The sequence below is a fragment of the Salvelinus alpinus genome, chromosome 17 (assembly GCF_045679555.1).
Source record: "Salvelinus alpinus chromosome 17, SLU_Salpinus.1, whole genome shotgun sequence".
Lineage (NCBI taxonomy): Eukaryota > Metazoa > Chordata > Actinopteri > Salmoniformes > Salmonidae > Salvelinus > Salvelinus alpinus.
The window spans coordinates 35,254,886-35,542,647 of record NC_092102.1 but is presented as its reverse complement, the minus strand read 5'-3'; the positions used below and the strand labels follow the sequence as shown (position 1 = coordinate 35,542,647).

The 287,762-nt window shown below is 43.3% G+C and overlaps 12 protein-coding genes and 3 long non-coding RNA genes across 34 annotated transcripts; 8 read left to right on the top strand and 7 right to left on the bottom strand.

The window, feature by feature from the left end:
* The first annotated feature begins 13,770 nt into the window (after positions 1-13,770).
* On the top strand, positions 13,771-81,934 carry LOC139542851 (prickle-like protein 2). Of its 2 annotated transcripts, none has more exons than XM_071348764.1 (9): positions 13,771-14,289; positions 69,465-69,644; positions 74,230-74,343; positions 74,458-74,595; positions 75,953-76,156; positions 76,684-76,870; positions 78,349-78,503; positions 78,595-79,369; positions 79,499-81,934. In XM_071348764.1, exons 2-9 carry the CDS (start codon positions 69,513-69,515, stop codon positions 80,503-80,505), a joined length of 2,712 nt encoding a protein of 903 aa, XP_071204865.1. In that variant the 5' UTR covers positions 13,771-14,289; positions 69,465-69,512; the 3' UTR covers positions 80,506-81,934. The 2 variants fall into 2 exon arrangements, with proteins under 2 accessions (XP_071204865.1, XP_071204864.1); XM_071348763.1 differs by having other exon boundaries at positions 69,461-69,644.
* Positions 81,935-88,306: 6,372 nt separating this feature from the next.
* Positions 88,307-109,374, bottom strand: LOC139542860 (periphilin-1-like). 4 transcript variants are annotated; one of them, XM_071348791.1, is made up of 7 exons: positions 102,078-102,593; positions 101,561-101,644; positions 101,221-101,318; positions 100,857-101,080; positions 98,514-98,572; positions 94,615-94,746; positions 88,307-88,985 (listed from the first exon to the last, which is right to left on the bottom strand). In XM_071348791.1, the coding sequence occupies exons 1-7, from the start codon at positions 102,111-102,113 to the stop codon at positions 88,776-88,778; spliced, it is 843 nt and encodes a 280-aa protein (XP_071204892.1). In that variant the 5' UTR covers positions 102,114-102,593; the 3' UTR covers positions 88,307-88,775. The 4 variants fall into 4 exon arrangements, with proteins under 4 accessions (XP_071204892.1, XP_071204895.1, XP_071204893.1 ...); XM_071348794.1 differs by having other exon boundaries at positions 101,517-101,644; positions 102,078-102,498; XM_071348792.1 differs by lacking the exons at positions 101,561-101,644; positions 102,078-102,593 and adding an exon at positions 109,210-109,374.
* LOC139542861 (uncharacterized) lies at positions 103,488-110,071 on the top strand. Its single transcript, XR_011668560.1, has 2 exons — positions 103,488-104,076; positions 108,893-110,071. It is a non-coding gene; the product is annotated as an uncharacterized lncRNA (long non-coding RNA).
* Positions 109,410-114,988, bottom strand: LOC139542862 (uncharacterized). The gene is made up of 2 exons (XR_011668561.1): positions 114,860-114,988; positions 109,410-109,649 (listed from the first exon to the last, which is right to left on the bottom strand). It is a non-coding gene; the product is annotated as an uncharacterized lncRNA (long non-coding RNA).
* On the top strand, positions 114,879-120,534 carry LOC139542863 (uncharacterized). Its single transcript, XR_011668562.1, has 3 exons — positions 114,879-115,062; positions 118,503-118,651; positions 120,351-120,534. It is a non-coding gene; the product is annotated as an uncharacterized lncRNA (long non-coding RNA).
* Positions 120,535-122,951: 2,417 nt separating this feature from the next.
* On the top strand, positions 122,952-128,140 carry LOC139542850 (receptor-type tyrosine-protein phosphatase V-like). 2 transcript variants are annotated; one of them, XM_071348762.1, is made up of 11 exons: positions 122,952-123,133; positions 123,726-123,895; positions 124,176-124,275; positions 124,622-124,712; positions 124,896-124,972; positions 125,063-125,197; positions 125,519-125,641; positions 125,848-126,008; positions 126,480-126,615; positions 127,055-127,122; positions 127,272-128,140. In XM_071348762.1, exons 2-11 carry the CDS (start codon positions 123,891-123,893, stop codon positions 127,519-127,521), a joined length of 1,146 nt encoding a protein of 381 aa, XP_071204863.1. In that variant the 5' UTR covers positions 122,952-123,133; positions 123,726-123,890; the 3' UTR covers positions 127,522-128,140. The 2 variants fall into 2 exon arrangements, with proteins under 2 accessions (XP_071204863.1, XP_071204862.1); XM_071348761.1 differs by having other exon boundaries at positions 127,269-128,140.
* Positions 128,141-128,897: 757 nt separating this feature from the next.
* On the bottom strand, positions 128,898-137,362 carry LOC139542849 (transcriptional regulator QRICH1-like). Of its 7 annotated transcripts, none has more exons than XM_071348758.1 (12): positions 137,087-137,357; positions 135,523-135,823; positions 135,314-135,415; positions 135,028-135,177; positions 134,234-134,956; positions 133,894-134,059; positions 133,651-133,805; positions 133,438-133,551; positions 133,192-133,307; positions 132,958-133,109; positions 132,765-132,849; positions 128,898-131,807 (listed from the first exon to the last, which is right to left on the bottom strand). In XM_071348758.1, the coding sequence occupies exons 2-12, from the start codon at positions 135,778-135,780 to the stop codon at positions 131,630-131,632; spliced, it is 2,199 nt and encodes a 732-aa protein (XP_071204859.1). In that variant the 5' UTR covers positions 135,781-135,823; positions 137,087-137,357; the 3' UTR covers positions 128,898-131,629. The 7 variants fall into 7 exon arrangements, with proteins under 7 accessions (XP_071204859.1, XP_071204858.1, XP_071204856.1 ...); XM_071348757.1 differs by having other exon boundaries at positions 132,765-132,855; positions 135,314-135,409; positions 137,087-137,356; XM_071348755.1 differs by having other exon boundaries at positions 132,765-132,855; positions 133,192-133,300; positions 133,437-133,551; positions 137,087-137,355.
* A 660-nt stretch (positions 137,363-138,022) lies between these two features.
* On the bottom strand, positions 138,023-144,534 carry qars1 (glutaminyl-tRNA synthetase 1). Its single transcript, XM_071348752.1, has 23 exons — positions 144,377-144,534; positions 143,649-143,799; positions 143,339-143,448; positions 143,068-143,143; positions 142,884-142,948; positions 142,703-142,756; positions 142,494-142,548; positions 142,325-142,396; positions 142,159-142,244; positions 141,937-142,023; positions 141,634-141,733; positions 141,418-141,496; positions 141,092-141,331; positions 140,901-140,993; positions 140,663-140,800; positions 140,133-140,220; positions 139,914-140,060; positions 139,734-139,835; positions 139,527-139,619; positions 139,235-139,365; positions 139,056-139,122; positions 138,788-138,913; positions 138,023-138,603 (listed from the first exon to the last, which is right to left on the bottom strand). The coding sequence occupies exons 1-23, from the start codon at positions 144,485-144,487 to the stop codon at positions 138,553-138,555; spliced, it is 2,322 nt and encodes a 773-aa protein (XP_071204853.1). The 5' UTR covers positions 144,488-144,534; the 3' UTR covers positions 138,023-138,552.
* A 191-nt stretch (positions 144,535-144,725) lies between these two features.
* ogg1 (8-oxoguanine DNA glycosylase) lies at positions 144,726-159,863 on the top strand. 5 transcript variants are annotated; one of them, XM_071348749.1, is made up of 9 exons: positions 144,726-144,847; positions 144,930-145,004; positions 156,726-156,858; positions 157,036-157,403; positions 157,533-157,712; positions 157,834-158,015; positions 158,712-158,859; positions 158,956-159,005; positions 159,187-159,863. In XM_071348749.1, the coding sequence occupies exons 3-9, from the start codon at positions 156,749-156,751 to the stop codon at positions 159,355-159,357; spliced, it is 1,209 nt and encodes a 402-aa protein (XP_071204850.1). In that variant the 5' UTR covers positions 144,726-144,847; positions 144,930-145,004; positions 156,726-156,748; the 3' UTR covers positions 159,358-159,863. The 5 variants fall into 5 exon arrangements, with proteins under 5 accessions (XP_071204850.1, XP_071204851.1, XP_071204852.1 ...); XM_071348750.1 differs by having other exon boundaries at positions 156,708-156,858; XM_071348747.1 differs by having other exon boundaries at positions 144,730-145,004.
* Positions 159,864-166,945: 7,082 nt separating this feature from the next.
* On the top strand, positions 166,946-199,122 carry LOC139542842 (proline-rich transmembrane protein 3). Of its 2 annotated transcripts, none has more exons than XM_071348736.1 (4): positions 166,946-167,212; positions 189,361-190,252; positions 190,472-190,765; positions 194,473-199,122. In XM_071348736.1, exons 2-4 carry the CDS (start codon positions 189,436-189,438, stop codon positions 196,500-196,502), a joined length of 3,141 nt encoding a protein of 1,046 aa, XP_071204837.1. In that variant the 5' UTR covers positions 166,946-167,212; positions 189,361-189,435; the 3' UTR covers positions 196,503-199,122. The 2 variants fall into 2 exon arrangements, with proteins under 2 accessions (XP_071204837.1, XP_071204840.1); XM_071348739.1 differs by lacking the exon at positions 166,946-167,212 and adding an exon at positions 168,124-168,401.
* LOC139542844 (cytosolic sulfotransferase 2-like) lies at positions 199,117-202,214 on the bottom strand. Of its 2 annotated transcripts, none has more exons than XM_071348742.1 (8): positions 202,048-202,214; positions 200,793-200,931; positions 200,576-200,698; positions 200,304-200,404; positions 200,093-200,219; positions 199,896-199,993; positions 199,573-199,747; positions 199,117-199,369 (listed from the first exon to the last, which is right to left on the bottom strand). In XM_071348742.1, exons 2-8 carry the CDS (start codon positions 200,929-200,931, stop codon positions 199,257-199,259), a joined length of 876 nt encoding a protein of 291 aa, XP_071204843.1. In that variant the 5' UTR covers positions 202,048-202,214; the 3' UTR covers positions 199,117-199,256. The 2 variants fall into 2 exon arrangements, with proteins under 2 accessions (XP_071204843.1, XP_071204844.1); XM_071348743.1 differs by lacking the exon at positions 202,048-202,214 and adding an exon at positions 201,162-201,225.
* Positions 202,215-208,741: 6,527 nt separating this feature from the next.
* On the top strand, positions 208,742-224,964 carry LOC139542845 (cytosolic sulfotransferase 3-like). 2 transcript variants are annotated; one of them, XR_011668558.1, is made up of 9 exons: positions 208,746-208,995; positions 211,808-211,946; positions 212,118-212,246; positions 212,645-212,745; positions 213,213-213,270; positions 213,423-213,520; positions 213,687-213,861; positions 213,964-217,707; positions 224,238-224,964. XR_011668558.1 is itself a non-coding variant. In XM_071348744.1 (8 exons), exons 1-8 carry the CDS (start codon positions 208,987-208,989, stop codon positions 214,074-214,076), a joined length of 891 nt encoding a protein of 296 aa, XP_071204845.1. In that variant the 5' UTR covers positions 208,742-208,986; the 3' UTR covers positions 214,077-214,752. The 2 variants fall into 2 exon arrangements, 1 of the variants encoding a protein (XP_071204845.1); XM_071348744.1 differs by lacking the exon at positions 224,238-224,964 and having other exon boundaries at positions 208,742-208,995; positions 212,645-212,746; positions 213,145-213,270; positions 213,964-214,752.
* A 1-nt stretch (position 224,965) lies between these two features.
* LOC139542846 (cytosolic sulfotransferase 2-like) lies at positions 224,966-233,717 on the bottom strand. Its single transcript, XM_071348745.1, has 7 exons — positions 232,910-233,717; positions 226,853-226,991; positions 226,636-226,758; positions 226,357-226,457; positions 226,148-226,274; positions 225,966-226,054; positions 224,966-225,817 (listed from the first exon to the last, which is right to left on the bottom strand). The coding sequence occupies exons 2-7, from the start codon at positions 226,989-226,991 to the stop codon at positions 225,710-225,712; spliced, it is 687 nt and encodes a 228-aa protein (XP_071204846.1). The 5' UTR covers positions 232,910-233,717; the 3' UTR covers positions 224,966-225,709.
* A 7,474-nt stretch (positions 233,718-241,191) lies between these two features.
* On the bottom strand, positions 241,192-251,255 carry LOC139542843 (cytosolic sulfotransferase 3-like). 2 transcript variants are annotated; one of them, XM_071348740.1, is made up of 8 exons: positions 250,538-251,255; positions 249,550-249,688; positions 249,271-249,399; positions 248,769-248,893; positions 247,992-248,118; positions 247,697-247,794; positions 242,525-242,699; positions 241,192-242,393 (listed from the first exon to the last, which is right to left on the bottom strand). In XM_071348740.1, the coding sequence occupies exons 1-8, from the start codon at positions 250,544-250,546 to the stop codon at positions 242,281-242,283; spliced, it is 915 nt and encodes a 304-aa protein (XP_071204841.1). In that variant the 5' UTR covers positions 250,547-251,255; the 3' UTR covers positions 241,192-242,280. The 2 variants fall into 2 exon arrangements, with proteins under 2 accessions (XP_071204841.1, XP_071204842.1); XM_071348741.1 differs by having other exon boundaries at positions 248,769-248,869; positions 250,538-251,231.
* A 26,367-nt stretch (positions 251,256-277,622) lies between these two features.
* Positions 277,623-285,993, top strand: wdr46 (WD repeat domain 46). The gene is made up of 14 exons (XM_071348734.1): positions 277,623-277,765; positions 278,302-278,589; positions 278,689-278,769; positions 278,914-279,026; positions 279,120-279,207; positions 281,233-281,294; positions 281,461-281,565; positions 281,673-281,823; positions 282,062-282,297; positions 282,513-282,666; positions 284,525-284,672; positions 284,799-284,989; positions 285,127-285,240; positions 285,385-285,993. The coding sequence occupies exons 1-14, from the start codon at positions 277,709-277,711 to the stop codon at positions 285,502-285,504; spliced, it is 1,908 nt and encodes a 635-aa protein (XP_071204835.1). The 5' UTR covers positions 277,623-277,708; the 3' UTR covers positions 285,505-285,993.
* Positions 285,994-287,762: the final 1,769 nt, after the last annotated feature.

Here is a 287,762-nt window from a genome sequence, read left to right as displayed (position 1 = left end):
TACAGCCGCCCAATCCTTTCCTACTGACCTTTTTCTGTCTCATCTCCATATCTCTTATGTATCTACTTTTGTGATCTATGTGTGTGCTTTTTTTTTACCGTTATCCAATTGCTATAGTTTTGTCCTGCACAATCTCTGTGTGTGTTTCTTTATGCTCACAATCTATGTGTATGTATTTCTATGATCTATTCTTACACTCTAGGTGTATGGATATCTAAGATCTATGTATGTGCTGTTTACCGTTACCTAATTACTTATAGTTGTTATCACAATCTATGTGTGTGGCTCTTTAATTCTGATTAAATTACTCCTATGTGTGTCTCACTATTGGTGTGTATGTTGATATCTCTTAACCTATTGAGTGCTTTTCCTTTCTTGAAACTTTATCTATAGAGGTGTCTTTCGATCGGACATTAAGTCTCATCCGTATACAACTATAAGCTATTTTCCAGGGGTCGTAAATCCCTAGTTAGCAGCCTATTTTTCTGTTGCTGCTTGTTCTCTTGACGTTAATATCTCTTATCTCACTCCGCTATATTAGGTTTCCCTTGTCTCTTCATTTTTGGACTTTATTGCAGTATTGAATAGGTTAAGTTATCCTTTTCTCAATATAGGGGGTGCTGTTTCCACTTTGGAAAATATCGTCTCCAAATTAAACTGCCTCATACTCAATTCTTGCTCGTACAATATGCATATTATTATTACTATTGGATAGAAAACAATCTCTAGTTTCTAAAACCGTTTGAATTATGTCTGTGGGTGAACCAGAACTCTTTCTGCAGCGAAATCCATGACAGGAACTGCGAAGGTCTGAAAACGAGCCTCTGTTCTCAGATCAGTTTAAAGCTCTGTATGTATCCTATGGGTCGACATGAACTGCACCCGCCTTCCCCTGGATGTCAGTAACCAATGAGAAGTGGAATGGAGTTTCTACGTAGTTCTCAGAGCTTATAAAAGGCCAAGGAACGAAGGGAGCTCTCTTTTCGACGTTCGTCATTGCGCAAAGCAAGACCTCAGGATGGCATTTTGAAACGCTCAGTTATCGACCTTAGATATATCCGTGTGTAATTTAATTCGATATAGTTGTTATAAAATCTTAACGAAGTTATCTTAAACCGAGTTATATCAGTTTATTCGAGTATATTGCAATTTTCAGAATTTCCTTAGTATTGCGTTTTGAGGATTTGGGCATGTTGTGGCCACATAGCTATTGTTAGCTGCTAATTCCGAAGTTGAAGACGACGTTTTACAACCAAGCAACGATTCTTTTGGACAAAGGACCACTTGCCCAAGATTCTGATGGAAGCTCGTCCAAAAGTAAGAGCTATTTATGATGTTATTCCGTATTTATGTGGAAAAATGTAAACGCATTTGTCCGCCATTATTGCGGCACTAGTCTGGCTGTAACGCACACTGTATGTCTAGTAACGTTAATTTTAAAAATCTAACTCAGCGGTTGCATTAATAACTAATGCATCTTTCATTTGCTGTCCAACCTGTATTTTTTTGTCAAGTTTACGATTATTTATCGATTAGATTAGGTGCCTTTCCAAGATGGCGCCGGCCAGGAATGCATGACCTGTTGCCACTGATCACATTGTATAACCACGATTTGTGCTGCTAAATATGCACATTTTCGAACAAAACCTATATGCATTGTGTAATATGATGTTACAGGACTGTCATCTGACGAAGTATATCAAGGTTAGTCAAAAATTATATATCTTTTGCTGTATTGTTACGATCGCTACCCTGTGCTGCTGGTAAATTGCTTGTGTTTCTGGCTATTGTGCTAAGCTAATATAATGCTATATTGTGTTTTCGCTGTAAAACACAAAAAAAATCTGACATATTGGCTGGATTCACAAGATGTTGGGCTTTCATTTGCTGTACGCTGTGTATTTTTCAGAAATGTTTTAAGATGAGTAATTAGGTATTTGACGTTGGTCTCTGTAATTATTCTGGCAGCTTCGGCACTATTTCAGATTGCAGCTGCAATGTAGAACTGTGATTTATACCTGAAATATGCACATTTTTCTAAAAAAACATATGCTATACAATAAATATGTTATCAGACTGTCATCTTATGAAGTTGTTTCTTGGTTAGTGGGTATATATATCTTTATTTGGTCGAAATTGTGATAGCTACCCATGCAGGAAAACAATGGTGGGGAAAAAAGTTGTGTCTTTTGCTATCGTGGTTAGCTAATAGATTTACATATTGTGTCTTCCCTGTAAAACATTTTAAAAATCAGAAATGATGGCTGGATTCACAAGATCTGTATCTTTCATCTGGTGTCTTGGACTTGTGATTTAATGATATTTAGATGCTAGTATTTACTTGTGACGCTATGCTAGGCTATGCTAGTCAGCTTTTTTACTGTGGGGGGTGCTCCCGGATCCGGGATGCGTAGCAAGTAGAAGTTATCTTGTTCGCATAGAATCACCTTCCTTTCTCACCAAGCCTAGTTTATATCCACACCTGTTTTAATATATCTATCACTACTTTTCATAGTCTCAGACTACTTACCATATACAGATAGACTACTTAGGTATTAGGACTTTATTCAGGTATGTCTTTTGAATGGGGTCTATGGCAAATTTATGCCAGTTAACCATAAGTTATCCTATTTGTACAAATGACCGTCCTATCTAACAACACTTATTTAATATCCCTACTTAACAAACCTTGCAGGCCGTCACAAAGGTGGCCGGATCTATAAAGTTAGTTTTATTTGTGGTAGTGCACCTTGCCTCAGGGTCATCGCAGACCTGTCTCCTATCGATTTTGGTTACAACACAAAGTAAACCTAGTGAATCTGTTTAGAATAATCAAGCACCTATTATTGATTAATTCTAAGCATTTTTAGAACATCCAATCCCAGATATCTTAAATCATTCCCCCCAAATTCGTAAATAAAGATTTACTGACTTGTCTTGTAGACTGGGAAAAGCAATGTAGGTTGGATCCCGTCACCGTCTCTGCCGACCTTAGGTATATACCGGCCTGTTATGGAACCCCAATGTCAGGGGACAGGTCTTTAATTTACGGGTCAATGACCCGCCCGTGCACGGTATTACGGCGTGGTACCTTCGGACGGCAGTGACAGATATTGAGTTCCGGCTTCGAAGGACCAATTTTTATGAGAATTCAGTTCTCATGTTCTTTAACCAATTAAATTAAATTACTCAGTCTGCTATATCAGGATTTGTAGGATACTGATAGAAATAAAAACAGACAGAGGCCCAGTCTACAATAGTCAAATGTTTATTTACGGGAACGTTCTGCCAATCATTACATGTACATTGGTTTATATACCTCTCATTTCGTCATAAATGTCCCTCCTCCTCTAATACAATGATAATATAGTTTACAAGTCCTTCTCATATATTGCCTGCCACCTGTTGTACAATCTACTACAAGCCCAAGGTTTCTCCCCTCCCTGGTTGGGGAGACTTCCTTCCCTGTTATCTGTTCCACAGTGGTCACAAGATGTCTGACACAGTTCCTTGCCTGCTAACAGTCCCTCTTTCTTATGGACAAACATGATTTATCAGACAGAATATAATTCTGTTAGTTATAATTCTACGTTACATGTATACATCATTTAGTCATTATTCATAAAATTCCCATAACAGCAACACAGACACTAACACAGACACTGACAACACAGATTCCTCAACAAGGTACATCCACCCCATGTTTGTTGACCACTCCACACCCACTGGGGACCTGCTTCCAGGAGAGTGGAGACAGGTGGTACAAGGGGACACCAGCTTCCTGGATGCAAGAAACATGTTAGCAGAAAGAGCAACCAAAATTGCTAGATACGTGTGCAACAACCTCAAGGACTACTTCCTCACACAAGCAGGTCAAGTGTCTTTCCAGGATGTTGCTATCACGTGTGGCAACGTTCAGTAAATGTTGGAGTGTGGTTTAGAAAACGTGCACTCATATGTCCTTTTCTTCTGGTTGTTGACTGATTGTGTCATGTTGTGAGCTATACACTTGATTTTGCTGTTTTTCTTATTCACACTATAATGACAGTCACTTCTTTCTTGTTTTAGTTTTTCCTATTTTCCTATTTTCTAGACCCTCAAGACATTTTGTTGTGTTGTGTAGTGGCCTTTTCAATGATAACTTTCCTACTATACCAAATGGGTGAGAATGGCTGTCCACCTGTAGAGGATAAGGCTTGACCCTCGGGTCATTAACCTCATCTACATAACACAAGGTTGTACATGGACATGTGTAGTGGCCGTTCAATGGAGACCTTCCTGCTTTGGTACATGGGTGAGTGTCCAGCTGTAGACAATAAGGACATATCCTCGAAGACATTAACCTTATCTACGTAACTCTGAGAGTTTACTGAGTGACTGAATCAGACAGTAATATTTTCTGCCATAAGTGGTAGCAGGTAGCCTAGTGATTAGAGAGTTGGACTAGTAACCGGAAGGTTGCAAGATCAAATCCCCGAGCTGACAAGGTCAAAATCTGTAGTTCTGTGTCACGTTCCTGACCTGTTTTCTGTTGTTTTGTATGTGTGTGTTGGTCAGGGCGTGAGTTTTGGGTGGGCAGTCTATGTTTGCTGTTTCTATGTTGGTTTTGGGTTGCCTGGTATGGCTCTTAATTAGAGGCAGGTGTTTTGCGTTTTCCTCTAATTGAGAGTCATATTAAGGTAGGTTGTTCTCACTGTTTGTTTGTGGGTGATTGTCTTCCGTGTCTGTGTCTGCGTACCACACGGGACTGTAGCGTTTGTTCGTTCGTTTGTTATTAGTCTGTACCTGTTCCTACGTGCTTCGTGTTTTATGTAAGTACTCATGGTGTAGGTCAGTCTACATTCGTTTTTTGTTATTTTGTAATCCTTCCCAGTGTTTGTTTTCGTGTCTCGTCGATTGATTTAATAAATCATTATGTATTCAAAACCCGCTGCATTTTGGTCGAATCACTACTCCTCCTCTTCGTATGAAGGGGAGGAGGAACACCGTTACAGAATCACCCACCAAACCCAGATCAAGCAGCGGGTTAACGGACAGCCACGACAGCAGCAGTGGGAAAAGGAGGATTGGACATGGGAAGAGATCCTGGACGGTAAAGGACCCTGGGCAGAGCCAGTGGAGTGTCGCCGCCCCAAAGCGGAGCTGGAGGCAGCGAAAGCGGAGAGGCGACGTTATGAGGAGGCAGCACGGAAGCAAGGCTGGAGGCCCGTGAGTAACACCCAAAAATTTCTTGGGGGGGGGGGGGCTAAAGGGGAGTGTGGCGAAGCCGGGTTGGATACCTGAGCCAACTCCCCGGGCTTGCCGTGGAGTAAGAGGGCGTCGTACTGGTCAGACACCGTGTTATGCGGTAAAGCGCACGGTGTCCCCAGTACGCGTGCTTAGCCCAGTGCGGGCTATTCCACCTTGCCGCACTGGGAGGGCTAGGTTGGGCATCGAGCCGAGTGCCATGAAGCCGGCCCAACGTATCTGGTCTCCAGTACGTCTCCTCGGGCCGGCGTACATGGCACCAGCCTTACAGGTGGTGTCCCCGGTTCGCCTGCATAGCCCAGTGCGGGCTATTCCACCTCGCCGCACTGGCAGGGCTACGGGGACCATTCAACCTGGTAAGGTTGGGGAGGCTCGGTGCTCAAGAGCACGTGTCCTCCTTCACGGTCCGGTATATCCGGCGCCACCTTCCCGCCCCAGCCTAGTACCACCAGTGCCGACACCACGCACCAGGCTTCCAGTGCATCTCCAGAGCCCTGTTCCTCCTCCACGCACTCTCCCTATGGTGCGTGTCTCCAGCCCAGTGCCTCCAGTTCCGGTACCGCGCACCAGGCTGTCTCTCCGTCTCCTCCCTACAGAACTGCCCGTCTGCCCAGCGGCGCCTGAACTGCCCGTCTGCCCAGCGGCGCCTGAACTGCCCGTCTGCCCAGCGGCACCTGAACTGCCCGTCTGCCCAGCGGCGCCTGAACTGCCCGTCTGCCCAACGGCGCCTGAACTGCCCGTCTGCCATGAGCCTGCAAAGCTGCCCGTCTGCCATGAGCCTGCAAAGCCGCCCGTCTGCCAAGAGCCTACGGAGCCTTCCGCCTGACCGGATCAGCCAGAGCCTTCCGCCAGACCGGATCAGCCAGAGCCTTCCGCCAGACCGGATCAGCCAGAGCCTTCCGCCAGACCGGATCAGCCAGAGCCTTCCGCCAGACCGGATCAGCCAGAGCCTTCCGCCAGACCGGATCAGCCAGAGCCTTCCGCCAGACCGGATCAGCCAGAGCCGTCCAGCCAGGATCAGCCAGAGCCGTCCAGCCAGGACCAGCCAGAGTCCCTCAGCCAGGACCTGCCAGAGTCCCTCAGCCAGGACCTGCCAGAGTCCCTCAGCCAGGACCTGCCAGAGTCCCTCAGCCAGGACCTGCCAGAGTCCCTCAGCCAGGACCTGCCAGAGTCCCTCAGCCAGGACTTGCCAGAGTCCCTCAGCCAGGACCTGCCAGAGTCCCTCAGCCCGGTGCTGCCCCTTATCCCGGTGCTGCCCCTTATCCCGGTGCTGCCCCTTCATTTAGGTGGGTTTAGTTGGAGGGTGGTCATTGGGAGGGGGATACAGAAACGGGGAGTGACTATGGTGGTGTGGGGACAGCGTCCGGAGCCTGAGCCACCACCGTGGTCAGATGCCCACCCAGACCCTCCCCTGGACTTTGTGCTGGTGCGCCCGGCGTTCGCACCTTGAGGGGGGGGTTCTGTCACGTTCCTGACCTGTTTTCTGTTGTTTTGTATGTGTGTGTTGGTCAGGGCGTGAGTTTTGGGTGGGCAGTCTATGTTTGCTGTTTCTATGTTGGTTTTGGGTTGCCTGGTATGGCTCTTAATTAGAGGCAGGTGTTTTGCGTTTTCCTCTAATTGAGAGTCATATTAAGGTAGGTTGTTCTCACTGTTTGTTTGTGGGTGATTGTCTTCCGTGTCTGTGTCTGCGTACCACACGGGACTGTAGCGTTTGTTCGTTCGTTTGTTATTAGTCTGTACCTGTTCCTACGTGCTTCGTGTTTTATGTAAGTACTCATGGTGTAGGTCAGTCTACATTCGTTTTTTGTTATTTTGTAATCCTTCCCAGTGTTTGTTTTCGTGTCTCGTCGATTGATTTAATAAATCATTATGTATTCAAAACCCGCTGCATTTTGGTCGAATCACTACTCCTCCTCTTCGTATGAAGGGGAGGAGGAACACCGTTACATTCTGCCCCTGAACAAGGCAGTTAACCCACTGTTTCTAGGCCGTCATTGAAAATAAGAAATTGATCGTAGCTGACTTGCCTAGTTAAATAAAGATAAAATAAACAAGTACAAATTACCAGACAAATACATTTGGAAATATACAACTGGAAGCTTCATTAAATAGTACCTAAAAACACCAGTCTCAACGTCAATAATGAAGAGCAACTCCGGGTTGCTGGCGTTCTAGGCAGAGTTGCAAAGAAAAAGCCATATCTCAGACGGGCCAATGAAAATAAAATATTAAGATGGGCAAAAGAACACTGACACTGGACAGAGGAACTCTGCCTAGAACGCCAGCATCCCGGAGTTGCCTCTTCACTGTGGACGTTGAGACTGGTGTTTTGTGGGTACTATTTAATGAAGCTTCCAGTTGAGGACTTGTGAGGCATCTGTTTCTCAAACTAGACACTCTAATGTACTTGCTCAGTTGTGCACCAGGGCCTCCCACTCCTCTTTCTATTCTGGTTAGAGCCAGTTTGCCCTGTTCTGTGAAGGGAGTAGTACAGGAAAGATGGTTGCTGATAATGGGTCTCTGTACGCCTATGTAGATATTCCATTAAAAATCTGCTGTTTCCAGCTACAATAGTCATTTACAACATTAACAATGTCTTCACTGTATTTCGGATCAATTTTATTTTAAACGGACAAAAAATATGATTTTCTTTCAAAAACAAGGAAATGTATACAGTTGAAGTCGGAAGATTACATACAGTTAGGTTGGAGTCATTAAAACTCGTTTTTCAACCACTCCACAAATTTCTTGTTAACAAACTATGGTTTTGACAAGTCGGTTAGGACATCTACTTTGTGCATGACACAAGTCATTTTTCCAACAATTGTGTACAGACAGATTATTTCACTTATAATTCACTGTATCACAATTCCAGTGGGTCAGAAGTTTACATACATTAAGTTGTCTGTGTCTTTAAAAAGCTTGGAAAATTCCAGAAAATTATGTCATGGCTTTAGAAGCTTCTGATAGGCTATTTGACATAATTTGAGTTACTTGGAGGTGTACCTGTGGATGTTTTTCAAGTCCTACCTTCAAACTCAGTGACTCTTTGCTTGAAATCATGGGAAAATCAAAAGAAATCAGCCAAGACCTCAGATTTTATTTTTATACCTTGTCGTGGAAAATTGCAAGATTATGTTATAATGCTTGTATTGCATTATAATGGTTGTTTTATTCGACAGAATAGAGTATTGTGTGTGTGTTCCACTGAGGATGGGCCTCTATGAGAGAACACTGACAGAGGAGATTTACGAGGTCTTTGGGTGATAAAATCTAAAGAGCATTCCAGAGAACATGAGCTAATGGTTCTGTTCTATGCCGTACCATGGAGAGACGGTTCCCTTTTGGAGTAAGGGGGCCAGACACTGGTCTTTACAATGAAAACTGTTGACACAGCAGTAACTGTCTGCTATGTTTTATAGATATCTTTCATACAAATCTTAACCTTTGTGAACTGTTCCTAAGATCTGTGGTTCGTCATGTAAGTTGAGAGGGGTGTATCTTGGCTATAAAAGATCTTTGTACTTTTCTGTAGTCACTTTTCAATGGTTCATTAGAGATAGCGCATCATTGAAAGTCAAAAGGCTATTGCAAAGCGTATTATTATTAAAGATATAGTTTAACCTCACTGGTGTATGTGGGACGCCAACAGCCAGTGAAACTGCAGGGCGCCAAATTCAAAACAACAGAAATTCCATAATAAAAATTCCTCAAACATACAAGTATTTTACACCATTTTAAAGATACACTTGTTTGTAAATCCAGCCACAGTGTCCGATTTCAAAAAGGCTTTACAACGAAAGCACACCAAACGATTATGTTAGGTCAAAGCCAAGTCACAGAAAAAAACAGCAATTTTTCCAGCCAAAGAGAGGAGTCACAAAAGCAGAAATAGAGATAAAATTAATCACTAACCTTTGATGATCTCCATCAGATGACACTCATAGGACTTCATGTTACACAATACATGTATGTTTTGTTCAGTAAAGTTCATATTTATATCCAAAAATCTGAGTTTACATTGGCGTGTTATGTTCAGTAGTTCCAAAACATCCGGTGATTTTGCAGAGAGCCACATCAATTTACAGAAATACTCATATTGCTAAAAGATACAAGTGTTATGCATGGAATTTTAGATCCACTTCTCCTTAATGCAACCGCTGTGTCAGATTTCAAAAAAACTTTACGGAAAAGCACACCATGCAATAATCTAAAAAAACAGCGCTCAGAGACCAAAACAACCCAAACAGATATCCACCATGTTGTGTAGTCAACAGAAGTCAGAAATAGCATTATAAATATTCACTTACCTTTGATGATCTTCATCAGAATGCACTCCCAGGAATCCCAGTTCCACAATAAATGTTTGTTTTGTTCGATAATGTCCATCATTTATGTCCAAATGCCTCCTTTTTGTTCGTGCGTTTAGCCCAGTAATCAAAATTCATGAGGCGCGATCACTAGGTGCAGACGAAAAGTCAAAAAGTTCCGTTACAGTCCGTAGAAACATGTCAAACGATGAATAGAATCAATCTTTAGGATGTTTTTAACATAAATCTTCAATAATGTTCCAACCGGAGAATTCCTTTGTCTTTAGAATTGCAATGGAACGCATGTCACATGAACGCGCGTGGTCAGCTCATGCCTCTCTGGCAGACCTCTGACTCAATCCCCTCTCATTTGCCCCCACTTCACAGTAGAAGCCTCAAACAAGGTTCAAAAGACTGTTGACATCTAGTGGAAGCCTTAGGAAGTGCAATATGACCCCATAGACACTGTGTATTCGATAGGCAATGAGTTGAAAAACTACAAACCTCAGATTTCCCACTTCCTGGTTGGATTTTTTCTCAGGTTTTTGCCTGCCAAATCAGTTCTGTTATACTTACAGACACTATTTTAACAGTTTTGGAAACTTTAGAGTGTTTTCTATCCAAATCTATATGCATATCATATCTTCTGGGCCCGAGGAACAGGCAGTTTAATTTGGGCATGCTTTTCATCCAAAATTACGGATGCTGCCCCTTACCCTAGAGAAGTTAAGAGATGAAGTTCAGTCAATACAGAAAATTTCAAGAACGTTGAACGTTTCTTCAAGTGCATTCGCAAAAAACATCAAGTGCTATGATGAAACTGACTCTAATGAGGACCGCCACAGGAATGGAAGACCCAAAGTTACCTCTACTGCAGAGGATAAGTTCATTAGAGTTACCAGCCTCAGATTGCAGCCCAAAAAAATGCTTCACAGAGTTCAAGTAACAGACACATCTCAGCATGAACTGTTCAGAGGAGACTGTGTGAATCAGGCCTTCATGGTCGAATTGCTGCAAAGAAAACACTACTAAAGGACACCAATAATAAGAAGAGACTTGCTTGGGCCAAGAAACACAAGCAATGGATATTAGACCAGTGGAAATTTGTCCTTTGGTCTGGAGTCCAAATTGGAGATTTTTGGCTCCAATCGCCATGTCTTTGTGAGACGCGGTGTGGGTGATCTCCGGATGTGTATTTTGCGCCATAAAGTATGGAGTTGGAGGTGTTATGGCGTGGGGGTGCTTTGCTGGTGACAATGTCTGTTTAGAATTCAAGGCACACTTAACCAGCATTGCTACCACAGCATTCTGAAGCAAAACTCCATCCCATCTGTTTTGGGCTTAGTTGGACTATTATTTGTTTTTCAACAGGACAATGATCAAACACACCTCCAGGCTGTGTAAGGGCTATTTTACCAAGAAGGAGAGTGATGGAGTGCTGCATCAGATGACCTGGCCTCCACAATCTCCCGACCTCAACCTAATTGAGATGGTTTGGGATGAGTCGGACCGCAGAGTGAAGGAAAAGCAGCCAACAAGTGCTTAGCATATGTGGGAAGTCCTTCAAGACTATTGGAAAAGCATTCCAGGTGAAGCTGGTTGAGAGAATGCCAAGAGTGTGCAAAGCTGTCATCAAGGCAAAGGGTGGCTACTTTGAAGAATCTCAAATATATTTTGATTTGTTTAACCTCTCTAGGGTATGTGGGACGGTAGCGTCCCACCTCGTCAACAGCCAGTGAAACTGCAGGGCGCCAATTTCAAAACAACAGAAATCCCATAATTTAAATTCCTCAAGCATACAAGTATTTTACACCATTTTAAAGCTACACTTGTTGTAAATCCAGCCAAAGTGTCCGATTTCAAAAAGGTTTTACGACGAAAGCACACCAAACGATTATGTTAGGTATGAGCCAAGTCACAGAAAAAGACAGCCATTTTTCTAGCTAAAGAGAGCAGTAACAAAAAGAAGAAATAGAGATCAAATTAATCACTAACCTCATAGGACTTCATGTTACACAATACATGTATTTTCTGTTCGGTAAAGTTCATATTTATATCCAAAAATCTGAGTTTAGGCAAGACGCTACTGTATCACTTGGCAAAAAGCCTGAGAAAATGCAGAGCGCCAAATAAAAATAAATTACTATGAAAATTACTATAAAATCAAACTTTCATTAAATCACACATGAAAGATACCAAATTAAAGCTACACTGGTTGTGAATCCAGCCAACATGTCAGAATTCAAAAAGGCTTTTCAGCGAAAGCATACGATGCTATTATCTGAGCATAGCACCATAGTAAACAAAAGAGAGAAAACATTTCAACCCAGCAGGCGCAACACAAAACGCAGAAATAAAAATATAATTCATGCCTTACCTTTGACGAGCTTCTGTTGTTGGCACTCCAATATGTCCCATAAACATCACAAATAGTCCTTCTGTTAGATGAATTCCGTCGATATATATCCAAAATGTCCATTTATTTGGCGCGTTTGATCCAGAAAAACATTGGTTCCAACTTGCTCAAACGTGACGACAAAATATCTCAAAGGTTACCTGTAAACTTTGCCAAAAAATGTCAAACTACTTTTGTAATACAACTTTAGGTATTTTTTAACGTTAATAATCGATAAAATTGAAGCAGGGATGATATGTGTTCAATACAGGATTAAAACGATATGTAGGATGCCTTCTGTTTGATTGAAGCGCATGTCCAGGACACCTGGAGTGCCTCGACTTCAAGATGGCCGTATTTCTTCATTACACAAAGGAATAACCTCAGCCTATTTCTCATGACTGTTGACATCTAGTGGAAGCCGCAGGAACTGCAAGCAATTCGCTTAGAAATCTGGTTTCCCAATGAAACCTCGTTGAAAAGACAGTGACCTCAAAAAAGAAAAATCTGAATGGTTTGTCCTCGGGGTTTCGCCTGCTAAATAAGTTCTGTTATACTCACAGACATGATTCAAACAGTTTTAGAAACTTCAGAGTGTTTTCTATCCAAATCTACTAATAATATGCATATCTTATCGCCTGGGGATGAGTAACTGGCAGGTGAATTTGGGTATGCTTTTCATCCAAACGTGAAAATGCTGCCTCCTACCCTAGAGAAGTTAAAACTTTTTTGGTTACTACATGATTCCATATGAATTACTTAATAGTTTTGATGTCTTCACTATTACTCTATAATGTAGAAAATAGTAAAAATAAAGAAAAACCCTTGAACGAGTAGGTGTTCTAAAACTTTTGACCGGTAGAGTATATATATAATAATTTTCAATATTGGACGTGAGAGACTATAACATCACCAGGAAATTAGCTCAAAGTGATTTTAATTTAGGTAACCTGTTCCCAAGTATTCCCAATAATAAATAGAGAGGCATATGTGATCATATTCAAATGTAATCAAGGTTTGAAATAATTATGTTTTGCCAAATACTATATGTGTTCGGGATTCTTGCAGTCAATTTGCAGTGTACAAATTATTTTTAACTATGCTCCTACCCCCCCCCCCGACCATCCGCTCAAGGAAAATCGGCCCACGGCTGAATGTAATTGGAGACCCCTGGTGTCGATGGTGGCAGGTTGGTTGAATGAATGTCATCATAATCCTACAGAAGTGGTCAGTTGTAAAGGGTTTGCAATCAGCAGCACTTCAGAATAAGGAGAATCAGCCCTAGAATTCCCTGATTCTGCCCAGCAGGTTAATTTATCTCCCCTATTCAATCAGGCGCAACCCAACAGGAAAAAATAGGTTATTATCAAGAAGATGTCAAATCCACCAGTGGACTCTGCATTCCCCTTCACTTTCTGTGCCTGATGTAATTATGCATCAGAGGAGAAACCCTTTCCCTGACAGACTACTGTGACACAGTTTCAAAGAGGAATGCAGCTGTCATTCACTGACTACCTCACCATATGACCAGAGTCCACTGCCTCCCCGCCCATGAAATCGACAAGTATGTAAAAGTTCTCTCAGACTTTCCCCTTCCTTGTCTCTGCTTGTTTTATCCTCCTCTCTTTCCCTCCTTGTTTCATCCCCTTCTCATGATAGCAGTGGTGGAGCCTCGGCCCTGGTTAGTACCCTTGTGATTTTAATCATAGGCAGTTCGCCGCGTTGTGATTGGCTCAGAGACGATGACTCACTCTCTAACAGGCTGGAGAGATGATGAGAAGAGGAGGGGGGGTAGAGGTGGGAGTAGCTTTCTATCAGTCTATCTCTCAGTGAGAGCCTGCTTGCCTAACTCTCATTAGCGCTCACAGAAAGTTCATAACACACATGCCATGCATGTGAAGGAAGCCAACCCAACCTGAATGTGCTGATCTGTTGTAGTATTCTTCTCCCTTTACCTCTGAGCAGCCTTGAGGAGAGACACCACGCCTGGAGGAGAAATAAAGAGAGAAAGAGAAAGAAAAACAGAGTGAGGGAGGGAGACTTGAGCTGGTGACAGAGCTTGCAGGCTCCAGTCGTGCCTCTCATCTGTCTGCTGCTGCTGCTGCGTTGCAGTCAGAGTCAGAGCCAGGGGCTGAGCTGAGCTGAGCTGAGCTGGTGTTTTTCTCAGTGATCTACAGACAGACAGAGCAGTGAGCTGTAAGCTGTGAACAGTACTGTACCTCTGCCACACCACTGCCATGACAACACTGTGAGTGAAAAGAGAGAGTTCCTCCTGTCCACCACCTCTCTAAAGCTACAGCTGCGGAACCCTGCAGCCACAGACAGATAATTACAGAGGTGAGTCTGTCTGCTGCTTTTCTGTAGTCTGTAGTCAGAGAGAGAGGGCGAGAGAGATTTCAATTTGCAGTAGTGAACTGTTTTGGCAATAAAACATATGTATCCACTGAATTGAGGGAGAGAACGAAAGACAGAGAGGGAAATACTTGTATGGTGTGTTTTGGTTCACAGCTTAATGTGCTCGTAAAACTTCATGAATTGATCTTTGGTATTGTTTTCATTAGTCTTGGGTGAGAGAATGTGACGGCTTAGTTTCTTGGTGTGTTAGATGACTCAGAAAGATGTAACACAGAAGTGTTTATAATAAGACTGAACAGGTTTAATGCTGATGGTTTAATGCTGACACTTACCAAAGGAAAGTGTAGAAAGTTTTATGAGTCTGATACCATTTTTAGGGTGTATCCATTATGAACTGCCACAGACAATGGGTGTGTGTGTGGGTGCTATGTTTATGTTTGTGTGTGTCTCTCTGTTTGTGTATCCTGTTTACTTTTTGAATGTATCGAGCTATATCTCTCTTACAACCTATCTGTGTGTGTGTGTGCGTGCACGTGCCCGTGTGTGTGCTCGTGCCTGTGCCTGTGCCTGGGTTTGTGCGTTCCAGTGAGAGAGAAAGAAAGAGGCAGTGAGAAAGAGCGAGAGAGAGAGAGAGAGAGAGAGTGGGTGGGTGGGTGGATGAACACAGCAGCAGCAACATTACTGTTATCTGACTTAGCTCAGGAGCAATGAAACATGAAGACACAAGTGTCTTTTCAGCTGCTCTGATTTAAACCACCGACCAGCTGACAGAATGCAAATATCCACATAGCTAGGCTACTGTACCTTACAGCTGTCCAGCCAGCCTGTCAACTGTATAACTCAGTATCTGTATAGCTGTCCTCTGGTTCTCAGGGTGACTGCTAGATCATCTCCTCGGTACTGTATGAAGGCTGATCCATCCATATGGACTGAGCTGTGTGGGCAGGGGTGGAGCATGGAGAACTATACTGCAGTAATCTTGCCCGTGACACAGTTGATAACTGCCGCCTATTTCTGCTTTCTAAGCCATATAAATGGCTTTCTAAGCCAGCATGGGGAAAGGGTTCAGTGGCGATGTCTAATGTGTTAGTACTAACCACTTGTAGATGCTTCTGGGAGGTTTCTGCTGCAGATTTTTCTGTTAGGTACTGTCTATTGCTATTGGTAGGCTCTGGCTGTTTTGGGGTTTGTTTTTAATAGACCATCAATTCAGTGTGAAATTCCTCCATTTTAGTGTGTGAAGACATCGATTGAGGCCATTTCTGTTTCTTACATCAGTTACTGTAGAAGCATAGAGGAATAAACTGAGCGGAAATGGTGGAGAATGTTATTTGGTTCATTAGTAGAACAAGGACAACTGCAGATTTCAGAGAAAAGGCAGCGTCTGGATAATACGCTGGGAATGCCACAGCCTCTGCCACAGCCTCTGCCAAAGCCTCTGCCAAAGCCTCTGCCACAGCCTCTGCCACAGCCTCTGCCAAGCCTCTGCCACAGCCTCTGCCACAGCCTCTGCCACTCCTGTCTGTCTATCTGAGAGATGTTGAGAGATGCAGAGAGATGCGTAAGCTCCCTACTGACCCTTTCACATCCCTTTATCCCCCCTCCTTCCACCCCTCCATCTCTCTCCCACTGTAATTGAAGTGTCGTCTCTCCACTTTCACAGAATCGACCCCCCTTCTTCCGACCCCCTCCCCTTCTCCCCCCAGCTCTGTCGCCACAGAAACGGCTGATTCTGGAAGAGTGGTGGGTGGAAAAAGACACAGAGATCCTGAATGCTCTGCCTCCTGCAGCATTGTACTGTAGTTATCTGCATCTGTATTGCCTATGTGAATCTGAGTTGGCCGTGGCTCAGATGGTTCAGTGGGTTAGTGATTGGTGCTGGCAACACCACGGTTGTGGGTTCAATTCCTGCTTGGGTCACTGTTGGTTACTGAATCTGTGTGCTCACCGTTCTGTGCTTTGAAAGAAAGGGGCGGCTCTATGACCATGTTGTGGCTAATGTAACGCTGGAGGGTTACACACCTGACAGAGGATACTGTGTGTGCGTGTGTTCTCAGAGGTATCACTGAGCTGATTAATAATGTAATGTAGCATGACAAGACAGTTATTAATGGCTGTGGCTCGACCTTGCACTCCTGCAGTCGATAGGATAGTAAATGATGGAGAGATATGGATCGAGTTACGGGAGAGACCACAAACCAGATGTTGAGAAGCCATGCCATGCTAATGTGTTCATGATGTAATGGAACATGCTTGCCCCATCAGATTGTAAAGGACCACACACATGCCAATGAACACTGTAAGAGGCAGGTCTCTGGTAGGACCTACAGCACAGGCATGTCAATCAAACAGAATAATTTCAGAACACCCCTGTCCCCTCCTACACACACACATGTTTTAGAGTGTTCTGTGTTTGTTTTCTTCCTGTCAAGTTTTCCATTCCTACAGTACAATATACAAAAAATATTATTAATTCTATGCAACCTTCACTGTGTGTTTTTGCCATATACAGTTGAAGTCTGAAGTTAACATACACTTAGGTTGGAGTCATTAAAACTAGTTTTTCATCTACTCCACAAATTTCTTGTTGACAAACTATAGTTTGGCAAGTCGGTTAGGACATCTACCGACTTGCCATCTACATCTACTTTCCAACAATTGTTTACAGACAGATTATTTCACTTATAATTCACTGTATTACAATTCCAGTGGGTCAGAAGTTTACATACACTAAGTTGACTGTGCCTTTAAACAGCTTGGAAAATTCCAGAAAATTATGTCATGGCTTTAGAAGCTTCTGATAGGCTAATTGACATCATTAGAATCAATTGGGGGTGTACCTGTGGATGTATTTCAAGGCCTACTTTCAAACTCAGTGCCTCTTTGCTTGACATCATGGGAAAATCAAAAGAAATCAGCCAAGACCTCCACAAGTCTGGTTCATCATTGGGAGCAATTTCCAAACGCCTGAAGGTACCACGTTCATCTGTACAAACAATAGTACGTAAGTATAAACACCATGGGACCACGCAGCCATCATACTGCTCAGGAAGGAGACGCATTCTGCCTCCTAGAGATGAACGTACTTTGGTGCGAAAAGTGCAAATCAATCCCAGAACAACAGCAAAAGACCTTGTGAAGATGCTGGAGGAAACAGGTACAAAAGTAAAACGAGTCCTATATCGACATAACCTGAAAGGCCTCTCAGCAAGGAAGAAGCCACTGCTCCAAAACCGCCATAAAAAAAGCCTGACTACGGTTTGCAAATGCACATGGTGCCAAAAATCGTACTTTTTGGAGAAATGTCCTCTAGTCTGATGAAACAAAAATAGAACTGTTTAGCCATAATGACCATCGTTATGTTTGGAGGAAAAAGGGTGATGCTTGCAAGCCGAAGAACACCATCCCAACCGTGAAGCACGGGGGTGGCAGCATCATGTTGTGGGGGTGCTTTGCTGCAAGAGGGACTGGTGCACATCACAGAATAGATGGCATCATGAGGGAGGAAAATTATGTGGATATATTGAAGCAACATCTCAAGACATCAGTCAGGAAGTTAAAGCTTGGTCGCAAATGGGTCTTCCATATGGACAATGACCCCAAGCATACTTCCAAAGTTGTGGCAAAATGGCTTAAGGACAACAAAGTCAAGATATTGTAGTGGCCATCACAAAGCCCTGACCTCAATCCTATAGAAAATTTGTGGGCAGAACTCAAAAAGTGCGTGCGAGCAAGGAGGCTTACAAACCTGATTCAGTTACACCAGCTCTGCCAGGAGGAATGGGCCAAAATTCACCCAACTTATTATGGGAAGCTTTTGGACTCAAGTTAAACAATTTAAAGGCATTTCTACCAAATACTAATTGAGTGTATGTAAACTTCTCACCCACTGGGATTGTGATGAAAGAAATAAAAGCTGAAATAAGTAATTCTCTCTACTAGTATTCTGACATTTCACTTTCTTAAAATAACGTGGTGATCCTAACTGACCTAAGACAGGTATTTTTTACTAGGATTAAATGTCAGGAATTGTGAAAAACTGAGTTTAAATGTACTTGGCTAAGGTGTATGTAAACTTCCGACTTCAACTGTAGGTCCTTCAGATGTTTTTTAAAATAATTTTATTTCACAAGTCAGTTAAGAACAAATTCTTATTTACATTGATGGCCCACCGAAAGGCAAAAGGCCTCCTCCGAGGACGGGGGCTGGGATTAAAAATGTAAAATAAAATGTAATAAAAATATATGACAAAATACATCACGACAAGAGAGACAACACAACATTACATAAAGAGAGACCTAAGACAACAACACATCATGGTAGCAACACAACATGACAACAACATGGTAGCAGCACAAAACATTATTGGGCACAGACAACAACACAAAGAGCAAGAAGGTAGAGACAACAATACATCACGCAAAGCAGCCAACTGTCCGGTTTGAGTACACTCAGAAAAAGGTGCTATCTAGAACCTAAAATTGTTATTAGGCTGTCCCCATAGGAGAACCAATTGAAGAACCATTTTTGGTTCCAGGTAGAACCCTTCTGGTTCCAGGTACAACCTTATTGGGTTCCATGTAGAACCCATTCCCCAGATGGTTCTACATGGAACCCAAAAGAGTTCTACCTGGTTATCCTATCGGGAAGCCGAAGAACCCTTTTGGAACCCTTTTTTCTAAGAACGTATGAAGTATATTGTGATATTGATTAATCACAATTTAAAACATGAACATCCATCAAACTCCAGGTGCAGGGTCCATGGAATAACAAGGATGCCAGCACACTGTCTGCATACAGAACTAATATCTATGTGAGAGTGGGTATTCATGATGATGAATCACAGGGCATTAAAATCCACTCAGTTAATCAGGCCTATGGTCCATGTCACACTGCTGCTAGTGCTGACAGTGACTCATCCCTATGGCTATAGGTCAATATAAACCCTTTTTAAACTAACGTCATGAAAAAGGTCTTTGGAATGAGTTTGGGGCCCCATGGAAACCTCTGCTCGCTGAATGCTGTCACTGTCACAGAACCACAACACAGTTAGTCCCACACAGGACCGCATGAGACCGCCCTTAGTGAATGCCTGATTAAATTAGGACCGGAATTATGCTTAGGCAGGAAGTACTATGGGAGATCCAGGTTCATCTAGGTTGTTTTTCTCCCTGGAAATTATCTTTTGGATCTCTGCCTGCTGTGTGATGTATTACGTCATTGATCCCCCAATGTGTAATTTCCTTTTATATCCGTCCAGAAATATTATTAGAAGTATACTCTATGGGGACTGGAGTCTTTCTATTAAATAAGACTGACTTCAGTATGAAAAGTTCAAAGCTTCGAGTCCCACTTTACATTACATGGGTAAGAACATGTCTAATGGCTAAAGAAAACTAGTGGTTAGTACAATGCATGTGTATGTACTTACATATAGGCTGACACTCTGCATGGGCATTTCCAGTTGCTATGGTATAATGCCTACACAAAGTTTAGTTGGGGCTATTCAATTCTATTTCTGTGATTCCGATAACAATAGGAATCGAAGAATAGAGAGGATGTGGGCTGCAGTGGTGCAGTCATTACAGTCAGCTGTGTGACGCAGAACCCGCCCCAGACTCCAGACTCACACAGCATACTGCAGACACATCAAAAGTTACAGTCACAGCACTGAGCAGAGTCATCTGAGAGAATAGCTCAACACAGGTGGAGGAGGAAAACACAGGTGCCACTGCTTTATAATCCCTTAAAGGTGTTACGATAGGAAGAATATCTGATGATGAAGATGAGGATAGAATAAGAGGATATTGCTCCTGCATATTGTTTTCCTCACATTCCTATTTCCTTAGGTTTCTCACTTTTTAAATTCTCTCTCTATTCATGTCATTAGAACGGCATCGGAAGCAGATATCTCTTACGACTATGCTGTTACCCCCATTGGAAGCCTTAGAGGGCAGAGCTATGTCCTGATCAGTCACCCAGTCATGGTTTGAGGACACTTGCCCCTCCAGTGTAGCTGAGGGGATATGTGTGGAATTGTGGGCCTCAGGTGGAAATCAGCTGCTCTTTCCTTAAAGTACAACCCTTTGGAGCTCATTTGTTCAGTTATAGAAAGTGGGTGTGTGCAAGCATGTGTGTGTATGTGCCCTTCAGCTCATTCAGTGTGTCATGTGACTTCTGGTACACGTTCCTGCCGAGTAGTCAGCTGACTGTAGTGGCAGCTCCCTGTTGTGCACTAGCACGTCCTGTACCCATGCATACACAACATCCCCCAAGAGAGGAGAAGAGAGAGAGAGAGAGAGAGAGAGAGATGGGAGAAAGTAGGAGGATGTCACAGTAGCACCTTCCTGAACAATCCCAACAGTCTTGATGGTCAGGTAAGACCTGATAGGACCACATCTCTCTCTGTCTGCCCAGTTGGCTAGGGTTAGGGTGACACTGTAATTGTGGGGGGTAGCCAGTCTGACCAACCCAAACTGTAGCAGGCAAAATTGAAGATTTTCAGGGATGAGAACAAGTAGGAAGAGAGAGTGTTTATGAAGAGGAAATGAGAGTGAGAGAGAAAGAGAGAGAGGGAGAGATTGATAAAGAGAGAACGAGTGGGAGGGAGCCAGTGTTTCCAAGGTACCCCACTGGTGATTAATGAGGGTGTGATGGAGGTTATTCTCATTCCTCACCCCCCCATCCTTCCATCCCTCTCCCTTTACTTTCTCCCTTAGTTTTCTCCTCCCTCTCTCTGCCAAAAAAAGCCCAGGCCTGGCAGAGGCGTTCCCCAAACAGGGTAATGCAGTGTGGAAGACTGATCCATCCTGACTGGGTAATTGATTGAAGTGAAACGATGAGGGGGAGGACGTTAGCTGCGACACTCACCACTCATGTAGAGGGATGCATCCCTCACTTAGCTGATCAGATTAATGATTATGGAGTAGGCTTCGGTTATTGACTTTACATTCTCAACTATCCCCAGCTGGCATATAGATTGATTTGCTCAATAAGTTTGGGCCTTTCATTTTAATTGAAATGTTCTAATGATAAATTGGGCAGTTTTAAAATATCTGGTCTGAAGAATGTTAATATGGCTGAGTTGTCGTGGGGTTTAAACTGTGTGATCTGTGGAAAGAACTACTGCTGCGAATCGCAACTTTACCTAATGGACTGGGGTCTCTTTACCTTTAGTGGTTCAGTTAAGGTTTGGACCTGGGAAGTTCTTTATAGATGGCCCATGTACTCTAGATCAGTGGTTCCCAACCTTTTCCATTCTGGGGACCACCGAATCACTGTCAAAAACATTTGAGAACCACCAGTAGATTATATATTTTTAAATCAAATATCCAAATTTGGACAATTTGGGCAGTGAATGTAACAAATAAAATGCCTATTATTTATTATTATTATTATTAAACATTTGCATTGTGAAAAGTAATGTAAAATTCCTTAAAATAAGTAACTTAAAAAAATGGATTGATAAATTGTGGACCACCTGCAGTACGCAGACCGTCGTTTGAAAACCCCTGCTGTAAATGATGCCCTATAAATTGTACCTTGAGGAGATTAAAAAAGTTGTATTATAGTATATATGGATTACTAGTGGAGACCTGATCCAGACAGAGACATAATCTGAGCTAATTTTAAACCCATCTGCAGCCATGTGAGCCCGACTCTAACAGCGCATTCGGAAAGTATTCAGACCCCTTGACTTTTTTCACTTTCTGTTATGTTACAGCCTTATTCTAAAATTGATTAAAAAATGTTTTTCCCCTTATCAATCTAAAGACAATACCTTATAACGACAAAGCAAAAACAGGTTTGATTTTATATAATAAAAAATAAAAATGAAAAAAAAATAATTTACATACATTTTCAGACCCTTTACTCAGTACTTTGTTGAAGCAACTTTGGCAGCGATTACAGCCTCAAGTCTTCTTGGGTATGGCGCTACAAGCTTGGCACCCCTGTATTTGGGGAGTTTCTCCCATTTTTCTCTGCAGATCCTCTCAAACTATGTCAGGTTGGATGGGGAGTGTCGTTGCACAGCTATTTTCAGGTCTCTCCTGAGATGTTCGATCAGGTTCAAGTCCGGGCTCTGGTTGGGCCACTCAAGGACATTCATAGACATGTCCCGAAAGCCACTCCTGCATTGTTTTGGCTGTGTGCTTATGGTCGTTGTCTTGTTGGTATGTGAACCTTTGCCCCAGTCTGAAGTCCTGAGCGCTCTGGAGCAGGTTTTCTTCAAGGATCTCTCTGTACTTTGCTCTGTTAATCTTTCCCTCAATCCTGACTAGTCTCCCAGTCCCTGCCAGTGGAAAAACATCCCAACAGCATGATACTACCACCACCATGCTTGACCGTAAGGATGGTGCCAGGTTTCCTCCAGATGAGACGCTTGGCATTCAGGCCAAAGAGTTCAATCTTGGTTTCATCAGACCAGAGCATCTTGTTTCTCATGGTCTGAGAGTCCTTTAGGTGCCTTTTAGCAAACTCCAAGCGGGCTGTCATGTGCCTTTTACTGAGGAGTGGTTTCCATTTGGCCACTCTACCATAAAGGCCTGATTGGTGGAGTGCTGCAGGTGCTCCCATCTCAACAGAGGAACTCTGGAGCTCTGTCAGAGTGACCATTGGGTTCTTGGTCACCTCCCTGACCAAGGCCCTTCTCAGTTTGGCTTGGTGGCCAGCGATAGGAAGAGTCTTGGTGGTTCCAAACTTCTTCCATTTAAGAATGATGGAGCACGTTATGTTCTTGGGGAACTTCAATGCTGCAGACATTTTTTGGTAACCTTCCTGTGCCTCGACACAATCCTGTCACAAACATCTCAAGGATGATCAATGGAAACAGGATTTGCCTGAGCTAAATTTTGAGTCTCAAAGCAAAGGGTCTGAATTCTTATGTAAATAAGGTATTTCTGTTTTTTGTGGAAAAAGGGAAGGGGTCTGAATACTTTCCGAACGCACTGTAATTTTGAAGCAGAGTGATGTTTGAGGGGAAGAGGAATTTATTTTGTCTGGGGCGAAATGTTGAATGTTGTGTCTTCAACGAGTTGTCATGAAAATCCCGCAGGCTTTGGTGGAGTGTCTGAGATGGCTGCCTCTGCCTTCAGCTCCCTGCTGTCTGCTGATGACTAATTCCCTCTCCACACACACTCGATATTAAAATGCTTAAATTGGCTTCAGCAAGCCCATTATTAACACACTCATTAGTACTGATTGAATGCTCAAGAGCCATCGTACTATCGTTTTACCAAGACTGCTCCTCCATCCTCCTCGTCTATCTGTCTAGCAGATTCGTAATCTTCACACAGAGGTTCTGAGTCATTTTGGTCCTTCTGAGGTGCCATTGAGCTTAGTTTCAGGGTGTCTTGGTGCTAACCTCATAGCTCTGGCCAATTAGTCCCATCTGGACCTGCTCTTCCTGCCATCTGGTCCTCTTTTCGCTCTAAATGGCCAATCACCTCGTGAGTTCTGGTTTCAAAATGGCTCCGGTGTAACATTCCTGGCTAGAGGGAGGTGTGATGAAGGATGAATGAAAGGGCAACATAGAGCTTTACAGGGTAGATATAGTTATGGCTTTTCAATTGTTAAGTCCCTTTCACTTTATGCTACCACACACAATATGATTTTCCAATCTGTCACAGTATAAAGTGCTGACCATCTTAAGAGGGAGATTACTTAGAGAACGATACAGACTTCATGCTTACCATTTGACATTTACATTTTAGTCCTTTAGCAGACGCTCTTATCCAGAGCAACTTACAGTAGTGAGTGCATGCATACAAACCACAACATTTCACGTGACAACATGTTTTTTTTTGGAACACTTCACATGTGTAGTTTCATGTTATCACATGTTGCTTTACATGTTGTCACATATTATCACATTAACTTCAATTAAGATCACATGTGATTACATGAAAACATGTGTTTTTGGAACACTTCACATGTGAAATTCATGTGGTTTTTCCATAACGCTGATTCCTCAAATCAAAAGTTGCCTACCGCCAAACTCAGTTTGGAAAGAGGGACAGAAGAAGGGGTAAACCAGGCTAAGGTGGATACCATGTCGGTGTATGCCAGAGAGGATGGTGATAAAGGTGATCGATGATGATGATGTGTGTGTGTAGGCTTACCTAACCAGGGGTACTGAGAGGAAATGCAGATCGTGATTCTGCTACTGGTGCCGTACTGGTGGTGACGATGGGGATGGTTGTGATGTTGGCTTGGCCTCTCCTGTCAATCAATCAATCACATTTATTTTATAAAGCCCTTTTTACATCAGCAGTTGTCACAAAGTGCTTACACAGATACCCAGCCTGTCTGCTCTATGCAGATGAGTGTGAGGAGAGCAGCCTGTATGAGAACTATCTGTGTGGCTGCCACGGCCGAGGCCTGGGGGTCTCTCCATTGAGGGACAGAATTGAGACTACTAATGGCATTATTATTGTCTCTCTGAAATACCATAACCCTATTCAACACCCATAGATTCAAACAGACAGAGGCTCACACATGGACAATAAAACAGACAAGCATGTATGCATGCCAGTGGAGGCTGCTGAGGGAAAACAGCTCATAATAATGGCTGGAACAGAGCGATTGGAGCGGAATCAAACACTGTGTTTGATGTATTTAATACCATTCCACCTATTCCAATCCAGCCATTACCATGAGCCCGTCCTCCCCAATTAAGGTGCCACCAACCTCCTGTGATGCACACACGCACACAGACACACACACACACACGCACACACACACACACACACACACACACACACACACACACACACACACACACACACACACACACACACACACACACACACACACACACACACACACACACACACACACACACACATACCCACTAGCCGAACTCATAAGGCTGGCCTCGGTGTCATAGTCTCACATTAATATTTACAACTGTGAATACTGAATGGAGTCAAGTGGATGGCGTACTGATTGTCAGAATGGAAGGGGATTCTTCTGCTCTGCAATGATTGACTGTGACACCCATGTAAATCACCACGGCTGTATGAAACTGACTACACTGTTAAGAGGCTGAGGATGCAATCCCCTTGATTTACATAGAAAATGCTTACACACTCCCCAAATCCCAAATCTAAATTCTTCTTCTCCAGATGGCAGATCTGCAATTTAAATCCTTATTTTTCTTGAGTTTTCTGTTTGAAATTCCTTTAGAGGCTAGATCCAGCCGACCAGAAAGATGTGGGTTTCTGCTAATGATTTCTCTTATCACCTAAATGGGTTTGACGAGATGAGGGATCGCAGTGCAGCAAAGCTGCTAGCTATTACACCTCCTCTGTAAAAACCGCAAGCATGTACACACACACGCACAAACAAAAGCATGCACACACACATGCGTGCGCACATGCACATACACACACACACACACACTCACGGACACTCACACTCCAAATCAACAGAGCTGCTATGGTGCTGTACCACCTGCCTCTTATTAACCCCCTCATCAAGCAGAATAATATCACTGCTAATCCAAATGTCTCAGCCCACAGCCTTCCTACAGCATTCCTACAGCATTCCTACAGCCTTACACAGCATTCCTACAGCGTTCCTACAGCATTACACAGCATTCCTACAGCCTTACACAGTATTCCTACAGCCTTACACAGCATTCCTACAGCGTTCCTACAGCCTTACACAGCATTCCTACAGCCTTACACAGCCTTCCTACAGCCTTCCTACAGCATTCCTACAGCATTCCTACAGCCTTACACAGCATTCCTATAGTGTTCCTACAGCGTTCCCACAGCTTTCCTACAGCATTCCCACAGCATTCCTACAGCCTTCAGCCTTCATACAGCGTTCATACAGTGTTCCTACAGGCTTCTTACAGGCTTCCTACAGCCTTCCTACAGCCTTCCTTCAGCCTTCACACTGCATTCATACAGCGTTCATACAGCGTTCATACAGCGTTCCCACAGCAAGAATGGGCTGGATTGGGGTTTCCCCTCTTTCCCCGCATTCGGGAAGTCAAGTAAAAAATAAAGCACTCCTGGCTTACACATACATTTATTTATCTCTTGCTATTTTGCCATGTTTCTAAATGTTTCTTTCTCCCTATTGCATCTCTCTCCCTCTCTATCTTCTGTGAGTGCAGAGGAAGTGGAGGTCAGAACGTGGTGAGCAGAACCCGGCTGGGTGTCTGGATCTGATTAGAAAAAGCACTTTCTGTGTGACTATGTCTCCTGCTTACCTCATGGGAGGCTCTCTAACCGTTAATCAAACAGGGGGAACTACTGAAAGAGGCATCAAATCGCTCTCTCTTCCCTACTAGGTCTTGATTTGTATTTATTATACTTTTCTCTCCCTCCCCACTAGCATCCCAAACCTCCCTCTCCTGAGTCTTCCTGGTTGTGTTGATCCACTGGCATAGGGCTGCTGTTTTGATTAGTTGATGAGGTACGGTCAACCTGGTCATAGAGGGAAGTGTAATGTGAGGAGTGCTGGGAGTTATTTTACCCCTGTAGTCCTGACTGCGACTGCCAGGTAAATTAATTTGAGGCTGTGGCTAATGATTTCCCCCCAGCCCTGTAAATGCAGTGTGTGTGTGTGTGTGTGTGTGTGTCTGTGTGTGTGTGTCTGTGTGTGTGTGTCTGTGTGTGTGTCTGTGTGTGTGTCTGTGTGTGTGTCTGTGTGTCTGTGTCTGTGTGTCTGTGTCTGTGTGTTTGTCTGTGTGTGTGTCTGTGTCTGTGTCTGTGTCCGTGTATATATGTTCACACAGTGTTAACTCATGCATAGCCAGAGCATATCTCTGACAACCACTAAAGCACCCAGACTCTGAAGAAATCACTGTAGAAATACTAAGCACCTCGTAGACTTTTTACAAGCTCTGCTATAATGAAACTCCTTAATATGACATATACTGAGCTCATATGGTATATAGGCTTCTCCTAGTTGTTGTAAAACTACATTCATTGTTATAAGACCAGAGACTCCTTATTAAGAAGCCAATCAGAGGTTATTGAACCTTAACCCTGAAAGAGTGTTAGACTGAGGCACTATTGGACACTTTTAAACAATGTCCTCAAACAGTTGGTTGACTTGGTCATGCCTTTAATTGCTAATGAAACAGTATTAAGCATGTACAATCACCAATGGTCTGTCCTTAGAATGACCAGATCCTGCTAGTACCACATTTGACCTAGGTTATCTTGCAAGGGAATAGAAGGTTAATTTGGAGTAGTATATAACCAACAAGGACTTGTTGACTCCTGAATTACCTTGCTGAGTTTGTTGCAGTTAATTGTTATGGAAACAGCATTTCCGTACATTTCCACTAACCAGTGAGCTGTTCTTAGAATGATCACATGCCTACAAGAGATACATTTGACAGAATGCCCCATTTGATCTTAGCCTGACGACTCACACTAAATTGCTCTGTCGTTTGTTACAGTGCCTTGCAAAAGTATTCATCCCCCTTGGCGTTTTTCCTATTTTGTTGCATTACAACCTGTAATTTAAATAGATTTTTATTTGGATTTCATGTAATGGACATACACAAAATAGTCCAAATTGGTAAAGTGAAATGAAAAAAATTACTTGATTTAAAAAATAAAAAATAAAAAATAAAAAATAAAAAGTGGTGCGTGCATATGTATTCCCTCCCTTTGTTATGAAGCCCCTAAATAAGATCTCGTGCAACCAATTACCTTCAGAAGTCACATAATTAGTTAAATAAAGTCCACCTGTGTGCAATCTAAGTCTCACATGATCTCAGTATATATTCACCTGTTCTGAAAAGCCCCAGAGTCTGCAACACCTCTAAGCAAGGGGCACCACCAAGCAAGCGGCACCATGAAGAACAAGGAGCTCTCCAAACAGGTCAGGGATAAAGTTGTGTAGAAGTACAGATCAGGGTTGGGTTATAAAAAAACATCAGAAACTTTGAACATCCCACGGAGCACCATTAAATCACTTTAAGCCGTACACTCCACAGAGCTGGGCTTTACGGAAGAGTGGCCAGAAAAAAAGCTATTGCTTAAAGAAAAAAATAAGCATTCACATTTGGTGTTCGCCAAAAGGCATGTGGAAGACTCCCCAAACATATGGAAGAAGGTACTCTGGTCAGATGAGACTAAAATGTAGCTTTTTGGCCATCAAGGAAAACGCTATGTCTGGCGCAAACCGAACACCTCTCATCACCCCGAGAACACCATCTCCACAGTGAAGCATGGTGGTGGCAGCATCATGCTGTGGGTATGTTTTTCATCGGCAAGGACTGGGAAACTGGTCAGAATTGAAGGAATGATGGATGGTGCTAAATACAGGGAAATTTTGGAGGGAAACCTGTTTCAGTCTTCCAGAGATTTGAGACTTGGACGGAGGTTCACCTTCCAGCAGGACAATGACCCTAAGCATACTGCTAAAGCAACACTTGAGTGGTTTAAGGGGAAACATTTAAATGTCTTGGAATGGCCTAGTCAAATCCCAGACCTCAATCCAATTGAGCATCTGTAGCATGACTTAAAGATTGCTGTACACCAGCGGAACCCATCCAACTTGGAAAAATGCCAAGGGGGGTGAATACTTTCGCAAGCCACTGTAAATACTTTAGTCTGAGACTGCCATCATTGAAGTAATTTGTGGTGACAAGGGGCACGAGGAGTGTTGTGCAAAACAAGGTCATCAAAGATTGGATCATCTCTAACCAATCAGAGTATGCGGAGAAGAAACTATGCGTAATAGGGTTGACGTGTTACGCTCGACCTTCCCACAAAACACCAGCAAATGGCCAAAAAGAGTAGCACCAGCTCACCTGCTTTTACACTATGATTTGACTATTAGATGTTCAATGTTTCCTTTGAAAGAGGGTGCATGGAGGGACATGTCAAAATGCTGCATTTTTGCACTTTAGCAAGTCTTTATTAATATAAAAATCAGATTTATTGAATTCTCCATGTGGTCTATATTAAAGGGCACTTAATTGACTTTAACAAGCTTTTACAATTCAATATTGGGGCACAATTTCTACTTAAAATATCAAGGGACGCAAAAGGCATTCTTTTTGTGGAACGACCCTACTATGTTAGTAACAGGAGGTCCATTTGGACTAATAGAGAACAAAATTAAAACGTGTTATTTCTTCCATTAGTTTGTTGAAATGCTAATTGTAACATTATTTACAGTAGCAAATAAGTTGTCTTTAGAATGACCACATGCCTACAAGAGACAATTTGTCCGAAGGCCCATTTGGAGTAAAAGAGCAACACCCACATTGTGGAAGAAATGGTGTTACAGTAATTCAGTTGTAGCTCAGTGTAGCCATGTCTTGTACCTTAACCTGTCATTGCATACTAATATACTAGTTAAAACTAAAATGTTCTCCTGGTTCTCCTTTATGTCCTTCTCTCTGCTGGTTGTTAACGTGATGGTCCCCCCTACCATAGTGGTGATGTCATCCAGGCTGAGTTTACTCCCCACATGGCTGTATGCCTCCCAGGCCCCACAAAAAACAGAAACACATTGCTAATAGCTACCAGATCCACCTCATTAGTTAATTGTGTGTTGTGTAAAGGTCTTAATCTGTATACTGTAACTAACAGCACACTGACATTTACACTAATTTACACATTTACACTAATGTTATTACACTAATAACAGATAACCTCTGAAAATGTTCACACTGTTATATTGTTATGTTGGACATTCATAGTTACGCTATTGTCGTTATTCAGAGAGCGTAGCTGTGGTCTTTGATATGAAAATCCCACAGTAGTATGATTACTACAGGGGATCAGTGAAAAAAAGCTATATTAAACGCTAACAATGTCTATATGTAATCCCCCTCTGCTTCTATTCTATGGTCCTGCTATGCATCCCTGGTAGTCTAAATATGTATTCTCACAATCAAATAAAAAGGTATAACATCAAGCACCACATAGTAGGCTGTTCAGAGAACAAAAAACTATGCAACACCAGGAATGGTATTTTGATACGGTGTGTTACATAAACACCTTTTTGTTCTACTTCAAGGGGCTTTGTGAGTTAGACTTGATCTATGGAGACTTGATCTCTTGATCTTGTTTCATTGTCTGCCTTCTTTTTAAATGGTTGACTGTCACCGTCAAATTGGAACTCTTTGTGAGTACTATAAAGAAATGGGCGTGAGTCATTACACATCCATTGTTCATGACATGGCTACACAATGGAGCTAGTTTTCAGTAAAAGCTGCAACAATGGGACACAGTGCTAAATGAATCATGCCTTGAATGAGTGTTCCTTCTATTGTTGGGATTGGTAGCCAAGCTCAAACTGCTCCAATGGAGTCCCTATACATAAGACTTTCCCTACAAAAGACTTTCCCAGACAGATGGCGTATTTTAACGTCCTGCTATTACTTTTACATGGTCATGGTCATGCTTATGTGAAATATATCTTACTCAAAGCAATTATTCCCAGGTGAAAGGCATTTTATACTCTACATAGACTTTCATTCTTGTGTCAAACATGAGCTAATGGAAATATATAATCTTGATAAAGATAGTTGTGACACTGTAAATGCAGTTACAGTATGTATATGGTACAGAAATTATTCAAACGGAACACACACACACACACACACACACACACACACACACACACACACACACACACACACACACACACACACACACCTCCATACATGCTTAGTCTGCACGTTAACACCAAACTGCTCCACACAACACTTATCTCCAGATTGAACACAACCAAAGACTAAATTTAATAACACTGCACGTGCGTAGAGTGAAGTAAATGCTTCCCATATGGTTGAGTTCACACATTGGCCGGCCCCTCTGCGCTGGTAAAAAAAACTAAAAATGTCACGGCGAATGAAATATATTTGGATTTATGACGTTATTTATTTCCGGAAGGAGAATGCTGAGAGTGCTTGCAACTGTTCAATCCAAAGTGTCATCAATCAAACAACAAATTAGAAAAATATATGAGTTATCGCTGCTTGGACTTGGACTTCCGGGTTGGAGCGAGCGGTCGCACTTCGCACTTTGGTCCGCAGGTAGTATAACTTTTCATTACATTTCATTATAGTACAACGGTTTAATTTGTCTAATCTTAGCAATTTCTTCTTAGCTAGCTACATAGCCGTCTTTGTATCAAAGATAATTGCGTAATTATCGTATTTCGTCGTCCTAACGCAGTCTACACTGCTATCTGCCATCTGCCCAGCAGCTAGCCAGCTAGCAAATGTCCACCGTCTACCGAATAGCAGCACTGTAGCAACTATTACACCCAACTGAACGACTTGATTAGTGTAGTGTTAGCTAGCTACATAGTTGTCTTTGCTGTCTTCGTATCCAAGATAATTGTGTAGTTTAGAGTGTGTAGTTTTAGAGTGATTATCTTAATTTACCGAGGCTAGCTAGCCAGCTATCTGTCGTCCTTAACGTAGGAGACACTGCTAGCTAGCCAACAGCTAGCCAACGTCTACCGAATAGAACTTCTGCACTCAACAACCCGGTCGCATTCCGCTTCGCTCCACAGGTAGTATCACATTTTCATTTCATTTCATTACAGTACAACGGTTTGATTTGTTTGATCGTAGCTAGCTACATAGCTAGCTACATAGCCGTCTTTGTATCAAAGATAATTGTGTAGACTAGAGCGATTTTCTAGGTTAGCTAGCCAGCTATTGTCGTTCTTTTAACGCAACGTAACGTAATCAACACTGCTAGCTAGCCAGCTAGCCCCCGAATAGCAGCACTGTAGATACTATTACACTCAACGGAACGACTTGATTAGTGTAGTGTCAACAACGCAGCCACTGCCAGCTAGCCTACAAAGTCAACAACTGCCAGCTAGCCTACAAAGTCAACAACGCAGCCACTGCCAGCTAGCCTACTTCAGCAGTACTGTATCATCTTAATCATTTTAGTCAATAAGATTCTTGCTACGTAAGCTTAACTTTCTGAACAGTCGAGACGCGTAGTCCACTTGCCACTCCAATCTCCTTTGCATTAGCGTAGTCTCTTCTGTAGCCTGTCAACTATGTGTCTGTCTATCCCTGTTCTCTCCTCTCTGCACAGACCATACAAACGCTCCACACCGCGTGGCATCGGCCACCCTAATCTGGTGGTCCCAGCGCGCACGACCCACGTGGAGTTCCAGGTCTCCGGTAGCCTCTGGAACTGCCGATCTGCGGCCAACAAGGCAGAGTTCATCTCAGCCTATGCCTCCCTCCAGTCCCTTGACTTCCTGGCACTGACGGAAACATGGATCACCACAGATAACACTGCTACTCCTACTGCTCTCTCTTCGTCCGCCCACGTGTTCTCGCACACCCCGAGAGCTTCTGGTCAGCGGGGTGGTGGCACCGGGATCCTCATCTCTCCCAAGTGGTCATTCTCTCTTTCTCCCCTTACCCATCTGTCTATCGCCTCCTTTGAATTCCATGCTGTCACAGTTACCAGCCCTTTCAAGCTTAACATCCTTATCATTTATCGCCCTCCAGGTTCCCTCGGAGAGTTCATCAATGAGCTCGATGCCTTGATTAGCTCCTTTCCTGAGGACGGCTCACCTCTCACAGTTCTGGGCGACTTTAACCTCCCCACGTCTACCTTTGACTCATTCCTCTCTGCCTCCTTCTTTCCACTCCTCTCCTCTTTTGACCTCACCCTCTCACCTTCCCCCCCTACTCACAAGGCAGGCAATACGCTCGACCTCATCTTTACTAGATGCTGTTCTTCCACTAACCTCATTGCAACTCCCCTCCAAGTCTCCGACCACTACCTTGTATCCTTTTCCCTCTCGCTCTCATCCAACACTTCCCACACTGCCCCTACTCGGATGGTATCGCGCCGTCCCAACCTTCGCTCTCTCTCCCCCGCTACCCTCTCCTCTTCCATCCTATCATCTCTTCCCTCTGCTCAAACCTTCTCCAACCTATCTCCTGATTCTGCCTCCTCAACCCTCCTCTCCTCCCTTTCTGCATCCTTTGACTCTCTATGTCCCCTATCCTCCAGGCCGGCTCGGTCCTCCCCTCCCGCTCCGTGGCTCGACGACTCATTGCGAGCTCACAGAACAGGGCTCCGGGCAGCCGAGCGGAAATGGAGGAAAACTCGCCTCCCTGCGGACCTGGCATCCTTTCACTCCCTCCTCTCTACATTTTCCTCTTCTGTCTCTGCTGCTAAAGCCACTTTCTACCACTCTAAATTCCAAGCATCTGCCTCTAACCCCAGGAAGCTCTTTGCCACCTTCTCCTCCCTCCTGAATCCTCCTCCCCCTCCCCCCCCTCCTCCCTCTCTGCAGATGACTTCGTCAACCATTTTGAAAAGAAGGTCGACGACATCCGATCCTCGTTTGCTAAGTCAAACGACACCGCTGGTTCTGCTCACACTGCCCCACCCTGTGCTCTGACCTCTTTCTCCCCTCTCTCTCCAGATGAAATCTCGCGTCTTGTGACGGCCGGCCGCCCAACAACCTGCCCGCTTGACCCTATCCCCTCCTCTCTTCTCCAGACCATTTCCGGAGACCTTCTCCCTTACCTCACCTCGCTCATCAACTCATCCCTGACCGCTGGCTACGTCCCTTCCGTCTTCAAGAGAGCGAGAGTTGCACCCCTTCTGAAAAAACCTACACTCGATCCCTCCGATGTCAACAACTACAGACCAGTATCCCTTCTTTCTTTTCTCTCCAAAACTCTTGAACGTGCCGTCCTTGGCCAGCTCTCCCGCTATCTCTCTCAGAATGACCTTCTTGATCCAAATCAGTCAGGTTTCAAGACTAGTCATTCAACTGAGACTGCTCTTCTCTGTATCACGGAGGCGCTCCGCACTGCTAAAGCTAACTCTCTCTCCTCTGCTCTCATCCTTCTAGACCTATCGGCTGCCTTCGATACTGTGAACCATCAGATCCTCCTCTCCACCCTCTCCGAGTTGGGCATCTCCGGCGCGGCCCACGCTTGGATTGCGTCCTACCTGACAGGTCGCTCCTACCAGGTGGCGTGGCGAGAATCTGTCTCCTCACCACGTGCTCTCACCACTGGTGTCCCCCAGGGCTCTGTTCTAGGCCCTCTCCTATTCTCGCTATACACCAAGTCACTTGGCTCTGTCATAACCTCACATGGTCTCTCCTATCATTGCTATGCAGACGACACACAACTAATCTTCTCCTTTCCCCCTTCTGATGACCAGGTGGCGAATCGCATCTCTGCATGTCTGGCAGACATATCAGTGTGGATGACGGATCACCACCTCAAGCTGAACCTCGGCAAGACGGAGCTGCTCTTCCTCCCGGGGAAGGACTGCCCGTTCCATGATCTCGCCATCACGGTTGACAACTCCATTGTGTCCTCCTCCCAGAGCGCTAAGAACCTTGGCGTGATCCTGGACAACACCCTGTCGTTCTCAACCAACATCAAGGCGGTGGCCCGTTCCTGTAGGTTCATGCTCTACAACATCCGCAGAGTACGACCCTGCCTCACACAGGAAGCGGCGCAGGTCCTAATCCAGGCACTTGTCATCTCCCGTCTGGATTACTGCAACTCGCTGTTGGCTGGGCTCCCTGCCTGTGCCATTAAACCCCTACAACTCATCCAGAACGCCGCAGCCCGTCTGGTGTTCAACCTTCCCAAGTTCTCTCACGTCACCCCGCTCCTCCGCTCTCTCCACTGGCTTCCAGTTGAAGCTCGCATCCGCTACAAGACCATGGTGCTTGCCTACGGAGCTGTGAGGGGAACGGCACCTCAGTACCTCCAGGCTCTGATCAGGCCCTACACCCAAACAAGGGCACTGCGTTCATCCACCTCTGGCCTGCTCGCCTCCCTACCACTGAGGAAGTACAGTTCCCGCTCAGCCCAGTCAAAACTGTTCGCTGCTCTGGCCCCCCAATGGTGGAACAAACTCCCTCACGACGCCAGGACAGCGGAGTCAATCACCACCTTCCGGAGACACCTGAAACCCCACCTCTTTAAGGAATACCTAGGATAGGATAAAGTAATCTTTCTCACTCCCCCCCCCCTTAAAAGATTTAGATGCACTATTGTAAAGTGGCCGTTCCACTGGATGTCATAAGGTGAATGCACCAATTTGTAAGTCGCTCTGGATAAGAGCGTCTGCTAAATGACTTAAATGTAAATGTAAAATGTAATGCTTCTGAGAACAATCAAAGACAATTATCAATGAGAAAAAAATCTGATTGTTGAAAGTCAAATGTAAAGATGGGATGTTATTTTTACAACTTAGTGAGGAGGTTCCTTTGTGTGTGAAACTGACTGACCAGGCACTTTCTCAACAATGTACTAGCAGAATAGCAGCTTCATAGTCTTGCAGAACTGCCAGGGTTCTCCAGATGATTTAGAACACTGGCATTTGGAGCTTTTGGAAAATTGCAACACTACTAACATTCCAGCCTGGCCTAAAGACTAGACGTAACATTCAAATCAAATCAAATTGTATTTGTCACATGGGCCGAATACAACCGGTGTAGACCTTACAGTGAAATGCTTACCGTACATACAAGCCCTTAAGCAACAATAAAGTTTTAAGAAAAATAAGTGTTCAGTAAAAATAAATAAGTAAAACATCAAATAAAAATAACAAATAACAAATGATTTAAGAGCAGCAGTAAATAACAGTAGCGAGGCTATATACAGGGGGTGCCGTGACAGAGTCAATGTGCGGGGGCACATGTTAGTCGAGGTAATTGAGGTAATATTTACAAGTAGGTAGAGTTAAAGTGACTATGCATTGATAATAAACAGAGAGTAGCAGCAGCGTAAAAGAGGGGGTGGGGGGGGGGGGGCAATGCAAATAGTCTGGGTAGCCATTTGATTAGCTATTCAGGAGTCTTATAGCTTGGGATAGAAGCTGTTAATAAGAAGCCTATTGGACCTAGACTTAGTGCTCCGGTACCGCTTGCCGTGTGGTAGCAGAGAGAACACTCTATGACTAGGGTGGCTGGAGTCTGTGACAATTTTTAAGGCCTTCCACTGACACTGCCAGGTATAGAGGTCCTGGATGGCAGGAAGCTTGGCCCCAGTGATGTACTGGGCCATACGCACTACCCTCTGTAGTGCCTTGTGGTCGGAGGCCGAGCAGTTACCATACCAGGCAGTGATGCAACCAGTCAGGATGCTCTCGATGGTGCAGCTGTAGAACTTTTTGAGGATCTGAGGACTCATGCCAAATTATTTTCAGTCTCCTGAGGTGGAATAGGCTTTGTCGTGCTCTCTTCACGACTGTCTTGGTATGTTTGGATCACAATAGTTTGTTGGTGATGTGGACACCAAGGAACTTGAAGCTCTCAACCTGCTCCACTACAGCCCCGTCGATGAGAATGGGGGCGTGCTCGGTCCTCCTTTTCCTGTAGTCCACTATCATCTCCTTTGTCATGATCACGTTGAGGGAGAGGTTGTTATCCTGGCACCACACGGCCAGGTCTCTGACCTCCTCCCTATAGGCTGTCTCATCGTTGTCGGTGATCAGGCCTACAACTGTTGTGTCATCGGCAAACATAATGATGGGTTTGGAGTCATGCCTGGCCATGCAGTCATGGGTGAACAGGGAGTACAAGAGGGGACTAAGGATCAGCGTGGCAGATGTGTTGTTCCCTACCCTTACCACCTGGGGACGGCCCGTCAGGAAGTCCAGGATCCAGTTGCAGAGGGAGGTGTTTAGTCCCAGGGTCCTTAGCATAGTGATGAGTTTTGAGGGCACTATGGTGTTGAACACTGAGCTGTAGTCAATCAATAGCATTCTCATGTAGGTGTTCCTTTTGTCCAGGTGGGAAAGGGCAGTGTGGAGTGCAATAGAGATTGCATCATCTGTGGATCTGTTGGGGCAGTATGCAAATTGGAATGGGGTCTAGGGTTTCTGGGAAAATGCTGTTGATGTGAGCCACGACCAGCCTATCAAAGCCATTCATGGCTACAGACGTGAGTGCTACGGGTCAGTAAGGCAGGTTACCTTAGTGTTCTTGGGCACAGGGAGGGACTATGTTGGTCTGCTTGAAACATGTTGGTATTACAGACTCAGTCAGGGACAGGTTGAAAATGTCAGTTGGTCAGCGCATGCTCTGAGTACACGTCCTGGCCTTGTGAATGTTGACCTGTTTAAAGTTCTTACTCACATCGGCTACGGAGAGCGTGATCACACAGTCGTCTGGAACAGCTGATGCTCTCATGCATGCTTCAGTGTTGTTTTCCTCAAAGCGAGCATAGAAGTAATTTAGCTCGTCTGATTATCTGTGTCGTCGTTCAGCCACGACTCTGTGAAACATAAGATATTACAGTTTTTATTGTCCCGTTGGTAGGATATTCATGATCGTAGCTCGTCTATTTCATTATCGAATGATTATACTTAGGCTAATATGATTGATGGTAGAGAAAGATTACCCATTCGCCGTCGGATCCTTACAAGGCACCCCGACCTACGTCCCCGATATCTCCGTCTCTTTCTCATGTGAATGACGGGGATTTGGGCCTTGTCGGGTGTCTGAAGAAAATCCTTAGCGTCCGACTCATTAAAGAAAAACTCTACGGCCAGTACGAGGGGAATAATGGCGGTCCTGACATCCAGAATCTCTTTCAGTCATAAGAGAAGGTGCCAGAAACATTATGTACAAAATGCGTTACACAACGCGAAGAAACACACACAATAGCACAATTGGTTAGGAGTCCGCAAAACGGCCGCCATCTCCTCCGGTGCCATTCTCACGCCATTCTCATTTCCATATTAACAGTAAATGTGTGACACTCATAGTAAACGTAAATGTATTTTATGTTTGGTATGGTTACATAAGACAGAAGGTTATTTAATCCAAAAAAGAAAGGAGGTAGATTGGTCCTTGAGGATGGGTCGGTTTATAACGTGAATGTCTATCAACCCAAAAGTTGTGTGTTCATATCACATCATGAACTTTTGCATTTGAGCTAATTAGCAACTTTGTAACTACTTAATACTTTTTAGCTACTTTTCAACTACCTAACCTTAACCCTTAATCCTAACCCCTAGACTAGCTAACGTTAGCCACCTAGCTAATATTAGCCACAACAAAGTGGAATTCATAACATTTCATACTCATTTGTAACATAATGTAAGAATTGTAATTTGTAACATATATACAAAATGGATGATGGACATCCACAAAATAATGCATACCAGACAAAACGAACTTATCATAATAAATGGAAGGATATAGATTTACAGTTACTATGTTAGGTTTATCTCTGAGTCCAGGTTCATCACTCTAAAGCGGGTTTAAGCCCTTTTCTCTATACAGTATAGAGAGATAGTGCTTTGAGAATTTCCATGACCACTGCAGCTGTATATATGCAGTGGCTTCAGAAAGTATACACACCCTTGACTTTTTCCACATTTTGTTGTGTTACAGGCTAAATTTCAAATTGATACATTTTGATTTTGTGTCACTGGCCTACATACAATACCCCATAATGTCAAAGTGGAATTATGTTTTCAGACATTTTTACAAATTAATAAAAAATGAAAAGCTGAAAGTCTTGAGTCAATATGTATTCAACTCCTTTGTTAAGGCAAGCATAAATACATTCAGAATTAAAATTATCTTAATAAGTCACATAATAAGTTGCCTCGTGTTTTACATGATTATTATCTCTGTACCCCACACATACAATTATCTGAAAGGTCCCTCAGTCGAGCAGTGAATTTCAAACACAGATTCGACCACGAAGACCAGAGAGGTTTTCCAATGCCTCGCAAAGAAAAGCATCTATTGGTAGATGGGTTAAAATAAAACATACTTTGAATACCCCTTTGAGCATGGTGAAGTTATTCATTGCACCTTGGATGGTGTATCGATACACCCAGTCACTATACAAATATACAGGCATCCTTACTAACTCAGTTGCTGGAGAGGAAGGAAACCGCTCAGGGATTTCATCATGAGGCCAATGGTGACTTTAAAACAGTTACAGTTGAATGGCTGTGATAAGAGAAAACTGAGGATGGAGCAACAACATTGTAGTTACTCCACAATACTAACCTAAATGAAAAAGAAGGAAGACTACAGAATGAAAAAAAAAATCCAAAACATGCATAATATTTGCAATAAGGCACTAAAGTAAAACTGCAAAGAACGTTATGTCCTGAATACAAAGTGTAATGTTTGGGGTAAATTCCACACAACACATCACTGACTACCACGTCATATTTTCAAGCATGGTGGTGGCTTCATCTTGTTATGGGTATGCTTGTAGAGATCTGCTTTCCAACAGACAGTGGGAGACAAATTCACCTTTCAGCAGGACAACAACCTAAAACACAAGGCAAAATATACACTGGAGTTGCTTACCAAGACGACATTGAACGTTCCTGAGTGGCCTAGATAGTTTTGACTTAAATCGGTATGAAAATCTGTGGCAAGACTTGAAAATGGGATATTGTATGTAGATGGTTGAGAACAAAATCCATTTAATCCATTTTGATTTCAGGCTGTAACACAACAAAATGTGGAATAAGTCAAGGGGTATGAATACTTTCTGAAGGCACTGTAGGCTTGGAACTCTCAGAGCCCTTAGTGGTGAAGCATCACAGTATGAGCACTCAGCTCAGCTCACTGATGGTTGGTGTGAAGAGGCTGGTGGTAGGCAGGGATGTGGAAAAATGCATAGCAACAGACTCTCTCCTTCTCTCCCCCTCTCTCGTTCACACACACACACATACGCGCACACACACACTCAAATAATAATGGGCCCAGATGAAAGATTCCACCCTCAAGCGAAATGGTGTAAGTATAATTTTGAAGCAGAGCTCAACGTCATGGGTAGTGAATCACCAGCAACATCCAAAGGAGAAGATTTGCCTCTCTGCTCTCCCTGTTGGATCCATTCTCCTGTTCTTAACAGTGGAACTAGTGACGGTCTGCTTTGCACTGGCATTATACTCACCGTCACTCTCCTGTTGTTCCATCCTACTCCCCATCCATCCCACTCCCCATCCCACAGTGCCTCTCCCCTCTTATCATATTACCTTATCATGTCTCTCTCCCTGTAATGCATGTCAATTTGGCACAAAGCATACAGGGGGGATGGGGAAGGAAAGATGTGCAGCAGCAGCAGAGGGAGTAGGGTATCCATTTCTCTTAATTTCTTGCCAAGTCCTATTATTCCAACATTGACTACTGACTGTGCTGTGGCGTAGTAGCTACGTGAGTGTGATTTGCCTGCCTGGTTGGTGGAACCTAGGGATTCTAGTTCAGGTCATCACACACACTGGGGGAGAGGAACCCACATTTGTCACCGTTAATTACAGCTTGCTACTTCCTGAGAAATCATTTGCCTCTGTAGACTTTAGATTTAAGGAACCAACAGGCCTCTGGCAATTATCACATCAAGGAGATGTACTGTGTGTGTGTTTTGTGTGTTTGTGGTGTGTGTGTGTTTTGTGTGTTTGTGGTGTGTGTGTGTGTGTGTGTGTGTGTGTGTGTGTGTGTGTGTGTGTGTGTGTGTGTGTGTGTGTGTGTGTGTGTGTGTGTGTGTGTGTGTGTGTGTGTGTGTGTGTGTGTGTGTGTGTGTGAAGTCTGCATGCATGTGTGCGTGCATGCGTGTGCGCATGTATTTGTGAGAGGTTTGCGATTGCAAATTTCATAAGGATTCTCAGCATTTTCTTAATTGTGGTCATAATTTTCAGCATTTTCTTAATTGACCATAAAAGATTTGGTTCGAAGTGAATAGCTGCTGCCATATGTGAGCGCTATATTTGTTCAACAGATTTCTTGAAAAAGCAACATACTGTATACATTTATTTTTCTGTTGTTTTCTCCTCCCACTCTATCCCTTTTTGCCATGCTGATATCAGTCTGTCTAACCATGGAGGTTTGGTTTACTCCTATAGGGTCATGTGCTTGCAATGCATTTCTTGTTAGGTTGTATCCAGATAAACTGCATAAAGGATTTATTGCTCATGTTTGGATTATGATTTGATAGTAAGCTGTGCATCGTTCTGATGAACAGTTGCATACACGTTAACATTTTGGTAAATTCACTTTTATTGCTGAAAGAACTTATAAAAGAGATTGGTGTGTTTTTTAAGCATCTAATCATGAACTGGGGATGTTCAATGACAGGCATGTATATTTTTTTATCTATCACTTGATGGTTTAATTTCAGAGACACAAATAATCATGTTTTGTTGTAAAACATGACATACAGTGCATTTGGAAAGTATTCAAACCCCTTCCCTTTTTCCACGGTTTGTTACGTTACAGCCTTATTCTAAAATGGATAAAAAACAAACATCAATAGAAATGTTTGCAAAATAAAAAACTGAAATACCTTAGTTACATAAGTATTTAGACCCTTTGCTGTGAGATTTGATGAGAACAACTTTAGCAACTTTGCAACTACTTACTACTTTTCAGCTACTTTGTGACTAATTAGCATGTTAGCTAACCCATCCCCTAAACCTATCCTTAATCCTTTAAACTAACTCTTAACCCCTAACCCATAGCTTATCTAAAGTTAGCCACCTAGCTAACGTTAGCGTTCTCCACCTAGCCACCTAGCTAACGTTAGCTACACAAATTGGAATTTGTAACGTAACATACGTTTAGCAATTTTTATGTTGTACGAATTGTAATTCGTAACATATCATACTGTCACGTCTGCTCCCGCTCCCCTTCTCCGGTGCTTGAGGTCACCAGTTCACTCATCATTACGCACACCTGCATCATCGTTACGCACACCTGCGCTTAAGTATGGGACTCAACTGGACTCCATCATGTCATTTACCTCCCCTATATCTGTCACTTCCTCAGTTTCATTCTCGAGTCAGCATTGATGTTGCTCCTGTCCAGACGCTGTTCTTGTTTTGTTTCATGTCTATCTGTTATTAAATCCACACCCTGTCCTTGCTTCTCGTCCCCCAGCATCTGTTGTTACAGGATGCTGACTCCACAATTGGAAGATTCAGGGAGTTACATTTTTTTAATTTTGGGGGGGGGTGACGTTAGATCCAGGTGTTGCTGCCGAAGCAATCGGGGATGCCTCAGCTGGCTCGTCACGCTCACATGCCTCAGTTGGCTTGAGAGGTTCGCAAGCCTCGGTTGGCTTGGCAGGTGCCCACACCTCGGCCGGCTCATCAGGTTCCTACACCTCGGCCGGCCCGTCAGGCTCACCCAGGTAAGACGTCAGGTGGCACCCCTAGAGGGGGGGGGGGGGGTACTGTCACGTCTGCTCCCGCTCCCCGTCTTCGGTGCTCGAGGTCACCGGGTCACTCATCATTACACACACCTGCCACCATCGTTACGTGCACTTGCGCTTAATTATGGGACTCACCTGGACTCCATCACGTCATTTACCTCCCCTATATCTGTCACTTCTTCAGTTTCATTCCCAAGTCATCATTGATGTTATGATTCTCCTGTCCAGACACTGTTCTTGTTTTGTTCATGTCTTTTATTAAATCCACACCCTGGACCTGCTTCTTGTCTCCCAGCGTCTGTCATTACGGAACCGTTACACATACAGTTGAAGTCACAGTTGAAGTCGGAAGTTTACATACACCTTAGCCAAATACATTTAAACTCAGTTTTTCACAATTCCCACCATTTAACCCTAGAAAAAATTCCCTGTCTTAGGTCAGTTAGGATCACCACTTTATTTTAACAATGTGAAATGTCAGAATAATAGCAGAGAGAATGATTTATTTCAGCTTTTATTTCTTTCATCACATTCCCAGTGGGTCAGAAGTTTACATACACTCAATTAGTATTTGGTAGCATTGCCTTTAAATTGTTTAACTTGAGTCAAACGTTTCGGGTAGACTTCCACAAGCCTCCCACAATAAGTTGGGTGAGTTTTGGCCCATTCCTCCTGACAGAGCTGGTGTAACTGAGTCAGGTTTGTAGGCCTCCTTGCTCGCACACGTTTTTTCAGTTCTGGCCGCAAATTTTCTATAGGATTGAGGTCAGGGCTTTGTGATGGCCACTCCAATACCTTGACTTTGTTGTCCTTAAGCCATTTTGCCACAACTTTGGAAGTATGCTTGGGGTGATTGTCCATATGGAAGACCCATTTGCGACCAAATTTGAACTTCCTGACTGATGTCTTGAGATGTTGCTTCAATATATCCACATAATTTTCCTCCCTCATGATCCCATCTATTTAGTGAAGTGCACCAGTCCCTCTTGTAGCAAAGTTATGTCGATATAGGACTCGTTTTACTGTGGATATAGATACTTTTGTACCTGTTTCCTCCAGCATCTTCACAAGGTCCTTTGCTGTTGTTCTGGGATTGATTTGCACTTTTTGCACCAAAGTACGTTAATCTCTAGGAGACGGAATGTGTCTCCTTCCTGAGCGGTATGACGGCTGCGTGGTCCCATGGTGTTTATACTTGTGTACTATTGTTTGTACAGATGAACGTGGTACCTTCAGGCATTTGGAAATTGCTCCCAAGGATGAACCAGACTTGTGGAGGTCTACAATTTGTTTTCTGAGGTCTTGGCCAATTTCTTTTGATTTTCCCATGATGTCAAGCAAAGAGGCACTGAGTGTGGAGGTAGACCTTGAAATACATCCACAGGTACACCTCCAATTGACTCAAATGATGTCAATTAGCCTATCAGAAGCTTCTAAAGCCATGACATAATTTTCTGGAATTTTCCAAGCTGTTTAAAGGCACAGACAACTTAGTGTATGTAAACTTCTGACCCACTGGAATTGTGATACAGTGAGTTATAAGTGAAATAATCTGTCTGTAAACAATTGTTGGAAAAGGTTACTTGTGTCATGCACAAAGTAGATGTCCTAACCGACTTGCCAAAACTATAGTTTGCTAACAAGAAATTTGTGGAGTGGTTGAAAAATTAGTTTTAATGACTCCAACCTAAGTGTATGTAAACTTCCAACTCCAACTGTACAAAAAGGATGATGGACATCCACAAATGAATACATTTCATAATAAGTACATACATAATACGTACCCTATCATTCTAAATGGAGGGAGACATATTTAAATTGATCAATACAGTAATATGAGATCTGCATGTAAAATATTTACATTTGACATTTTAGTCATTTAGAAGATGCTTTTATCCAGAGTGACTTACGGTTAGTGCATTCATCTTAAAATAGCTAGGTAAGACAACATATCACAGTCAAATATGCAGAATACCAACATTCCATTCCAGCTGAACAATGGATATGTTGCCCTTTTATAACAAAACCCATTTTAATACACATCTAAAATATATGAATAAAACATCTGAGAACAGTAATATTTTACATACACATGAAGTTACCCATGAGCAATAATTTTTTATGAAAAAACACAAATGTGAAAGATTTGATGTAGCATTTTGGAATGAAACTCTTCATGTCTGGTCTACCTTTAAGGTTCCCAGGCAGTTTCTTATGTAGTTGTTCAACTTAAATCCCTTGTTTCTGGAGGTATTTTAAGAATTTTGTTGTTCCAGTAATTATTGATATAATCTTTGATTCTAGGCATTGTGCATTGTGCAAAGTTATTCTTGTGCATTGTGCAAAGTTATTCTTTGGTCTAAATATAGTTTACAAGTCATAAGGTGCAGATTTGAGAAATAAGGGACAGTTTTGTTAGGCGTAATGTGATATAACGGCACTTATAGGCTACTCAGTGTTGATAGATTGATGCTGAAGTTAGCAAGGACAGTGCAGTGCGGATATCCTCTGTGTCCTTGACTGTGATCTCCTTGCCACACACACACACACACACACACACACACACACACACACACACACACACACACACACACACACACACACACACACACACACACACACACACACACACACACACACACACACACACACACACACACACACACACACATTACCAAGAACCTGCTGCTATGTATCCTGCATGTTAACACATGGAAAATGGGAGAGAGGAGGGTGGTGGGCTGGAAAACAGAGAGAGTGGTTGCTGGGTTGAATTGAAACTCATTCAAATTGGACTCGACATGATCACAACACAAATGATTGCACTTAGGATATTCAACGTTTCAACCTCTATCAGAGTGTGAACTTCTGTCACCGCACAAGCTATTGCATTTCATCATATCAGTATGTAAAGTTTCTCCCTCTCATTACTTTATCTCCGGTTGTATCTCCTTGTACCCACACTCAGACAAACAGAATGACAGACATCCTTTGTGGTTCCTCCATCTTTGCCATCGTGTAATTGCGTATTCTCTCTCATCACTCACTCAGTGTGCCAGGGAGAGCTGGACTGGGGTTACTGTGGTGATTCGCCTGACCTTACTCCATGGAAACCAGCCCCATTGGCATACAGTGAGGGGGGAGGGAAGAGGGGTAAGATGACTGTCTTCTGGAACACTGGTTTCTTGCTAAGTGAAAAGTGTGTTAAGGTGGAAGGAGGGATGAGGGGGAGACCACTGTGTTCTGGAACGCTGTTTTTTCCCCAGAGTGAAATAATCAGTTCCTTAGGGGTGTTAGGAAGGGCGAATTTGTGTATGCTCTTGCTCTCCCTCCCTCTCTCCATCACTTCATTATTAATCGGGGATGGCTGTGAGTTCAGCTTCAGAGAGAAAGGGGCCAGCTGATGACATTTGGGCTGTTGCTGTACGTCCACAGGGAGGGGGACTTACAGCAACACCATGTGTGAATCAGTGGGTTAACACTCTGATCCACACTGTCACCACTGCTTTGGTGTGTGTTTCTCCAGAGTCACTGTGACTTTGTGAACATGTTCTAAGCATTCTACTTCTTATTGTAGCACAGTGTCACAGGGATGAGGTGACATTCTAGCAAGGCCCAACAGGAATACAACAGTTTGTTATCTAATGATCAGTTATTGTGCATTGTTTGTGCTGCCTTTGTGAGAGTTGTAGGCACTGTGCCTGCTCTAAGGTCACATTTGCACCTGTTTGTCAGGCTTACATTTTTTATTGCCATTTCATATTATTCAGAATGTGGAAAGAGATTCATATTGAATAACAGGTGTCACAAGAGAATGCTGCCCTGTATTTGCTGTTAAACAACAACCAAATAACAGTTATCTCAATTCTTTGTAGTGGGATTTCAACCAATCCTTGTGTAGTTTGGAATGCCTTCTTCCTCAAATCTATTTTTATTTGTTACGTACACAGCTTACAGCAGGTATGAAAGGTGCAGTGAAATGCTTGCGTGCAGTGGAGTAAAGTACTTAAGTTAAAATACCTTAAAAATAACACTTATCAAGAGAACATCCCTGGGTATCCCTACTGTCTCTGATCTGGCGAAGTCATTAAACACAAATGCGTTGTTTATAAATTATGTCCGAGATTTGGAGTGTGCCCCTGGCTATCTATAAATGAAAAAAAAACATAAGGAATGTGAAATGATTTATACTTTTACTTTTGATACTCAAGTATATTTTAGAAATTACATTTACTTTTGATACTTACAGTTGAAGTCGGAAGTTTGCATACACTTAGGTTGGGGTCATTAAAACTCGTTTTTCAACCACTCCACAAATTTCTTGTTGACAAACTATAGTTTTGGCAAGTCGGTTAGGACATCTACTTTGTGCATGACACAAGTAATTTTTTCCAACAATTGTTTACAGACAGATTATTTCACTTATAATTCACTGTATCACAATTCCAGTGGGTCTGAAGTTTACATACACTAAGTTGACTGTGCCTTTAAACAGCATGGAAAATTCCAGAAAATTATGTCATGGCTTTAGAAGCTTCTGATAGGCTAATTAACATCATTTGAGTCAATTGGAGGTGTACCTGTGGATGTATTTCAAGGCCTACCTTCAAGCTCAGTGCCTCTTTGCTTGACATCATGGGAAAATCAAAAGAAATCAGCCAAGTCCTCAGAACAAAATGGTAGACCTCCACAAGTCTGGTTCATCATTGAGAGCAATTTCCAAACGCCTGAAGGTACCACATTCATCTGTACAAACAATAGTACGCAAGTATAAACACCATGGGACCACACAGCCGTCATACCGCTCAGGAAGAAGACGTATTCTGTCTCCTTGATATGAACGTACTTTGGTGCGAAAAGTCCAAATCAAATCAAATCAAATGTATTTATATAGCCCTTCTTACATCAGCTGATATCTCAAAGTGCTGTACAGAAACCCAGCCTAAAACCTCAAACAGCAAGCAATGCAGGTGTAGAAGCATGGTGGCTAGGAAAAACTCCCTAGAAAGGCCAAAACCTAGGAAGAAACCTAGAGAGGAACCAGGCTATGAGGGGTGGCCAGTCCTCTTCTGGCTGTGCTGGGTGGAGATTATAACATAACATGACAAATCAATCCCAGAACAACAGCAAAGGACCTTGTGAAGATGCTGGAGGAAACAGATACAAAAGTATCTATATCCACAGTAAAACGAGTCCTATATCGACATAACCTGAAAGGCCTCTCAGTAAGGAAGAAGCCACTGCTCCAAAACCGCCATAAAAAAAGCCAGACTACGGTTTGCAAATGCACATGGGGACAAATATCATACTTTTTGTTGAAAAGTCCTCTGGTGTGATCAAACAAAAATAGAACTGTTTGGCCATAATGACCATCGTTATGTTTGGAGGAAAAAGGGGGAGTCTTGCAAGCCGAAGAACACCATCCCAACCGTGAAGCACGGGGGTGGCAGCATCATGTTGTGGGGGTGCTTTGCTGCAGGAGGGACTGGTGCACATCACAAAATAGATGGCATCATGAGGAGGAAATTTATGTGGATATATTGAAGCAACATCTCAAGACATCAGTCAGGAAGTTCAAATTTGGTCGCAAATGGGTCTTCCAAATGGAAAATGACCCCAAGCATACTTCCAAAGTTGTGGCAAAATGGCTTAAGGACAACAAAGTCAAGGTATTGGAGTGAACATCACATTGCCCTGACCTCAATCCTATAGAAAATTTGCGGGCAGAACTGAAAAAGAGTGTGCGAGCAAGGAGGCCTACAAACCTGACTCAGTTACACCAGCTCTGTCAGAAGGAATGGGCCAAAATTCACCCAACTTATTGTGGGAGGCTTGTGGAAGTCTACCCGAAACGTTTGACTCAAGTTAACCAATTTAAAAGCAATGTTACCAATACTAATTGAGTGTATGTAAACTTCTGACCCACTAGGAATGTGATGAAAGAAATAAAAGCTGAAATAAGTCATACTCTTTACTATTATTCTGACAGTAAGTACAGTTGAAGTCGGAAGTTTACATGCACCTTGGCCAAATACATTTTAACTCAGTTTTTCACAATTCCTGACATTTAATCCTAGTTAAAATGCCCTGTCTTAGATCAGTTAGGATCAACACTTTATTTTAAGATTGTGAAATGTCAGAGAGAATGACTTATTTCAGCTTTTATTTCTGTCAGTACATTCCCAGTAATGCAAAGAGGCACTGAGTTTGAAGGTAGGCCTTGAAATACATCCACAGGTACACCTCCAATTGACTCAAATTTTGTCAATTAGACTATCAGAAGCTTCTAAAGCCAGGATATAATTTTCTGGAATTTTCCAAGCTGTTTAGTACTTATGTTTAGTTCTTATGACAACAGCCAGTTAAAGTCTAGGGCGCCAAATTCAAAACAACAGAAATCTCATAATTAAAATTCCTCAGACATACAGTACATGTGTTTCATACCATTTTAAAGGTATTCTTGTTGTTAATCCCACCAAAGTATCCGATTTCAAATATGCTTTACAGCGAAAGCACTACAAACGATTATGTTAGGTCACACCAAACCACAATAAGCACAGCCATTTTTCCAGCGAAAGACAGCAGTCACAAAAAAGCAGAAATATAGCTAAAATTAATCACTAACCTTTGATAATCTTCAGCAGATGACACTCATAGGACTTCATGTTACACAATACATGCATGTTTTGTTTGATAAAGTTCATATTTATATAAAAAAATATTTTAGTTTACATTGGCGCGTTACATTCACTAGTTCCAAAAACATCCAGTGATAGTGCATAGCCACATCGTTTCAACAGAAATACTCATCATAAATGTAGATGATAATACAAGTTATACACATTGAATTATAGATATACCTCTCCTTAATGCAACCGCTGTGTCAGATTTAAAAAATAATAAAAAATACGGGAAAAACAATCCATGCAATAATCTGAGACGGAGCTCAGAACAATAGCCAAATTAGCCGCCATGTTGGAGTCAACATAAACCAGAAAATACATGATAAATGTTTCCTTACCTTTGATGAACTTCATCAGAATGCAGTCCTAGGAATCCCAGGTCCACAATAAATGCTTGATTTGTTCGATAATGTCCGTTATTTATGTCCAATTAGCTACTTTGGAATTGTTTACCAAACGCGCTAACCAAAGTCACAAAGCGCGTCCACTATAACGTGACGAAATGTCCAAAAGTTCCATAACAGTCAGTAGAAACATGTCAAACGATGTACTGAATCAATCTTTAGAATGTTGTTAACATACATCTTGAATAACGTTCCAACCGGAGAATTACATTGACTTCAGTTGACTGATGGAACGGAGCTCCCTCTCACGTGAACGCGCCAGTTCAATGCGTGGTCACCTCATGGCAGTGATTACTCATTCCTGTCTCCTTCGGCCCTCCTTCACATTAGAGTCATCAGACAAAGTTCTATTGACTGTTGACATCTAGTGGAAGCCGTAGGAAGTGAAAACTCATCCATATCTCGCTGTAATTTCAATGAGAGCTTGGTTGAAAATCTGCCACCCCCAGAAAAAATCCAAACAGAAAGTGGAACTTCTCAGGTTTTTGCCTGCCATATGAGTTCTGTTATACTCACAGACATAATTCAAACAGTTTTAGAAACTTCCGAGTGTTTTCTATCCAATACTAATAATAATATGCATATATTAGCAACTATGACATAGGAGCAGGCCGTTTACTCTGGGCACCTCTGTGCACCTTTCATCCAAGCTACTCAATACTGCCCCTTCAGCCATAAGAAGTTAAAGGCACAGTCAACTTAGTGTATGTAAACTTCTGACACACTGGAATTGTGATACAGTGAGTTATAAGTGAAATAATCTGTCTGTAAACAATTGTTGGAAAATTACTTGTGTCATGCACAAAGTACAGTGAGGGAAAAAAGTATTTGATCCCCTGCTGATTTTGTACGTTTGCCCACTGACAAAGAAATGATCAGTCTATAATTTTAATGGTAGGTTTATTTGAACAGTGAGAGACAGAATAACAACAAAAATATCCAGAAAAACGCATGTCAAAAATGTTATAAATTGATTTGCATTTTAATGAGGGAAATAAGTATTTGACCCCCTCTCAATCAGAAAGATTTCTGGCTCCCAGGTGTCTTTCATACAGGTAACGAGCTGAGATTAGGAGCACACTCTTAAAGGGAGTGCTCCTAATCTCAGTTTCTTACCTGTATAAAAGATACCTGTCCACAGAAGCAATCAATCAATCAGATTCCAAACTCTCCACCATGGCCAAGACCAAAGAGCTCTCCAAGGATGTCAGGGACAAGATTGTAGACCTACACAAGGCTGGAATGGGCTACAAGACCATCGCCAAGCAGCTTGGTGAGAAGGTGACAACAGTTTCTGCGATTATTCGCAAATGGAAGAAACACAAAAGAACTGTCAATCTCCCTCAGCCTGGGGCTCGATGCAAGATCTCACCTCGTGGAGTTGCAATGATCATGAGAACGGTGAGGAATCAGCCCAGAACTACACAGGAGGATCTTGTCAATGATCTCAAGGCAGCTGGGACCATAGTCATCAAGAAAACAATTGGTAACACACTACGCCGTAAAGGACTGAAATCCTGCAGCGTCCGCAAGGTCCCCCTGCTCAAGAAAGCACATATACATGCCCGTCTGAAGTTTGCCAATGAACATCTGAATGATTCAGAGGACAACTGGGTGAACGTGTTGTGGTCAGATGAGACCAAAATGGAGTTCTTTGGCATCAACTCAACTTGCCGTGTTTGGAGGAGGAGGAATGCTGCCTATGACCCCAAGAACACCATCCCCACCGTCAAACATGGAGGTGGAAACATTATGCTTTGGGGGTGTTTTTCTGCTTAGGGGACAGGACAACTTCACCGCATCAAAGGGACGATGGACGGGGCCATGTACCGTCAAATCTTGGGTGAAAACCTCCTTCCCTCAGCCAGGGTATTGAAAATGGGTCGTGGATGGTTACTCCAGCATGACAATGACCCAAAACACACGGCCAAGGCAACAAAGGAGTGGCTCAAGAAGAAGCACATTAAGGTCCCGGAGTGGCCTAGCCAGTCTCCAGACCTTAATCCCATAGAAAATCTGTGGAGGGAGCTGAAGGTTCGAGTTGCCAAACGTCAGCCTCGAAACATTAATGACTTGAAGAAGATCTGCAAAGAGGAGTGGGACAAAATCCCTCCTGAGATGTGTGCAAACCTGGTGGCCAACTACAAGAAACGTCTGACCTCTGTGATTGCCAACAAGGGTTTTTCCACCAAGTACTAAGTCATGTTTTGCAGAGGGGTCAAATACTTATTTCCCTCATTAAAATGCAAATCAATTCATAACATTTTTGACATGCGTTTTTCTGGATTTTTTTGTTGATATTCTGTCTCTCACTGTTCAAATAAACCTACCATTAAAATTATAGACTGATCATTTCTTTGTCAGTGGGCAAACGTACAAAATCAGCAGGGGATCAAATACTTTTTTCCCTCACTGTAGATGTCCTTACCGACTTGCCAAAAATATAGATTGTTAGCAAGAAATTTGTGGAGTGGTTGAAAAACGAGTTTTAGTTACTCCAACCTAAGTGTACGTAAACTTCCGACTACAACTGTATATTTGAAACCAAATACTTTCAGACTTTTACTCAAGTAGTATTTTACTGGATGACTTTCACTTCTACTCTAGTCATTTTCTACTAAGGTATCTTTACTTGTACTCAAGTATGAGAATTGGGTACTTTTTCCACAAGCAGTGCTAGCTCCCTTAACATTGCAGTGCTAATATCAATATGATAATAATCAGAAGTCAATCAAAAATAAGAAGTAATTAGAGGAAGGTGGTAAACTGATATGTACACAATAGAATATACAGTATAGATAATGAACAATGGGATATACAGTATAGATAATGAACAATAGGATATACAGTATATACACTGCTCAAAAAAATAAAGGGAACACTTAAACAACACAATGTAACTCCAAGTCAATCACACTTCTGTGAAATCAAACTGTCCACTTAGGAAGCAACACTGATTGACAATAAATTGCACATGCTGTTGTGCAAATGGAATAGACAACAGGTGGAAATTATAGGCAATTAGCAAGACACCCCCAATAAAGGAGTGGTTCTGCAGGTGGTGACCACAGACCACTTCTCAGTTCCTATGCTTCCTGGCTGATGTTTTGGTCACTTTTGAATGCTGGCGGTGCTTTCACTCTAGTGGTAGCATGAGACAGAGTCTACAACCCACACAAGTGGCTCAGGTAGTGCAGCTCATCCAGGATGGCACATCAATGCGAGCTGTGGCAAGAAGGTTTGCTGTGTCTGTCAGCGTAGTGTCCAGAGCATGGAGGCGCTACCAGGAGACAGGCCAGTACATCAGGAGACGTGGAGGAGGCCGTAGGAGGGCAACAACCCAGCAGCAGGACCGCTACCTTTGTGCAAGGAGGAGCACTGCCAGAGCCCTGCAAAATGACCTCCAGCAGGCCACAAATGTGCATGTGTCAGCATATGGTCTCACAAGGGCTCTGAGGATCTCATCTCGGTACCTAATGGCAGTCAGGCTACCTCTGGCGAGCACATGGAGGGCTGTGCGGCCCCACAAAGAAATGCCACCCCACACCATGACTGACCCACCGCCAATCCGGTCATGCTGGAGGATGTTGCAGGCAGCAGAACGTTCTCCACGGCGTCTCCAGACTCTGTCACGTCTGTCACATGTGCTCATGTGCTCAGTGTGAACCTGCTTTCATCTGTGAAGAGCACAGGGCGCCAGTGGCAAATTTGCCAATCTTGGTGTTCTCTGGCAAATGCCAAACGTCCTGCACGGTGTTGGGCTGTAAGCACAACCCCCACCTGTGGACGTCGGGCCCTCATACCACCCTCATGGAGTCAGTTTCTGACCGTTTGAGCAGACACATGCACATTTGTGGCCTGCTGGAGGTCATTTTGCAGGGCTCTGGCAGTGCTCCTCGTTGCACAAAGGCGGAGGTAGCGGTCCTTCTGCTGGGTTGTTGCCCTCCTACGGCCTCCTCCACGTCTCCTGATGTACTGGCCTGTCTCCTGGTAGCGCCTCCATGCTCTGGACACTACGCTGACAGACACAGCAAACCTTCTTGCCACAGCTCGCATTGATGTGCCATCCTGGATGAGCTGCACTACCTGAGCCACTTGTGTGGGTTGTAGACTCCGTCTCATGCTACCACTAGAGTGAAAGCACCGCCAGCATTCAAAAGTGACCAAAACATCAGCCAGGAAGCATAGGAACTGAGAAGTGGTCTGTGGTCACCACCTGCAGAACCACTCCTTTATTGGGGGTGTCTTGCTAATTGCCTATAATTTCCACCTTTTGTCTATTCCATTTGCACAACAGCATGTGAAATTTATTGTCAATCAGTGTTGCTTCCTAAGTGGACAGTTTGATTTCACAGAAGTGTGATTGACTTGGAGTTACATTGTGTTGTTTAAGTGTTCCCTTTATTTTTTTGAGCAGTGTATAATGAATGTGCTATGTCAAGTATGACAGTATTTAAAAACATAAAGTGGGTAGTGTCTTGGTCATGCAGTTAAATACATAGTATATAATAGAACGGCAGTGTTAGCTGTGTGTGTGTGCGTGTGTGTAAGGGTTGGATGTGTGGAGAATGCTGCTAACATGCTGAGCCCACCGCCCGCGTCGAGTGCAAAATAAATGTACACATACATGTTATTCATTGCACCCACACTGCTCACATGCGTCAACGAGCGTCTGCGTAGCCAGGCTCTAAAATAGAACTTGCTTCTATTTGTGACGCCTGACGCGCTGCAAGTTCCTTCTCTCCCATCTCCTCATTGTTTTTTGGAGCACATGGCCACGTGGGTGATTGAAAGATGAACTGAGGTCCACACTCCAGTCCAGTTGGTGGTGGTAATGCACCTTAAAGTTGGTTGCCATCCGCCATATAAAGTCCGAAGAAGAAGAAACCTGTAGGAGGAGAGATTACTAGAAACGAACACGGTTTACCCTTTTATCTGTGGATTAATAGAAGACTTTGTGCATTTCAGGTAAAATAGCAACCCAATGTTTATATCCCAGGACAAATTAGCTAGCAACAGCAAGCTAGCTAGCTAAATTGCCATAAATGTTTAATGCTTTTCGACCTGTCCCCAAATTAATATAGTTGGTTCAGAGTTCGTTTTGATATTTCAACCTGCGTGTCCTGATCGTGTCTGGTGTGGGTGGACAAAATCAACATGCGCGCGGACGCAAGAGCACGAGCGGTCTGGTCAGCATGTTAGGAGCAGTTCTTTTTTGATGTGCAAGTAGTCTCTAAGGTGCAGGTTTGAGCAGGTAGACAGCTTGGGTTAGTTGTTCAACAGTCTGATGGCCTGGTGGTAGAAGCTTTCTTGGAGCCTGTTGGTCCGAGACCCGATGCTCCGATACCATTTGCCAGATGATAACATAATGAGCGTGGTTTGGGTGACTGGCGTACTTGAAGTTCTTCCTGGCCTTCCTCAGACACGGCTTGGTGTAAATGCAGCCAGGTCACCTGTGATAAAAGTCAGTATTCGACATCCATCCATGTCTGAGGACGTCGGGAGATGAAGTGGAAACCGTCCACTAGGGGCATCTGCCTCTGGTGTCAAACGTTGCATGTTTGAATCCAGCGATGGAAAGTTGTTTTTGAAATGTTTTTTTAAGCCTATCCCAAATCTTAACCCTTACCTTAAACTTCTCACGAGTCACCAACCCTGATCCGGTAGCACCCCCCACCCCCCCACCCCCACTGAGTAGCATAGCTAGCATAGCGTCACAAGTAACTTGTAGCATCTAAATATCATTAAATCACAAGTCCAAGACACCAGATGAAAGATACAGGTCTTGTGAATAAAGCCACCATTTCAGATTTTTAAAATGTTTTACAGGGAAGACACAATATGTAAATCTATTAGCTAACCACGTTAGCAAAGGACACGATTTGTTTACTCCCAAAAGTTTTTTCATGCGTCAGTAGCTATCACTAATTCGACTAAATAAAAATATATATAGCCACTAACCAAGAAACAACTTCATAAGATGACAGTCTGATAACATATTTATGGTATAGCATAGTTTTTTGGGGGAAAAATTTGCATTTTTCAGGTATAAATCACAGTTCTACATTGCAGCTGCAATCTGAAATAGTGCTGACCCAGCCAGAACAATTACAGAGACCAACGTCATATAACGAATTACTCATCTTAAAACATTTCAGAAAAATACACAGCGTACAGATATTGAAAGCCCAACATCTGGTGAATCCAAACAATATTTCAGATTTATTAAATGTTTTATAACGAAAACAAAATGTAGCGCTAAATTAGCATAGCTATACCAGGCAGATTCGGCTAGGCGCCCACGGCCAGTTCACATGCACAACAGATATGATATAACATCGTAAATTGGGTCTTACTATGGCTGATCTTTCATCAGAATGTTGATCAAAGTGTCCTTTGTCAAGATGAGTCATTGGTTCCGTTCAGAATTGTTCCTTTCCCACTCCATTTAGCACAGGTACTGGTCGAGTGGCACGGATCTCTCAAACGTAAATAAAATCAGACAACGGAACACCACAAAACTCCCGAAAAAATTCAAATAATCTGATTAAACTATATTGAAAAAACATACATTACGATGATCTGGTCACATGTATCAAACAAACTTCGAGACGGAGATAGTTTTCATCCATAATGGCCGCACAACAGAAGACAATCGCAGCTACAAGTCGCACGATTTACAGAACCGGAAGTTGTCGGTCACGCCAAAGAATTAGCTCTCATTTCACGTCAGTCCCAGATAAACAAGATATTTTTCCTCTGACGTCCTCTTGACACCCAGAGGAAGGCCAATGAGGTGTGTTTCGGGTCATAGGGGGCACGACCATATATAGGCAGAGCGTTGAAGCTGGCATACACATCTTGCTTTTTTCTTCTTGGTCATGGAAAGTGCTGTCAAATGACTTCTGTATCACTCAGAGACAAAATTGAAACGGTTTTAGAAACTAGAGATTGTTTTCTTTCCAATGGTATTATTTATATGCATATAGTAAGAGCAATAATTGAATAAGAGGCAGTTTAATCTGTAGAGCAAATTATGCTAATGGGAAAATAGCACCCCCTGTATTCTCAAGAAGTTAACCTTTTCACATGTGAGTTCCAAATAAGAGTTGCCCCAGCGTGAGTTGTTTTATGCACGTGATGTCAAAATACACTCACTGTTCCAAAATGTGATTGTTACGCAACAGGACAGTTAACGTGCGCTGCCTGCTAATTATCTATCGGCTATGTTTCATCTGGTCAATTTTCCCAAAAATTCTAACAAGTAGTTTTTTCTAACAACATGCTGACCAGACCTAACAACATGCTGACCAGACCGCTCGTGCGCTTGCGTCCGCGCGCATGTTGATTTTGTCCACCCACACCAGACACGATCAGGACACGCAGGTTGAAATATCAAAACAAACTCTGAACCAACTATATTAATTTGAGGTGTGTTCCACCTCCTCATTAATTCACAAATAAGTAGCCCATTTCAGTGTTGCAATTTTCTTTATGTTTGAGGCTTTACTGAGCCGGACAAACTTCCCTCTTCGAGGAGAGCCCTTCCCTAAGTATGCAGACATATAAACAGTCTTACAAGAACTGGCACATTTTCTGGCTGGTGCTTGCCTTTTTGCATTGATGTTTTTCTTACAAATAATAACTTTGGACATGTTTGCGTTCCTATGTAAGTATTTTACCTTTATTTAACAAGGCAAGTTAGTTAAGAACAAATTCTTATTTACAATGACAGCCTGCCCAGGCCAAATCCTAACCTGGCCATTTGTGATACAGCCTGGAATCGAACCAGGGTCTGTAGTGACGCCTCTAGCACTGAGATGCAGTGCCTTAGACCGCTGCGCCACTCAGGAGCCCAAAATGTGAGTGCTTTATTTTCTGTATGCCGTGTTATCGTTTCTACTGTAGCATATGGTATGTAAGTATGTATGTATGGAGCATAATGTATTTACCGTTTTATTCACGTTTTCAAGTACTGATGACAAATAATGCATTCCGATTATTGCATAGATTGTAATAGACACCTATAATTTGTGTAAAATACTTTTTTGAAGATTGTACTTATTATAATGAGCTAATGCTAAGATATTTGCCAGCTATGTGTGGCGCCATGTTTGTTGACATTATACAATGCATTCTGGGTGTCACGTAAACTTCTCAGACCAAATATATTATAATGAGATAAAGGAATGAAAAAAAAATAAGGTCAAGGAATGGTTCACTCATCTTCTGAGTAAACTTCCGGAAGTGAATGAAGGGAAGTGAATGATCGTAGATGACACACCCCCTTCAACATGCATACTGCAAACAGACCATACTCCTCTTGTCTCCTCTTATTATCTTTGGTTGACTCGGGAAAAAAATATGCCAACGTGCACAAACTACCCATCCTCAGATTACTTTCGATTTCTATAAAGTGTTTTATTTAACTATTTCGATCAATGTTGAGCTCACCTGTGATGTGATGAATTATAAATAGTAATTGCTATTAGCTTATTCATATTGTGGTTTCTGTCAGCCGAGAGTTTTCTTAATATGACTGCTTGTGTTATGTCAATTTTTCCTCAGTTAGCACTAGGACTAATGTAGCCTACATTTTCCGGTTTGGATGATTGTGTATGCTGTTGTTACTTCTGTGAATGTCTGAATATTGCAACCCAAAGTAAACTGGCCACATTCAGGACATAACTTTGTAAGGACTGTGTTTGCGCAAAATGTTTCTGTGAAAAACCAATGAGGCTAGCTCAAATGCTGACTGTTGCGTCAATCGAAACCGGATATTCTAAATAAGTGTTCTAATCACACCGGTTTGAGCATATGCTGCAGGGACCACTGTAGAATGATCACACCAGTTTGTTGATAAGTCTGAAAAGGTTTACCATTCAGAGTACATGCCTAAACTTAACCCTAACTTTAAGAATTTGGAGTTAATGCCTGAACTTAACCCTAACCTTCAAAATAAAGAGTTAATACCTAAACTTAACCATTAACCCTTCGAAATGTCCCATTTGGATCAACTTCAAAACTTGACATTTTGAAACATGGATGAATGTCTAATTCTGACGTGAGACTGTGAAAGCTGGTTGGTAAATGTTCTGGAGGGCAAAGAGCGTTCCCCCAGTGACGTATTAGGCCCTCTGCACCACCCTCTGTAGACCCTTGTGTTTGAGGGCGGTGCAGTTGCCATACCAGGCGGTGATGCAGGAAGTAAGTGAGTGGGATGGTGTTAGGTAGCATCTGTCTGTTGTCCCACAGCAGATTGGCATATTCTTTTGTTCATACATTTTTGTTGGGTAGTTTAGACAAATAAAGTGTCTAAATGGGATAGAACCAATAAACCAATCCACTCTACACACAATAGAAAATGGCCTTCTCAGTTACTATTGAAAGTGGGCCTTATCAGCCAAATTAATATTTATGAAGGTTTAATCCATACACTGCTGAGTTATGTCATTAGAGAAGAGCACTTTTCAACATAAATTCTACATTTACAGTATTTCCCTCAACTCTGATTATTCCTCTATTATTCACTGTAGCAGACTTACTCAATGAATCCGGATTTTCAATTTTGCAATAATTGACCTTTAAGCACTTTGGTAATTTATAAATTTGTCTGCCACAACTTTCTCAATGGCCCAAAGGGCATATTATAAAAGTGTTTGATGTTTTACAGTATTGCAAAGGAAGGACACACCAGTCCTAGAGGGGATTTAAATCACTCGTACATGAGGAACCAATTCAAACACACACACACACACACACACACACACACACACACACACACACACACACACACACACACACACACACACACACACACACACACACACACACACACACACACACACACACACACACACACACACACACACACTCTCTCTCTCATCTAGTAAAGTGTGTAGCTTAGTGACTTCACATATATTCTTTCTTCAATATTTCATTGGATGAGCAGAACCATTGAAGTTCCTCTACAGCTGTGAGTGATGAAGTGCTGTCAGTAGAGCTGGGGAGAGAGAAGTGTCTTTATATATGTCACCCAGACATACCTAGAGGCTGTGTGTTTAATCCAGCCAGACAGTACTGTACAGGTCACACAGCTCCCTGAAGAGCCCAGTCCATCCTGGCCTCAACAGTTAGGCTGCTAGGTCCAGCATTCTCAGTCTGTTATAGTCAGTATTCATGTTACACTGGCTTTAGGATGCTATATCCCACATCCAGCTCGCTCAACAAGCCTCTCTGCCATAAATAAAATGTGAACTGTGAAGGTGTCAGGGAAATGAAATACAGTATATACAGTACCAGTCAAAAGTTTGGACACACCTACTCATTCAAGGGTTTTTCTTTATATGACTATTTTCTACATTGTAGAATAATAGTGAAGACATCAAAACTACGAAATAACAAATAACACATATGGAATCGTGTAGTAACCAAATAAGCGTTAAACAAATCAAAATATATTTTATATTTCAGATTATTCAAAGTAGCCACCTTTTGCCTTGATGACAGCGTTGCACACTCTTGGCATTCTCTCAACGAGCATCATGAAGTAGTCACCTGGAATGCATTTCAATTAACAGGTGTGCCTTGTTAAAAGTTAATTTGTGGAATTTCTTTCCTTCTTAATGTGTTTGAGCCAATCAGTTGTGTTGTGACAATGTAGGGGTGGTATACAGAAGATGGTGCCAGGTTTTCTCCAGAGGTGACTTGGCATTCAGGCAAAAGAGTTCAATCTTGGTTTCATCAGACCAGATCAGACCAAACTCCAAGCGGACTGTCATGTGCCTTTTACTGAGGAGTGGCTTCCGTCTGGCCACTCAACCATAAAGGCCTGATTAGTGGAGTGCTGAAGAGATGGTTGTCCTTCTGGAAAGTTCTCTCATCTCCACAGTGGAACTCTGGAGATCTATCAGAGTGACCATCGGGTTCTTGGTCACCTCCCTGACCAAGGCCCTTCTCCCCCAATTGCTCAGTTTGGCCGGGCAGCGAACTCTAGGAAGAGTCTTCGTGGTTCAATATTCTTCCATTTAAGAATGATGGAGGCCACTGTGTTTCTCGGGGACCTTCAATGCTGCAGAAATGTTTTGCCACCCTTCCCCATATCTGTGCCTCGATAAAATCATGTCTCAGAGCTCTACGGACAGTTCCTTCGACCTCATGGCTTGGTTTTTGCTCTGACATGCACTGTCAACTGTGGGACCTTATATAGACAGGTGTGTGCATTTCCAAATCATGCCCAATAAATTAAATTTACCACGGGTGGACTCCAATCAAGTTGTGGAAACATCTCAAGGATGATGATTGGAAACAGGATGCACCTGAGCTCAATTTTGAGTCTGAAAGCAAAGGGTCTGAATACTTATGTAAATAAGGTATTTCTGTTTCTTCTTTTTTATAAATTTGCCCAAATTTCTAAAAACCTGTTTCGCTTTATCATTTGGGGTATTGTGTGTATATTGATGAGTTGTTTTTTTTCATAAAACAAAATATGGAAAAAATGGAGGTGTCTGAATAATAGACGGCAGGATGCTTGGTGATGAAATGTACTGGGACGTACACACTACCCACAGTAGCGCCTTACGATCGGATGCCGAGCAGTTGCCATACCAGGCGGTGATGCAACTGGTCAGGATGCTCTCGATGGTAAAGCTGTAGATTTTATTGAGGATCTGGGGACCCATGCCAAATCTTTTCAGTCTCCTGAGGGGAAAAATGTTTTGTCATGCCCTTTTCACGATTGTCTTGGTGTGTTTGGACCATGATCGTTTGTTGGTGATGTGGACACCAAGGAAATTGAAACTCTCGACATGCTCCACTACAGCACTGTCGAAATGAATGGGGGCATGTTTGGCCCTCCTTTTCCTGTAGTCCACGTTCCGCTTCTTTTGTCTTGCTCACGTTGAGGGAGAGCTTGTTTTCCTGGGACCCTATAGGCTGTCTCATCGTTGTCGGTGATCAGGCCTACAACTGTTGTGGCGTCAGAAAACTTAATGATGGTGTTGGAGTCATGCTTGGCCGTGCAGTCGTGGGTGAACAGGGATTACAGGAGGGGACTGAGCACCAACCCCGGAGGGGCCCCCGTGTTGAGTATCAGCGTGACAGAAGTGATGTTGCCTACCCTTAACACCTGGGGGAGGCCCGTCAGGAAGTCCAGAATCCAGTTGCAGAGGGGGGTGTTTAGTTCCAGGGTCCTTAGCTTAGGGTTGAGCTATTTGAGCATTATCGTGTTGAACGCTGAGCTGTAGTCAATGAACACCATTCTCACATAGGTGTTCCTTTTGTCCAGGTGGGAAAGGGCAGTGTGGAGAGTGTGATTGAGATTGCGTCATCTGTGGATCTGTTGGGGCGGTATGCGAATTGGAGGGGGTCTAGGGTTTCCGGGATGATGGTGTTGATGTGAGCCATGACCAGCCTTTCAAATCACTTCATAGCTACTGACGTGAGTGCTACAGGGCGGTAGTCATTTAGGCAGGTTACCTTTGCTTTCTTGGGCATAGGGACTATGGTGGTCTGCTTGAAACTTGTAGGTATTACAGATTCGTTCAGGGAGAGGTTGAAAATGTCAGTAAAGACACTTGCCAGTTGCTTTGTGCATGATCTGAGTACACGTCCTAGTAATCCGTCTGGCCCGTGGCTTGTGGATTTTGACCTGTTTAAAGGTCTTGCTCACATCTGCTACTGACAGCGTGATCACACAGTCGTCCGGAACAGCTGGTGCTTTCATGCATGCTTCTGTGTTGCTTGCCTCGAAGCAAGCATAAAAGACATTTAGCTCATCTGGTAGGCTCGCGTCACTTGGAAGCTCGCGGCTGGGTTTCCCTTTGTTTCCCATTGTTGGGACAGCGAATAGCTGATGTCCTCTCCCCTCCCCCAGACTGTTATTTGTAATGTTTGTATACGCTTTGATAGTTTTTGCTATATTATATATTTTGAGTTGCTTTTACAAAAAAAATTACAAGAAAAAACAACAATCTCTCCCATTCTAGATCATAATGGACTATGTGGGCAAGTTATGCAACTGCTGATATTTTTGTGGCTGCAAATAGAATCAATCACCATTTTGTTTCTCATTGTTGAACATGAGATGAGAAAAGAGATACTGATCAGTGTTTAGAGATGATCATTACAGAGTTTTTTCTCATAACCTTCACAGACGAAGGATGTGTATAGTATAGATACAGTGCATTAGGAAAGTATTCAGACCCCTTGACTTTTTTGACATTTTCTTATGTTACAGCCTTATTCTAAAATGGATTAAATTCATTTATACCCTATAATGATGAAGCAAAAACAGACCCATTGCTGTGAGACTCGAAATTGAGCTCAGGTGCATCATGTTTTCATTGATCATCCTTGAGATGTTTCTACAACTTGATTGGAGTCTACTCCTCAGTAAAAGGCACATGACAGCCCGCTTGGAGTTTGCCAAAAGGCACGTAAAGACTCTCAGGCCATGAGAAACAAGATTCTCTGGTCTGATGAAACCAAGATTGAACTTTTTGGCCTAAATGCCAAACATCACGTCTGAAGGAAACGAGGCACCATCCCTATGGTGAAGCATGGTGTTGGCAGTATCATGCTCTGTTTTTTTTCAGTGGCAGGGACTGGGAGACTATTCATTATCGGGGGAAAGATGAACAGAGAAAAGTAGAGAGAGATCCTTGATGAAAACCTGCTCCAGAGTACTCAGGACCTCAGACTGGGGCAAAGGTTCACCTTCCAACAAGACAACGATCCTAAGCACACAGCAAATACAGCCCAGGAGTGGATTCGGGAGAAGTCTCTGAATGTTTTGAGTGGCCCAGCCAGAGCCTGGAATTGAACTCGATCGAACATCTCTGGAGAGACCTGAAAATAGCTGTGCAACAATGCTTCCCATCCAACATGACAGAGCTTGAGAGGATCTGCAGAGAAGAATGGGAGAAACTCCCCAAATACAGGTGTTCCTAGCTTGTAGCGTCATACCCAAGAAGACTCAAGGCTGTAACCACTGCCAAAGGTGTTTCATCAAAGTAATAAGTAAAGGAACTGAATACGTATGTAAATGTAATACTTAACCTCTCTAGGGTATGTGGAACGGTAGCGTCCCACCTCGTCAACAGCCAGTGAAACTGCAGGGCGACAAATTCAAAACAACAGAAATCCCATAATTTAAATTCCTCAAATATACAAGTATTTTACACCAATTTAAAGCTACACTTGTTGTAAATCCAGCCAAAGTGTCCGATTTCAAAAAGGTTTTACGACGAAAGCACACCAAACAATTATGTTAGGTATGAGCCAAGTCAGCCAAGTCACTGAGCCAAGTCACTGAGCCAAGTCACTGCTCTCTTTCAGTAAAGAGAGCAGTAACAAAAAGCAGAAATAGAGATAAAATGAATCACTAACCTTTGATAATCTTCATCAGATGACACTCATAGGACTTCATGTTACACAATACATGTATTTTTTGTTCGGTAAAGTTCATATTTATATCCATAAATCTGAGTTTAGGCAAGACGCTACTGTATCACTTGGCAAAAAGCCTGAGAAAATGCAGAGCGCCAAATAAATTTTTTATTACTATGAAAATTACTATAAAATCAAACTTTCATTAATTCACACATGAAAGATACCAAAATTAAGCTACACTGGTTGTGAATCCAGCCAACATGTCAGAATTTCAAATAGGCTTTTCAGCGAAAGCATACGATGCTATTATCTGAGCATAGCACCATAGTAAACAAAAGAGAGAAAACATTTCAACCCTGCAGGCGCGACACAAAACGCAGAAATAAAAATATAATTCATTGCCTTACCTTTGACGAGCTTCTGTTGTTGGCACTCCAATATGTCCCATAAACATCACAAATGGTCCTTTTGTTCAATTAATTCCGTCGATATATATCCAAAATGTCCATTTATTTGGCGCGTTTGATCCAGAAAAACACCGGTTCCAACTTGCTCAAACATGACGACAAAATATCTCAAAGGTTACCTGTAAACTTTGCCAAAAAATGTCAAACTACTTATGTAATACAACTTTAGGTATTTTTTAACGTTAATAATCGATAAAATTGAAGACGGGATGATATGTGTTAAATACAGGATTAAAACGATATGTAGCATGCCTTCTGTTTGATTGAAGCGCATGTCCAGGACACCTGGAGTGCCTCGACTTCAAGATGGCCGTATTTCTTCATTACACAAAGGAATAACCTCAACCTATTTCTCTAGACTGTTGACATCTAGTGGAAGCCGTAGGAACTGCAAGCAATTCGCTTAGAAATCTGGTTTCCCAATGAAAGGTCATTGAAAAGACAGTGACCTCAAAAAATAAAAATCTGAATGGTTTGTCCTCAGGGTTTCGCCTGCTAAATAAGTTCTGTTATACTCACAGACATGATTCAAACAGTTTTAGAAACTTCAGAGTGTTTTCTATCCAAATGTACTAATATTATGCATATATTATCACCTGGGGATGAGTAACTGGCAGTTGAATTTGGGTATGCTTTTCATCCAAACGTGAAAATGCTGCCCCCTACCCTAGAGAAGTTAAGAGAAACAAGTCATGTGTTTTTATATCACAGCAGTGTGACATGGGGAACGCACAACAGCGGCATATGATTGGTGGAGAACTGTCAGTGAAGAGGTAATGGACCCTTGGTTAGGTGTTCAGTGCTTCAGATGAGCACTTCTTCTCCTGTTCGTTTTTACATAAAGAAGAGGCTCTTTCTCTCTTACTCTCTCCTTCCTTTCTTTCCTCCCTCCCTCCCTCCCTCGCGCTCTCCTTCCTTCTCTCACGCACACCCACACAGAGACTGTCAGATCCACACGAGGATGGAAGGATGAGGACGGAGGGAGGTGAAGCATGACACATGAAAAAAAATACATTTATTTCAGCAATGATTTGACAGATCACTATCACTCTTTCTCTCTCTCTATCAATCTCAAATCAATTAAATTTCAATTTAAGGTGCTTTATTGTCATGGGAAACATATGTTTACATTGCCAAAGCAAGTGAAATAGATAAACAATGACAAATTTACAGTAAATATTACACTCACAAAATAAACATTTCAAACGTCATATTACATATATATACAGTGTTGTAATAATGTGCAAATAGTTAAAGTACAAAAGGGAAAATAAATAAATATAAATATAGGTTGTATTTACAATGATGTTTGTTCTTCACTGGTTGCCCTTTTCTTGTGGCAACAGGTCACACATATTGCTGCTGTGATTGCACACTGTGGTATTTCACCCAATAGATATGGGAAATATGTGTCTCTAATATGGTCATACATTTGGGAGGAGGTTAGTAAGTGCGGATCAGTTTCCACCTCATTTTGTGGACAGTGTGCACATAGCCTGTCTTCTCTTGAGAGCTAGGTCTGCCTTCGGCTGCCTTTCTCAATAGCAAGGCTATGCTCACTGAGTCTATACATAGTCAAATATTTCCTTAATTCTGGGTCACTCACAGTGGTAAGGTATTTTGCCCATGTGTACTCTCTGTTCAGGGTCAAATAGCATTCTAGTTTGCAAATTTTTTGGGTAAATTCTTTCCAATGTGTCAGGTATTATTTCCAATGTGTCTGCATGCATTATTTGGTGTTTTATGTTGTACACGGAGGATATCTTTGCAGAATGTTGCATGCAGACTCAATTTGGTGTTTGTCCCGTTTTGTAAATTCTTGGTTGGTGAGCGGACCTCACAACCATAAAGGGCAATGGATTCTATAACTAATTCAAGTATTTTTTGCCAGATCCTAATTGGTATGTCGAATTTTATGTTCCTTTTGATGGCTCTTCTTGCCATATCTCTCAGATCATTCACAGCTTTGTGGAAGTTACCTGTGGTGCTGATGTTTTTTGTTTTTAATTTTTAATTTTACCTTTATTTAACTAGGCAAGTCAGTTAAGAACAAATTCTTATTTTCAATGACGGCCTAGGAACAGTGGGTTAACTGCCTTGTTTAGGGGCAGAACGACAGATTTGTACCTTGTCAGCTCGGGGATTCGAACTTGCAAACTTTCGGTTACTGGCTCAACCACTAGGCTACCCTGCCGCCCCATTTAGGCCGAGGTATGTATAGTTTTTTTGTGTGCTCTAGGGCAACGGTGTCTAGATGGAATTTGTATTTGTGGTCCTGGCAACTGGACCCTTTTTGGAACACTATTTTTGTCTTACTGAGATTTACTGTCATGGCCCAGGTCTGACAGAATCTGTGCAGAATATCTAGGTGCTGCTGTAGGCCGTCCTAGGTTGGTGACAGAAGCACCAGATCATCAGCAAACAGAAACATTTGACTTCAGATTCTAGTAGGGTGAGGCCGGGTGATGCAGACTGTTCTAGTGCCCTCGCCAATTCGTTGATATATATGTTGAAGAGGGTGGGGCTTAAGCTGCATCCCTGTCTCACCCCCCGGCCCAGTAGAAAGAAATGTGTGTTTTTTGCCAATTTTAACTGCACACTTGTTGTTTGTGTACATGGATTTTATAACGTCGTATGTTTTTCCCCCAACACCACTTTCCATCAATTTGTATAGCAGACCCTCGTGCCAAATTGAGTCGAAAGATTTTTTGAAATCAACATAGCATGAGATGCCTTTGTTTTGTTTGTTTGTCAATTAGAGTGTGCAGGGTGAATACGTGGTCTGTCGTATGGTAATTTGGTAAAAAAGCCCATTTGACATTTGCTAAGTACATTGTTTTCGCTTAGGAAATGTATGATGTTAATGATAATGCAGAGGATTTTCCCAAGGTTACTGTTGAACATATCCCACGGTAGTTATTGCTGTCAAATTTGTCTCTCCGCTTTTGTGAATTGGGGTGATCAGTCCTTGGTTCCAAATATTGGGGAAGATGCCAGAGCTGAGGATGATGTTAAAGAGTTTAAGTATAGCCAATTGGAATTTGTGGTCTTTATATTTTATCATTTCATTTAGGTTACCGTCAACCCCACAGACCTTCTTGGGTTGGAGGGTTTGTATTTTGTCATGTAGATCATTCAATGTAATTGGAGAATCCAGTGGGTTCTGGTAGTCTTTAATAGTTGATTCTAAGATTTGTATTTGATCATGTATATGTTTTTGCTGTGTGTTCTTTGCTATAGATTAAAGAGCCAAAATCTATACCTATCAATCTCTCTCCATTTACAGCATCTCTATTTCTAATTCAATCTTTCTCTCTGAAGATGAAGTCGTTTGTAGTTTTGGATGCAGTTGAAAGAATACTACCACCCTTTCATTAAAATTGAGTGATTACCTTCTTCTACAGACAATGAGATGTGGCAGCATTCACCCCCTCTTGATATTTGTCTGATAAACTTTTTCTTAAGCCATGGTGAAACTAAATGTCATGGTGATTATTGACTGAACCTCCTTGAACTTTACAGTATGTAACAAGACTGGTAATAATGATGCTCCTGGCCAAAGCTGTCATTCATGCGATGCAGATGATGTGTCACTCATATTGGCTATGTGCTCATATTCATTATCAGTGAACTAATGGCACATAATGGATGTTATCTCTGATTGGCTGTGACTGATAGACAAGCCTCTGTTTTTTCTCTCTCTAGAACGCAGAATTTAACACAAACCAGTGAGAAAAAAATTGAAAGATCAAATTTTCCTGCCTGCCTCCCTCCTTCCCTCCATCCAAATTCCCCCACCCCCCTAATGTGTTGCCGGGGCAGGAGTGCGTGATGACAAACCACTCGGCGTAGTGAGAGTGTGTTACGTCAAACTCACACACTCTCCAGGTCTCCCATGAGGCCTTCTCTCTCTACTCCATATAGTTGTGATGTAACTGATGCACTGTCTGCCTGCTCGGGCCAGGCCAAGAGCTAGCAGCTACATCAGCACCAGCTTTACCTAGAACCCTAGAGGAATCAGCAGCGTCCATCTTAGAGCGAGATAAACAACACACCACACTACCTCATGCAGTCTGACTCACTGCCTCACTCCTCAAAGCACAGCAAGGGAGATTAGTTATGTCCTTGTGCTTTCATGGCTTTAGTTATCTCCTGTGGCTTTGTGTGTTGTGTAAGAAGCTCTGAAAAGTTGTTGTAGCTATCTGTTAGATTCCAAGTAATGGACGTTCCACAGGGTGTCTGTGTTGTGGTGAGGGAATGTTGTTTTGGATTAATGGTGGACAGATCCTGTTTGAGCCTGATCCGTGATGTGTCATGTGGTGGGACTGATTTTATTGGAAGTGGATTAGCTACAGTAAACCCATCTTGTTTCTCATATAGACCAACTTACTGTAGGGGCACCCTGCCCCTGGCCTTTACCCCTATCACCCACCATCCATTCATGCTATAAAATGTCCCATTTGCTCCCTAAATGAATTGCTTTCAGTGCCATGTTTCTGGTGACGGCAGGTAGCGATCTGCAGCAGATACCGTCTCCTCCTAATCAGTCATGTATTAGTAATGTGTCCAGCTGTTCCACGATCCAGCCAGAGACCCTCCATCCTCTCACTCTCACTCAACACTGTCTTAGGAGCTCAGCCATATCTGACAAATGGTCACGTAACTTAGGTTTGTTGTGTTAGATTTCTGTGTTTGGACTGTATATTAGTTTTGAAAACTATAATGGCACAAACATTTTGTGCATTTGACAGTTTTATTAAAGTCTGAGCCAGTGTTTGTGTGTATGACTCTGTACAATATTTATGCATAATTGGTTATAACAAATTGGTGAAAATGCTTTCCTATATCTGCCATAGCCCTGATGTATGGCCCTGGGAAATCTGAAACCGCAGCCTGTAGTGTAGAATACTAATTACCTTCTCTTTCTCTATCTTTCTCTCTCTCTCCCCTCTATATCTCTCTTTGTTTTTCCCCTCCCTCCCTCCCTCCCTCCCTCCCTCCCTCCCTCCCTCCCTCCCTCCCTCCCTCGCTCCCTCGCTCCCTCGCTCTCTCTCTGCTCTGCTAAAGTAAGACCTGTGTCTACTCTAAGTGTCCCAGTGAGGAGCATGTGGTGAGGGCCATGTCTCTGGAGATGGAGAAGAGTGTCACTAAGTTGATGTATGACTTCCAGGGGAACTCTACCTCTGACGACGACTCAGGCTGCGCACTGGAGGAATACGCCTGGGCGCCCCCTGGTCTCAGCCCTGAGCAGGTACACCATCCACTTTGTACCTCTCTTTTCCCCTTCTTAATTTTCCTAGTTATCTGAGAGGGGTGGATTCATTGATTGATAAACAAGCAGCAGAACTGATGGTTAATTGCTTTAAAATTCCCTTAATGAGAGAGAGAGAGAGAGAGAGAGAGAGAGAGAGAGAGAGAGAGAGAGAGAGAGAGAGAGAGAGAGAGAGAGAGAGAGAGAGAGAGAGAGAGAGAGAGAGAGAGAGAGAGAGAGAGAGAGAGAGAGAGAGAGAGAGAGAGAGAGAGAGAGAGAGAGAGAGAGAGAGAGAGAGAGAGAGAGAGAGAGAGAGAGAGAGAGAGAGAGAGAGAGAGAGAGGACTGATCACCCCAATCCACAAAAGTGGAGACAAATTTGACCCCAATAACTACCGTGGAATATGCGTCAACAGTAACCTTGGGAAAATACTCTGCATTATCATTAACAGCAGACTCGTACATTTCCTCAATGAAAACAATGTACTGAGCAAATGTCAAATTGGCTTTTTACCAAATTACCGTACAACAGACCATGTATTCACCCTACACACCCTAATTGACAACCAAACAAACCAAAACAAAGGCAAAGTCTTCTCATGCTTTGTTGATTTCAAAAAAGCCTTCGACTCAATTTGGCATGAGGGTCTGCTATACAAATTGATGGAAAGTGGTGTTGGGGGTAAAACATACGACATCATAAAATCCATGTACACAAACAACAAGTGTGCGGTTAAAATTGGCAAAAAACACACACATTTCTTCACACAGGGTCGTGGGGTGAGACAGGGATGCAGCTTAAGCCCCACCCTCTTCAACATATATATCAACGAATTGGCGCGGGCACTAGAACAGTCTGCAGCACCCGGTCTCACCCTACTAGAATCCGAAGTCAAATGTCTACTGTTTGCTGATGATCTGGTGCTTCTGTCACCAACCAAGGAGGGCCTACAGCAGCACCTAGATCTTCTGCACAGATTCTGTCAGACCTGGGCCCTGACAGTAAATCTCAGTAAGACCAAAATAATGGTGTTCCAAAAAAGGTCCAGTCGCCAGGACCACAAATTCCATCTAGACACCGTTTGCCTAGAGCACACAAAAAACTATACATACCTCGGCCTAAACATCAGCACCACAGGTAGCTTCCACAGAGCTGTGAACGATCTGAGAGACAAGGCAAGAAGGGCATTCTATGCCATCAAAAGGAACATAAATTTCAACATACCAATTAGGATCTGGCTAAAAATACTTGAATCAGTCATAGAGCCCATTGCCCTTTATGGTTGTGAGGTCTGGGGTCCGCTCACCAACCAAGATTTCACAAAATGGGACAAACACCAAATTGAGACTCTGCATGCAGAATTCTGCAAAAATATCCTCCGTGTACAACGTAGAACACCAAATAATGCATGCAGAGCAGAATTAGGCCGATACCCACTAATTATCAAAATCCAGAAAAGAGCCGTTAAATTCTACAACCACCTAAAAGGAAGCGATTCCCAAACCTTCCATAACAAAGCCATCACCTACAGAGAGATGAACCTGGAGAAGAGTCCCCTAAGCAAGCTGGTCCTAGGGCTCTGTTCACAAACACAAACACACCCCACAGAGCCCCAGGACAACAGCACAATTAGACCCAACCAAATCATGAGAAAACAAAAAGATAATTACTTGACACATTGGAAAGAATTAACAAAAAAACAGAGCAAACTAGAATGCTATTTGGCCCTAAACAGAGAGTATACAGTGGCAGAATACCTGACCACTGTGACTGACCCAAACTTAAGGAAAGCTTTGACTATGTACAGACTCAGTGAGCATAGCCTTGCTATTGAGAAAGGCCGCCGTAGGCAGACATGGCTCTCAAGAGAAGACAGGCTATGTGCTCACTGCCCACAAAATGAGGTGGAAACTGAGCTGCACTTCCTAACCTCCTGCCCAATGTATGACCATATTAGAGAGACATATTTCCCTCAGATTACACAGATCCACAAAGAATTCGAAAACAAATCCAATTTTGATAAACTCCCATATCTACTGGGTGAAATTCCACAGTGTGCCATCACAGCAGCAAGATTTGTGACCTGTTGCCACAAGAAAAGGGCAACCAGTGAAGAACAAACACCATTGTAAATACAACACATATTTATGTTTATTTATTTTAACTTGTGTGCTTTAACCATTTGTACATTGTTACAACACTGTATATATATAATATGACATTTGTCATGTCTTTATTGTTTTGAAACTTCTGTATGTGTAATGTTTACTGTTAATTTTTATTGTTTATTTCACTTTTGTATATTATCTACCTCACTTGCTTTGGCAATGTTAACACATGTTTCCCATGCCAATAAAGCCCCTTGAATTGAATTGAGAGAGAGAGAGAGAGAGAGAGAGAGAGAGAGAGAGAGAGAGAGAGAGAGAGAGAGAGAGAGAGAGAGAGAGAGAGAGAGAGAGAGAGAGAGAGAGAGAGAGAGAGAGAGAGAGAGAGAGAGAGAGAGAGAGAGAGAGAGAGAGAGAGAGAGAGAGAGAGAGAGAGAGAGAGAGAGAGAGAGAGAGAGAGAGAGAGAGAGAGAGAGAGAGAGAGAGAGAGAGAGAGAGAGAGAGAGAGAGAGAGAGATCCTGTGCATCAAACCTACCAAGCATAGCAAATTAGCTGTCAAACATTTCATGGAAGCGCAAATGTGAAGAAATTACTCAACTGTCACTGTTGAGATGACATGACGTGAGCAGAGAGGTCAGAGCCCAACGTAATGACAACCGTGACCAAACCATGAAGATGACCTGAAGGATAGTCTGTGGAATGCATCGTCTGAACGACATGAAAGTAATGAAATGATGGTGCCTCTTTTGGTTTCTAAATTTTTTTGCTGTTTGTTGGATTGCTATGTTTTATTCTATCAGGATTGTCATTCCTAACCCCTCAAATTGGAACAGACTGAAACATAAACTTCCACCACAGAGAGAAAACAGCACAGACATAAAAATGATTAGTTCTTTCCGTTGACTGGAGCTGTCCAGATGAGGGAGAAGTTGGTTCTTTGTTTGTTCTCAGGCTGAAGTAATAATTCCTGCTTGTCTCCACTGTAAAGTGCTGCACAGTGGGACCTGTGATGCGATGCTGCCACGCTCCCTTCCTCCCACCAACCCTTCCTCCCTCGCTCCCTCCCTCTCTTCCTTCCTTCCATCCTTCCTTCCCTTCTCCCGACCCGCCCTCCCTCCCTTCCTCCAGCCCAACTGCCCTCCCTTCCTTCCTTCCTTTCCCCTCCCTCTCTTCCTCCCTCCCTTCAGGAGCTCTGTTAATAGATGACAGGCAGGGCTGATGATAGTTATTTTCTCCAGTCAGCCATCTTGACAGGATTCTGAGGGAGGCTGTGGCCTTTCTCTGAACCAACAGGAGATGAAGGCAATCAAGCCTGCTGGATTATTGTGACCTACAACTAAGTTTAGCGTCTGCTGTTGACTAGATGGCTGTTTTCTAGTGGATTGGAAGGCCCTCATTTATTTTGTGCAATGTTAGGTGTGAACCACACAATGATTTTAGTTTAAATCTGCTCTGTATGTGTCGAGGATTATGTTGCAAATCATTGAGGTGTGACAAAACTTTAATTGTACCATAAGATTGTTGTGTTCTTGAAGAATAATTACCTGAAGCATTTTCCCTACTTTCTATCGTGTGACTTCAGCTCAGCAAGTTTTCCTGAATGCCTATAATTACTTTGATTGTAGCCTACAGGCATTCAGAAATCATAGATACTTTTTTATTTTCCCATCACTATGGGGGCTGCGGTAGCTTTGAGGGTGGGCCAGCTACTGGAAGGTTGGCGGTTCAAATCCTACTGTAGACCAGGGCAAACATCTAGTGGGAGTGAGCTGGCAGCTGGAGGTTTGCTGGCATTGATGTCTCAGGTTGAAGTAATAATTCCTGCTTGTCTCCACTGCACAGTGGGACCTGTGATGCAATGCTGCCACGCTCCCTCCCTTCCATGTTCCCTAGAGCAAGGAACGTATGTGTTGGATAAAAAGCAGAAGACAAATTTCCATCCTGTATGGACTAATAAAGCTAAGTAGAATAAGAGCCTACAATTGGGACTCTACAAAACACTGTCTGCAATGAAAGAGAACATTGCTCTCCAAGGCTGTGTCTGCGGCAGAGCCACAAGATCCTTTGTTCCAGACACTCCTAGTTCCAGCCATTGTTCTCAAGGCCAAGGATGATGGAGGACAGAACAATAACCAACACAGCAGAATATAAAGCCCATCATCTATTCATTAGAAACTGCTGCTTTCAGGTTCATCTGGGAGGGTTCTTTAACTTTTGTTTTTAATCAACAGACATTTTACCATTCAATTTACAGAGATAGTAAAGTTTATAATGATGGGTAGGCACATGGCCTACTTCAGGAAGGATCAGACTAGCCACTCTATCAATCCTGTCATTACAAAAAATCAACAATCGTTGAGTGCAAAAACAAACATGTACCAAGGCTGTAGAAGATGCTATCATTGTCACTATGCTGAACTAAGACCCTTAGCGTTTTGTGAGACTAAAGCCAGAGTGTTGTGGTTTGTGTCCCTGTCAGGTGCATCAGTACTACGGTTCTCTACCCGAGGACAGGGTGCCGTATGTGAACAGCCCAGGAGAGAAGCACCGCATCAAACAGCTAATTCACCAGCTGCCCCCGCACGACAACGAGGTGACACATTAGTTTACCTGATTACCTGTGTCTAGTGACCTTTGACACATTTACGAAGGGATGTCTAATGTTTTTGATATGGGTGACGAAAGAGTGTTTTGGTTTGGTCGTCAGGTCCGATACTGCAACACGCTGGACGACGAGGAGAAGAGGGAGCTCAAGCTCTTCAGTAACCAGAGAAAGAGGGACAACCTGGGAAGAGGCAATGTCCGCCCCTTCCCCTTGTCCATCAGTGGGGCCATCTGTGAACAGGTACTCACTGCTGACACAAAACAAACATCACAGAAATCCTACAGCACAAAGAGCGGAAACATAGAGGGCACCACTAGGGGATGGTGCAAATGGGATAAAATCCATGCTACAGCAAATTTTATTTATATTTGAAAATAAATTCAGCTTTCTACTCAGATCTGTTCATGTCTAAATTAGATGCTTTCTCTGCCTTGGTTTTGGATTGATGTCTAATCAGCAGGATTAGCCATAAAAGCCCTTCATTGATAAGATCATGCACTTCACATTTAGAAACATTGGATTATTCATATTGTAACTGGCATCTCTCTCCCCTCCTCTCCCTCCTCCTTCAATCTCCCCTCCGTCTCTCTCCCCCTCCTTCTCCCCCCTCCTCCTTCCTTCCCACTCCTTTTCTCTCCCCCCGCCTTCTCTCTCTCCTCCTTCTCTCCCCCTCCTTCTCTCTCCCCCTTCTCCTCTCTCCCCCTCCTTCTTCCTTCCCCCTCTGTACATTTATTTTATCTGACTCTTACTTTCTAACTCTTTCTATCTATTTATATCTTGGCCCCTTTCTCTCTCTCTCTCTCTCTCTCTCTCTCTCTCTCTCTCTCTCTCTCTCTCTCTCTCTCTCTCTCTCTCTCTCTCTCTCTCTCTCGCTCTCTCTCCTCTCTCTCTCTCTCTCTCTCTCTCTCTCTCTCTCTCTCTCTCTCTCTCTCTCTCTCTCTCTCTCTCTCTCTCTCTCTCTCTCTCTCTCTCTCTCTCTCTCTCTCTCAATTCAATTCAATTTGCTTTATTGGCATGACGTAACAATGTACATATTGCCAAAGCTTGTTTACAATGTAAAAATGAGAATAAAAATTGTCAACGGGACAACAGTAACAACAATAACCAAGGGTCAAAATAACCATACATTCAACAATAACAATAAACATACAGTAAAGGACATGTGCAGGTTGATTGGTCTGTCAGACACTGTCCCTCAACTTATGGCAGGCAGCAATGTAGTGCGCTGCCAACCCACAGCTCTCTGCGTCCTCCCCCAACAGGACGGGTAGCCTATCCTCATCAGAGAGGTCTTTGAAACCTTGAATAAGAGTTTCAAATTTGGGGAAATGACACTCTCTAATTGTTTTATATTTTTGACATTTTGTCAGGAAATGCAGCTCCGTCTCAGGTTCTGCTATTGTGCAGTGGTTGCACAGCCTTTCCTCTACAGGGAGCCAGGTTTTCCTGTGTCTACCCTTCTCAATGGCAAGGCTGTGCTCACTGAGCCTGTACTTTGTACTTTGTCTCTCTCTCTCTCTCTCTCTCTCTCTCTCTCTCTCTCTCTCTCTCTCTCTCTCGCTCTCGCTCTCGCTCTCGCTCTCGCTCTCTCTCTCAGTGTGGGGGCCAGATAAATGGACGGGACATTGTGGTGTTTGCATCGCGGGCAGGCCACGGCCTGGTGTGGCACCCTCACTGCTTTGTGTGCTGCATGTGTGAGGAGCTCCTGGTGGACCTCATCTACTTCCACCAAGAAGGGAAGATCTACTGCGGCCGGCACCATGCCGAGAGGCTCAAACCCCGCTGCTGTGCCTGTGATGAGGTAAGCACGCCTGGGTTCAGAGGGCTGGGGTGGTGGGCAGTCGGCTGGGTTAGCTGGAGCTCAGCGGGAGATGGGGTTTAAGGGGTATTGAGTGTTGAGGGGTCTCACCTTCCACATCTCAGTTATCTGAGGAAGTCTTGCTGGGTTTGACTAAGTCTTATTTCAGCTAATTCTAAGATATGTGTGATCTTCACTTGGTAAGAATCTGTCTCCGCTTGGTGTGTATTTCTCACCCTCTCTAGTGGTCTATGGTTTGACAGTCTTTTCTGTCTCTCCGGCATTTTATCTTTAATTATTTTTACTACTGATTTTGGTCTATCTATTTGCTTTAGATTCCGGTTTGCTGATGATTGTAATGTATGCTCTCTCTCTCTCTCTCTCTCTCTCTCTCTCTCTCTCTCTCTCTCTCTCTCTCTCTCTCTCTCTCTCTCTCTCTCTCTCTCTCTCTCTCTCTCTCTCTCTCTCTCTCTCTCTCTCTCTCTCTCTCTCTCTCTCTCTCTCTCTCTCTCTCTCTCTCTCTCTTTTAGATTATCTTTGCTGATGAGTGTACGGAGGCGGAGGGCAGGCATTGGCACATGAAGCACTTCTGCTGCTATGAGTGTGAGGCTCCGCTGGGCGGCCAGCGCTACATCATGAAGGATGGACATCCACACTGCTGCAACTGCTTTGAGTCTCTCTACGCAGAGTACTGCGACGCCTGCGGTGAACACATAGGTACACGGTTTCCTGAACATGATGTATACATACATTGAGTGAAACAAAACATTAGGAACACCTGCTCTTTCCATGACATAGATGAATCCAGGTGAAAGCTATGATCCCTTATTGCTGTCACTTCAATCAGTGTATTTCTCTTTCTTTGTTGTTGTCAGTTCGTATGTTCAATTAATAAATCATGCAATGATTCTATATTCTTCAAAACACGCCTGCATCCTTTACTTGTACTTCCATATTTACCTCTATGTAACTGCTTCTCTCTTCATTGCTGTCCATCTTCCTCCATCTCTCTTGTTGACATATCCATCCCTGCTTTTCTTTTTACCATTTCTTATTCCCTTGACCTATTTTTATCCCTTTCTCGCTCTCTGTAGCTAGGTTTCCATCCAATTGGCGACAGATTTTCATGTGAATATTGTAAAATCCTCATAGAAAATATGCACATTTTCCCACCAAGTGTTGTTTCCAGCAAACTGACTTGTGGATAAAAATCAGTGTGTGATGACATAGTGCACACAAAATTCACTTTTTCATGTGCCGAATAAAAATCTAAAGTTCAATGTGTTTCCATCACATTTTCAACTCTACCAACTCTATTTTTATATGTCAAATAGCAGTCAAGCATCAATCATCATGTCGCCAGAATAAGACCATCGAAATGTATTGAAAGGAGCATTAAGATCACTGTGCACTTTCACCACTCTGTGAAGTTCATCATAACTTATGTCATCTGTAGCCTAATAAACTGCATGACTTTACTTGCATAAAAATTTTGGATGGAAACGTGGTTAGTGTCTCTTTTTACATGTATCTTGCCCCCTGTTTTCACGTCTCTATGACTGTGTTGTTCCCACACGCCATCAGTCTCCCTTTGTCTCTCTGTATCTCTACCTCCATTTCTCCACTTCTCAAATCATTTCATTATTGACATGTTTTACTGGTGACGACAACCTAACGGAGCCATTCAAAGAACCTGTGGTCGTTAAGTGCCAATAGTCATAAAATCTGAGATAAATGTATATTTATTTAGTTATTTATTTAGTTATTATACAGACCGCATAATCCCAGTTTTGGGTAAAATCACAATATCAACCTTCTGGGAAATAAAACGCAGCGTTTGTGCTGTATTTAATTTCTTCTTCCAGTAAATATCATAAAAATATTTTGTAGGCTCATGTTTTACAGATTAGCTGAGGCTCTGAGCAGGCTCTTCAGAGACTGTGTGCTTGGCTCAGCTAATTACTGAGGAAAGTTACAGTCTCTCACTATAGATAATGGGATTCAGCCAGTTAGACTGACGGTAATGCTGCTGATATACCATATGCCTATGCCAGTGTTCTTTCATCCAAAGGCAAGATCAAGCCTCCAATTGTCTGTGATCATTAAGAATCAGTTTGTGATATCCCGAAACTGACACCTTATTAGTAGTAAGCATCATTTCTAATTCTAATGCCAGGATGTGATCCTCTCCCCAGGCATTGACCAGGGCCAAATGACATATGACGGGCAGCACTGGCATGCCACAGAGGAGTGTTTCTGCTGTGCCCGCTGTAAGCGCTCCCTCCTGGGGCGCCCCTTTCTGCCCAAACAGGGACAGATCTACTGCTCACGCTCCTGCAGCGCCGGACAGGTGAACAACCAGCATTTAACTGAATGTTCTGGTGACACCTATATGTGTCTTTTCTATGTATTTCAATTATGTAATCAATTCCATCAAACAGGACCCAGATGAATCCGACTCCTCGGACTCGGCCTTCCAGAGTGCCCGCTCCCGTGAGTCCCGCCACAGCACCAAAATCATAAAACAGGATCACCGAAATACCGAGCAGGAGCGTCGCCAGCCAGCGCCAATGCCTGACCGTCTGTCTGTCGAGGTGGACCCCCTGTCTATCCATATGGACCGTCTGAGCCTTGGCTCCATCCAGACACCCAGCCGAACCCCCAGTCGCACCCCAAGCCGCACCCCTAGTCTCAACCAGGTGTGGATGAGCCGGGACGAACCTTACCCCCCAGCATACGAGGCAGCCTATGAGGGCTCCCCGCGGGACCCCTCTCCAACCCCCACGCCCCTGCTCCTGGGCCCGTGTAACCCCAGGCAGGGCTACAGCCCCAGCCCCAAACCCCACCCCCCAACCCAGAGCTCTGGCAACCCAGGGAAGAGGCCTGAGTCCTGGGTTAAAGAGCAGGGCAACACCAAGCGGACGCCCATGGCGGCATTGAGGGGCCAATCCTTCCAGGACAACTGGATCCACCACAGCCAGGACGAGTTCCGGCCACCCAAGCTGAGGACCCAGATGAGTTTTAACGAGGTGTCCAGCCAAGGCCAGGGCTTCTCAGATAAGAGGAGCATCAGCATGCATGGCTTCCAGAGGGACAGCAGGCCCCCCCTGACCAGGAACGCCATGAGCAACGGCATTAGCTTCACAGAGCCCCTCACCCCTCTGGAACAAACCCCCCGAGGATCCATGGAGTCTCTGGCCCTGTCCAACGCTACAGGTACTGTGCCCTCTCACCTGAGTTTAGAAGATAGACAGTAGATATGATCTAATATGATAATATGGCTAATGATTTATGCTCCCAATCAGGTAATAAAGTATAAATAACCTGTCTGTGTATCTTTCCCAGGTAACTCTCTGGATGGAGTCAATAAGCGTCAGGAGCACCTGTCCAGGTTCTCCATGCCAGACCTTAGTAAGGATTCTGGGATGAATGTGTCTGAGAAGAGCAACATGGGGACACTGGGTTCCCCTGTCCAGTTCCGCAGCTCTGAGTCCCTGACCTCCTCTCGGCCATACAGGAACCTGAATGCGCCCATGCAGGTGGGGTACCCCCTGGGGTACTGGGACGCCCCCCAGCCTCTGGCCTTTGAGGGTAAAGGTCGTGTGGCCCTGATGGGGAGTAGTGGCAACCTCCGCATGCCCGCCGTGATTGAGAGGACACCTCGTCGTCGGCCCAATGAGCCAGAGCCCATACGGCAACAACTACCAACGCAACCACGGCGACGCAAACACCGCGGCAACGGTAATGATGGAAACGGCAACCACCGCAACAGTGGTCGCCACCACCGGCGCTCTCGACGCTCACGATCTGACAACGCCCTCCACCTGGCAGCCGACCGGGCAAATCACATGATGGAACCACCACACCGTCGCGTTCAGGAGGACTACGACCGTTTACCCGCCGGCCGCACCGCCCGGGACCTGTTTGGGGTTGGGGTCATGGGTGGTTACAGACAACAGCCTTATAGACCCTGCCCTCGCACCACCTCAGACCTCACCCTGCACAATGCAGCGGGGGGCGGGGGGATTCAGCCGCTGGGCCTGGGGGGGCCATACTGTGGTGGAGAGGGGTACGGGGAGGGGGCAGACCCCTGGTGCTCTAGCTGCTCCTCGTCCTCTGAGTCTGAAGAAGATGAGGGGTACTTCCTGGGTGAGCCCATCCCCAGACCTATCCAGCTACGCTACCTCAACAATGAGGAGCTGCGCCACAGATACAGCCCTACAGGGGTGGGAGGGATGGGGGGCCACCATGGACCCATACATGGACCCCTACATGGAGGAAACCACGGACAGCTGCACGGACAGCTACACATGCGCCAGAGGAGGAAGAGCAAGAACTGCACCATCTCATAGAGAGTGGAAGGGAGAAAGAGAGAGAAAGGGAGTGGGAGGGAGACAGAGAAAAATTAAGTGAGGGAGAGAGAGAGTATGTGAAAGAGTGTATGTGTATGTGTCAGAGAGAGAGAGAGAGAGACATATATATTTGATGTGTATGAGTTATACAACTGGCTCTGTGCGCGGGGGGGGGGGGGGGGGGGTGTTGTTTGTGTACACCTACACAGTATGATCTAATCAGAACAGGAAGCCTGCAATGGACCGGCTTCTTACACAACTGCAATGTTTACAATGGTGACTAACGATTGGCACGAGCATCACATTTGTATTGTTAACTGTTTATTATATAGAACAAGAAAGGTTACGGCAAATTATAAACTGTGTGTGTGCGTGTGCGCGTGTGCGTGTGAGAGTGATACATCTACAGATACATCCAAGAAATACTGGACGTATTCATAAAATGTACTGCCGTAGTAAAATTACTAGCTGTTTTTTCAAACCAGTTAAAACATTTATAGAAATTGGATTCATGCATGCATAATATTCAGTATGTCAACAAGGCATAAAATAATACTGCAAATAGTTGCAATTTATGATGGAATTTAGCAACTATTTAGCATTGTTTTCCATCTTGAAACAGACAGGGGATAAATTCACCATGTCTGTAAAGTTTAATGAATGCTCCCAAATGACTCAGTTTAAAAGAAGTAATGGTACACAGCAACAAGAGCTCTACGGGCCGAAGTGCTCACGTACCTACTGGACCTTGGAAAACCACCTGAGTGGACCTCTCATACCAGTGATCCACCAATGACTTATAATCAGTCCATCAATTACTAAGGAGAACCAAAAACTGTCTGGCACACACGGCAGCCCTCCAAACCCAGTCAACTGGCTGCGTGATTGTGGAAAATGTGTGCTGTACAGTGTTGTCTTTTACCTCAGTGGAAACCAAGAGCTGCTGAATGTACAGTATCGTTGGCTAGCCGGCCATGTTATCACCATGTATAAGTAGCCTGTTGAACCTAACCCTGTGCTGTGTGTTTTACATAGCCTCCTGCCCTCCCTCCATCCATGCTTACCAAGGACAGCTCTAGCCTTTGCTCCTTGACCATTCAGGCACAGCAGCGCTTCATATGGTCCCGTTTTCTCCCGCAACCTGCTTTGTTTTATAGAGTTAGAATACCACTACAAGATTAATAATAATGAAATATAATAACAATAACAATAATAATACATGTTAAATGTATATAACAGTCAAATAAATGTTATTTAATTTATGGATGTAGTAATGTAAATGTTCTGTACATAATGGCCCTACATATTTATATATATTTTGTAACTACAGAATCATTATTTGTATAACATGATGTAGGGATAGAAAAGTCTTGCATGTTTATTTGTTGATGTTGTGTCATATTGGAATTAAAGTGGATTTTAATGAACAGTGAAAATTTCACGTCTTCTTTTGGTAACACTTTCATAGACACTTTCATAACACTTTGTAGATTTGGCATTGTGTTTTAGGTTATTGTCCTGCTGAAAGCTGAATTCGTCTCCCCGTGTCTGTTGGAAAGCACACTGAACCAGGTTTAACTCTAGGATTTTGCCTGTGCTTATAGCTGTATTCCGTTTATTTGTATCCTAAGAAACTCCCTATTCTTTGCCAATTACAAGCATACCCATAACAAGATGCAGCCACCAACATGCTTGAAATATGAAGAGTGGTACTCTGTGATGTGTTGTGTTGGATTTGCACCAAACATGACGCTTCGTATTGAGGACAAAATATAATTTATTTGCTTCAGTTTTTTTGCCTTGTTTCAAACAAGATGCATGTTTTGGAATATTTGTATTCTGTACAGGCTTCCTTCTTTTCACTCTGTCATTTAGATTAGAGATGTAACTACAATGTTGTTGATCCATCCTCAGTTTTGTCATATCACAACCACGCTGTAACTGTTTTAAAATCACAATTGGCTTCATGGTGAAATCCCCGAGTGGTTTCCTTCCTCTCCGGCAACTGTTAGGAAAGACGCCAGTATCTTTGTAGTGACTGGGTGTACTGATACACCATCTAAAGCCTAATTAATAAATTCACCATGCTCAAAGGGATATTCAGGGACTGCTTTTTATTTTATATTTTTTAAGCTTTTTTTTTGACACATCTACCAAAAGGTGCCCTTCTTTGCAACCTCCCTGGTCTTTGCGGTTCAATCTGTGCTTGAAATTCACTACTTAGTTGAGGGACCTTACAGATACAGTGGCTTGCGAAAGTATTCACCCCCTTGGCATTTTTCCTATTTTGTTGCCTTTACAACCTGAAATTAAAATAGATTTTTTGGGGGGGTTTGTATCATTTGATTTACACAACATGCCTACAACTTTGAAGATGCAAAATATTTTTTATTGTGAAACAAACAAGAAATAATACAAAAAAACTGAAAACTTGAGCGTTCATAACTATTCACCCCACATTTTGCAGCAATTACAGCTGCAAGTCTCTTGGGGTATGTCTCTATAAGCTTGGCACATTTAGCCACTGGGATTTTTGCTCATTCCTCAAGGCAAAACTGCTCCAGCTCCTTCAAGTTGGATGGGTTCTGCTGGTGTACAGCAATCTTTAAGTCATACCACAGATTCTCAATTGGATTGAGGTCTGGGCTTTGACTAGGCCATTCCAAGACATTTAAATGTTTCCCCTTAAACCACTCGAGTGTTGCTTTAGCAGTATGCTTAGGGTAATTGTCCTGCTGGAAGGTAAATCTCCGTCCAAGTCTCAAATCTCTGGAAGACTGAAACAGGTTTCCCTCAATAATTTCCCTGTATTTAGCACTATCCATCATTCCTTCAGTTCTGATCAGTTTCCCAGTCCCTGCGATTAAAAACATACCCACAGCATGATGTTGCCACCACCATGCTTCACTGTGGGGATGAGATTCTCGGGGTGATGAGAGGTGTTGGGTTTGTGCGTTTTACTTGATGGCTAAAAGGCTAAATTTTAGTCTCATCTGACCAGAGTACCTTCTTCCATATGTTTGGGGAGTCTCCCACATGCCTTTTGGCGAACACCAAACATGTTTGTGTATTTTTTTCTTTAAGCAATGGCTTTTTTCTGGCCACTCTTCCATAAAGCCCAGCTCTGTGGAGCGTACGGCTTAATGTGGTCCTATGGACAGATACTTCAACCTCAGCTGTGGAGATTTGCAGCTCCTTCAGGGTTGTCTTTGGTCTCTTTGTTGCCTCTCTGATTAATGCCCTCCTTGCCTGGTCTGTGAGTTTTGGTGAGCAGACGTTTTTAGTAATGGATTTAATGGTGCTCATTGTGATGTTCAAAGTTTCGGATAAATTTTTTTATAACCCAACCCTGATCTGTACTTCTCCACAACTTTGTCCCTGATCTTGTTTGGAGAGCCCCCTGGTCTTCATGGTGCCGCTTGCTTGGTGGTGTCCCTTGCTTAGTGGTGTTGCAGACTCAATACTTATGTAAATGTCATATTTCTGTTTTTATTTTTAAATAAATTTGCTAATATTTCTAAAAATATGTTTTTGTTTTGTCATTATGTGGTATTGTGTGTAGATTGATGAGGAAAATAAACTATTAAATACATTTTAGAATAAGCCTGTAACGTAACAAAATGTGGAAAAACTCAAGGGGTCTGAATACTTTCCGAATGCACTGTACACTGAACAGAAATATAAACGCAACATGAAACAATTTCAAAGATTTTACTGAGTTACAGTTCATGTAAGGAAATCAGTAAATTCATCAGGCCCTAATCTATGGATTTCACATGACTGGGAATCCAGATATGCATCTGTTGGTCACAGATGCCTTACAAAAAAAGTAGGGACGTGGATCAGAAAACCAGTCGGTATCTGGTGTGACCATCATTTGCCTCATGCAACGCGATACATATCGGGGTGAACAGGCAGAGGCTCGGGTGGTTGTTGTCCTTGATGATCTTTTTGGCCTTCCTGTGACATCGGGTGCTGTAGGTGTCCTGGAGGGAAGGTAGTTTGCCCCCGGTGATGCGTTGTGCAGGAGAGCCCTGCGGTTGTGGGCGGTGCAGTTGCCGTACCAGACGGTGATACAGCCCGACAGGATGATCTCAATTGTGCATCTGTAAAGGTTGTGAGGGTTTTAGGTGACAAGCCAAATTTCTTCAGCCTCCCTAGACCCACTTCACCGTCTAGTACGGCAAATGCACTGCCCGCAACCTTAGGGCTCTCCAGAGGGTGGTGCGGTCTGCCCAACGCATCACCGGGTCACACTGCTTGCCCTCCAGGACATCTACAGCACCCGATGTCACAGGAAGGCCAAAAAGATCATTAAGGACATCAACCACCCCAGCCACGGCTTGTTCACCCTGCTATCATCCAGAAGGCAAGGTCAGTACAGGTGCATCAAAGCTGGGACCGAGAGACTGAAAAACAGCTTCTATGTCAAGGCCATCAGACTGTTAAATAGCCATCACTAGGCGGCCTCCAACCAGTATACTGCCCTGAACTTATTCACTATCTCTAGCCAGCAACATCCCGGTTACTAAATCCTGCACGTTAGAGGCTGCTGCCCTATGTACATAGACATGGAATCAATGGTCATTTTAATAATGTTTACATACTGTTTTACTAATTGTAATGTATATACTGTATTATAGTCAATGCCATCCTATTCAACTATTGCTCTATATATACTATTCTATCCACATATTCTTCAGATATACTACATATTCTATCCACACACTGTCCATAATGTCTATACATCCCATCACATATGCACACATATACAGTACCAGTCAAGAGTTTGGACACACCTACTCATTCAAGGGTTTTTGTTTATTTTTACTATTTTATACATTGTAGAATAATAGTGAAGACATCAAAACTATGAAATAACACATATGGAATCATGTAGTAACCAAAAAAGTGTTAAACAAACCAAAAAAATATTATATTTGAGATTCTCCAAAGTAGCCACCATTTGCCTTGATGACAGCTTTGCACACTCTTGGCATTCTCCCAACCAGCTTCATGAGGTAGTCACCTGGAATGCATTTGCATTAACAGGTGTGCCTTGTTAAAAGTAAAATTTGTGGAATTTCTATCCTTCTTAACGTGCTTGAGCCAATCAGCTGTGTCGTGACAAGCTAGGGGTGTTATACAGAAGATAGATGTATTTGGTAAAATACCAAGTCCATATTATGGCAAGAACAGCTCAAATAAGCAAAGAGAAACGACAGTCCATCATTACTTTAAGACATAAAGCTCAGTCAATCTGGAAAATGTGAAGAACTTTGAAAGTTTCTTCAAATGCAGTCGCAAAAACCATCAAGTGCTATGATGAAACTGGCTCTCATGAGAGTTGCCACAGGAAAGGAAGACACAGAGTTACCTCTGCTGCAGAGGATAAATTAGAGTTACCAGCCTCAGATTGCAGCCTAAATAAATGCTTCACAGAGTTCAAGTAACAGACACATTTCAACATCAACTTTTCAGGGGAGACTGCGTGAATCAGGAATTCATGGTCTAATTGCTACAAAGAAACCACTACTAAAGGACACCAATAAGAAGAAGAGACTTGCTTTGGCCAAGAAACACAAGCAATGGACATTACACCGATGGGAATCTGTCCTTTAGTCTGATGAGTCCAAATTTGAGATTTTGGTTCCAACCGACGTGTCTTTGTGAGACACAGAGTAGGTAAACGGATGTTCTTTGCATGTGTGGTTCCCACCGTGAAGCATGGAGGGGGAGGTGTGATGGTTTGGGGGTGCTTTGCTGGTGCCACTGTCAGTGATTTATTTTGAATTCAAGGCACAGTTAACCAGCATGGCTACCACAGCATTTTGCAGCGATACGCCATCCCATCTGGTTTGCGCTTAATTGGACTATCATTTGTTTTTCAACAGGACAATGACCCAACACACCTCCAGGCTGTGTAATGGCTATTTGACCAAGAAGGAGAGTGATGGAGTGCTGCATCAGATGACCTGGCCTCCATAATCACCCGACCACAACCCAATTGAGATGGTTTGGGATGAGTTGGACCACAGAGTGAAGGAAAAGCAGCCAACAAGTGCTCAGCATATGTGGGAACTCCAAGTCTTCTGGAAAAGCATTCCCCGTGAAGCTTGTTGAGAGAATGACAAGAGTGTGCAAAGCTGTCATCAAGGCAAAGGGTGGCTACTTTGAAGAATCTAAAACTTGAAGAAAAAAGAAGAAACCCGCACACTGCCCTTGATAGTATCACTGCTCTTTAATAAGCTTCCTTATGGCCTCACGGCCTTCGTCAGAGCTTTTCATTTTTTTCAACTGATACCATGTACCTACAAAATAGATAGCTCAGATGTGTGAGTGCCTTTTGAATTAAGAATCTAAAATATATTTTGATTTGTTTAACACGTTTTTGGTTACTACATGATTCCATATGTGTTATTTCATAGTTTTGATGTCTTCACTATTCTACAATGTAGAAAATAGTACAAATAAAGAAAAACCCTTGAATGAGTAGGTGTGTCCAAAGTTTTGACCGGTACTGCATATATGCACACATATTTCTATACTCCGGACTCCGACATTGCTCGTCCTAATATTTCTATATTTCTTAATTCCATTGTTTTCTTTCAGATTTGTGTATTGTTGTGAATTGTTAGATATCACTGCACTGCTGGAGCTAGGTACACACGCATTTCACTACACACAAAATAACATCTGCAAAATATGTGTATGCGACCAATAAAATTTGATTTGATCAGGGTGATTTGTAGATCAGGGTGATATGCGCATTAGGGTGATTTGTAGATCACGGTGATTTGTAGATCAGAGTGATTTGTGTAGAAGGGTGTTTTGTAGATCAGGGTAATTTCTAGATCATGGGGATTTGTAGATCAGGGTGATTTGTAGATCAGGGTGTTTTGTAGGTCAGGGGGATTTGTGTATTAGGGTGTTTTGTAGATCAGGGTGATTTGTGTATACGGGTGATTTGTAGATCAGGGTGATTTGTGTATAAGCGTGATTTGTAGATCAGGGGGATTTGTAGATCAGGGTGATTTGTGTATAAGGGTGTTTTGTAGGTCAGGGGGATTTGTGTATAAGGGTGATTTGTAGATCAGGGTGTTTTGTAGATCAGGGTGTTTTGTAGGTCAGGGGGATTTGTGTATCAGGGTGTTTTGTAGATCAGGGTGTTTCGTAGGTCAGGGTGATATGTGTATGAGGGTGTTTTGTAGATCAGGGTGATTTGTGTATATGGGTGATTTGTAGATCAGGGTGTTTTGTAGGTCAGGGGGATTTGTGTATAAGAGTGATTTGTGTATCAGGGTGTTTTGTAGGTCAGGGGGATTTGTGTATAAGGGTGATTTGTAGATCAGGGTGTTTTGTAGGTCAGGGGGATTTGTGTATCAGGGTGTTTTGTAGATCAGGGTGTTTCGTAGGTCAGGGTGATATGTGTATGAGGGTGTTTTGCAGGTCAGGGTGATTTGTGTATATGGGTGTTTTGTAGGTCAGGGTGTTTTGTTGATCAGGGTGTTTTGTGTAGAAGGGTGTTTTGTAGGTCAGGGTGTTTTGCAGGTCAGGGTGTTTTGTAGATCAGGGTGTTTTGCAGGTCAGGGTGTTTTGTAGGTCAGGGTGATTTGTAGATCAGGGTGTTTTGTAGATCAGGGTGTTTTGTAGGTCAGGGTGTTTTGCAGGTCAGGGTGATTTGCAGGTCAGGGTGATATGTGTATGGGAGTGTTTTGTAGATCAGGGAGATTTGTAGATCAGGGAGTGTAGGGAGCAGCAGCATGAGACATTACAAGACTGAATCAAACACAGAGAGACCTAATTTTCAAGAACAGATTTTAATGCACCGAGAATATCCAAAGGTTGTGTAAATAGAAACTTGCTCTGTATTGGAAGAAATCACCCTTGTATATCAACATAGTATATAAAAATATTATAGGTCATGTATTAATCATGTCATAAATACATTTTCAATAAAAAAGACAACATTTCAATATAATACCGGGGCTTGGAATTCATGAACTACACTTTGGTAGGAAGCACAAGTGCAATAGCTATATCTTACATCATCACATTGTCAAGAGCAATATTGAAAGTTGACAAACATAAATTATTGAGTTTCAGTAGAAGTCACAGAGCTTCCAGAAGGCTGAGCACCAGGAGTGACTTTGGCTTGACTGACCAAGGACAGACCAGCTCACGAGTTTACATACCCAATATTACACACCCAATCAGCATGTATACACCACAATCAGTGTTTTTGTAGACAAGCCAGCCACTTACACAGGTTAAGACAAAGGTGCGTGTGTGCGTATCACTGTGGATGGTTCCCTGGTGTCATACTCCTCAATGAACTCTTGCATGGCCTCTACACAGCGCAGGCCAATCTCCCTGAGGTTCTCCTGTAGAGATGACTGGATGGGCCGCTCCAGGGAGGGGTCTTTGGCTATCAGCATCTTCACCACCACACCAAACGTGTCACAGTCCTGACGGTACACCTGCATAACACACAGACAGTCAGCTTTTTCACCATCACATTTAAACTGTGCATCACAGTCCTAAAACACAAACCTGTACACGCATCTTCTAAACCACATTATCTTCTAAACCACATTAAGCTGTGTCACAATCCTAATTGTACACCAGCATGACAAACACAAACATATTTTCATGGCACATGGGAGTTTTCTTTGCATTGTGGCTCCTGTTCCAGTGAGGAGCATAGCACAGATTGGTCTAAAGATACCTCAGCTCACTCTAATACCAAAGGAATGCTGCAGATATGAGCCTTCAGACACAGGTGGAGTAAGGCAAACAAAAGAGGGGGAGAAAGGGGTAGAGAGAGAGAGAGACAGAGAGAGAGAGGTGAAGAGCAAGAAAGAGAGAGAGCAAGAGAGAGGGGAAGAGCGAGGGGGAGAAGCTGGGCTGAAGAGAGAGGAGAATCACAAGAGATAGAGGATGGAAAGAGAGCGGGTGTGAAGAGAGGATGAAAGAGATGATGGAAAGCAAGAGAGGAAAAGAGGATGGAAAGACAGGGATTGAGAGAGTTCTAGGAGAGATGCTTGGGGCGAGAGGTCTCGTCATGTGTATGCCATTACCACTGAGTGGATTAGCAGTCCAGGGCAGCAGCACACACACAGACAGCTGTTCACACGACAGTACACACCATGAAAGGGCACTGTGTGGATCTTTGAAGGATGGGTGTATCAGCTACCTGTTTTGAGACTACTCTCTCACCGAGCCTACCATCTCCAGTAACCATGGAGATGTGAAGAGCGAGAGATACCTTCTCATCAGTCGAGTGGATGGAGACAACACAGCACACCTCCCACTGGCAACGCTTCATGTGATGTTCTGTCACATTGACTGTGACGTATCTATTAAAGCACGTGTATCAAAAGCTATTCAAAGAAAACAGCACCGTGCGCATGTGATGACTCATTATGATTTATGATTAAAAAACCTGGACAAACAACCTGACGATAACAGAAGTTCCATCTGTGAGTGATTGCAGGTAAACTACCCAGGGATGTACAAGCAGATTATAACCTCACCATGTATTGGCTCTAATCATGAATGATAACCTATTCAACTGATTCAGCTGCTACAATGAAGAATAATTTATTATAATTTTGAGGTGTCTCTGGCGCAATGTTCCTCAATTAGTTTTGGCACTGCAGTTATCAAATCACCCTTTCCACAAATTCCCTCTCTCTTTCTTTCTCTCTCTCCTTTCCCTCCCTCTCTATTCCCCTCGCTCTCATAATCCTACCTCCTCGTCTCTGTTCTTTCCTTCTCTCTCTCCTTTCCCTCCCTCTCTATTCCCCTCGCTCTCATAATCCTACCTCCTCGTCTCTGTTCTTTCTCTCTCTCTCTCTCTCTCAAATTCAAATTGCTTTATTGGCATGAAATACAATTTGTAGATATTGCCAAAGTGGTATGGTGGTACAGCATTTCAGTAAATACAGTACAATGCAATGAAGATAGTGAAATACAGTTCATTTCAGTAGTAATAATAGTACATATATAACCATGTATACATGTACAACACTACTGCTGTTGTATTGTGTAACCTTCAGTCATACATGTAATTAAATAAAAACACGATTATAAAAAGAAACAACAACTAATAAATAAACAAACATGAATGATGGTTACACTATGTATTACTTGTAAGTTATATACAATGTAAATACTTCAGGGAATTAATTGTTGAGAAATGTCCCTCAGGCTATGGCAATCATATACATATATGGCAGTAATATTTGTAGTTTCTCCCTCACCCAGAATAATTCCCAGCTTTATGTCGTTAGTAAATGCAGAGAACTTAGGATTTGATTGAGATATTTCTTGAAAAAAATATTCTTATTTGCGAGTATTTCTTACAGTAGAGGAAAAAGTGTATCTCTGTCTCTACCTCCCCTGTTGTGCAGTGACCACATAGATGCCCCACTTTGGGTAGCCATGTTTTTTTGTGTCTCCCCTTTTCTATAGCAAATTGGTGGTATTTGGTCAGGATCTGTCTCTGTTTTGTATTTCTGACAGAATAGAGACATTCTGACAATTTCTATTCTCTTTTGAGTGCTAAATAGTGATTTTGTTTTCTCTGTTTTTGTTACATTTTTCCAATTTGTCAAATAGTTTTAATTTCTGTAACAATTTGATAGATTTCCCTGTGTGTTTGGATAATAGGGTTGTTTAGTGTTTTTAATAGCTGACACAGGGGTCTCTTTTCAGTGTTAAGCTCTTGGATATTCAGTGCTTTGAATTGTAAGGATGTTTTGGGGCTTAATTTGAAACGGTGCAAAAATTTGTGTCATTTTCTTTATATTTACAATTAAAAGGTAAACTTCTGAGTTCTACTCTGCATGCATTATTTGGTACTTCATTTTTGTTATTTTTGATAATTCTCCAGAATTCTGTATTAAGATTTTTCTCCCAATGCTTGTAATCGTAAATACAGGTTAGACCCCAAACCTCACATCCATAAGTGCAATTGGTAAAATTACCCTATTCAATATTTTTGCACAAAAATGATATATACAGTTAAAGTCGGAAGTTTACATACACCTTAGCCAAATACATTTAAACTCAGTTTTTCACAATTCCCAGCATTTAATCCTAGTAAAAATTCCCTGTCTTAGGTCAGTTAGGATCACCACTTTACTTTAAGAAAGTGAAATGTCAGAATAATAGTAGAGAGAATGATTTATTTCAGCTTTTATTTCTTTCATCACATTCCCAGTGGGTCAGAAGTTTACATACACTCAATTAGTATTTGGTAGCATTGCCTTTAAATTGTTTAACTTGGGTCAAACATTTCGGGTAGACTTCCACAAGCATCCCACAATAAGTTGGGTGAATTTTGGCCCATTCCTCCTGACAGAGCTGGTATAACTGAGTCAGGTTTGTAGGCCTCCTTGCTCGCACACTCTTTTTCAGTTCTGCCCACAAATGTTCTATATGATTGAGGTCAGGGCAATGTGATGTTCACTCCAATGCCTTGACTTTGTTGTCCTTAAGCCATTTTGCCACAACTTTGGAAGTATGCTTGGGGTCAATGTCCATTTGGAAGACCCATTTGCGACCAAACTTTAACTTCCTGACTGATGTCTTGAGATGTTGCTTCAATATATCCACACAATTTTCTTATCTCATGATGCCATCTATTTTGTGAAGTGCACCAGTCCCTCCTGCAGCAAAGCACCCCCACAACATGATGCTGCCACCCCCGTGCTTCACGGTGGGGATGGTGTTCTTCGGCTTGCAAGACTCCCCCTTTTTCCTCACAACATAACGATGTTCATTATGGCCAAACAGTCCTATTTCTTTTCCATCAGACCAGAAGACATTTCTCCAAAAAGTACAATCTTTGTCCCCATGTGCAGTTGCAAACCGTAGTCTGCCTTTTTTATGGTTGTTTTGAAGCAGTGGCTTCTTCCTTGCTGAGAGGCCTTTCAGGTTATGTCGATATAGGACTCGTTTTACTGTGGATACAGATACTTTTGTACCTGTTTCCTCCAGCATCTTCACACGGTCCTTTGCTGTTGTTCTGGGATTGATTTGCACTTTCCGCACCAAAGTACGTTAATCTCTAGGAGGCAGAACACGTCTCCTTCCTGAGCGGTATGACGGCTGCGTGGTCCCATGGTGTTTATACTCACGTACTATTGTTTGTACAGATGAACGTGGTAACTTCAGGCGTTTGAAAATTGCTCCCAAGGATGAACCAGACTTGTGGAGGTCTTCAATTTTTTTCCTGAGGGCTTGGCTGATTTCTTTTGATTTCCCATGATGTCAAGCAAAGAGGCACTGAGTTTGAAGGTAGGCCTTGAAATACATCCACAGGTACACCTCAAATTGACTCAAATGGTGTCAATTAGCCTATCAGAATCTTCTTAAGCCATGACATAATTTTCTGGAATTTTCCAAGCTGTTTAAAGGCACAGTCAACTTAGTGTATGTTGATAAACGTTAGTGTATGTTGATAAACGAAAGTTGATAAACTTGTAACCCCAATTTTGAGAAAATGGCCCTTGAATGTTTTGGTACACCTACTGGAGAGCTCTTCTTTATCTACACCCATCCAGCATCATTCACACCCTCTTAAGCCTCAGCCCCACCCATCCCTTTAAGGATTCACGTGAGGCCATGTGCTAAACAATGAGTACGGTAGTGTACAACCAAAGATTTCAAGACTAAAGGCTGGTTTATACTACTTCTATCGACATGTCTGTATACAGTTGTTGCAGCAACATCATGAGCATTTTTTTGTCGTCCGACATCAAAATTGTCGTTGTGAAAAAGTATAAACACAAAAATGACAGGCTGCATGACATCAGTTACTACCCTGCATGAATATACAGGTAGCTAAAGCTAATAGCTAGGTTCAATGTTAGCTACCTAGCTAACAATATGCTATAACTAGCAATGCAAATGGCTCTGAGACACAAATAACATTACTACAAAGATCAGACACGTAACATTAGCTGGCGAGCCAATTAGAAACGTATAATATCTGAAAATGTAGCTAGCTAGACTCTCTTACCCATATAAATGGATGTTTGCTTCTGTCACTGATGCCATGGTTGCCCTTAGTTTAAAGATGTAATCCAGACAGGTGTTTTATACAACAGCCTTCTGTGTTCTCTCTTTAGTCAGACAGGAAAGCCTAAGTAAAGCCGAAACAAAAGATCTACATACTTTGCTTCTCCCGGGGATTCCACTGATTTCATAACTCGGTCCTCCAGAAAGTGGAGAGCCTTAGCAACATTTGCGCAGTTCTTTATGATATCTTTCAAAAAAGCCGCTTTAGAAAGGATCACCTACACATACTAAACTCATGTTATAGACAGAAGCATGCTACATGGCAAGCGCAATCCGAACTCATCTCTTGGCATATCCAGCCCATCCATTATCACAGCTAGTGAGAAGGTTCCTGTTTTTATCCATGGCTAAACCAATTAGGCTCGTAATTTAACAATTTTATTTGTATTTACAGATGGCATATACGTTTGTTTTTAAGGCACATGAAAGTTCACGTTCCAGAAGAAATTTGTGCCAAAAGATGCATTTTGATTAAAAAAAATAAACGACATTCAAATGCCTTTCCTGTGAAGTAGTGACGTACGACATACATCTATTTTCCTGAAATGAGTCACAAATGTATCCATCTTAGTTGATTACAGCTGGATACAGTAGATGTTTTCACTTTGCTAGTTGTAGCTAGGCATTTCTTAATGTAAACAAAGCCCACCTTTCTTGTTTTCTGTCTGAATTGTTTTCTCTTGCTTGTGTAAGTTTAGGTACTTGTTTTCCTGTCTTTTGTCCTGTCCTTTGCAGTTTTTTATTGTCATTTTTGTTAGCTAACAGCAGGTAGCTAGTAGCTAGAAACTCTCTTAGCAACTCTCTTGCAACGTGTAAACAACTGTTCGCGTGTTAGTATCCAGTTGAGTTATCAGGATGCAAGTTGTTTTCTGATTAACTTTATTTTATTCTTCTGATGTTATATTCTTAGTCCTTCTTCCTTTATCTTTCACTCATTTGTTTTTCTCAAATCTACTCTTCCTCTAAATAATTTCAAACATGATATACAATACTAGATGTTAAGAGCTCACTGTACTATACCTGTTCTATTTCTTTCCTCTTCTGTTGGATGGTTCTGTTTCGTGCTGCGGCCCTACTCACGGTGGAGGGGAGCTCTCTTTCCCTCTCTCTTTCTCCCTCTCTGCTGTGGGATCTCTCCTTCTTTTGAGCCACCTACATAGACACAGGGGAGAGAGAGTTACAAGCAGTTAATTAACCAACGATGCAGTTTTAAGATAAATACGTGTGAAGTAAAAAATAAGTAACAAATTAAGAAATAAAAGTAACAAATAATTAAAGAGCAGCAGTAACATAATAGTGAGGCTATATACAGGGGGTACCGGTACAGAGTCAATGTGCAGGGGCACCGGTTAGTCGAGGTAATATGTACATGTAGGTAGAGTTAAAGTGACTATGCATAGATAATAAACAGAGAATAGCAGCAGTGTAAAAGAGGGGAGGGGGCAATGCAAATAGTCTGGGTAGCCATTTTATTAGCTGTTCAGGAGTCTTATAGCTTGGGTAGAAGCTGTTGAGTAGCCTTTTGGACCTACACTTGGAGCTCCGTTACCACTTGCCGTGTGGTAGCAGAGAGAATAGTCTATGACTAGGGTGGCGGGAGTCTTTGACAATTTTTAGGGCCTTCCTCTGACACTGCCTGGTATAGAGGTCCTGGATGGCAGGAAGCTTGGTCCCAGTGATGTACTGGGTCGTACGCACTACCATGCGGTCAGAGGCCGAGCAGTTGCCATACCAAGCAGTCATGCAACCAGTCAGGATGCTCCTGATGGTGCAGCTGTAGAACTTTGAGGATCTGAGGATCTTTTGACCCATGCCAAAAAAAACAGCCAGGTCTCTGACCTCCTCCCTATAGGCTTTCTTATTGTTGTCGGTGATCAGGCCTACCACTGTTGTGTCATCAGCAAACTTAATGATGGTGTTGGAGTCATGCCTGGCCATACAGTCATGAGTGAACAGGGAGTACAGGAGGGGACTGAGCACACACCCGAGGGGCACCCGTGTTGAGGATCAGCATGGCGGATGTGTTGTTACCTACCCTTACCACCTGGGGGCGGCCCTTCAGGAAGTCCATGTTCCCTTTGTATTCCTTTAGACCTTAGCACATTTGCCATTCAGAGCCCACCTGATTGTTGTTGAGTTCATCTTCTCAAGGTTAGCAGGCAGTTGGAATCATCAGCATGGTAAAACGGAAGGAGTCTTCTGCTTCACTCTGCTCCTTTCTCTCTAAGTCAGACCATCCAACTTTCAATTCCATTCTTTATGCTGCACCTGTGCTCTCTCTGTTCTTCCAATTCCCATCATAGCCAGGAGCGCGGAGGACACACACACATATAAATAATCTTACCGAGCAGACTAGCCAAGATTATTCAAATGTTTGAGTTTTTCTTTTTTTATATCTTTGATTTGAAGGACCTTGAAAGGCGCTGTATGTGTGTGTGTGTGTGTGTGTGTGTGTGTGTGTGTGTGTGTGTGTGTGTGTGTGTGTGTGTGTGTGTGTGTGTGTGTGTGTGTGTAATAAACATTTTGACAGCGAGCATAATGGGCAAAGAGATTCACTCAGACTTAAATTCAATATAAGTACATTTGTTGCAGTGCATACCTCCCAGTGTGGTACATACCTCCCAGTGTGGTACATACCTCCCAGTGTGGTACATACCTCCCAGTGTGGTACATATCACTTCTGAGAAATTGAAGCAGCAGTCAAGCAAGGGGGGATCATGGATTAATGGATTATATGTAATCAGTTACATATAAGGGACTACTCAGTTTGCTTCCGTTTATTTTTCAACGCGAAGCAATGAGCCCAATCAGGCCTCCATGACTAAATAAATTAGGCTATTTCGTCCTTAGTTTTGGGGATATGATCAGGTAAAATAATGGCTAATCTATACTGAACAAAAACATAAATGCAACATGTGACAATTTCAAAGACTTTACTGAGTTACAGTTCATATAAGGAAATCAGTCAATTGAAATAAATTCATTAGGCAGTAATCTATGGATGTCATGTCTGGGAATACAGATATGCATCTGTTGGTCATAGATACCAAAAAGGAAGGTAGGCGTGTGGATCAGAAAACCAGTCAGTATCTGGTGGGACCATCATTTGCCTCATGCAACGCTACACATCTCCTTCACATAGAGTAGATCGGGCTGTTGATTGTAGTCTGTGGAATGTTGTCCCACTCCTCTTCAATGGCTGTAAGAAGTTACTGGATATTGGCGGGAATTGGAACACGCTGTTGTACATGTCGATCTAGAGCATCCCAAACATGCTCAATGGGTGACATGTCTGTGAGAATGCAGGCCATGGAAGAACAGGGATATTTTCAGCTTCCAGGAATTGTGTACAGATCCTTGTGTCATGGGGGGTGTGCATTATCATGCTGAAACGTGAGGTGACGGCAGCAGGTAAATGGTACAGCAATGGGCCTCAGGATCTCATCATGGTATCTCTGTGCATTCAAATTGCCATCAATAAAATACAATTGTGTTCGTTGTCCGTAGCTTATGCCTGACCATACCATAACCCAACCACCACAATAGGGCACTCTGTTCACAACACTGACATCAGCAAACCGCTCACCCACACGATGCCATACACATGGTCTGCGGTTGTGAGGCTGGTTGGAGGTACTGCCAAAATTCTCTAAAACAATGTTGGAGGCAGTGTATGGTAGAGAAATTAACATTCAATTCTCTGGCAAGAGCTCTGGTGGGCATTTCTGCAGTCAGCATGCCAATTGCACGCTCCCCGAAAACTTGAGACATCTGTGGCATTGTGTTGTGTAACAAAGCTGCACATTTTAGAGTGGCCTTTTATTGTCCCCAGCACAAGGTGCACCTGTGTAATGATCATGCTGTTCAATCAGCTTCTTGATATGCCACACCTGTCAGGTGGATGGATTATCTTGGCAGAGAAGAAATGGGGATGCAAACACATTTCTGCACATAAGCTTTATGTGCACATAAAAGATCCCATAAATGTTCTATTTCCGCTCATGAAACATGGGACCAACACTTTACATTTTGCGTTTATATTTTTGATCAGTGTACATTTCCAAGTCCTATTCTTGAGGATCAAGGAGTATTTAATTAATTGGAATGACTGGAAATGTACACAGTTTTTTTAATGTAAAGATATAGCCTAATCGTATTATTATCTGTAGTAGAAAGCAATGGGTTAGAAGAACCCTACATAACCAACCCATAAAGTAAAATGTAAAAATCATACATCTGATTCATGTATGGCGAACTATGTAAACTATAAGATTGAATTTTCCTGCTATTGATGTCGTTCAAATGGTAATTTTGTCTTCAAAATTGTAACGCCCAGGTTAGTGGCTGGCACAGCCACAAAGTCATAAAATCTGATTTTAAATATAGCCCTAACCTTAACTACACTGCTAACAATAATGCCTAACCATAACCTCAAAATTGACTATATTGTAAAAACTTATGAAAACAAAAATATGCTTTTTGGTCTTAATTTAAGGTTAGGGTTAGGCATTAGGGTTAGCACTGTGCTTAAGGTTAGGTTTAAAATCAGATTTTATGACTTTATGGCTGTGACAGCCACGAACCCGCGCCTCTTAAGGGGAAAGTAATCAGATAACATTACAGAGTTTTGATAATCCAAAAGTTACATTGTGGATTACAATTTGACAGGTAAATGTAACGGATTACATTTAGAATGTAACCTACTCAAACCCTGCTGGCTAAACTTTTTTTTATTTTATTAAAGGAGTCCTACCTACATGTAGTTTTGGAAGAGAGAGGGAATGATTTACAAGTTCAGTCACCACAATACACTAGCGGAGCATGACAACAAATACAGGATGTGTGCCCTCCCTACTTTAAACAGCACAGACTCCCCAGATCCCAAACGTGCTGAGAGGAGTGGTGGAATGTGGACTTACTGTGAACGACACAGGCTGCTTCTCCTCTCTGCTGGCGCCTGCAGAAGACCTGAGAGCACCTGCAACATCACACAGACAAACCACATCTTCAAACAACAATACAACACAAGCCCCCACTCAACATAACACACACCTACAGCTCAGAACAGATGGGGGATAACTTAGAGCTAAACTACAGCAGCTGACATCTGTGATGAACTCTAATATCCTTGATTGGCCCAGTTGATATCTCTCAATTAACTCTAATATCTGTGATTGATGCTGGGACTACTCAACCTACCCAGTGTCCTCAGGGCCAAACTAACATCCCATTAGTGCCTCTAGCTGCAGGTATAATTCAGGACTAAGCTTCCCCATCTCCATCTCTCTGGCTGCAATCTACCATCAGCGGGAGAGTTATTGTCTACAGGCAGCACGCAGGGGCTAAAATTAATGTTTCGTTAAGCATTGGGTGTGATTTGCAAAGTCTGCCTCGCAATGTTTGACTGCAGTGTGTGAGGCGATAGCTTTGTTATGGTTCATTACCTGTATTCAAAGCTGGCTGTCTGCCCGGTACCTCACTCCCTCTTTCTCCTTGTTTTCTTTAGCTATATCTCTCTCGTTTTCCATCTCTAACACACACTATAGAAATGAGTCACCATCATAGCAGATCTCTCAGGCACATAGAGCAACCTGTTCCTCACACACTCACCCACACCCACACACCTCCACAGTACTGCAGTCTGCGCAGAGACATAGCAGCTGACTAAAATAGGAGAAAAAACAACCACCACCACTACTACTACCACAGTTGAGAATAGCGATACAGCTAATTTAAACAAAAGCAAGGAGATGAAAGATGACATGATGGTTTCTATTGCAGATAACAAGACCTGGGTCGTCTCCAGACAATGCAAAGTTATTCAAGAAAACACTTTCAAACATGATAGAGAATGGGGCTTAAGCATAAGAAGTAATTGATGACTTACAGGCACATCGATTGCGGTCTTACTAAACCACTTTTATTCTTCATGATACTAATGCTAATGTGATGAGGCGAACTTTGATGATCAGAAATATTTACAGTTCAGTACTTAAAGGGATACTTCGGGGTTTTGGCAATGAGGAAGTTAGATGTAGTTTCACGAGTCAATGCTAACTCGCATTAGAGCAATGACTGGAAGTCTATGTGTATCTACTACCATACTAGCAGATACCCATAGACTTCCAGTCAATGCGCTAACGCTAGTTGGCATTAGCTCTCAAAACTACCTCTAAATTCCTTCATACTGGACAGAGAGATAAAAATGGTATCCACGAGTTCATCTGGCTCCTGGGAAGTAGATAAAGGGCCTCTTTGCCAAAACCCCAAAGTATCCCTTTAAATATATGCCCAATAGAGTACTGTATAAAATAAATGATATTATAATTTGATGCTCAGCAGCTGTTATGTATTCTACATAAGAGGTGACATAAATACACTGGTGTTTAATGAAGGTTGGAATGATTGGCACTTTTTCAGTAGGATACTATTCTTTGCCATTTCATTGTATAGAATGATGACATAATACTGTCATTATAATATCTACCAATGCTGTGTGCAGACAGTATTATGCAACATTGTCAGGTTGTTGCTTGGTGACTATCAACCACCAGGAATACTGATGAGCAAAACACATTCCAAATGTAGCTAATATATTCACTGTCTGAGTTGACATGAACACTGTTTGCTCATACTGCACTCTAGTGTTCACACGAGGAAAGTGATATAGGTATTTTAGGTATAATTTTTTTGTTGTTGCCTGTACTAGGGCTGCCCGATATGGGTAAAATATGATTTTTTTTTAACCAAATGTTGCGATTAGATTTTTCGTGCGATATAGATCAAAATATTTGGGTGAACTGTTGGAATCCTAGAAATAGGATGACATATTGAGAAGCTAAGTGGAAAGCAGCATCGTTCTTGTTTTGAACAATCGGCTGACTGCATTTGATCTAAGAGAACAGCATGCAAACTTATAATGATCTAACAGCGAGGAAGAGGAACTGCGCTGCTTGATTGACGGGGGGGGGGGCTTGGTGGGAAACAGCCACAAGAGAACAAAAAAAATAGAAAACTTTTTTAAAAAGGCCATTACGCGGCTGAGATGCGTTTCAAAATATTTATTGCGATATGAATATTTCACATGTCAATATTGACATTTCGATGTGAATCTGATTAATTGTGCAGCCCTAGCCCCTACTATGAACTCTGCCAAGAGATCTGGTTCATGTTGGCATAGATGGTAATACGCTTACCCTGTAGCCACAGGTTAATTCATTCGGTCAAAACTCCCATCAAACACAACATAACCGTAAACCTACTGGTGTGTCCTTTAGGTGAGGACTTGGCGGGGGAGTTCCTGTCCATGTTCCTCTGGTAGCTGTACTGGCTGTTGGGGCCTGATGGGTCTTGTGGTGGGCCTGGGGGCCCAGGGGGGCCGGACTGGTCTCTCCAGTGAAACCGTGGGCGGGGGGTAAAGGAGTGGTATCTCTGGAACCCAAAACTGAAGCGGGGCTTCCGGAATGAATGATCGTCCCTTATGAATCTGTACAGTAAAGAAAACAGCAGAAAATAAAAAGCGTGAATGAGTGAGAGTACTGTGAGTCGGTGAAGGTGTGGAAATGTTGAAATGACCAAGAACAAACCTTAGGCTACACAAGCCTGCTCTGAAATGTCAGGTCTTACCGTGGTCTGTTGAATCTTCCTCCAAACCTCTGCCTAAACGAACCAGTTATTCTGTGTCTAGGCGGACTTCTCATTCTTCTCAAAGGTTGTTTCTCCTCCTGAAAATGTCACATAGTAAGCTAATTAGTGTTCATGATGATAAATTGTATCCACTGTGATCTCGCTGTAGCCTGGTTTCCAGATCTGTATGCAGCAAATGCCATAGAATGAATATGGCAGAAGAGTTGGCTAAAGCAAACAACTATAAATCTGCGACTGGGACCATGCTGAACCTGGCATTACACAAAATGACTCACATGTAACTTCAGTTAAATTGATCGAGTGATTATATAACTGATACCGCAGTGACATGTTTGATATGTCCCTCGCGTGGCCTCTTGTCACGTGACTCTTCATTGCATTCTCTGTGTGGCATGGTGGAGCTCTGGAAAGTGAAAGTTGAATCATACTTCAGACTTTAGTGTTTTAATGGAGGTGCATTTGTGCCTGGATTGCATTTGTGTCTGGATTGGGACTGCTAGTACAAAGAGAATGTTCAATGTTTGATTGTGCTATGATGACCAATTATTTAGAAATATGTCTTGTAACAATAGTTTTAGCCGAGCCACAACTATGCCTGTTTGTTTCAGTTGTAAACAACACAGTGCATTGGTTGGACACTTCCTTCACAATGAAACAATCAGGAAGTGGATTTGAGTAGGAGATTACATAATTACATGATCAGGGTGCACTTCTTTGGTAAAACACTTAAAATAATCTAGCTGACAGCTTAACGGATGTTTTTCCTTCAATGAGACAAACCAGAGTAGGAATGATCACACAGGTCAGTCGGTCTTAAGAATAGCGGGTATATTTACCTTGCCCTGCGTTGTCTCGTATGGCCGTGTATCCATTTATTTTATTTAGAAGTTCCAGTGAAATTGTTGTTTTCATTCAGTCGTTACCAGCAACACACGTCTGATCAGGTGTGGGCTTGTTGTGTTGCTCTGTCAGGTTCGTTTCATTATCACCACATACCTTATGTAATTCGTGACAGCGTCATTTTACTTTCGATTCCTATGCGAACAATGCAGAAAGCGGTGCGTCCGGGGCATTCAACTTCTTGTTGTAAAAGTCTGTATGAAAACTTTCAAGAGAGACAGCACACAAAGGCCTATGTACAAATGAGCCTGTCCTATCAACAGGTTTCATTAAAAACTAATTTGAAAAAAAACAATAAACAAATGAATGCCCATAAAGGTTTGTCCCAGCCATATTGTGCTACCTGGCGTTGTCACCTGTGACTTGCGTTGCCGTCAAACCTGCCTGCGACTTGTGAGGTTTCCGGTGTTGTGGCGAAAATCTCCCCCCTGACAGAATCCCTCCCTTCGCGTGAACGCGCACGCACTCAATTCTTCATTGCTGCGACTTGCTTGCTAGTAGAGATTTCTGATCACGTTAGACTACATTTTATTTTATATGTCGGTTTGATCGCAGGGGAGGCACTAGTAATGTCTGCAGTTTTCGGTTTGGCTATTTGTGTATTAGTCTATAAATAAATATCTTTGACAAAATTCGTCATCTCTCCCATGTCTTATTCGACTAGTAGTTTTTCTGAAATGTTTATTGCTTGCCTAAATGTTTTTCTCTATGTTTCATGTAATACATATTAATTATTCATTTTGGTTGCCTATCCTGACGTGAAGTTTGTTCTATAGAAAGTATTTGACTCTGATGTGTGCCACAGAAAGTATTTGACTTTAGCCACAAAATTAAGGAAATTAGAGGGGGGGGGGGTTCGGCAAGGCCATTTTCTTGCCTGCCAAAATCCCCCCCCCCCCCCCCCCCCCCCCTTCTATCTTGGGACTGCAAGGCCTGGCACACTTTGGAATCCTTTTGGTAGCTCATGTTGACCAGTAGTGTGTGCCACAGAAAGTATTTGACACTAGCCACAAAAATAAGGAAATTATAAGGGGGGTGGGGGAATTCGGCAAGGCCATTTTCTTGCCTGGCGAAATTCTCTTCCCCCCTCTAATTTCTTTAATACCTTAGTACTTTCTATAGAACAAACTTCACTTCAGGATAGGCAACCGAAATTAATAATGAATGTATGTGTGTTATATTAAACATAGAGGAGGGAGTAAAATGTAGGCAAGCAATAAACATTTCAGAACAACTACTAGATGAATAGGACATGGGAAAACTGCAGACATTACTGTCTCCCCCACGATCAAACCGACAAAAAAATTATGGAACGCAGCCTAACGTGATCAGAAATCTCAACTAGCAAGCAAGTCGCAGCAATGAAGATTTGAGTGCGTGCGCGTTCAAGCGAAGGGGGGAATTCTGTCGGGGGGAGATTTTCGGCACAATGCCTGTAAACGCGGTCATCACTAGTTACAACATTCACAAAGTCATAAACCCTGTCTATTTCAAGTTATCTTCTTAAAGTCTGATTTTAAACCTAATCTCAACCCTAACATTAACCACACTGCTATACTTATGCCTAACCTTAAACTTACAAACACCGGCAACCACTGTTTAATGATGGGCACAAAATGGCGTTATTTGATTTCCCACTCGTATTCTGGGCAAGACACGCCTCCGCTGAAGTGTTGCGATTGGCTGCTGGTCGTTAGGTTCGAGTCTTGTGAGCGGTTTTGACTACGGTGCCGAGAAATTGCAAAAAAGTTACATCGAGCGCTTTGTTTTGACCAAGGTGCGACGAAATAAACCGAGAAATTGCAAAAAAGTTACCTCGAGCGCTTTGTTTTGACAAAGGTGCAGCGAAATAAAAGAGCAAAAATACGACAGTTACGCCAGATTGTTTCCCGGGCAGGTGTTGAAGATGGTGAACTCAGATAGGATCAAGAAAAGGTAATAATTGATGATGTATCCTCTGATATACAGTACCAGTCAAATGTTTGGACACACCTACTCATTCAAGAGTTTTTCTTTATTTTGACTATTTCCTACATTGTAGAATAATAGTGAAGACATCAAAACAATGAAATAACACATATGGAATCGTGTAGTAACCAAAAAAGTGTTAAACAAATCAAAATATATTTGAGATTCTTCAAAGTACCCACCCTTTGCATTGATGACAGCTTTGCACACTTGGCATTCTCTCAACCAGCTTTGAGGTAGTCACCTGGAATGTATTTCAATTAACAGGTGTGCCTTGGTTTAGAGTTAATTTGTGGAATTGCTTTCCTTCTTAATGTGTTTGAGCCAATCAGTTGTGTTGTGACAAGGTAGGGGTGGTATACAGAAGATAGCCCTATTTGGTAAAAGACCAAGTCCATATCCAAGTCCCCTTCTACTGCCGGTACGGGGCACGGAACCCCGCCAATCCTCTACGACTGGAATACCGACATAATCTGCCCAAGGATTCCAACAGGCCCCTCAGGCGCGACGCCCGCTGAAGGCCCATTCTGCTAACCTGCTAGGCCTGCTAGCTACCTAGAGCTTCTTGGAACCCTACTAATTCCACGACTGGTCTATCGATGTCACTGCACGAAGAGGCAAAAACAGACTTACCCCCATCGTGACGTCCCCCAAAGGCTAACTTGCTAGCCCCGGTCTGCTAACTGCTAGCTTGCCTGCCCCGGTTTGCTAACTGCTAGCTTGCCTGCCCCGGTTTGCTAACTGCTAGCCCCTCCTAACTGCTTGCTTGCTAACCCGGTCTGCTAACTGCTAGCTTGTTAGCATCGGCCTGCTAACTGTCTGAATCGTCGTGTCCCCAGTCAGCCCAACCACTCACTGGACCCATATGTTCACTTGGCTACGCATCTCTCCAATATCAATATGCCTTGTCCATTACTGTCCTGGTTAGTGATTACTGTCTTATTTCACTGTAGAGCCTCTAGCCCTGCTCAATATGCCTTAACCAACCATGTTGTTCCACCTCCTACATATGCGATGCCATCACCTGGTTTAAACGTCTCTAGGGACTATATCTCTCTCATCATTACTCAATGCCTAGGTTTACCTCCATGGACTCACATCCTACCTTACCTTTGTCTGTACACTATGCCTTGAATCTATGCTATCGTGCCCAGAAACCTGCTCCTTTTACTCTCTGTTCTGAACGTGCTAGACGGCCAGTTCGTATAGCATTTAGCCGTACCCTTATCCTACTTCCCCTCTGTTCCTCTGATGTAGAGGTTAATCCAGGTCCTGCAGTGCCCTAGCTCCACTCCCACTCCCCAGGTACTCTCATTTGTTGACTTCTGTAACCGTAAAAGCCTTGGTTTCATGCATGTTAACTTTGGAAGCCAACTCCCTAAGTTTGTTTTACTCACTGCTTTAACACACTCTGCCAACCCGGATGTCTTAGCCTTGTCTGACTCCTGGCTTAGGAAAACCACCAAAAACCCTGAAATCTCCATCGCTAACTATAACATTTTCCGCCAAGATAGAACTGCCAAAGGTGGCGGTGTTGCAATCTACTGCAAAAAGAGCCTGCAGAGTTCTGTATTACTATCCAAGTCTGTACCCAAACAATTCAAGCTTCTACTTCTAAAAATGCACCTTTCCAGAAACAAGTCTCTCACTGTTGCCGCTTGCTATAGACCTCCCTCTGCCCCCAGCTGTGCCCTCGATACCATATGTGAATTGATTGCCCCCCCATCTATCTTTTGACCTCGTTCTACTAGGCGACCTAAACTGGGACATGCTTAACACCCCGGCCATCCTACAATCCAAGCTTGATGCCCTCAATCTCACACAAATTATCAATGAACCTACCAGGTACAACTCCAAATCCGTAAACACAGGCACCCTCATAGATGTCATCCTAACTAACTCGCCCTCCAAATACACCTCTGCTGTTTTTAATCAAGATATCAGCGAGCACTGCCTTATTGCCTGCATCCGTAATGGGTCTGCGACCAAACGACCACCCTCATCACTGTCAAACACTCCCTAAAACACTTCTGCGGACAGGCCTTTCTAATCGACCTGGCCGGGATATCCTGGAATGACATTGACCTCATCCCGTCAGTAGATGATGCCTGGCTATTCTTTAAAAGTGCCTTCCTCACCATCTTAAATAAGCATGCCCCATTAAAAAAATGGAACTAGGAATAGATAAAGTCCTTAGTTCACTCCAGACCTGTCTGCCCTTGACCAGCACAAAAACATCCTGTGGCATTCTGCATTAGCATCGAATAGCCCCCGTGATATGCAACTTTTCAGGGAAGTTAGGAACAAATATACACAGGCAGTTAGGAAAGCTTAGGCTAGCTTTTTCAAACAGAAATTTGCATCCTGTAGTACTAACTCAAAAAAGGTTTGGGACACTGTAAAGTCCATGGAGAATAAGAGCACCTCCTCCCAGCTGCCCACTGCTCTGAGGCTAGGAAACACTGTCACCACTGATAAATCCACTATAATTGAGAATTTCAATAAGCATTTCTCTACGGCTGGCCATGCTTTCCACCTGGCTACCCCTACCCCGGTCAACTGCCCGGCACCCTCCACAGCAACCCGCCAAAACCCCCACCATTTCTCCTTCACCCAAATCCAGATAGCTGATGTTCTGAAATCTGGACCCCTACAAATCAGCCAGGCTAGACAATCTGGACCCACTCTTTCTAAAATTATCTGCTGAATTTGTTGCAACCCCTATCACTAGCCTGTTCAACCTCTCTTTCGTATCGTCTGAGATTCCCAAAGATTGGAAAGCTGCCGCGGTCATCCCCCTCTTCAAAAGGGGTGACACTCTAGACCAAAACTGCTACAGACCTATATCTATCCTACCCTGTCTTTCTAAGGTCTTCGAAAGCCAAGTTAACAGATTACAGACCATTTCGAATGCCACCGTACCTTCTCCGCTATGCAATCTGGTTTCAGAGCTGGTCATGGGTGCACCTCAGTCACGCTCAAGGTCCTAAACGACATCATAACCACCATCGATAAGAGACATTACTGTGCAGCCGTATTCATCGACCTGGCCAAGGCTTTCGACTCTGTCAGTCCCCACATTCTTATTGGCAGACTCGACAGCCTTGGTTTCTCAAATGATTGCCTCGCCTGGTTTACCAACTATTTCACTGATAGAGTTCAGTGTGTCAAATCGGAGGGCCTGTTGTACGGACCTCTGGCAGTCTCTATGGGGGTGCCACAGGATTCAATCCTTGGGCCGACTCTTCTCTGTATACATCAATGATGTTGCTCTTGCTGCTGGTGATTCTCTGATACACCTCTACGCTGACGACACCGTTCTGTATACTTCTGGCCCCTCTTTGGACACCTTGTTAACTAACCTCCAGACGAGCTTAAATGCCATACCTTCCGTGGCCTCCAACTGCTCTTAAATGCAAGTAAAACTAAATGCATGCTATTCAATCGATCACTGCCCGCACCTGCTCGCCCGTCCAGCATCACTACTCTGGACGGCTCTGACTTAGAATACGTGGACAACTACAAATACCTAGGTGTCTGGTTAGACTGTAAACTCTCCTTCCAGACTCACATTAAGCATCTCCAATCCAAAATTAAATCTAGAATCGGCTTCCTATATCGCAACAAAGCATCCTTCACTCATGCTGCCAAACATACCCTCGTAAAACTGACCATCCTACCGATCCTTGACTTCGGTGATGTCATCTATAAAATAGCCTCCAACACTCTACTCAACAAACTGGATGCAGTTTATCACATTGCCATCCTTTTTGTCACCAAATCCCCATACACTACCCACCATTGCGACCTGTACGCTCTCGTTGGTTGGCCCTCGCTTCATACTCGTCGCCAAACCCACTGGCTACAGGTTATCTACAAATCTCTGCTAGGTAAAGCCCCGCCTTATCTCAGCTCACTGGTCACCATAGCAGCACCCACTCGTAGCACGCTCTCCAGCAGGTATATCTCACTGGTCACTCCCAAAGCCAATTCCTTCTTTGGTCGTCTTTCCTTCCAGTTCTCTGCTGCCAATGACTGGAATGAACTGCAAAAATCACTGAAGCTGGAAACGCTTATCTCCCTCACTAGCTTTAAGCACCAGCTGTCAGAGCAGCTCACAGATTACTGCACCTGTACATAGCCCATCTATAATTTAGCCCAAGCAACTACCTCTTCCCCTACTGTATTTATTTTGCTCCTTTGCACCCCATTATTTCTATTTCTACTTTGCACATTCTTCCACTGCAAATCTACCATTCCAGTGTTTTACTTGCTATATTGTATTAGCCTACCTGGTTAAATAAAGGTGAAATAAAATAAAAAATATTATGGCAAGAACAGCTCAAATAAGCAAAGAGAAACATCAGTCCATCATTACTTTAAGGCATGAAGCACAGTCAATCTGGAACATTTCAAGAACTTTAAAAGTTTCTTCATGTGCAGTCGCAAAAACCATCAAGCGCTATGATGAAACTGGCTCTCATGAGGACTGCCACAGGAAAGGTTGTACTACTGTTTTTTTACTCATTGGACCACACGTGCACAGTACTTCAGTTTAGCATATGCCTTATGGGTTACAAAGGTTGTTTGAATGCATATACAATTAATTTCATTTTGGTTCATTTTCTGACGGGTTTGGGCATTATCTTGGTATGTGTATATATTATTTTTTGTTTGTTTAAGTAATTAGAATAATAATGAATGTACATTCATTGTGTAATGTACATTCATTTTATACATGCATACATTCATTTTATACATATACATGTGTTCAACTTTGCAGGTAACAACACTTCAAGAACGACCTGGAAAAGCTCTACTACCGCAGAGAATATTGTGCCCTGTGCTACTGAAAAACCATGCCAGTGAGAGGAAACGGCACTGACAACTTTGCAGAATCGGCCAAGAGGATCTTAAAGGATAAAATTCTGCCTGGAACAAATGCTTATAACGTCCCCCAGCTCTTCGACTTCTTGACCACTCGTCTGTCAGCTTACTATGAAGCCAAAGCGGCTTAGACATGCGTGCATACATTTTGTGTATGGGTGGTCTATTCACAGATCAATGACATGCACTTTGAAGTGAAGCACTTGTCCTCACCTGGCCAGATCTACATAGTGGACATGTATATGGAGATGTGCAATTGTCCAGTGGGATGAAAAGGTGATCCATGCCAGCACCAGACTGCCATTATCATCCATCACCAGTGCCAGAGCAGCAACTTCTTGCCACTAACATCTGAAATGAGAGCAAAAATGTTGCATATAGGCACAAATTAAAATATGTTGTAAATCAAAAAGTTTTTTTTTTAATCAGTTGAGATTTATTGTGTAAGACATCCCTTCAAAACTGTGATGCATGTTTGGCCGACGTGGCAGGGTGAACTGCGCTAAGAGATCCAGTGCCATCCAGTGAGCCTCCAGACATACAGGGCCTCAAATCTCAGCGCAACCAAACATCGGTCGCACGCAGGAAGGACAGGCTGGGTGGACGACGACATCCGGGCTGCAGGATGAACCACAAAAACATCAGGGCCTGACCTGTTGAGATTACATACACCTTTTTACTGTAATAGTTGTTCAGGAGTTGTCTGTATTGTCAAACTTGTTTTCCCAAGGTGAAAGACAACCCCGACTCCACAGAAAAGACCCATTGCAACTGACCAATGCTACACGTCTACCAGAAGCTCACAGAATGGTTTATTTAGGGACAGAACTGAGATAGCCAGGGATTCCAGACCCTGGTGAAAGCAGAGTTTGTGTAAATATTTCACTTCACAGCCTCTTAAGTATTTATTTTATTATTGATGTAACATTGTACAGTTGATTGATCCAAATAATGAATGTACAGTATGTATTTAATTATTATTGTGTGATTAAACAGTAGATTGATTCAATTACTATTTTGAATGTCAATGTTTTGTCAGTTTGATGGAATAAAATATTTATATTTACATTCTAAATCTGTTTGTTTCATGAGTGCCATTGATCTTTAAGATAATGGCTATGGTATGCTTATAAGACGCAGACATTGAGTCTGTCGGTGGTGATAAAAATGGAAAAAAACAAGTACTCAAAATGAAAACAAACCAAAGCTTGTTTCAAACTTTATTTTTTTCATCAATGAATGCATGTCAGTTTTAGCAGCAGCCATTGGCGAAACCTGTGATTTAAAATACAGTAAGTTACATAGAGTGTAGAAATCATGAGGAACACCTTCCTAATGTTGAGTCACACCCCCTTTTGCCCTCCATGGGGGTGATAAGGGACATATAAGGCTAGGCAACCGTACCACATGACATGATACCAACGCCTTCCTAACGTCTGCGTGACACCTGCATCACGTGTCAACTAAAGTCATAATGTGCATAGTTTATATTTATATTAATTAAATCTCAACCTTAAATGTTAGAAACGTACAGTTGTTCCCGCAAGCAGACATTCCAACGTAGCCACCTTGAACTATAGTGTAGCCTACGGCTTGTGTATTTCCTGTTATCGCTAATGGCCTAGAAAGGATTATACCCAATCTATAGATAATCTGTCTTTTCCTCAACACCTCATGGCGTGTTATTTTATTTCACTGTATACAGATCTAAATGTTGTTAGCCAATCACAGACTGTGTTGTTACCAGTTCACATCAGACAACCAATAAGAGTTGTGTCCACGGCTTTCAAAGGAGTTCATAGGTGCTATTCGGTATCCTTGGGATGTCCCTTAAGTCGATAGAGCAGTTCATACTTTCCCAGAGGGTATGTGCTATTTGGGATCCTTGGGATGTCCATACCTCTAACAAGTATAAATGTAAATTGGTTAAAGTTAGTGTTAGTTTAGGGTAAGGACGTCCCAAGGAGTCTGGATTGGAGTGACCATTCATAGAGTGAGAGACTGGCACGGTATTTGAGAGCTCGGCAGCAACACAGACATTAATTTGTTAGTTGTTTTTTATTTATTTTTTTACAAGTGGCAGAAGCGATTTTCGAGTGTCTGCCCCAGATAGTTTCATTAGAGACAATGAAAATAATTACCAAGATGTACTTGATCCAATTGAAGAGTAAGTAGGCTATATTTAAGTTGTGATATCATTAGGAAATATTTAGTCCTACTGTGCTAAGGCACATTTAGTTTATTTCAAAATAAGAATTTTTTGTTGATAACGTATAACGTATTGTCGAAAGCATGTAGGCAATCTTACCTACTGAGGAGTGCATATTCTTTCCCAGAGGGTCCGTGCTATTCGGAATCGTTGGGATGTCCCTATCTCTATCAAGTATAAATATATAAAATGGTTAAGTTTTGTGTTAGTTTAAGGTTCAGGGTAAGGACGTCCCAAGGAATCCGGATAGCTGTGACCATTCATAGAGTGAGAGATTGGCACGGTATTTGAGAGAGCTAGCCGGCAAAACAGGCATACATTTTCTTTCTTTTTTTAAGTGGCAGAAGCGATTTTCGAGTATCTGACCCAGATAGTTTCCTTATTAGAGACGATTAAAATAATTACCAAGATGTCCTTGATCCAGTTGAGGAGTAAGTAGGCTATATTTAAGTTGTGATATCTTTAGGAAATATTTAGGTATACCGTGTTAAGGCAAATGTGGTTTATTTGAAAATATTTCTTTTTTGTTGATAACGTATTGTCGAAAGCACATAGGAAATATTATTTACTGTGTCGATAGCGGAGTAGGCTAGTGTACAATAACGTAATTTGATGTGCTAATATTATTTATTTAATCGATTAATTCAATTGTAAATGAAATAACTACTTTTCACTGAAGAAGGGAAACAAGGTATAACATGCTACTTCGATCGAAGACCTAAAATCATGCCTGACAATATCACAACGGTATCCTAATATAGTGTGGATACAGTAGTAGCCTATTCTACAACAATGTATGTGCTATGATTATTTATCTAATTGATCAGTTCAATTGTAAATGTGGATGGGTACGCTATTTCATTCAATGATTACGTTATTGTACAAGGTAGATACAGGAGTAGTCTACATGTAAATGGGAATGGGTAGGCTACTTCATTCAGTGAATACTGAATGTCTTGCTATCTCTGGGAGTATGTTAATGATGGCTTTTCAGCTGTTGAACTATGGCAATGTCAAACTAATTTCTAAATCTCTTTCTTTTAGCCAAGATGTGAATTTCTAAATCTCTCTTTTAGTCAAGATGTGAATTTCTAAATCTCTCTTTTAGTCAAGATGTGAACCAATCAGTTTCACTGCAGGTGCTCAACCCACTCCCTCACTGTTCTCCCTCCACAAGTAACCACATCATCTTCTCCTGTTCAACTACTTTGCCACCACACTAAAAGTGACTGTCCATATACCCCTGTGCCCATCTCAGTGTAACATGATCCATCCAAGGCCTCAGCTGGATGCCTAAAATGTGAGAAATGTAAGCAAGATGCTATAGTATGTGTGTGTGTGTGTGTGTGTGTGTGTGTGTGTGTGTGTGTGTGTGTGTGTGTGTGTGTGTGTGTGTGTGTGTGTGTGTGTGTGTGTGTGTGTGTGTGTGTGTTTGTGTGTATGGATGGAGTTCCAAGTAAAGACTTGAGAAGATGGCTAAGGAGATAGTAATGAGAGTGAGAGCATACAGTATGAAAATAAAGACCCCTTGGGATCTAAAATGAGTGTGTGGTTCCTCGTGTCTCCTTTTTGACCGTTTGAGGATACTACAGGATACTACCCTGGTGGAGGTTCTTGGAGCACTGCGATTTAAGTCTGAGCAGAGGTTGACAAAAACCTTCAAAGGTGGTGGTGCTATGTTGCATGTTATCTTGAATACCAAGCAGATGTTTGAGTACAGAATCAAATGGTGTAAACTTAACAGGCTAAACTTGTTGAGTATACTCTTTGAGAAAAGGGTTCCAACAGGGTTCTTTGGCTGTCACCAAAGGAGAAAACATTCTGGTTCCAGGTAGAACCTTCTGTGGAATGGAGCCCAAAAGGGTTCTACCTAGAGACAGAAGGGGTTCTACCTGGAACCAAAAAGGGTTCTCCTATGGGGACAGTGGAAGAATCCTGTTAGTTTGTAGATAGCACCTTTTTATCTGAGTGTAGGCCTATATTGCAGTCATGGTTCCGTGGATATCTGTGAAAAATCTAATTCATTGGTGGTGGTGAGTTAAGATAATCAGAAATACTATGAAGCATCCCCACTTTTAGCACACATTTGCAAGCAGGCAAAGTAACCTATGTGTGCTGAGGCATGTGTGATCACTCAACATTGACAGGACCAACAAAAAATACATTTAACCCAACCTCTCTGGATCAGAGAGGTGCAGGGGGCTGCCTTAATTGAAATCCACGTATTTGGCGCCCGGGGAATAGTTGGTTAACTGCCTTGCTCGGGAAAAATGACAAAAAAAGTTTGCCTTGTCAGCTTTGATCTTGCAACCTTTTGGTTACTGGCCCAACACTCTAACCACTAGGCTACCAAGAAGCCCTTGGGTTTGTACATTTAAGTCATTTAGCAGACGCTCTTATCCAGAGCGACTTACAAATTGGTGCATTCACCTTATGATATCCAGTGGAACAACCACTTTACAATAGTGCATCTAACTCTTTTAAGGGGGGGGGGGGGTTAGAAGGATTACTTTATCCTATCCTAGGTATTCCTTAAAGAGGTGGGGTTTCAGGTGTCTCCGGAAGGTGGTGATTGACTCCGCTGACCTGGCGTCGTGAGGGAGTTTGTTCCACCATTGGGGTGCCAGAGCAGCGAACAGTTTTGACTGGGCTGAGCGGGAACTGTACTTCCTCAGAGGTAGGGAGGCGAGCAGGCCAGAGGTGGATGAACGCAGTGCCCTTGTTTGGGTGTAGGGCCTGATTGTATTGATGCAAGAAATAGGTATATCTACACAGTAATGGTGGCTGCCATATCAACTAGCCTAATAATTTTAGCATTGCGGTGATAGGCCTATTTCAGCTAAATCGACAAATGACATTTATGAACTAAACAGACACTTAAACTAACACGTAACACATGTAGAGTAACATCATAATAAACTTACACGCAAACTGACACGTGACGTGTCAGTGACACGTTACGCAATGTGAACACCACCTCTACATGACGTGTACGTGTCACGTGACGTGAACGCGTCGGCAGTTTGACTCCTTAGAAACAAACTTGTCTCCATTGACAATCCATGTTAATTCATGGCGTTGTTTTATGGAGCTAGGAAGATGTTAGGTGACTTGGTGAGAGGTATCAGTAGCTTCACGTGGCTTAATTCTGGCATGAATCACCCCCCATAGAGCCCTGAGATGCTAGCCCATGTTGAAGCCATTGCCTCCCACAGATGTGTCAAGTTGGCTGGATGTCCTTTGTGTGGTGGACTATTCTTGAAACACGGGCATGGCTGCGGGGAAATGTTCTAGGTTGGGCGTGCTGACGAGTATTTTTGTTTGCTCATACAGCTCCAAGGAGGGAAAAGAGAATGTAGTGAAAATAATACTGATTACTTGGCTAAGTTCATTTTTTGTTGTTGAGTCGCTAATGCCGCAGAGGATCATCGGAGTAAACGTGAATTAACGGTCGTCTTCGGGACAAAATTTCACCTACTCATTTGAGCAGCCACAAAGCAATTGCCTAAGCCTACTGTATGATTGCGATAGAACTTCAGTGCCCCTAGCAGTCATACCACGCAATATGATTTTCACATGGATTTTTATGATAAAAATGTTAAACCGATAAATGGCAGTTTAACATTTTTTTTCAATTGGTCACATAACACTAACCTCTCTTTCCTTCTCTCTCAGTCCACTGAGTGCTACAGGTTGTAACGACGCCTTCTACCTGAACCCGTGGTGGCCCCCAACAGCCCCATTGTAGTCCACCCAGCCAATCAACAGAGAGTAGATCCTTGCTCGCTGCCTCACAGTGAGAGAGAGATCCAGGAAGTTGTTGCCAACTTCTTAGACATCGTATCATTACGGCGTAGGTGAGAGCATGGGCAGGGCCATTGAGGCTATCTCTATTTTGAAGTAGTACATTTTCTACTTCTACGAGTTGGCAAACAAACAGAAAGGGTTCACACTGGTGTTTGAACAGTATAAAGCCAAGGTTGGTGATTTACTGCCACCTGCAGTTATGGAATGTTTATTCACGAGTAGGTCTATAATTTATTGGCCCATCTCTCCTGACAGCTAAACATTTTTTGAAACTTGACAAATTATCCAATGGATTATGATCATTTGCTGGTAAAAACATTTGTTTCTCCCCATATTTTAATTTGCTCCATGGCAAGGCAGCCAGGTGTAGGGTCGTCACTAGTTAACACAGCCACAAAGTCATAAACACTTTCGATTTCAACATGATCTTAAAATCTGTTGCACATCATCTCATAGAAAAGGCACGTAAGCCTCACGGAAACATCCAAAGTCAATACAGTGCATTCGGAAAGTATTCAGACCACTTGACTTTTTCCACATTTCGTTACAGCCTTATTCTTAAAATGGATAAATATATACAAATCTCAGCAATCTACACACAATACCCCATAATGACAAAGCGAAAACAGTTTTTTTGAAATGTTTGCAAATGTATTCAAAATAAAAAAACAGATACCTTATTTACATAATTATTCAGGCCCTTTGCTATGAGACTCGAAATTGAGCTCAGGTGCATCCTGTTTCCATTGATCATCCATGAGATGTTTCTACAACTTGGAGTCCACTTGTGGTAAATTCAATTGATTGGACATGATTTGGAAAGGCACACACCTTTGTATATAAGGTCTCGCAGCTGACAGTGCATGTCAGAGCAAAAACCAAGCCATGAGGTAGAAGGAATTGTCCGTAGAGCGCCGAGACAGGATTGTGTCAAGGCACAGATCTGGGGAAGGGTACCAAAAGATGTCTGCAGAATTGAAGGTCCCCAAGACCCACAGTGGCCTCCATCATTCTTAAATGGAAGAAGTTTGGAACCACCAAGACTCTTCCTAGAGCTGGCTGCCCGTCCAAACTGAGCAATCGGGGGAGAAGGGCCTTGGTCAGGGAGGTGACCCGATGGTCACTCTGACAGAGCTCCAGAGTTCCTCTGTGGAGATGGGAGAACCTTCCAGAAGGACAACCATCTCTGCAGCTCTCCACCAATCAGGACTTTATGGTAGACTGGCCAGACGGAAGCCACTCCTCAGAAAAAGGCACATGATAGTCCGCTTCAAATTTGCCAAAAAGCACCTAAAGGACTCAGACCATGAGAAACAAGATTCTCTGGTCTGATTAAACCAAGTTGAACTCTTTGGTCTGAATGCCAAGCGTCACATCTCGAGGAAACCTGGCACCCTCCCTACGGTCAAGCATGGTGGTGGCAGCATCATGCAAAGTCAGGATCTTGGGAAAGATAAATAGAGCAAAGTACAGAGAGATCCTTGATGAAAACCTGCTCCAGAGCGCTCAGGACCTCAGACTGGGGTGAAGGTTCACCTTCCAAAAGGACAACCACCCTAAGCACACAGCCAAGACAACCCATGAGTGGCTTCAGGACAAGTCTCAATGTCCTTAAATGGCCCAGACAGATGCCGGACTTGAACCCGATTTAACATCTCTGGAAAGACCTGAAAATAGCTGTGAAGCAACGCTCCCCATCCAACCTCACAGAGCTTTAGATGATCTGCAGGAAGAATGGGAGAAACTCCCAAAATACAGGTGTGCCAAGCTTGTAGCGTCATACCCAAGAATACTCAAGGCTGTAATCGCTGCTATTTTTCAGATTCATCAGGGGGTCCTGCAGCACCGTCAGAATCCCTACGTCCTGTGGCTATGCACATGGGAAACTGTTGAGCATAAAAACCCCAGCAGCCTAGCAGATTAGCTGTTCAGGAGTCTTATGGATTGGGGGTAGAAGCTGTTAAGAAGCCGTTTGGACCTAGAGTTGGTGCTCCGGTATCGCTTGCTGTGCGGTAGCAGAGAATCTATGACTAGGGTGGCTGTAATCTTTGACAATTCTCAGGGCCTTCCTCTGACACCTCCTAGTATATAAGTCCTGGATCGCAGGAAGCTTGGCCCCAGTGATGTACTGGGCTGTGTGCACTACCCTCTGTAGTGCCTTGTGGTCGGAGGCTGAGCAGTTGCCATACCAGGCGGTGATTCAACCAGTCAGGATGCTCTCGATGGTGCAGCTGTAGAACTTGAGGATCTGAGGACCAATGCCAAATCTCTTTAGTCTCCTGAATAGGCGTTGTTGTGCCCTTTTCACAACTGTCTTGGTGTGTTTGGACCATGATAGTTAGTTGGGGATGTGGACACCAAGGAACTTGAAGCTCTAAACCTGCTCCACTACAGCCCAGTCGATGTGAATGAGGGCGTGCTCGGCTCTCCTTTTCCTGTAGTCCACAATCATCTCCTTTGTCTTGATCATGTTGAGGGCGAGGTTTTTATTCTGGCACCACACTGCCAGGTCTCTGACCTCCTCCCTATAGGCTGTCTCATTGTTGTCGGTGATCAGGCCTACCACTGTTGTGTCGTCTGCAAACTTAATGATGCTGTTGGAGTCGTGCTTGGCCATGCAGTCATGGGTGAACAGGGAGTACAGGAGGGGACTGAGCACGTACCCCTGAGGGGCCCCCATGTTGAGGATCAGCCTACCCTAGTCAATGAATAGCATTCTCACGTAGGTGTTCCTTTTGTCCGGGTGAGAAAGAGCAGTGTGAACTGCAAAAGAGATTGCGTCATCTGTGTATCTGTTGGGGCGGTATGCAAATTGGAGTGGGTCTAGGGTTTCTGGGATAATGGTGTTGATGTGAGCCATGAGGATCCTTTCAAAGCACTTCATGGCTACAGAAGGAGGTGAAGATGCAGATGTGCTTGATGATGGCCGATATTGAGTGAGATATGAAGAACGACTTTGAGCAGAACAGGAATAGGGAAGCCCAGGACCGGAACATGTTGACCAGCCTTCTTTAGGGCTTGGAGTCGGTCTACCAGAGACATATTGAGGAGATTCTGGACAAGATAGGGATTCTGTGGGACATCATAATCAACAACATTCTCCAGGACCTCCATGGAAGGAGAACAGTCCAGAACTCACTGTCTGCCCGGACCGGCCTTTCTCCGCTGGTTACTACAGCATCACAGCCAGAGAACCTCCATTTCCGCAGCAGCCTCCGTCTGGCCACCATCACCCCCCTGACAGCAGCTGGCAGGAAGCTCCTCCAGGGAGAAGCAGGAGAGGCCCAACAGCTTGGTGATGATGTGGACTTGATGATAAATGGAGTTGAGTTATGTAAAGGGAACATGTTTGTAAAACTATAACTGAAACGTAGTTAGAAAACAAGATTATGTTTATGAGGCGGAAGTATAATAGACCGTATGTACACCTTTTACAACCTGGACATCTAGATATCAGACACTACAATAATCTGCCATCTACCACTCTTAGGATGACGAGGTAAAGAAGACTGGCAAAGGGAAGACGAAGACGAAGAAGAAGCCAGAGAGAGAACAAGGGAAGGAGGAGGAGAAAGACAGTCAGGTGCAGCAGAAGGAGGAAATGGTGGAAAGTAAGCCAGAAGACAATAAAAAGTCAGGGTAAGTGCGCAGTAATTAAAGAGGTTGTGCGTGTTCACAGATTGAGAGAACGATAATTATTTACAGTTGAAGTCGGAGGTTTACATACACCTTAGCCAAATACATTTATACTCAGTTTGTCACAATTCCTGACATTTAATCATAGTAAAAATTCCCTGTCTTGGGTCAGTTAGGATCACCACTTTATTTTAAGAATGTGACATGTCAGAAAAATAGTAGAGAATTATTTATTTCAGCTTTTATTTATTTCATCACATTCCCAGTGGGTCAGAAGTTTACACACAATCAATTAGTATTTGGTAGCATTGCTTTTAAATTGTTTAACTTGGGTCAAACGTTTCGGGTAGACTTCCACAAGCTTCCTACAATAAGTTGGGTGAATTCTGGATTCCTCCTGACAGAGCTGGTGTAACTGAGTCAGGTTTGTAGGCCTCCTTGCTCGCACACACTTTTTCAGTTCTGCCCACAAATTTTCTATGGGATTGAGGTCAGGGCGTTGTGATGGCCACTCCAATACCTTGACTTTGTTGTCCTTAAGCCATTTTGCCACAACTTTGACAGTGTGCTTGGGGTCATTGTCCATATGGAAGACCCATTTGCGACCAAGCTTTAACTTCCTGACTGATGTTTCAAGATGTTGCTTCAATATATCTACATAATATTCCTATCTCATGATGCCATCTATTTTGTGAAGTGCACCAGTCCCTCCTGCAGCAAAGCACCCCCACAACATGATGCTGCCACCCCCGTGTGTCACGGTTGGGATGGTGTTCTTCGGCTTGCAAGCCTCCCACTTTTTCCTCCAAACATAACGATGGTCATTATGGCCAAACAGTTCTATTTTGTTTCATCAGACCAAAGGACATTTCTCCTAAAAGTACAATCTTCGTCCTCATGTGCAGTTGCAAACCATAGTCTGGCGTTTTTATTGTGGTTTTGGAGCAGTTGCTTCTTCTTTGCTGAGCAGCCTTTCAGGTTATGTCGATATAGGACTTGTTTTACTGTGGATATAGATACTTTGTACTTGTTTCCTCCAGCATCTTCACAAGGTCCTTTGTTGTTGTTCTGGGATTGATTTGCACTTTCCGCACCAAAGTACGTTCATCTCTAGGAGACAGAACACGTCTCCTTCCTGAGCGGTATGATGGCTGCGTGGTCCCATGGTGTTTATACTTGTGTACTATTGTTTGTACAGATGAATGTAGTACCTTCAGGTGTTTGGAAATTGCATCCAAGGATGAACTAGACTTGTGGAGGTCTTGGCTGATTTCTTTTCATTTTCCCATGATTTCAAGCAAAGAGGCACTGAGTTTGAATTGACACAAATTATGTCAATTAGCCTATCAGAAGCTTCTAAAGCCATGGTATAATTTTCCGGAATTTTCCAAGCTGTTTAAAGGCACAGTCAACTTAGTGTATGTCAACTTCTGACCCACTGGAATTGTGATAAAGTGAAATAATCTGTCTGTAAACAATTGTTGGAAAAATTACTTGTGTCATGCACAAAGTAGATGTCCTAACCGATGTGCCAAAACTATAGTTTGTTAACAAGAAATTTGTGGAGTGGTTGAAAAACTAGTTTTAATGACTCCAACCTAAGTGTATGTAAACTTCCGACTTCAACTGTATATGCATGCGTGACTGTAAATTGCTTTGGATAAAAGCGTCTGCTAAATGACATATATTATCCTCTGGGCAGGTTGGGAGGATGGCCCCTTCCCCAGAGTACCTCTACTTCTCCTCACTGCCCTTAATGCTCTCTAGTGGAACACAAGTGTTGTTATGAGTCAACCTGTTGCAACATGTAACACACTGTGAGCCCTTACTGTGGATCATTTGTCTGATGATGCAATGTTGAGTGTAATAAATGGTTATTAATCGGATTATTAATCAGTGTGTTTCTTTGACATAGTTGGCACTGTTGAATCTACCTATTTGATTTAATTTGTAACTAAGGCTGGAAGAACATAGGCATTCACAGGTCGCAGTTGTAAATGAGAACTTGTTCTCAACTGGCCTACCTGGTTAAATAAAGGTGAAAAAATTAATTTAAAAAAACGATTTTTGTGCACAGCATTGACCTGTCAACACAGCACTTACTATACTATGATGCAATAGGGGAGATACTTTGTATATATAGTGTATGTGGACACGCCTATTAGTGGATTTGGCTATTTCAGCCACACTTAATGCTGACAGGTGTATATAAATCGAGCACACAGTCATGCAATCTCCATAGACAAACATTGGCAATGGAATGGCCTTACTGAAGAGCTCAGTGACTTTCAATGTGGCACCATCCTAGGATGCCACCTTTCCAACAAGTCAGTTCGTCACATTTCTGCCCTGCTAGAGCTGCCCCGGGCAACTGTAAGTGCCGTTATTGTGAAGTGGAAAGTCTAGGAGCAACAACAGCTCAGCTGCGAAGTGATAGGCCATACAAGCTCACAGAACGGGACCGCCGAGTACTGAAGCACGTAACGCATAAAACTCGTCTGTCCTCGGTTGTAACACTCACTACCGAGTTCCAAACTGCCTCTGGAAGCAACATCAGCGCAATAACTGTTCGTCGGGAGCTTCATAAAATGTGTTTCCATGGCCGAGCAGCCGCACACAAGCCTAAGATCACAATACACAATGCCAAGTGTCGACTGGAGTGGTGTAAAGCTCACTGCTATTGGACCCTGGAGCAGTGGAAACACGTTCTCTGGAGTGATGAATCACGCTTCACCATCTGTCAGTCTGACAGACGAATCTCGGTTTGGCGGATGCCAGGAGAACACTACCTGCCCCAATGTATAGTGCCAACTGTAAAGTTTGGTGGAGGAGGATTAATGGTCTGGGGCTGTGTTTCCTGGTTCGGGCTAGGCCACTTAGTTCCAGTGAAAGGAAATCTTAACCCTACACCATACAATGACATTTTAGATGATTCTGTGTTTCCAACTTCGTGGCAATAGTTTGGGAAAGGCCCTTTCCTGTTTAAGCATGACAATGCCCCTGTGAACAAAGTGTGGTCCAAACAGAAAAGGTATGTCAAAATCGGTGTGGAAGAACTTGACTGGCCTGCACAGAGCCCTGACCTCAACCCCATCGAACACCTTTGGGATAAATTGGAATGCCGACTGCAAGACAGGCCTAATTGTCCAACATCAGTTCCCGACCTCACTAATGCTCTTGTGGTTGAATGGAAGCAAGTCCCCGCAGCAATGTTCCAACATCTAGTGGAAAGCCATCCCAGAAGAGTGGAGGCTGTTATAGCAGCAAAGGGGGGACCAACTCCATATTAATGCCCATGATTTTGGAATGAGATGTTCGACAAGCAGGTGTCCATATACTTTTGGTAATGCAGTGTACCTGCTGATATTCACTACTGACATTTTACCATCTTCAGTTTTTTCAATTTGAGACGTTCAAGATTCCTGTTAACACTGGTAACTAGTGACATATCAAACACAAATCAATACCATTTATCTTGAATGCTTTTGATTGTATTGGACATCCTTGTCAAACCATGAGGAAATAGGTCTCTGCAATAATCCTAGGTATACCGGTAACTCAATACTTACGCAAGGCTGTGGCTTGTATGACCTTTTTCTCCTGATCCATTTTGAGCTCTAGGTTGGAAGAGCACTGGTTATAAGCAGAAACCACCAACAAACCTTGGAGAAATTATCATTAGGCACTCATTATAAATGTCTCAATTGTATCTAGTCATGCCATGGTCACTTTCCCTGCTAGAATGAGATGCACAATTGAAAATCCTTGGGATGCTGTAACCTTGACTACCTAGCATTAGAATTTCGATTTCTAGAACTAATGCTAATTCTATGGACTAATGACCCTCTCCTTGTATTCATGGTCTCAATAAACAATGTTCCCCATATGAAACAAAAATAAAATGAACTGCATTTCACATCAGCAATAAAAGATCCTTCATGCTATTTACATAATGTGTTTGTCTTTCTTGTAAGAATTCTTAAAAGTTGTTTTGGTATTTGTATAAGAGATATAAGTATATAATTAATAAGAATATTGCTAAGACCAGTGGTATCTGTTATTCAAGTCTACTGTGTATGTCCTCTCTTGATTGGAGTGGTAAAGACAGGTTATCTAGCATGATTTTAAGGTGCGCAGCTGAGTATTATTACATTTTATAGGTACCATTCATGAGCAACGAGTGGGATTAAATGTGGCAGTATTACAATACATCTTCTTAATAAATATCAAATAAACACATTGTCCACAGCCACATACCTTCCTTAAGTATTTGTTTCTTTCTCTCCGCCCCTTTAGTCTCTGTCTCAACCCACCCCTCTCTCCCTGCCACTTTCAGAGAGAGAGCGAGAGAGAGGGAGAGAGAAATTAAATGTGGTGGTTTGGATAACTGGGGCAAGGTAACTTGACAGGATAGAACACATCGAAGGGAAGGGAGCCCCTGGTTGCTCTCTAAACTCTTTCTCACTTAAAGGAACACTTACAAAGGTAATAGTAAAATAAGAAATAATACGTTGGTGTTGCTCACCCCTTCTGGGCTGTACACTTGTTTTGTGTTGTAGACCTGTTGGTGTAGGTTTTTTCTAGTGTTCTCAGGTTGGTGATGAATGCGTTCTTTGTTTGTGTCAGACAGTGTTGAACAGAAAGTGTTTTGGATGCTAGCAGTTGATTCTGCAACCTTATTCTGTAGGCTATATTTTACTTTGTTATATAGTGTGTTATATATATATATATATATATATATATAAAAAATAATGAATGGTGTAATATGAGACATTCTTACTACCTCTGAGCTCCTTGAACAAATTCAAACCATCCTGTGTAAGAATGTTAGGCTTCCGCCCAACATTTGTTTTCTATATTAATGCACATCTGTATATTTGTATGTTTTTATGAAAGTATTTGTTGTGTGTTTGTGTTTGGTGTGACATGGTCTTTTTGGTGAGCCATATTCCTCTTTAACTAGCGAGGGAAGGGTCAGTAACTTCAGTTTATTTCTACATTCAAGTTACACTTTTCTGACCATTTTGACCAAGGCATAGTAATCACAGAGGCTTTGCTATTTCTTCCACATGATCAGTGATGCAGTAGCCTCTCATCCAGGATTTGGCACTGCAATCATCTGGTCTGTTGTTCTACAACTACCCAACACAACCCCACAAGTCTGAACCCCTCTACGCTACACACACCTGTTATTGGTTACCAGAGGAAGCTTAAAGCCTAATCTCTGCACCTGTAACAAAACATGAGGTGAGGAACTTTGAATGTCATTGAGCGACTGGATTGAATAACTTGAGTCTTTGTTGAAATGGTATTGAAGAGAAAAGTAACGATTGATTGGCTGATTGAATGCTGTTAGAACTGTTTTAGCCTATTGTTGCTTCCTCAAGTCTAATGGAATGATGGCATTAAGAACAATCTGGGTGTAGTCATTTGGAAAAATGCCACTTTGAGTAAAACTGGAGCTCAATTTAAAGAGTTGTTTAAAGAGTGTTTATTGACTGAGGATTGTTGCCATATTTCCATATAGGGTACGGGTGTTCTCACGGGCACATATACTACAGGAATTCCATTTGCGCTGTCAATCACTCACTGCCAAGGACAACAGTGGTTTCTGGCAGAAGTTTGAGGTAAACCAATCTCAACCGGTCTTCTATTGAGTAATACCCTGGCTCTGTAATCCAGAAGTGTTTCCCAACTCCAGTCCTCCAGTATCCCCAACAGTACACATTTTTGTTGTAACCTCAGACAAGCACACCTGATTCAACTTGTCAACTAATCATCAAGCCCTCAATGAGTTGAATCAGGTGAGTTTTTCCAGGGCTACAACAAAAATGTGTACTGTTGGGGGTCGTGGAGGACTGGAGTTGAGAAACATCAGACTATTGAGCCTTGGAGACTTTGTGCAGCGTCTGCTGTGGCAGTAAAGTCCCACTTTCATAGTGTCCCTTCAGTTGCTGTTTTTTCACTGTTCAGGAGCTGAATGATGTTGGTAAAGAGTTCACTACCAGGGCTGGAAACCTGGAGGCCAACAGAGAGAAGAACAGATACCCCTACATACTGCCTTGTGAGTATTATGGTACATACCATATCAGGGCACCACCACATGCTACCTCTGAGTAATAGTTTATTACCATGATAATATGACCTGCCGTATCTAAGCACATAAACATTATCTTCACATCTATCCCATGTGTGGTAATGCTTCCCATTTTCTGATCACTTTGAGTAATGGTCCCTGTGGTTTCAGATGACCACAGTCGAGTGAGGCTGTCCCTGCTAGACTCCCAGCTACACTCAGATTATATCAACGCTAGTTATGTCCCTGTGAGTACTCTGTCTGTCTGTCCATCTGTCGCTGTATGTCTGTCCGTCTATTCATTCATCAAGTCTGCTGTCTGTCTGTCTGCTCCTCAGGGTGGATGTACGGAGCGAGACTTCATCTGTACCCAGGGTCCTTTGCGCAGCACCATCGCTGACTTCTGGAGGATGGTGTGGGAGCAGAACGTTAGGATCATTGTCATGGTGACCGCCTTGAAACAGAAGGACATGGTGAGTGAGGGATTTGATGGTGATGGGACACTGAACAATTCTAAAATGTATTAAACGTTCATGGGTAACATGTTGACTACATCCACAGCATCAAGTTTGACGTGTAGACTTGCATAGTTCTTCTGGTTTTATATTGCTCTCATTGCCACCCATGAAGTTATGGAAAAGTCTTCATAAGCATATTCTTGCCCCTGTTGATGTGGGTGCTGCACAGAGTGGGTGTATCTACCATGAATTTGTTATAGTGTCACATTTCCTGCTGTGCACACAGTAGTTTCTATACTTTGTTAGTTAGACAACGTGTTGACTGTGTTTCTCCAGGTGCTGTGTGATGAGTACTGGCCAATGGAGCAAGGGACGGTGTCGTACGGAGTGGTCCAGGTTACCACAGTGTCTCGTAAACGGCGTCCAGATTATTTCATCACCACCATTCACTTACGACAGGTGAGGCCTAGGTCCTGTCATATCCTTGTTGTCCTTTTTTATTGTAACAAAGACTATTAGTTTCAGCCACTGGCCAACAGATGTAGGCTATTTCCAAGATGAATCGTGTGTCTGTGAGTGGTACAGATAGTGTGTTTGTCTGGTGTGTGTATGTGGTTGTTCTGGTAGTGTGGTTGTGCTGATAGTGTGTGTGTCTGTTGTTTCAGCACGGTTTTCCCGTAGAGAGAACAGTAACACACTACTACTACGCTGCCTGGCCAGACCAGGGTGTACCCAACAACCTCTCCTCTCTCTGTGCTTTCACTGAGCATGTGAGGCAGCATCTGGACACTCTACCCCTTCTGGGGCCTGCAGTGGTGCACTGCAGGTATGACCTCTCACCCCAACTCACCTAGCTTGCAAACTGTCTCACACTTTTTGTTTTCTGTGTCATTATTTATTAACGTCTACTTAGATTTTTGGCCTTGATATTTCTGTGACAGAAACATTAATAAAATGTTACATTTGCAAGTATACAATGTGCAGCACTCAGTCTGTTTTTTTGTTTATTAACTGTGAAAATAGCTGAATGCCAGAGTCACATTTCCATCACTGTAAAACATTTAAATCATAGTCATTGTGTTGGTGGTGGTTCCTTAATATTTGCAGATATCTGTGTATGAATCTCAGTTGAGACAATATCTCTATATAAAGTATGTGTGTGTCTCAGTGCCGATTACACCTCTTTTAAATGCTGTTTGTATCTCTCTCAGTGCCGATTACACCTCTTTTAAATGCTGTTTGTATCTCTCTCAGTGCATATTACACCTCTTTTAAATGCTGTTGGTATCTCTCTCAGTGCAGGTGTGGGGCGGTCTGGGACGTTTGTCGCTCTGCTGTGGCTGATGCAGCTGTGTGTGCGTGGCATCATGCCTGATGTTAGAGCAGCCGTGGAGGACCTGAGACGGCACAGAGTCATGATGGTCCAGAACCTGGTCAGTCCACAACTACTGAGAATATTGATGATTAGCTGAATCAGTTGTGTTGGGATATAAACAAAAATGTGCACCCCTATAGATAGAAACCCTACCCCAGGAAAGTGATTCATTAGGATCCTTGTTGCACATCATCATCATCATCAATAGATAACTGAAGGCCTGGAGACAAACTTCTTTTGATGCTGCATTGAAAGTAGTTTGTCTCTAGCCTCCCCGTTTATTAAGTTGTGATAATGGTTCCTGATGACCTACTAGTACAACGTGAGGCTATATAACCCTTCAGAAAAGGATAGGGCAGCTGAAGGCTCCTCTCTGCTGGCAAGTTAGTCTGTAAGACCCCTCCCAGTTCAAGAGCTCAGCTTGTCACAATGTTCATGTCATCTTCATTAGCTGCAGAATGTTCTCAATGTTGTGTTCCCTCACTGCGTGTACCCAGGAGCAGTATATACTGGTTCATCAGTGTCTAATGCACTGGCTGAGTGGAGGGAGTGTGGGACCTCTAAGGTGAGAGCACAAAGCAAACACTCAAGTATTATCTTTTTTTGCAAATGTTAATGTTTCAGATGGTAACAATGTCTATTGAAACAGACAGTATCATATTACACTGTGCTATTTGATTCAGCTGGCTATCAGAACTCTCAATTTCTCAGCAGAGTACAGAGTCATGCTGGCCCTGCTCATGTTGATCGGGGGCAGGATCACCCCCTCACCTCCTCAGGGCGATCAGGTCAGGGAAACCCGCCGAGAGGGAGTCGCAGGCGGCAACAGGAACACCACACACCCCATCCAGTCCAAACCCAACCACAAACCCAGAGCTCCGTGCAACAGCTGCTCAACCCTAGGAACTTGCTAAGAAGACTGCTGCCCCCCTCTATGCATATTAATCCACAAAAACATACTTGAGGACTAATCACACAAATGCAGACACACCCAACACCTTAATCCGCATTTACACACCAATCTATAGCCACACCCTCATCTTCACTCAGTCACACACCTGGAGGGGCTAACTGCGTCTGAACAAACAATAGTACACACACCTGTATCTACAAGTGAAACCACACATCCAAACTTTGCCAAGTGGGAATGGGCTGATTTATCCAACACACCTGGGGTTGAGGGAAGATGTCCCGACCTAGGGACTACTGTACGTTGTGTGTCCCCTTCCCACACCTGAGTAGGAAGGGGACTTGCCCTATGAGATGACTGTGTGTTTGTGTGACAAAAGACAGACAAAGGAGGCACCCGCAACAATGGATCCATCTACTTCCTGGATCAGTCCGACAGACATACGGAGAGGAACATGCCTCTCCGGTTGAACCTGTTCCTCCAGACTGGATTACCAACCATGAAGAACTAAGGCCTGAGGTAATGGGGGAGATATGTACTTGATCACAAATGGTGCTGAGACGCACATCTATTCTCATGAATGTCTGACTGCAAAACCAAGATTGTCCCTATGTATAAGGTTGCAGCAATGTTGAAATGCATTTAAAAAGCATAGTAGTGTGCTGGAACAAGATTTGTATGTTGATGTACAACATTGTTTTATGTGTCTCTGACTGCTTGTTAATCTTCCCGGTGAAAAACAGCCTCTACCACAATTTAGACCCTTGATTTACATTAGGAAAATTATATGAAAAACATTTAACTACTTTGTGCAGAAACTAAGCACTATTGTTCACGTTATCTCCAGAGAAAAACACAAACACGTGGTGAGTCACTGCACAAAAAAGGTAATGTTTGAAAATCGCAGAGGCACTGTCATTCTCCATAAGGCTCTGAAAGCACTTACATAACATAAAGTAGACCTTGAAATATAGAAAACCCAGTTTTCAAACCCAGTTTGAGTTTTTCCTGCTCAGGCCACTGTAATTAGAGCCAGGAGTTATCAGACCCTATATCCTGGCCAGGGAAAACTCCTGGTTCTATGATGTATAATACACATGCTACCAAGTGCACTACTTTATCAAGTACTATTAATGCTGTTAGACTCCCTCATACAGTAGCTGCAGGCTGTGATGCACTGTGTTGAGGTCAGAGAATAACAAAGACCTCTAGTGACTAACAGGCTGTATTAGCATAGGCAGAATCATTGAGAGCTTCCACCATTTTAATGTAGTCAACTGGGTGGGACCTCCAACTTCATTGGCTGTTGACTCTGTTGGAGTCATGTCCAACCCAGTCATCAGGAGGGATCAGCCAATCGTTAAGAATAAAATGTACTATTTCAGAATGGAGATTGCCATAATGGCACAGATGCAAAGAGGAGTCCTCCATCTTGCTCTATGGTTGAGGTCCATGTAAGAAAGTGGTTTAATAGTCAACAATGACTAAGCCTGGGTCACATTCAGAAGCCCACAACGTAGCAAAACATTTAACAGAAAGAAAAAGTCTGTTCTTATGACAAGTTTATGTGGAACACTTTCATTCACTGCCTGCCATAATCCATTAGGGGCCACAACAGCCCGAGCACCATTCAGTCAGTTCACTGTGCCTCCAGACAGTTCAGTAAGGTCATCACAGGTCTGTTCAGTCCAGTATCACACAGAGAAGGAGAGGAAAACAAAGAGTAAAGCCCATCCTAGTTATGAACTTGCAGGTGAGTCCATATATACACACCTGTTCACGGCTAGGCAACAATGAGATCAGGAAAACTATTAAGAAAGAGGAAATGCAACAAAGAGGGGTACTCATGACAAAGAAGCAACAGTGTCTAGTTAACACCAGCAACATAAAAAAATATACATGTATTTTACAGAATAAAACAGGAGAAATGCATATATCCCTCAGTCTGTTGGTGAACAGAAAATAACAATTACAACAGCAATGCTTAAATGAAAAAAAACATTTGAAAAAAGATTTCACAGGTTAGTTTTTCATAATGAATCTTGTTCTGGATGCAGCTCTGCAGTGGTTACTAGCTGGCACAACCACAAAGGCATAACATCTGATTTTAAACCTAACCCCAACACTCAAATTAAGACCAAAAATATATAAATGTTATGACAATATAGCCAATTTTGACTGCAGCTGGCCTATCTAAGGGGAAATCACAGTTAACCTACAGGACAAGACTCATGACACATTAACCTGCAACTACTTCCTTTGGCAAAAATATTTGATGGAAAGGTTGTATCTAAGGCTGAGTTTACAAAGGCAGCCCTATTCTGATGTTCTGCCCAATAATTGGCAAAAGAGCTGATCTGATTGGTTAAAAAAAAACTATTGGTAAAAAGAAAAATGTATATATATATATATATATAGAATCTAATTGGGCTGTCTGTGTAAACGCAACCTAAGGCTTGCAAGCGGTATTCTCTGTATGGATGAAAGTTAAGTATGCATCTTGGGATGTGCAGTGTACAAAACTTTAGGAACACCTGCTCTTTCCATGACAGACGGACCAGGTGAATCCAGGTGACAGCTAGGATCCCTTATTGATGTCACCTGTTACATCCACTTCAAATCAGTGTAGAAAGATAGACAGGTTAAAGAAGGATTTATAAGCCTTAAGACATGGATTGTGTATGTGTGCCATTCAGAGGGTCAATGGGCAAAACAACAGATTTAAGTGCCTTTGAACAGTGTAGGGCAGTATGGTGCCAGGCACATGAGTTTGAATGTGTCAAGATCTGCAACGCTGCTGAGTTTTTCCATGCTCAACAGTTTCCCGTGTTTATCAAGGAAATCCAGCCAACTTGACAAAATAATGGGAAGCATTGGAGTCAACATGGGCCAGCATCCCTGTGGAATGCAACTCAATATTAGGAAGGTGTTGCTAATGTTTTGTACACTGCATGCGCTATACACTAGTACTTCCCAACCCTCTTCTCAGAGACCACCAGATGTCTCAACTTTTGGTTTTAGCCAGAAACTGGTACAACTGATTCAACTAGTCAAGGGGTTGATGATTAGCAGACTAATTGAATCAGGTGTGCCAGTTTAAGGCTACAACAAAAATCTGAAACATCTGTTTGTCCCCAAGGAGAGGGTTGGGAAATCCTGCTATACACAGACAATCAACATATACATTTAAACGCCCACACCAATAGAAATCCACTTTTTCAGGGTGAAAGACAATTGCCAGAGCTTACCCATGATGTTGCACAACAATGTGAATCAATAAATCATCGTTTTAGTCAAAGTATGATATTTGGGCTTGAAGTGACAAATCCAAATGTGTAACTTCGGACGTTTCCATGAGGCTTACCTGCCTTTTTCTATGAGGTGACATGCAAATTATTTTCACCCTACGTTTCGCTTCGGGGCTGGGCTTTATTTAAATGTTATCACCCACCAACATGGCAATATTTATTAAATCAGAAACACCTGCTGCAAAGTTCTTCCTAATCGAGAGTCGTCTGAGAACCAAACAGCTTTTCTCTGTAGCCTACACTTGAGTTTCCACTAGATAAAAACAGCCACAAAGTCAACATTGGCTATATCATACATACAAATTCATGAAAACAAAAAGTAGCTTCTTTTTCACCTTAAGGATAGGCTAAGGTTAGCAGTGTGGTTAAGGTGAGAGTTGGGTTTAAAATCAGATTTTAAGATCATGTTGAAATAGACAGGGTTTATGACTTTGTGGCTGTGTTAACTAGTGACGACCCTACACTTGGCCACCTTGCCACGGAGCAAATTAAGATAAGGGGTGCAAACTAATGTTTCTACCAGCAAATTATCATAATCCCTTGGATAATGTGTGAAGTTATAATTATTTTTGAGCCGTCAGGAGGGCTGGACCAATGAATTATAGGCCTACTCGTGAATAAACATTCCATAACTGCAGTTGGCAGTAAATCACCAACCAAGCTTAATACTGTTCAAACACCACACTCCGGGTGGCAGTATGAACCCTTTCAGTTTGTTTGCCAACTCATAGAAGTAGAAGAAGAAAATGTACTACTTCAAAATAGAGATGGCCTCAACGGCCCTGCCCATGCTCTCACCGACGCCATAATGATGCTATGTCTAAGTCAATGGTCATTCCCCTCCTCCAGTCCTGCTAGTGTATGTTGGCAACAGCTTCCTGGATCTCTCTCACGATGAGGCAGCGAGCGAGGATGTGCTCCATCTGCTCTCTGTTGATTGGCTGGGTGGAGTACCACAGGGGGCTGTTGGGCGCCACCACGGGTTCAGGGTTCAGGTAGAAGGCGTCGTTGCGGCCTTTAGCACTCTGTGGACTGAGAGAGAGAAGCAGAGAGAGGTTAGTATTATGTGACAAATGGGAAAAAAATGTCAACATTTTAACCGCCATTTATTAGTTTTCCATTAAAAACGCTTCATAAAATATAATGGGAAATCCTACTGCGTGGTATGACTGCTAGGGGCAATGACGTTCTACCGCAGTAGTCCGGGTAGCTATTTGGTTAACTATTTAGCAGTCTTATGGCTTGGGGGTAGAAGCTGTTCAGGGTCTGTTGGTTCCAGAATTGGTGCATCGGCACCGTTTGCCGTGCGGAAGCAGAGAGAAGTCTGACTTGCGTGGCTGGAATCTTGACAATTTTTAGGGCCTTCCATCTACTGATTAAAAGGAGAATAATTTTAGCATTCTAATGCTGTTAAATCTATGCCTCAACTCCCATTAAAGGAAATAACACCATGTTGAAACGGGAGTAAATGTCGAACAGTGATATTGATGAGAAAGACGCACCTGTTTCAGCAGTGCGGGTCATGGCTCAAATGGTGCTTGCATTTAGCAAATTATCTCAACTCAAGTAGGCCATTGGCAATGGCTGCATATCAACTGCAATCATTTCTGTAATCAGCACTTTCTTTTCCAACTGTTAAGGACGATTACGTGCGGAGCGCTTTATATCCGTCACAAATAATTTGAAAGACGCATATCCCCTTTTAACGTCACAGCATTGTTGCGTTAGGTAGGCCAATTTGTAAAAAAATAAATTTAAAAAAATCCCTTTACGACGATGATCGGGACCTGTTAGTGGTAGTTTTGTGATAACAGCATTGTGATTTAAATTTCTTAATTTTACTGATTTTTTAAAAAGATTTTTTTTTAAATGTAACGTTCACACCCCTAGTTGTATATTAGTGTTCTACAAATATCAGGCTAGATTCAGAGGCATTATGTACCGTTCAACTGTTTCCTTCACACCCTTACTCCTTGTCCCTCAACTCACCATTTGAAGAGGTAGAAGTCGTAGAGTTTGATGGGGCAGCGCAGAGGGTTCTCTGGGTGCTCCAACTGTTCTGCATACATGTCATCTGTCACTACGGGAGAGGGGTTAGAGGTTACCACCAAGTTTCTGCATGTCACAAAGAGCCATGTATAGTATTTGACCCCTGGCTCTCCTGTCCTGGGTGACCGCTCACCTTTCTGTCCTATCTGGTGCTGGCCAACAGGCTTCAGGTAGCGGATGCTGGTGCACTTGTCTTTGGGGTTGTTGGGGCTCTTCCTGGTGTGTCTCAGGACCTTGGAGAAGGCCAGCTTCAGATGCTGCTCCACAGTCTTCAGCTGGAAGTACCTAGGGGGGACAAAGAGGTGTTAGATACATGCATTTAGTGTGTGTGTGTGTGGGGGTGTGTATGTGTGTGTAACTTACTCACTTGGTGTTGAAGAACATCAGCGTAGTCAGTAGCGTTGCAGGAGAATGGGCACCCAGCTGTTTACACTCCCACAGCATCTCCTCTGTCACCTGACTGGCGATGAGGTAACCTGGGCCAGGAAGTCATAAAACACAGCAAAAAAACATGAAACACCTGACATGTTTTTTTCATCACTAATTCGTACAGGTGATATGTACAATGTGTATGGTTGGGCACTAATGGACTATACCGATTTCTGTTCTTACCTAGTGGATGGACGCTTGGCCTCCATGGCTCCAGTATCCGATGCAGACACTGGGAGAAGCGCCCGTAGTACGGGTCTGAAAACACGTCATCCACACGACCATTATCAACCAGATACTACAGAGAAAGACAGGAAAGACAAGAGAGTAAAAAGATAGTTAGAATATACAGTAGCTTCCATTATAGTTACTATATTCCTGTGTGTGTGTGGGGCACCTTCTGTATGCAGAGGAAGACGTAATATAGAACGTCAGCCCCATAAGTCTCTCCCTCCAGTCCTCGGGCCTCCTGGCACATGTGAGACAGCCCCACACTGAGCTCAGCAACCGCACACGACACCAGGTCCTCCTGGAACCTCAGTGCCTGCCGGCCTACACACACAAGTATAAACAGTCAATGGGGTGCTGGCTAGCGAGGGGGTAGACATACTGTTCGACAAAAAAAGGTGAGTGTACTTACGGCCAATGGGAGCTAGTTTGTTGATCTCGTCCTTGTCCAGCTCGGCATTCTTCCTCTGGGCCCAGAGCTTCCACACGTCAAGCCCCTCCTCAGGCTTCAGAGAACAGGGAAGCATCATCTCTGTATGCCCCTGGCCCTCCATCTCTGCTACTGCCATGGTCTGACCCTGCGCAGACACACCAGGGCTATCAGTATGCAAAACAAATGCAGCAAGAGACCAGGCCATTCGAGTTAAGATCTCTAAACAGAAAAATTAAATCAAGATTATAAATTATATCAATCTTGATGTAGATATTTGGGGCTTGTAGAATTATAATCTGTAGCTGCTGAATAAAGTGACCTGTAGTTGCTGTACGTCCTGGACCTGCACCCCTCCCTGTGTGTGCAGCACCTGCTGCTGGGGGTCCCAGATGAGCGACTGCGTGGTGTTGCCGTACCCTTGCACCGCCACAGGGATGTGGATGTTCCCGTGCATGAACTGGGCCGGGAACAGAGAGTTGGCCGCCACTGTCTGGTATTGCACTTCTTCATGACCCACCGACGACCCTGTCATCGTGGAAACTGCATGACTCGAGCCGATCGTAACTTGCGTTGGCGTAGTGTGTGCCATTGTCGTTGTAGTCGCCCCACCAACCTGCACAGCGCTGTATGCTTCCTGGGGGATGGCGATGTGTGTGACGCCGCCCTGATCACGTGACCCTGGCGGGGCAGAGTAGACTGGGATGGTCCAGGTCTCTCCAGTGGGGCTGGTGATGGTACCTGTAGCGCTGTACAGGTGGCTGCTATCTACAGTCAACACGTCTGGCCTCAGAGATACGTAGCTCTGCTGCTGTCCCTGACCCTGGGGGATTGCTAGTACAGTGGCCAGCTGCTGACCAGGCAGGGCGTAGGACACTGTGATGGGCATGTCCACCTTACGCTTCTTGGCTGGCTGGAGGGGGGAGGTGGTCTGGATGGTGTTCCCCCGGGGAGAGCCCTGCTGCTGGGAGGGGGAGAGAGCTCCCACCGTCTGGATCTGGATCTGTTGACCACCCGCCACCGCTGCCATCAACTGGGCCTGCAGCTGAGAGGGAGAGATGTTAAAATACATTATCCGTTAGGTATATGTGTACACCAACCGGAATGTGTGTTTACCTGTTGGTGCTGTTCTTCTGTGAGGTCCCCGGACTGTATTAGCTGGGCTGTGGTGACCCCCTGCAGCTGTTGATTGGATGAGGAGGGCAGCTGCAGCACCTGGCCCCCCACCCCAACCACCTGGCCCTGATGTTGCCCCCCGATCTGCACCTACAGGAGACATATACATTTCAGTTAACCAGGATAGTCATAGGCTCTCAGCAATAATTGGCACTCATTTTTAGGAGAGTGGCAGGGACAGAGCGAGACAGTGAGCGAGAAAGACAGAAAGAGTAGATGATAATACCTGTATTATGTCTTGGCCTTGGTGCATGGCTGTGGTCATATTTGGTGAGAGCTGCTGCTGTGCTGCCATCACCTGTTGCTGGGACACCTGTACCTGCTGTTGCTGAAGGTAGAGCACCAGGTGGTTTTTATTATAATATGGATCATGTCACCAAATCCATCTTGTCTTTCACAAACTCGACATGCTCTTTTCCTCTCTCTGTCTCTTACCGGACAGGCCAGTTCCAGCAGTGACCCAGCCACCTCGGTGCTGTCTGTGTATATGCAGTTTGCTCCCTGCTGGTACACCGTAGTGGTGGTAGTGGTTGTGGCGGCAGCGCCGCCCTGATGGTTGAACTCCTGCAGTGCCTCGGGGCCCTTGTTGGCCAGGGACTCCAGGAACTCCTTCATCCGATGCTGGGGGACACTGCGGGCCTTCAGCCTCACCAGATCCTCAAACGAGCCCCCCGAACCCTCCATGTTATTCATCACAGCCCAACGTTACTCTTCTACAGGGGATAGGATGGGGTGCCTGTGTGGACATAGACAAGACGCATGTCAGTTATTTACCTTAAACCTGCAGTAATTTACTTACTGTCATGAAGGCTTAAAGGGCAACTCCACCACTTTTCAACATCATCTCTTCATCATCTCTTTCCACAATATGTGAAAAAAAAGCAAATTTCTACATCTTATAGAAATAAATCAAGTTAAAAAGTTCTACCCGATAACATCAAATGCCAAAACATAAAAAATAAAAAGATTTTCAAACTGATATACGGTGACGTGGGGAACAAGAAAAATATCGTTGCAGGTTTTGAAAATCAGTTTCTTACTTTTAATCCTACCCTGTGATGTCACAGAGAAGCATTTTTTAGGACCTTATGTTTTTATCCACAGATCATAGAAACGTACCGTTTTCACATATTTAGACAAAGATAAGGTGCTGTAGATAAAATGTTGAAGTGGTGGAATTGCCCTTTAAGTTACAATGAATATGTAAATAGAGTTGTGGTACACTACAGTTGTCTTGTCACAAAAAAATAGCTTTAATTTTGGACGGAAATTAACGTTTTAGGACAAGAATATTTGCTGACAGACAAGGGGGCAACTTTTGTGGCCGTTCAATCGGTAGTAGGTGGCCTTAGACTCCGTTCTGTCCGGACAGGACTATGGCAGTGGTTAAATGCAGGAATGTTTACATCTGACAGAAGCTAAAGGTTCATTCTGCTGGCATGGGGTATCGGGATTCGGAGGGTGCTGCAAAAGCGTTGTATCAAATCAGAGGAATTAAATAATCCACTCCGAAGTCGGAACAATGTTCAGTGACAGTCGAGGTCAGGGCGAGCGCTCACCAGGTAGGTCTTGTCCTGGTTCTTCGCTCGAGCAGGTCGGTTGTGAGAACACCGAACGAAGATGAAACAATCTCACATTTGACTGGGTGTGAATTAAGTAATTGTTCATATTGTCATTGATACTGAACAAATGCCAAGTGTACATTAACTACTGTTGCTAAAGGCGAGATACTGGTGCTGTAAATCTACTGTAGCTAGCTAACGTTACAAGCTAACTAACGTTAGCTGACTACGGTATTTTGCTCGTTCCCGTGGAGTCCCCTCCTCCCTACCGGCTTACTAAACAAACAGAATATGCAGCTCTTCAGCAAATAAAATACGCCATGTTAATGAAAGCACAAAATACATAATGTGGCGAATAGAACGTCAGTATAAAACGTGTTATGTTCAGTAACAGTATAGCTCGCTCCACTCTCCTCCCTGCCTGGCTTTACTGTTACCTCTCTTCTCCCAGGCCGACCAAATCCACTCTCTCTATCCGCCCAGAAATGCAGCTCCACAAGCCAGTAGCAGCGTTTTTCTTGTGCATAGGAGAGATACAAATTGTCTCAGTGATCTTTTAGACTTGGATTTTTCACGGTTTCTTGCTATTTTGTCTATTATTTTCCCTTTTATTTTGCAGTCAGATTTCACTGGGCGCCATCTTACAACTACACCCCTTTCGTCCAATCAGATGGCGTTCTACTGCGGCGTGATGCTAACGCGAGATTACCCCCTTCAGATGCCGCGATAAATTGATGTGACGGTCATTTTAAAGGGGACATGCAGTGCAACATGCCACACGTGTCACAACCTCGTGACAAAAACGCATCCAGATGAAGCCTAACTCAAGATTAAATAGCAATCTAATTCCTTTAAAGGGCGAATTAAATGTATTGTTCATAAGGCTGTGTGCTGCTCATGAGGAACAACCTAACAATAAATATCTCACTTTCCGTTTTTCCAGTTAAATCTTTTCCACATCCAAAAGCTTGAAAATATCATTTGCTCAGCACTGTAGTAGGTAACATTATTTTAGTGAAGAACCCTGACAGCAGGGTAATAATGACTGTGGGTACTGTGTTTTAGAAACAGCATCTGTCCCAGTCCACCTTAAAGAGCTTACTACTGGTCTCTTGCCTAGTTAAGGGAGACCACAGTAACTGTGCAAATTATTCTTGTGGAGCTGGGACAGCTCTGGGCAGGCAATAGTTAATTCGCATGCACTCTACTTCCTCAAAAAGTGGTCTGTGTTCCTCCCACAATGCAAGTGTGCCTTTAAGTGGATTGTGTCATGAGAGTGAGTGAATGTCATCCCTTTCACTGCTTTTTAAAATTGATTAAGAAACACACCTACATTAACCCAAGGTAAACACTGACTCAGACACATTGTAATATCTATTTTACAATTGTTTTTCATGGTTTTATTCATGGTTTCCTCTCAAATGTGTCACCAAATGTTGCATTTGTAAGCATCTATGTTGTGTGAGATCAGCAGAACCAAGCTTGATGATGATGATACGTTTGACCATGGACTCAGAGCTTGACAGGATGGGTTTACATCATACAAACTTACAGTAAGACCCTTATTACCCCAATTATAAATGAGTTGTGGTCCTCAAAAGGAGGTACCTTGCGACAGTTTCCAAGTCTGTGCAAATGCTAAACTGAAAGATGCCCGAAAACCCCAATTCTGGATTTCAAATCGACTCCTAAGCACATCTGTAGATCTGGACAGGTCTATTCAATATGGCAAAAAGTCCAACAAGCCTATCAGAGGTCTATCAAGATGGAGCATTGCTTATACCCATTGATACTTTCAGATCTAAATCATGTCAGGTGTAGGGGACAGGGGTTGATTTGGGATTCAGACATGTTTGAGGGCTCATGGGAAGCAGGCAGTCCAGCTTGATCTCATTCTGCCCAATCACATCTTCCCAGGATCCTCTTTGAGGGTGACTGTTCTGTTGAAGACGAGCTGCAGGGAGAGGAACGCTGCTGTTACCCTCTGGCTCATGCTCTATGGAAATTTCTCTTAGGTCACCAACTTCATAAGATGACATTCTACATTTCAAAGTAAACAATTGAATAACACACCAGTTCTCACTCCTTTTTGCCACCTGTATCAATCAACTATTCAGTTTCTGGTTGGTGGACCATACCTTGTCTGCTGTGCTGTCTGGGTCCAGTGCGAAGTAGCCCACTCTCTCAAACTGGAACTTATCAAACACCTTCGCCTTGCTCACGGAGATGTCCACCAAGGCACTGTCAATCACTTGCAGGGAGTTCTGGGGGACAGAGAGGACATAGGAAACATTTTGACATGGGTGCATCTCAAGCATCCTCTCCTTGTCTCCTTTCCTTAAATCAGCATGTGTGTATGTGCGGAGGTTGTGTGTGTCCATGACAGTAACACTTAGACACACTCACAGGGTTGATATCACTTAGGAAGCCGCCGGGCACCTCAGACGGGTCCTCAGGATTTTTGTGAAGGAATCTGTGGACAGACCAAAAAAAATTGACAGCGAGAGAGAAATCATTCCAGACAGATGTATTTACAGACGTGTCTCTCTCACAGACAAACACGCAAAGCCTCTTCAGTGACTCACAGTCTTTCGTAGAGACGGATTTCACACTTCTGGGGCTCGCTGACCCAGTGGATGAAGGCCTTAGGTTTCTCTGCAGCCTCATGGGAACTACAGCAATACACCTCCAACTCCACCACCCTGCCCTGGGCGTCCTGAGAGAGATGGAGAGCGAGGGAAGGCCGAAGATAATAGCAAAGTGAGAGAATCAGAGAGAGGAAAGGCAGAGGACAGATGAGGTGTGGGGGACAGAAAGAGGACTAACATCCTGCCAGGACAAACAGGCATGTTTGTCAATCTGAGAGAAGCAGCTCACCTTGATGACCTTCTGTACAGAGATGACATAGCCAGCATGCCTCAGGCCTACTGGCTGATCTGGGGTCAGACGCTTGTAGCCCTTCTCCATCACCTACAGAGGGAGATTGTGTGTGAGAGAGCAGCAGGGTTAACACACACACTTACAATGTACACAGACCTTGTATTGAGAGCATGCGCACTAAGACCCACACAACTTGTCACCTACCTCTCTAAAGTCGCTCTGCTCGATGAAGATGGTGCGTGTAAATGGAACAACATGGCTGCCCATGAACTCATTGGCTGGGAAGTCAGGCACACGGACATCATTCTAGGAGAGAAGATAAATAAATGGTTCGCATTCGCACTAATCCTTGAAGCAAAAGTGATTGTGTGAGTGTTTACATACCCGTATGCCCTCAGGCAGGTTGGTGATGGTGACTTTGAGGGGCTCCAGGACGGCCATGGCTCGGGGGGCGTGGTCATTCAGCACATCCCTCACACACGACTCTAACATGTGGGGCTCCATTGTTGCCTGGGCAACAGTCACTCCCACCTGGCAAGATGGAATAAAACATTCAAACAATAGTATTGCTTACTCCACCATCTCTCTATCCCTCTCTCGTACCTTTGCACAGAAGTTGTTGATGGCCTCAGATGGGAAGCCCCTCCTCCTCAGAGCAGTCAGAGTGAAGAGACGAGGGTCATCCCAGTCCCTGCGAAACACAAACCGTCAGTGGAAGTCTCTCTCACACACACACACACACACACAGATAGTTACTTTGGCAAAAATAATGTAGTTTGGCTCTGGAAACAAATAATTTGGTTGGGAGAAATCCAGATTTTCATACCATCATACGCTATTACCGAATGTGCACGCAAGGTGCTATAACAACAAAAACACAAAACAATTTAAGCAACAGGGATCTTGATCCAGGAGGGGATTTAATGTCTCTGCTGTAACCAAGAAGCTTGATATTGACAACTAGCCACTTAGCTAGCAAGTAAGCAAACCAAATGTATAGCTGGAGCCCTGAGCTGGATCATACCGTTTCAAAATACCCCGGTATACGGTATATTGCCCAAGCCTACAGTTTGGCCATAGAAACAAATAGTTTTGCCTTAAACAGGATTTCCATACGTGTGTGTAATGCTGACCTGACAGTTCCTTCCTCCACCAGTTTGATGATCTTCCTCTTGGAGACCACGGTGTAGGTGAGGTTCAGACGGCCATATTCCCACTGCACAGGGCAGTACACGTCCAGAGCATTACACAGCCAGAAATACGATGACCGCCTGAAGGACACACACAAGCATATTAAGAGAATCAAAGGTTCTAAAGAACCAACAACTTAAAGGAAAGTTGACCCAGAAACAACTACAACACACAGCATACCTGGCCTGGAACTCCTTGGTGCAGAGTGAGTGTGTGATGTTTTCAATGGAGTCACACAGACAGTGGGTGTAGTCATATGTAGGATAGATACACCTGTGAAGAAAAAAGGCAGGAGGGGGTAGAACTGTGATGAGTATAATGAACTGTTAGAAGAAACGCTAAACAACTGTGTGTGTGTGTGTGTGTGTTACCATGCGTCCCCAGTGCGATGGTGGGCTGTGTATTTGATCCTGTAGGCCACGGGGTCCATCTTGCCGTCCTCCATCACTATCTTCATCCTGACTGTGGCCTCTCCCTCAGCGAACAGGCCCCGCCTCATCCTGTCAAACAGCACCAATGACTCCTCAGCAGGACGCTCTCGCCATGGTGACGGGGGCGGGTTGTGACCCTTCAGCTCCTCCCCCCGCTGGTGACACACGTAGGCATGGCCCCTAGAGAGATGAGCAAACACAGACACACACATGCAAATTGTTCCACACATATGAGAATAAAGAGAAACACAGATAGCGTCACCCACCTACGGATGAGGTCCACTGCCAGGTCGTAAAGTCTCTGGAAGTTGTCGGAGGCGTGAGTGATTTCATAAGGCTTATAACCTGAGACACACACATACAGATGTTGCAATGTGTTATGGTTGACTGGCATGTCATTACCAGTCAGTGCTAAACCATTCTCTGGATGCTTTGCCAGTGTTGTTGTGATGTTAGGGTAACATTGTACAACGGACACTCACCCAGCCATTCCACCATGTCTTTGATGGCAGTGAAGTACTTCTCCTCTTCCTTTTCTGGGTTAGTGTCATCATACCTCAAGTAGCAGATCCCATCGTTAGCCTGAGGGAGAGAGGACAAGGAGAGAGGAAAAGAGGACAACACACAATTGTGATACTGTGTTATGGTCAGGGTTCTGTCAAGTACCCCATATGAAATCAACCCTTAGCCTTTACCAATAAGCTAAACGTAGCCGAAGCTATATTTAGCCTTCTGGTAGTGGTTAAGAGTGGTGCTGGTGGGTGGAGTGTGTGTCAGGGTCATACCTTAGCGTAGCCAAAATTAAAGTTGATGGCTTTGGCGTGACCAATGTGAAGAATACCGTTGGGCTCCGGAGGGAAACGAGTGCGAATCTACAGTAATATAGACAGGCGAGAGAAAAACCAAGAGAGATCAATTAGTGAGTGATCAACAGTTTCACCTGCAGGCAGTATGAACCTTAAATGCATTCTGGTCATCCCACCTGTGACATTCCCTTATCTCCATACCTGTCCTCCAGTGAACTCCAGATGCTGCTTCAACAGGTCCATGGTTTTAGGAGTGACCACATAGCCCTCTGTTTTATAGTTCTCTCCTGGAGAAACAGGTCAGAGGCCAGGGGTTACAAGCTAGTATACTTAAATTGGTCATGGATGAAGTGTGTCTCCATCTCACCTGGTTTGTGGAAATTCAAGGCCACTCCTCTCAGCTCATCCATCAGCAATCTGCCCTCAATCTTTAACTCCCCTACACACACACACACACACAAAAGTATGTCAACACCCCTGTAACAGGGTGACCACTTAACCCAGAGCAGCTTTATGTGGAGTCCCCAGGTCATTACCATTCATAGTGAGCTCCTCCTTCACCTCACCATCTGGAGCCTTAGCCTTCTGAGCCTGCACATAGCGTTATTAATTTAGTACATTTTATGTGATTATGCAGTCACATAATGGATTGATCCATTAGTAAAATTATCTGCACTTTTGCGTGTGAAATATGATTACAATTTTTTTTTTATAGACAGCCATGTTGAGCTGTGTTAAATGTTACCTTGGGTTTCTTCTCCAGGTCAGCCTCTGTCTTTGGGCCCAGGAGATGGAGGACCTGAGAGGGAACGGGGTCAGGATTGAACACAGGGTCACAATATAAACACACATCTGAGGTACAGTATATCTATGTTGATATACACAATGCCTTCAGAGGACAAACATAAATGTATTGCTACACACACCTGCATGTCCACCTCGTTTTTGATCATCTTCCCATCAGCCCACATCAGGCCGCCACGAGCCTCACCTGTGAAGACAGAGGCACTCTCAATGAGACTCACATCCTCTCCTCCTTACCAACACAGATATTAATTTCCTCCAGTCCCAGAGCAGGTAATCAATATTCTATCAGGGTTGTATTCTTACCCATGAGCAGTCCCATGTTAAAACGGTACCTCTCCTGCAGCAGCTGGTCTTTGTGCTTCTTGATCACTTTTTCCACCTGTAACATACCACTGTTAGTCAAACCCCTCACACTACCTAGCAACTGTTAATAATCATCATCACTGGACAGAGACTATGTTTACAACATGACAACATTGCATGCAGCATTATGGGTAAACAGGAAATCTCTGGGCCCTCTAGTTAGGGCTAAAGCTAGACGTTTTTCCAGGTCAAAATAAGCTCAAGTCCTCACCTTGTCTTCTATCTGCTCTGGTGTTATGACCACTCCCACTCCACACAAAGACTCAAACTCCTGCTGGTTGATAGGGTCCTGGGGATGGCTCTTCACAAACTCCAAAGCAGCTAGAGAGACGAGAGGAGCATGTTTAAACAGTCTGACACATTATGGATAGTTCACCCCAAAATCAAAGTGTCTTTGTGTGTGTGAGACAGAGAGAGAGATACAGAGACAGAGAGAGAGAGGAATGGCCACGAGACAAAATGCTGATGACATACAGTCAACTACATTAATCAGCGATGTCAGGAAACGTGTGTTTGTCTACCTGCCAGTTGCAGCTCTGTACAGATCTTGCGTTGAGCGATGTGATCTGTGAGGAAGCCCAGGCGTTTGGGGTCTCGAAGACGAGAGGCCATTGTGTACAGGAGGGTCCCTGTCGCTTTGTCCACTCCTGCCACCCCAAGCACCCGCTGGGCCTATGGAAATCAACCAGTTGGAATAAATAGTGTTACAAATGTCAACACCACTTAACACTATTGAAACCAGTGTTTAGGCCAATACCAAGTTCCAGAGTAGACTAGACCTGGAGATGAACTGACAGGAAAGCTGTCAATTGAATAGTCTGGATTGCTACTTTCAAGAACAAGTGCAGTACAGTGGAGATCCGGGTTATTTTTAGCTGGTCAAGTCAGGGTAAGATGAATTCTAATGACAGGGTACACTAGAAAAAGGACTCCAAAGAAAATTAAAAGGGGCAGGCCTATAACACGTGTATGTGAAAATTTACAGTGAACTATCAGGTCTTTTCTTTCACTATTATCCTTGATTTGTCAATAATACGTTAGAATGTACGTATTCACTCAGACTCATATCGAAGTATGAACTTGTCTGACTGAAATAAATGCCACAGCCGAAAAGAATCAGTGAAATGACTAACGTTACTAAACTAGCTAACGTTAGAGGGTTTATGATCCTGTCAATACTGTCAAATATAACGTTACCCACGCCCGAGCTGCCAAGATTTCATACTTTTCCCAATCTCTGAAGTCATACCTGTGCAATAGCATCCTTTAGGGCAGAACATAAGGCATCATTTTTCAAAGTCTCCTTCGCTTTCTGCTCACTTAGCCCGATAGAAGTGAATAGTGTCAACGGATCCGCCATCTTTTACAATTTACAACAGGCAAACACGTTGCAAAAAACCATTTGTCTATAGGGGCGGGGGTACTTCATAATCACGGAAAGAATGAAAGGACAGTCATATGAACCAATCATGTCGCGTCTTTTGGACCAATCATGAATGGTGTTTGTTGAAGTCGTTATATTACGCTCTCTCAACAAGCCAATCGTTGGTTGTGTTGATATCAGGAGGCTCCTGAGGAGGGGAGGTTTCACAAATGTGTTGGTTGGTTGCATCAGACAGTAGACGAATGAAATGAGAAGTTTGAGTCATTCCTAAAAAAAATCAGTAATACGCAGAATAATATTAGAAATATTAACTAGGAAGTCAAATTGGCTGTTAATGTAAGAACGAAGTGACAAATATATTATGTTAGTCAAAGATGTTAGGTCACTCCGCGTAATCTTTATTTTCCATTCTCAACAGTCAAACACCGGGAAAGTCATTATAGGCCCACACACATCCAGGGATTGAAGATACGTGTAAACATCTGCTCTCAAAGTAAGATTGTGAAGTTATAACTTCTTGGAATGACAAGCTGGTTTTAACTTAGATTTGCGTAATATGTTAGCTACTCTACTATGATTTTGAGGTGACTCATAGCATGTGGAGCTAACCTAATTAGTAGCCTGTAGACTAGCTAGCTAACTACTAACTTAACTAGTTATTACCAGAGCAAGAGCCGAAGTAATCAGTATACTGTAACAATCCTGGGTTTATAAGCGCGGAAATCGACTCTGCCGCACGAGAATGCTTTTGGGGCACAGTCGATAGCGCGCTGGACTTCGGGCTAGAAGGTCGAGTTTATATTTTTATTTATTTCACCTTTATTTAACCAGGTAGGATAGTTGAGAACAAGTTTTCATTTGCAACTGCGACCTGGCCAAGATAAAGCATAGCAATTCGACACATACAACAACACAGTTACACATGGAATAAACAAAACATACAGTAGAACAAAAGAAAACAAAAAGTCTATATACAGTGAGTGCAAATGAGGTAAGATAAGGGAGTTAAGGCAATAAATAGGCCATGGTGGTGAAGTGTTTTACAATATAGCAATTAAACACTGGAATGGTAGATGTGCAGAAGATGAATGTGCAAGTAGAGATACTGGGGTGCAAAGGAGCAAGATAAATAAATAAATACAGTATGGGGATGAGGTAGGTAGATAGATGGGCTATGTACAGGTGCAGTGATCTGTGAGCTGCTCTGACAGCTGGTGCTTAAAGCTAGTGAGGGAGATATGAGTCTCCAGCTTCAGAGATTTTTGCCGTTCGTACCAGTCATTGGCAGCAGAGAACTGGAAGGAAAGACGACCAAAGGAGGAATTGGCTTTGGGGGTGACCAGTGAGATATAACTTCTGGAGCGCGTGCTACGAGTGGGTGCTGCTATGGTGGCCAGTGAGCTGAGATAAGGCGGGGCTTTACCTAGCAGAGATTTGTAGATAACCTGTAGCCAGTGGGTTTGGCGACGAGTATGAAGCGAGGACCAACCAACGAGAGCGTACAGGTCGCAATGGTGGGTAGTGTATGGGGCTTTGGTGACAAAAAGGATGGCAATGTGATAGACTGCATCCAGTTTGTTGAGTAGAGTTTTGGAGGCTATTTTATAGATGACATCACCAAAGTCGAGTGAAGGATGCTTTGTTGCGATATAGGAAGCCGATTCTAGATTTCATTTTGGATTGGAGATGCTTAATGTTAGTCTGGAAGGAGAGTTTACAGTCTAACCAGACACCTAGGTATTTGTAGTTGTCCACGTATTCTAAGTCAGAGCCGTCCAGAGTAGTGATGCTGGACGGGCGAGCAGGTGCGGGCAGTGATCGGTTGAATAGCATGCATTTAGTTTTACTTGCGTTTAAGAGCAGTTGGAGGCCACGGAAGGAGAGTTGTATGGCATTGAAGCTCGCCTGGAGGTTAGTTAACACAGTGTCCAAAGAGGGGCCAGAAGTATACAGAATGGTGTCGTCTGCGTAGAGGTATATCAGAGAATCACCAGCAGCAAGAGCAACATCATTGATGTATAGAGAGAAGAGAGTCGGTTCGAGGCTTGAACCCTGTGGCACCCCCATAGAGACTGCCAGAGGTCCGGACAACATGCCCTCCAATTTGACACACTGAACTCTATCAGAGAAGTAGTTGGTAAACCAGGCGAGGCAATCATTTGAGAAACCAAGGCTGTCGAGTCTGCCAATAAGAATGTGGTGATTGACAGAGTCGAAAGCCTTGGCCAGGTCGATGAATACGGCTGCACAGTAATGTCTCTTATCGATGGCGGTTATGATGTTGTTTAGGACCTTGAGCGTGACTGAGGTGCACCCATGACCAGCTCTGAAACCAGATTGCATAGCGGAGAAGGTACGGTGGGATTCGAAATGGTCGGTAATCTGTTTAACTTGGCTTTCGAAGACCTTAGAAAGACAGGGTAGGATAGATATAGTCTCTAGCAGTTTGGGTCTAGAGTGTCACCCCCTTTGAAGAGGGGGATGACCGCGGCAGCTTTCCAATCTTTGGGAATCTCAGACTATACGAAAGAGAGGTTGAACAGGCTAGTAATAGGGGTTGCAACAATTTCGGCAGATCATTTTAGAAAGATTGGGTCCAGATTGTCTAGCCCGGCTAATTTGTAGGGGTCCAGATTTTGCAGCTCTTTCAGAACATCAGCTATCTGGATTTGGGTGGAGAAATGGTGGTGGCTTTGGCGGGTTGCTGTGGAGGGTGCCGGGCAGTTGACCGGGGTAGAGGTAGCCAGGTGGAAAGCATGGCTAGCCGTAGAGAAATGCTTATTGAAATTCTCAATTATGGTGGATTTTATCGGTGGTGACAGTGTTTCCTAGCCTCAGAGCAGTGGGCAGCTGGGAGGAGGTGCTCTTATTCTCCATTGACTTTACAGTGTCCCAGAACTTTTTTGAGTTAGGACTACAGGATGCAAATTTCTGTTTGAAAAAGCTGGCCTAAGCTTTCCTAACTGCCTGTGTATATTTGTTCCTAACTTCCCTGAAAAGTTGCATAACACGGGGGCTATTCGATGCTAATGCAGAATGCCACAGGATGTTTTTGTGCTGGTCAAGGGCAGACAGGTCTGGAGTGAACCAAGGACTATATCTATTCCTAGTTCCATTTTTTTGAATGGGGCATGCTTATTTAAGATGGTGAGGAAGGCACTTTTAAAGAATAGCCAGGCATCATCTACTGACGGGATGAGGTCAATGTCATTCCAGGATATCCCGGCCAGGTCGATTAGAAAGGCCTACCCGCAGAAGTGTTTTAGGGAGCGTTTGACAGTGATGAGGGGTGGTCGTTTGATCGCAGACCCATTACGGATGCAGGCAATGAGGCAGTGATCGCTGAGATCTTGATTAAAAACAGCAGAGGTGTATTTGGAGGGCGAGTTAGTTAAGATGACATCTATGAGGGTGCCCGTGTTTACGGATTTGGAGTTGTACCTGGTAGGTTCATTGATAATTTGTGTGAGATTGAGGGCATCAGGTTTGGATTGTAGGATGGCCGGGGTGTTAAGCATGTCCCAGTTTAGGTCACCTAGTAGCACGAGCTCAGAAGATAGATGGGGGGGGCAATCAATTCACATATGGTATCGAGGGCACAGCTGGGGGCAGAGGGAGGTCTATAGCAAGCGGCAACAGTGAGGGACTTGTTTCTGGAAAGGTGAATTTTTAGAAGTAGAAGCTCGAATTGTTTGGGTACAGACTTGGATAGTAATACAGAACTCTGCAGGCTATCTTTGCAATAGATTGCAACACCGCCCCCTTTGGCAGTTCTATCTTGGCGGAAAATGTTATAGTTAGCGATGGAGATTTCAGGGTTTTTGGTAGTTTTCCTAAGCCAGGATTCAGACACGGCTAGGACATCCGGGTTGGCAGAGTGTGCTAAAGCAGTGAATAAAACAAAGTTATGGAGTAGGCTTCGTTACCTAACGTTACCTAGCTTGCAACTTGTGTAATAACAAAGATAGCTAACGTTAGTAGAATAACGTATTGTAATGAAACAGGCAGGGAGCAGGCCTTGAACCAACAACGTGACTCACACCAGAGCATAACAGACCTATTTCTCTCCATATCCCTGGATTCCTACCGCAAACTCTGAACATTTTCATCTGGATCTTCGCAACTAGCTAACCGCAATCCCGGGTGACCACCCCTGGCTAGCGTTTCCATCCACCCCCATCTATCTTCAGAGCTCGTACTGTTAGGTGACCTAAACTGGGACATGCTTAACACCCCGGCCGTCCAACAATCTAAGCTAGATGCCCTCAATCTCACACAAATGATCAATGAACCTACCAGGTACAACCTCAAATCCGTAAACACAGGCACCCTCATAGACATCTTCCTGACCAACCTGCCCTCTAAATACACCTCTGCTGTCTTCAACCAGGATCTCAGTGATCACGGCCTCATTGCCTGCGTCCGTAATGGGTCTGCGGTTAAACGACCACCCCTCATCACTGTCAAACGCTCCCTAAAACACTTCAGCGAGCAGGCCTTTCTAATAGACCTGGCCCGGGTATCCTGGAAGGATATTGACCTCATTCCGTCAGTAGAGGATACCTAGTTATTCTTTAAAAGTGCTTTCCTCGTCTTAAATAAGCATGCCCCATTCAAAAATTGTAGAACCAGGAACAGATATAGCCCTTGGTTCACTCCAGATCTGTCTGCCCTTGACCAGCACAAAAACATCCTGTGGCGTACCGCATACGCATCGAATAGCCCTCGCGATACTCAACTTTTCATGGAAGTTAGGAACCAGTATACACAGGCAGTTAGGAAAGCAAAGGCTAGTTTTTTTCTAACAGAAATTTGCATCCTGTAGCACAAACTCCAAAAAGTTCTGGGATACTGTAAAGTCCATGTATATAAGAGCACCTCCTCCCAGCTGCCCACTGCACTGAGGCTAGGAAACACTGTTACCACCGATACATCCACGATAATTGAGAATTTCAATAAGCATTTCTCTATGGCTGGCCATGCTTTCCTCCTGGCTACCCCTTCCCCAGTCAATAGCCCTGCACCCCCCACAGCAACTTGCCCTAGGTTCCCCCATTTCTCCATCACCCATATCCAGATAGCTGATGTTCTGAAAGAGTTGCAAAATCTGGAGCCCTACAAATCAGCTGGGCTAGACAATCTGGACCCTCTCTTTCTAAAATTATCCATGGCAATTGTTGCAACCCCTATCACTAGCCTGTTCAACCTCTCTTTCGTATCGTCTGAGATCCCCAAAGATTGGAAAGCTGCCGCGGTCACCCCCCTCTTCAAAGGGGGAGACACTCTAGACCCAAACTGTTTCAGACCTATATCTATCCTACCCTGCCTTTCTAAGGTCTTCGAAAGCCAAGTTAACAAACAGATCACCGACCATTTCGAATCCCACCGTACCTTCTCCGCTATGCAATCTGGTTTCCGAGCTGCTTAAGGTCCTAAACGATATCATAACCGCCATCGATAAAAGACAATACTGTGCAGCCGTCTTCATCGACCTGGCCAAAGCTTTTGACACTGTCAATCACCACATTCTTATCGGCAGACTACACAGCCTTGGTTTCTCAAATGACTGCCTCGCCTGGTTCACCAACTACTCAGACGGAGTTCAGTGTGTCAAATTGGAGGGCCTGTTGTCTGGACCTCTGGCAGTCTCTATGGGGGTGCCACAGGGTTCAATTCTCGGGCCGACTCTTTTCTCTGTATTCATCAATGATGTCGCTCTTGCTGCTGGTGATTCTCTGATCCACCTCTACGCAGACGACACCATTCTGTATACTTCTTGCCCTTCTTTGGACACTGTGTTAACTTCTCTGCGCTACGGATCCCTTTAGCGGGATCATTTTCCTAAACAACCGCTGAATTGCAGGGCGCAAAATATTACTTAAAATATTTATAACGAGACTCCCAGTTACACAATAAATGTTATTTTTGTTCGATAAATATTACTTTTACAACAAAAAAACGCCATTTGGGTTGCGCGTTATGTTCAGAAAACTACAGCCTCGTTCCGGTCCTGAAAGGCAGAAGACAATTCCCAAACGTATCAGATTCAAAAATATTACTACAAATATTTATAATCATGCAATCACAAGTGAAATATACCAAAACACAGCTTAGTTTGTTGTTAATCCACCTATCGTGTCAGATTTTGAAAATATGCTTTGCAGCGAAAGCAATCCAAGCTTTTGTGAGTGTATCAATCAATGCTAGAACAGCTAGCCCCAAATTAGCATGGTCACGAAAGTCAGAAAAGCAATAAAATGAATCGCTTACCTTTGATAATCTTCGGATGTTTGCACTCACGAGACTCCCAGTTACACAATAAATGTTATTTTTGTTCGAAAAATATTACTTTTATAACAAAAAAACGCCATTTGGATTGCGCGTTATGTTCAGAAAACCAAAGCCTCGTTCCGTTCGACGAAAATTCCAAAAAGTATCCGTAATGTTCGTAGAAACATGTCAAATGTTTTTTTATAATCAATCCTCAGGTTGTTTTTAACAAACATAATCGATAATATTTAAACCGTACTGTAACCTATTCAATAAAAGAGAAAGAAAATGGAGAGCTACCCCTCTCGCGCGCAGGAACTAATCAAAGGACACCTGACTTCTTTTGAAAAATCTCGCTCATTTTTCAAAATAAAAGCCTGAAACTATGTCTAAAGCCTGGTCACAGCCTGAGGAAGCCATTGGAAAAGGAATCTGGTTGATACCCCTTTAAATGGAAGAAAGACGGGCAAGGAAACACAGATTAAAAATATATAAAAAATCACTTCCGGGTTAGATTTCCTCAGGTTTTCGCCTGCAGAATCAGTTTTGTTATACTCACAGACAATATTTTGACAGTTTTGGAAACTTTGGAGTGTTTTCTATCCTAATCTGTAAATTATATGCATATTCTACGATCTGGACCTGAGAAATAGTCAGTTTACCTTGGGAACGTTATTTAAAAAATAAAAATCGGACCCCTAGCGTCAAGAGGTTAACTAACCTCCAGACGAGCTTCAATGCCATACAACTCTCCTTCCGTGGCCTCCAACTACTCTCAAATGCAAGTAAAACTAAATGCATGCTCTTCAACCGATCGCTGCCCGCACCTGCCCGCCCGTCCAGCATCACTACTCTGGACGGTTCTGACTTAGAAAATGTGGACAACTACAAATACCTCGGTGTCTGGTTAGACTGTAAACTCTCCTTCCAGACTCACATTAAGCATCTCCAATCAAAAACTAAATTTAGAATCGGCTTCCTATTTCGCAACAAAGCATCCTTCACTCATGCTGCCTAACATACCCTCGTAAAACTGAGTATCCTACCGATCCTTGACTTCAGCGATGTCATTTACAAAATAGCCTCCAACACTACTCAGTAAATTGGATACAATCTATCACAGTGCCACCCGTTTTGTCACCAAAGCCCCATATACTACCCACCACTGCGACCTGTATGCTATCGTTGGCTGGCCCTCGCTTCATATTCGTCCCCAAACACACTGGCTCCAGGTCATCTATAAGTCTTTGCTAGGTAAAGCCTGCCTTATCACAGCTCACTGGTCACCATAGCGGCACCCACCCATAGCACGCGCTCCAGCAGGTATATTTCAATGGTCACCCCCAAAGCCAATTCCTCCTTTGGCTGCCTTTCCTTCCAGTTCTCTGCTGCTGGAACGAATTGCAAAAATCACTGAAGCTGGAGACTCATATCTCCCTCACTATCTTTAAGCATCAGCTGTCAGAGCAGCTCACAGATTGCACCTGTAAACAGCCCATCTGTAAATAGCCCATCCAACTACCTCATTCCCATATTGTTTTTTTTTTCTTCTCCTTTGCACCCCAGTATCTCTACTTGCACATTCATCTTCTGCACATCTATCACTCCAGTGTTAAATTGCTAAATTGTAATTACTTCGCCACTACGGCCTATTTATTGCCTTACCTACCTAATCTTACCTCATTTGCACACACTGTATATAGATTTTTTCTATTGTATTACTGACTGTACATTTGTTTATTCCATGTGTAACTCTGTGTTGTTGTTTGTGTCGCACTGCTTTGCTTTATCTTGGCCAGGTCGCAGTTGCAAATGAGAACTTGTTCTCAACTGGCCTATCTGGTTAAATAAAGGTGAAATATTTTTTTTTTTTTTAAGTTAACTAGCTAACGTTACTGACAGATTAATTCTTACACGGAACACAAACCGGCTGCGTGCGTGCACCATCGTGCATACATTTATTTTGTCCCCCCACACCAAACGCGATCACAACACGCAGGTTAAAATATCAAAACAAACTCTTTGAACCATTTACATTAATTTGGGGACAGGTCGAAAAGCATCAAACATGTATGGCAATTTAGCTAGCTAGCTTGCACATGCTAGCTAATTTGTCCTATTTAGCTAGCTTGCTGTTGCTAGCTAATTTGTCCTGGGATATAAACATTGAGTTGTTATTTTACCTGAAATGCACAAGGTCCTCTACTCCGACAATTAATCCACACATAAAACGGTCAACCGAATCGTTTCTAGTCATCTCTCCTCCTTCCAGGCTTTTTCATCTTTGAACTTATATGGTGATTGGCATCTAAACTCTCATAGTATTACCACGACGACCGGCAAAACAATTTGTCTTTCAATCACCCACGTGGGTATAACCAATGAGGAGATGGCAAGTGGGTACCTGCTTCTATAAACCAATGAGGAGATGGGAGAGGCAGGACTTGCAGCGCGATCTGCGTTAGTAATAGGAATGACTTCTATTTTAGCCCTTGGCAACGCAGATGCTCGTTGGCGCGCGTAAGCAGTGTGGGTGCAATAATTGACTAACATGGATTTCTAAATTTATTTTGCAACATTCGCGCACGCGACGTGTCCGGTCTGGTCAGCATGTTACCAACATCAATCAGATACATGACTAATTGATTAGTGTCTGTAATGTGTACACAATCTTTATAATAACCCACTTGTATTTTGATTTAGGGTTGTTTTTTGTTGGGTTTTTTTTTGGGGGGGGGGGTAGATCAGCTTTCTTGTTGCAGACAGATTGTAGGTCCTACCAATTTAATTGTTTGCATAATGTATTTTTATTATTTTCTCTATTCTTTTTTCCCTCTACCCTGACATCCATACCCTAATTGGAGTAAACTAATGGATAACAATACTTCTACTGCTACTTACAGCTATTTCACTCACATCTATGGTACCTGTAGTTAAATAATTATACATATATTCTGAATTTCCTCTTTCTTCAAGTGCTGTATTTTCACCCACACTGCCCATTCCAAGATTCATTCTGATTTTAACTCCACTGTTTTTGTTGTATGGAAAACTGATGATGGTGGTGTGCACTTTGTATGCATTGAGTCAAAGATGGTTCTCTTGTGATTTCTCTATCATTGACGTGACAAGACTATGTCGGTGAGTAAATAATTAGCCTCTGCCCTCCGTTATATTGGCGAACGTAGCTACAATCACTAGAGCACCAACTGACGAGCTCAGTTCAAGACTATCCTATCAACAAGACCTGAAGGACTGTAGGGAGTTGTGGCTGAATAAGGACATGGACACACCTAGACACACCTAGCTGTTTTTCTATGCATCGTAAAGACTGAATGGCAGCTTCGGTTAAGGGGGAGGTGTGTGTCCCTTTGTTAACAACAGCTGGTGCGGGATCTCTATTGTTAAGTCTTGAGGTTTTACTCACCTTAGAATACCTCATGATAGGCTGCAGACCATACTATTTACCAAGAGTTTTCATCTATAGTTTTTGTAGCTTTCTATTTACCACCACAAACCAAAGCTGGCAGTAAGACCGCACTCAACGAGCTATATAGGGCCATAAGCAAACAAGAAAATGTACATCCAGAGGCAGCACTCCTAGTGGCCAGTGATTTTAATGCAGGAAAACTGAAATTTGTCTTTCCTCATTTTTACTAGCATGTCACCTGTGCAACTAGAGGCGAAAAAACTCTAGATCACCTTTACTCCACACTTAGAAATGCAGACAAAACTCTCCCTCACCCTCCATTTGGCAAATCTGACCATAACTCTATCATCCTGATTCCTGCTTACAAGCAAAAACTCGAACAGTAATTACCAGTAATGCGCTCAATACGGAAGTGGTCCAATGAAATGGATGCTAAGCTACAGGACTGTTTCGCTAGCACAGACTAATATCTTCCGGGATTCATCCGATAACATTGAGGAGTATACCACATCAGTCACCGGCTTCATTAATAAGTTCATTGATGACGTCGTCCCCGCAGTGACTGTACGTACATATCCCAACCAGAAGCAATGGGTTACAGGCAACACCCGCACTGAGCTAAAGGCTAGAGCTGCCGCTTTCAAGGAGTGAGATACCTGTCCGGACGCTTATAAGAAATCCTACTACGACTGACGAACTATCAAACCGTCAAAACGTCAATACAGGACTAAGATCAAATCTACTACGCCAGCTCTGACACTCAGATGTGGCAGCGAAACAAAGGGAAACCCAGCCGCGAGCTGCCCAGTCACGCAAGCCTACCAGACGAGCTATATTCTATGCTCGCTTCGAGGCAAGCAACACTGAACCATGCATGAGAGCACCAGCTGTTCCGGATGACTGTGTGATCTTGCTCTCCTTAGCCAATGTGAGTAAGACCTTTAAACAGGTTAACATTCACAAGGCCACGAGGCCAGACGGATTACCAGGACGCTTACTCAGAGCATGCGCTGACCAGCTGTCAATTGTTTTCACTGACATTTTCAACCTCTCCGTGACCCAGTTTGTAATACCTACATGTTTCAAGCAGACCACCATAGTCCCTGTGCCCAAGAACGCCAAGGTAACCTGTCTAAATGACTATCGCCCCGTAGTATTCAAATCTGTAACCATGAAGTGCTTTGAAAGGCTGGTCGTGGCTCACATCAACACCATTGTCATCCCAGACACCCTGGACCTACTCCAATTCGCATACCGTACCAACAGATCCACAGATTACGCAATCTCTATTGCACTCCACACTGCCCTTTCCCACCTGGACAAAAATAACACCTAGGTGAGAATGCTGTTCATTGACTACAGCTCAGTGTTCAACACCATAGTGCCCTCCAAGCTCTGGGACAGAACACCTCCCTCTTCAACTGGGTCCTGGACTTCCTGACAGGCCGCCCCCCAGGTGGTGATGGGAGGCAACACACATCCGCCATGCTAACCCTCAACACGGGGGCCCTGCAAGGGTGCATGCTTAGTCCCCTCCTGTACTCCCTGTTCACCCATGACTGCGTGGCCACGCACAATTAAGTTTGCTGACAACAAACGGTGGTTGGCTTGATCACCACTGACAGTGAGACAGCCTATAGGGAGGAGGTCAGTGAGGACAACAAACTCTCCCTCACTGTCAGCAAGACAAAGGAGCTGATCGTGGACTACAGGAAACGGAGGGTCGAGCACGGCTCCATCCACATAGACTCATCTGTAGTGGAACGGGTCGAGAGCTTCAAGTTCCTCGGTGTCCACATCACTAAGGAATTATCATGGTCCACACACACCAACACAGTTGTAAAGAAGGCATGACAAATCCTCTTCCCCCTCAGGAGGCTAAAAAGATTCGGCATGGACTTTTAGATCCTCAAAGTTCTACAGCTGCACTATCGAGAGCATCTTGACTGGCTGCATCACCACTTGGTATGGCAACTGCTTGGCATTGGACCACAAGGAGCTACAGAGAGTAGTGTGTATGACCCAGTACATCACTGGGGCAGAGCTCCCTGCCATCCAGGACCTCTATACCAGGCGGTGTCAGAGGATGACCCAAGTCATAGACTGCTCTCTCTGATACCGCACGACAACCGATTCACTCTACCAATATGTATGTACCTCAATTACCTCATACCCCTGCACATGGACTCGATACTGGTACCCCGTGTAATAGCCAAGTTATCCTTACTCATTGTGTATTTTTTCTATTATTTATCCTTTTTCTCTGCATTGTTGGGAAGGGCCTGTGAGTAAGCCTTTCACTGTTACTTTGTTGTTTACAAATTGTGACAAATAGCATTTTATTTTATTTTGTTGCTACACTCTTAGAAAAAAAGGTGCCATCTATGACCTAAAAGGGTTCTTCTGCTGTCCCCATAGGAGAATAGTTCTCCTATGGGAATAGGCGAAGAACCCTTATTTCAAAGAGTTCATGGCCTCCACTATCCATCTCATCAGATATCTCTGATACTACAGTATGTGGTGAGTGATCCAGCACTATGTCCCAGCATGCATTGCTGTCGGCAGGGACCAAGTCATGGCGCTCCCTGGCCTGCTCACGATCAGAGCTCCGTTTGGACCTCACACTAGGCTGCGGACAGAGCTTCCGGTGAGTTCCTTTGACCACAGCTTCGCTGATTTTATAGAGCAATGGCAGGCCATACGTTACATGACCCAGGGCTCTGCCAAAGGCATTAGCAAGTATTGAAATGATCTCTAATTCACTCACTACCTCTCAAACCATTTATCCTAACCCTCTGTCGTCCCACCCTCTTTTCCCTGCCAGCTGGCGAGAGACAGGGGATGGCCACTGGACCGGAGTGATGGGGGGACGAGTGTGGACTCTCACCCAGACAGACGACACACTATGGTACCACACATACAATAACCCCAACACCATAGGAGGGGATGGGAGGAAGCGGAGTGCAGGTTCCCTGCTCCAGGGGTCAAAGGGGTCAGGGAAAAGATCAAAGGGAGTGATAGAGGTGAAGGAGGAAGAAGAGGGGGAGCCAGTGGCTGTGACCCCTGACCCAGACAGGAAGGAGGAAGAGCTGCTGAATGATTATTTCCAGCTGAAGGTGAAGCTGGGGGATCTGTACAGAGATTGGGGAGCAGCCGACCCACACTTTAACAGCATTGCTAAGATCTTCACAGGTAAGTTGGTCCGTGTTTGTAATACTGTGTCTGTATCTATTATGTCTCTTCCGTGTGTGTGTGTGTGTGTGTGTGTGCGTGCATGTGCGTTTAATACTTTACAGTGTGTGTGTTCTGTCTCTCCCCCAGGTGTGCGTATGCTGCGTCAGGACCCCACAGAGTGCCTGTTCTCCTTCATCTGCACCTCTAACAACCACATCTCTCGTATCCAGGGCATGGTGGAGAGGCTGTGCCAGTCCTTGGGCACCCCTCTGTGTCAGCTGGACCAGACCAGCTACCACGACTTCCCCTCCCTGCATGCACTCGCAGGTTCCACCTCCACTACCACCAACACTACTCTGGCTGATTGTCTGACATCTGTCTATCTCTCTTTTTCAAATCCTTTGTTTTTTCAAATGTTTTCACATGTCCTCTGTGATCTGATTGACAGACAACAGTGTGGAGGCTTGTCTGAGGGACCTGGGGTTTGGGTACAGGGCCAGGTTCCTGCAGCAGAGTGCCAGACAGATCCTGGACTCTCACGGTGGGCCCCATTGGCTCCAGGGGCTCCGCAGTGTCCCCTACCTGCAGGCACGTGACGCACTGCGCACCCTGCCCGGGGTAGGCCCCAAGGTATGCCTCAACCCTTCAGGACAATTAAGGGTGCATAACATAGTAAATGTAGACATAACATAGTAAATGTAAATCCGGGACACTCAAATTTGTATGATATGTTACGTTTGGTATGGTTACATAAGACGGATAGTTACTTAGGGTGGTTGGTAGGGGTGGATGTATAGCGAAACGTCTAGCAACCCAAAGGTTGCAAGTTTGAATCTGATCATGGACAACTCTAGAATTGTATCTAATTAGCAACTTTTCAACAGCTTACTACTTTTTAGCTAATTTGCACCGACAGTACATAGCATGTTAGCTAAACCTTCCCCTAACCTTAACCCTTTAACCTAACTCTTAAACTTAACCCTTAGCCTCGCTAACTTTAGCCAGCTCGCTAATGCTAACCACCTAGCTAGAATTCGTAACATATCATACATTTAGCAAATTCACAACATATTGTAAGTTTTTCAAATTCTTAACATATTGTCCGTTTTGCAAATTTGTAACATAATACGATTTGTAATTTGTAACATATACGAAATGAATGATTCACATCCACAAATGAATACATTCCATATGAAACTTAACATATCATATTAAACGAAGTGTCTCGGATTTGCATACAGAATAATACTAAATGCTCTGAGACCAGGTTAATTATACATTTATTATACACAGGCATAGAAAGTGTTACCTGGGTTCCCCTTGTAGGTGGCAGACTGTGTGTGTCTGATGTCTCTGGAAAAGGCCTGTGTTGTGCCTGTGGATACACACGTATGGCAAATCGCAAAACGAGACTACAGTTGTGCGGTGGGCAACGGGCAGAAGAGCCTCACAGACAAGGTCCACCGTCAAATAGGTGAGGATTCACGGTACAAGGAGGTGTTTAACAGGCTTTAACAGTGTCCTTCTGAATATTACCAATCACTAATTGACTGATTTTGTTTCTGCACAGGGGACTTCTTCAAGCAGCTATGGGGTCCTTATGCTGGTTGGGCACACTCGGTGAGAAAAATAACTGGTGGTCAGAATCCATCCACTCATCTGTTCACTTCCTCTCTCTGCTCTCTCTCACTCTCACTCTCTTTCTCTAATCTATCCATCCATCCAACTTGAAACACCGGTAACTTGAACTTTCAATAAATCATGCATTGATGTCAATGGAGCTTGACTGTCACTCTCTCAGGTGTTGTTCTGTTCTGACCTGAAGAAGTTCCAGAAGCTGAAAGAAACACACTCTCTGAAACAGGAGGAGGAGAAGGTCAAGATAAAGGTGGAGGGAGAGGGAATAAACAAGAACATTCAAAAAATGTGTAATAGAAAGGTGAAAATGTCTGTGAAGGAGGAGGTGGAGTGAGGTCAGTAGAGGTTATGTGTTGGTGATTTATGTTAGCTCAGGAAGCTAACCTGAATGTATGTCATTCTTTGCACACCTCTCTGGAGCAACTAGGCTATGAGTCTGACAGTCTTACCTTTTCTCTTCAGGTTCATGACATGATTAACTGCAAACCAAGGTCACTGTCAGTGGAGATTGTTCCTGATCACTTTGTAGAATGATGTAAGACAGAGCTATAAATGTGATACACATTATAAAAGAGAGAGTTCACTCTGAACCAGACTTCTCACATTATCTGTCATACATTTGTGTTCAGCTCTAAACTGAAGGCTAGTGTTTAATTTTACTGCGATTTCTGTCTGTGAATGAAGCTCTATAGGTATGTGTCATTTTCCACTGCCGTCTCTACATATGAACTACACACATAGAAACCGTGTGTTTATCATATCTTTTCTAGATTAATGGACCACTACACAGACTCTGTAACAGTTCATTTTTATACTGAAATAAACAGGTTTTGGACTATTTTCCTTTGTCAGTGTTGTTTGGAGATTATGCACACATTTTGAATAAGTCTAGTTGTGGATAATCCCACTCCTTTGATCCCCTATATTTGTCTTTCTATCAGTGTAGTATGCTTAGACCATAGAGTTAGAGGACTCTAGTTGGATAAATGGGACATATATCAAAATATTATATCCCTATTATTCTCTATGACCCAGACAGAAAAGGTGCAGAGTGTCAGAGGTGGCCTCTAGATGGCAATAAGATATGGGAAGATTCTGCATCATAGTATGATGTGATTTTTCAATGTCAGTCACTGTTAAAATATTATTCTACTTTATACTTCATTGTTTGCTGAGCTTATATTAAGTAGTCAATGGCCCTCAGGGTAGCCTATGTGCCAATGCATTTAGCAGTGTTGACGTGTGCAGGTTCATATGTCCAAAAATGTTGCCCATTACTGGTGCAATACACACTCAATCTCTCTTGACGATTCTATATGTTTACTGTGCATGTCTGTGAGTCTGTCCAAAATAAGCAGTATGTTCGGCCAGCTGTGAAATGCCATGGTGTCTGTACATGTATCTATAGGCATTAGTCAGGTGCGTCAGCATGTCTGTTTATAGTTGAGATTGCAGTTATCTGCCCTCAGTGCTATGAGCTATAAGTGTGTGTATGTCACTCTGGGCTGTCACTGGTGTCTAGGATAGTGTGGGCTATATGGGAGTCACTGGGAGAGTTTAACTGTAATGTAACCTGTATGTAACGTAGATATTTTTTTTGCCAACTCCTCTGTCATGTTTGTTGTCAGGCCATTTGCAGTTAGCTACAGCACAAACAGACCTGGCTAGAGTGTATGGATTTGAGTGTGTCACTCAAAAATCAAGACATTTATAGATCAAGACACTGTGATTGAAGTACATAACATTCGTCATTTTCCTGAATGGATATGTGTGCGCATTAATGGGTAGCCTAGGCTACTTATGTATGTAAGCATACATTCATGTATGTATGTGTACTTGCATATTTGTGTATGTCTGCATCCATAGGTTCTTTGTGTGTGTGTGTGTGTGTAAGCGGTGTGTGTATAAGGGGTGTTTGTGGTGTGTGTGTGTGTGTGTAAGCGGTGTTTGTGGTGTGTGTGTATATAAGGGGTGTGTGCAGCCATGTGTGTGTTAATGTGTGAGTGAGTCAGCTTTCATCTCCAGTCCAGTTGAGTTGGGCAGGAGCTGGGGTCCAGCTTTAGGGCACAGAGAGAGAGAGAGCACACATATATAAATAGGAGTGGAAGAAGAGGAGGGAAAAAAACAGCGGGATGGATAGAGGAGAAAAGGGGGGATTGACGTAGGTCGACTAAATAGGCGATATTAGCAACGTGAACACAAACACATTTGCTCGCTATGACCAAAATAGCCCTAGTACCCTGTATGTTGCGTAATTGATAGGTCCCAGTGTGTATCTTGTCTGTCTATAGTGTGCATGCTGAAAGGAGAAGATGCTGGTCCCCTGAAGCGGTTGTGTTACTCTCCTCAGCCACCAGGGGGCACACTCCCAGAGCCCCAGCACAAAGAGGGGCTTGTGTCCCCTGCCAGATGTGCAGCAGTAGGGGTGTGTTGAAACATGTGAGGTTTGCGCAGAAACATGTGAGGTTTGTGAGAGAAGGTTGTGTGTGTGGAGATGTGTTACAGAGAAAGAGTATGGCGTGTGTGTGTGTGTGTGTGTGTGTGTGTGTGTGTGTGTGTGTGTGTGTGTGTGTGTGTGTGTGTGTGTGTGTGTGTGTGTGTGTGTGTGTGTGTGTGTGTGTGTGTGTGTGTGTGTGTGTGTGTGTACACGCATGGACTTGAATGCGCGCGTCTGTGAGAGAGAGACCGAGTGTCTTAGTATGCTAGAAATGTATGTGTTGATTTATCTGTATGAGTATGCCTCCATGTGGCTCTCATTGTTATGGCTTTGGTGTTCTTCTTAAATGGAAAGACAGCGTGAAAGCCAATGGAACATCTGCCTCTTCACAAATTTCTCTCTCCGGCACACGTGCTCTCTTCTCCCCTCTCTCTCTTCCTTTCACATACACCAAACATGGTCTGTCTGTCTCCTACTGTTCCTCTCCCCTCTGTCTAGTAATAGAAGACACATGATAGCTATTATATTAAACAATAACAGCTGCAATATTTGTTTTATCCTCTGTTAAATAGACACTGAGATGTGTATAGTACTGTACAGAGACTGGAATGGGGTACACCCCTCTTGTCCTTCCAGATCTGATGAAACCCAATGCTGGTGGAGGGAGAGGAGGAGACTGAGGGAGAGGGAGAGCGACCCCTATACAGATCTCTATTTTCGGGGCCCAGAGTGGGGGATTATCCCTGAGTGTCTAGACAACCAGAGAGAGGCCGGAGCCAGTGGAGGTATTTTGGTGCTAAGCTCCCCACTGACTCCTCTGTGGTTATACATTAGCATATGAGAAGCCTGAGCTAGGGCTAATAAGCAAGGGTTTATCACATCAATGAAATTAATATGGGTCTTAATCTGATTGCTTTTATCCTGCTGTTGCAGTGTTATTTACATCCCTTTTTTTGGAAGGAAAGATCTGTTCTGATTTAGAGGTAGATGTGTGTGGCTTCCTGGCAGGACAGCGTTTTTTCCATTGGGTTTCAGTCTAGAAGTCCTAATGGTATGCATATACCTCATTGTTCCAGGAAGGTGTGTGATCTACTGCCTGCCTGACTGTTTGTGTCTGACTACTGGTATGTTTGCTAACATGAGGCTGTGAATTTCTGTGTGACTGTTTGTCTCTGTGTTTTCAGACCGACAAACTCCCTCTCTCAGCTCAAGGACATTTCACAAAGAACACAAGTGTGCCGGAAAGCAAACCATGTTTGTTTCTAGACCTCCTGAAGCATGTACTGTACCCCTCTAACTATCTGTCTGTCATGTTCTCTATCTCTCCATGTGTCTATAATATGTCTTAGGTTATCTTTCTGTCTCTCCCAGTGGTCCTCTCTTTCTCTGTCAATCCTTCCTTCCTTCCCCCTCTCTCTCTCTCTCTCTCTCTCTCTCTCTCTCTCTCTCTCTCTCTGATATATATTTCCATGTGAGACACATGGACACTGAGTGAACAACCCCCCCCCCCCCCATTTTGCCCTCAAAACAGTCTAAATTTGTTGGGGCATGGACTCTACAAGGTGTTGAAAGTGTTCCACGGGGATGCTGGCCTATGTTGACTTCAATGCTTCCCACATTTGTGTCAAGTTGGCTGGATGTCCTTTGGGTGGTGGACCATTCCTGATGCAACTGTTGAGCATGAAAAACCCAGCAGCTTTGCAGTTCTTGACACAAACCGGTGCACCTGGCACCTACTGCCATACCCCGTTCAAAGGCACTTACATGTTTTGCCTTGCCCATTTACCCTCTGAATTGCACACATACACAATCCATGTCTCAATTGTTTCAAGGCTTAAAAATCCTTCTTTAACCTGTCTCCTCCCCTTCATCTACACTGATTGAAGTGGATTTAACAAGCGACATCAATAAGGGATCATAGCTTTCACCTGCATTCACCTGGTCAGTCTATGTAATGGAAAACCCAGGTGTCCTTAAAATGTTTCACACTCAGTGTAGATATTCTCTCGTATATCGCACAGGCAGACAGATGGACTCCTGTGTTGGGCTGGTGACTCATTGGGGCCTTTTGGGTGATTTTAGGCTGTCAGCTGAAACAGGCCCAGCGATAGGACCAGATTACTGTAATCTTGTTAGCCAGGGAACGTAGCTGGATAATTCCCCGGTCATACGCTAAACACACAGCAACACATTCTCCCATTCACACTATACACATTCCTGTGGTCATTCCTATAGCATAGCCTTTATGTGCTGTGGTCATTCCTATAGCGTAGCCTTTATGTGCTGTGGTCATCCCTATAGCGTAGCCTTTATGTGCTGTGGTCATTCCTATAGCGTAGCCTTTATGTGCTATGGTCATTCCTATAGCGTAGCCTTTATGTGCTGTGGTCATTCCTATAGTGTAGCCTTTATGTGCTGTGGTCATTCCTATAGCGTAGCCTTTATGTGCTGTGGTCATTCCTATAGCGTAGCCTTTATGTGCTGTGGTCATTCCTATAGCGTAGCCTTTATGTGCTGTGGTCATTCCTATAGCGTAGCCTTTATGTGCTGTGGTCATTCCTATAGCTTAGCCTTTATGTGCTGTGGTCATTCCTATAGCGTAGCCTTTATGTGCTGTGGTCATTCCTATAGCGTAGCCTTTATGTGCTGTGGTCATTCCTATAGCGTAGCCTTTATGTGCTGTGGTCATTCCTATAGCGTAGCCTTTATGTGCTGTGGTCATTCCTATAGCGTAGCCTTTATGTGCTGTGGTCATTCCTATAGCGTAGCCTTTATGTGCTGTGGTCATTCCTATAGCGTAGCTTTTATGTGCTGTGGTCATTCCTATAGCGTAGCCTTTATGTGCTGTGGTCATTCCTATAGCGTAGCCTTTATGTGCTGTGGTCATTCCTATAGCGTAGCCTTTATGTGCTGTGGTCATTCCTATAGCTTAGCCTTTATGTGCTGTGGTCATTCCTATAGCGTAGCCTTTATGTGCTGTGGTCATTCCTATAGCGTAGCCTTTATGTGCTGTGGTCATTCCTATAGCGTAGCCTTTATGTGCTGTGGTCATTCCTATAGCGTAGCCTTTATGTGCTGTGGTCATTCCTATAGCGTAGCCTTTATGTGCTGTGGTCATTCCTATAGCGTAGCCTTTATGTGCTGTGGTCATTCCTATAGCGTAGCTTTTATGTGCTGTGGTCATTCCTATAGCGTAGCCTTTATGTGCTGTGGTCATTCCTATAGCGTAGCCTTTATGTGCTGTGGTCATTCCTATAGCGTAGCCTTTATGTGCTGTGGTCATTCCTATAGCGTAGCCTTTATGTGCTGTGGTCATTCCTATAGCGTAGCCTTTATGTGCTGTGGTCATTCCTATAGCGTAGCCTTTATGTGCTGTGGTCATTCCTATAGCGTAGCCTTTATGTGCTGTGGTCATTCCTATAGCGTAGCCTTTATGTGCTGTGGTCATTCCTATAGCTTAGCCTTTATGTGCTGTGGTCATTCCTATAGCGTAGCCTTTATGTGCTGTGGTCATTCCTATAGCGTAGCCTTTATGTGCTGTGGTCATTCCTATAGCGTAGCCTTTATGTGCTGTGTCTCTGTCTCTGTCTTCCACACTGTCAACATAATTGAGGGACAATGAAAGACAGAGACGTGCATACACACGACAACAAACTCTCTTTGTGAGATAACGACAAAGAGGCGGAAACACACACAGTCATTGTCACACAGACACATTCATAAATGCAACTCTTGTGTTTGATTGGAGAGAAAAAATGCTGTGGATATAATAAAGAGTAACTATTCCAAAGTATTTTATAACAACCTAAATGATGCGTGCGATTGCCTTGTCTGTCCGGGCAGCTGTGAAGCTATGAGAAATATTTTGTACCTGCTTGACTTGATGGAGGATTTGTCTGAGTTTGTTTGTTTCCTGTCTCTCTGTGCGTTTTGAATGTCATTTGCATATTGTCATACCATACTGTATGCACACTGATTTGATTACGCTCTGGAAGTTTTCCCACCCCAACCCTCACACTTCACCCCAAGCCTCTCTGTCTTTGTTGCTGGCTCAGTACTAATGTAATGGTACTAGCAAAATCCTTAGAGGTAAACAGGGTATTTTAGGTCCTTGGTCTCGGAGCAGTAGTGTGTGACTGAGAGAGAGAGAGAGAGAGAGAGAGAGAGAGCATCACTTAAACATGGGAGTCAATTGATTATCTGTGACTTCCTTCTGAAGTCTTCAGCATTGTGTGTATGGGTTGTTGTTTGTTTACAGTCTATGTGGCAGTGGAACACTGCCTGACATTGTGGATAGTACATGTACACTGGCCTTGTATCTGGGGTGCAGCAGGACAGATACTGTAGTTCAGCCTGGAGGACTAGAGGAAGGGTGAGGGTCTACTCTTATCACTGTTAAAGAACTCCCCTGCGCTGAATAGAACACTGTTGACACAGAGTCCATGGACAGCTTAGATAAACACTGTCTCTGAGTGTGTTACATGTACTAACCCTGTCCTTATACAAGGACAGGTGTATGACTACAGGTGTGTGTGTGAGTCATCTGTAACTCCCCTGCTCCTTTAAGCAGTCCCTAGGCTCTCCCTGAATCACCTGGACACACCCATCCTCGGAAGGTTTGAGGGAGAGGGGGGGGGGGGGGGGGGGTGATAGGGTGGCATGGAGCCAGGGTGCAGAGCTTGGCACAGGGAAATACCAACGACCCTGCCTGCCTCTCTCCCCTCCATGACTGAAAGAGAGGGGAAGAGGAGGGTAGAGTTTCACCATGAGAATGCAGTTTGTTCCAACTCCTTTGTCTCCCCTGGCCTGCACCATTCTCAACCTGCCTTAGTTGGAAGTTAGACATTACCTCAGGTTGGGGTTCTCTTCATATACAAACAAGCCTTTCTCCTTGTAGCTGGAACAGTTAGGTGTCAAGCCAGCTTTCACATTGTTTTATGACTTCCTAACTACTGGGGTGGCAGCAGCAGCTCATAACTACTTTATTTACTGCAACAATCTCTCTGAACTGATGGTCAGAATCTGACAATCCTAGAGGTTAAATAGCTGGCTTCAGAACTAATTTATCACACCTTGTCAATATTATCACCCTCATCATGCAGTCTTACAGTCGCATTACCAGATGCTGATAGCATAAAATACGTAAAAACAGAATGTAATTATGAATAATAATAAAATAAAAAAGGTTGAAACATAGCAAAAGAAAGACCTGACATTTTATAATTTCTTCAAGAGAGAGAGAGAGCTCAAGAAGGGGGGAGAGAGTGAAAATGAATATTCTGACTATGAGTGGATAATAAAAACGTCCGTATTAATCCCATCATGTAAGGCTGGAATCTACATTTCGGCTAATTTGTTGGTGGGCCCGGGGTCTCGGTGCTTGAGCAGATCAGTTGTGTAATAGTAACCGCCTCGGGCGGTTGGAGGTAATCATGTTGATCCGCATGTGAGCCAGAGAGAGAGAGAGGGAGGGGAAGGGAGGGAGAGAGATGGAGCAATTTTAAAGGGGCGTGAGTTCCCGTGCTTGCTCCTGCTGGTTTGGTTTATCGTAGAGAGAACTGGTAGCGGTAGTCTAAATCAATATCGACAGAAGACTGACTTTCCGTATTTTAGCCTATAGTTTACGGCTCACCAGAGGTGGAAGCGCGAGACCGGAGGCTGTGGATACGCATTCGTGCCCGCTGCTATATGCCCGAGGCATAATCGGATGCAGACGACGTCATATATCTGAGGACGGGACAAATGAGCGCAGGTAGGTTTTGAATGAAGAAAGGCGAGTATGGGTATAGCCTACATTAAAACTGTATGAACGAAGACGATGCGATAGGCCTGCAGGCTATGAATGATCCATATGTGACCTGTGCGTTTAAATATACCATATTCATATAGCGTTTTTATTATAAATGTATTATACATTTTGGCCTATGGTGCGCTATGTATGCCATATCCTGTCAAGATGAATGAATAAAGTCGAACTTTAAATATTTATGTGGCTGCTGCATGCAGTCGTTTTTATATTGTTGGTAATCTGTGAAAGAGGCAAAGAGCAGGCGGGGACCGTGCGGACACAGGCTGCTGCGGAAATTTTAAACCAGTTGCGAAAATTGGCAGCATCGTTAATTCTGTAGCCTGTCGTATGGAAAGAACGGGTAGGAAATACAAGCCTCTCATCCCAATGATGCGATGATACCAGATAAGCAACAACACCAGACTATTCTCTTCACGACGACCTACTCATGTTTAATTACATGACATACCCAGATCCCCAATTTACAATCGGAAAAAGGAGACGGGATCAGTTTGGACACACGCAATGAGGGGATTATTGAGATCTCGATTCTGGACGTGGACTACAATTATTCAAATAGTTTAGGATTCGTTGAAAGAGCAAGCAACACGTTGATGTGCACACAACAAACCCCATTAGTGCTTCTGTGTGTTTTTAGCCTGCTCATTTGAAAGTGCGCCTGAGGTCTGTCCTCAAACTGGCACGCGTGTTGTGTGTTTGTGAGTGTGTTTACGAGGGTTGCCCAACCAAGGCCCGAGGCAGAGGGTAGGCGTATGGGGCCGTTGGATAATCTAGATTCACCTGTTTCTCATCAGGGCTTCAACGACAGCCGCAGTTGAATCCAGTTGAGGGAGGGATAGAGGGAGAGAAGGAGGGAGCGAGGGGGGCGTGCCACTGCGAATCTGGATCGTAACGGGCGGCAAACTGCTCCAAAGAGCTACTGGATTGAACACAGAGCCCTGCCAGACCACTTGGATTGCAAAGAGAAACAAAAACACGTCGATCCACCGACTAGAATAACAGAATGTCAACCCCAAGAACAGCATTTTGCTCTGGGAGGATTTACTGCCTACTTTGATACCTACTATTATCTTAGAGAAGGAGGCTTTTAGAAGGGACACGTGCAGACCATACACTCCAGACCACCTTGAAGGTATGGGATATCAAAGCAAATTTTTATGGTTTAATCTGTTAAGAGTTTATCGTTCTGTCAAATGTTAGGCCAGAGTGGGGTGTGAAGCTGGCAGGATAGTGGGAGGGAAATCCTCTCCAGATAGGAAAGTGCACAGGGCAGACAGATCACCCATCAACAGCAGGACAGATAGTAAAGTGCACAGGGCAGACAGATCACCCATCAACAGCAGGACAGATAGTAAAGTGCACAGGGCAGACAGATCACCCATCAACAGCAGGACAGATAGTAAAGTGCACAGGGCAGACAGATCACCCATCAACAGCAGGACAGATAGTAAAGTGCACAGGGCAGACAGATCCCCCATCAACAGCAGGACAGATAGTTCACATATGGGCAATTCCACGGTAAAATAATGATGCTAAGACTTTAAAATTGATGTCAAACAAAAACTAACGATTGAAAATTTAACCAAACCATACAACTGTTACTGTTGAATTGTCCATATCTGACTGACAAAACCTTCAAGAACAAAAAGGCTACCCGACAGAAAACATCACTCACAACCAACCCCAAAACCTACTGACCAAGCACTATGACACACCACAGACAGAACATAGAGCACAGACAGAACATAGAGCACAGACAGAACACAGAGCACAGACAGAACATAGAGCACAGACAGAACACAGAGCACAGACAGAACATAGAGCACAGACAGAACACAGAGCACAGACAGAACACAGAAAGAACACAGAGCACAGACAGAACATAGAGCACAGACAGAGCACAGACAGAACACAGAGCACAGACAGAACATAGACCACAGACAGAGCACAGACAGAACATAGAGCACAGACAGAACACAGAGCACAGACAGAACACAGACCACAGACAGAACATAGAGCACAGACAGAACATAGAACACAGACAGAACACAGAGCACAGACAGAACACAGAGCACAGACAGAACATAGAGCACAGACAGAACACAGAGCACAGACAGAACATAGAGCACAGACAGAACACAGAGCACAGACAGAACATAGAGCACAGACAGAACACAGAGCACAGACAGAACATAGAGCACAGACAGAACACAGAGCACAGACAGAACACAGAGCAGACAGAACAGAGAGCACAGACAGAACACAGAGCAGACAGAACACAGAGCAGACAGAACAGAGAGCACAGACAGAACACAGACAGAACATAGAGCACAGACAGAACATAGAGCACAGACAGAACACAGAGCACAGACAGAGCACAGACAGAACACAGAGCAGACAGAACAGAGAGCACAGACAGAACACAGAGCACAGACAGAACACAGAGCAGACAGAACAGAGAGCACAGACAGAACACAGAGCACAGACAGAACACAGAGCACAGACAGAACATAGAGCACATACAGAACAGAGAGCAGACAGAACACAAAGCAGACAGAACACAGAGCACAGACATAACACAGAGCACAGACAGAACACAGACCACAGACAGAACATAGAGCACAGACAGAACATAGAACACAGACAGAACACAGAGCACAGACAGAACACAGAGCACAGACAGAACATAGAGCACAGACAGAACACAGAGCACAGACAGAACATAGAGCACAGACAGAACACAGAGCACAGACAGAACATAGAGCACAGACAGAACACAGAGCACAGACAGAACATAGAGCACATACAGAACAGAGAGCAGACAGAACACAAAGCAGACAGAACACAGAGCACAGACATAACACAGAGCACAGACAGAACACAGACCACAGACAGAACATAGAGCACAGACAGAACATAGAACACAGACAGAACACAGAGCACAGACAGAACACAGAGCACAGACAGAACATAGAGCACAGACAGAACACAGAGCACAGACAGAACATAGAGCACAGACAGAACACAGAGCACAGACAGAACATAGAGCACAGACAGAACACAGAGCACAGACAGAACATAGAGCACAGACAGAACACAGAGCACAGACAGAACACAGAGCAGACAGAACAGAGAGCACAGACAGAACACAGAGCAGACAGAACACAGAGCAGACAGAACAGAGAGCACAGACAGAACACAGACAGAACATAGAGCACAGACAGAACATAGAGCACAGACAGAACACAGAGCACAGACAGAGCACAGACAGAACACAGAGCAGACAGAACAGAGAGCACAGACAGAACACAGAGCACAGACAGAACACAGAGCAGACAGAACAGAGAGCACAGACAGAACACAGAGCACAGACAGAACACAGAGCACAGACAGAACATAGAGCACATACAGAACAGAGAGCAGACAGAACACAAAGCAGACAGAACACAGAGCACAGACAGAACACAGAGCAGACAGAACACAGAGCAGACAGAACACAGAGCAGACAGAGCACAGACAGAACACAGAGCAGACAGAACACAGAGCACAGACAGAACACAGAGCACAGACAGAACACAGAGCAGACAGAACACAGAGCACAGACAGAACATAGACCACAGACAGAGCACAGACAGAACATAGAGCACAGACAGAACACAGAGCACAGACAGACCACAGACAGAACATAGAGCACAGACAGAACATAGAACACAGACAGAACACAGAGCACAGACAGAACACAGAGCACAGACAGAACATAGAGCACAGACAGAACACAGAGCACAGACAGAACATAGAGCACAGACAGAACACAGAGCACAGACAGAACATAGAGCACAGACAGAACACAGAGCACAGACAGAACATAGAGCACAGACAGAACACAGAGCACAGACAGAACATAGAGCACAGACAGAACACAGAGCACAGACAGAACATAGAGCACAGACAGAACACAGAGCACAGACAGAACATAGAGCACAGACAGAACACAGAGCACAGACAGAACGCAGAGCAGACAGAACAGAGAGCACAGACAGAACACAGAGCAGACAGAACACAGAGCAGACAGAACAGAGAGCACAGACAGAACACAGACAGAACATAGAGCACAGACAGAACATAGAGCACAGACAGAACACAGAGCACAGACAGAGCACAGACAGAACACAGAGCAGACAGAACAGAGAGCACAGACAGAACACAGAGCACAGACAGAACACAGAGCAGACAGAACAGAGAGCACAGACAGAACACAGAGCACAGACAGAACACAGAGCACAGACAGAACATAGAGCACATACAGAACAGAGAGCAGACAGAACACAAAGCAGACAGAACACAGAGCAGACAGAACACAGAGCAGACAGAACACAGAGCAGACAGAGCACAGACAGAACACAGAGCAGACAGAACACAGAGCACAGACAGAACACAGAGCACAGACAGAACACAGAGCAGACAGAACACAGAGCACAGACAGAACACAGAGCACAGACAGAACATAGACCACAGACAGAGCACAGACAGAACATAGAGCACAGACAGAACACAGAGCACAGACAGAACACAGACCACAGACAGAACATAGAGCACAGACAGAACATAGAACACAGACAGAACACAGAGCACAGACAGAACACAGAGCACAGACAGAACATAGAGCACAGACAGAACACAGAGCACAGACAGAACATAGAGCACAGACAGAACACAGAGCACAGACAGAACATAGAGCACAGACAGAACACAGAGCACAGACAGAACATAGAGCACAGACAGAACACAGAGCACAGACAGAACACAGAGCAGACAGAACAGAGAGCACAGACAGAACACAGAGCAGACAGAACACAGAGCAGACAGAACAGAGAGCACAGACAGAACACAGACAGAACATAGAGCACAGACAGAACATAGAGCACAGACAGAACACAGAGCACAGACAGAGCACAGACAGAACACAGAGCAGACAGAACAGAGAGCACAGACAGAACACAGAGCACAGACAGAACACAGAGCAGACAGAACAGAGAGCACAGACAGAACACAGAGCACAGACAGAACACAGAGCACAGACAGAACATAGAGCACATACAGAACAGAGAGCAGACAGAACACAAAGCAGACAGAACACAGAGCACAGACAGAACACAGAGCAGACAGAACACAGAGCAGACAGAACACAGACAGAACACAGAGCAGACAGAACACAGAGCACAGACAGAACACAGAGCACAGACAGAACACAGAGCAGACAGAACACAGAGCACAGACAGAACACAGAGCAGACAGAACACAGAGCAGACAGAGCACAGACAGAACACAGAGCAGACAGAACACAGAGCAGACAGAACACAGAGCACAGAGCAGACAGAACACAGAGAGCAGACAGAACACAGAGCACAGACAGAACACAGAGCAGACAGAACATAGAGCACAGACAGAACACAGAGCACAGACAGAACACAGAGCAGACAGAACACAGAGCAGACAGAATAGAGAACAAAAAACTGACAGAAGACTGCAAAGTGTGTAGATCACAGAACTTGTGATCTGACATTATGCTGTGGATAGTGTAACATTCTAACATTCTACAGGGAAAGTGATCCATATGGATGACTCATCAATCAATCAAATGTATTTAGTAAGCCCTTTTTAAATCAGCAGATGTCACCAAGTGCTTATATAGAAACCCAGCCTAGAACTCCAAAGAGCAAGCAATGCAGATGTAGAAGCACAGTGGCTAGGAAAAACTCCTTAGAGAGACAGGAACCTAGGAAGAAACCTAGAGAGGAACCAGGCTCTGAGGGGTGGCCAGTCCTCTTCTGGCTGTGCCGGATGGCGATTATAAGAGTACTTTGGATGGGTAGCCTCCTCAGTATTCCACTACTCTCAGCTCTTATCATCAGTTAAGAGTCTGCCAATCAGGGTGTGTTTTCTGTGTGTGTCTCTGCTCTGTCTGTATTCACATCTGAACTATAGTGTTGGTATTCACAAATGTGTTTTTGGGGTTCCATGATCCTCTGTATGCTCCGCTCATTAGTGTTACAAAGGCAACCCGTATTTGACCTTTGTGTGTCCGTACGTGTGTTCATGCGTGAGTGGGTGTCTAACTGCAGTTAAAATACCTCCCTGTCAGAGTCAATCTTGGCCTTTGAACTGTGGCCTGTCTCAGAAGAGGCAGAACATCAGAGAAGATGTCTGCCTCCGATGTAGTTGGGTGTCCACCTCATCCAGAGGTCAAAACATGAAGGCAGGAGTCAGATGATTGGTTCTGGAGCCACAATAACAAGCCCAACCCAGTGGACCAATGGACACATCTCTAAGGCTTTGTCATGTGACCCTTCTGTGTGGTCCAAGTCACATTGGACAGGGTTATAGCCCCGGACAGAGGGTCAGGGTCAACGACCTTTAGTGAATAGAGGGTTCATGATGGTGTGTCTATAGGTTTCATGGAGTTCCTTTCACCAGGTATTTATGAACTCATTTTGGAGATAACATATCATGACAGTTATCACAAATACTGCATGTTGTGCTTATCATTGGATCCTTTAAACGCGTAATGTATTTATAACTATATGTTTTCTCATCAAGGTATTGAGACAGAGATAGTGCGCTACAGGTAATCAGAGTTGTTGGGAATAAATGAGTGAGTTAGTGTGTATGTGTGTGTGTCAGAGGAGGGATGGTCTGGTTTGATAGTGAGCGGTTTGTTTACATTCCTGCAAGATGGTGGAATCTTAAGGATCATATCGAGCCCCTCTAACCTCCTTTACCCCATACATACATACATACATACATACATACATACATACATACATACATACATACATACATACATACATACATACATACATACATACATACATACATACATACCACAAACAAACACACACACACGTCCTCTCACCTCTCCCCTTCATGGCACTCTTATAGGCCATACATAGGTACCTTAAGCTGAGGGTAATGCAGTAATACTTTAAAGGTCCACTGCAGCCATTTTTATCTCAATATTAAATCATTTCTGGGTAACAATAAAGTACATTACTGTGATTGTTTCAATTAAAATGGTCAAAAATAAACAAAATAACTAAATGCAATTTATCAAGCAATAATTATGCTAGGACTGTCTGGGAGTGGTCTGAGAAAGGGGTCTAATTGGAGGAGCCTAATGGGAGAGATGTGTAACCTAAAAACTAGCTGTTATTGGCAGAGAGGAGGGCTAACTCTTTGTTATTGGTCTATTAACCTAAATCCAAAAACCACAGTGAGCCAAACAAGCTGGAATTTCAAGCAGTTTTTTCAAACAGACCTTACACTGAATGTGCATTATCATAATTTTCACAATTTCACAGTATTATTCCAACCTCATACTGTGGAATTATATATAAAACACAGGAAAAATCTAGTTTTTGACTGCACTGCCGCTTTAACTGTTCTGTTGGACTTTGGAACCGCTCAGTGTCCCTCCATGGCATATCTCTCTAGAGTGCTCTATTTCTGTCTCTTTCTCTATCTGTTTCTGAGCTATAAACCTCCCCTATTATTCTCACTCTCTCCCTCTCTCTCTGCATGTATGCTATCAGTCCGTTGATCATTATTTCTCTCTTACCTCTCCTCTCTCTCTGCCTCTCTGTTTCCCACTCTCTCGTTCTCCAGATTGAACTTTATTTTTCTGTCTCTTTCTTCCATTCTTTCTGTCATTCTCCACTTCCGGTCTTCCTGTTCTAAGGTTCTAACGTAATTCAGTCTCTCTTTAATCCTGTTTATTAGAGGGCCACCTTGACATTCGAGACCCCACAGTCACTCCCATTCATTCACTCACTCACTCACTCACTCACTCACTCACTCACTCACTCACTCTCAGACACACACACATGCTCACACACACACACACATGCAGACACACATGCAGACACACATGCATGAAGGCCAGACACTGACTAGCGCCGAAAAGAGATGGCTGCCTCGCTTCGTGTTCCTTGGAAAATATGCAGTATTTTGTTTTTTTACGTGTTATTTCTTACATCGGTACCCCGGGTAATCTTAGGTTTCATTACATACAGTCGGGAGGAACTACTGAATATACGATTAACGTCAACTCATCATCGTTCCTACCAGGAATATGACTTTCCCGAAACGGATCCAGTGTTTTGCCTTCCACACAATACAATGGATCTGATCCCAGCCGGCGACCCTGTGCGACGCCGAAAAAGGGGAAAACGTGGCGGTCTCGTGGTCAGGCTTCGGAGACGGGCACATCGCGCTCCACTCCCTAGCATACTACTCGCCAATGTCCAGTCTCTTGACAATAAGGTTGATGAAATCCGAGCACGGGTAGCATTCCAGAGAGACATCAGGGATTGCAACGTGCTCTGCTTCACGGAAACATGGCTAACTCAAGGGACGCTAACGGAGTCGGTGCAGCCAGCTGGTTTCTTCATGCATCGCGCCGACAGAAACAAACATCTTTCCGGTAAGAAGAGGGGCGGGGGGGTATGCCTTATGATTAACGAGAAGTGGTGTGATCATCATAACAACACACAAGAACTCAAGTCGTTCTGTTCACCTGATCTAGAACTCCTCACAATCAAATGTCGACCGCATTATCTACCAAGGGAATTCTCGTCAATCATAATCACAGTCGTATACATTCCCCCCCAAGCAGACACATCGATGGCCCTGAACGAACTTTATCTGACTCTTTGTAAACTGGAAACCACACACCCTGAGGCTGCATTCATCGTAGCTGGGGATTTTAACAAGGCTAATCTAAAAACAAAACTCCCTAAATTCTATCAGCATATCGATTGTGCTACCAGGGCTGGAAAAACACTAGACCATTGTTATACTAATTTCCGCGACGCTTATAAGGCCCTCCCCCGCCCCCCTTTCGGAAAAGCTGACCACGACTCCATTTTGTTGATTCCAGCCTACAAACAAAAACTCAAACAACAAGCTCCCGCGCTCAGGTCTGTTCAACGCTGGTCCGACCAATCTGAATCCACGCTTCAAGACTGCTTCGATCACGCAGATTGGAATATGTTCCGCATCGCGTCCAACAACAATATTGACGAATATGCTGATTCGGTGAGCGAGTTCATTAGGAAGTGCATTGACGATGTCGTACCCACAGCAACGATAAAAACATTCCCAAACCAGAAACCGTGGATTGACGGCAGCATTCGCGTGAAACTGAAAGCGCGAACCACTGCTTTTAACCAGGGCAAGGTGACCGGAAGCATGACCGAATACAAACAGTGTAGCTATTCTCTCCGCAAGGCAATCAAACAGGCCAAGTCTCAGTACAGAGACAAAATCGAGTCGAAATTCAACAGCTCAGACACAAGAGGTATGTGGCAGGGTCTACAGTCAATCACGGATTACAAAAAGAAAATCCGCCCCGTCGAGGACCAGGATGTCTTGCTCCCAGACAGGCTAAACAACTTTTTTGCCCGCTTTGAGGACAATACAGTGCCACTGACACGGCCCCCTACCAAAACCTGCGGGCTCTCCTTCACTGCAGCCGAGGTGAGTAAAACATTTAAACGTGTTAACCCTCGCAAGGCTGCAGGCCCAGACGGCATTCCCAGCCGCGTCCTCAGAGCATGCGCAGACCAGCTGGCTGGTGTGTTTACGGACATATTCAATCAATCCTTATCCCAGTCTGCTGTTCCCACATGCTTCAAGAGGGCCACCATTGTTCCTGTTCCCAAGAAAGCTAAGGTAACTGAGCTAAACGACTACCGCCCCGTAGCACTCACTTCCGTCATCATGAAGTGCTTTGAGAGACTAGTCAAGGACCATATCACCTCCACCCTACCGGACACCCTAGACCCACTCCAATTTGCTTACCGACCCAATAGGTCCACAGACGACGCAATCGCAACCACACTGCACACTGCCCTAACCCATCTGGACAAGAGGAATACCCATGTGAGAATGCTGTTCATCGATTACAGCTCAGCATTTAACACCATAGTACCCTCCAAACTCGTCATCAAGCTCGAGACCCTGGGTCTCGACCCCGCCCTGTGCAACTGGGTCCTGGACTTCCTGACGGGCCGCCCCCAGGTGGTGAGGGTAGGTAACAACATCTCCACCCCGCTGATCCTCAACACTGGGGCCCCACAAGGGTGCGTTCTGAGCCCTCTCCTGTACTCCCTGTTCACCCACGACTGCGTGGCCATGCACGCCTCCAACTCAATCATCAAGTTTGCGGATGACACTACAGTGGTAGGCTTGATCACCAACAACGACGAGACGGCCTACAGGGAGGAGGTGAGGGCCCTCGGAGTGTGGTGTCAGGAAAATAACCTCATACTCAACGTCAACAAAACAAAGGAGATGATTGTGGACTTCAGGAAACAGCAGAGGGAGCACCCCCCTATCCACATCGACGGGTCAGTAGTGGAGAAGGTGGAAAGTTTTAAGTTCCTCGGTGTACACATCACGGACAAACTGAACTGGTCCACCCACACAGACAGCGTTGTGAAGAAGGCGCAGCAGCGCCTCTTCAACCTCAGGAGGCTGAAGAAATTCGGCTTGTCACCAAAAGCACTCACAAACTTCTACAGATGCACAATCGAGAGCATCCTGTCGGGCTGTATCACCGCCTGGTACGGCAACTGCTCCGCCCACAACCGTAAGGCTCTCCAGAGGGTAGTGAGGTCTGCAGAACGCATCACCAGGGGCAAACTACCTGCCCTCCAGGACACCTACACCACCCGATGTCACAGGAAGGCCATAAAGATCATCAAGGACAACAACCACCCAAGCCACTGCCTGTTCACCCCGCTATCATCCAGAAGGCGAGGTCAGTACAGGTGCATCAAAGCAGGGACCGAGAGACTGAAAAACAGCTTCTATCTCAAGGCCATCAGACTGTTAAACAGCCACCACTAACATTTAGCGGCCGCTGCCAACATACTGACTCAACTCCAGCCACTTTAAAAATGGGAATTGATGGAAATTATGTAAAAATGTACCACTAGCCACTTTAAGCAATGCCACTTAATACAATGTTTACATACCCTACATTACCCATCTCATATGTATATATACTGTACTCTATATCATCTACTGCATCTTGCCATCTTTATGCAATACATGTACCACTAGCCACTTTAAACTATGCCACTTTATGTTTACATACCCTACAGTACTCATCTCATATGTATATACCGTACTCTATACCATCTACTGCATCTGCCATGCCGTTCTGTACCACCACTCATCCATATATCTTTATGTACATATTCTTTATCCCTTTACACTTGTGTGTGTGTGTAAGGTAGTAGTGTGGAATTGTTAGGTTAGATTACTGTTGGTTATTACTGCATTGTCGGAACTAGAAGCACAAGCATTTCGCTACACTCGCATTAACATCTGCTAACCATGTGTATGTGACTAATAAAATTTGATTTGATTTGATTTGATTTATGTCACCGTTCAGACTGGTGCTTGCTGGGGAGAACTCAGTGATCACTCTGTCCACAAACAGGATAGTGTCTGTTTCTGGAAATATTCACTCAAATTAAGATGCTCAGACTCTCTGGAATCTGGCAAAAATGTGTGTGTGTGTGCAAGAAGTATAGAGAAAGAGATTGTTTGTGTGAGTGTGTGCGCGTGTGTGTATGTGTGTGTGTGTGTGTGTGCGCATGTATGTCGGTCTGGGCAATGTGTGGGTCAAAAGTGGCTATGAAATGTGGTCATTTCAGTTGAATCTGGAACAGAGATTTCTTTCAGAATTGTAGAGGTATTTTGGCTTGCTATGATTATGTGGCTTGGTTTAGGTTCAGTTTAGTTTGAGCTTAAGGAATTAACTTTACAGTTCCTGATATTTGCCTGTGGTTTTTGGAAGCCATTCTTTTTTGGAAATAAGGGTTTGCTTTGCACCTGTTTCATTTTTGCACCTGATATTAGTAGAATCAATAGTATTATCATTAGCAGTCTAGTTACGGTAATAGAAGTGTTACAAACAGAGAGAAGTGTAACTTTACTTGTAGTAGTAGTAGTGGTGTCATGCAATATATATCTGTATGTATGGCAATCCTCAGCTTGTTGCATGTTGTTCTACTATATTATATTGTCCTCAGGCCTTCCTGTAGATGAATAGAGACGTTATTGTGAGAGTGACGACATACCCCCCTCCTCCATTCCATTGCACGCATTTAGTGTTCTTCTGCCTCAAGGGACAGATCTCAGGATATAAATACCCTCCTCCTCCCTGCACCCATTTGCCCTCTACAGATATTCACAGAAAGACACAAGACACTCACAGATGCTGTAGTATTGTGTGTGTGTGTGAGCGAGAGAGAGGGAGAGAGAGAGAGATGAATGTTGACAGGGATTCAGATAAAGCAGCAGGGTGTTTCTCCTCTCTATGAATCCCATTTGGCTAAGGGCCCTCAGAGTGTCTTAAATCAGGACCACCGCCTACGCACACACACTCACACTGGATGAACTGTGATTGCAGTAGTAAGACTACCATCGAGGGGCAATGTTTTTTTGTAGGCCCATTTTTCAACTGTCAGTTTGTTAAAAGTCAACTGCCAGGTTGCTAGTTTTACCCTGTGATAAGGTGAGATGGCTTAGTTCCACTGTGTTCCAGGCTGCCCAGAGTGACATCTTGACACACACCTCATCATAACTTTAGAGACTGTACACACTTCTAGCCCCCTCACAGTTTCTCTATCCCCTCCTGTCTCTGTTACTTTATTTTTCACTCAATCACATACACACAGACTAATTTGCTATGGTCAAGACATACCAGCATCATTGAGTCAGTTTCCCCTGAAACCGTGTCTCTCTGCCGCCCACATTCTCTGCTTCATTATATCCCTAATGCTCACCTCACCCTCTCCCTCTCTCTCTCTCATTTATTTTCCTTTCTTTCTCCATACTTTACACTCCCCCTCTCTGTACCTTCCACTGTCTGCATCGTTATATAGCTATCCATCACCTTTTTCCATGCATCTCTCCCAACCCTCCTCCCTCTCTCATTTTCTTCTTCTGTTTATCTCTCTATCTTCACTGCCCTATATCTCCTCCCACAGGAGTACAATACAACCATGTTGAAATAACACCACCAGAACGAGGGAAGGGGGTGAAAGGGGGGGGGGGGGGGGTAAACAGAGTGATTCATCGGAGGTGGATTGGCCAACAGAAGGCTGGAGTCTGGGAGAAAGAGATGGTTGAGTGGGAGAAAGAAAATAAACAGCAAAACTACTGTGACGAGGTGGAGATGGAGACGTATACCTCTTACTTACACTCTCTCTCTCTGTTCCTCTCTTTCTCTGTGCTTCTCTCTCTCACTATCCTGCCCTAAATCCATCAATTTCTCTGTCTTTCTTAGTCTGTTTTCTCAGCTTTGTTTAACATCTATATGGGAGTATTTGAGCATCACATGCTATTAGCAAGATCTCAGTTACAGGGACAATCTGTGATTGCTACATGTGTTTTGTGACTTTTAAATTCATGATATATAGCCATTGATTGTATAACGTGTGCGTGCGCTGGGAGTTGGGAAGCAAGTTCAGGGAGTAAATAATTTAATGAATGAAACATAATATAAAACAAGGAACCACAAACAACGCACAGACATGAAACTGAAACAGAAACAATGACGCCTGGGGAAGGAACCAAAGGGAGTGACATAAATAAGGCAGGTAATCAAGGAGGTGATGGAGTCCAGGTGATTGTCATGAGGCGCTGGTGCGCGTGAAGATTGTGACAGGTGTCCGTAATAATCAGCAGCCTGGTGACCTAGAGGCCGGAGAGGCAGCACACGTGACAGATTCTTGTAGAATATAACTTGTAAAGGCCTCATGAGCTTCGTTCAACTGTTACCCCATCAGAACCCCAATTATGAACTTGTTTTACTCTTTGCTAAATAATGTAATTGTAAACAAACACCATATGGTCAAAATTATAATTTTGATATCATGAATGATTAGTCCTTGCATTTAAATGTTTTTTTATTTTTTTAAGTAACCTTTATTTAACTAGGCAAGTCAGTTAAGAACAAATTATTATTTACAATGACGGCCTACCCCAGCCAAACCCTAACCCAGATGACGCTGGGCCAATTGTGCGCTGTCCTATGGCCGGTTGTGATACAGTCTGGAATCGAACCAAAGTCTGTAGTGATGCCCCTAGCACTGAGATGCAGTGCCTTAGACCGCTGCGCCACTCGGGAGCCCATAGCTCTGTCTTTGAATTTGAGAGTGGTTACATTTCTCCAGCCCTATCCCTCAGCTGTTTACTGAAACAGTGGCGGGTGACTTTGTTATTGTTTGAACTGCAGATTGCCCCTTTTAAGATTTAAATTCCTCACATGTACCCATAGATTTTCTCACATATGCTCACTCTCCCATGATGGTGCACACACCTGCACACACACACATACACACACACACACACACACACACACACACACACACACACACACACACACACACACACACACACACACACACACACACACAGTGTCCTTACACATACTTACTCACGTATGTCACTCCCATAACCACTTCACACATATGTTGTTCATGAGCATAACACACACGTCAGGATTAGCGCACATATGTTTGTTCTTCTACATGTGATTTAAGAGAATGAGGCATTGGTATAGAAGGGGAATTAATGACTCATAAGGAGTAGGATGAGGTTGCCCGAGATACTGATCCGTTTTTTGTTTTCTTCTCTAAGGGTTAACGTTAGGATTTGGTGAGGGTAAGCTGCTCCTAGATCTGTGCCTTTGGGTAGTTTCTCCCTAGTCTGTGAGTTACAGTAACTGGTTGTGTGTGTGGGTAGGGGAGGGGATTTTGAGTTAGCGGATGCCAGAATGAAGGAAGGGGGGTGTTTTTGATAAGACCTGTGGGGTGAGCTATTCTGATCCAGGAGAGCAGCAGGGTGTGCATGCTTTTGTTTCAGCCCAGCTCTAATTTAATACACCTGCTTAAACCCATCCATTAGTTTGATCAGGTGTGTTGGTGCTGTGTTCCACACCCAGATGCCCTTGGTACCAGAGCAGCTCACCCCTGGTCTTATGAAAAACATCCCCCTCAGTCACTACCTCATCCTCTGACTCAATAGCCCACACCTGGTTAAGACAGACAGACATGACGACTGTATGAGGATTAGACAGACTGACGGCTGTTTTACTATGATTGATAGGATTGTGTGATCATGTACTGTAGGAGCAGCCTGTTCACTGTCTTCTACTGCATCACCTTCAGACAATGTTACTGCTGTTGATTCAGACCTGGAGTGAACGCACAGAGAAAAAAGGATAAATAATAGATCAATTATAACACCAGGAATAAATACACAAGGAATAAATACACAATGAGTAACGATAACTTGGCTATATACATGGGGTGCCAGTACCGAGTTGATTTGATATTTTGATGTGCAGGGGTACGAGGTAATTGAGATAGATATATATATATTATACAGTGCTGTGAAAAAGCATTTGCCCCCTTTCTGATTTTCTCAATTTTTGCATATTTGTGATACTGAATGTTATCAGATCTTAAACCAAAACCTTATATTAGATAAAGGGAACCTGAGTTTACAAATAACAAAATAAATGAATGCTTATTTTATTTATTTAATTAACAAAGTTATGCAACACCCAATTCCCCTGTGTGAAAAAGTAATTCCCCCTTACACTCAATAACTGGTTGTGCCACCTTTAGCTGCAATGACTGCAACCAAATGCTTCCTGTAGTTGTTGATCAGTCTGTCACGTCATTGTGGGGGAAGTTTGGCCCACTCTTCAATGCAGAACTGCTTTAACTCAGCGATATTTGTGGGTTTTCAAGCATGAACTGCTCGCTTCAAGTCCTGCCACAACATTTCAATTGGGATTAGGTCTGGACTTTGACTAGGCCATTCCAAAACTTCAAATGTTTTACTTTTTAACCATTTTCATGTAGACTTGATTGTGTGTTTTGGATCATTGTCTTGCTTCATGACCCTACTGCACTTCAGCTTCAGCTCACAGACGGATGGCCTGACATTCTCCTGTAGAATTCTCTGATACAGAGCAGAATTCATGGTTCCTTCAATTAAGGCAAGTCGTCCAGGTCCTGAGGCAGCAAAGCATCCCCAAACCATCACACTACCACCACCATGCTTGACCGTTGGTATAAGGTTCTTATTGTGGAATGCAGTGTCTGGTTTTTGCCAGGCATAATGGGACCCTTGTCGTCCACAAAGTCATATTTTTGACATCTGTCCATAGAACATTCTTCCAAGAGTATTGATGATCATCAGGTGCTTCTAGGTGCTTTTTGGCAAACTTGAGTCAACTTTTTGGATGAGATCGGTGCCATTTTGTCGAGCAAAAACTAAACACTGCATTCCGCAAGATGCTCTCAATGTTGCAGCTGTAGATCTTGTTGAGGATTTGAGGGCCCATGGTGAATCTGTTCAGCCTCCTGAGGGGGAAGAGGCATTGTCGTGCCTTCTTCACGACTGTGTTGGTGTGTGTAGACGATGAAAATTCCTTAGTGATGTGGACACCGAGGAACTTGAAGCTCTCGACCCACTCGACTAGTCGATGTGGATGGGTGCATGCTCGGCCCTCCGTTTCCTCTAATCCACGATCAGCTCCTTTGTCTTGCTGACGTTGAGGGAGAGATTGTTGTCCTGGCACCACACTAACAGGTGACTGACCTCCTTCCTATAGGCTGTCTCATCGTCGTCAGTGATCAGGCCAACCACCGTTGTGTTGTCAGCAAACTTAATGATGGTGTTGGAATCATGCGCGGCCACGCAGTCGTGGGTGAACAGGGAGTACAGGAGGGGACTAAGCATGCACCCCTGAGGGGCCCCTGTGTTGAGGGTCAGTGTGTCGGCCCGTCAGGAATTCCAGGATCCAGTTGCAGAGGGAGTTGTTCAGTCCCTTGGGTCCTGAGCTTAGTGATGAGCTTGCAGAGCACTATGGTGTTGAACGCTGAGCTATAGTCAATGAACAGCACTCTCACGTAGGAGTTCCTCTTGTCCAGGTGGTTCAGTTGAATAGAGGATAGTGTTAGTAATATAGGTATAGAGAAACTGTAGAAAGAGGCTGGGAGAAATAAAAAGAGATAGTCCACATATAGAGAGAAGAGAGTTAAAGTGTCAGAGAGAGAAAGAAGAAGCCAATGAGAAAGATAAAAATACAGATAGAGAGATAGTGCTCATCTGCCTTGGAGGAGTGGAACCATCTGTGCTCCTTTGCTCTGATCATTCTGCAGGCTTTCTGCATTATGCAGCTTAAGATGTGGGCCAAAGTCGGGTCTGTGTGTGTGAGTGTGTGCGTTTGCATGTGTGTGTGTGTGTGTGTGTGTGTGTGTGTGTGTGTGTGTGTGTGTGTGTGTGTGTGTGTGTGTGTGTGTGTGTGTGTGTGTGTGTGTGTGTGTGTGTGTGTGTGTGTGTTTGCGTGTGTGTGTGTGTGTGCACGTACGTGTGGGTCAATGACTCACTGTAACTATACACGACACCACACCCCTCTGTGTGCGTGCTGCTGTCGTGCCGCTTGGACCTCTGGGAGAATTCAGTGACATGCCCTCTGAGTCAGCACAGCAGAACAGCTATAAACACCCCTCTACATAGGCACACACACACACACAAACACACACACAAACAAACACAAACACATACTATACAAAAACTCAATAAAGAAAGAGAGAGATTCACACAAAGACCATATCTATGAACCCAAGTACGCCAGAGAGATACAAACATATCCCTATACCTCTGATGCTGTATTGACCCCTCTAGCTTTGCGTTGCATAATATGTGCATGCGTGTATGCTGCTTATGTGGTTGCATGTGTTTTTCTCTGAGAGCTCTACCAAGTTAATGTGTAAATGATATATGCAGAGGTAATCATGTGTGTTCTGCGGAAGTGACATTTTATTCCAAAGACAGTGATGTGTATGTTACCAGGCCCTGAACGTAGTCACTAGCCGGCTACTCATCCCTGCACCTTAGAGGCTGCTGCCCTATGTACATAGACATGGGACACTGGTCACTTTAATCATGTTTACATACAGTTGAAGTCGGAAGTTTACATACACCTTAGCCAAATACATTTAAACTCGGTTTTTCACATTTCCCAGCATTTAATCCGAGGAAAAATCCCCTGTCTTAGGTCAGTTAGGATCACCAATTTACTTTAAGAATGTGAAATGTCAGAATAATAGTAGAGAGAATGATTTATTTCAGCTTTTATTTCTTTCATCACATTCCCAGTGGGTCAGAAGTTTACATACACTCAATTAGTATTTGGTAGCATTGCCTTTAAATTGTTTAACTTGTGTCAAACATTTCAGGTAGCCTTCCACAAGCTTTTTGGAGAAAGAGTTGCGTGAATTTTGGCCCATTCCTCCTGACAGAGCTGGTGTAACTGAGTCAGGTTTGTCGGCCTCCTTGCTCGCACACGCTTTTTCAGTTCTTTTTTCAGGATTGAGGTCAGGGCTTTGTGATGGCCACTCCAATACCTTGACTTTGTTGTCCTTAAGCCATTTTGCCACAACTTTGGAAGTATGCTTGGGGTCATTGTCCATTTGGAAGACCCATTTGTGACCAAGATTTAACTTCCTGACTGATGTCTTAAGATGTTGCTTCAATATATCCACATCATTTTCCTCCTCGTGATGCCATCTATTTAGTGGTGCACCAGTCCCTCCTGCAGCAAAGCACCCATGATGCTGCCACCCCTGTGCTTCACGGTTGGGATGGTGTTCTTCGGGCTTGCAAGCCTCCCCCTTTTTCCTCCAAACATAATGATGGTCATTATGGCCAAACAGTTATATTTTTGTTTCATCAGACCAGAGGACATTTCTCCAAAAAGTATGATCTTTGTCCCCATGTGCAGTTGCAAACTGTAGTCTGGCTTTTTTATGGCGGTTTTGGAGCAGTGGCTTCTTTCTTGCTGTGCGGACTTTTAGGTTATGTCTATATAGGACTCGTTTTTACTGCGGATATAGATACTTTTGTACCTGTTTCCTCCAGCATCTTCACAAGGTCCTTTGCTGTTGTTCTGGGATTGATTTGCACTTTTCGCACCAAGGTATGTTCATCTCTAGAAGACAGAACGCGTCTCCTTCCTGAGCGGTATGACAGCTGCGTGGTCCCATAGTGTTTATACTTGCGTACTGTTGTTTGTACAGATGAACATGGTGCCTTCAGGTGTTTGCAAATTGCTCCCAAGGATGAGGTCTTGACTGATTTCTTTTGATTTTCCCATGATGTCAAGCAAAGAGGCACTGAGTTTGAAGGTAGGCCTTGAAATGCATCCACAGGTACACCTCCAATTGACTCAAATTATGTCAATTAGCCTATCAGAAGCTTCTAAAGCCATGACATAATTTTCTGGAATTTTCCAAGCTGTTTAAAGGCACAGTCAACTTCGTGTATGTAAGCTTCTGACCCACTGGAATTGTGATACGGTGAATTATAAGTGAAATAATCTGTCTGTAAACAATTGTTGGAAAAATTACTTGTGTCATGCACAAAGTAGATGTCCTAACCGACTTGCCAAAACTATAGTTTGTTAACAAGAACTTTGTGGAGTGGTTGAAAAACGAGTTTTAATGACTCCAATCTAAGTGTATGTATACTTCCGACTTCAACTGTATATATATATACCAGACTCAGACATTGCTCGCACTAATATTTCTATATTTCTTAATTCCATTCTCTTACTTTTAGGTTTGTGTGTATTGTTGTGTGTTTAAGTGATAATGCCAAAGAAGCCTGTGTTTGGAGGATATATTTGGAGGGCTACCAACATATTCAAAGAATGATTTCATCCTTCCACAAGATATAGTCCCGACACAAATCTAGGGTTGCTACCCAAGCCGGCTGGTCGTTCGTTCTACCAGTTTGGTTGCTAGAGACGCGACCCAGTCGTTCAGTCTTTTTGTTCTGTATTTGTGGGTGCAACCCAGTCGTTCGTTCTAAATTATATCAAATGTATTTATATAGCCCTTCTTACATTTTTTTACATTTACATTTTAGTCATTTAGCAGACGCTCTTATCCAGAGCGACTTACAGTAGAGTGCATACATTTTATTATTATTTATTTTATTTTTTTACATACTGAGACAAGGATATCCCTACCGGCCAAACCCTCCCTACCGGCCAAACCCTCCCTAACCCGGACGACGCTATGCCAATTGTGCGTCGCCCCACGGATCTCCCGGTTGCGGCCGGCTGCGACAGAGCCTGGGCGCGAACCCAGCCCAGCCTGGGCGTGAACCCAGAGACTCTGGTGGCGCAGCTAGCACTGCGATGCAGTGCCCTAGACCACTGCGCCACCCGGGAGATCTGGGTTCAGCTGATATCTCAAAGTGCTGTACAGAAACCCAGCCTAAAACCCCAAACAGCAAGCAAGCAGGTTTAGAAGCACGGTGGCAAGGAAAAACTCCCTAGAAAGGCCAAAACCTAGGAAGAAACCTAGAGAGGAACCAGGCTATGAGGGGTGGCCAGTCCTCTTCTGGCTGTGCCGGGTGGCGATTATAACAACATGGCCAAGATGTTCAAATGTTCATAAATTACCAGCATGGTCAAATAATAACCTGTGCAACAATGTATCATTTTACAAATGCGATCTCTCCCATTCCAGTAGGCTAGCTAACCCAAGAATGAACATGAAACTAATAATTCACCATTGAAACCGTAAACACTCTGAATTCCATTCATTCATTAAACAGCGCAGTGCGGCCTATGTATGGCTATTGGATATTTATTAAATCATTATTCATTGAAGTTCTCGTCTCATCATCATCGAATCTCTTCTAGCTAGCTACATGCCAATGATTTGTTTAGCATAGCAACGTCAAATTAATAGAATGATTAGAATTAACGACTGGGTCAAAACGTGAGAAAAGGACTAAGGACCAGACCGCTTGGGTAGCAACTTCAGAATGCAAAAGGTATCTGATTTGGCCTGGAGGCAAGGGAAATAATGGCTATGAGTGGCAATCGGTGTGAGAGTTCACTCAAGAGTTATTGGCAGACCCTAACATGAAGAACAGAAAGCTCTAGAGTGCCATTTTTGATTCTCCGCCAACCAGCGCCAGGACCATGGACAGTTCTTCCACTTGTGTGCCATCAATTGAAACGTCACTATTACCATCACCAACTGGCTTGGTTAGCTCGGGCTCGCCAACCATAATAGGTGTTGCCTATGTAGGCCTATTGGATATTTATTAAATCGTTATTTATTGAGGTTCTTGTCTCTCACCATCATTGAATCTCTGCTAGCTACATGCCATTGATTTGTTTAGCATAGCAACGTTGAATGAATAGAATTATTAGAATTAACAACTGGGTCAAAACATGAGAAAATAACTAAGAACCAGCCTGCTTGGATAGCAACTTCAGAATAAAAAAAACAAATGTACTCATAATATCAAGTTTATTTTATATAGCCCTTCGTACATCAGCTAATATCTCGAAGTGCTGTACAGAAACCCAGCCTAAAACCCCAAACAGCAAGCAATGCAGGTGTAGAAGCACGGCGGCTAGGAAAAACTCCCTAGAAAGGCCAAAACCTAGGAAGAAACCTAGAGAGGAACCAGGCTATGAGGGGTGGCCAGTCCTCTTCTGGCTGTGCCTGGTGGAGATTATAACAGAACATGGCCAAGATGTTCAAATATTCATAAATGACCAGCATGGTCAAATAATAATCAGGAGTAAATGTCAGTTGGCTTTTCATAGCCGATCATTAAGAGTATCTCTACCGCTCCTGCGGTCTCTAGAGAGTTGAAAACAGCAGGTCTGGGCCTGGTAGCACGTCCGGTGGACGTATAAAATAATAATATATATATATTTTTTTAAATGTCATTAATATTTGTATAAATATGTTGGCAACCATTTTATAAAAGCAATAATGCTTTCAAACCCATTAATTTTCGTGTGACAACTCCCTCCAAGGGCTGTAACCCGGCCCATGGCTTCGCCTCGGGCCTCAACCACCTTCTTCGGGAGTGGGCACAAGATAATTCCCAGGTTCTCAGGAATTAGTGCTTAAATATTCACTGAGTGAACCTCATCCATATCTCTCTGTTCTCTCTGTCTACAGAGCTCAGTAAGAGGATGGTGTGACAGACGGACAAACAGACGGACCGTATAAATCATCACCCTCAACAGCCAGACCATGGCCACTGTATCCCTCCTCCTCACCCTCACCTTCCTCCTCTGCTCTCTCCATCCCTCTACCAGCCAGGTGATTGTAAGCTCCTCCTCCTTATCCACCTCTCTTCCAGACCCTGTCATCAGTACATCCCTCAAACCCAGCTTTCCCTCCTCTCGTCCCAGAGGCCAGAGCGATGTGCCAGTCAGAGTCAACAACAGAGATTGGCCCACAGAGAGAGCAGGTGGGGGGCAGGTGGGCTCTGAACTGGGGCAGGTTGGGGAGGAAATGGGCACTAGAACTACAGACCAAAGTCAACCCCTTTCCCCTTCTCAGAAACTCAACATTGGATCAACCCAAAGCCAGTCTACTTCTGTTGAGGCTTGGACAGGTACTATGGAAACCGCAGAGCCAAGTGGAGTTTCATCTGCAAAGGGACCAACGGCTCTCCCACCCACCAAATCCTCAGGTGATGAACGATTAACATCAAGGGGCAGGACTTCTGATGGACCAATCATACCGGAGGATTTGGATGACTGGCTGGCAACTGGATCAGGAAGTGAACTTGTCCCTACAGTGATTGTGAAGGAGGAGTCACTGGTTGCGTTGACTACACTAGATGATATGCCACAGTTCCGGCCACAGGCTCAGACAGAGTTCAGCAGAGGTCTGGTGTCCAATATGGCCGAAGCTCAGACTACCCCGACGGTCAGCCTCACTGTTCAACCCCGCCTCTCTGGGCTGACAATAGCCAATAGGATCCTCTCCACACAGTCACCTGACAGAGTGACAGCCATACCTGTGGTGACACAGCCAGCCTTCATTGGAGGAGTAGTTACAGGTGAGTAACTAAAGGGTAGCTAATATGATGTTTATGAGGAATATGTTTCAACCTATGAGTGGTGGAGTAATATGCCTTCATCCACAACTGGAGCTTGAGTACTACGCTATAACCACTGAGTTCTTTATCATGTTGTTATAAATCTTAAGTAGTATTTGAGTGACATTAGTGTTGTTGTCAGCAGAGAGGCTGCTTCATGTCTTTTGACTCTTTCTTCAGGTAATATATCAGATAATGCCACTACGCCAACAGACAGACCAATAGCAGGACAGACCCCCACTGTGACATCACCGTTACCCAGACCCATCACCCCTGGATCCACCAATCAACAGCCACATTCTGTGACGCCTCAAGGAACCACAACACTAGGAGTGACCACCACAACTACAACCAATAAGACGGCAACAAAAGCAGAACCCAGAAGTACTTCCTCAAGCACAACCAATCAACCGAAAAAGGCAACTGAACCAGAAAGAACTACAACAAGTACCACCAAACAGTCGACCAAGACAGGTAGAGAGAGGAGGATTTGGGGTGTTGTAGTTTCCTGGGTGGAAAACAAAGGCAGCTGTGACTGCGCCTAAGTTTCCTTTTCCTGTGAGGATTTAAAGTGGAATTATTTATGCAGCTGGAGTTTTTCCTGGAAGTCCCTGGAACAGGCTCAAAGGAGGGAAGAGGCAGAGACAGAGTGGGCGAGAGAGGGCGGGATGGAAAGTGGAGGAGAAGGTGTGCAGGGTAGACTCAGGCAGGAAAATATGCACAGGAGTAGAGAAAAGGAGAGATGGACAGAGAGAAGAGGATAGAAACAATGTAGAGTAGAGGAAAAAAGAAAACGAGAAAGAGATAAAAGATGAAAGAGTGACGCTGAGAGTTTGAACGATAGAAGGCAATAGGGAGGACAGAGAAGATTAAGGAGGTAGTGACGTGTCTGAGTCCTGCTGCTTAGGGAGTGTAGTTTGGAGAAGGAAGTTACACACATGTGAGAGGGTGTGTGAGTGTGTGTTTGCGCATGTGTGACCATTTGTGTGTGTGCTTTTTCCTGAGTAGGTGTGAGAGTCAACGTATGTACGTGCCTCAAATATTGTGTTTGATAGACGAGAGAGAGAGAGAGAGAGAGAGAGAGAGAGAGAGAGAGAGAGAGAGAGAGACACACTGTATTTGGCAATGTTAACATATGTTTCCCGTGCCAATAAAGCTTTTAAATAGAAAATGTAAATTGAATTGAAAGAGAGTGAGAGAGAGAGAGAGAGAGAGAGAGAGAGAGAGAGAGAGAGAGAGAGAAAGAGTAGAGAGTGAGAAAAGTGCTTTGGAGAGAGAGAGAAAGAGAGAGACAAAAAGAGAGAGCCAGGACGTGTAACACATGTTGGAGTCAGCCATCAGTCAGTCAGTGTGTCAGGTTTATGGTGTGTTCTTCAGGGTGAGTTAGGAGCTCAAAGAGCTCTGAGTGTTCTCTGTCAAACTTTTACTTCAGATGATTCTGTTCCACCATTGATCACCATTAATTTCTTTCTCCAAGTGTGTGTGTGTGTGTGTGTGTGTGTGTGTGTGTGTGTGTGTGTGTGTGTGTGTGTGTGTGTGTGTGTGTGTGTGTGTGTGTGTGTGTGTGTGTGTGTGTGTGTGTGTGTGTGTGTGTGTGTGTGTGCTTGTCTTTAAAGAGGGTTGGGGGAGACAGAGAGAATGTACGGTTACAAATTGTCTGGGATTAATGTTTAACCAAACCCAATACATTTCCAGTTTGGACAGTATAAGTTGTGGTATGTTATAGTAGTTCACCCTCTCAGTGTTATCTTAGTGCTAAAGCTCTGGCTGTTGGAGGTGATGAATGGGATTGTGATTGGAGTGTTGTTGGATTTAAGGTGGAGCACTCTGGGATCTTTGTTCATTTGATTGTTTTGCCTTGAAATGCAGAAAGATTTGTGTGTGTGTGTGTGTGTGTGTGTGTGTGTGTGTGTGTGTGTGTGTGTGTGTGTGTGTGTGTGTGTGTGTGTGTGTGTGTGTGTGTGTGTGTGTGTGTGGGTGCGTGCGTGCGTGCGTGCGTGCGTGCGTGTGTGTGTGTAAGAGAGAGTGAGATTGATTGACAGAGAAGGGAAGGGGAACAGTCATATGTAGATAACTGATTTATTCCACGTGACAGGTCTTTGATGGTCTCAGTATGTGTCATGTGCTTCATGCAGTTTTCCATTCCCACAGATATATTAATTTACTATATGTTTTTTATATTATGTAAAGAGATGTTCTCATCAATTACATCATCTAGTAGTGAGCAGTAAGCTCCAATCAAAATACATTATATAAATGGCTGATGACTCAGCCCTCCTTACCAGCTTAATGTCACTCTGAGTTTGTGTAGTGTGTGTATGTCTTTACCTCAAGATACCTCCAACTAATTGTGCGGTGTGTGTGTGTGTGTGCGTCTGACATGCGTGTGTGTGTGATACGCGCACCATGCGTGTTATCTAATCTGTGCTCCAGACTCTACCTGTGGAGAGGAGAAGACACTCTGTATCCAGGTTAAGTCGGTAGGCCCCATGCTGGGCCCTGCTGGGAGGTGCCTTATGTAAGAGCTGACGACTGTCAACAAACACCTACTATCTACCCTCCACACACATACACTACATGACCAAAAGTATGTGGGCACCTGCTCTTAGAACGTCTTATTCCAAAATCATGGGCATTAATATGGAGTTGCTCCCCCCTTTGCTGCTATAACAGCCTCCACTATTCTGGGAAGGCTTTCCACTAGATGTTGGAACATTGCTACGGGGACGCAGTTAGCATTAACATTTATACCAAACGTGTTCAATGGGGTTGAAGTCAGGGCTCTGCGCAGGCCAGTCAAGTTCTTCCACACCGATTTCGACAAACCATTTCTTTATGGACCTTGCTTTGTGCACAGGAAGCATTGTCATTTTGAAACAGGAAAGGGCCTTCCCAAACTGTTGTCACAAAGTTGGACGCACAGAATTGTCTAGAATGTCATTATATGCTGTAGCGTTAAGATTTCCCTTCACTGGAACTAAGGGGTCTAGCCCGAACCATGAAAAATAGCCCCAGAACATTATTCCTCCTCCACCAAACTTTACAGTCGGTACTGTACATTGGGGCATCCACTAAACCCAGATTTGTCTGTTGGACTGCCAGATGGTTAAGCGTGATTCATCACTCCAGAGAACGCGTTTCCACTGCTCCAGAGTCCAATGGCGGCGAGGTTTACACCACTCCAGCCGACGCTTGGCATTGCGAATGATGATCTTAGGCTTGTGTACGGCTGCTTGGCCATGAAGCTCCTGACTAACAGTTATTGTCCTGAACTTGCTTCCAGAGGCAGTTTGGAACTCGGTAGTGAGTGTTGCAACCCAGGACAGAGGATTTTTAAGCTCTATGCCCTTCAGCGCTTGTTCTATGAGCTTTTGTGGCCTACCACTTCACGGCTGAGCCGTTGTTGCTCCTAGCCGTTTCCACTTCACAATAACACAATTTAAAGTTGACCAGGGCAGCTCTAGCAGGGCAGACATTTGACGAACTGACTTGTTGGAAAGGTGGCAGCCTATGACTTTGCCATGTTGAAAGTCACTGAGCTCTTCAGTAAGGCCATTCTACTGCCAATGTTTGTCTATGGAGATCGCTGGAGATTGCATCGCTGTGTGCTCGATTTATTTTATACACCTGTCAGCAACAAGTGTTGCTGAAATAGCCGAATCCACTCATTTGAAGGGGTGTTCACATACTTTTGTATATGAAGTGTATATCGACATATTATCTACCTGCCACAAACACTATCGGGTGAAGAGGAGGAGCAAAGGGAGTGATAACAAGAGAGAGAGACATACTTTACTATTTGGAATGTAGGTGAGACTTGTGTGGGGTTGAGAGAGGTAAACTATTTCACAATTGCTCGATGTGATTTTTGCACTCATTGGAGAAAAAAAACTGTTGAGTTGTGCTTTGGCCTGGTATGAGAATAGAAGGTCAAAATAATCAACTCCCTTTGGGTTATTTGCTGCCTTGTGGAAGAGAACCTGCTGCGCTCTCAATACACTTCTCATAGGAAATTAGCCTCCTGTAGTGGGTTAGATTTTCCACTGTATGTGTCAACTTGTTATAGCTAGGTTCTGCTCTTAAAGAAAATGTTTTTTTATTATTATTGTCAATCATTCCAGTCAGATGTTTTGGGAAAGTTCAATATGATTCATTTACATAATTTCTCTCTCTGCCTCCAGGGACGACCCCTCTCCTCATCACTCCTACTCTACAGATTTTCAGAGGGCGGTACGTTCCCAAAAATGACAGCCGCCTAGCACAGAGGAACCACTCCATCCCCGTGGGCCGCCCTCGCCTCCCCCCATCCTTCACTCCTTCCCCCCCTCCTTCCCCCCCTCCCAGCTCCTTCCCCTCCCCCAACGGCACCTCTCTGCTGTGGGATGACCTGAGCAGGACGCTGTCCTTCGCCTGGGAGCTCCATGTCTACGGCTCGGCTGGCCTCTTCCTGCTCCTCCTGGCTGGAGCCGCCCTGGGCCTGGCCCTATCCCCCAGCATGCACTGCCCTCACCGTGGTGCCCTGACCCTGGCTAATGCCCTCCTCCTCCTGGTAGGCGCAGCAAGAGCAGCCCTGTTCATGATTGACCCCTACGGAACAAGGAAGATTCTTCCCCGGCCTGCGGTGACTGCTCTCTATAACCTCCCTCTGCCGTTACTGGTGTGGGCGCAGGCTGCCCTGGCTCTGCTGGCCATGAAGGGGACAGGAGTGAGTCTGTTGCCCTCTGCTCTGGAGCGCCCTCCTCTGGTAGCTGTATTGGCTGTGTTACAGTGCACCCTGCTTCTGGCTGCTGACCTGCTCTCCCCAGCCCTGTCCCCAGCCGTGCCTGTCACCCTGCAGTCCCTATCTCTCTGCTGGGGCCTGGCTCTCTGTCTGGGCTACCTGTGCTACGTCTTCCCCCGCCTCCGCCATCCCACTGCCCAGCCACCTGTCCTAGAGGAGGGGAGGGCAGTTAAAGCCTGGCCGGGGCGTAAGAGGGCAGGGTTGGTGCTGGGTCGTGTGCTGGCAGTGTGTGCCCTCCTGGGGGTGCTGTGCTGTGGCCTCCATGTCCACTCCACCCTGTGGCTATACGGGATGTTGGGGGACTGGAGGCGCTTCTGCTGGGGCTGGTGGCTGGTGCACTTCTGGGCCCGACTGTTGGAGCTGGCCTGGGCCTTTTCTCTCCTCCTATTGGGATCCTGGGTGTTCTGGAGGCCCCGGGGGGCCCGAGACAGAGGAGATGGGGGAGCAGGGGAGGGCAGGGCGGGAGGAGATCTCCCCTCCCCTGGACAGTCCTCTGGGTCGACACACAAACACACCTGCTGGGCCAAGATAGTCCAGAGCCTGACAGGAAAGCCCTGTGGGAAGTCAGAAAGTAACGGGGTGGGAGGATCAGTAGGAGGAGGGGCAGGGGAGCTGCCTAATAACTGGGCGGGGCAGGAACGCTCGGGGGCAGACATCAGTAAGAGCCTGATCAGAAACCGCGAGGCTCCGCCCTCACAGCCGCGCTGTGTCAAGGACAGCAACCGAGGCCGCAACCAGAGGGGCAGGTCTGCAGAAAGGGATATGTCTGACGGGTCCACAGGGTCACTGCTGCGGCTGCAGCCGTTAGGCCGGCCACTACAGCACTCTCAGAGCGGCAGCCTGGAGCAGGAGAAAGAGTCAGGGGTGTCTCTGTATGATTTTGACCTGCGACCCCCCTCCCCCATCGACCTGGGCCGCAGCATCGATGAGGCCCTGCACCGTGAGCACCTCCTCCATGGGGGCAGCTTGTTCCAGCCCCTGTGTGCCCCCTCACCCACTCCTTCACCGGGCTCAGCTGTCAGCCAGGGGGGGCCCTGGCTCCGCAGGAACAGCGACCCCCAGATCTCTGACAGCAGCGAGGACCGCTCAGCCCGTACAGAGTTCTCCGTGCCACTGGGGGGTAGTGTGCTCAGCAGTGTTCCCAGCAGGCAGGTCACTGCTCCTCCCACGCCCTCTCACCAGGGGCATCGCTGGGCCGGGGATGGGGGGGTCAGTGTCCCCTCCTCAGTGTCCTGTCCCGTTTCCCTGCGCCCCTCTAGAACCTCCACGGGACATCTCGGGAACGAGGGAGGAGACGACACGAGGCCGTTCCTCACCCCAGACTCTGAGACACAGAGTGGGAGGGCAGGCAGGGAGGATGGGAAGAGCTACCTGGAGGTCAGCAGGCAGGATGACTCGGCCAGCGTCAGCAGTGAGATTATTAACCTTTGAACCCTCAACTCCAACCCAGGACATCTGGACCAATGACCAATTCCCAAACAAAACCATCAAGAACCAAACTTACGTAATACCTTAACTCTTAGGTGATAACTTTAACTATATCTTGTCAACTAGATAGACTTTATCATAAACATTGACTCAACTACATTCAGACTGCCATGTGAATCATGGACAGAGGACCTATTTTAAGAAACTGAGGGAAAATACAGAAAAGCTTCCCTTGACTAAAACAGTTGTCTTATATGGGACATTATCCAGTGTTTGCTCTAAATCAGAGTGGTTCAAAGGCTGCTAACCGGAATCAGATTCTGCGGCATAGAGCACAGGTTCAAACAACAGAACACACACACACTCATGCCTACAGACACACACCTGTGTACCTTTGACTAACTCGCTACATTTCAAGCATCACCTACTGCAGGGCATACATTCACTCTTTGTAACACTTCTGTTTAAGGTGTCTTGAGAGAACAGAGGAATGGGCACAGGATTCATATTGATGACAACCCAGGGATTCCTTAAAATATCTATTGGTCATCCCTACAATTCCCTCTGAGGATCCATTGCTTAGATACCATGTTTTATGGATGTATGTCAAATATGAACGTGGTAGCTCCTACTTTTATGAAAGCCATTGTGCTCCCTGTGAAAATGTCTTTATATGAATTTATTGACTTTGTTTGCGTTGATAGTATTAATCTGCTGTCCTTGATATTTCAACTTGATGCATACATGCGTTAATGTGTTTGTAGGATATGTGCCATAAACATTGATCATGTCGGTGGTTGTTTTGATGTTATGCTTCAAAACACATTAATAACGCATTACCTGACTGACAATGGTGTCTTTCCGTAGTTCCTCTTGCAGGAAAGTAGCGTAGAAGTCCACACTCCAAAAACATAGGATTGCTAGTTATCGGCTCATAATTGAGTTGCTGTTTCAGTACAGTCTGCCTTGTATGTAAATGTGATGTTTATTACATAAGGCAAGCAACCTCCTGGAGACACTACTGCAGAAAGAAAGTTGACCTGTGTAGCTGTGGCTGATGCCTGGAGCTCTAGCTAAAATAGTTCCTGCTAAAACTAGACATTCTAAGACATTTTTGTTTGAACGTGACGCTGGTACATTTCGCCTGCTGATTCTGGTACATTCTATCATCACGGCCCGTCAAAGGATATGACTTCATTTTAACATTCAATAATACTGGCAACAGTGTAAACATACCCACAACATTTAATCAGTTGCAGCATATCAGTGTATACCGTGGACTTGTTATTTTTAGCTGTACTCATTGCTCCACACAGTTAAGCTGTGTTGCATTACACAACGCTGACCTACTGTGAAGCACAACGCTCTTGTACTATAGTAGTACTTTACAGATGTCTATAAGCCTAGACCTGAGCACTCTAGACTGAAGTATTTTTATTACAGGAAAAATCATAAGTATATTATGTAACATAAGAAGGTATGTAAATGCTGTTCTTTTTTTCAGTTTGTAAATAAAGGTATTTACTGTGAGGACAATCGAAAGTGGTCTTGCTGAGGTCTCTGAAGTATAGAACAGTTGTCTACTAAGAGAGTGATAAATGGCGCTGGCTTGGGGAGGAATATTGGAAACAGTGACTGTCCAGCCCTAATTTATGATGTTCATTGCTCTGTTCAGGATAGAAGTGTTGAAAAAGGTTTCACAACAGTACCTGGAACTGCTACAATGGTTAGTGTTTAATGTTTAGGGGTTAAAGAGCAGTGGGAATGGCACGTCCTCATTTGGAGCTGTATCATTTCAAAACAGTTCAAAACTGTCCAGTGATCTTGAACGGAGCTCAGAAGTCAATCCCATATTTCCACTTGAGACCCAGGTTGAGTAAAATAGGCACAAAATGAGAGAACATGTTTTGAAACGGAGTGAAATGGGGAGGTACTAGCGGAAGCCGTCCAATAAGAAACTCGTAAAAAAAAAATCTGTTTCAAAATCCTTCCAAACGTGTCCTACTGAACACAACCCGGGTCCTTGTGTGACAGGATCTCGTGTTTCCTGTTTCCTGCCTTCCTCAGGGTCAGTGCAGTCTCTCCCTATGATGTGAAATGCTTGACTTGTGTGGTATTTACAGTACAGTACAATGGGATTCTGTTGTTGTCTACATTTCAATGACCCCGTCTGATTTCAGTGTACTTTGCTGTTTCTCTCGAGGTACTGTAGAAATCATCCTTATAACCACAGGTCCAGGATCAGATTACCCTACCTCCAATTCTATCTTTAACCGTTAGGGTGGGTGAAGAATATTTGACCCTGTATCAGTGATGTGGGGCAACTTCTGCCTCCTTTATTTCATTATGGGTTTGAGTTGGGAGGACCTTCATCAGTGACTGACAGTTGTGGGGATGTTTGTGGTGTTTCCTCCACCAATGCGGTATGTGCCATACTACAGTAAACCAATCTGTTCTCCTCTCCATACAGTAGTGACAGTGCAGAGGTACAGTAGTAGAGAGATTAAAACATTAGTTTCATTCATTTGCTCATTGACTGTTTATATATGAAGTTGTATTATTTTTGTGCTGCTGCCTCTTATCTGGTTTCAAATAAACATGAGAAATAAAATAAAAATTGTTATCAGGTGTTGTTTATTTACAGTAGTTAGACAGTATGTCTTTGGTGCTCATACTTACAGTATTATGTGTTATTACATTTTTACATGCAGTCACGTTCTTAAGACCTGTAGAGTGCTTTAGATAATGAAGACAGTCCTAAATTGTTGTGCGAAACCGAAGCTGAGTGTTTTCCATTTTCTTCTTATAGTCTTCATCAAACTGTTCACTCTGGGCCACAGTGAAATGGTTCTTCCAGTCACCAACCTTTCCTGGAGACAGACAGACAGACAGACAGGTATATTGATAGTTTGATCATTCAGTAGATGCAGAATAAAGTATTCCAATGTCTGTGACGACGTTGTGTCTCTCAGTGTGTTCATGTGTGTCTGTTGTGATAGCTGGAAGAGCTGAGCTCCAGCAGTTTAATGTTTATTTCTCTCTCTCATTCTCTCTCACACACACACACACACACCTTTGCGCATAAAGGGGGATATCGTAAAGTCCATGACTGGGTCGGTGGAGTAGTTGGCCATGCTGTTCTTCTTCATAGTATCAAACTGCACTCCTCCTCTCACCCTCTCCTTCTCCTCTGCTGAAGGAGACAAACCTAGGAAGGAGCACAGCCTGTCCAGCTCTCTCCCCGTATCCTGTAGGAACACATACACACTGGATGTATAAACAGCTAACCTCCTAGAGCAGCAGTTAGTATGGCTCTTGAGCATATGTGTGCACTGAGCTCATCAGATGCATCTTAATAATACTGTAACACACACCTAGCATCAGTATTCTACTCACCTCAACCATGTCCTCATAGAAGAGGTAGAGGATTTTGGAGTGAGTCTGTTTCTTCTCCCACCAGCCAGTCACATGGTTGAACCATGAACCAAACACCACTAAGGAAGTGCAGAGTACCGGTAGACAAATTCATAGTGTGAATGGGGACTATTATCACTTGCTTATTCAATCACTCCTTTATTCACTCGTTTACTCACTCTTTCCATCCATGAATCTCTGTAAGTAGTTGTTCCAGTCTCCTGGCTCTGGCTCGGCCTGGTTCATGCGGTCAAAGTGGAAATAGGACACGGCATTATCCTTGGCATTACGGGCCACATACACTATCTGCAGAGAGAGAGAGAGAGATTGCGTTTATGTATAGTGGTTATATAGTGGAGAAACATAGAAGACAAGTTACAAATACTGCACCCTGCAGTTCTGCTCCCAGAAGGACTTGGGCAGCAACTGAACTGGGAGGTGAGTCTTGATGAGGCGAGGAGAGGTGGTTAAGTTGTCCAGCACCTCCACCCCTAGGACAAACAATATAATAATGCAAAATAATGTTTGATGGACATTATCACTGTTCAGCAGTTTCTGTCATGATGTCAAGACTTTCGTTACTGCTTTGAAGACATCAGCTCAATTTTTTACAGAGAAATGACAAAATAAGAGAGGTAAGTTTTCCAATGCTCTATTCTAACCTGGAGGGTAAAGAGGAATGAGTAACTCCAGGAAAGGAACTTTCTCAAAGATGGGTCTCTGATGCTCAGGGTCTGTCTGGCCAAAATACAGCAGGTCTAGAATGTAGGAGACCCATGTGGTTCCTAAGAGAGGAATACAGATAGGGGACACATACACAGTCATTTACAAACCCAAACCCAATCTTTAATGAAACATCAACATCAGACTGAGAGAGACCTGCTTTGGGGTAGGTAGCGATGAGAATGTCATCTGGTCTGGCCTGGAAGTTCTGTACATTGTCCCAGTTGTCAGTGAAGTAGTTGGTCATGGAGACTCCATGGAAGTCAAAGAGTTTTGGTCGAGGTGGCAGCTCCATCTGTAAAAGTGGGACATGTATTCGATCAAGGATCACCACAGTATTGTTTATGCTTGGATATATTAAGCGATCTGAATGGTTGTATTATTCAAACATAGAGAGGAATAACGCTCCATTGATATGATCGCCTACAAATGTTAACAAAGACTAAGTCTTAATGTTTCTCAAAATGACAGTAAAAACGTACTACAGGTGAAAGCAATTCCTACAAACCAAAATAACTGACTTACCCTGTTCTTTCTGAGTAAGATACCTCAGGGTGAATGCACTGCTTACAAAATGACTCCTAATGTATTATCTGTGCTCCTCCTTTCCTGTCTCCTCCCCCATTCTCTCTTCCATCATTTTCTTTTCAGGGTCGGGTTTGTTCTGGATCTACTCCAGAGTTGAGGGGCTTTTCTGCTCTCCCTCACAGTATTTCATGTCAATACTAAATCACCAGGGGGCACTGACACTACCAGAAATACACCACTAGGTGGCAGCTGACCATTGCAATGGCTGCTGGACACAGGATTGAGCGAACAAACTTTACCTAAAGTCTACCAAATGCTTCCCAGTCGAAACAGTCCACGCATATATTATGACAACATTTTGTGACGTTTTTGTACGTTTTGGTGTTCAACACCGTACGGCGGGTTTTTTTCCTGGCTATTCAAGCAAACACCATTTTTTCTTGAGGTTAGACGTTTTTCTGTGATTGGTCAACAGTTGGAATTTTTCTATTAAGTGTTTGTTGTCATTCAATGACAGAAGACTAGTTTTCATGCAAATTTCACTCTAGAAATACTGCACCAAACATCTTAGTTAGATTACTTAACTAAGACCTCTACAAAAACTTCCAAATGAATTACAGATTTCTTGAATGAGCTTAGATTAATTCTCACTATTTTGAGGAAATGCACTGGCTATGTTGTTGACAAGCCGCCTCAAGAGATACAAACTGTAAATATGCTGCGTTTTTCTTGTTTTTCATGTGAATGGCGTTTGCTTCACCTTGCCAAGTTCTGCTAGAAACAAACCCAACCTATGTATGCGGATGCCTTTACACACCTGACCTGAACCCAAACATACTAAATCACCCACCTTCCATCATAGCACACACATACACTTACTCACCTGATAGGCTACTGAGTCGGCAGTGTCCTGGAGTAGATAGTGTCTTGTCTTTTCTGTGACCTCAAACCTCCTGCACAGTCTTCAACACACGGTCTAAATCACTTTTCAACAGTGTGGGTGTGTCTAACTCTTACCTGACCAGAGACTAGGCTGCAGAGTGTGTGCCTGTGCAATGTGTGAGGCGTGTACACACATCTTTCACCTACTGCACCAACCTTTGATCACCCAGTTGCTTGTTAGACACCCACAATCAATACAAAAAGATACTCTGTAATGTTACTTGGTAAGAAGGTTTGGTGAGGAGGTCAGATGTCACAGGTAAATATTCATACAGTAGTTGAGGAGATCCAGAGTAAATCCACCTTTAGTAAGGTATGTGTTAAGGTTCTCACAGGCATAATGAACAACATGTGTGTGTGTGTATGTGTGTGTGTGTTTGTGTGTGTGGACGAGTTTAACTTTTCAATCTGAACCCTGATCGCTCTTTTGACAAACCTATCAAGGGCAGCTTTTTTCCGTCTTTGTAACATTGCAAAAATCTATAACTTTTTGCCCAAAAAGGATCATCCTTGCTTTTGTCACTTCTATATTAGACTACTGCAACTCTATACTCTCTGGCTACCCGGAGAAAAGCACTACATAAACTTCAGTTATTGCTAAATACTGTATGTCTGCTAGAATCTTGACTAGAACCTCAAAATTGTATCGTATTTCTCCAGTGCTAGCCTCTCTATGCTGGCTTCCTGTTTAAGCTAGGGCTGATTAAGGTTTTACTGCTAAGCTACAAAACATTTCATGGACTTACTCCTACCTATCTCCGATTTGGTTCTGCCATACAGTGCATTTGGAAAGTATTCAGACCCCTTAACTTTTTCCACATTTTGTTACGTTACAGCCTTAATCTAAAATTGATTAAATCGTTTTTTCCCCCTTCATCAATCTACACACAAAACCCCATAATGACGAAGCAAAAACAGTGTGCTTAGGTTCATTGTCCTACTGGAAGGTGAACCTTTGCCCCAGCGTCGTGGAAATTCCTACTGAGAGACTGTGTCATTTCTTCAAACAATCATCTTTATTTAAATGCCAGAGATGTTATCATCAAATGTCCAGACTGAGTTTGATATAAATTGTCTCACGCTGGCTCATAGCACTCATACATGTTAACGCCATGGATCTGTTCATTGTCACTCTTCTTATGCTATCACGACTCAGGATATGACCCAGTTGCAGCCACAGGAGACGGATAGTACAGTTCTCATAATATGTATTATACAAGGGGATAGGCCAGGGCAGGTCGCAACCAAGACTAAGGAGATGATTGTGTACTACAGGAAAGGAGGACCGAGCACGCCCCCATTCTCAGCGACGTGGCTGTGGTGGAGCAGGTTGAGAGCTTCACCAAGTTTCTTGGTGTCCACATCAACAACAAAGTAGAATGGTCCAAACACATCAAGACAGTCGTGAAGAGGGCACGACAAAGCCTATTCCCCCTCAGGAGACTAAAAAGATTTGGCATGGGTCCTGAGATCCTCAAAAGGTTCTACAGCTGCACCATCGAGAGCATCCTGACTGGTTGCATCACTGCCTGGTACGGCAATTGCTCGGCCTCTGACCACAAGGCACTACAGAGGGTAGTGCGTACGGCCCAGTACATCACTGGGGCTAAGCTGCCTGCCATCCAGGACCTCTACACCAGACGGTGTCAGAGGAAGGCCCTAAAAATTGGCAAAGACCCCAGCCACACCAGTCATATACTGTTCTCTCTACTACCGCAGGGCAAGTGGTACCGGAGTGCCAGGTCTAGGACAAAAAGGCTTCTCAACAGTTTGTACCCCCAAGCGATAAGACTCCTGAACAGGTAGTCAAATGGCTACCCAGACAATTTGCATCGTGTGCCCCCCCCAACCCCCCAACCCCTATTTTTACGCTGCTGCTACTCTCTGTTTATCATATATGCATAGTCACTTTAACTATACATTCATGTACATACTACCTCAATTGGGCCGACCAACCAGTGCTCCCGCACATTGGCTAACCGGGCTATCTGCATTGTGTCCCACCCACCACCCGCCAACCCCTCTTTTACGCTACTGCTACTCTCTGTTCATCATATATGCATAGTCACTTTAACCATATCTACATGTACATACTACCTCAATCAGCCTGACTAACTGGTGTCTGTATGTAGCCTCGTTACTGTATATAGCCTGTCTTTTTACTGTTGTTTTATTTCTTTACCTACCTATTGTTCACGCAATACCTTTTTTGCACTATTGGTTAGAGCTTGTAAGTAAGCATTTCACTGTAAGGTACACCTGTTGTATTCGGCGCACGTGACCAATAAACTTTGATTTGATTTTATGTACATATCATGAAAACTCTTCAAGTTACAATGTTTTTGTTATAATTCTGTCATTTACCTTTTAATAACATAGTAATAAAACGTTTTCTGCCTTAAGATTTACAATGGGCGTGAGGTGTCATAAATCCCCCCATCAATCCCTCTACACCTCTCCCCCTCTGCAGGGGTGAGAGATGTCTCTGTAGGACTGTGATCCATGGAAACCTGACCCGAACAGGCTAGTCATGACAGTCCCCCTGTGGTGGGTTGAACTTGGAAGGATTCTGCATTTTGCATAAGAATGACCATCGGATGTCCTGGTTTGTGGACCATAGTAGCAGTCCCACCCTGGTGGTGTACCCTGGTAGGATTTCAGCAAGCTGCAGACCACCACAAGAAAGGACATGGGAGGTCCGGCTGTGACTCTGTGTTCCGGCCAGTCGTCCGGTTGTCCCGGCTAGTGGATCTAGGCAGTAACTTAGGCATCCGTTAATAACGCACAACACTCAGGCAATACATCATAAGGTATGGCTTGTTTGAGTTGGTTTTTCTCGTCATATCCCCAACAAAGTGGAGAGGATTGGAAGAATGGAGCGGTTTGTTATCTGTGTTGATTTTCAAGACAGGTAACCCACCTTCGTGACCCAGTGGGTCCTCTATCGGAATGGGAGAGGAATCATCTGTTGCAACGCTACTTACCTTGTGCGTCTCCACATCTGTATCAAAGTGTGTAGACAAAACCTGCGGGCTTGTGTCTAGAACGAGCGTTCCCTGGACAGTGATTTGAGTGTAGGTGAGGGTAATGGGAATGTTGACACAATGGTGTGAATTTCAGCAGACTCAGTCTCCGGCAATTGTATGCCTAGTCACGATGACTTATACTTGTCCTCTTTCTCAAATTTCTTTGAGAGTACATCTCTTATCAGAGCTTCTATATTGTTTCGGGTTAACGTTTAGATCATTGCTGAACACTTTGTTGCTCTTGTTACACTTAGGCATCCGTTAATAACGCACAACACTCAGGCAATACATCATAAGGTATGGCTTGTTTGAGTTGGTTTTTCTCGTCATATCCCCAACAAAGTGGAGAGGATTGGAAGAATGGAGCGGTTTGTTATCTGTGTTGATTTTCAAGACAGGTAACCCACCTTCGTGACCCAGTGGGTCCTCTATCGGAATGGGAGAGGAATCATCTGTTGCAACGCTACTTACCTTGTGCGTCTTGTTACCCTTGTGTCCTCACCCTTTGTGAAGGTTAGGTGCAGGGACGTAGCGGCCAGGTCAATCTCTACGGGACCTTCTAGTTTGGGGACGTTCATCATAGCTATCTTTACTGTGGTGGTTATCGGTGTGGTGGTTACTTGGTAGCCACCCCTTTTGTGCGTCATCTTTTACCGCACCTGTCCCTGATGCCGCACCTTCCAATTGGAGGGTGCGGCACCAAGCTCGAAACCCGAGCTGTCTGGGCTCTTAGCCCGTCTTGCTTTCAATGCTTCAAAAGCTGTGCTCGCAAGCTCTTGGAGTGTCGAGATCGGCAAACCAACGTGAGCAGTAGGGCCCAAGTAGTTAATGAAGTTGGGAGACATGTTTGAATGGTAATAGCTCTTTCGTTCCTGTTTCAGTGAGCATGCCAAAGTAAGCTGAACAAAGCCTATGATAGTAGGCTTGTTGGTGTTCATTTCGAGCTTGTTTGATATTGTTAGCCAACGAGCTGTCGTGTTTGCGAGTCGCAGAACCACTGAATTCTATTTTCAAAACCGTGGCAAGTTTAGCATAGTCGAATTGCACGTGTTTCTCTTGTAGATGGATGAACCTTGTCATGTGTCTGTTGGACGTTCACTTCAACAGGTAGAGCCTGCCGGCATTCGTAGCATTTGGGTAGCCATCCAAGGCGTCCTCAATGTCTGCTAAGAACGTCTCGGTGTTGTTTAGCTTAACTGGGACGGGGTCAAAGATACGGAAGCTTTTGACGATTTTGTCAAGACGTTCCCCGTCAAGTGCGCGGGGAGCATCTGCACCCTCCTGTGGGGACTTGTGGGCCGAAAGGCCAAGAGGAAAAGCCAAGCTATGGTTGTGTTGGCTAGGAGGCGCCATGTCACTGTGGGCTGAATAGCCAAGAGGAAGAGACTGAGGGACCCCTAAGAGAGGGGAAATCTCCTGTCGTCTACAGTCCCTCATTCCCTGAGATCCAGTTGTGAGCTACAGTGCCTTGCAAAAGTATTCATCCCCCTTGGCGTTTGTCCTATTTTGTTGCATTACAACCTGTAATTTAAAATGATTTTATTTGGATTTCATGTAATGGATGTACACAAAATAGTCCAAATTGGTGAAGTGAAATGAAAATAATTACTAGTTTTTTATTTTATTTAATAAAATAACATAATAATAATAATAATAAAAAACAGAAAAGTGGTGTGTGCATTTGTATTCACCCCCTTTGCTATGAAGCCCCTAAATAACTTATCGTAAGAGTAGGGGTGTTAACCCCGGTGTCCTGGCTAAATTCCCAATCTGGCCCTCAAACCATCATGGTCACCTAATAATCCCCAGTTTATAATTGGCTCATTCATCCCCCTCCTCTCCCCTGTAACTATTCCCCAGGTCGTTGCTGCAAATGAGAACGTGTTCTCAGTCAACTTACCTGGTAAAATAACGGTAAAATAAAAATAAATAAAATAAATAAGATCTGGTGCAATCAATTACCTTCAGAAGTCACATAATTAGTTAAATAAAGTCCACCTGTGTGCAATCTAAGTGTCACATGATCTGTCACATGATCTCAGTATGATCTCAAAGATAACCTGTTCTGAAAGGTCCCAGAGTCTGCAACACCACTAAGCAAGGGGAACCACCAAGCAAGCGGCACCATGAAGACCAAGGAGCTCTCCAAACAGGTCAGGGACAAAGTTGTGGAGAAGTACAGATCAGGGTTGGGTTATAAAAAATATCCGAAACTTTGAGCATCCCACAGAGCACCATTAAATCCATTATAAAAAAAATGGAAAGAATATGGCACCACAACAAACCTGCCAAGAGAGGGCTGCCCACCTAAACTCACAGACCAGGCAAGGAGGGCATTAATCAGAGAGGCAACAAAGAGACCAAAGATAACCCTGAAGGAGCTGCAAAGCTCCACAGTGGAGATTGGAGTATCTGTCCATAGGACCACTTTAAGCCATACACTCCACAGAGCTGGGCTTTATGGAAGAGTGTCCAGAAAAAAAGCCATTGCTTAAAGAAAAAAATAAGCAAACACGTTTGGTGTTTGCCAAAAGGCACGTGGGAGACTCCCCAAACATGTGGAAGAAGGTCTCTGGTCAGGAAAACGCTATGTCTGGCACAAACCCAACACCTCTCATCATCCCGAGAACACCATCCCCACAGTGAAGGATGGTGGTGGCAGCATCATGCTGTGGGGATGTTTTTCATCGGCAGGTACTAGGAAACTGGTCAGAATTGAAGGAATGATGGATGGTGCTAAATACAGGTAAATTCTTGAGGGAAACCTGTTTCAGTCTTCCAGAGATTTGAGACTGGGACGGAGGTTCACCTTCCAGCAGGACAATGACCCTAAGCATACTGCTAAAGCAACACTCGAGTGGTTTAAAGAAACATTTAAATGTCTTGGAATGGCCTAGTAAAGGCCAGACCTCAATCCAGTTGAGAATCTGTGGTATGACTTAAAGATTTCTGTACAGCAGAAGAACCCATCCAACTTGAAGGGGCTGGAGCAGTTTTGCCTTGAAGAATGGGCAAAAATCCCAGTGGCTAGATGTGCCAAGCTTATAGAGACATACCCCAAGAGACTTGCAGCTGTAATTGCAGCAAAATGTTGGGTGAATAGTTAAGCACGCTCAAGTTTTCAGTTTTTTTGTCTGATTTCTTGTTTGTTTCAAAATTAAAAATATTTTGCATCTACAAAGTGGTAGGCATGCTGACCAATCAGAGCCGGCGTGGAATAAATCAAGGACTGAGAGGATGGGTATTCTCCAGTGTCTTTGACAACATATTGCTCTGTTGCTAGGGAGCTTTGAAAGAGCAGAAACCCTCATGTGAAAACCAGTTTTCAGGGTCATGTGGGTTTATTGAAGTGAGTTGCTTTATGACATAGTAACCTTACCCCGTTCATGATATAAATCGTGAGAGGAGCGCTAATACACACATACATGTGTTCACAAAAGAAAATCCAACCCACACACTGGAAAGAAGTGTTAGAACCCATTCGAAGAAAGAAGTATTAGAGCGAGTGTATATGTGCATGTGAAGCAGAAGGAGGGTGGTCGCTAACATGGGAATAAAAGGGAAGGATATGGAGGGGGTGGCTTGACACAATACATCTGTGATGTCACTGTGATTGCAGTAACCAGAGAGTGAGATAGAGAGAGAGTTCTGAACTTATGTAACAAGGAGTGGAGGTAGGATACGAATGTGAAGCTGGGATGGAAAATCTAAACCAAAGCAGGAGAGAATTTCTTTTGCCTTTAGTGAGGGAAGAGAAAGGAACAGGGGAAGGAGAAAGAGAAGGAACGCTTGGACAGAGACAAGAAGAGACTGAGAAGACTGGCCAAACAGGATACTACTGAATTCCATTCAACATGGAAAATGTGAGTCTGTAGCTTTTTCTTTTTGTCAAATGTTCTGTGCCAGTAGCTGATATATCTTATGATTTTATTTACATCTTTCAACATTTTGAGTGTAATGTGACTGACTTTTTTTATTTTCTCTGCTCAGAAATTGGGTTGTCTTACTGCAGATTAATTTCTATTGTGTATTTGTGCATGATGGCTTTGTAATTTAACATGAATAAACATTAAGTTCATTAAGGGTCAAAAGGAAGTTGTTATGAAGCAGAAAGTTGTTTAAGTTATTCAAAGTTTTTACTGACACCAATGCAAATATTATGAAATGTATTCAAATGTACATTTTACTATTCGATAGAATCGAAGAGATTGTTGCCTGACCTATTCCAACTATTCCATGAGACTGACAAAGGTTTTACATGCCTAAATCTGAATTAAGGAATCCCGACCTGAGTTAAGCGCCTGTAAATGGAACCTAATTCCCTTTTTATCCACTTTTCGCTTTATGTGTATTCTGACCTTGAATTTAAGCACGAGAGTTGTGTTTCCGAGGACGTACGGCTCTCGACCTTCGCATCTCAGGAGTCCGTATGGGAGTTGCAGCGATGAGACAAGACTGTAACTACCAACTGGATACCACGAAAATGGAGAGAAAAAGGGGGTTAAAAAAAAGCATGAGAATAGCATGCTATTCACCCGCTATTTGTTTGGGGTGGAGATGAACGAAATGAAGGTGTGGCGGAGGTGTGTCTACACACAAGCCGTATTCTGACCTTGTTTTAATTCCCTCATAATTCCACCACCTTTACGCGATGAAACGATTAATAAGTAGAACTACATCTGCTTTCCTTTTTCCCTGATATAAATAACACCATTCCCCATGCACTGTATTTTAAAAATTGGTAAGAGCTATTGATAAGAGCTAGGTAAATGGGTAAGCCGTTTGGGTAAGGGGATTGTAAATAACAATTGTTTTAAATCTATTTTACCATATGATTGCTGGAGACAAATGTGAATCTAGTTATATGGCAGTAAACTGAAGCATATCAACACATCACTTTTTCCACAGTGAAGTTTATGAAATGCTGGCTTTATAACTTGCAAGGATGACATTTGGAGACTACAAGGATGACATTTGGCAATATACAAATGATAGTATATTGCCAACCCTACCGAGTTGATTTTTGATTTCTAAAATGTTTTCATTATACCATTAGGGCTAATTGGAAAAGCTGTTTAAAAGAGGACATTGTATTCCTTTTTTTTTTGTACTCCTTGACGAAAGCCATGCAGCCGAAACGCGTCGATTTTTAAAACTTGGTTTCTATTGAACATGCCATACTAATAAAGGCATTTTAATTAATTATATGAAGAGTGCCTTGGTCCTCCTTTCTTTTTGATGACTGTATTTTTTATTTGCCAATATATTTCGTGCGAAAAGACTATCGAAAGCAGTTTTTGTATTATTCAAATACTTTCCTAACCGTAAATAAAAAATAATATTTTTAAATCTTCCAATTGGGGCTGAAAGGAGATGAATATGCGTGTATGTAGGCCTACATGTCTTTCTTTCATTGATCCCCTAATATTCTGAACCATTCTCTCCATATATTCTAGTCTTTCAAGAAAATTCAAATGAAAGGTACACCAAATTTAAAGGGATGGCTTTAGATAAATGCAGTGAAAACACTACTGAATGAAAACTGCAATCGAAAATTTGTTAGCCAGCAAGTGGGAGGGTTTTCAGAAGTTGAATTACATTTATTCAGCGATCACAAAGTAACCACGCCTGCAAAGCCTGTTACGCACCTGCATAAGGTAAGTCTGAATACCAACTACTGAGAAATGTGTAGGAAAAGTGTGTGTAAGAAATGCCTAATTTCCCAAGTCTAAATAGACCCCATAGCGCTTGTGCTTGTTTTGAAGTGTGTACAGATAAATTCTTTACCCAAAATAGATCTACCTGTAAAGACAATATGCTATGCCAGGAAACCTGCAGGCCTTTCCCCTTAATCTAACATAACCAGCTTCTTACTTTTCCAGAGACAGGATAAAATTGCCTATTTTAAATCTATTTTTATGGACCACATGTCAGGAACATTATGTTTGAGAATGTGAGAACTTGGGACCATGAGGTTCTATCTGCAAAAGGATGATTCTGAGATATTTGGCTTTAAAGTTCCAAATAGTGTCAGTGTCAAGTCCGCTCCTGCTCCCCCTCTCCGGTGCTAGAGGTCACCAGTTCACTCCTCATTATGCACACCTGCCACCATCGTTACGTGCGCTTTATTATGGGACTCAACTGGACTCCATCACGTAATTTACCTCCCCTATATCTGTCACTTTCTCAGTTTCTTTCCCGAGTCATCATTGATGTTATGTTTCTCCTGTCCAGACGCTGTTCTTGTTTTGTTCATGTCTATTTATTAAATCCACACCCTGTATCTGCTTCTCGTCTGTTGTTACTGTCAGCAATTTTTTTCTAGTACTCTTTTGAACATAACAACATGAATTGGCGTATTTAGAGCACTATCTTGGCAGAGAACATTGAATAAAACAAAGCTATGCCGACAACAACATTTTAACAAATGCAGATAGAACCTTGTGGTCCTAGTCAGCTAGTTGTACTTTACAAAGTCATCATGACTGTATGCAGTCTATAATTTTCTGTACTTTGTCTTTTGACAAGAACTGGCAAGGAATTATATGTTGAAACTGTGATCTCTTGTCACCTGGAGAATATCCTTGAATGAAGCAAGAATATTAGTGAATAGTTGATTATTGTAACTCTCCCTGATATCTCTCTGATCAGTGGTGGAATGTGTTGTTGTTACAGATGGAGCTGCCACCTCGACCAAAACTCTTTGACTTCCACGGAGTCTCCATGACCCACTATTTCACTGACAACTGGGAGAACATACAAAACTTCCAGGCCAGGCCAGATGATATCCTCATCGCCACTTACCCCAAAGCAGGTCTGTGTTTGTGTGTTGCCGACATTTTGTAGGGATAAATGGATGACCAGAGACGCAGCTCTTTGACATGCCTCTCTCTCCCTCTTTCTCTCTCCCCATTTCTCCATCTTCTCTCCACCCTCTTTCTCTCTCCCCATTTCTCCATCTTCCCTCCCCCTTTCTCTCTCCCAGATACCACATGGGTCTCCTACATTCTAGACCTGCTGTATTTTGGTCAGACAGTCCCTGAGCGTCAGACTTCACTGCCTATCTATGAGAGAGTGCCATTCCTGGAGAGTGACTTCCATATTCTCCCTCCAGGTTAGAATACAACCCTGATATAACTCTACACACTGTGAAGCCTTTATCTTGATTACACATCAATAAAGTGTGAAGGGCACTGTGTACTCCAAATAAATAACTGATCAGCTGACAATGACTCTGCACTTAAAAGACACATCCGAGCCTGTGTAGATCAAATCTTTGACAAACTTGAATACAGAATCTGGAAAACACCATGCACTATACCAAAGTCCTTATCAACAGGCTTTTAACTGACACAAAGTTGAAGGATCATTTTCATGACTTGAAATCTTATACTGTGAGAAGTTGTGCCATTCACATATTCCAGCTACATGACAATAAGCAGTTTTACTGTAAAAATCATCCTTACCTCCAAAAAGTAACCTATTCAGATCCCCACCCCTCTGTACACACAGGAACAGAGCTGGCAGACAAGTTATCCACCTCTCCTCGCCTCATCAAGACTCACCTCCCAGTCCAGTTGGTGCCCAAGTCCTTCTGGGAGCAGAACTGCAGGGTACATTATATGTAAATTTCTCTCTCTCTGCTTGTTGTCTGTGTAGTCTCTGAATATGACTCCACTCATGTCTGCTGGTGTAGCATATGGTTAACATTTATGTATCCTCAAACCTCCTTTGCTGCTTTTTGACCAGTAAGTGAACTTAATTAATGACGCAATTTGTGTGAATCCCCAATGGAGGGCAGCATAACACAATACACTAACGATCTCAAACCTCTCCAGAACCAGCTTGGGACTCCTTGTGGACTGTGAAAACTCTATAGAAACCCAGTCTTTGTAAACAGTTTTTATTGTCCTCATTTTTCGCATTTCCATTTCATTTTGTGTTGTTTGTTTTAAATGATATACACTTACATCAAGTAATGTTGTAACTGTGACGATTTCTCTCTCTGCGGATAGTGTATGTGGCCCGTAATGCCAAGGACAATGCAGTGTCTTATTTCCACTTTGACCGCATGAACCAGGCACAGCCAGAGCCAGGAGACTGGAACAACTTCTTACAGAGATTCATGGATGGAAAGAGTGAGTGAAGGAGAGAATGAACGAGTGAATGAAAGAGTAAGTGAACAAATAAATTATAATGAGTAAGAGGGAGAGTACTGATGCTGTGATTCTTTCCTGAGTATGTATATCTCGCTAACATTTTCTCATGTCCACATGGCTTTTTCCCTCAGTGGTGTTTGGTTCCTGGTACGACCATGTGACTGGCTGGTGGGAGAGGAAACATACTCACTCAAAACTCCACTACGTTTTCTATGAGGATATGGTTGAGGTGAGTAGAACAACTACCTCCTGTGCCATAAAGGTTCTGACCTCTTTGCAGATTATGTAGCACATTAACGTATATGAAGGCAGCGTGTATATCAGTGTTATATTGATCATCTCTAGCATTAGCTTTCAGTGAGGAAGAGTACAGTGTCCAGTGTGTTTTCCTGCAGGATACGGGGAGAGAGCTGGACAGGCTGTGCTCCTTCCTAGGGTTGTCTCCTTCAGCAGAGGAGAAGGAGAGGGTGAGAGGAGGAGTGCAGTTTGATACAATGAAGAAGAACAGCATGGCCAACTACTCCACCGTCCCAGTCATGGATTTCAAGATCTCTCCATTCATGCGAAAAGGTAGACCTCTCTATTTCTCCCCTACGCCTTTCTCTCTCTGTCAGTCTTTCTCTCTGCCTCAACAAATCTTTCTCCGCTCACACACCCTCTGTCACACTCCAGGAAAGGTTGGTGACTGGAAGAACCATTTCACTGTGGCCCAGAGTGAACGGTTTGATGAAGACTATAAGAAGAAGATGAAGAACACCACCGTACAGTTCCGCACTGTAGTCTAGGGGTTGTGATCAGGTTGACTGGTGCATATGCATCTCAGCTCTGCTGGAGTCATGGTGCTGAAATGTACAATATGCTGATACTATCTCTACTGTATAAATAAGAGAGCGAATGATGTCTTACTTTGAGATCATAGACATGCACAATCAAATGATAGACATGCACAATGTCAACAATGGTTTGTTTAGTTATAAACACACACACACTGTATGCTCATGTAACTTTACAATTATAGCTGATAATTGAGTTGAGAACAAGTTATTACATTAAATAAACTAACCAAAAGAGGAAGAGCGTAAACACAAAATGAGACATGGTCGTTAAGTTAAAAACAGAAATAGAGAGAGTGAAAATAAAATATAAACAAAATAAATACTAGAGGGACAAAATGAATCAGCAAAATATTATTATCAAAGTCATATTGATGTACACCTATTTTACATTTTGACATGATAAATGTTTCACTTTGAACAGATGCTAGCTTTGTTCCTAAACTCAGGCCCCTACCAGACTACAGTCCAACGTTTACCCATGCAATCAATGTTGACAGGTATTGTAGCTAAACATGTCAAATAGGTAAAAGTGTTATAAGTTGTGGATGTTTTTTATATGCTTTTGTATGTGTGCATGTTACAGATTATTGTGGAATTAAACTAAAGAAAAATAGCAGTGCAAAAATAACATCTGTTGTTAAATCTGCCTTCAAATTCATACAGTTGATTACATGAAGAAATTAGAAACGCCTACTAATCACAAAGCTATAATTCTGATTTAAAGTGTGAAACATAACCTAGAGACTTTTTGGTTATAACCAGCATGTTAGACATTGTCAAGCTCTCCATCCACTCTAAATCTTGTATTGTTCCTGGAGGCTGTTGCCATAGTGATAACCAAAACAATAAACCGCAAAGACAATTACAACAAGTTCAATGAGGATACCAAAGGCTCCGCCCACTGACACTGTAGATGATTCAGGATCATTTGGCATCTTAGATGATGCAGGATCAATTGCTGTCTTAGATGATGCTGGATCAATTGCTGTCTTAGATGATGCTGGAACATTTGCCTTCTTAGATGATGCTGGATCAATTGCCTTATTAGATGATGCTGGATTAAATTATGTTAGATTCTCAGGCATCATCCATGTTCCTCCATTCCTAATCCAGGGCTGATCTCTTTCACTCATCACTGCCACAATTTTTGTGTCCATCATGCTCACCGATGGAGGTGGCAATTGGACTGACAACAACTGTGACTCTGAGAACCAAACCGATTGAGTACAATACAGAACCCAGCGAGGTGCTGGCTGAACTGTGGGGGACAGCGCTTTTGTCCCTCTGCCAATAGATTGATGTAGCAGCAGTCTCATTATTACTGTTTAGGCAAATCTTCAGGCCGTTGGACAGCAACTTCAGAGGGGACACGTTTGGGGGCAGCTCCTGGCTTTAGAAGAGATGGGCTGAAAAGCCCTCCAAAGAGGTACCCTGAGAATCTTTCGGTCTCGTGGATTGTGGCGCACCAGTAGGTATCTATGCATTCAGAGTGGACATGTTAAGAGGCTACACACATATCTTTGCTGCATCTGAAAAACGTAATGCACAACCCCTAATTGCTTTCCTTATGATTATTGTCCTTGATTATTGTCCAGTCGTGTGGTCCAGCGCTGCAAGGAAAGACCTAGTTAAGTTACAGCTGGCCCAGAACAGAGCGGCACGTCATGCTCTTCATTGTAAGAGGGCTGATATAAATACTATGCATGCCAGTCTCTCTTGGCTAAGAGTTTAGGAGAGACTGACTGCATCACTTCTTCTTTTCATAAGAAACATTGTGTTGAAAATCCCAAATTGTTTGCATAGTCAACTTACACACAGCTCTGACACACACACTTATCCCACCAGACATGCCACCAGGGGTCTTTTCACAGTCCACAAATCCAGAACAAATTCAAGAAAGCGTATAGTATTACATAGAGCCATTATTGCATGGAACTCCATTCCATCTCATATTGCTCAAATAAACCGCAAACCTGGTTACAAAAAAACAGATAAAGCAACACCTCATAGCACATTGCCTCTCCACTATTTAACCTAGATCAGGGCTGACCAACCCTCTTCCTGGAGATCTACTGTCCTGTAGGTTTTCAGTCCAACCCTAATTTAGCGTTTCTGATTCAGCTAGTTAAGGTCTTGTTGAGCAGCTAATTAGTAGAATCAGGTGTGTTAAATTAGGGTTGGACTGAAAACCCACAGGACGGTAGATCTCCAGGAAGAGGGTTGGGCAGCCCTGACCTAGATAGATTGTGTGTATGCATTGATAAGTAGGCTGTGTGCTTTTAAAAATGTTTTATATAGTTCTGTCCTCTTTATTATATCATGTTTCATGTTTTGTGTGGAACCCAGGAAGAGTAGCTGCTGCTTTTCCAACAGCTAATGGGGATCCTAATACAATACCAAATATGACACTCATTTTGATTGGAGACCTCATTTCGTACCTCAGAGCATAAAAGAGTTGAGTTGTACGGGTGACGGCATGTGTAAGAACCCCTGTCTGGGTTCTGTTGGGCTAGGGCTTGGCAGAGTGGCTCTGCATCATCAGAGAGTTTAGGGCAAATTTGGTACATGCCACCTGTCATGACTGGCCTGTTCGGGTCAGGTTACCGTGGATCACAGTCCTACAGAGACATCTCTCACCACCGCAGAGGGGGAGAGGTATAGAGGGATTGATGGGGGGGTGGGTTTATGACACCTCACGCCCATTGTAAATCGTTAGACAGCAGGCAAATATTTTGTCCTCTCAGTGTGGAGGATTGGAATGTATGGTGGTTCCATGGAGAATCTACCTCAGAACGGCAACATGTAATACATGGACTTTGGGACATTATATTTCATCAGCCAAAACGGTGGTAACAATGATAGATGGAATATGAAAATTTATGTCGTTTTTGTTATGCTATTAAAACTTAAATGACAGCGTTATAACGAAAACTTTGTCACTTGAGGAGTTTTCATATGTCAATAATGTTTACATACTGTGTGTTGTGTAGAAAATATCCATATCAAAGGGAATGTTTTTGTAACAATGAACTATGACTTGAGTTGTCTAACAAGATCATAGTACAGTGTGATACCTTGCCTCATAACTACATATGCCCCAGAGAACTTGCCATAAAGACGGAAACACCCCTTTGTGACCCAGGGGTATTAAACATGTGAGTTAAGAATTTACATATCACACTAAAACGGACCACAGCTGCAGTGTGATCTAAGATAGTCCCACAAACGCAACATGAGGAAGAGGACAAAGGAACCTCTTAACAATCTAGGCTACGGTTGATTACTGTACCTAAGAAGGGGAATTCAAGAAGAACCAGCCAGTTATTCTCTTCAAATCATCGGTTGTCTACACGGCCCTCCTAACCAAGCTGGGAGGGTCTGCACGGCTGAGAAGTCCACTCTCACAGAACGAATGCAAGGGAACAGACCACTAAGAGAAAGGACACTGACATCATGTGGACAATCAAAGACTTACACCCGGTAACGAAGGAGGTGCCGCCATCGGAGAAGAAGGTCTTCGGCTATACCTCCTAAGCGGAACTCGGTCCACGAAGAGATACCCAATGGAGACCTTCAACAAGTAATTACATCATTATAATTCTGACCCATAAGAGCGGCAGTTCGGGGCAAGGTGTTAGAGCTAAACTAAGCATAGTTTACAAATTTATCCAAGTGTGCTTTTCTCTCGTGCACTCTCTGTCTCTTTCTAAATCCCCATCTTGTGTAACACGTGTCATATTGTGTTGGTCCGTTAGGGACCTGTTTCATTGTTCTAAGTTCTAATCAATAGCCTGGACTGTATGTTTGTGTATGTGTATCTTATATTATCATTTAGCTTGTTGTGGTACGGAATGATTTAGTGAGACCCGGGTTGGTGCAGATTTACGAATTATGCAGACTGTAGAGGAAATTAATTAATTAGCGACTGCTGTAAAATCGATATTCTGATATTATTTTAGTTAATTTGGGAAACAGAAACTCATTAAACAAACTTTTCCCATGTGTCACGTTCTGACCATAGTTCTTTTGTGTTTTCTTTGTTTTAGTGTTGGTCAGGACGTGAGCTGAGTGGGCATTCTATGTTGTGTGTCTAGTTTTCCCGTTTCTATGTTTGGCCTGATATGGTTCTCAATCAGAGGCAGGTGTTAGTCATTGTCTCTGATTGGGAACCATATTTAGGTCGCCTGTTTTGTGTTGGGTTTTGTGGGTGGTTGTCTTCTGTCTTCGTGTGTCTGCACCAGACAGAACTGTTTCGGTTTTTCACATTTGTTGTTTTGTATTTTGTAGTGTTCACGTTTTTTTGTCTTTATTAAACATGATGAACACTAACCACGCTGCGCTTTGGTCCTCTCCTTCATCCACAGAAGAAAGCCGTTACACCATGGTGCCCCAGGTTACTGAGTTAATGATTACCTGATTCATTTAATCATGTAGTTATAAACATAGCTAATTATTCGATAAACAGCAGTCATCACATTAACAACACAACGTTACGACATATTTGGCGCCCCCTGTGAGGAATCTAAGATAAAACTAGGCCTCACTTTTGCATTAATTCCATAGCAATTGGGTAGCAAGATGCGTACACACCAATAATAGCTGTAGGCAGGATTATTGTTGAGAGGGTAATATGTGTCACGTTCCTGACCTTATTTACTTTGTTTAGTCTTTGTTTAGTTGGTCAGGACGTGAGCTGGGTGGGTATATTCTATGTTTTGTGTCTCATTGGTTTAGGTGTGTCTTATTGGCCTGATATGGTTCTCAATCAGAGGCAGGTGTTTTACGTTGTCTCTGATTGGGAACCATATTTAGGTAGGCTGTGTTCACTGTTTGTTTGTGGGTGATTGTTCCTGTTCATTGCGTTCTTTGTTTTCACTAGGTTCACATGTTCAGGTCTGTAGCGTCGTTGGTTTCATTTCTGTTTATTGCTTTGGTCGTGTTTAATAAGTGTTCCAATAAATATGGAAACGTACCACGCTGTGATTTGGTCCTCCTCTCTTTCACCCGAAGACGAGCGTTACAATATGTGTGGTTTTTCCTTTTCACCCAGATACTGGTAGGGAGAGAACCCCTCCTATGTTGTATATCTGACGAAAGTCAGTTTGTAGGGGATTTAACAAATACTACAAGCCAGGGCATATGAACCGGCCGATGTTTAGGTATTCGAAAGGAATAAACGCGTTGGGCCACAACGTAGTGTTATTTCTGTCTATGGCTAGTAGTATTTTAAGGGAGGACATAGGTCGAGCCGATTGAAATTTGAGTTGATTTTTTAAATATATTTTTTAAATAAATAAATTATACCTATATTTAACTAGGCAAGTCAGTTAAGAACAAATTCTTATTTCCAATTACAGCCTAGGAACAGTGGGTTAACTACCTTGTTCAGGGTCAGAACGACAGATTTTTACCTTGTCAACTCGGGGATTCGATCTTGCAACCTTTCGGTTACTAGACCAACTCTCTAACCACTAGGCTTCCTGCCGACCCATATATATCTTCACCGAAGCGGTTAAGTATCTCTCCAGACCAACGATGTATTTCTTTGTTCTCCGCGCGTTCCGGTCAACATCGTGAAACATATCGCAGAAATGTTGAACGTGAGACGTCACTTAGTAAACCTGTTCCCTTGTTCGAGGGAACTTTCCTTGTGCTGGGAAGTGGAATTCCCGCACAAGTGAAGCTAATTATTTCACCAAGTGCTAAGCTAACAAAAGGGGGAGCAGACATTTTTGTTTCCCCCTTTGTTCAAAGTGAAATCCCGAGCCGGGCGGGAATCCCGTATGATTTCAGCTTGTGCTATCAGTGACCTCTGGTGGTGAAGAATCACCAGTAATTGTTTTTAAATAATTCAGGTTACACTGTATGGTATCCAACCAATCTCAACTGATTGGATATCATTATCTCGTTTAATTTAATAAATAAGTTAAATTGCCATCCTACTTTTCTGGGTCGTTTATTGGGATAATACACAAACTAATTTTTTCCAACCAATGAGACAAAGTTAAACTTTTCCACATTAACTTAGATACAGCAACGCTTTCAGGTTAATTAGTGTCTTCACTGACATTTTCAACCTCTCGCTGTCTGAGTCTGTAATACCAACATGTTTTAAGCAGACCACCATAGTGCCTATACCCAAGAACACTAAGGTAGAGGGGGCTGAGCACACACACCTGTGGGGCCCCCGTGTTGAGAATCAGCGTGATGGAGGTGATGTTGTCTACCCTCACCGCCTGGGGTTAGCCCGTCAGGAAGTCCAGGATACATTTGCAGAGGGAGGTGTTCAGTCCCAAGGTCCTAAGCTTGGTGACGAGCTTGGCGGGGACAACTGTGTTGAACACTGAGCTGTAGTCAATGAATAGCATTGTCAAATAGGTATTCCTCTTATCTAGGTGGGTGGTGTAGAGTGCAAATGAGATTGCATCGTCTATAAATCTGTTGTGCGGGATGCAAATTGAAGTGGGTCTGGGATGATGGAGTTGATGTGTGCCATAACCAGGCTTTCAAAGCACTTCATGATTAGAGATGTGAGTGGTACAGGGTGGTAGTCATAGTGGCATGAAGCCTTCGAGTTCTCGGGTTGAGTAAAATAGTCAAAAATGGGAGATGTTTTGAAACGGACTGTAATGGGGAGGTATTACATGAACACCTCCAATAAGAAACTCTACTCTATGTTTTTATGTTTCAAAAGCCTTCCAAACGTGTGTCCTACTGAACACGACCTGGGTCCCCATTTCTTGCCTCCCTCACTTTCACCTCGAAGTACTGTAGAAATCATCCTTATAAACACAAGTCCGGGACCTACCTGCTACCTCCAATTTGAACCTTAACCATTATGGTGGGTGAAGGATTTCTGACCCTTTATCGGTGATCATGTGCTACTTCTGCCTCCTTTATTTCATTTTGGGGTTGAGTTAGGAGGACCTCCATCAGTGATTGACAATTGTGGGGATGTTTGTGTTGTTTGCTCCAAAAAGGCAGTCAGGTGCAGACTGGGACAAAAAGTCAGCCCTGGCAATTCAGCTACACCAGCCCACATCACGCCAACATGTCCCTCTGTTTTCTTCCTACCCCCACTGCACTCACCTCTGAGCTGTCTCTGCTTCAGCCTAGCATCATTTCCCACAGCACTGGTACCAGAAGACCAGGGGACCACACTGCCTGTGCTGGGCCCAGCAGCATCTTAGTTCTGAATGAACAAACACATCCTAAGGGTTATTTGCTATTACCCATAAATAATATTGAGACATATAGACACAGGTACTGCCAGTTTATTTACTGGTATGGTAACACTTTATTTTAAGGGTCCATAATAAACCATTTATAAGGCATTTATAAGGCATTTACAAACTGTTTGCTCACCATTTACTAATCACTATTCCCACATTTGTAAAGCTAGTTATTCACACATGTATTTATATTTCCTTAAACATCCTGTGTTGCGTGCTGGTACTTTTACTAGGTACAGCAGGAATGTCTGCCATTGGCATGCCCATATTTTTGTGAGTAATTACACTGGACACTCAAAACATTTAAGTATAAATAGCACTCACTTTAGGGAGTGCAAAAATACTTCACCAATGATTATTACATGGTTTATTAATGTGGGAGTAATGATTCATAAACGGTGAACACAATTTATAAATGTCTTGTAAATGGTTTATTACAGACGCTTAAAATGAAGTGTTACTGTTAGTACTTTCTAGAGGCCCTGTTTCTAAATTGGGCAGGGGGAACACTTGAAACGCACTAATATGACATATGTAGTTAGGCTGTTATAAGGAATTATATAAACCAATGGAAATCTATAAGGCATTTATTCAGTGCTTTTCTTTGTCTAATATATGTGTTTATTCATTTACAACTAGGATGGGTAAATACTGTATTCCCACCCCTTGACTTTTTCCACATTTTGTTGTGTTACAGCCTGAATTTAAAATGGATTAAATGTAGATTCTGTGTCACTGATCTATACACAATACCCCATTATGTCGAAGTGGAATTATGTTTTTAGAAATGTTTACAAAGATGAAATGTCTTGGGTCAATAAGTATTCAACCCTTTTGTTACGGAAAGCCTAAATAAGTTGTGCTTGACAAGTCACATAATCAGTTGCATGGACTAGCTCTGTGTGCAATAATAGTGTTCAACATGATTTTTAAATTACTATCTCATCTCTGTACCCCACACATACAATTATCTGTAAGGTCGCTCAGTCGAGCAGTGAATTTAAAGCACAGATTCAACCACAAAGAACAGGGAGGTTTTTCAATGGTTTGCAAGAAGGGATCATATTATTGAATGGGTAAAAAACAAATAGACATTGAATAGGCCTTTCAGCAGGGTGCAGTTATTAATTACACTTTGGATGGTGTATCAATACAACCAGTCACTACAAAGATACAGGTGCCCTTCCTAACTCAGTTGCTGGAGAGGATCAACAACATTGTAGTCACAATACCCACATCAATGACAGACTGAAAAGAAGGAAGCCTGTATGGAATAGAAATATTCCGAAACATGCATGCTGTTTGCAATAAGGCACTATAAAATAACTGCAAAAAATGTGCCCAAAAAATAAACATTATGTCCAGGATACAAAGCGTTATGTTTGTGGGAAATCCACTCTTACAATTTTCATACAACAGGTGTAGACCTTACATTGAAATGCTTACTTACAGGCTCTGACCAATAGTGCAAAAAAGATATTAGGTGAACAAAAGGTAAATAAAGAAATAAAAAAACATTAAAAAGACGGTTGAAAATAACAGTAGCGAGGCTATATACAGACACCAGTTAGTCAGGCTGATTGAGGTAGTATGTGCATGTAGATATGGTTAAAGTGGCTATGCATATATGATGAACAGAGAGTAGCAGTAACGTAAAAGAGGTGTTGGCGGGTGGTGGGTGGCGGGACACAATGCAGATAGCCTGGTTAGCCAATGTGCGGGAGCACTGGTTGGTCGGGCCAATTGAGGTAGTATGTACATGAATGTATAGTTAAAGTGACTATGCATATATGACAAACAGAGAGTAGCAGCAGCGTAAAAAGAGGGGTTGGGGGGCACACAATGCAAAAAGTCCGGGTAGCCATTTGATTACCTGTTCAGGAGTCTTATGGCTTGGGGGTAAAAACTGTTGAGAAGCCTTTTTGTCCTAGACTTGGCACTCCGGTACCGCTTGCCATGCGGTAGTAGAGAGAATAGTCTATGACTGGGGTGGCTGGGGACTTTGACAATCTTTGTCATCAAAGTCTGGCATTCTCTGGATTTATGGCGCTTTCAAGACAACTGGGAACTCTGGGAAAAAATCAAGGTTGAATCTAGAAAGAGGCCCGAGTTCCCAACTTGGAATTCCTAGTTGGATGACTGTTCAAACTGTATTTTCTCAGTCGGAGCTCGTTACCAGTTGTCTTGAACTCACTGAAGTCTGAGATTTCCCAGTTTCGAGTATCCAGTTGTTTTGAAAGCGGCTAAAGTCATGCTGGATTGACAGCATGGCCAATATTGAATGTTTATCCTTTTAAACTTGGAATAGAGACCCTTAAACCCAGACTTGGACCATACATCCACTTCACTGAATAGCAGGCTAGTGATTGCTATGCAATGCTTGCATTTAGCCACTGATTCCTTCCAAACCACTCATTATTGAATTTCCGACTTGTTTTGTAATGTTTATGTCCAATGGCCGATGAGCACCGAGACATTTTATCTATAATTTATCCTCATAATTTCTCTTCATTTCACAAGGATTGAAAAGGATATGCCAGTAGATTGTTGCTAGCTAAGATTTTGAAAGTATGATGCTGACATGATCAGTCCAATCAAAGCTACTGTAGATATAACATGATTTGACGTCATTTTATCTGTAGCCAATGACCTTGAATCTTCTTGGATGGGCACTTCTAATGTAACTCTATGGGAGCAACCAAGGGGCTTTAATGTTTTAGCTCTCCCCGTAGAACTTCCAGGCCAGACCAGATGACATTCTCATCGCTACCTACCCCAAAGCAGGTCTCTTTCAGTCTGAGGTTGATGTTTCATCAAAGATTGGGTTTGGGTTTGTAAATGACTGTGTATGTGTCCCCTATCTGTATTCCTCTCTTAGGAACCACATGGGTCTCCTACATTCTAGACCTGCTGTATTTTGGCCAGACAGACCCTGAGCATCAGAGACCCATCTTTGAGAAAGTTTGTTTATACATTCTTTGAAACTGTAACAATTCCTACTCGTGTACAGTATATAGTATGACTAAACATAATACATTGATGTTCATGTACTTGTACTTAAATTAATATGAAATGTCCATATGACCCAAAGCGGTTAAAGAGCCAGTAATTTGCACATACACACACCCTCCACTTTTCACAGCTGTCTCAGCTGTATGTTCACTATGCCTGTGGAAAACATGACACTCGCACTGTAAAAAGTGGGATGGCGCTGTTGTTCATCTGAAGTGCTTCTACTATTTGGAATGATAGAAAATTACACTTTGGTTCTTCCAACCTACTTTATTAAATTTGCCTAAAATCAAATAATGTATTTTTTAGATCAGTGTGATTTTTTATTTATTTAATGAAAGCTTCTAAATTGCTTCCAACAACTCATGCGCTTGCACATTGAATAGTGGCAGGGGCAATGTAGTGGTGGCAGCTTATCAGAAGAGTTGGAGGTGTGGCTAATGGGGGCCTTTTTTTCACACGTGAGAGTGAATGTCATTCCAGTTAATGTGGTCTATTGTATTTGATATTAAATGTTAAACTTGTACACTGCCAGCATCTGTAATGATACTTAAATAAATGCATGTGGTACTGAAGTGCCTGATGAGGCTTTATGTTGAGGTAGCCAATGCTTGGTTATTATCTCCTCAACTACTGTATGAACATTTACCTGTGACATCTGACCTCCTCACCAGACCTCCTTACCAAGTAACATTACAGAGTATCTTTTTGTATTGATTGTTTGCGTCTAACAAGCAACCTGGCGATCAAAGGTTGATGCAGTAGGTGAAAGATGTGTACACGCTTCACACACTGCCCAGGCACACACTCTGCAGCCTAGTCTCTGGTCAGGTAAGAGGTAGACACACATACACTGTTGAGAAGTGATTTAGACAGTGTGTTGAAGACAATGTAGGAGGTTTAAGGGCACAGAAAAGACAAAGACACTATCTAACCCAGGACACGGTCCATTCAGTAGTCTATCAGGTGAGTGTCTGTGTGTGTGCTTTAATGGAAGGTGGGGAATTGAGTATGTCTGGGGTCAGGTCAGGTGTGTAAAGACATCCGCAAACATAGGTTTGGTTTGTTCCTAGCAGAACTCGGCAAGGAGAAGAAATCTTTGCATACTCCCTTAAAAAGCCATTCGCTTGAAAAACAGGAAACAAGCAGCAATTCTACCGTTTGTCCTCTTGAGACGGCATTTCAAAAACATAGCCAGGTTTGTTCTGGATCTACTATCCAGAACAAACCAGATCCTTTCCCTCAAGTGAAAAGAAAATGATGGAAGAGAGAATGGGGGAGGAGACAGGAAAGGAGGAGCACAGAGAATACATTAGGAGTCATTTTGTAAGCAGTGCATTACAAAAAATATACAAACTGCACTCCTCCTCTCACCTGCTCCTTCTTCTCTGCTGAAGGAGACAAACCTAGGAAGGAGCACAGCCTGTCCAGCTCTCTCCTCGTATCCTGCAGGAACACATACATACTGGATGTATAAACAGCTAATCTCCTAGAGCAGCAGTTAGTATGGCTCTTGAGCATATGTGTGCACTGAGCTCATTAGATGCATCTTAATAATACTGTAACACACACCTAGCATCAGTATTCTACTCACCTCAACCATGTCCTCATAGAAGATTTTGGAGTGAGTCTGTTTCTTCTCCCACCAGCCAGTCACATGGTCGTACCACGAACCAAACACCACTGAGGAAGTGCAGAGTAGACAAATTCATAGTGTGAATGGGGACTATTATCACTTGCTCATTCAATCCCTCCTTTATTCACTCGTTTACTCACTCTTTCCATCCATGAATCTCTGTAAGAAGTTGTTCCAGTCTCCTGGCTCTGGCTGTGTCTGGTTCATGCGGTCAAAGTGGAAATAAGACACAGCACTGTCCTTGGCATTACGGGCCACATACACTATCTGCAGAGAAAGAGAGAGATTGCATTTATGTATAGTGGTTATATAGTGGAGAAACATTGAGAACAAGTTACAAATACTGCACCCTGCAGTTCTGCTCCCAGAAGGACTTGGGAAGCAACTGAACTGGGAGGTGAGTCTTGATGAGGCGAGGAGAGGTGGTTAAGTTGTCCAGCACCTCCACCCCTAGGACAAACAATAGAATAATGCAAACTAATGTTTAATGGATATTATCACTGTTCAGCAGTTTCTGTCATGATATTAAAGACTTTAGTTACTGCTTTGAAGACATCAGCTCACTTTTTTACAGGGGAATGACACATTGGGAGAGGTATGATTAATATTTCCAATGCTCTATTCTAACCTGGAGGGTAAAGAGGAATGAGTAACTCCAGGAAAGGAACTTTCTCAAAGATGGGTCTCTGATGCTCAGGGTCTGTCTGGCCAAAATACAGCAGGTCTAGAATGTAGGAGACCCATGTGGTTCCTAAGAGAGGAATACAGATAGGGGACACATACACAGTCATTCACAAACCCAAACACTATCTTTAATGAAACATCAACCTCAGACTGAGAGAGACCTGCTTTGGGGTAGGTAGCGATGAGAATGTCATCTGGTCTGGCCTGGAAGTTCTGTACATTGTCCCAGTTGCCAGTGAAGTAGTTGGTCATGGAGACTCCATGGAAGTCAAAGAGTTTTGGTCGAGGTGGCAGCTCCATCTGTAAAAGTGGGACATGTATTCGATCAAGGATCACCACAGTATTGTTTATGCTTGGATATGAAACTTGAACAGAATCTTTTAGCGATCCAAATGGTTGAATTATTCAAACATAGAGAGGAATAACGCTCCATTGATATGTTTCCCTACAAATGTTAAACCGGCCAGGGCCTTGGTCACTGATCCGTCTGGAGCTGTGTTATTAGGAATGTAAGTACAGCATGCTGATCCGAATATCACACACACACCACCCTTCTCGGCCAGTAACATATCCAATGCTATTCTATTGTGTCATTTCATTAAACTAGTTGCATCTGTCTGTTCTGCTGACCCTTTTATCACATCCCTGGTATAGTTGATGAAACGCTGTTGATTATAATAGATATAATTAATACAATCTACATTCTTATTGAGAGTTAACCACCAGAAAATGCTAGACTCCAACCCTGCTAATATCTGGTGTCTAGCTTTAAATTTGTCTGGCACCCCCTGTGGAACCCCAATATTGTCAATATATACTCTGTCGTCAAAAGTCCCAGGCGGAGAGCTTCTTCTTGCCCGCTTTACTGGCATGAGGTCATGGTGATGGATGAGGGTGAAGGCATTTCTAACTGTACAAGAGCACATATGCCCGACCAATTTGTAGGTAGAGTTGACCATAATTCCACTCCCCCACACAACCACCAGACATCAGCTCTCTGTCTTTTTATTTTACTGAAGTCCTCGGAGCTCAACCACCCGGTCAGATCCCTCATAGTCACATCACTTGTGACATTCTCAGTCTTGTTACATCTAGCCACCTCCCCTACGTCCCTCCCATGAGGGTTGTACCGGGCCAAACATTAATAGTCTCCTCCTGCCACTACGAAGGGGGGAAGCCTAGATCTAATAGACACATAGGGATACAAATCATGTAGATCAGTACAGCTATCATTGTCAGGCTTTCCTACTTTCATGGAAGCTTTACCATACACGCTACCCCTCTAGGTGAATTAGTTCCATCAAGTGGGAACGGGATGGTCATTAACCAGGGTTTAGCTGTTCCACAGGCATAGCACACTTCCTTAGCCATAGACCTTGCTGTATATTGGATCCACTCCATCCACAAATTGGTATCCACAAACCCTGTTTCTACCTCTATAACTTCTTTGAGATCTTTAGTTTGAACTATCCTCACCAGTCCTTGACTCTGGATGACTCCACGGGTGACGTCCGTTCTATCAGAGGTATTGCTTGTATCCTGGCTGGCTGTAGATCTATCACCAGCCCTAACCTCTACTACCCGGAATGGTACCTTAGTGTCGATGCTGGTCTGGTCGAAGCCAACATACCATAACCCGAGATCCTCTTTCTTCCTGCTTTTAATGGTAATTCGTACCTTTATGCAATACGTCCCTCGCTTGCAGTCAAAAACCCTGACCTTTACTATACTCCATCTGTTTGTATATTGGGAATGTGGATTTACATAGCCTTCTCTCTCTGTGTGAGCTATGACCTGATTCCAGGAGTTACACGGGGATCTACACAGATATCTTCCCCAAAAAGTCAAAGTCCTAGACTGCCAGGAGGTTAACTTTTACTTGATACTCATCCCGGATCCGGGAGCACCCCCATCAGTAAAAAAGCTGACTAGCATAGCCTAGCATAGCGCCACAAGTAAATACTAGCATCTAAATATCATGAAATCACAAGTCCAAGACACCAGATGAAAGATACACATCTTGTGAATCCAGCCATCATTTCTGATTTTTAAAATGTTTTACAGGGAAGACACAATATGTATTTCTATTAGCTAACCACGATAGCAAAAGACTCAACTTTTTTCTCTCCACCATTTTCTTACTGCATAGGTAGCGTTCACAAATTCGACCAAATAAAGATATAAATAGTCACTAACCAAGAAAAAACTTCATCAGATGACAGTCTGATAACAGATTTATTGTATAGCATATGTTTTGTTCGAAAAATGTGCATATTTCAGGTATAAATCACAGTTCTACATTGCAGCTGCAATCTGAAATAGCGTCGATGCAGCCAGAATAATTACAGAGACCAAAGTCAAATACCTAAATACGCATCATAAAACATTTCTGAAAAATACACAGCGTACAGCAAATGAAAGACCAACATTTTGTGAATCCAGCCAATATTTCAGATTTTTTAAGTGTTTTACAGCGAAAACACAATATAGCATTATATTAGCTTACCACAATAGCCAGAAACACAAGCAATTTACCAGCAGCAAAGGTTAGCGATCGTAACAATCCAGCAAAAGATATATAATTTTTGACTAACCTTGATAAACTTCATCAGATGACAGTCCTGTAACATCATATTACACAATGCATATAGGTTTTGTTCGAAAATGTGCATATTTAGCAGCACAAATCGTGGTTATACAATGTGATCAGTAGCAACATTTCAGGCATTCTGGCCGGCGCCATCTTGGAGAGGCACCTAATCTAATCGATAACTAATCGTAAACTTGACTAAAAAATACAGGTTGGACAGCAAATGAAAGATGCATTAGTTATTAATGCAACCGCTGTGTTAGATTTTTAAAATTAACGTTACTAGACATACAGTGTGCGTTACAGCCAGACCAGTGCCGAAATTAATGGCGGACAAATCATTTTACATTTTTCCACAGAAATACGAATTAACATCATAAATAGCTCTTACTTTTGGACAAGCTTCCATCAGAATCTTGGGCAAGTTGTCCTTTGTCCAAAAGAATCGTTGCTCGGTTGTAGAACGTCCTCTTCAACTTTGGAAATAGCAGCAAACATTAGCTACAGTGAGGGAAAAAAGTATTTGATCCCCTGCTGATTTTGTACGTTTGCCCACTGACAAAGAAATGATCAGTCTATAATTTTAATGGTAGGTTTATTTGAACAGTGAGAGACAGAATATCAACAAAAAAATCCAGAAAAACGCATGTCAAAAATGTTATGAATTGATTTGCATTTTAATGAGGGAAATAAGTATTTGACCCCTCTGCAAAACATGACTTAGTACTTGGTGGCAAAACCCTTGTTGGCAATCACAGAGGTCAGACGTTTCTTGTAGTTGGCCACCAGGTTTGCACACATCTCAGGAGGGATTTTGTCCCACTCCTCTTTGCAGATCTTCTTCAAGTCATTAAGGTTTCGAGGCTGACGTTTGGCAACTCGAACCTTTAGCTCCCTCCACAGATTTTCTATGGGATTAAGGTCTGGAGACTGGCTAGGCCACTCCAGGACCTTAATGTGCTTCTTCTTGAGCCACTCCTTTGTTGCCTTGGCCGTGTGTTTTGGGTCATTGTCATGCTGGAATACCCATCCACGACCCATTTTCAATACCCTGGCTGAGGGAAGGAGGTTTTCACCCAAGATTTGACGGTACATGGCCCCGTCCATCGTCCCTTTGATGCGGTGAAGTTGTCCTGTCCCTTTAGCAGAAAAACACCCCCAAAGCATAATGTTTCCACCTCCATGTTTGACGGTGGGGATGGTTTCTTGGGGTCATAGCAGCATTCCTCCTCCTCCAAACACGGCAAGTTGGGTTGATGCCAAAGAACTCCATTTTGGTCTCATCTGACCACAACACGTTCACCCAGTTGTCCTCTGAATCATTCAGATGTTCATTGGCAAACTTCAGACGGGCATGTATATGTGCTTTCTTGAGCAGGGGGACCTTGCGGGCGCTGCAGGATTTCAGTCCTTCACGGCATAGTGTGTTACCAATTGTTTTCTTGATGACTATGGTCCCAGCTGCCTTGAGATCATTGACAAGATCCTCCTGTGTAGTTCTAGGCTGATTCCTCACCGTTCTCATGATCATTGCAACTCCACGAGGTGAGATCTTGCATGGAGCCCCAGGCTGAGGGAGATTGACAGGTCTTTTGTGTTTCTTCCATTTGCGAATAATCACAGAAACTGTTGTCACCTTCTCACCAAGCTGCTTGGCGATGGTCTTGTAGCCCATTCCAGCCTTGTGTAGGTCTACAATCTTGTCCCTGACATCCTTGGAGAGCTCTTTGGTCTTGGCCATGGTGGAGAGTTTGGAATCTGATTGATTGATTGCTTCTGTGGACAGGTATCTTTTATACAGGTAAGAAACTGACATTAGGAGCACTCCCTTTAAGAGTGTGCTCCTAATCTCCGTTCGTTACCTGTATGAAAGACACCTGGGAGCCAGAAATCTTTTTGATTGAGAAGGGGTCAAATACTTATTTCCCTCATTAAAATACAAATCAATTTATAACATTTTTGACATGCATTTTTCTGGATATTTTTGTTGTTATTCTGTCTCTCACTGTTCAAATAAACCTACCATTAAAATTATAGACTGATAATTTCTTTGTCAGTGGGCAAACGTACAAAATCAGCAGGGGATCAAATACTTTTTTCCCTCACTGTATGTGGCGCAGACATGCCCAAATCTTCAAAACGCAATACTAAGGAAATTCCGAAAATCGCAATATACATAACTATATATATATAACTCGGTTTAAAATAACTTCGTTATGATGTTTCTAACACCTATATCGAATTAAATCAGAGCAGGATATATCTAAGGCCGATAACTTGAGCTTTTCAGAACGCCATGCTGAGGTCCTGCTTTGCGCCATGACGAACAATGAAAAGAGTGCACCCCCCATGCCATGGGCTTTTATATGGTCTCAGATCTGCCTAGAAACTCCATTCCAATTCTCATTGGTTACTGACATCCAGGGGAAGGCGCGTGCAGTTCATGTCGACCCATAGGATACATACAGAGTTTTAAACTGATCCTAGAACAGAGTCAACATTTTCAGATTTTGCAGTACCTGTCAGGAATTTCGCTGCCAAACGAGTTCTGTTTCACTCAGAGAAATAATTCAAACGGTTTTAGAAACTACAGAGTGTTTTCTATCCAATAGTAATACTAATATGCATATTGTACGAGCAAGAATTGAGTACGAGGCAGTTTAATTTGGGAACGATAAATGACAAAGTTGAAACAGCACCCCCTAGATTGAGAAAAGGTTAACCTCTTTCAGCTAGGGGGCAGAATGTTTATATTTGGAAAAATAACGTTCCCAAGGTAAACAGACTATTTCTCAGGCTCAGATATTAGAATATGCATATAATTGACAGATTATGATAGAAAACACTCTAAAGTTTCCAAAACTGTCAAAATATTGTCTGTGAGTATAACAGAACTGATTTTGCAGGCGAAAACCTGAGGAACTCCAACCCGGAAGTGCATTTTTTAAAATGTTATCCCTGTTCCATTGCTTGCCCCTCCTCCATTTAAAGGCGTATCAACCAGATTCCTTTTCCAATGGCTTCCTCAGGCTGTGACCAGGCTTTAGACATAGTTTCAGGCTTTTATTTTGAAAAATTAGCGAGATTTATCAAAACGCGTCAGGTGTCCATTGATTAGTTCCTGCGCAGGAGAGATGTGGCTCGACATTTTCCTTCTCTGTAGTATTGAACAGTTTACCGTCCGGTTGAAATATGATCGATTATGTATGTTAAGGACCCTATTTGGTCTACATAGAACTCAACGGACACATCCTTCCCCAACTCTACTCTCACCTCCTTTCTATCCAGATTAAGTGACCTCAGGTATCTTGGTAATGCTAAAGCCTCTTCTTTCACATTATGGGTCAAGTTACCACCTTCTGCCTTCTCGAGTGGTTCATGGTTTATTAGGAATATGGCTCCCACAATTAGACAGCTCAGACCGATCAGTACTCCTATAAAGCCCCACCCCTTTCCGGAGAACATATCACTGGCTAGAGGCCAACCCATACTTCCACTTCTATTGAACGCACACTGTGAGGATCGGGCGGGTTAGGGAATCTTCGTTAGAGAGGTGATCCCCGAACCCTATTGGTTTTCGGTTCTTCTCCTAACTCTGTGTTTGTTCGACAGTGTCAGTGTGTCTTACCCTCTTGCAGTGTGTAATATGGACCCAGGTGGCTCTTTCCGCTATTCGTACTGCAAAGGCTGTCACCAGTAGCACCTGGTATGGTCCTTCCCACCGTGGCTGTTTCCAGTCTTTTTTCTTGAGGGATTGGACCCAGACCCAATCTCCTGGTTGGATCTATGTGTCACCTTACTCTGCAACTCTCCTGTTGGGCATAGAATCTTTGACATACGGGCGTGGTTACTAAACAATTTCCTCATGTGTTCTGTAATGGTATTTTCTGATTCAACATAACCCTGTTTGGGCTCTCCTAACTCGGGCATCCTATAAGGCCTCCCGAACACTTTCTTGAATGGAGATAATCCATCTTTATCAGGGGTTATCCTTATGGTCATTATCACTATGGGTAAGCACTGTACCCAATTTCTACCTGTGCTCATGTGAGTCTTTCTTAACCTTTAGGGGCCACGGGTGCCGCTAGCGGCACTCCTCCCACATTCCACTGAAAAGGCAGAGCGCGAAATTAAAAAAAAATATTTTTTTAAAATATTTAACTTTCACACATTAACAAGTCCAATACAGCTAATGAAAGACACAGATCGTGTGAATCCAGCCAACATGTCCGATTTTTAAAATGTTTTACAGGGAAGACACAATATGTAAATCTATTAGCTAAACACCTTAGCAAAAGACACCATCTTTTCTTTGTCCACCAACACCACTAGCTATCACAAATTCGGCTAAACTAAGATATTGATAGCCACTAACCAAGAAAAAACCTCATCAGATGACAGTCTGATAACATATTTATGGTATAGGATAGGTTTTGTTAGAAAAATGTGCATATTTCAGGTAGATATCATAGTTTACAATTGCACCCACCGTCACAAATCGACTAGAATAAATACATAGAGCAACGTGTCTTACCTAATTACTAATCATCAAACATTTCGTAAAAATACACAGCATACACTAATCGAAAGACACAGATCCTGTGAATACAGACAATATTTCAGATTTTCTAAGTGTCTTACAGCGAAAACACAATAAATCGTTATATTAGCATAGCAGCTGTGCAAACATTACCAGAGCATTGATTCTAGCCAAAGAGAGCGATAACGTAAACATCGCCAAAATATATTAATTTTTTCACTAACCTTCTCAGAATTCTTCAGTTGACACTCCTGTAACATCATATTACAACATACATATAGAGTTTGTTCGAAAATGTGCATATTTAGCCACCAAAATCATGGTTAGACAATGACAAAAGTTGCCCAGCTGGTCAGAAAATGTCGTGCGACATATTAGACAGTGATCTAGTCGTATACATAAATACTCATAAACGTGACTAAAAAATATAGGGTGGACAGCGATTGATAGACAATTTAAATCTTAATACAATCGCTGATTTACATTTTTTAAATTATCCTTACTTTTCAATACAGTTTGCGCCAAGCGAAGCTACGTCTAACAAAATGGCGTCATAAGCGATTAACATTTTTCGACAGAAACACGATTTATCATAATAAATTGTTCTTACTTTGAGCTGTTCTTCCATCAGAATCTTGGGCAAAGAATCCTTTCTTGGGTCTAATCGTCTTTTGGTCGAAAGCTGTCCTCTTGCCATGTGGAAATGCCCACTGCGTTCGGCATGAACTGGAAACGTGCCCAGAGGTTGAAAGTGTCTCAGAAATAAATGTCCCAAAATCGCACTAAACGGATATAAATTGCTATAAAACGGTTTAAATTAACTACCTTATGATGTCTTTAACACCTATTACAAGTAAAAACATGACCGGAGAAATATTACAGGCTACACTAATGCTTGGAAAAAGAGCAGGTCGGTGTCCACCGCGCGTCCGGCGCAGCTGGAAAAGAGTTCCTACCTACACGTTTTTTTGTTTTATAGTGGCTGTGATTGCGCAATCGACACCATTCAAAGCGTCATCACGTAAAGACATCCAGGGGAAGACGTAAGCAGTGTCTGTATCCTCATAGCATTCACGGGGACCTTTAAACTGACTCCAGATCAGGGGCCAAGATGTGTGAAATCTGACTCCATGTCAGGGAAATTGCTGTAGAATGAGTTCTGTTCCACTCAGAGACAAAATTTCAACGGCTATAGAAACTAGAGACTGTTTTCTATCCAATAATAATAATAATATGCATATTGTACGAGCAAGAATTGAGTAGGAGGCCTTTTTGAAATGGGCACCTTTTTCTCTGGCTACTCAATACTGCCCCTTGAGCCCAAAGAGGTTAACCTGTTTTTTATCGTACCGTTCATGCGCTCTATCAGACCTGCCGATCGCGGATGATAGGAACAATGTTTCTTCATATTTATACCTAATTTCTGTCCAATGTTGTCTATAATTTGATTAGAAAAATGGGACCCATTGTCGGAATAAAGGGTTTCTGCTAGACCAAATCTAGGAATAATATCTTGGTATAATGCCTTAGCCACTGTTATTGCATCTGCAGAGGTGGGAAAAGCTTCCACCCATTTAGTATATTTATCTATGATAGTTAGACACCACTTTTTCCTTCACTTTTAGTGAGTTCTATAAAATCAATTTCTAGTTGTTGGAAAGGATATTTCGCCCAGGGATATTCTCCCTGTGGTGCTTTCTGTCTACCCTGGTGATTATTCTGTGCACAAATAACACATCTGGAACAAAAAAAATTAAGTAATTTGTGATCCCGTATGCTACGAAGTGCTTCCTTATTATCTCCACCATCCCTCCTGTTGATACATGGCTCTGCCCAACATTGTTGCATATCTAAACAATGACTTATAGGCAACTTATCATGACACCAAATATCATTTCTATATATTGCTCCCAACTTCTCCCATTTTAAAATCTATTTCATTGGTGCTCTAGACTGACAATCTTTTAAGATGGTCCTGTCTATGTTCACTTCCTCTTTTAAGAATTGCTGTGTCGGCGGCTGTGGCTTGAGGCCTGCCCTCTTCGCTTCCTGGTCTGCCCTTCTGTTACCGTTGCTAATACTATCTGTTCCTGTAGTATGAGCCTCACACTTACAAATTGCTAACTTCTCTGGTAAAAGAACAGCATCTAAGAGATTCAAAATCAACTGAGGATGTGTATTCGGTTTACCAGAAGTGGTTACCATTCCTCTGTTTCTCCATTGGGCTGCAAAGACATGTACTGTATTAAATGCATAGGCACTGTCAGTATAAATGGTAACCCGCTTACCGATCCCCAACTGACATGCCCGGGTGAGTGCAACAATCTCTGCCTGTTGTGCTGAATAATTCCTTGGTGCTCTGCTTCCAAAACCTCAACTTCTGTTACTACAGCATATCCTGTGGCATTTGTGCCGTCAGGGTTCTTTCTCGATGAGTCATCTACAAACATAGTCAGTTCCCCATCAGATAAAGCTAGGTCTGTCAAATCGGGTCTTGGTAAGACAATTTTCTCAGTTTCCGTTACACAATCATGTGGGCTGCCATCTATTTCAATTGGAACTAATGTGGAGGGGTTCAGAGTAGTACAACTTTCTATTGTTAAATTAGGCATATTTAACAGAATTATCATACATGATAGATGTCTAGCCGGTGACATGTATGCCATTTTGTGTTCCAATAGCAAAATGGATACAGCATGCGGAACCTTTAGGGTCAGATCATGATAAAGTACCACTGAGGCAGAGTCTTCTACTGCCTGTGCGGCTGCCACCACAGATTACAAGCACTGTGGCATAGCCTGAGCTACTTCATCTAGTCGGGAGGAGCAGTAAGCGATTGGCTTATTTTTTCCCCCATGTTTCTGTGTTAGTACAGATGTCATGAACCCCTCCCTACAAGCCACTGTTTGTGTGAAGGGCTTATCATATCTGGGGAATGCTAAGACTGTGCTGGAAGTTAACAGCTTCTTGATGCTCATAAACTGTTCATCTGCTTCCCAAGTCCACTCTATCTTCTCTCTGGCTGCCATAGCTTTACCATATATCAACTCACTGAACTTTCCGGTATGTAATGCAAAGTGGGGTATCCACGCATGGCAATAGTTAATCATTCCAAGAAAACTCATCATCTGTTTCTTATTGAGTGGTTTAGGTGCTTCTAAAATGGCTGTTTTTCTAGTCAAGTTAAGTGTTCTCCCTTCCTGTGTTATGGTGTGTCCTAGATAGATAACCTCCCCCCGCCACAGCCGCAACTTTTTCTTACTAACTTTATGCCCCTGTTCAGCCAAAAACATTAACAGAGCTAGAGTGTCAGTTTTACAGCCCTCTTGAGAGGGGTTCGCCACCAAAATGTCATCTACATATATCAAAATTTGGCTTCCTCGTGGAGGGTCAAACTGACCTAGATTTCGGGTAAATCTGCTGGACCTTGTGATCATAAATGTTCAGGGACTATCTCTAATTCTAACTCCTGTTCTTCTGTTAACAGGTACTCCTCTCCTCAGTATTTTACACACTCATTCAGATGTACACCAGGAACACTATAAGCTCTCCAATTTAGCTTCCTACGATACCTATCGGTTGATGGACTGTGTTGATCTCCACTAATCATGTCTACCCAGTCTGTCATTTTCCTCCCCTTTGACACCCACTGGCCCATGTCCTCCCACCCTTCCGAGGGCTCCTTGGCGAGAGATACATGGGGACTCCACCTTTCTCTGAACAGCTTCTGACTCTGAGGAGGTAGCTCCACTTCCACAGCAGCATGAGTGCTGTCATAGTGAAACCACTTTAACCCTATAGTTCTCTCTGGGGTTTTAAGTAATGCTTCCTCATAGACTGGATCTGGACCTGGGTGTTTGTTATAGCAGAGAGTACAGTGTAAGTCATTGGGAGACATCTTAATGAGTCCTGGTACTACTTTGTCTGAGAGTTCCATCAAGGTTTTAGGAATATCCGTTATCCCCCCCCCCCCCCCCCCCCTTCAGCAAATCCTGACTGTACCAATAACATGGCTCCCCGTCCCCACAGACAACCATATTATCTCTGACAATGTATGCCTTCATTCCCCTCTCAGTGGGAGTGACGGCTACATTCAGTTTAGTCATTACATCCCGGCTTAACAGGTTGACGGGGCATAGCTTCAATATCAGAACAGGAACAGTGGCTTCTCCCCCAGATAACTCATGTTTCAGTGTTACAGGAGCGGATAGCCATTCCATGAATTGGTGACCTGATGCTGACCGTACTATGATCTTTTGCCCATTACTTTTTACCCTGTCGGGAGCATCGTCTGCACAGATTGCTGTGTGACAAGCCCCAGTATCACACAGAAATTGAATTTTCTTTCCCATTATTGTTAGTGTCAAATAGGGTTTCTGTTCCTGTTGGAATGCCAAATCAATAGTAGCCAATTAAAAAACTTCACAATTAGTGTTTACAACCAAATCCTGAAAATCCTCCTCCTTCTCACTAGAGTCTATTCCCCCGCTCCCCATAATTAGTCATGCCTCATCTTCCTCTTCCTCCTCTGAGTCTGGCTGAAGGGGCCTGAGCTTTTCTCTCTGTAATTGCCTCGACCCTCTCTCCTGCCTCTCCTATCCTAGTTCTTTTTACAGTCTCGTTGATTATGGCCTCCTTCATTGCAGTGTTTACACGGTGCCTCACAATCTCTAGCAAAATGTCCTGCCTTGCCACAATTGAAACATTTGATTCCCCCTTTCTCTCCTAGTCCGTCCTCCTCTGTCACCCATACACTTCCCTGCAATTTCTCCTAGAGTAGCCATTAGATACTCAGCTACCTTCTGTTCCTTTTTTGCTCTCTCACTTTTCCCATGCTGCTCATAGTGAACAGCATATCTCTTCACCCCTCTCAGCTCTGCTAGCCCCCACGCCTACTAGTTTCTGTTTGATGGCATGGCTTATCTCGGGACGCATTCCACTGAGGAAAGCAATTTTTAATTGCTGATGATACGGGGCAATAGGGGGCAGCATTTTCACGTTCAGATGAAAGCATGCCCAGAGTAAACTTCCTGCTACTCAGGCCCAGAAGCTAATATATGCATATTATTAGTATTGGATCAGTCTAAAACTTTGCACATACACTGCTGCCATCTAGTGGACAAAATATAAATTGTGCCTGGTCTGGAACAATACATTACTTTCTCTTGCATTTCAAAGATGATGGTACAGAAAAAAAGAGGGGGAAAAAGTATATTTTCTTTGTGTAATCTTTTACCAGATCTAATGTGTTATATTCTCTAACATTCGTTTCACATTGCCACAAGCTTCAAAGTGTTTCCTTTCAAATGGTATCAAGAATATGCATATCCTTGCAGCAGGTCCTGAGCTACAGGCAGTTCAATTTGAGTATGTCATTTTAGGCAAAAAAAAAAAAAAAAAAAGGGTTGGATCCTTTTAACAAAGCCTAAGTCTTAATGTTTCTCAAATGATGACAGTAAAACCATACTACACATGATAGCAATTCCTACATACCAAAATATCTGACTTACCCTGTTCTTTCTGAGTAAGATACCTCAAGGTGAATGCACTGCTTACAAAATGACTCCTCATTTATTCTCTGTGCTCCTCCTTTCCTGTCTCCTCCCCCATTCTCTCTTCCATCATTTTCTTTTACATTGAGGGAAAGGGTCTGGTTTGTTCTGGATCTACTCCGAAGCTGAGGGGCTTTTCTGCTTTCCCTCTCAGTATCTCATGTGTCACTACTAAATCGCCAGGGGTACTTACATTACCAGAAATTCACCACTTGGTGGCAGCTGGACACAGAATTGAGCGAAGTTAATATTACCTTAAGCTTACCATATGCTTCCCAGTCAAAACAGTTTGCGCATATATTATGACAACATTTTGTGTCATTTTTGTTAGTTTTGGTGTTCGACAGCGTTCAACGTTTTTTGTGGGCTGTTGAAGCACACATTCTTGAGGTAAGTCGAAGTTCTGTGATTGGTCAACAGTAGGGATTCTTCAATGAAGTGTTTGTTGTCATTCAATGACAGACGCCTATTTTTCAAGCTATTTTTTTAACTTGAAAAATACTGCACCAAACATCTAGATGTAAAATTAGATGTAAAATTACTCAACCAAGACCTCCGCGGCAAAAACGTCAAAATTCTTGAATTATCTTAGATTAATTCAGACTATTTTGAGGAAGTGTACTGGCTGTGTTTTTGATATGCCATTGTGGGAGAATTTTCCAGTCATCTGGTGATTCTCAGTAACTATACTGTTCTCTTTGAAGTAGACAGAAAAATGTATATAAGTTTAAATATTAGACATGTGTAAGCAGAATGAAGGCTGAAGCCCATGTGAGTGTACAAAGCTGGACCAACATCGAGTTAACCATTAGACATGTAAAAAACAGAACGCAAGCAGAATCTGTGTGGATGAGGCATGGTAGACTAACAAGACGTGACTGGTCTGGGCCATGTCTGATCTTGTGAAGGCTAACAGACAAGCACATGGGTTAATCATACATAGACAACATCGGCCTGAACTTGTGAAGACCTTTGACAGGAACATTAGCTAATCAGTGATAGGCATCAGTAGGAGTATGCATGTCACGCCACCAGTAGAATCTATGCCCCAATGTCTGAGCCAGTAAGAGAATGGAAACTAAGACAAGATTCACAAAGTGGAGTAACGATGTTATGTAACTGTATAAAACCAATCACAAAGAATGAAGAGTCAGTTCTTCCATGGAATTGCGTGGCTTTGTTACTCTCTGTAATAAAGTCTATTCAATAAGTATTTGATTCAATATTTTCCACAACACCGTCTCAAGAGGACAAACAGTAGAATTGCTGCTTGTTTCTTGTTTTTCAAGCGAATGGCTTTTTAAGGGAGTATGCAAAGATTGCTTCTCCTTGCTGAGTTCTGCTAAGAACAAACCAAACCTATGTTTGTGTATGCCTTTACAAACCTGACCTGACCCCAGACATACTCAATCCCCCAACTTCCATCAAAGCACACACACACTCACCTGATAGACTACTGAATGGACCGTGTCCTGGGTTAGATAGTGTCTTTGTCTTTTCTGTGCCCTTAAACCTCCTACATTGTCTTCAACACACTGTCTAAATCACTTCTCAACAGTGTATGTGTGTCTACCTCTTACCTGACCAGAGACTAGGCTGCAGAGTGTGTGCCTGGGCAGTGTGTGAAGCGTGTACACATCTTTCACCTACTGCATCAACCTTTGATCGCCAGGTTGCTTGTTAGACGCAAACAATCAATACAAAAAGATACTCTGTAATGTTACTTGGTAAGGAGGTCTGGTGAGGAGGTCAGATGTCACAGGTAAATGTTCATACAGTAGTTGAGGAGATAATAACCAAGCATTGGCTACCTCAACATAAAGCCTCATCAGGCACTTCAGTACCACATGCATTTATTTAAGTATCATTACAGATGCTGGCAGTGTACAAGTTTAACATTTAATATCAAATACAATAGACCACATTAACTGGAATGACATTCACTCTCACGTGTGAAAAAAAGGCCCCCATTAGCCACACCTCCAACTCTTCTGATAAGCTGCCACCACTACATTGCCCCTGCCACTATTCAATGTGCAAGCGCATGAGTTGTTGGAAGCAATTTAGAAGCTTTCATTAAATAAATAAAAAATCACACTGATCTAAAAAATACATTATTTGATTTTAGGCAAATTGAATAAAGTAGGTTGGAAGAACCAAAGTGTAATTTTCTATCATTCCAAATAGTAGAAGCACTTCAGATGAACAACAGCGCCATCCCACTTTTTACAGTGCGAGTGTCATGTTTTCCACAGGCATAGTGAACATACAGCTGAGACAGCTGTGAAAAGTGGAGGGTGTGTCTATGTGCAAATTACTGTCTCTTTAACCACTTTGGGTCATATAGACATTTCATATTAATTTAAGTACAAGTACATGAACATCAATGTATTACGTTTAGTCATACTGTATACGAGTAGGAATTGTTACAGTTTCAAAGAATGTATATTTTTTAAACAGAATAAAACAATGCTTGATGCTTAATAATGCTCTTCTCCATTCATATATTTATTACTGTATCGACTCTCACAGTTTTTTTTCTCAGACACTGAAAAACAGACCAGGCAAGATGATTTACAAATAGCTCACATTGCTAAGAATGTACTGTGCAGCCTGTCCTCATTTTACTTTTGTTTTTAGTTCTCAACCTATAGCTCATATCTCAAAGTAGCATCAATCATTCTTAAAAAATGATATTATAAGACACTTCATGATCTTTCTCATTCACACTCCAGGATATGATACGATATGATCCTCACCCTGTATATTTCAACACTATAACCCAGTTAACTGTGGACCAATGGAAGACTGACACCCCAGCCCAGCCTATCGTAGGTCCATATGTGCCAAATAAACAATCAATCTAGCTGACCACAAACAATCAGACAATCAATTTGACCTCAACCCCTAGACTACAGTGCGGAACTGTACGGTGGTGTTCTTCATCTTCTTCTTATAGTCTTCATCAAACTGTTCACTCTGGGCCACAGTGAAATGGTTCTTCCAGTCACCAACCTTTCCTGGAGAGTGGGAGAATGGGAGAGAGAGAGAGAGAGAGAGTCATGAGCAAAGAAAATGTGGTGGAAATAGAGAGGGGAGGAGGGAACGACTGACAGAGAGAGAGGTATAGGGGAGAAATTGAGAAGTCTACCTTTTCGCATGAATGGAGAAATCTTGAAATCCATGATTGGGACGGTGGAATAGTTGGCCATGCTGTTCTTCTTCATAGTATCAAACTGCACTCCTCCTCTCACCCTCTCCTTCTCCTCTGCTGAAGGAGACAAACCTAGGAAGGAGCACAGCCTGTCCAGCTCTCTCCCCGTATCCTGCAGGAAAACACACACTGGATACTGTACTTGTAGTATTATCTAAATGTATTATCTGCCAATCCATGTTGTCCTGCATCTGAGTGAGGACAACGCCTAGCCCAAAAGACGATGCATGTGCTGATACCTTTGTCTTAGAGTGGGGACGGTACTGGGCCAGCACTCTCTGTGGGGCCAGGTCTCCATTGATTTTCTCAAACGCCGCCTGTTGCATGTGACCCAATGACCAGTCATTCTCTTTGGCTAATAATTCTCTTAAGGGTTCGGTTTTGTCTGAATTCTGTGGGAGGAACTTACCCACGTATGTGACCATGCCTAACAAGGCCCTAACTTCAGCCACGTTCTGGGGGAGGAGCATGTCTGTGACGGCACTGAACTTGTCCTTGTCCGGCTCTATTCCAGCTGCACTGATTCTGTGTCCCAAGAACAAGACCTCTGACTGTGAGAAGGTGCATTTTTCATTGAGTGTCAAGCCAGTGTCCTGGAGTCTAGTCAGAACTGCTGTGAGTCCTCATGTTCTGCTCTGTCCCATCCGCAATCGAGCACGTCGTCCGCATGGACTATGACTCCACTCAGCCCATCCAACAGCTGGGACATGCGTCTTTGAAAAAGTGGTGGCCAAACCGTGTTATAAACATTGTGAGTGCCCTACTCTCTGGTGACATCGGTATCTCCTAACATCCTGAGCGGTATCCAGCTTTGTGATGACCATCCATCTGGGCCGTTGACTGTTCCATTGATGGTAAGATATGTCTCTCTCTGCAGAGGGCCTCATTCAAGTTAGTCATGTCCACGCAGATCCTTATGTCCCCATTGGCATTTGGGAACCACCACCATCCCTGCACACCAGTCAGTGGGACTCTCTATTTTAGACACAGCCTCAATTTCTTCCATCCTCCCCAACTCGTCCTTTACTTTGGCCAATAAAGGGATAGGCACATGGCGGGGGGTGGTAATGGCATTGGGGATGTCATCCTTCTTGAGGCAGATTTTGTAGTCACCTTGTAGCCTAGGAAGTTTTGGGGGGAATTTATTTTTGAAAACTTTGATCGAAAGGGGATTTCCCACATTTGCCACAAACGCTTGAACTGGTTACTGGCCCTGTCCGTGATTGTTTTTTCCACGTCTGTCTCTGTGTTCCTCTCAGTTTTTTTAGCATGGTATGAGAACGCATATATTTCCTCACTCTCTTAACTCTGTCTGCATAGAGCTTCCGCTGCACAGCATTTCCTGCTGTTTTTTACTGTCTCACTGCCTAACGTGATTTACAGCTTTGGACAAGGTAAGCTGTAAATCCAACTGTAACTTCAGAAAGTTAGATATTTCTTATTCCCACTACAATCTGATTTAGGATCAGTTCTTTCCTGAGTGAGCCAAACTGTCAAACTGACAATGTTCCGCTAGCTTGTGAAGAGCTGTGATAAAGCTGTCGGCGGTTTCACCCATCTTCTGTTTGCGCACATTAACTTCTTTATGATAGGGGGCAGCATTTTCACTTTTGGATGAATTACGTGCCCATAGTGAACTGCCTCCTACTCTGTCCCAGATGCTAATATATGCATATTATTATTACTATTGGATATAAAACTCTGAAGTTTCTAAAGCTGTTTGAATGATGTCTGTGAGTATAACAGAACTCATATGGCAGGCAAAAATCTGAGAACTCATCGCCGATTCAATTCCCTGTAAGATATGGATCTGTTTGCACTTCCTACGCCTTCCACTAGATGTCAACAGTCTGTAGAACGTGGAATGAAGCCTCTAGTGTGATGTGGGGCCGGATTGGAGGTGTTTCAGTCATTGGTCTGGCAGAATGCCAGTTCCTGGTCACGCGCTTTCCTCATGATATCGCCTTGCGTTCCATAACTTCTACAGACATGAAGGAATGCTCCGGTTGGAACGTTAGTTTTCGTCCGAGTTCTCCTGCATTTGCGCGAGCGTTTGGACATGTGCACTAAACATGCTAGCAAAAGTAGCTACTTAGACATAAGTATTGGACATTATCGAACAAAACAATGATTTATTGTGGAACTAGGATTCCTGGGAGTGCATTCTGATGAAGATGATCAAAGGTAAGGGAATATTTATGATGTAATGTCGTATTTCTGTTGACTCCAACATGGCAGAGAAATGTTGTTATGTTTGAGCGCCGTCTCAGATTATTGCATGGTGTGCTTTTTACGTAAAGTTTTTTTGAAATCTGACACAGCGGTTGCATTAAGAACAAGTGTATCTTTAATTATATGTAAAACATGTATCTTTCATCAAAAGGTTATGATGAGTATTTCTGTTATTTGACGTGGCTCTCTGCAATTTCTCCGGATATTTTGGAGGCATTTCTGAACATGGCGCCAATGTAAAGCAAGATTTGTGGATATAAATATGCACATTATCGAACAAAACATAAATTTATTGTGTAACATGATGTCCTATGAGTGTCATCTGATGAAGATCATCAAAGGTTAGTGATTCATTTTATCTCTATTTCTGCTTTTTGTGACTACTATCTTTTGCTGGGAAAATGGCTGTGTTTTTCTGTGGCTATGTACTGAGCTAACATAATCGTTTGGTGTGCTTTCGCCGTAAATCCTTTTTGAAATCAGACATGTTGGCTGGATTCACAACATGTGTAGCTTTAATTTGGTGTCTTTCATGTGTGATTTCATGTGTGATTGATTTTTATAGTAATATATTTGAACTTGGCGCTACATTTTTTCTGGCTTTTGGCCAAGTGGGATGCTACCGTCCCACATATCCCAGAGAAGTTAAACCAACCTCTCTCAAATATAATGTTGTGTCATCCTACGAAATCTTTAACGGGACTGCAGTTAAGTTTCTCTTCCTCGGGCCAACAGTGAAGCCTTTAATATGTCCTCGGCTTCATCACCCATAGTGTAAACCATACAATCAACATTCTCAGCGGAGCTAATGCGAAATCTGTCAGCACTAGCCACTGGCCTGTCTAGGTTTGCGCAAGAGCGCATTGAACTTGGGAGTCACCAGACCTGAAATCCAACCGGCTTCTTCAATAGGGTCTAGCTGCGATGTCATCTGTCAGAGCAGTCATCCTTCAGGGTCTCTATGCTGCTACCTACTGATATGTCATCTCTCAGTGCATCTCTCAGTGCATCTCTCAGGAAAAGTGGGGGTGTATAAAGGAACCACATTAGGAGAAGTGGGGATTTCCAAAATAGTCTTTAAAAACACTAGAAACGCTGGAATTCCATAACAACTAGAACCACCATGGCTTGATATTTCAATTATTATTATTTTAAATATTCAATAATAAATAATACATTGTAAAATGAATGTGTGCTCTTATAAGTTAAGGCAGCTAACGTTAGCTACCATTTACCTTTACGAAAACGTAACGTTACATACATGGCTACCGGTAGGTAACGTTCAAAGACACAACTCACACAACTTTGTGGGCTATACTCGGCCTTGTCTCAGGATGGTAAGTTGGTGGTTGAAGATATCCCTCTTGTGGTGTGGTGGCTGTGCTTTAGCAAAGTGGGTGGGGTTATATCCTGCCTGTTTGGCCCTGTCAGGGAGGTATCATCTAATGGGGCCACAGTGTCTCCTGACCCCTGCTGTCTCAGCCCCAGTATTTATGCTGCAGTAGTTTATGTGTCGGGGGGCTAGGGTCAGTCTGTTATATCTGGAGTATTTCTCCTGTCTTATCCGGTGTCCTGTGTGACTTTAAGTATGCTCTCTCTAATTCTCTCTTTCTCTCTCTCGGAGGACCTGAGCCCTAGGACCATGCCTTAGGACTACCTGGCATGATGACTCCTTGCTGTCCCCAGTCCACCTGGCCGTGCTGCTGCTCCAGTTTCAACTGTTCTGCCTGTGGCTATGGAACCCTGACCTGTTCACCGGACGTGCTACCTGTCCCAGACCTGCTGTTTCAACTCTCTAGAGACAGCAGGAGCGGTAGAGATACTCTCAATGATCGGCTATGAAAAGCCATTTACTCCTGAGGTGCTGACCTGTTGCACCCTCGACAACTACTGCGATTATTATTTGACCATGCTGGTCATTTATGAACATTTGAACATCTTGGCCATGTTCTGTTATAATCTCCACCCGGCACAGCCAGAAGAGGACTGGCCACCCCTCATAGCCTGGTTCCTCCATGGGTTTCTTCCTAGGTTTTGGCCTTTCTAGGGAGTTTTTCCTAGCCACCGTGCTTCTACACCTGCATTGCTTGCTGTTTGGGGTAGGCTGGGTTTCTGTACAGCACTTTGATATATCAGCTGATGTAAGAAGGGCTATATAAACAAATTTGATTTGATTAGAATTTTTTGCAGAACTGAAATTCCATACTGTCATCTGTGCAGACCATGAGTAACATCCGATAACCCAAACGATGTCTTGAGTGGCACCTTTCGCACCCCACTTCGCCATATATGGTTCCTTTCAAAACATCCACTCCTTTCAAAAGCCCCTCTTTTCCTGAGGTGCACTGCACTGAGATTCCATATCAGTAGGTGGCAGTATAGAGACCCTGAGGGATGAGTGCTCTGAGAGATGACGTCGCAGCTGGATCCATCTCGGCTTCTACCTCTTGTAACGTTGCCCGCAGTAACATAGTCCTCTCTTGTTAACTAGCCCAATTATGATCTACGCTGCTTATCTCTGTTTCTGTGCCCTCCTTGCTTTGAAACAGTCTGTCGGCTGTATGATTCACGTGGTAAGTCCTTCACGTTATTGTGATTATTAAAACCTCTCTGACACCATGTAGTATTATTTCAAATAAGGAGGCACGACAAGGTTCAAGCTTCAGCATGTCTACTAGCCGATGCTGTGCATGTCATACATAGGTACGGATACCCACAAGGGACATCCTACTACAGTACTCTTCCTCACTGAAAGCTAATTCTAGAGATTATCAATATAACAATATAACACGGATATACACACTGCCTTTATGTAAGTTATATAATCTGCAAAGAGGTCAGAACCTTTATGGCACAGGAGGTAGTTGTTCTACTCACCTCAACCATATCCTCATAGAAAACGTAGTGGAGTTTTGAGTGAGTCTCTTTCCTCTCCCACCAGCCAGTCACATGGTCATACCAGGGACCAAACACCACTGAGGAAAGCAGCCATTTGGACATGAGAGGATGTTAGAGAGATAGATAGAGATGCAAATATAGTCAGCAAAAACACTGATCAATAAGCCAGAATCACAGAGCCTTATCAACATCTGTACTGTGCTATCTCTTACTCATTGTAATTGATTTGTTCACAGACTCATTCATTCACTTGTTTATTCTCTCATTCACTCACTCTTTCCATCCATGAATCTCTGTAAGAAGTTCTTCCAGTCTCCTGGCTCTGGGTCGGCCTGGTTCATGCGGTCAAAGTGGAAATAAGACACTGCATTGTCCTTGGCATTACGGGCCACATACACTACCTACAGAGAGAGAGAGAGAGACATCGTTGCAATTACAACATTACTTGATGTAAGAGTATATTATTTAATTATACAACGTATAATTAACTACATCCCATCCCATGGAAGGATGAAATTGTATGAATAAATTCATCAAAAGAAAGTTTTTTAATGAAAATTTGTCAACCCGTTGTATAAAAGTGATAATGCCCTCGAAGCCAGTGTTTGGAGGATATATTGGTACAGTTTGCCGGACCTCGACTTCATCTCGGGCCTAACAACACCCATGTCAATATATCCTCCCAACACCGGCTTCTCGGGCAATATCACTTAAACAAACCACACAGAAGGAAATGGAAGAGGAAAAAATGAGGACAACAAACACTGATTACAAAGACTGGATTTCTATAGAGTCTTCGCAATCCACACGGAGACACACGCTGGTTCTAGAGAGTTTTGCAAAGGTTAGTGTATTGTGTAATGCTGCCCTCCATTGGGGATTCACACAAATTGTGTCATTAATTAAGTTCACTTACTGGTCAAAAAGCAGCAAAGGAGGTTTGAGGATGCATAAATGTTAACCATATGCTACACCAGCAGACATGAGTGGAGTCATATTCACAGACTACACAGACAACAAGCAGAGAGAGAGAAATTTACATATAATGTACCCTGCAGTTCTGCTCCCAGAAGGACTTGGGCACCAACTGGACTGGGAGGTGAGTCTTGATGAGGCGAGGAGAGGTGGATAACTTGTCTGCCAGCTCCGTTCCTATGTGTACAGAGGGGTGGGGATCTGAATAGGTTACTTTTTGGAGATAAGGATGATTTTTACAGTAAAACTGCTTATTGTCATGTAGCTGGAATATGTGAATAGCACAACTTCTCACAGTATAAGATTTCAAGTCATTCAAAAAGTCCAACTTCGTGACAGTAAAAAGGCTGTTGATGAGGACTTAGGTTATTGTATTGTGTGTGGTGTTTTCCGGATTCTGTTTTCAAGCATGACAAAGATTTGATCTACACAGACTCGGATGTGTCTTTTAAGTGCAGAGTCATTGTCAGCTGATCAGTTATTTATTTGGAGTACACAGTGCCCTTCACACTTTATTGATGTGTAATCAAGATAAAGGCTTCACAGTGTGTAGAGTTATATCAGGGTTGTATTCTAACCTGGAGGGAGAATATGGAAGTCACTCTCCAGGAATGGCACTCTCTCATAGATAGGTAGTGAAGTCTGACGCTCAGGGGCTGTCTGACCAAAATACAGCAGGTCTAGAATGTAGGAGACCCATGTGGTACCTGGGAGAGAGAAAGGGGGAGAGAGAAAGAGGGCGGAGAGAAGATGGAGAAATGGGGAGAGAGAAAGAGGGAGAGAGAGGCATGTCAACGAGCTGCGTCTCTGGTCATCCAATTATCCCTACAAAATGTCGGCAACACACAAACACAGACCTGCTTTGGGGTAAGTGGCGATGAGGATATCATCTGGCCTGGCCTGGAAGTTTTGTATGTTCTCCCAGTTGTCAGTGAAATAGTGGGTCATGGAGACTCCGTGGAAGTCAAAGAGTTTTGGTCGAGGTGGCAGCTCCATCTGTAACAACAACACATTACACCACTGATCAGAGATATTATCAGGGAGAGTTACAATAATCAACTATTCACTAATATTCTTGCTTCATTCAAGGATATTCTCCAGGTGACAAGAGGTCCCAGTTTCCACATATAATTCCTTGCCAGTTCTTTTGTCAAAATACATACAGTACAGAAAATGATAGACTGTAGATAATCACGATGACTTTCCAAAGCACAACTAGCTGACTATTAACATTGTATGTTTCCAACATAATGAGGCTGATATGTGATCTATAAAAAATAGGTTGAATAGGCCATTTGATCCTGTCACTACAAAAGTAAGAAGCTGGTTATGTTACGTTAAAGGGAAAGGGTCTGCAGGTTTCCTGTAATGATCTCTATAGGTAGATGGTCAGTAATTTCGGGCCAAGATCTTATCTGTACACACTTCAAAACCAGAGCACAAGCACTTTCAGACTTAGGCATGTAAAACCTTTGTCAGTCTCATGGAAAATATCTAAGAAAAGGCAACAATCTCTTCGATTATATCGAATAGTAAAATGTACATTTGAATACATTTCATAATATTTGCATTGGTGTCAGTAAAAACTTTGAATAACAACTTTATCTGCTTTTGACCCATAATGAACCTCATGTTCACCACAGTCACATTTATTCATGCTAAAATACAAAGCCATCATGCACAAATACACAATAGAAAGCCATCTGCGGTAAGACAACACAATTTGTGAGCAGAGAAAATAAATAAAAGTCAGTTACATTACTCAAAGTGTTGAAATATGTAAATAGAATCATAAGATATATCAGCTACTGTCACAGAACATTTGAAAAATAAAGAGAAGCTCACATTTTCCATGTTGAATAGAATTCAGTAGTATCCTGTTTGGCCACTCTTCTCAGCTTTTCAGTCTCTTCTTGTCTCTGTCCAAGCGTTCCTTCTCTTTCTCCTTCCCCTGTTCCTTTCTCTTCCCTCACTACAGGCAATGTATTTTCTCTCTTGCTTTGGTTTATATTTCCCAACCCAGCTTCGCATTCTTATCTTACCTCCACTCCTTCTTACATAAATTCATAACTCTCTCTCTCTCTCTCGTTACTGCAATCACAGATGTATTGTGTCAAGCCACCCCCTCCATATCCTTTTATTCCCATGTTAGCGACCACCCTCCTTCTGCTTCACATGCACACATACACTCGGTCTAATACTTCTTTCTTCTAATGGGTTCTAACTCTTCTTTCCAGTGTGTGGGTTGGATTTTATTTTGTGAACACATGTATGTGTGTATTAGCGCTCCTCTCTGTAACGTTCGTCCTCGGAATGAGACCAAAGCGCAGCGTGGAAAGTGTTCATGATTTAATGTTCACAAAAACACTCAAACAAAAGGCGAAAACGAAAGCGCACAGTTCTGTCAGGGAAACAACCTAAACAGAAAACAACACCCCAATCAGAGACAACGATAGACAGCTGGCTCTGATTGGGAACCACACGCACGGCAAAACAACAAAGAAATAGAAAACATAGATTTTCCCACTCGAGTCACACCCTGACCTAACCAAACATAGAGAATAAATAAGGATCTCTAAGGTCAGGGAGTGACACTCTCACGATTTATATCAGGAGAGGGGTAAGGTTACTAGGTCATAAAGCAACTCACTTCAATAAACCCACATGACCCTAAAAACTGGTTTTTAATATAAGGTTTTCAGCTCTTTTGAAGCTCCCTAGAACAGAGCAATATGTTGTCAAAGAAACTGGAGAATACCCATCCTCTCAGTCCTTGATTCATTCCACGCCTGCGCTGATTGGTCAGGCTAGCGGATATGAGCAGATTTCAACAACACATTGGATCCCCAGAGAGATGCGTAGAAAGTCTGCATGGGTCTGGTTCTAGATGACCTCTCCTCTCTCTTGAAGTAATGCACTGGGTCTGTGCTCTGGGTCTGTGAATTACCACTTCACCAGAATGTTATTTAATCCTCAGGTACTTTCCCTCTTAATGTCCTTGTTAAGCCTAATTTAATTTGCTGCCCTCGTAGGCCCTCTCTTTTACCCCTCGGACACATTGTTGGCCCCTTTTCAAGTAAGCACTTGCTTCCGGAACACTGGACCAAGCGACCCTCTGACCAAAGAATTTGTCTACTCAGAGAAGGAGGGATTTGTGCAACCAGTTCCCATAAGATGTTGTCTAAAGGCAACAGTATATGTTAAGGTGATTGCATGTATGTGTGCGTGACACAAACTTAAAGTGGGAGTATGAATCTCTGAGGTATGTGCGTGACAGAGAGTATAGGGTGGAACAGAGTGAGAGAGGGAGGGGCACTCTTCCACCGCTCTCATGCAACAGAAAGATCAACTATTTTAACTCTTGCATGTCAGAGAGAAAGAGAATGTGTGCCTGTAATCAATCAATCAATCACATCTATTCATAAAGCCCTTTTTACATAGGCAGATGTCACAAAGTGTTTATACAGAAACCCAGCCTAAAACCTCAAACAACAAGCAATGTGGATGTAGAAGCATGGTAGCTAGGAAACACTCTCTAGAAACGCAGGAACAAACCTAGACAGGAACCAGGCTCTCTTGTACCCCTCTGCCTCTATTCCACTGGGACACATTGTTGGCTCCTTTTCAAGTAAGCACTTGCTTTCCGGAACACTGGACCAAGCGACCCTCTGACCAAACAATTTGTCTACTCAGAGAAGAAGGAGGGATTTGTGCAACCAGTTCCCATAAGATGTCGTCTACAGGCAACAGTATATGTTAAGGTGATTGCATGTATGTGTGCGTGACACAAACTTAAAGTGGGAGTATGAATCTCTGAGGTATGTGCGTGACAGAGAGTATAGGGTGGAACAGAGTGAGAGAGGGAGGGGCACTCTTCCACCGCTCTCATGCAACAGAAAGAGCAACTATTTTAACTCTTGCATGTCAGAGAGAAAGAGAATGTGTGCCTGTAATCAATCAATCACATTTATTTATAATGCCCTTTTTACATCAGCAAATGTCACAAAGTGTTTATACAGAAACCCAGCCTAAAACCCCAAACAACAAGCAATGTGGATGTAGAAGCACAGTGGCTAGGAAAAACTCCCTAGAAAGGTGGGAACCTAGGAAGATACCTAGAGAGGAACTTAGCTCTCTTGTACCCCTCTACCTCTAGTCCACTGGGACACATTGTTGGCCCCTTTTCAAGTAAGCACTTGCTTTCCGGAACACTGGACCAAGCGACCCTCTGACCAAACAATTTGTCTACTCAGAGAAGAAGGAGGGATTTGTGCAACCAGTTCTCATAATATGTTGTCTACAGGCAACATTATATGTTAAGGTGATTGCATGTGTGTGTGCGTGACACAAACTGAAAGTGGGAGTATGAATCTCTGAGGTATGTGCGTGTAAGAATGTTCTAAAATAAATACACAATGCAGCAGACTAGAGGTCAAGAGGGCTAGAGAACAATATAACTAGTGTTTTTCAGTTCAACATCTGTTTAGGATCTGTGTAGGAATTTCAGTCCGGGACTCATAGCTACATGTGGAAGGTTTTCATTGGTCCAAATTGTCTATACATTGAGCCTGAAACGGGATACTTGGTATTTGGCCACTGGCTCAATTTTACTGCAAGGAATTCTAATTGGTCAACCACAGGCTAGGCCTGGGTAGAAACTACATCCTGTCTCTTTGTTCAGTGGAGAAAACACTGAGGACAGGGAAGAATAAACATCTACTTTCTAGCATAACAACTATGATTTGTTCTCTTTGAATAAATATATTTTTCTATCCTGATTTTCTTTGGTGTCTGTGTTATTGAAGAATAACATCAACTGCTAAAGTGCGACAGTGAGTAAAAGATGGAACAGAGTGAGAGAGGGAGGGGCACTCTTCCACCGCTCTCATGCAAAATAAAGATAAACTATTTGAACTCTTGCATGTCAGAGAGAAAGAGAATTTGTGCCTGTAATTAAATCAACCACATTCATTTATAAAGCCGTTTTTACATCAGCAGCTGTCACAAAGTGCTCATACAGAAACCCAGCCTAAAACCCCAAACAGCAAGCAATGTGGATGTAGAAGCATTGTGGCTAGGAAAAACTACCTAGAAAGGGAGGAACCTAGTAAGAAACCTAGAGAGGAACCAGGCTGTAAGAGTTGGCCAGTCCTCTTCTGGCTGTGCCGGGTGAAGATTATAAGAGTACATGGCAGTTAAGGCCAGATTGTTCTTCAAGATGTTCAAAAGTTTATAGATGACCAGCAGGGTCAAATAATAATCACAGTGGTTGTAGAGGGTGCAGCAGGTCAGCACCTCAAGAGTAAATGGCAATTGGTTTTTCATAGCCGAGCATTCAGAGGTCAAGACAGCAGGTGCGGTAAAGAGGGAGAGGAAGAGGGAGAGGGAGAGAGAAATAGGGTAGAAAGCAGCAGGTCCGGGACAAGGTAGCACGTCCGGTGAACCGGTCTGGGTTCCATAACTGCAGGCAGAACAGTTTAAACTGGAGCAGCAGCACGACAAGTTAGCACATCTGGTGAACAGGTCAGGGCTCCAATAGCCGCAGGAAAAACAGTAGAAACTGCATCAGCAGCATGACCAGGTGGACTGGGGATGGGGACAGCCAGGATTTATGAGACATGGTCCTAGGGCTCAGGTCCTGAGAGAGAGAGAGTGTACTTAAGTTCACACCAGACACCAGATAAGACAGGAGAATTTCACCAGATAGGACAGACTGACCCTAGCCCCCCAGCACATAGACTATTGCAGCGCAGATACTGGAGGCTGAGACAAGGGTAGTCTGCGCCTTGTGTTTATGGCGTGACCGTTTTTCCCGGGAATAAATATACATTTATTCGAAACCTCTGCTCTCTGCCCCTGACTCCAACCCACTGTTCTTTAAGGACTCTGACAACAACCATCAAGATGAATTGTCAGATTAAACAGCAGATCTCTTTGTTTCTTGGGACCTAGAACTAGCATCTCTGTTTTGTCCGAGTTTAAAAGTAAAACATTTGCCACCATCCACTTCCTTATGTCTGAAACAGACTTTCAGGGTTGGCAATTATGGGGCTTCACCATGTTTCATCAAAATGTATAGCTGTGTGTCATCCGCATAGCAGTAAATGTTGACATTGTGTTTACGAATGACATCACCAAGAGGTAGAATATATAGTGAAAACAATAGCGGTCCTAAAATAGAACCTTCAGGAATACAAAAACGTATCATTGATTTGTCAGAGTGTCACGACTCCGACCGAAGGTGACTCCCCTTCCCGTTCGGGTGGCGCTCGGCGGTCGTCGTCGCCGGCCTACTAGCTGCCACTGACTCTTTTTCCTCCCCCTCCTTATGTGTTTATTTGTTACACCTGTGTGGAGGTGATTATCATTAGTTGGGCTTTATTAGTCAGTCAGCCCGTACGTTTCTTTGTGCGGGATTGATTCAGTTGTACATTGCGATTCGGGAGTAGACGAACGTATTTGTTTGTTGCGTTCATTAGAGTATATTTGGACTGGGTTTTTGTCCCCCGTGTATGGGACATTTGTTTTGTTACACCCAGTGTTTTCGTGGGGACATTGTTTACCGTGTGTGCATAAAAAGCACTATATTGAACTCTCTGTTGTTCCTGCGCCTGACTTCACACCCCCGACACCCAGAGCGTTACACAGAGGACAAACCATCCACAGAGCCAAACTGATATCTTCAGACAGATAAGATCGAAACCAGACAAGAACTTGTCCGTGTAGACCAATTACCGTTTCCAATCTCTCCAAAAGAATGTGGTGATCGATGGTGTCAAAAGCGTCACTAAGGTCTAGGAGCACAAGTACAGATGCAGAACCTTGGTCTGACGCCATTAAAATATTATTTACCACCTTCACGAGTGCAGTCTCAGTACTATGATGGGGTCTAAAACCAGACTGGAGCATTTTGTATACATTATTTGTCTTCAGGAAGACAGTGAGTTGTCACGCAACATCTTTTTCTAAAAAGTTTGAGAGAAATGGGAGATTCAATATAGGCCAATCGTTTTTTTTTTTTTTTTCAGGTCAAGGTTTGGCTTTTTCAGGAGAGGCTTTATTACTGCCACTTTAAGTGAGTTTGGTAAACATCTGGAGAATAGGGAGCCATTTATTGTGTTCAATATAGGAGAGCAAAGCACAGGAAGTATCTCTTTCAGTAGTTCCGTTGGATTACGGTCCAGTAGGCAGCTGGAAGGTTAAGAGGCTATTACTATTTTTGTGAATGTGTTGAGAGATACAGGATTAAAACAACTTGAGTGTCTCCATTGATCCTAGTTCCTGGCAGTTCTATGCAGACTCAGTTCTATGCAGACTCAGTTCTATGCAGACTCAGTTCTATGCAGACTCAGTTCTATGCAGACTCAGTTCTATGCAGACTCAGTTCTATGCAGACTCAGTTCTATGCAGACTCAGTTCTATGCAGACTCAGTTCTATGCAGACTCAGGACATCTGAGTTTTGGAGAAACTCCTGTAAGAGGAGTCTGTAATGTTCTTTATAACGATCATGATCTTTTCGTCGATTGATCACTGCTGAAGTGAAGGCCATCCTAACTTGGAGAATGTGATTTTTAGTTAGCTTTGCAACAGTATCAAAAATAAATGTTGTATTGTTTTTATTCTCCTCAATCATGTTGGAAAAGTAGGCAGCCCGGGCGCCGTATGGATGGTGTGACACAATTTATGGATAGTGTGATGCAATTGCGGAGCCTCTGGAGCCAAATTCAGCTCTGTAGCACATTGCCGTGCGCCTCTCAAGTTTTTTAACAATGCGGAGGGCTCCATATAGCTCCGCATTGACATGATTGGTTGACTGCAGGTGAGTGAGGGAGGACCTGAATAAACACAAACATACTTCCTTGACAACCTTCTTCACAACAGCACTGTGCTGCACGCGAAGTGCAATAAGTATGAATGCCCTGACTTCTGATTTAATTGTTATAAAGAGTTAAAAGTGAAATGGTCTGGCAAGTAGCAACAAAGAGTACAGCAGTATGGAGACATCGCGGAAATGCATTGCGTCACCAGTCACCAAACACACTGAGTCGGCGTTGACTGACACTCATTCAAAAAGTAAATGTGACAGGCATTCAGAAAAATTAACAGAGAAACATAAACACATTGTTTTGGTAAATAACACATACAATCTGTTGTGAAATCATATTTCTACACATCTATTTCAATAGCTGCAGAAATCATCAGTTGAAATATAAGTTTTAAGTTTTGTCTCTCTCATTCAATTTCAGCAATCCATCATCTCTGCCACCTCTGGACAGTGGATGTCAAGCCATTTCTCACAATTTATTTAGTATTAGGACTACTATTGTTTCATTAGTGTATATCTCAGAAAGTTGTTCTATCCAAGGCATCACAGAAAGTAACCCACATCATGTAATCCAATATGTACACATTGAAACAATTCAGGTCATATTATTAACTCAAAAGGGCAACTAAGTAATTGATTTGGACAGTTTGTGGATTTAGAAAAACGGGGATTGCACAAGTAGGCTAGTTTATTGTAGCTTGGCTCTACTTCGAACAGTATTGGGTTGTTTTAGTATTGTACAATGTAGGTTAGGGAACCTATTTAATGGATGTGTTATACCAATAAGTGTTCTGATATAACCAGAATTGACAATGTTTTTAAAGCATCTGATATTATGACAGGTAGGTACTGTCATGGAAATTCAACACAGGGACACTCAAAGTCACGATTAAATGAATGACTCTTTATTGTCAGCAAGCTGGAGATGTCACAGTCAAACTTCGATGCATAAAGTAAAACTGAAGTCTGAAGTGAGCTCTGCTGGGGCCGTCCCATTAGTTCTCTTATATACTGCTTAGACAGACAAGTTGCATGATTTACATTATTCATTTTTCATAATTATTTCATCATTAACTTTTGGTTCATGCATGTAACCGACCAATAGCTCACGAGGCTTCTTCTCTCCAAGCTGAGACCTTGAAACTGAGATATCCCTTTCCATTCTCAAAACAATGTTCTGGGTGTACTGCCAAATTGCTTCTACTAATACTGAGGATTCCTCCCACTCATGATCAATCAGTCACTTTCATGAACCCAGTCTAATTGGTTATTAGAAAAGCACATAATGTTCCTTCACATTCCCTCCTCTTATCACTCTGATAATTATCATTCAATTTTCAGGTAATCATTAGATTATAGCTTCTATCAAAATTAGGTTCTTCTATTAAAGTAAGCGAAATCAACACATAAAACCAGACACTTCATTCTTTCAAACCTTTCACTCTGGGTTGTACAATCTAAAATACACACAAGGGATCTGTAGACTCAGATTGTTTCCATAGCTCTTAACTATTAAACCATTGCAGTAGAATGTTTTAACTCAAGACCTTCACTTCGTACAGTTACACATATGCTTCATTACACAATTTCATTTATGGATTCTGGCAATAACATTTCAGCTGGAGCTTATGACGCGAGTGGCATGTTAATGATAGACTGGTATCTCAATGCATTTTTGATCTAAATTGCTGTAAATATTGCAGTGTGCAGATCTCCACAATCAACCTGATACCCCAAATAAACAGAGAGGGAGGGAGAGAGAGAGGGAGAGAGGGAGAGAGTGTGTTTAGGGCATTTCTGATTCAGGAAATCCAGACAAACTATTCACTGTATGACAAATTATTACTACTACCAATATTCTTAATACAAATATCTAAGACAAATGTGACTCACCACCTGGATTCGGTCTTATGTAGCAACATTTGAATTTCTGTTTTACATTGGATAAAAGTAGAGACTCAGAGCTACAAAATGGTATATCATACATTGCATTTGAGGAAACAATAGGAAAGTAATTCTGCTTTGAAAGATGATCAAAATCACTTTTGATAAAACCGTCTTTCAATGTTTTGATACTACAATTGGACATTTACATTTAAGTCATTTAGCAGACGCTCTTATCCAGAGCGACTTACAAATTGGAAAGTTCATACATATTCATCCTGGTCCCCCCGTGGGGAATGAACCCACAACCCTGGCGTTGCAAGCGCCATGCTCTACCAACTGAGCCACACGGGACCACGTGTGGAGAGCCCTTCTTTGTCTACACCCATTCAGCATTATTCACACCCTCTTAAGCCTTAGCCCCACCCATCTCTTTAAGGGTTGATCCTTGCGTTCTGTACTAATTTTCCAGCTACTTCCAGACATCTAAGAGAGAGAGAACAGCTCACTGAACATTACTTGCACTAGCAGAGCTGGTTAGGCTGTTATGTTATCCAGAGCGTTGGTGACTGCAACTGTGCTGTCAGATTGTCCATTCGTAAATTCAGAGTGTTTCGCGTTCAGAGCGCATACTGGATGCTCTGGCCAATAAGTAACGTAAACTAAGTCACTTTTGTACAACGCGCTGGTCCGTACAATTGACCTTATTTTAGCGCCCAAAAAACGTAATACTTCCAGATCAACTGTAATATCAATACCATTGTAAAGCACAATTTCTCCCCTTTCCAACATAATCAATGACGAAACCTTCATGATGCCCATCTCTGCATGATTGAAGAAGGCAATGAGCTCCATTGGGTCATTTTAAAAATGGCGGTGGGGAAGCTAAACCTATTGTGTGATTGTGAGAAGGAGAGATGTTGTGTGGGGAAACAGCTTTTTTAACTCGATCTGTCCAACTTATCACCTTATCGCCTCTAAAATGTAAATAAAACACTATAAAGAGTTTATATAATGTGTCCATTAAAAGATTATTTGGGTCGAATTTGATTCGAGTTTTTAGGGCGGTGCAATAGTGATCTTCAGAAGTAAACAGCGGCTTTTGAGAGTCATGATACTTTGCAGTGACGACGCAAAAAATGACAAGGTATCCCCGCCTTACCCTGTCCCTGTCCCTTTCTTGTTTTTAAAGGGAAGTGCTACACCTGGTGGAGAGAGGTTGTAAGACAGAATTAGTTGCTTTATGCGTGCTGTACGTTACGCCATGACACGTCACGATGTAACGTACAGCGTCAGAGGGGTCAGTTTTTTAAACTTTTCTCCAATACTATAGAGCCATTACCATGTCAATCAACACTTGAATAGAAACACAGTTCACACCCCAGAGTTTGATGTCAACACAGTCACTACAGTCCCATTCGTTTTCTTTGCAGCCTCGTTTGAATGTCGTGGTTGCGCACATTTGTACGGAATGGGGTTAGTGTACGTTAGGGTTGTTCTGAAAGCTCCGACCTCACAACAACAGTCAAGCACCCAAGCTAACTGGCTAACATTGGCTAGCTACTTCCAGACACATAATGAGAGAACACCCCACTCTGACCATTTTACTCCTCCTAGCAGAGCTGGTTAGGCAGTTTTCATGTTGTCCAGCGCGTTGGTGACTGTAACTGTCCTGCTGGCAACAATTGAATTACGCTTTGTTGCAGACGTTTACTGACACAGGACATATTCAATGGGTGTTGAGCATTCAAAAATTAATCAGTTATTTTGCGCTCTGGCACACTAAGACGAGAGTCTTTTGTTAAGAAATGGAGCTAGATAGGTAGCTAGGTAAACACTGAATCCCCAACGCATGACATAATGTTAGTTAGCGAGCCAGCCAGCTAAAGTTAGCTAGTTAGCTAACAGTACACTAATGTGAAAAGAAAATACTTTGTCAAAATTGAGTATTTTGTTAAGACATGTAGCTAGCTGGATAGCTAGCTAAACAATGGACCATAATCACAACTCATGATGTTACTACCCTGCATGAATCTGCAGGTAGCTAACCAACCAGGTTCTATGGCTATAACTAGTCAAGCAAATGTGTCTGAGATACAAAGAATAAGACTATACACAAATTTAGCTAGCGACCCAGCCAGCTAACGTTAACTAGCTACCAAGCCAGCTAACGTTAACTAGCTAACAGTACACTTGAAATTAAACCACTTTCTGTCAAAATTAGAAACGTGTATTATCTGAAAATGTAGCTAGCTAGACTATCTTACCAGTATACATCATGGTTGGACGCGTCTCCTGTCTGATGCCATTAATAAATGCCCTTAGTTTGACGATGTAATCCAAGCTGGTGTTTTCTCCATCTCCTTAGCTATCATACTCGAATTCCACCTATTTCTAAAATCGATCCTCCAGAAAGTGGAGAGCATACACATAACGTTAGCTAGCTAACAGTACACTGTAACAAGACATTAGGTTTATGCAGTTTTACTACGCAATATATATTTTTTAAAGCTGCGTTTGACACGATTACCTAGACATACTGACCAGCTCCAATGCACAGTGCTATATGGAAGACCAATCCAAACTCATCTTTCGGCATGTCCAGCCCACTCATTATCTCCGCCAGTCATGGCTAGCGGGAAGATTGCTCGCTTTTTCTGTGGCTAAACCAACTAGGCTCGTAATTTAACAATTTTATTCGTATTTACAGATGGCATACACGTTTGATATTAAGGCACATGAAAGTTCACATGTTCGAGAAGGCATCCGTGCCAAAAAACGCATTTTGCTAAATATATTTTACGTTCAAACAGCTCTCCTGTGAAATCGTGACTTGCGACATACACCTAGTTTCCTGAATCGGGTCACACATGTCAAAGAGAATAACAACACACAGTTGAAACCATTTTTGCAAATTGGCTTATACTCCCTTATCATCTTGGCGATCTCACCACAGAGTTACAGGGTCAAGGAGTTAAAGGGCTAACATACACTTCTTCCCTTGTGACACATGACTCATAACGTGCGTCCAAAAAACAAACAACACTGCCGGGGCAGCGCTCTCTCTCGCTCCTTCTCGTGGTCCGAATCACACATATGACTACTGATAAATTATAAACTTCTTCCTAATTATCAGTGTGTACATATTACATTTATACAGAGGACAGAGGTCATTCAACCCCATTAAGTGAGTGTTTCTTTCCCTTTTCTTTCCCTGTATTTCAGACTCATTATTTAAAGACATTTCTAACATTTCCCAAAAAAATTGTACCAGGTTTACATTGGGTTTTTCAGTATATACAGTATACAGTACCAGTCTCAAAAGTTTGGACACACCTAGAGTGTTTTTTTGTATTTTACCCCCTTTTTCTCCACAATATGATCTTGTCTCATCGCTGCAACTCCCCAACTGGCTCAGGAGGCGAAGGTCGAGTCATGCGTCCTCCGAAACATGAGCCGCAAAACTGCGCTTCTTAACACCCGCCACCAATGTGTTGGAGGAAACACTGTACACCTGACAACCGAGGTCAGCCTGCAGGTGCCCGGCCCACCACAAGGAGTCGCTAGAGCACGATGAGCCAAGTAAAGCCCCCCCAGCCAAACCCTACCCTAACCCGGATGACGCTGGCCAATTGTGCACCGCCCAGGAGGCCCCCAGTATTTTTCTTATCAAGAGAGTTTACGTATGTGCAACCAAAACTCGGACAATAGATACTTCAGAAAATGTCCTTTGTGTGTCCTTTAAGGTGCATCCTTTCTAGCCTGTGAAAACCCCAATAAAACCCAAATAAACCCCACTGTCACGTCCTGACCATAGAGAGCCCTTATTTTCTATGGTAGAGTAGGTCAGGGCGTGACTGGGGGGTTTTAAAGTTATTATTTTCTATGTGGGGTTCTAGTTTAGTTTTCTATGTTTTTATTTTTATTTTTAAGGGGTGGATCAGCTTAATATTGCGGAAAGAATGTTGCTTCCAATGTAATTGTCTGCATCATTCCCAATCCCCCATATTTTTGGGGTAAATATATCCATACACGTATGCATACATATACACATATATACATACACATACCTATATATACATACTTTTTAAAAGAATATACCTTTATTATTAATTCCCCGCAAACCCTACCACCGATCCCCCAATTGGAGTAAACTAATAAACACTTCTGCTTTTACCTTCAATTTATACACATTTTACAGACACAGTCTACTTTACAATAGCTCTCTCTTGTTTGTTCTTAGTCCTTCCTCTATTTCTGATGTCCATCCAGTTTGATTTCTATTTGTAACTGTGCTATTTCGCAAAAGTTCCGAACCTATACACATTTCACAGATCCCGTATGCCCTACATTGTTTATCTTGTTATTAGTCCCACCCTTCAGCTCCATTCAACCCTCCCATCTATCTCTCAACATCATCCATTTTGGATTTCTATTTGCCATATATTTTTCAACTGTGCTGTGATGCTTCACAAAATAATTTTGTATAGTAATTTAAATAGAAAAATTAAAAGTTTTGAATCCGGCATTGTTTTGCGTATCAATTCATAAACCATGTGCCATGGAATGGGTACATCGAAAATCTCTTCCCAACTATTTTGCAATTTATATGGCACAGCTGTCAGTTTTTTGGTGCTTAAATGAAATTGGTATATGTTTTTATTTATCGCACTTTTCTTTAACCATTTATGTTCTTTAATACAGGGCCGACATACAAGTTCCTTACTTTTTTCCCCTTCTTCTTGCCTCTTCCATTTTTGTGGTAATGCTGCAATTAATTGGTTGTAATTTTGGGTAGAGCAGACATTTCCATATGTCTGTGTTAGCTGCATGTGTGACATAACTCCACCAGTCCTATTTATGATATCATTCACTAAAATTATACCTTTTTTAAAAATGTATTCGATAAATACAGCTTTTCTAATCAATTAGTATATTTGAATTTAACCACAATATTTGTTGTACTATTTGTTCCGTCCTTTCAGGTGGATTAAACTGAAATTGCAACCAACTTTCTAAGGCTTGTTTAAAAAATGAAGATATTTTTTAGATTATTTCCTTTTCAAACAACCGAAAGTGAGCAGGTGTAATCTGAATAAAGGGAAAAAGGCCCTTCTTGAATATAGGATGAGACATTCGTACCAATTTACTAGAGAACCAGTTTGGATTTAAGTATAACTTTTGTATGACTGATGCCTTTAGTGAGAGGTCTAATGCTTTAATATTTAATTTCTGCCCTTCGAATTCATATTCGTTATATAAATAGGCCCTTTTAATTTTGTCTGGCTTGCCGTTCCAAATAAAATTGAATATTTTTTGTCCATATAATTTAAAAAGCAGGTCACTAGGTGTAGGCAAAACCATAAGCAAATAGGTAAACTGTGATATGACTAAACAGTTAATCAGGGTGATTTTTCCACAAATAGACAGGTATTTTCCTTTCCATGGTAGCAAGATCTTATCTATTTTTGCTAACTTTCTATAAAAATTTATTGGAGTGAGATCATTTCTTTCTTTTGGGATTTGTATACCGAGTATGTCCACATCTCCGTCAGACCATTTAATTGGTAAACTACATGGTAATGTAAATTGTGCATTTTTTTGTGATCCAATACGTAATATGTGTAACGGCTTTCTTCTGTGGACGAAGGATCGGACCAAAGCGCAGCTAGTGTTCATCATGTTTAATAAAGCCAATAAACGTGAACACTACAAAATACAAAACAACAAAATGTGAAAAAACCGAAACAGTTCTGTCTGGTGCAGACACACAAAGACATGAAGACAACCACCCACAAAACCCAACACAAAACAGGCTACCTAAATATGGTTCCCAATCAGAGACAATGACTAACACCTGCCTCTGATTGAGAACCATATCAGGCCAAACATAGAAACGGAAAACTAGACACACAACATAGAATGCCCACTCAGCTCACGTCCTGACCAACACTAAAACAAAGAAAACACAAAAGAACTATTGTCAGAACGTGACAATATGGTACATTTATCATAATTTGGTTTGAATCCAGAGAGGATAGCAAAAGTATCTAGATCCTCTAAGAGGCCGTGGAGAGATTCTAATTGTGGTTTTAAAAGAAACATGAATCATCAGCGTACAATGACACCTTAGTTTTTAAGCCGCAAATTTCTAATCCCTTAATATTATTGTTTGATCTAATCTTAACAGCTAACATTTCGATGGCAATAATAAATAGATATATCTATGGACAACCTTGTTTTACTCCTCTAGATAGTTTAAAACTTTCTGAGATGTAGCCATTATTTACTATTTTACACCTAGTGTTACTATACATAACTTTAACCCATTTTATAAGAGATTCCCCAAAATTGAAATATTCTAGGCATTTATATATAAACTCCAGTCGTACTTTATCAAAAGCCTTTTCAAAATCAGCTATGAAAACCAGGCCTGGTGTCCCTGATATTTCATAGTGTTCTATTGTTTCCAGTACTTGTCTTATATTGTCTCCAATGTATCGTCCATGTAAAAAACCTGTCTGACTAGGATGAATAATATCTGACAATACTTTTTTTATTCTATGCGCCAAGCATTTTGCTAGGATTTTTGCATCACAACACTGAAGTGTAAGAGGTCTCCAATTTTTTTAATGGACTGGATCTTTATATATACCACTTGGGTCCTGTTTCAGTAATAATGATATCAGACCTTCTTGTTGCGTGTCTGATAATCTACCATTTATATAGGAGTGGTTAAAACAAGCTAATAATGGTCCTTTGAGTATATCAAAAAAAGTTTTGTATACTTCCACTGGTATGCCATCCAGCCCTGGAGTTTTCCCATCCTTAAAGGCCCCAATTGCATCAAGCAGTTCCTCCTCTGTAATTTGGCCTTCACATGAGTCTTTCTGTACAGATGTTACTTTTACATTATTATTAGGAAAAAAATCCATACAATTAGTTTCTGTTAGTGGAGATGGAGGAACCTGAGACGAAAACATATTCTTGAAGTACTTTACTTCCTCTTTCAAAATATCATTTGGTGAATCATGCGTGACTCCATCATTTGTAACAAGTTTTAATACATTTTTTTTGGTAGCATTTCTATATTGAAGATTGAAAAAGAATTTGGTGGATTTTTCCCCATATTCCATCCATTTCGCTTTATTTTTATAGTATATTACACTGGATCTTTCTTGAATAGGTTCCTCCATTTCTTTTTGTTTTTCCTCTAACTTATTCTGTGCCTCTATAGTACTGTTTTTATTGCTATCTAACTGTGCTGTTAGTCCTTCAATTTCCTTTGTTAATATGGACTATTTTGATCTAAATTGCTTTTATTTTATAGATGAGTACTGAATTGCATTGCCTCTAAAGGCACATTTAAAAGTGTCACATGCAATAAGGGGATCTGCTGTACCTATGTTATGTCTGAAAAAGTCAGTTATACATTCTTCTGTCCTAGTTCTAAACAATTTTATTCTAGTAGTGTCAGGACCCGGTGCGAGAAACAGTCACTAATAATCGTCAGAACCCAGAAGATGAGGCAGACACAGCAGTACTAGAGATGGTGGTTTAATTAAAGAACAAAATCTTCAGGCAAAGAAACTAAATCCACAATGTCCAAAAATAAAGCCAAAAGGCACAAAAATGGAAATCCTCCAAAATACAAAAGAAACTCCACAAAGTGGTAAAAAACAGCAGGGAAAAACAAACCTCAAAAGACTACTCAAATAATACACAAGAACTAAACCAGAGAACCTCTGGAAAATCCAACAAGAGAAATATCTGTATAAAACAAGGCTTGGGCTGGGGCTGGGTGCTAACTAACAAACACTGAGCAAGGAACTGAGGAACACACAGGGTTTAAATACTAACAAGGGAATGACCTACAGGTGCAAACAATAATTAGAGCAAGAAAAACAAAAGGTACATAAAAGGTGCAATGGGGACATCTAGTGACCAAAACCCGAACAGTCTTGGCCAAAACCTGACAAGTAGGCTTTGATTAAATTTCCAATATCCTCGCCCACGTGGAAATTCTGTAAGAGTAATATATATGCCAATTATGTGATGATCCGACCGCATTCTGTCCCCTATCAACACTTTTTAAAACGTTTGGTGCCAGAGAGAATGGCATAAGAAAGTAGTCAAGACGACTAGCTTGATTAAGCCTCCGCCATGTATATCTCACTAGGTCAGGGTAGTCTCCATATATCCACTAATTCCAATATATCCATGACATTCATGATTTCCTTAAGTGCCTGAGGGTGATAGTTTGTAGTGTGATTTCCTTTCCGGCCCATAGAGGTATTTAAGACCGTATTAAAATCTCCCACCATAATAATAGAGTCTAGTGTTGCTTGTAGAGTTGATAAATTCTTATATATATTTTCAAAGAAGCTTGGATCATCATTATTCGGACCGTATAGGTTAATAAGCCATATCTGTTTATTGTCCTATAACATATTTAAAATAATCAATCTACCTTGAGGATCTGTTTGGACAATTTGCACATTAGGATCAAAATTGTTAATTAAAACCATCACCCCTTTTGAATTTCTTTGCCCATGGGAGAAATATATTTCGCCCCCCCAGTCCTTTTCCACAAAACTTCATCTAAAACTGTTGAATGGGTTTCCTGTAAACAATAGATATTATATTCCTTCTCTTTTAGCCAGGTAAATACTGATCGTCTTTTCTTATTATCTGCTAGGCCATTACAATTGTAACTGGCTATACTTATTTCACCAATTACCATAATAAGACACAACTTTCAATTATTTTTATCAAATTATATGTTTGTAAACGTACCATTAAAAAGTAACATGATGATTGAGTGTCTATATAGCTGTACCATGATATTTGCATTTCTACTAAGTAAACCTCCAATAGGTCCCTACTATTACACCCGCTAAAAGCCCTCCTCATCCAGAGTTGGGTTGTCATCCCAATGCCCGGCAGACCACCCTCGACCCCCTGTATCCCATAGCCCTGAACCGACTGGGATCCATCCTTTGAAAAGAGCACACAGTGCCATTTACCGAATTGAAGTAGATCAACTGCCAAATGCATTTCCATCGCCCTCACCTCGATTTGTATTATATATAGCTGCATCCTCTATTGTCCCTAACATCTTTTACTCCTTTGCAACAGTTGTGGGATACACACATACACCCACCCACACACACTCAACCCTTACCCCCACACAACCATAAGCTCACTTTCTCAACAATTGCACCATCCCAGAGCCCAACTCAAGATAGGTCTTGATTTACAAATGCACTTTCAGTTGCAGCTGCATGAGAAGGCTTGCAAGACCGCGCAAAAATGGGCAAAAATTTAGAGATTTTATTTACCATTGTCACATCCTAGATGGAGGTCAAATGTACACCTTTTTCCTGAAACACCCACAATACGGTCATCCGTATTGACCATATTCCCAAGCATCTCCATGCAGTCCGACATTGATTTTGTGCCACCAGGGTCACAATAATATACCCCCTCTCTGAATGTCCGAGTGTGACCCCCTCCCCATGGGTTACTGCAGCTTGTGTTGCCAGCACTGCCACTGCCTGGGTGGGGGCACCCCACCGGAATCCCCACCGGCTAGGTACAAGGTCGTCAAGGTTCTCATTAGCAGCTTTGAGAATTTCCTTGTGTAGTATGCTGCGGTGTACACGTTCAAGTTGGATTTTGTCGATAACTTCGCGTGGGATCTGAAGCGCTGTAAGGAGGAACTCTCTAACTACAGATTCAGGTACTTCCCCTTCTTTCTCCTGGATACTGAAAGAGATTGCGTCTGTTTAAATCTGGCATCAGGACAAAATGTGATTCAGAGTCACCGAATATATTTTTAAGTATTTTAATTAAACCCAAGCCATAAATGGTAAATGCAATTTTCGTATATACGGGTTCACTGTATCACCACGCAGGGTAAAGCAGAGAACTGACTGAAATAGTACAGACATCTTCTTTTATACTGTGTCAGTGGTATTTCCAACTTCAGAGTTGGCCTGTCACAGTAGAGGCTTAGCGTGGTTTAGACTTACTAGCCTATCGGTGGTGTCCAGACACAGCACTCAGGATTCAAATGTCCGGAATATTGTTTGTGAAGATTGAACTGATTTGTTGGTTTCTATACATTCCTCAGTTCCTGTTTTCTTGTTATTCAGCATTTTCCCTACACATTCCTCAGTTCCTGTTTTCTTGTTATTCAGCATTTTCCCTACACATTCCTCAGTTCCTGTTTTCTTGTTATTCAGCATTTTTCCATCTTGTCTCAACCTTGTGGTTTGCACAGTCGACACCCTAGATTAACAACAGCTTTTCTCCAGTCACGCTATGTTTTGTGATTAACATGTCCTACTTCTTTCTATAAAGCATATATTTATGTTAAAAGAGAACAAAACCATCCTTCACAATACCTGTAAGTACCAGATTCTCTCTCATTGATCTAGTTTGTATGTCCAGTAAGGCCTCCCTCAGAACGGTGTTCTCCTTTTTAATTTCATTCATTTCGGTTTCAATCTTATTGACTGTCCCTTTTAGTGTTTCCTTCTCCAATGTCGCAGCTTTTTCATCACTCATCTCGAGGCTTGCCTTCAACTCTTTTATATCCTTACTAACTAATTCAAGTATACCCAGTTTGTCACTTATTGATTTTAACAGATCGGTTTCGACCTTTACCATTCCCGGTGGTGAAAATATTAAATCGTCTGTGTCTGTAGAAGAGTCACGTTTCCGTTTTGAAATCGGTTCCCCTGTCTTACTCTCCGTCATGTTTGGGTGTTGCTTCTTTTCGTAATATTTGTCGATAAATGTCTCTAGTCTTAAAATGTGTTTTGTGTTATTATCCAGATTGAAGGTTATCACCCACCAGATTATGTAGTGCTAATATTTTAGTCTAACTTGCCGATATTGAATATTACGTTTTATCTTGAGGTGCTCTACATAACTTTGTTCAGTCCGCTATTACCTTTACGTCCGCCACGTCGCTCTACCTATTTTAGCTCATGTTGGTGTTTGGTATGATTCCCAGTTAGAGGCAGCTGGCTATCGTTGTCTCTAATTGGGGATCATATTTAAGTAGCATTTTCTCCACCTGTGTTTTATTGGATATTGTTTTGAGTTAGTGCACGTTGCACCTCTGTAGTCACGGTTCGTTGTATGTTTCTTTCTTTGTTGTTTTGTGCATTTTCTAATAAATATTATGTGGAAACCATATCGCGCTGCAGTTTGGTCCGATAATTATTCCAGAGAACGTGACAGAATATCCCATCAAACCAGGACCAGGCAGCGTGCCCAAAGAGGAGAGGATTTCTGGACATGGGAAGAAGTGATGGGGAAATGCGAAACCCTTCCTTGGCGACAGACGGAAGGAGATTATGGAGGACAGCGATGACGACAGGGTTTGCGGCTACAGAAAGCCCAAGGACAACCCCTAGTTTTTTTTGGGGGGGGGGGGGGGGGGGCACATGGAGCTGGTGGCTGAGCAGAGGGAAGAGCCAGAAACTGTCAGGGAGGCAATGGCGAAGTTGGGAGAGAGTGAGATGAGAGAGATGTTGTGCAAGTGTGTTCTGCTCAACATCCGACCAGAGGATCCGGTTAGCAGTCTGGTGCAACCTGTGCCGGTTCCACGCTTCTGGCCTCAAGTATGCCTCTCCAGTCCGGTACGTCATGTGTCTCCTCCTCGCACTCTCCCTGAAGTGCGTGTCCCCAGTCCGGTACGTCCTGTGCCTGCTACTCGCACTCTCCCTGAAGTGCGTGTCCCCAGTCCGGTACGTCCTGTGCCTGCTCCTCGCACTCTCCCTCAAGTGCGCCTTCCCAGTCAGGTACGCCCTTTGCCTGCTCCCCGCACTCGCCCTGAAATGCGTGTCACCAGTCTGGCGCCACCTGTGCCGGCTCCAAGCACTAGGCCTCCAGTGCGCCTTCCCAGTCCGGTGCGTCCTGTGCCTGCTCCTCGCACTCTCTCTGAAGTGCGTGTTCCCAGTCCGGTACGTCCTGTGTCTGCTCCTCGCACTCTCCCTCAAGTGCGCCTTCCCAGTCAGGTACGTCCTGTGCCTGCTCCTCGCACTCTCCCTGAAGTGCGCCTTCCCAGTCAGGTACGCCCTGTGCCTGCTCCCCGCAGTCGCCCTGAAGTGCGTGTCACCAGTCTGGCGCCACCTGTGCCGGCCCCACGCATCAGGCCTCCAGTGCGCCTCCCAGTCCAGAGCTTCAGGCGACGGTCCCCGGTCCAGAGCTTCCGGCGACGGTCCCCGGTCCAGACCTTCCGGCGACGGTCCTCGGTCCGGAACCTCCTCGGACGGTCCCCGGTCCGGAACCTCCTCGGACGGTCCACGGTCCGGAACCTCCTGCGACGGTCCACGGTCCGGAACCTCCAGCTCCATGGCCGGAGCCTTCCCCTGCGCCGATGCCCAGTCTAAGCATGGCATCCAGTCCAGCTCCAAGGCCAGAGTCTTCTTCTGCGTTGGTGCTGTCAGGATTCACCTAGCGGTCATGATTTGGTGCTGTACAAATGTTTGATGTATTAGAATAATTGATTATGCTTATGTTATATTAATAGAAGGGGAGGGGTTATAAGACCCCTCCCTCCTTACATTTATAGGGTCCTAGACTACAGATTAACAATATATATTTTCATTATATTGTTTTAGAATTGTTCCACAGTTTTCTCATTCACTCACTCAATGTTTGACTAAGACAGAACTCTGCAGGGGAGTGTGGGAGATAAGAGACTACTCAGACATTCCACAATAATTCAACTTTGGGGAGGGGACATTTATTGCCTAGCTCTTAGATAAACACTGAAACTCTATGTTTGTATACCCATGGATGCAGGGTTTTTGTCTCAGGAGTAAAAAGGTAATGACAGTGACATCACTAAGGTGGGACTTTGGTTTAATAAAACAACTTGAGACCTTTTGTTTGGGGCAGAACTTACTCAGAAACATACGTGCTATGTTCCTGTTTGTCAACTTCTGTCTGCAATTGCATTAATAACGGTTTTTGAATGATTTAATTAAAAATATTGTCATAATGCTAATTTCACCAATGAACCAATGATTGACAAAGAAGGACGGAAGGAACGAACCCTAACAGCGTCCAGTCCTGCTCCATGGCGGGAGCCTTCCCCTGCGCCGATGCCCAGTCCAGGCACGGCGTCCGGTCCAGCTCTATGGCCGGAGCCTTCTCCTGCGCCGGTACACAGTCCAGATACGGCGTCCAGTCCTGCTCCATGGCAGGAGCCTTCCTCTGCACTGATGTCCAGTCCAGATCTGGTGTCCAGTCCCGCTCCATGGCAGGAGCCTTCCTTGATACCGAGGTCCAGGCACAGTGTTCAGCCCGGGTCCATGGCTGGATGAGCGGGTTCTTCGGCCCGCACCAAAGCCACCACCAAAGATGGTGGATCCGGGAGCTGAGCAGGCTCTTCATCCCGCACCAGAGCCGCCCCCGATGCTGGCGGATCCGCGGGATGAGCGGGTACTTCGCCCCGCACCAGAGCCGACACTAGACACCCCCCTAACCCTCCCTTTTGGTTTCAGGTTTTGCGGCCGGAGTCTGCACCTTTGGGGGGGGGGGGGGGGGGTACTGTCACGTCCTGACCATAGAAAGCCCTTATTTTCTATGGTAGAGTAGGTCAGGGCGTGACTGGGGGGGGGTTTCTAGTTATTATTTTCTGTGTGGGGTTCTAGTTTAGTTTTTCTATGTTGGTGTTTGATAGGATTCCCAAGTAAAGGCAGCTGGCTGTCGTTGTCTCTAATTGGGGATCATATTTAAGTAGCATTTTTCCACCTGTGTTTTATGGTATATTGTTTTGAGTTACTGCACGTTGCACCTCTGTAGTCACGGTTCGTTGTTTGTTTCGTTCTTTCTTTGTTGTTTTGTGTGTTTTCTAATAAATATTATGTGGAAACCATATCGCGCTGCAGTATGGTCCGATAATTATTCCAGCGAACGTGACAACCACACAATAAATGAAACACAGTATTAACACCACTAACAAATATTCATAACAGGTGGGTTTATGTGTGGGTGCTGGCGTGTGTGGTAAAATGTAGGGTAAAAACAAACAAAAGGACCAGGCCTTACTTCATTTGGGAGCTCCCTAAACAACCAGATCCGGGTACCTTTAAACTGTAAAGTACACAGTCTCAATAACTGCTCTCCTAAGGCACCTGCCTCAGGAAGCCTTTCAAAGGGAGAGATACAGAATCATTGGTAAATTTGGAAGTGGGCTTTCATCAGTCCTGTAAGAAAAAAATAAACATTTATTTAGTTTTCACTATGCTACATCTTAGTCAGTCCTAAGATTTCCTTAAGCTTAATTGCGCTTACTTCATCTTGGGCAGGAAGTCTTGATAAAACATGTGCATACAGAATCATACTTCAGACACATCAGATGATACAGTGTCCCGTGAAGCGGAATAGGCACTTTCTAAAGTAAACAATCCCAGAGCCCCTTTGTTCTAATGTTATCATTTTGACCTGTTGCATTGACACATGTCCTGTACTGACTGTCCCTGTAACATCAACTAGGCAAAATATGAAACCTGTTGTTTAATTAACAAATCTGCTAGGTCCTTCAAAAAGTTGGTGCTGGCTTATCAGCTCAATATTCGGTACTACAGTTCTACGTAATGGAAACCATATTATTGTTTTAGGTGACATTACCTTCTTACTTAAATCACTGGGGTTACCCAAACTATAGAATTGAGTAATAATAATTGGAAATTGTCAAAAACGTAGTAAGAGACAAAGATGGTCACATACAAAATACACACACACCTCATACACAAGCAGACTCCTGTAGTCACATATACATCCATACTCACAAACACACACCATACACACACTCACACACATACACACACACACACACACACACACACACACACACACACACACACACACACACACACACACACACACACACACACACACACACACACACAGTCAACACAGCTGTCCCATGTATACAGTATAGAGACATTAAACCCTGGACGCTTCCCGTTTCTTTTATACTGTTTTTCACACTGTGTATTCATATACTGTATTATTAATGTAGCTCATTCTAATATACCTACTAATGTCTCTTTTTTTTTTTTTTTTTTACACTGCTCATACGCAACGCATATTTATATACTGGATTCTTGACATAGCTCACTGTAATATATCTACTGCTGTACAAGTAATTCTTAGTATATATTTTTGGTGTATATACACATAGATTGCATTTGGATTACTGATAGTATTATTTAGGTTGTTATTGGATTAGTTCTTACATACTTGATTTTTTGTTTCTCGTTTTTGATTATTTGTGTTTGACATTTTACTGCACTGTGAGGACCTAGTAATACAAGCATTTTGCTGCACCCGCTATAAAATCTGCTAAACTGTGTACACGGTCAATAAACATAGACTTTCCCTGAGGAGGAATTATTAAAATATATTTTTTAAGGGAAAGGGTTAATAAAGTCAGCTGGTAGGTGGAGCAATTGAAGTTGAAGATTCCTGATGTTTGTGACGCCCATCGTTTGGGCCTGGTGGGGAGTGTGGTGATAAACAGAGGTGTCAAAGTCTGTACTTTTGAGTTTTGAATCAGTCTTTATCCGACAAAGTCATGTTAGGACATTTCAGTTATCCTGTTAGAGCTTTTGTGCCGAATCTACTGCGGTGTTTCAGGTGCCACGTTTATGGTCATGTTGCAGCAGTGCATTCGGGTAGTTTTCAAGACCCTGTGACTTTTTCCACATTTTGTTACATTACAGCCTTATTCTAAAATGAATTAAGTAATTTTTTTCCTCATCAAACTACACACAATACCCTATAATGACAAAGCGAAAACATGTTTTTAGACGTTTTTGCAAATGTAATAAAAATAAAACCCAGAAATACCTTATTTACATAAAAATTCAGACCCTTTGTTATGAGACTTGACATTGAGCTCAGGTGCATCCTGCTTCCATTGATCATCCTTGAGATGTTTCTACAACTTGATTGGAGTCCACCAGTGGTAAATTCAATTGATTGGACATGATTTGGAACACACACTTAGGTCCCACCACAGTTGACAGTGCATTTCAAAAACCAGGCCATGAGGTCGAAGGAATTGTACGTAGAGCTCCGAGACAGGATTGTGTCGAGGCACAGATCTGGATAAGGGTACCAAACCATTTCTGCAGCATTGGAGGTCCCCAAGGACACAGTGGCCTCCATCGTTCTTAAATGGAAGAAGTTTGGAATCCCCAAGACTCTTCTTAGAGCTGGCCGCCAGGCCAATATGAACAATCGGGGGAGAAGTGCCTTAGTCAGGGAGGTGACAAAGAACCCAATGGTCACTCAGGACAGAGCTCCAGAGTTGCTCTATGGAGATGGCAGACGGAAGCCACTCCTCAGTAATAGGCACATCACAGCCCACTTGGAGTTTTCCAAAAGATTACAAGATTATCTGGTCTGATGAAACAAAGTTTGAACTCTTTGGCCTGAATGCCAAGTGTCACGTCTGAAGGAAACCTGGCACCATCCCTACGGTGAAGCATGGTGGTAACCGCTTCATGCTGTGGGGATGTTTTTCAGCGGCAGGGACCGGGAGACTAGTTAGGATCGAGGGAAAGATGAATGGAGCAAAGTACAGAGAGATCCCTGATGAAAACCTGCTCCAGAGCACTCAGGACCTCATACTGGGGTGAGGGTTCACCTTCCAACAGGACAACGACCCTAAGCACACAGCCAAGACAACGCAGGAGTGGCTTCGGTACAAGTCTCTGAATGTCTTTGAGTGGCCCAGACAGAGCCCGGATTTGAACCCGATAGAGAGAGACCTGAATATAGCTGTGCTGCGACGCTCCCCATCCAACCTGACAGAGCTTGAAAGGATCTACAGAGAAGAATGGGAGAAACTCACCAAATACAGGTGTGCCAAGCTTGTAGCGTCATACCCAAGAAGACTCGAGGCTGTAATTGCTGCCAAAGGTGCTTCAACAAAGTACTGAGGATAGGCTGAATACTTATGTAAATGTTATATTTTTATTTTTAATACATTTGCAAACATTGCTAAAAACCTGTTTTTGATTTGTCATTATGGGGTACATTGTGTAGATTGATGAGGAAAAAAATATATTTAATGCATTTTAGAATAAGGCTGTAATGTAACAAAATGTGGAACAAGTCAAGGCATCTGAATACTTTCCAAATGCACTGTATAGGAGGGAGATTCCAAGATGTGAGAAGTGTCAAGGAGGGCATGGTACAGAGGATTGTATAGTTTTGGTGGAAATAGTACTGTTTGTCAACTGTAAGGGTACCCATGTTGCTGGGGATCTGAAGTGTCCGGTGCGAGAGAGGCAGTTTGAGGTGACCAGAGTCAGAGTCGTGCAGAAGGTGTTGTATGCTGAGGCAGTGAAGAAAGTAGAGGAGCATGGGTAATGGTTGAGGGATCCTGAGAAGATCGCTTTTAGTAGTAGATCTCTACCAGCACAGAGGGATATGCCTACGAGTGATATATGCTTCATTAAGGTTGGCTTCTTAGTGTTCATAGCAACGGTCCTCAACTGTATCGCATAAATGGAATGAAAATCATTGAAAATTTATGTTGTGATGGCAGCTGCAGAGAAGTACTTGGGTGTACGAGATTGGACTTCAGAAGAGTTCCAGGATGTGTTGCGTGGTGGTGTCTCATCCTCCCAGGCTGTTGGCATTGTGCAGGAGCAGATCGGCTAAAAAGGGAAAGGGGGATACCTAGTCAGTTGTACAACTGAATGTCTTCAGATGTAATGTGTCTTCCGCATTTAACCCAACCCCTCTGAATCAGAGAGGTGCGGGGGGCTGCCTTAATTGACATCCACATCTTCGGCGCCTGGGGAACAGTGGGTTAACTGCCTTGCTCAGGGGCAGAAGGACAGATTTTTACCTTGTCAGCTCGGGGATTCGATTCAGCAACCTTTCGGTTACTGGCCCAACACTCAAACCGTTGGAAGGGTGTTTTTTTTCACCTTTCCCCTTTTGTTTCACAAAGTATAATGGATTTATACTATAGTCCAGTTGGGTGCTTTTAATGCAACATATTGGATGCCAACCGCCGTTAAACCTCACAGAAGAAGAAGAAGTCAGCCATTTGTGATGCTCGTCATTTGGTGCGACGCAGACAGGGTGGCGAGAGTGGTGAAACAGAACAGTCATTGTCTGTTCTTTTGAGTTTTGATGTTGAGTCTTTGCCCGAAAAAGTGATATTAGGATATATAAGTTATCCTGTATGAGCTTTTGTGCCAAATACATTACGTTGTTACGAGTGTCAAGCTTATGGGCATGTGGCAGCAGTGTGTAGGAGGGAGGTTCCTAGGTTTGAGAAGTGTGCAGAAGGGCATGAGACAAAGGAATGTGTAGCATTGGGGAAAGTAGTGGTATGTGTTGATTCTAGGGGTGCCCATGGGGCTGGGGATCAGAAATGTCCCGTGCAGGTTGAGGTTTCCAGGGTTAGAGTAATGCAGAAGATGTCATATGCTGAGGCAGTGAAGAAAGTAGAGAAAGATGGGTCAAGGGGGAGGGATCCTGAGAGGAGTGTTGTGAGTAGTAGATCTGTACCAGTACAGAGGGATAGACCAACTAGTGATATATGTTTCAGTAAGATTTGATTTTTTGCATTTATAGCAATGGTTATCAACTGTACTGCAATGATGGAACGTAAGTCGCAGAATATTGAGGTTGTGGTGGCAGCTGCAGAGAGGTATTTGGTTGTGCGAGACTTGACATCAGAAGAGTTACAGGGTGTGTTAAGTGGTGATGTCCCATCCTTTCAGGTTGTTGGCATGAGGTAGGACTAAATATATTTAAATAGTGGAGTGTTTTTTATTTTACCTTTTATTTAACTACGCAAGTCAGTTAAGAACAAATTCTTATTTACAATGACGGCCTACCCAGCCAAACCCTAACCCAGGCGATGCTGGGCCAATTGTGCACCACCCTATGGGACTCCCAATCATGGCTGGTTGTGATACAGCCTGAAATTGAAACACAGTCTGTAGTGATGCATCTAGCACGGAGATGCAGTGCCTTAGACAGCTGCTCCACTCGGGAGCCCCTGATATGTAGGGCGGTATTTAATTTAAATATTTTTTAAATGTCATTTTTGGGTGAGTTAGATGGTAGGGTATTTTTTTTTTTTTTTTTTCAAGCAAAGTATAAGGGAGTTGTGTACTCCAGTCTAGTAGGTGTAGGTAATGCAACATATTGGATGCCAACCGCCCTTAAACCTCATCGAAGAAGAAGTCAGCCGGTGCGTATGACGTAACAGTTCTTACCGGAAGTTAAAAAGTACACAACATAGATGGCGGCGTCCAACGAGACAATGTTGAAAAAACCACACGTGGGGAAAAAGAGAAAGGTAAAGTTCTACATTTATCATAACACGTTTACAAATAGATGACTTACATCTGATCAGCTAATGTAGCTATATTCTATTCTCGGTCCTACTTTTTTGATCCTGCAACGCTAATTAAAGGCTACACACTGATTGTAGCCCTGATCCCCTATCCAATTTTCTCAACGCTTTCAGTAACATTACATTGCTAACGATTTAGTGACTGCAGCAGTTTCTCAAAACTCGTTGCTTGCTAGCCATTTTGTTGATACGTTTTCATTTGTTTGGGATAGAGAGTATACTATTGAAATCCCTTTACTTTTAGCTAGCTACTCTTTCTTCTTGAGGGCTAACGTTAGTAACGTAAGCGTCGATGCCTCTACTGTCTGTCTAGCTACCACTGAAACTGGTGAAAAGGCACCTGAAAAAGTTAATTATCTGTAACATGTTAAGGTTTTTCGTAATATGTATAATGGACAACATACAAAAAAATCCAGCCTGCTCCAATTAATGTGTTGTTATTTGACTTCATGATTGATATCTGTTTGTTCTGCAATCAGCCTCCAACGAGATACTGGGAGGGCACAGAGAAAGACGGGAAGAATGATGGAAAGAAACAGAAAGAAGGGGACAACAACGAACAGACTCCGCAACAAAATAAGACGAGGACAAAGGAAGGAGGAAAGCGAGGAGTAGCAGGAGGAAAGCGAGGAGTAGCAGGAGGAAAGCGAGGAGTAGCAGGAGGAAAGCGAGGAGTAGCAGGAGGAAAGCGAGGAGTAGCAGGAGGAAAGCGAGGAAAGCGAGCAGGAGGAAAGCGAGGAGGAGCAGGAGAAAAGGTCATATCAGGGGTAAGTGGTAGGTCAATCTGTATCACTGAAGATTCTTGAAATGTTTCACCCTATCCTTTAAGAATGTGTTTTTCATGAATGTTTAATTAAATCCCACAGAAATTAGATCCATTCCCAGGCTCAGCACTTGTCCCTGAAGAGAAGTTGAAAAAATTCAAGAGGGGAGTGAAGGGAGAACTGGTGAGGCATGTTTGAATACACATTCACCAAGACATTCTGTCAGAATAATGTCACTTACTAATTTTGAAAATATACCATTGTTTTGTACATGTACGTTAACTTTTTAGTAAGTTGTAAGGTTTTTCCCCATCCCTCTCTCCCCAGCCCCCTCGGCCGCAGTACAAGCTCAGAGATGTGGTCATTCGATCAGAGGCTGCCTCAGACCTGGCCCAGAAGCAGAATGCACGATATGACCTTATGCTCCCAGAGGATGCTGGGTAATGTCAATACATTTGCAGGGCCAAGTTTAGTAGACAAAAATGGCTGTACCGCTATCGTCTCTGCAACTTTCTGTTTTTCTCTGTTCTTAGGTTCCTGGAGGGAGACAAAGATGAGGACACGTGCAACATCTCACAGGATGACATCGCTGATGCTGTGGATATTACCGCAGGGGCAAAGGTGAGACACTGAAGGGGCAATAGCTAGGTTTCCATCCAATTGGCGACAGATTTTCGTGCAAATATGCATATTTTCGCACCAGTGCTATGTTTCCACTAAACAGACTTGTTGCAGATAAAAATCAGTGCGTGATGATGTAGTGCACACAAAATTTACTTTTTCGCTTACGTTTTCATGTACCAAATAAAAGTCTACATTTCAATGTGTTTCCATCGCATTTTCAACTCTACTAATAGTTTTGTCACAAAAACATGCATTAAATAGCAAATGTGCTTATCTGGTCTTGGCACATACGCTCTAGCCAACAGCTCTCAAATACGGTGCGGGAAGGCTAGTCTACATGAGATTATTATTGATATAAGAGCGAGAATATTCTTATTTGTGAAATGGCAGTCAAACATCGATCATCATGTCACCAGAATAAGACCCTTGATATTTATTGGAAAGGAGCATCGAGCTCATCACCAATCAATCAAATGTATTTATAAAACCCTTCTTACATCAGCTGATGTCACAAAGTGCTGTACAGAAACCCAGCCTAAAACCCCCAAACAGCAAGCAATGCAGGTATAGAAGCACTGTGGCTAGGAAAAACTCCCTAGAAAGGCCAGAACCTAGGAAGAAACCTAGAGAGGAACCAGGCTATGAGGAGTGGCCAGTCCTCTTCTGGCTGTGCCGGTCGGAGATTATAACAGAGAACCTGGCCAAGATATTCAAATGTTCATAGGTGACCAGCAGGGTCAAATAATAATAATCACAGTAGTTGTCGAGGGTGCAACAGGTCAGCACCTCGGGAGTAAATGTCAGTTGGCTTTTCATAGCCGATCATTCAGAGTATTTCTACTGCTCCTGCTGTCTCTAGAGAGTTGATAACAGCAGGTCTGGGACAGGTAGCACATCCGGTGAACGGGTAAGGGTTCCATAGCCGCAGGCAGAACAGTTGAAAGTGGAGCAGCAGCACGGCCAGGTGGACTGGGAGCAGCAAGGAGTCATCAGGCCAGGTAGTCCTGAGGCATGGTCCTAGGGCTCAGGTCCTCCGAGAGAAAGAAAGAATTAGAGAGAGCATACTTAAATTCACACAGGACACCGGATAAGACAGGAGAAATACTCCAGATATTACAGACTGACCCTAGCCCCCCGACACATTAAATACTGGAGGCTGAGACAGGAGGGGTCAGGAGACACTGTGGCCCTGTCCGACTATCACCAATCACTTTCACCACCCTGTAACTTATTTATCTGTAGCCTAATAAACTGCACGGTTTCCAGAGTTGTAGTGGGAGGACCACACACCATGTCATCATGTGACTCCCAAGTTTCCTTCGAAATAATGGTTATTATATTAATATTTGCACATAAAGCAGTTTTCACCACCATTTCTCACATAATACATTTTACAGTCGCAAAAAGATCCCACCACGTCAAACAAACAAAAGATCTTACTACATTTATAAAATTGTACTGAAATGTGCTGCTTCCATCACAGCTGTTGTGATTTTTTTCTTATATAAAAACTGGATGAAAATGTATGTCATTTCAATTGCCCACAGGCAGAAATGATCTGAGTTCTGTCTTTTTTATAATGATGGATCTGTCTGGGGGTGGTGGTATCATTGAGTTGAGAGCCAGGCCAGTAATAAGGGTTGCCGGTTTGAACCCCCAAGCTTCCTGGGATGGAATCTGTAGGGAAGGGTCCGTCAGCCGGAGGGTTACCAGGTTCAATATCCCTGTATACTACCACCATTGAGCAAGGCACTTTACCCCTAAGTGCTCCAGAGGCTCTGCCACCGCCCCTGTGCTGCTCCCAGCCTGTGTGTGTGTGTGTGTGTGTGTCACGTAGGTACTGTGTGTGTGTCACGTAGGTACTGTGTGTGTGTGTGTGTCACGTAGGTACTGTGTGTGTGCCACGTAGGTACTGTGTGTGTGTGTGTCACGTAGGGTACTGTGACTGCAAATAATAAAGAATATCCATGCAAATGTAGTATTATTATTGTTTTCTAACTCTGTCACTCTCTCCCTCCACAGTACTTTAGCCTGACCCTGTCTCAGTTTGGGCCTTACCGACTGGATTACAGCAAGACTGGGCGGTCAGTTTCATGTTCTGTTTGTTGAGTGTGTTCTGTGCAAGCAGGCCAGATATTCTGTTTGTGCTTATATTGTTAGAGCTGGATTTGCTGGGTAAATTCATTGTGATTAGTTGTTTTAGTCCTGGGAAGTCTGATGTTTTGTATGTGTGTGTTCCCTCTATTCCAGACACCTGCTGCTTGGTGGCAGGAGAGGGCACGTGACCTGCCTGGACTGGCAGTCCAAACAGTTGATGTGTGAGATGAACGTGATGGAGACAGTCAACGATGTAAAGTGAGTACACACAATTACATTCACACACTCATTTACATTCAGTTTTAGGCATAATTTCCTCCTCCCATTAACTCATCCTAATCTGTACTTTTCTGTGTGTCCACTAGGTGGCTCCACAGTGAGGCTTTGTTTGCAGTGGCTCAGAAGAAGTGGCTGTATATCTATGACAACAAGGGCATCGAGCTCCACTGCATCCGCAAGTTCAACGATGTTCTCCGCATGCAGTTTCTCCCCTACCACTTCCTGCTGGCTACAGCAGTGTGTAAACTTATACTAACGTTGTAATATGTGTGTTTGTGTCAGATGTGTAAGGGGAATCAATTGTGTAATGAGTGATATGTGAATCAAGATGTAGGCAAGCTCTGGGGGTTACACAAGTCTTCAGGTCTCAGGTTACTTGTCTCAGGTTACTCAACACAACAGGTGATTGTAGTCTCACCCGTGAACTCATCCTGTGTCTCTCTACCCCCCTGTCTTGCTACCTCTCCTCCTCCAGAGTGCGACAGGCTTCCTGCAGTACCTGGATGTGTCAGTGGGTAAGGAGGTGGTGGCCATCTGCACCAAGGCTGGCCGGCTTGATGTGATGGCCCATAACCCTCACAACGGCATCATCCACCTGGGCCACTCCAACGGCACTGTCACCCTCTGGACGCCAAACCAGAGAGAGCCAGTTGTCAAGATGCTCTGCCACCAGGGAGGTGTGCGCTCTGTCGCCGTCGACAAGACTGGCACGTGAGTCCCAGTCAAAGACATAATATAGTTCTGGTTTTGTTATGAGTGGTTTTGGTCTCTCAGCCATTGAAAGGGTGGTTATGTTGTGCAGTGTAGCTGTTGTATTCAATATGATATCCACATTTGGGTCAGTGTTTTGTGATTGGTCTTTGCTGGTGTACTTCCCTATAATGTCCAGCAGGGGGCTGTCCTGTAACACTCTTCTATCTGTGCAGGTACATGGTGACCTCTGGCATGGACAAGAAGCTGAAGGTGTATGACATCAGATCCTACCGGCCCCTGCAGTCCTACTTCCTGCCTGCGGGAGCTTCCTGCCTATCTCTGAGTCAGAGGGGCCTGCTGTCCGCCGCCACAGGAGACATAGTCCAGGTCATACATGCTGCTTATAATTTTGCCTATGTTTTTGTCCCATGCCTTTTGTATTTTCCTGTGGTCTTCTTGACACTGCTATTACATAGTTCCATTCCAGCAAGCCATGGTAATGCCTCAGAGCTATATTGACCTATATTGTCCACTGAATCTAGAACCAAGCATACTAATGGAATTGACAGAACTGGAACCGGAACTCAAATACTCATTAAGAGGGAGAGAATGGATTGCTCTGAGGCAGCAACATGGTGCCCAGCTCTAATGCTGTCCAAACTCTCTCTACTTTTCCTGACCCTGTTTTTTTTTCACTGAGTATTCGTTAAAGGAAAAATCTACCCAAAACCCCTCATTCCTTTAATTTACAGTGTTAAATAACACTATGTGAGGAGAATATTTTTTGTGAACAAATGTTTCATTTTTGGTGTTATAATAAGGTTGTTAGCAACATGGAACATCATTGTGGAAATCTGCAGCTCAAGTCGACTACAAAATCCACAATGCAATTCTCTCTCTCTGGGCTGCTGTCTTGAGAAATTCTATAGGAAGAGAGACCACAAAAATGTTATCACCAAGAATGGTACAGAGTTGAAAGCTTAACAAACATAATCGGGTCTCTACTTTTCTAGAAAAGAACAACCTCTTTTGTCTACGTGGCAGTTTAGCAGATGTGTGGAAACAGGGAGGGAAGATGGTGTAAAAGGCGATTGGTTTGTCTCTGCAGATTAAGATAGTGCAAGGGCTCAGCCGTATAACTGTGTTTGTCACAGTTCACACTATAATGTGATCCTTTCTGAAAGGTTCCACACGGCTGATTTCATGCAGATAGTAAACCCACGGGATGTCTCACATGCTGCAGTCGCACCTAAACGGATCGTAGCTATATGCCCAAAGACACGTTTGTATCAGGTTAGAAAAAACACTAGCAGATAACAAGAGACTAAGCAGTAAAACACGGGATAGCATGACTAATTATGTAATTTCTACAACACTGCCTAGTTAGCTAGAAAACGCTGCTACACACGATAATACCAAAGACAATATCAGCATGTAACGTAGCTAGTTATCAAGGAGTGAATGGGAGTCTATTGGGCGCCAGCACAAAAAAAAAACATTAGCACGAATTTCGTCAACACTAGGTACAACATTACAAATCTTTTCTGAGAATTGAGATAATGAACTTGCTATCTGTGGTATCGTATAGCTTTGGAATCGTGACATCACATATTTGAGGAAAATAGGGACGTTTCTCGACATATACACTGACTTTGAGAAGGGATTGCGTGACGATTTGCTTAGCAACCGCGTGACGACAACATGAACGCGATTGGTCAACAGTATGCTGGGTGGGGCGTTATACGTTCATTCATTGGATTCCTATCTCCTTTCTATAATATCTCTGGCAACGGCGCAATGCACACTGGACTAGAGGCAGACAAATAGGAAAAAATGTGCTAGACCCTCCATTAAATAAAACATTTCTCGAGGTAGGAATATTGCAAAAATATGATCAATGCCACATTCAAGAGAAGACAACCTCCCGCATTATGACAGCGACTAGTGTTTAAATCTGACATGTATGATATGTTTTTCTGATCTAAAAGTCGTATTCCTATTAACTTCCAGTGTAGTGAGAGCGACTTTATCACGGTGCTACATCATACCGGATTGAACGGCAATAACTCAGATAAACGTGAAATGACCCAGGGAATCGATAGAACATCCCTCAGAGATGCACAAAAACAATATAACATTCAAAAATGGTGAACCTTTCCTTAAATGTCTGTGTCTGAGTGTTTCTCTGTTGGAACCTCTGTGCTCATGTTGATATCTCTGTGGTCACGTCTGCTTTTCTGTGTAGGTGTACAGAGATGTGTGGGGCACCCCAGTGACCAAGCCCTACATGGCCCACAGGGCAAAGGGCTCAGTGTGGGGTGTGCACTTCTGCCCCTTTGAGGACGTCCTAGGGGTGGGCCATGGAGAGGGCTTCACTAGCATGGTCGTACCAGGTCAGAATGAAATTCAGATTCAATCCATATTCTCCTTCCTGTGTGGCGTGTCCAATTGATCTAAATTCTGATTGACCCCAACCCTGGTGAACAGTCTCTAACTCCATGCTCTCTCTCCACCGTAAGGTGCTGGCGAGCCCAACTTTGACGGTCTGGATGCCAACCCGTACCGCAGTGCCAAGCAGAGGCAGGAGTGGGAGGTCAAAGCCCTACTAGAGAAGATCCAGCCAGAACTGATTGGCCTGGACCCTAGCCAGCTCAGCCAGGTGGACCACTCCACCTGGGAACAGAGACATGAGGACAGGGTCCAAGTACTGGTCAGTACTACCAAGGGATGGAAGCAGTTTATCAGAGGGATATTGCATATTGAGAATTAAGATGGTGACAAATCTGAACTTTGTCATAAATCATGCATTGATGTTGTGAGACTGAATGTTGTGTGGTTTGATTTCAGGGCTTTGACCCGCTGGCCAAGGAGAAGTTTACACCAAGGTTAAAGACCAAAGGTCGGAGTTCAAGTGGAAAAGTGGAAAAGCGCAAGAAGCAAGTGGCACATGAGGACCAGAGGGTGAGTTCTATTACTACAAAGACACCATGCAATTTATATGGAATTACGTCTTCATTATTTCATCTTTTGATATTTTACTAATTATGTGCGTCTCCCATGGTCTTTCTGCTTCCTACCCGCTCTTGGTGGCTTTCCTCCACTCAGGATGTGATCAGGCAAACCGTGGAAGACAGGATGAAGATAGATAAAGAGAGGAAGGAGAAAGAGAAGAAAGAGGCGGCAGCAGCTGGTCAGAAGTCTGCTCTGGACAGATTCAGGAAGTAAGACAGAGGGACCAGTGTGTGTGTGTGTGTGTGTAGACGCCTCTGTGGGACTGAGCGTTGACCTTTCAGATAAAGGGCACATTCTGAGTATGGGACATGTTCCTCCGAAGCCCAGCCAGAAGGCTCCAACAGCCACTGCAGACACACAGAACATGCATACCAAACTGTATGAGATGACTTGGAACTGCATCATAATCAGTGCCCTGAGCTCATTCTGTGTGACATTTATAAACTGTCAGTGTATTTCATATCAAAATCTAATTTTATTGGTCACATACACATATTTAGCAGATGTTATTGCGGGTGCAGTAAAATGCTGTCAGTGTATTTATGTCAGTTGGAAAGGCTGTCATGAAGTATTATCACCTCCCTTCTCTATTGTGACAATTATGATCGTTTTTTTCAGTATAGTTTAATACTGTTACTTGACAAATGTTTTATATAAAAAACATGTCATTTGTGAAATAAAAAACATTTGTTCACAAAAAAAGTATTTGTGGCGTCCTTTTCCATCAGTGGCAAAAGATTTCACATTCTACCTCTATAATGTGTCAATTAACTTTAATGTAATGCTACAGACGTGGAAGTCAAAAGTAGGATGAAATGTCATCTATCCCCGTTGCTCTCTTTCAGTCTGCTGGAAAGCAAAAACCAACCATCAGTTTTATCTACACAAACACTACTACGACTTTGACTACTACCAGCATGTCATATCAGTGCGACATACTAGCACAGCTTTACCAATGTTTTTTTTTTTTAGAAACCACTAAACAAAATGCTTACTTATTGATATTTAGATTCTTCCACAGTCTTTGAGAACATTGGGATAAAATGTTCTGTGAACATGAACATTCTTGTTACTCCTTGATGGTTTTTATTACTTTTTTAATACTTTCCACGCCAACTTTCTCATGCCGGTTTACTAAAATGTGTGTATAAAGAGGGGTACTGAGCCCTGTGGAGTACATCATTTGGGAAGAGGCATCGTCTCAGAATGATGGGTGCTGGTGTTGCTATTCTGTCTGTCTGGAGCACAGACTCAGGGTGAGAGGTGAAACTACTACTACAACAACAATTCAAGTTGACTGAATCTGGAATGAGCTGAGAGACTTGGTGCACAACCAGGAAATCACAGTGGCGGAATAGAGAGTAGAGCTGAGGAACATGGAGGTCAGACTCTGGGACAGTGGAGGGAAGGTGGAGGAGCTGAAGAGAAACAATGCAGCCCATCAGCACACCTGTCAGCCATAGAGGCCTGACTGAATGCAAGTGAAAGCCAGGTGGTGGAGCTGAGTGCTGCTAAGACCGTACTGCCGTGCCACAAGAACAAGGTGGAGGAACTAGAGAGAATGCAGCCTTGGACTGGGTGACAGTGAGAATGATGTAGAGGAGCTGAAGAAATACAAAACACCCTTAGAGGCCAGAGTGACAGCTAGTGAGAGCCAGGTTGAAGAAAGAAAAGCCCACCTTGGAGGCCAGAGTGACAGCCAGTGAGAGCCAGGTGGAAGAGCTGAAGAGAGAACACAGATCACAAGTGGCATTCTCTGCTGGCTTGGGTGACAGCGTTGCAAGTCCCTTCAACATTGAGACATCACTGGTCTGAGTCTTCGCCAACATAGGCACAGCCTACAACCGAACTACAGGTATCATTACTAGTGAAAGGAGTCTTACCTCAGATTCACCGCCTGCGATCGGCATGCTTCTGCTGTAATGGGTGTGAGGTTTTATAAGAATGTCCAGTCAATGATTTGGAATGGATCAACCACAATGGGAGTAATGAGTTTGTGACTAGAGGCTTTGGAGCTGGAGAAGGGGGATGTGGTCTACCTGCATCTCGATGAAGGCCAGGGGCTCACTGATATTCAAGGCAACCACAACACCTTTACTGGCTTCCTACTCCCTATGTGAGGGTAACACCTCCTCTGAATAATACAATTGCAACAGAATTAAGCCTGAAATGTTTGCGTCTCTTTGGGTTTTTGTTAACATTTCTCAGCAGACCGGTAACAAGTGTGGTTTACCTCACTCAGTAATGTTTTTATCAATGCTCATTGACATTTGTTCATTAATTGCATGCAGGTCTTGCTTCAAGCCTTCTTTCCAGCTGACCACTTACAATTAAGTGTTTGTTGTCACAAATGACAGAGAATATTACTAGAACTGGTTAAGCATATAATGGGTAGAATAAGATACCTGTCCCATGGTTGCTAGGCAACCACGAGGGAAGGTTATACCTGTGGACGGACTTTGTTTTGCTTA

Excerpts from the sequence above, each read along its gene's own strand:
- LOC139542851 (XM_071348764.1), top strand. The coding sequence starts at position 69,513 with ATGTCTCTGGAGATGGAGAAGAGTGTCACTAAGTTGATGTATGACTTC. Across the intron at positions 74,596-75,952 it reads GTGGGGCCATCTGTGAACAG|TGTGGGGGCCAGATAAATGG; the intron begins GTACTCACTGCT and ends TCTCTCTCTCAG. Across the intron at positions 76,157-76,683 it reads GCTGCTGTGCCTGTGATGAG|ATTATCTTTGCTGATGAGTG; the intron begins GTAAGCACGCCT and ends TCTCTCTTTTAG.
- LOC139542860 (XM_071348791.1), bottom strand. The coding sequence starts at position 102,113 with ATGGATACACGGCCATACGAGACAACGCAGGGCAAG. Across the intron at positions 101,645-102,077 it reads ACGAGACAACGCAGGGCAAG|AGCTCCACCATGCCACACAG; the intron begins GTAAATATACCC and ends TTCACTTTCCAG. Across the intron at positions 94,747-98,513 it reads AGCAGCCTGTGTCGTTCACA|GTGGCTCAAAAGAAGGAGAG; the intron begins GTAAGTCCACAT and ends GTGTCTATGTAG.
- LOC139542850 (XM_071348761.1), top strand. Across the intron at positions 124,713-124,895 it reads ATACCCCTACATACTGCCTT|ATGACCACAGTCGAGTGAGG; the intron begins GTGAGTATTATG and ends CTGTGGTTTCAG. Across the intron at positions 124,973-125,062 it reads TCAACGCTAGTTATGTCCCT|GGTGGATGTACGGAGCGAGA; the intron begins GTGAGTACTCTG and ends TCTGCTCCTCAG.
- LOC139542849 (XM_071348753.1), bottom strand. The coding sequence starts at position 135,780 with ATGAATAACATGGAGGGTTCGGGGGGCTCGTTTGAGGATCTGGTGAGG. Across the intron at positions 134,957-135,027 it reads CAGAAGAACAGCACCAACAG|CTGCAGGCCCAGTTGATGGC; the intron begins GTAAACACACAT and ends TCTCCCTCTCAG. Across the intron at positions 131,808-132,764 it reads GACTTCTACCTCTTCAAATG|TCCACAGAGTGCTAAAGGCC; the intron begins GTGAGTTGAGGG and ends TCTCTCTCTCAG.
- qars1 (XM_071348752.1), bottom strand. The coding sequence starts at position 144,487 with ATGGCGGATCCGTTGACACTATTCACTTCTATCGGGCTAAGTGAGCAG. Across the intron at positions 142,549-142,702 it reads ACCTGGAGAAGAAACCCAAG|GCTCAGAAGGCTAAGGCTCC; the intron begins GTAACATTTAAC and ends CGCTATGTGCAG. Across the intron at positions 139,123-139,234 it reads ATCCGTCTCTACGAAAGACT|ATTCCTTCACAAAAATCCTG; the intron begins GTGAGTCACTGA and ends GTCTGTCCACAG.
- ogg1 (XM_071348749.1), top strand. The coding sequence starts at position 156,749 with ATGTCCCAGCATGCATTGCTGTCGGCAGGGACCAAGTCATGGCGCTCC. Across the intron at positions 157,404-157,532 it reads CATTGCTAAGATCTTCACAG|GTGTGCGTATGCTGCGTCAG; the intron begins GTAAGTTGGTCC and ends TCTCTCCCCCAG. Across the intron at positions 158,860-158,955 it reads CAAGGTCCACCGTCAAATAG|GGGACTTCTTCAAGCAGCTA; the intron begins GTGAGGATTCAC and ends GTTTCTGCACAG.
- LOC139542842 (XM_071348736.1), top strand. The coding sequence starts at position 189,436 with ATGGCCACTGTATCCCTCCTCCTCACCCTCACCTTCCTCCTCTGCTCT. Across the intron at positions 190,253-190,471 it reads CATTGGAGGAGTAGTTACAG|GTAATATATCAGATAATGCC; the intron begins GTGAGTAACTAA and ends CTCTTTCTTCAG. Across the intron at positions 190,766-194,472 it reads CAAACAGTCGACCAAGACAG|GGACGACCCCTCTCCTCATC; the intron begins GTAGAGAGAGGA and ends CTCTGCCTCCAG.
- LOC139542844 (XM_071348742.1), bottom strand. The coding sequence starts at position 200,931 with ATGGAGCTGCCACCTCGACCAAAACTCTTTGACTTCCATGGAGTCTCC. Across the intron at positions 200,405-200,575 it reads CATTCCTCTTTACCCTCCAG|GGGTGGAGGTGCTGGACAAC; the intron begins GTTAGAATAGAG and ends TGTTTGTCCTAG. Across the intron at positions 200,220-200,303 it reads TCTGGGAGCAGAACTGCAGG|ATAGTGTATGTGGCCCGTAA; the intron begins GTGCAGTATTTG and ends CTCTCTCTGCAG.
- LOC139542845 (XM_071348744.1), top strand. Across the intron at positions 211,947-212,117 it reads CGCCACTTACCCCAAAGCAG|ATACCACATGGGTCTCCTAC; the intron begins GTCTGTGTTTGT and ends TCTCTCTCCCAG. Across the intron at positions 213,521-213,686 it reads TCTATGAGGATATGGTTGAG|GATACGGGGAGAGAGCTGGA; the intron begins GTGAGTAGAACA and ends GTTTTCCTGCAG.
- LOC139542846 (XM_071348745.1), bottom strand. The coding sequence starts at position 226,991 with ATGGAGCTGCCACCTCGACCAAAACTCTTTGACTTCCATGGAGTCTCC. Across the intron at positions 226,458-226,635 it reads CATTCCTCTTTACCCTCCAG|GGGTGGAGGTGCTGGACAAC; the intron begins GTTAGAATAGAG and ends TGTTTGTCCTAG. Across the intron at positions 225,818-225,965 it reads TCTATGAGGACATGGTTGAG|GATACGAGGAGAGAGCTGGA; the intron begins GTGAGTAGAATA and ends GTGTTCCTGCAG.
- LOC139542843 (XM_071348740.1), bottom strand. Across the intron at positions 248,894-249,270 it reads CTTCCATATTCTCCCTCCAG|ATCCCCACCCCTCTGTACAC; the intron begins GTTAGAATACAA and ends TAACCTATTCAG. Across the intron at positions 242,394-242,524 it reads TTCTCCATTCATGCGAAAAG|GAAAGGTTGGTGACTGGAAG; the intron begins GTAGACTTCTCA and ends CCCACTCTCCAG.
- wdr46 (XM_071348734.1), top strand. The coding sequence starts at position 277,709 with ATGGCGGCGTCCAACGAGACAATGTTGAAAAAACCACACGTGGGGAAA. Across the intron at positions 281,295-281,460 it reads GATTACAGCAAGACTGGGCG|ACACCTGCTGCTTGGTGGCA; the intron begins GTCAGTTTCATG and ends CCTCTATTCCAG. Across the intron at positions 281,566-281,672 it reads GAGACAGTCAACGATGTAAA|GTGGCTCCACAGTGAGGCTT; the intron begins GTGAGTACACAC and ends TGTGTCCACTAG.